The sequence below is a fragment of the Pararge aegeria genome, chromosome 16, assembly GCF_905163445.1.
Source record: "Pararge aegeria chromosome 16, ilParAegt1.1, whole genome shotgun sequence".
NCBI lineage: Eukaryota > Metazoa > Arthropoda > Insecta > Lepidoptera > Nymphalidae > Pararge > Pararge aegeria.
Genome location: NC_053195.1, coordinates 4887779 through 5176136, shown reverse-complemented (window position 1 = coordinate 5176136; position 288358 = coordinate 4887779). Strand labels below are relative to the sequence as shown.

Sequence of the window (288358 nt, the reverse complement as noted above, 5' to 3'; positions counted from 1 at the left end):
AGATAAACACCGAGACACTGAAAAACATGCGTGTTCGTCACACAAACTTTTCCCAGTTGAAGGAATCGGCCGTCAATAGATTTAACAGTGACGTCAAAGTTGCGTTGGGATTATCCGTTATTTGCTTGTAACCTTACCGTCAAAGTATTTATAGGACTGACCGTTGACAAAGGCGATAAAACTTCAGCAAATAATAACTCTCCAGCATTGTATTCTTCCTGAACGCGGTGACATTGGCAAAATATTTTTTGTGCTTTGAGCACGTATAAAGCCATTCTCCTAGGAAAAGAAGAACAAGTTATAATATACCTACATGTATAATAGACATGTATTTTTATCGATCCCAATATCAGATTTGGTACGTTTTCATAACAGTGTCATGATTGTGATTTAATATATTTTGAATAATCGATACGAGACTTATATTGAATATTTCACAAACTATAGATTTAAAAAAAAAAACATCTTAGTACAATATTCGCTACTTTAAATGTAAACAACTACAGGCTCAGAGTTTTCTTGTATTTTTTATTTACCCCTGTATACTATAATTTATATACTTCTTTATTTCGTTCTAAGAAAGCATCCCCGCATTTCTAAATGGTAAACGCTAAGAGCTGACCGCAATAAAGAACTAATAAAGAAAAAAAGGGGCGTCAAAGGAAAGGTTGCCAATCTCTGGAGTTCCTCACCGTTGAGTGGTAATTGTTTTATCTCCTCGTTCATCTTGCTCTGAGAAGTTGTTGTCCCTTTTAGGGTTCCGTACCGAGTAACAGAAAAACGTAAACCAAACTAGCTAGCTAAAAGAGCATTAAGAGAGACCGCTTGATTGTACTCAAGTTGTAAATTAGTCTCTCTTAATACTCTTTTAAGGCACAGTCAGCCTTCTAATTGGAGGGGTTCTTGAGGTCTTTACGCCCTCGCGTCTTACAACTATCTCGCTTCGCTAAGTTGGTACTCTCGCGCGCTTGACACAGAAGACAAACACTATATTTTTTTGGAATGATTCTAAAAACTGTCAATTGCTACAAGTACGAAAGTCATTTTCTGTTATACAAGTCCGGAAATGTGGGCATGTTCACAGAATCAAGAACATACAGAATTCGTGTATACTAATATTGAAGCAACAAAAATAACTCCGCTTTACAAGTGTTTCTCGAACAGGCGGTTAGGCGAACCTCTAATGTTCTAAACGATTACCATAAAATGCGGAATTTACTATAAAGTATTCGATTGGTTAAAGAACATCACGTTACGACCCAAAGATAACCAGGGACAGACCGCGCGGAACAGCTAGTCCTAAATCAATTCAATACAATACAATTAGGGCATCCTGGAGGCCGACAATAAATAAAAAACCGAATCAAAAACGCGTACGTAGGTACGGTACGGTGACGATGGCTAGTATAGCATTAATGACAGCTGGTTGGCGCAGTGGATTCCAAGGACGTGGGTTCGAAACACACAACTGGAAAATGTGTGTGTGATGACGATGAATGTTATAATTATAAAAATATTCATCAGGTATCTTAGTACCCATAACAAAAGCTACGCTAAATTTTGGGCTTGATGGCTATGTGTGTATTGTCGTTATATATTTTTTATTATAAAAATAAAATAAAAAAAAACAGTACTTTTTTTAAAACAATGTGTGTAGGTAAAAGCCGAGTGATGTATTTTCATTTATTCTCATTTTGCGGCCGAAACCGTTTGTCATTTCCCCCGGGCTGCGGCCACGTCGGACGCGATCTGCACAAACGAGCCAATTAAAACTTGTGTGATCACCTGATCGGTCTTCACTGCGCCTGTCACCGCAACTATAACCGATTCTACAATTGGTGTGGAATGAACATTAAGCAAATAAATACCACTTGTTTTGAAGGGCTTCCGCAACAAAACCACAAATTAATAGGTCTAACTGAGGTTTTGAGACTGTGGTTAGTCGGAAACGTCTTTGTGTCTTTGTTGTCAAGGTCTTTTTGATACGAGCCTGTGAGTCTGTGTGTTGACAGATCTCAGCCTGACAGTTGCTGATCTCAAGGTTTATTAAAACAAACATTTCCAGGTATATAACCTAACACACACTGTTTACCCTATGTAGGACACCGGGAAGAGAAGTCGTGTAACACCTGTATTCTGTTCTTCCGTCACCACACGGCACTATCCTACTATATCTTAATATATATAAATCTCCTGTCACGATGTTTGTCCGCGATGGACTCCTAAACTACTTAACCGATTTTAAATTAAATTGACACACCGTGAGCAGTCTGGTCCAACTTAAGAGATAGGATAGCTTAGGTCTTTAATTATAGTCGCAATTTTATTTTATTGCAAATTATTTGTCTATAATAAATTGACAGTCGCATGTTATATATATACTACTATACTCATTTAAGGCTTAGCGATACTGAATACTTTAAAAACAAAATCAAACGCAGACGAAGTCGCGGGCAACAGCTAGTATATTATATAGATAAATAAATATATATACATATATTTTTAATATTATAAATGTGAACGTGTGGAAAACGGCTGAATAGAAAAAAATCCTTCATTACGTAGGCTACCTTTTATCCCGATTCCTTAAGTAGTTCCCGGGGGAAAATTAATTACTACGGGGGGGTTACAAGCTAAGTCACGGGCAGACAGCTTTGAAATTTGGTATGCATGTCACCTATGCTATGAAATAGTTTCCGTGGTAAGATTAAAAAGTTTTAACTAGCGAAGCTTTAGACCCAATTCTGACTTCCACGTAGACGAAGTCGCCGGCAGAAGCTAGTAATATTATAAATGTGAAAGTGTGGATTTTTGTTACTCAATCCCGCAAAAACGGCTAACGGATTTGGATGAAATTTGGCATGCATGTAGCCTTTGACATGGAATAGAACATAGGCTACCTTTTATCCCGATTCCCTAAGTAGTTCCTGAGGGAAAATTGATAATTGATTACGAGCTAAGCCGCGGTCAGACTGCTTTGATATTTTGTATGCATGTCACCTATGCTTTGGAAAAGGACAACCCTATACTCTCAAATAGTTGCCGTGGTAGGATTAAAAATTGTGAACGAGCGAAGCTTTAGACCCAATTTCGAAGTCTACGCAGAAGTCGTTGGCAGAAGCTAGTATTCAATAAAAGTTACTTTTAGTGTTTTGTCTTCTCACTCAAATATGCTTTCCCACCTCGATATGTTCCCGGCGTTAGCGTGATGACATCCATTAATATTTACGCAGACAACACGCCATTACGAGCTGTGAATGTTATTACCTGCACTCGAAATACGAAATAATAACTACGTGAATTATTATGAAGTATTATACAGTTGGGAGTGCTGTTTGAAATTTTTAGTTAGATTATACGGTGTTGCACATTGCTCAGTCTATATTGTAGAGACTTAATTAGTTTTTTAGCACGTCCACTGCGGCATGCGGTCATATTGACCCATGTGGTTTTTCTTTTATTCCACTAAATGTTAGCCCTTGACTGCAATCTCAACTGCAGGGCTAGCACGGGCAGGAGATTAAAATTATATCCCCCGATTATATCCCCTGACAAGGTATATAATTAAAGTGTCTACCTGCTAAAGCACGGTAATATGGAATAGGATAAGTTTACCGCCGTTTATTATAACACAATTATTATTTGGATATCATTTCCACTTGTGCACCATTGCTTTGAGAGTTGATAAAGCTGTGGGAGAAGATAATTTTTTATCCTTTCCCCGGCATATAATTGTCTCCTGCCCATGCTAGCTGTGCAGATGGTAATTGACGATGGATATTAAATCCATATCCGTAATCGGAACGCCGGAACGCTAAATCGCTTAGCGGAACGTCTGGGTCGGTAGCGTGGTAACTAGCCACCTTCAAAGTCTCCCACCAGACCAGGAAAAAATCAGAAATTTTAAATACCCAAATTGCGCCTTTTTTTTATACAGAGAAAATGCCTGACGCATAGCACTCCGTTGGGGGAAACAGAGTAGTTATGTTGGACTTGCACCCACTAAAAACTCTGTGTGTTTCTCGATAGACGTATAAGTGAGAGCACGGGGTTCACTTGCGTATTCACCGCACTCTTGCCAAGGTTTTGATCCCCCAGTGCATGGCGGGTCCTATCATCAATGGCCTGATCGCTGCCAAATCCTCCAGAGAGGCGTGCGCTACACGGCACGCCACCTTCTTAGGCCTGTCATTAGTTGGGTGACAAACTTCACCCAAATGCCCCTGCCAGGGATCGAACCGGGGATAGCGCCAGGGAAGTCGCAAAAAATCAGACAAAAAGGAAGTCGATTTGCGATCACATTAATTTAGTTTGAAGTGTGTTAAACGCGACCCCCAACTAGATGGTGCGACGACTTCAGGAAAATGGCAGCTTTCCATTGATAGGGAAGGCTGTGAGTAGAAAAAGTTGGCGTTGCTGAAAAGAGCCCTAGGTCTATCCAGCAATGGACGAATATTGGTTGATGATGATGTGCTAAACGCGTGATATGCTGAAACCGTGGAATTGTGAGCGCAAAGAAACTAGGGTAAAGAATGGTATATCGGAATACCCTCATAACTCGAAACGTACTATATAGAATATTATTTTGAAAGCAACATCGAACGATACCTATTTTCTTCTCCTCTGTTTTGAACCGATTGTTTTCTTCTTTTTGAATGATTGATATATGATTTTGTTTTTTGATGTGGCATTCAATTGTAGTTCTTAAAAAAAATTTAAGTATTCAGTATCGCTAAGCCTTAAATGAGGGGTTTGCTGCTGTCCGCTGAGGCGGTCTGTCCTCTATCTCCAACCACATTCATCAGATCTACACAAATTTTAAGCAAAATTAAATACGTATACCTCTATAGTACAAAACTAATTATTTAAATCGGAAATAATTTGTCGGAGTTATGGTGTAAAATCGTCAAACACTTTCATCCCCTCTCCCAAAGGAACCGAGCTTAATGTCGGGATAAATAGTATCCTATATTACTTCTAATACTTCCAAGAATTTGTGTACAAAGTTTCATGATGATCGGTTAAGTAGTTTTTGTGTGAAAGCGTAACAAACAAACTTACTTTCACATTTATAATATTAAGTAGGGATAGGGATTTGCTATTGTCGTGTTTCAGTGTTAAATAATAACATTCTGAGTAAGTTGATTATAAGAAAATAAACAAACCGCTTTGATCATGGCTTTGGCACCTGTGCTTTCATAATAACTGGGGATATCGATACCGTTTAAATATGCTCGAACAAGTTTATAAACTTGATCACGCGATATATTATATACTAACTGCGATACGATGTATGATGCAAAATTAATTTCCTTCGAGGCACTCTCAGCACAGTTTAATAAGATTAGATCAAGGTGAAGAGAGTAGACTATGATGTCGTTTTTAATAGCTTTTGCGATCACTTTAATACAATGCAGAGGTAATTAATTTTTATTCCGGAATATCCTTTACAATCTTTTGCTGTCAAAGTGTTAGTGCTTGATAATGGAGTACCAGATATGTCACGTTATATGAAAATATAAATATTGTTAATAGTTCTATAATTTTCTTTTTTTTTGTTAACTTAGTATTTAAGTACTAAAAAACAAAACTATAAGTAGGTGCATATGTCCTCGACACTGCAAGCAACTCATAACCTTTCTACCACAGACGTCGCAAGCGGTGGCCTTTTTTATATTCTTGTCTAATAATCTACTCTACTACTATCTACCGCACAAAACATTTATTCTAGATGTTTCTACGAATCGCTAAACTGGGAAAATAAATATTTATAGAGCCTAATTTTCTGGAGCAACTATGATTTATATCAAGTGCGTTTATAATGACTTAGAAAAACACTACTTTAAAAAAGAATCAGCGCTGGCCGATAGATAATACATACCTATATACTCAATTAAGGCAGAATCAATCATAAAGCTAAATGCAAATTCGTGAAAGTTCATAAATAAGATTTTTTTTTTTTATTTTGCCTAAAATTCATCATCAACCAATTACGAGCCGGCTACAGGGCACGGGTCTTACAGAATGAGAAGGGGTTAGGCTGTAGTGTAGTCCACCACGCTGGCTAAGTGCGGTCTGGTAGACTTCACACGACAATGGAGAACTCTCAGGCATGTAGGTTTCCTCACGACGTTTTCCTTCATAGTTAAAGTAAGTGATATTTTAATTGCTTTAAATTAAAACGCGCATAACTTAGAAGCCTAAGAGGTGTGTTCTAGGGATCCAACTGGATCCCCCCGACAGGGAATCTGAAGCCCTAACCACGAGGTTATCACCATCTTAACTCCCCTTACTAGGCTATAGCCGCACTAATCTAGAGTTGATTATACCTTAAATAGATATAGAAAGCCGTAGTAAATTATGTTAATAAGTATACATACAAACAGTGGTTATTGTTATACAAATGCTCATTTGAAGTGAGCGTGGATACTAAGCTATAATAAGCAAAACTTAAGACAAGGGAAATATTAAAAGAAAAAGTGTCTGACTTGCGCAGAAAGCCTTCGGTACCGTCTATAAAAACGGCATAAAATCATGTCGGTTGTATGAGCATCGAGCATCATATAATTGTTCCATTTGTAAATATAAGTTTTAATCTAATTATTTATTTTTGAATTGAATATATAACTAATAATCTATTTTCAATTGCCTACCTGTTGATGAAAATCGAGCAAAGACGAGAAAAAAATTATGTTGTATGGGTATAAGTATTTCATTTATTCTATTTTTTTGTATTTGTTGTTATAGCGGCAATATGAATACTGCATCTGTAATAAATTCAACTCTCTAACTAACACGGTTCTTGAGATACAGTCTGGTGACAGACGGACAGACAGGCAGACACTAGATCAAGTCTTAGAAATAGGGTCCCGCTATACTCTCTGGGTACGGAATCCTAAAAACAGTTTCTTATGAGATATCAAATATACTCGCGTATTATACCATGAAGTATTTCATTCGCTTCGCGGACTTACTACAGGCCCATCGCTCCGTGTAATGTGAAAAGGTATATAAGAGAGATCCTTTTCCGTGACGGTTCGCAAATCTACGTTGCTTTTTTCTCTCCGTGATAATATGTCAACTTCAGTACATTTTGTTGTTTGTATATATTTATTTTGGGGTTCCAAGGAGTTGGAGTGGCAACCCCGCACCGGTGAGCACAGCGTTGGTCGATCTACAACCAGGTGTTCAAAGCCATTCTGGGAGGAGACCCGTACCCTGTAGTGGGCCGGTAATGGGTAGATTTTACAGAAGCTGTGTCCTGCGGATCGCAGCGTAGTGCTACATAGTCATATGTATATATTTCCTCAATATATTAATAATAATCTTTTAGTTTCAAGAATGATTGTACAAGATCAAGATGTTGGTAAACAATACAGTCAGTTTAGAGGGCATGACATTCTACTAAATAAATAGTGTGCAAATTGGGTTCATAAATATTCAAAAATTTTAAAAATCAACTTTAATGAAATGTCACATTAAATTAAAATAAACACTACAATTCAGATACTAAAATTTAAAATGACACTAAATAAATAAATTCATGACAAATCGAATGAAATGTTCCATAAAATATATCAAGAATGAAAATTATACAGTTTATATATATAAAATATTAAACATAACAAATATTATATAAATATTGTCTCTGTATATTAAACTCCACGTAGGGCTGCCTTGACGCAGAAAATTTGTAACTTTTTGTATATTGCATATTAACATTTAATGTAAGTTTTTTTGATTTAGTTTAGTTTTTAATTATTCTGTTATGTAGTATGTAGATGAGTCATAGTTACCACATAAAAATAAATAAAGAAATAAAATAATAAATATTCTTTAAGAACATAATAACATTTTTCAAAAAGCATTTAACCTAATTTATTCCTAAACATATTTAGATTTATGTTTTCAAGATAGGTTGGTAGTTTATTAAATATTTTTACAGCCATACCGCAAACTCATTTCATATATGTGTACTATTGCATCGTTTTGCAGTACAGAGCTTCTTGGGATATCTTTATGTCTTATATTCACAGCTTGTGTAATGTATTATTATTATAGCCTAAAAAGCGCAGTTTTTTTACATTTGGACTGACAGTTCCAGACATACATATAAAATGATAATTTTTATTTTGTTTCATATACTTATTACGTCTTAAGCGAGATGTTTTATTTTCCGATCGTTGAAGGATTAGTCCTATTTTTTCAAAAATATTTTCAAAATCTTCACAAAATATGGGCATAATTAAACTAATTATAAATGTACATTATACATTATTAAAATCGGTTAAGAAATGGTGGAGTTATGGAGTAAAATCGACGTACACTTTCATCGTCTATCCCGTACGAACCCAACTGTTTTTCGGGGTGAAAAGTATATTTTATTTTAATCCAGAGTATCAGCTATAAATTTAGCAAATTGCACTCAAATACGTTCAGTAGTTCTAGCGTCATGCGAGCACAAACTAACAGACATACAGACAAACAGATACATCGACAAACAGACAATTTTTTTAAAAATTGCACTTTTGCTTCTATTGCTTATTTCTAAGGTATCGCAGTTATTATTTTTGAAAAACTTTAATGTACATAGCATAGCCAGTTTACGATTTACATGTATAGATAGGTAACTTATTGTTGAAATTTCCTTAATTAACTTTCAATCTATATAAATACATAAAATTAATTCTGTTTTAGACGGTAAAAAGTGAAAAAGTTTAAAATTCAAAATTCATTTATTTCAAGTAGGCCTACTTTATAAGCACTTTTAAAACGACCACCGGTTCGGAATGCAGATTCTACCGAGAAGAGCCGGCAAGAAACTCAGTAATTGCTCTTTTCCAACATCAACATTTACAATCATTTTTCTATCGGGAGATGAGAGGTTGTTTATGAAGAGTTAACGTACCAATTCTATACCAGTCTCTATTTACCCAATGTTTTTGTCGAAAATAATTAGTTTAATTCACAATTAAACGTTCTACCATCATTTGATACAGTGCATAGCTTTAATTCAAAATCAGTTTATTCATAATTAATTAACGTATCCATCAATGAGGAATGAATGATATTATTGCCAACATGAATCGAATGTACAATGAAAATATTATTTATATGATGTACTGTTTAATAACGAAACATTAAACTTAATTAATGTGTTTTACTTATGAGTATACTATTTGCGCATTGATTATACAGACGAGTTATTTGACACTAAATTTATTTCATATTTTATTATTGGAATTCCGTTACCAAAATGGTAAAATCGAATGCTTAAAGCGACTTAATTCGTCTGCCAAAACTTTTTACAGAATATTAATGTGAGACTTGTTCAATTGTTACAAAAAAAAATATCTTTCTTTAAAAAGTATTTCAAAAATTCGTTATATGTAACTTTGATTTTTTTCAATGGGGAAACTTATACTGAATCACTTATACTACTTATACTGAATTACTTAACTGAAATACTTATAATTATATATTGAGGGGATTATACTGAATCGTGTAAAGCGCACAGTGATATAGTCCGAAATATCGCCAAGAATAACAATTCGTTTTTACACTGTGAAGAAGTTCTTCATAATATATAGTTCTACATAAATAAAATAAATAAATATAAAATAATAATACTACGACAAAACACACATCGCCACCTAGCCCCAAAGTAAGCGTAGCTTGTGTTATGGGTACAAAGATGACTGATGAATATTTATATGAATAATATAAATAAATAAATAGCAATATACGTATAAACACCCAGCAACTGAAAAACATTCACGCTCTTCACACAAACATTTTCCAGTAGTGGGAACCGAACCCACGGCCTTGGACTCAGAAAGCAGGGTGGCTGCAAACTGCGCCAATCGGCCGTCAAACTACACCTAACATAGCTACGTTATTAATAGTTTAGGGTATATAAACGTCATTCAGTAGCACTCAGCACCTAACAGAATTAAGCCATCAATGAACTTGATTTTTGGCGTAGAGTTAATTAAAAGGACGGAGAGTAACATAGGTTTTTTATATAAGGACGCGTAACAAACGCGGACGAAGACTGCAGAGAACAGCTAGTTCTAAGTAATTATTGCCTGCCCTGAGAATCCAACCCCTAGTTGTGACGAGGCAAATTGGCATTGCATGTCGACCTTTTCGAAAAAAATCTTTTTAGTACAACGTTTCGTACTTATTTTACTTGTTTACCAAAGTCATTATTGGAAGTTAGAAACTAATTTGAATGTTGCGGTTTCGGAGCTTACCTATGTACCGACGAGTAAATAGAGTCGCTTCGCTGGAAGTTGGCCGGTCGTTGTTATAATCGGTTTTCGATACCGGCTGTACGGGTTGTTATTCCAAACATTGGACGATGTACAAAAATATTGAACACATAACAATTGTTCTCGATAAGGTTTTAGGTTGGCTTAAAAAACAAGCAGGTATTTAATTGGACTGGTGTACCGAGTAGTAAAATATTATGAAAAAGAAAATCTAAAAAGAGAAAGAACACAATAACATATCACAATAGACAGGATGACTATCGATATATGATGTTCGGAAGTATTTATTGTATCTAAAAATTGTAAAATTTGTATCTTATTGAATTTAAACGTTTGATATAAGTTGCAAATTATATTTTAAAAAAATATTTCCCAGGAAAACGCTCGCCGTGCCACGATAGTCAAATTAGTGCTATATACAAAGTCCCTGTGTCATAACTAAAGATTATTAATTTTGGTCTTGATAACACAAAACGCAGCGATTTTCGAAGTTCCAGCGGTAGTCAATGCAATGCAATTTCTACCTGCTACGTGATGACGCAGTTTATGATTGTTGCGGACTCACCTGTTAGGGGAATGTTAGTAATAATATGAATACCCCTAATCTGTTTCTACGCGTTGTCGTACCGAATCGCTAAACTAACGCAACGTTTTGCGGCGGCTTGTCGCTAGGATGCTGAATGAACGCAACGGCTGAAGTCAACAGACCAGTCAAAAGAAAACTTCTAAATTGACCATATTTGAAAATTGGACTTTCAACTTCATCCTCAAGACCTCGGAGCTGAATATATATAATCTAAACAAAAAAAACATACTTATAGTACAAAAGCGACAGTGTGTTTTATTTATCTTTTTATTTGTCATTATTTACGCCCTAACTCGACTCATTGACTGACATTGTGTAATAGTAATTTATTTGTTTAAGTTATAATATTGGAAAAAAATTTGGTAATTAGGTGCACAAGGTTTAGTTTCTAGGATAAGAGCGCCAATTCGCCGCCATCAAACCGACAGTTCGGTTTGGCGAGACATAAAATGTAAGGTCACTTACATAAGCAAAGAGTTAGTTGAAAGGTCGGAGATTGACACAGGTTACTTTTTATTACAGAATAGCAAACGGGATTTGTAAAAAAAACGTGATAAACGCGAACAAAGAAAGCGTGCCAGCTACTAGTACTAGTATTGAATATTCAAAATGTTAGTGTTGTGATGAAATAAATTAACTCTCGATCACTTTGCTAAGTTCAGGAATTTATCAAAATAAATTCCTGAACTTAGCAAAGTGATCGCCCGTGCTAAGTTAGCCGTCAGTGCTTATGTGAAATGCCAAAAGTGGCGTATCAAAATGGCTGGATGTTAGGTCATAGTAGAAGTTCGCCGAGTTCGAAACTAATTTGCATTTAGTGGTTTGGAGGTCTACGTGTTACATCGTCGACTCGCTTTGTTGGGAGTCCAGTGCGGTGTTACAGTCAATAGCTTGTAGTATTAGAAATGCAATTTAGAGCTTACATTGTGAGGCCTTGTGCACATTTCCTTTTTTTATTAAATCTCCGACGCAAGAACGTCGGGGTGTTATAGGTTTGTTATAGGTCTGTGTCTGTCTGTTTGTGTCAAAGTAGCGGCCGAACGGATGATTTTGTATTTTTTGTGAAGTTATACTTCTTATGGTGCGTTAAGAAAAAATAAAATATGAAATACATTACAATTTAAAGAATAAAAATACAATAATCAGAAAAAGATAATAATGTCATTTTAAATTAATTAGGCAATCAATACAATTACAAATGTTGTTATACAGTTACAAAAGATAACTAAGTAGGTATAATACTGTAACTAATGTTTTCTCTTACCAGCGCAGACCAAATAAAATACATAAATTATTAAAGACAACAATCACTGTTCAGCTTTTACATAAAAAAGTATAGGTAGGTAAACCAAACTATAAAAGTCATTTTGTCAGCCAATTCAGTGCGAAGTTTACAAAGCGAAAGTACATTAAAGTTGTAGATGTAAGTTGATTTTGTAGCTGTCAGTTAATATTACAACGTTTAAAACAAAATCGGGTTTTCCTTATAACAACACTGAGATATCTGAGGGAACGTTCTAAAGAGGCTCTGATTACATAAACTCTGGCGTCTGCCTGCTTCAAAGATTATTATTTTTTTGATCTTACAAAAGACAGAGATTTTGATATCAAATCGTTCCTCGTTTTTGTTACTGATTATTATTTGTGTGTCGGTTTACATAAAATACAAATAACCTCGGAGATGTCTCTCAAGATTTTCATGATAAAAACATTTTATTATCCTATTGTTGAATGACTTTGTAAATAATTGAAAATCGAATGGGTTTGAATTGCTCTAACAAGATATCTTACAGTCCGTTCATAGTTTACCTGTAGCTTTAAGGTTGGCGTAATTAATTAATTTATTGTTATTTAACTAGAACGGATTAAGATCTATTAAACGAATTAAATTAATTGATAGCTACACTATATGAAATAAAATAAAATAAATTGGATTACTTGACTAATTAAATTAATGTTCATCATCATCACCATCAACCTATTACCGGCCCACTACAGGGCACTTGTCTCCTCTCAGAATGAGAAGGGTTTAGGCCGTAGCCGTAACCGTAAGCCGTAGCCGTAGGCCGCAGCCGTAGGCTGTAGCCGTATGCCGTAGCCGTAGGACATAGCCTTAGGCCGTAGCCGTAGGCCGTAGCCGTAGGACGTAGCCGTAGGCCATAGCCGTAGGCCGTAGCCGTACCACGCTGGCCAAGTGCGGATTGGTAGATGCCGTTGAAAATATTATGGAGAAATCTCAGGCATGCAGTTTCCCCCACGATGTTTTCCTTCACCGTTTAAAGCAAACGATATTTTAATTGCTTAAACTAAAAACGCGCCGCGCATAGCTCCTGCATAGTCATTGGGCATGTCGAGGTCGAACTCGGGCTCCAAGAGAGAATAGCCGAAGCCTTAACCACTGGCCACTAGGCTATTAATTAATGTTATAATGATTAGTTTCAGACATAAAATAACAGTAAATGGGGCGTAGTTTTTATTGACGCTGAGTTTAGAACCTTCGTAGCTTTCGTTTTAAGTCAGCGAATGTACTCGTAGTTTCCGACATGCCTAACAGTAATGCAATGCAAAAAGCATGAAGGATTCATTAGTGCCACTGTTGGGTCTATTTGTATAAAGAATATTTGATTGTAGGTAATTGAATTTAATTTCATTCATCTCCTTAGTAACGTTTGTATTTTTTATTTTGTTATTGTTTACATAATTCAATGGCTTCTGCCTATTTCACCTGCCTTTACTGGTGAGCGCGTGATGAATAATAAATAAAAAATATTATTTGCCGATTCAAACTGTGTAGCGCTCCGCCTCGATAAGATCGCTCTTGACAGCTTTATCTTGGCGGAGGCCTGGCCATTTAAAAAAAAATTTTTTGTTTCTGAAAGAAAATATTAAAATATTTTATTATTGTTTATTTGTTTAATACTGTGCGTTTAATAAATTAAAGTGGAATTAGTGTCAAATTTGAGTTTGAGATTTATCTGTGGAATTACCGAATTGATTTGAAAAGCCTTTTTCCAGGCTAGCAGCTAGACTATGCTAACATCACGTTACGTCACGTAGTAGGTCGCTAAATGAAACAGCAAACTTATCTACTTATCACAATCACCGAAAACCGCTAGTTAAATTATTACATTAATAAAGCGTGGTAAATGAAAAGTTATTTTTAACCATGATTTAATAGTTTAAGTATTATTACAGAGCCAAACTGCATTTTTATAGTAATAATAAACCTATAAAAATATAAGAGGAAAAACGTCGCCTATAAACAGTGACACTTCGAAGGGCAAGCAAGGAGCACGTCCTGCAACGTGTCTCTCTCTATAGTCGTTCCTGCATTACTGTATAAAGTGGCACTGTTATATATCGAGCTTCGAATAAGTAAATTGTCTCCATCGGCTTCGATTGTAGGCCATTTTCGCAATTTTATAGAATCGGCACGAGTTAGAGTCTTTCAACTGGTTAGCTCAATGCTAAGTTTATGTGCCTGTACCTAATTACAACTGCACCACGCACTTCGTACCGGACCACAGCATAGCAACTTTGCGGCATGGTATTTCTGACACTAATAAACTGCTGCTAAGAGGATTCCGACGACACCGCATTTACTACAATTTAACCATCATATCAACTGCGAGAAGACTTTAACCACATAGCTGGCCCAGTGCGGATTGGTGGACGAATCTACCAATAGCCAATACTAATATCCATTAATACTACAGGCCAAACTAAATTTAAACAGGATGTATGCAAAACTACGCCTGAAAAACATTACTTAGACCCGCAAAACGAACAATAGCATGATTATACTTCAATCGCCGTACCACTCTACCTATTTTCAACCTTTGCTTCACATCTGTATAATAGAAAGCTTTCCACAACAATCCAGCGGTATCCAGGCAAGACGTTGTCTTAACCTTAATACCACAAAATTCAAATTAGTTGCGGACTCTCGGAAATAATCTAAATCTTCATACCTAAATAATAAAGTAGAGTTGAAATTAGATGATCGTTAGATAAGATCTAAATTTAGAAAATAATTTTAGATGCAAAAGCTTACATTATTTTATATTCAAATATAAGCTTTTGGTTCTTTTTTTTTTAATTCTTTATTTATTCGGGACATTTCTTAACAATAAGAATGTCAGCCCCATCGTTCCCTTTAGAAAAATTGATACTTCCTTTCTCTTATCTTAACTTAAAATCTAATAGCAGTCTGGCTACCTCTGAATAAGGCGCCGCCAGGATACTTTGCCAAATCCCCACATCCTGAAGATTTGTTTTAAATTTACATATTAATTGGTCCCTCATTGGCAATCAATGTGTAACTGGGTGTTATCCACACATTGGGCAAATAAATTTCTGAATCTCTTTCTGTAATTTTTTTTAAAATGGTCAATGGCCTTATAAACCGTTATGACGGCCGTTTGGCGCAGTTGGCAGAGTCCAAGGCCGTGGGTTCGATTCCCACAACTGCAAAATGTTTGTGTGATAAACATTAATGTTTTTTTTAGTTTCTGGGTGTTTATTTTATTCATAAAAATATTCATCAGTCATCTTAGTTCACAAGCTACTGTTTCTTTAGGGCAAGATAGCGACGAGTATTGCTATAGTATATATGTTTTTTACTTTTTTTATTAGTTTCCCGCGTGTGCAAACGATGCTTACACTCTCAATGGAAAAAGGGATTCCAAGCTTAGATCCACCAATGCGAGTTACTACGTTATCACAGATAACTACGTTTAAGAGGTATACCCATATGTTATATTGGTCGATTCTGTTTATCTGTCGCGTTTCTCCATCAGCGCCCGGCAACAATAGGGTTAATCGGAGCGTTAATAAATTAACTCGCGCAACGTTTACCTTTGTCGCTATGGTTTACAGGCTATACACAATGAATAAACACGTTATCACAATTGAAGACACCACGGGTAAAGTAGCCTTTTTCTTTGTGAAACTGACCTTAACTTGGCTATAAGGGATTGTTTTGAAACCTTTGCATGCCTACATTGTTTAGAAAAAATCTTAGTTTTTGTTATTTTGTGTTATCTGTATTATTTTATGTTCTGCGTGCATTACAGTGCTTCTCCTTCTTCTTTTTTTTGATGGATTTGAGTTCTTGTTATTTAAAAAGTTTTATTTTAAGCAATAAAATATTACGAAGGAAAATATCGCGATGTTAACGTGCATGTTTGAAGGATTTTGTTCTAGGATCTAGAATTCCACATAACTGCGCGTGGTTGACTTCTACTTAAACCCTTTTGATTCTGAATGGAGACCTTCGCCCTGGGTAATGGATTGATAATGATTATCCTTATAAACTTTTGTAAACTAAGATGATGCTTTACCATCAACAACTTAGCCGTCTAAAGTTTTTTTCTAGGTGACAGAGATTAGACCCACCACGCTACTCTAATGCGGTATGGCGGACTTTAAAAATTTCCACACCTGACACCATGTTATAGTAAGAGGTCTAAATGAACCATTATTGGAAGATGAATCATTTATTGTAACCTTATAACCTTAAAGCCTACCCTCCTAAGTATTTTATTGTAATATTACCCACAACAATTATCACTTATGTGTGACACTCTCACTGTCAATATGGAAAACAATGGTGTTTGTTTGTCATTGATAAAATACCGCAAAATTCAAAAGAGCATATTCGCTTCTAGACGATTCTTGTTTCTGTGAGTGCCTGGTGCGAGAATTTCTGTTTGACGATTTGTATGTAATTGAAAGACATCTAATTACAATACTGTAAAACAGAATTTTCTAAGATGTCAATCGCATTTTTGGCAGGTGAATATTGAGAGCAGGCTGTTTCGTTTCTCTTGACTTTTTATGAAGTGTGAACCACTATATCTGATGTAAAATTAAAAGCGATCGTAGTTCAATGAATAAATTAATGTTTTAAAAGCTACTCTTTAGAATTTGAGGGAATTAATTATTGAAAAATAATACCGAACGTGTATCAGAAACATAATTGAAATTTATATTCATCCCTTGACGCGATTGTAAGGTATGGTGAAAATAATTGAATTCAAAATATCATTCATATTAAGTATATTGTATAAAGTGCTCATTTAAATTTTCGTTTTTACGGTTTTTATTTCAATTGAGACAATATGTAAGCTAATTTTTAACTCCCGACGCAAAAACGGCGGCGACGGGTTGTTAATAGCTTGGGTGTGAATGTGTGTGTGTGTCTGTGCGTGTGTAGTGTGTGTATGAGAGGGTGTGTCTGTCTATGGCATCATAGGTGAAACCGATCAAATCACCCGAACAAATCAATAGATTTTTCTTTTGTTTCAAAGGTGAAGCGGCAGTGTTCTTAGCTTTGTTTGATGAAAATCTGTGCAAGGTGGCCGCTTCCGATTTTTACGTTCACATTAATTTTACTAATTAACATAAAATACTAAAATCCTAATTTTATTATTTTATGTCGGGGGTTCTTTAAATTTTTAATTCAATTTAATATTTCTCTACATCTAAACGTTATTTATTTGCTAGCTGCGCTACGCGGTCTCATCCGCTTCAACTATGGATCGTTGGGTAAACCTTCAACCTTTCTCAATAAACGGTCTAACGCTAAAAGATTTCAGACTGGTAGTTTTAGACACAAAATAAACCGTTCATCTTGATGCTATTAAGTACGTAGTGATGCCCGCATTCATTGTCATCGTTTATTACGGTTTTTACAAATCCTGTGGGAACCGTTTGTTGCTCTGCGATAAAAAGTAACATGTACATTACTCTCAGTCCTAAGTAAGTAACTCTATGCCAAAATAAGTTGCATTTTTTCTAAGTTAGGGTTAGAGATGTAATAGAAAATAGATGATTATGGTAGCGACTAGAACTAAATAAATAATGAAAATACTTACTACGACAATACTCACATCGCCGTCTAGCCCCAAAGTAAGCGTAGCTTGTGTTATGATTACTAAGATAGCTGATTAATATTTTTATGAATATTATACACATAAATACTGATACAGAACATCGAAGCGGTGATAGCGGACTGGGTAGGAACACCACCTCACTTTCGGGGGTTGAAATTCCAGCACGCATGTCTAACTTTTCTAAGTTATGTGCGTTTTAAGTAATTAAAATATCACTTGCTTCAACGTTGACGGAAAACATCGTGAGGAAACCTGCATGCCTGAGAGTTCTATATAATGTTCTCAAAGGTGTCCACCAATCCGCACTGGGCCAGTGTGGTGGACTATGGCCTTCCTCTTACCTCTTCTATTTGACCATTGGTGGGTGGATGGGTGGAGACCCATGGTATAAAGTGGGCCGGTAATGAGTTTATGTGATGATAATGTGACATAAAATCAACCAGACACTGAAAGCATTCATGCTCATCACACAAAAAATTTTCCAGTTGTGGGAATCGTACCCACGGAAAGCAGGGTCGCTGCCCACTGCGCCAACTGACTGTCGAAAACTATATTTTCCAACACCTTATAACAATAAATTGACAAGATTGTGTATGTGTGGGTGTGTGACACACATATAAAAGCTTTAGTCGGCCATCAATTGAAACCTTCAATCAGGTAGGTAAACATTTGCAAATGACCGTCCCTTGAACTAGAACTACAGTTGTACCATATGTAGGTATATATAGGTATATGGTACCTACTCCTTACCGTAACTGACCGGAAATAATTGAGTGATTTGTGGCCTAGTAGCAACACCAAATATAACTTGATCGTGTTGGGTAAGCGACGTTGACCCAAATCAATAAATATATGGATGGCCGACTTATCGATTGGAGGTTTGAAGAAGAATTTACCATCCGTCAGATCAGCTCCCGTCGATAACAGCGCAAAGTAAATTAAAATACCACGCTTAGTAAAATCGAATGCAAAAGGTAAATATTGTAAAACCCTACTATAATATAAATAATGGACATTATGGACCGCTTAGTGACATGTTTGCACTCATTAACTATCGCTAAATCTTAGATGACCTTGATGACTAAAATTGTTATTTCATTGGTTCACCAATGAAATTACAATTTTTTCCCAATCGCATTGTGTATATTAATTTACAAAAAACTAGTTTAAAAAAAAAACAACACGACCGCAAGTTGCTTAATAAGTATCAGAATTCTGCAGTTTTCAGATCTCACTCTCTTTAAATACACTTTATTGTGCATAGAATACAAAGATATAAAAAAAAAAAACAATTGAAAGAATGAAAGAAAGAATCGATCGGCGGCCTTATCGCTTAAGAGCGATCTCTACCGGGCGACCTACCAAAGTACGTCAAGTTAAGAAGAAGGGTATGTGAGATGGTGATAACAAAAAGAACACCCGGCTAAGTTTCTTGTGGGCTTCTTCTTAGACCAGTGCGCGTTTGGAACCCTCGTAGCTTTCGTTTTAAGTTTACGAATGCAGTTCTCGCCATCACTACTCACTACTATGTAAACATTTATTGTATATAATCAACGCATAAATAGCCCAGTGGGTAGGACTTTGACTGCCCTTACAGAAAGCCGGTTCGAATCCTAGCACGCACCTGTAACTTTTTTTAAATATCACTTGCTTCAACGGTGAAGGAAAACTGACAGTTCTCCAGAATGTTCTCAAAGGTGTGTGGAGTCCACCAATCCGCACCAGGCCAGCTTGGTGGACTACGGCCTTCACCACTGGTCATTATGGGAGGTGACCCGTGCCCTGTAGTGGGCCAGTAATGGGTTGATATGATGAAGTTAAAGTTAAAGTTAGTTGTCATTGTATATTATTGAATTCCGCAAGGTAACGCTTCTATCCAATAACTTATTGTATAACACACATAAGCAAAAATCTACTTGGAAACCCTGTAGCTAGGTACTTGAGTACTACAGTTTATAGTTAGTATGCAAATTAAGATGGTCCCACCTTTGAGGATAATTCGGTAATGCTCGTTTTGAAGAACCATTTTATGTAAGCACCTATCGCATTACCATCGAAATGGGTTGTTTCCAAAATCCAATTCCCAAGAAGCCTGTGGTGTTTGTAATTATGTAGCTAAGGGTACAGTATCGTTTATAAGCACGAACGGAAACTAGCAGAAATTATATTTATTCACGCTACATTTGTAAGTTTAATTAAACATTTCCGGTGGGTTTTAATAGGAGTTTAAAGCTATTTAGTTTTAACCCACGACGCAAAAACTACAGGGTTTTATAAGTTGGACGTGTCTATATATCTGTGTATGTGTGTGGTTGGTATTGTATTTCTTAAACGAATGAACCGATTTTGATTGTTTTTGTTTGAATACTCCCTCAGTGGTTTTAAATCAAAGGGCTTTACTAGTAGCATACTATACACTATGTCATATCTCAAATACAAGATGGCCGCGATTGTCAGAGAGTCGCGGGTTCAAATAATGTCGGTTCTGAACATTTTTATATGCATTAAAAGTTAATAAAAAAGTAAAAGAAACATTCTTTATATAATAAATAACATAAATAAATAATAAAGTCACTACTAATATACATCCCTGCTAATATTATAAATGTCAATGTAAGTTTGTTTGTTACGCTATCAAGCAAAAACTACTAAATCGTTCACCATGAAACTTCGTACACATATTCTTGGAAGTATTAGTAGTAATATATGATACTTGTTATCCCGACATTAAGCTCAGTTGCTTTGGGAGAGGGGATGAAAGTGTTTGACGATTGTATACCATAACTCCGTCCAATGATTACCGATTTAAATAATTATTTTTGTACCACAGAGGTTATAATATCTGTTTAATTTGTCACACAGTTCTTTTTAGATATTGTTTACAATGTAAATCGAAAAATTCATTTTTAAAAATTACATCAGTATTTTTTTGAAGAATACAAAACTTATAAATTTCAGTAGAACTAGACCTAAAATGAATGCCACATTTCTCTCAAAAAACCAAAACAAACGCAGACGTAGTCGCGGGCATTAGCTAGTACATTATATAAAAATGATTTTAACAATATGAATTAGAATGCAACGATAACTAAATTTTCAAATCAATCCAGAGATTACTTTTTAAGATCCTATGGATATAAAAAGTAATATCTTTTTTTTTAAATAAGGTAATGTTTTTTTAAAGAATTTTGATATAAAACATCATTTGAGGTTTAACAATAAAATATTATCATGGCTTTGATTGTCAAATTGAGTATAATGGCTAATGGACAAAAACTGTACAGTGTCAGAGTATATATGAAGTGCATTATTTATATTTAACCATTGCCAGTGTTGAGTGTTGAAAGGTAACATGTGCCAAGTGTTCGTATAAAATGTTAAACGGGACGGAAAAGGGGGGTCCTTCTCTCCAATCTTCACCAGTAAAAGTGTCCCCTTCTCCTGTGAGGGCCTCGTCGAGCCCGATAAGGGCCTTATCTTCCCCATTAAAGTCCTCATTATCACCAGCGGGGAAGCAAAGGTCTCCGAGGAGGTGCCAGTTTGCACCTCCCGTTGAAGATGCGAGGGACAAGTGTGGAACTTCGTGGCTATGTCGACGTGGGGCTGGTGCCGAAGGGACAGAAGAGTCCGGGTCAGAGTCACCTGGCCCCAGCACGCCGTTGCCCCAAGGCTGTGAAGAGTCTGCCCCGCCCCCAAAAAACTGCTACAGACTGGTGATGTTGGGGTAAGTTTTATTGTATACCTGACAATATTGCACACGGTTTAGATATGCCAAGCAGTATATTAAGATTTCTCAAAAATCCAGTTTATGCAATTAGGTCGAAATATCGACAAATCCGATAATATTATTGGGCATACCACATACTATTTTTAAGAAATGTTGATTAACCACGAAATTTTAGTTTAAAATCTTCAGCCTATTAAACCTCACTGCTGGACACAGGCCTTTTATTCCCTCTCATTTTAGGGAAGAAAGTGGAGTATTGACACACCAGGCTGCTTGAATTATATTGTAGCTGGAAAAATTATATTATATAAAAGGGCCTTTAAAGTCTCTCGCAATTAAATTTAAAAACAAACTATTTTCATATTTTATTCGACAGGACTTCATATTAGTTTAAGCAGTTTCAAGTCTATTATATATATGATATAATTATATATTATGATTTCTTCCAGGCAACCATTATGACTCGTATAAAAATAGTTTTACATAACCATATTAACTTCCTACTCCCTTCTATCATAGAACCCCCTAAATAAAGAAAACACTATACATTTGGAATATTAAAGCACTAAATAAAGCTGCCAATAACCAATAACTAATTAACGGTTTCCAGTCAAACCAGCACAATCGATTTCCTCTCACCAACCGCCAATTTACCTAAACACCATTTTAGATTAGCGCGATTGGTAAACGTTGAAAACCAGAACGTGTTAGTAGATAGTGTTTGATAATCATCATATATCGATCTTGTTATTTTATTTAGCTACTAGCCGACCCGCGCAACTTCGTCTGCACCAAATTATATTAATTGCAGGTATTAATATCTTTAAAAAACCTAGAAACTAATTGCAGCGCCATCTACCAGGTCTAGTTTTACTTTCTTACTATTCATCCATACATCCATCCTCACAAACTTGCGCATTTATAATATTAGTAGGATGATCCGCATGCATTCGCCCCAAATGCCTTGCGACTTGCTGTTATCTGTGAAGAGTTATGTCCTTTATCTCCGACAATAGTTTTCAGATCTTCATTAAAATTAGACAATACATGCTTGTTAGTCTACCTACACTTTCAAATAAAAAAAGAATTATTCAAATCGGTTCAAATTTATCGGAGCTATGTAGTAAAATTGATAAAAACTTTTCACCCCCCCTCAAAATTTTCAAAAAATATTTAATGTGCAGAAATTTTCCCGTTATAATTTTATTATAAGTATAGATAAACTTGTATTTATTCGTATTTACTGGTGTGTCTATTTTGTTTTTTCTAGCGTATGTAACTCGCGTTCGTCGTTATCATAATCTCTTCCCATAATGAGAAGGGTTTAAGGCCGTAGTCCACCACGCTTAGTAGTGTGCAATAATAGTATATTCATTCATTCATTCATTCACATTTCATTTGCTTGAAACGCACATAAATTAGAGAAGTTAGAGGTGCGTTCTGGGATTCGAACTGCTACCAGTACCTTTTGTGATATTAGTCACACCAATAACAACTTCTTTGGTCTAGAACTTATCACATTTTAGTGATTATAGCATAGGACGGTTTGAGTGCTCTCCGAGGCACGGGATTTGATACCATACATTTCTTAATTCAGGGCTTGTATTGAGAATTTTTACTTAAAACCCCAATATACATTCTTGAGCCGACCCGGGAAGCCTACCTAAGAAAAAGGGATGCGTAGTTTAACTGCTAGAATAACGAGGACATGGCAATAATGTCAACTGCAAATTTAGCTGTTGACTTTCAGTTCAAACGTCCGTCTGCATATACCCTCCACGCGTCATAGAGCAAAACATTCAGCCATTCCGTAATACAAGTAGATACCCGTCGGCAATAAATCAACGTTTGTGTCAATTCAGCGAACCAAATTGCAAATTCCGGGATGAAGTGTTGTCTGATTACCATCAGTGCTAGAGTCCTGGAAACTTATATCGGCCCCGCCTTTTTGTTGGTATTTTATTGAAATTGCTAACTTATTGCATGAATGTTTAGGGTAAAGTCGCATATTACGTGATCGACACCTATTATGCAGCAGGGCATTTTTTTTTTTTTTTTTTTTAAGTATATAGACAAGTGCTTGACTGCAATCACACCTGATGGTAAATGATGATGCAGCCTAAGATGAAGCGCGCTTGCCTAGAAGATGCCTATTCACTCTTTGTCAAAAATCAAAAATCGTCAAAAATTTGTGTCAGCATATTCATTGCCGTTAAGGCAACTGCCATTGTGCTGTTGGCTTGCAGTTCAAATGCCTGTCCATATAGACCCTAAGCACGTCCTATTACAAAACATTCAACCATTCGGTAATAGATCCACGTCGGCAATAAATCAACGCTGACAATCCGCATCGAACCAAATTGCAAATTCCGCGTTCAAGTGTGCGGTCTGATTACCATCGACGCCGGGGCCTCGAAACATATATCGTTAGTTCTATACGATATAGGTAATATGTTCTATACGATTGTGTTTTGTCGAATCTGCTACTTTGTTACATGACATGACGAACATGACAGTGACATGACGAACTTAATACATATTACCTTTGTTAAACATATCATAGTTATATAGTAATAACGAGTAATAGGTGAGGTGTTATGGAGTGAATTGAAAATTTTGTGTTGAACCCCTACCAAGGGCGTAGCAAGGGTCGGTAAAATCAAGAAAGGATTTTTTTTAGTTTTATGGAAAGGTAATTGAAATGTCTATACTAATCCTAACTTATTAATATTATAATTTCAGAGGTGTGTTTGTTTATTTGTCCTTTCATCACGCACTTACTAAGCATAAGATAAAGTTGAAATAGCGTGGTCCTTGAAAAGCATAAAATTGCTAAGGGTTGTTTACAGGAACATTCGTATTTTTACACGAATTAGTCTATATTACACAATGTACTTATGTATATATAAAAGCACCGCTGCACATTCCGCTGTTTTGCAGCTATTCCTTCTGCCAGAGGCCTCTAAGAGATTGCTCCCAGCCTTTGCATGCCTACAATTTTTATGTTTTTTATTTTGTTGCAATAAAGTATTTCTTCTTCTTCTTCTTCTTGAACTTTTAAGGAAATAAGTTAATCTACAACTTCACTATCCATATTTAGAATGATGAGTATTCTTAAATGAGGATCAAACAACATACCTATGCTTAATAAATCTATGAAGTTCTCTAAAGCGAAGTATTACATGAGATTGTTTTTCCGCTGCACACGATTAAGCAAAATTTGTTCTACTGAAAAAAAATGGCAATCTTACCTCTATCGCAAGGTTTTCGTTTTCTTGGATATTTATGAGAAATATGGGGGAAAAGGCAGTAAGTGGCGGATGACCGTTTTTCGCTTGTTTATTCGCTTACTCCTTACGGCCTCTAGGGTAAAGCAAGGGCGCCCCCTGTCCCACCATATATACATACGACCTTGAGTTCTACTAACTACTAGACTTTATCGAGCTCGTAATTAAATATTTATATTCACAACAGCTTTGTCCCTGCTGCCTATGTTTTATGCAGTATTTATCTATACTTCCCTATAACTGTTATAACTAGGTTCGATTTCTGATTTTTTTTAATAGTAACAATTGACAGACCATGTAGATGGGCTATAACTAGTTCTTCTCAGTAAAAAAAATATATGTTATTCTGGACCATCTTTCTTACTTAATGGTTGTCCGCTTAACAGAATCTAAGTTATTTATTAAAGAATTATAGAAAATCAGTTGGTATGTAGACATGACTGAGTAGAAGTTTTTTTTTTATTATTTTACTAAGATACAAATTTATACTAGACGTCGTAAACGTTGGGCGTCCCTTCTTTACATTATTATTATAAATTCTAGAAATAAGATTTAGTTTTATTAAACTATAAATTTAATCTTATATCTAGTACGTATATTAATTTTGGACATTAAATAAAATTATCTATTTATGAATTTATAAGCATATTTCCTCGAAGTGTAAACAAATTGTCAAGTTGCATACTGAAATCGAATCCGCTATTTTAAGCTCTTTGCACGTCGCCCTAGAATTTTTGTGAAACGTCGAGTATCCATAGTTGGAATAATAGCTCATATTTTGAAATTTGAACACAACGTTTTGTTCAAATTTCAGACTGTGATGCGAGTGTCAACGCTCCACTTGACACTTTGCCGGTAAATTTAAAAGGAAATTTGAAAATTCTGGACAAAGGAATTTAGAGCTGGAAATAAAAACAACTAAAAAACGAAACAGGTCTACTCTGTCATCCCTATTTTTAATCATCAGTTTATTGAACATTGTATTTCACAGTCATTTATCAACTTACCTGTTTATTTATGAATGTGCCAATATTGTCGCCATGTTATTATTATTATTTTCGGCAGTGACCCCGCTTTCTGAGTCCAAGGCTGTGGGTTCGATTCTCACATCTGAAAAATTATTTTGTGATGAACATGAATGTATTTCAGTGTCGTGAGTGTTTATCTATCTTAATATATATAAATCTCTTGTCACGATGTTTGTCCGCGATGGACTCCTAAACTACTTAACCGATTTTAAATTAAATTGGCACACCGTGAGCAGTCTGGTCCAACTTAAGAGTTAGGAAAGCTTAGATCTTTAATTATAGTCGCACTTTTATTTTATTGCAAATTATTTGTCTATAATTAATTGACAGTCACATGTTATATATACTACTATACTCATTTAAGGCTTAGCGATACTGAATACTTTAAAAACAAAATCAAACGCGGGCAACAGCTAGTATATTATAAGTATTTATGTATATTATTTATAAGAATATTCAATAATCTGCGATGTGTGTATTGTCTTAATATATACCTATATATATTTATTTGCAGTAACACCACTGTGCTTATTTATGCTTTGTGGTAAGCACATGAGGCTTACCACCTACTTCTCAGGTTGACCGACACAGGGTGGTCATTGCTTACCCTGCGAAGTGTTGTTCTGTTCATAAGCGATGGTTTTCCATTAACCATTAATTGAACCATCAATTAATTATCATTAACCCATATACGGCTCACGTCTCCTCTCATAATAAGAAAAGTTTAGGCCGTAGTCCACCACGCTGGCCAAGTGCGGATTGGTGGACTTCACGCACCCTTGAGAACAATATGAAGAACTCTCAGCAGGGCTAGCACAGGCAGGAGACAATAATTATGTACCCCTGCTAAAAGCATGGGAACATGGAATGGGAGAAGTTTATCCCCGTTTATTATTACACATATATTTTTGTACATTACTTCCACTTCTGCGCCAGTGTTTTGAGAGTTGATAAAACTGTGGGAGAAGTTAAATTTTTATCATATTAGATAATTTATCCTAGTCGTCCAGGCATGCAAATTTCCTCGCGATGTTTTCCTTCACCGTTTAAGCAAGTGATATTTTAATTGTTTAAAACGCACATAACTCCGAAAAGTTAGAGGTGCGTGTAAGTTCGAAGTAAGTTGAAGCCCTATACACCAGGCTACAAAAAAGCGTAAGTGGATTAAAGTGGATATATGGACGATTTCCTATGGTCTTCCTTTCGACTAACCGCATATACCTGGATGTCTTTGTATAAACTTGAACGGAGATCAAAAAGGTTTACTACCTCTGTCCAAATAACAAGCTACCTACTACATACAACTCTGTGGGGAATGGTCCAATGGCTATCAGCCACCTTTGATCGTTGGAGCGTGAAATTGACATGTTGTGCCATGTTGTAGGATGAATTGTTTTTTTTTTAACAATCAACTACAAGTACCTAGCCCTTCTCTACAATCTCACCTGATGGGAAGTGCAATAATGCCATCTAAGAAACGCTTGTCATCAAAAACCGGAAAAACGACTAACGTATGGGCGTATCTAAACTATATTTTTGATATTTTTGAACTGTAGTATATATTTTAAGATTTTTACGTAGTCTTTTTTCATTTTTCTTATTTAATTATGTTTGGATTTGGTATAGTATTTTGTGTTTTTTATAGGCATTTTTGCATGATACAAAGAAATACAAAAATAAATAGGCTTGATAAAACAAATAAAAGAATCGGTTCAGCGTTTATGCGGAATTTATGTCCGTCTTTAGCATGCAAGCTATCTTTATGCCAAGTTTGACTATTGTTTATAAATATACAAAAAGACAGACGGATAGATTTCGATTTATAGGTGCCAGTTTCGATTTCTAGGACAGGAGAGAATACACTTTGCCACCCCTGCTTTTCACGCGGATGTTGTCGTACGAGGCGACTAAGGGATTGTAAGAACAACGTCAGCAGCGTAGAACGCAGCGCCCTCTGTGCAAGAACTGCCATCTACTGCGATCACCAAACCGTCTGTCAAGCTTGGTGGTTACAAGCATACCCTCAGTACAGTAGTAGACTGTTTAAGGCAGCTGATGCTGAATATAATAAATATAAGCGGTGATAGCCCAGTGGGTAGGACTTTGACTTCACTTCTGTGGGTCCGAGTTCGAATCCCAGCACGCGTCTCTAACTTTTCTTAATAATGTTCGTTTCAAGCAATTAAAATATCACTTGTTTCAACGCTGAAGGAAAACATCGTGAGGAAACCTGCATGCCTGAGAGTTCTCCACACTGTTCTCAAAGGTGAGTGTAGTCCACCAGTCAGAACTGGGCCAGCGTGGTGCATTATGGCCTTACCCCTCCTCATTTTGGGACGAGACCCGTGCCTTCTAATGGGTCGGTAATGGGTTTATATGATGATGATGATTCTAGGTTTAACTACCACTGTGGGAAGGCCTAGATTCGATGCCTGCCTCGGGATATTTACTATCGAAAAATTTTAACCTTGTTAGAAAACGATCAGGAGTATAGGTCTAGTTAACCTGTCATTCTAGGTTGCCCTTAGCCCGCTACCATCTTAGACCGCATCATCACTTACCACCGGATGAAATGGCAGTCAAGGGCTAACTAGTAAAAAATATGACAAAGGACTTCATATTCATACGTCTATAATCGTGGTAAAAGTGTATAACGATCACTACGTAATTCAGAACCAAGTGCCTTATTTACATTATGGAGAATATGAGGTTTTCAGCTCAACGTGGCATCGTTTCAGACTTTCAGATTTCGCGTATAAGCTTTGTAAAAGAATACAACGAGCGTATTATGTTTTATTTTAACACTCGTTCTGTATTCAAGGCTTTGGATTTTTAATACGATGCACAGCGTCTAGCATACACGAATTTATATAGGCTAGTTTAAATACCCTGAGGATAAATATTTCCTTACCTGTGTTAACTTCAAACATTTTTTTATTACTTACAGTGGTTACATGGTCCATAAAAAATAAATTATTCCACTACAAGTTAGCCCTTGACTGCAATCTCACCTGGTGGTAAGTAATGATGCAGTCTAAGATGGTAGCGGGCTAACCTGTTAGGGAGTATGGTAGTCAAACCCTTAATCGGTTTCTACGCGACATCGTTCGGAACACTAAATCGCTTAGCGGCACGTCTTTATCTAGGGTGGTAACTAGCCACGGCCAAAGCCTCCTGACCAGACCAGAGAAAATTCAGAACTCATAAATTCCCAAATGTTTCCTACCGGGAATCGAGCCGAGCACCTCCTACATAAATTCACAGCGCTCAATGTTGCGCCAGGGTGGTCATCAAAAATATAAAAAATGCAAACAAATAGGAAGTCGCTAAGAGTCGCTGGGAGCCGCTAGACACAAGCGGCCCAGGGCGTGGATTTTAGAACTCTTTCAAAATACCTATAACAGAGTACCTACATCAATCGGTTGAAATGATCATGACGAAATTTTCTTTATTTTTGTAGGAATAATTGTATAGGTATCATTATATAAATTTTTTTTTAATGTAAAATATAAAAAAATATTTTCGTTTGTATCAATGGTTGTTTTTACTATGTATCTTATTTTATTTATTTATTTGTTGTGAATACATTACACATGCATCCAACCATTTCTGCCGTACAACAATTATTGAAATAATAAGTACATTCCATGAGTATGTACTTGATAATTTCATACAATCTCATATCAAATATATATTAATGTTTAATTAATATAATCAATTTCAATAAAACTTTAAAATATCTGTAAAACTACCTGTCAAGTTGATATTTTTCTTTTGCATTAGAAACCACTTCTTTATCCAGGAAGGCTTTAAAGTTGTATAACAACACGCAACAAAAACAAAACAGCACTACAAGCTAAAAAAGTTTTTAGTCCTTAAAGGTTTTAAACTAAGATATTCTTGGTTAATCAACAATTCTTAAATATAGTTCAACGGGTGGTCAGTCCCGTTTTGACCACGATCCATGCAACTGGGTCGAAATATCGACAAATCCAATATATTATCGTGGTACCAGTTGAACTAAGTATGTTTAAGAAAAGTTTTTAGTCCTTTTTCGGCGCAGCAGAGCAAGGATATTCTGCATAGAGATTAAAGAGTCAGAAAGTGACATATTCTAGTTATAAATACCTCCAGACTACAAATTCAACTGGATGTTGTGGCGGGCTAAAACTAAAACAGCTAAAAGAGGTTTTTTTTAAATGTTACAATGACATTACAATTATTCTTCGTAAAGTCAACATCTCAAAATTCAAATTCATTTATTTCAAGTAGGCCTACTTTATAAGCACTTTTGAAACGTCAAGTATGTATGTTTGTGTGACTCTACCACCGGTTCGGAAAGCAGATTCTACCGAGAAGAGCCGGCAAAAAACTCAGTAGTTGCTCTTTTCCAACATCAACATTTACAATCATTTTGCTCCTGAGGATTCTCCGGTTTCGGAGCGAAACTTGCGTAGGTGGTACATTGCCGAGGATCTGTTTGGTGTGGAGTATACGGATTGAAGTAATTATAAATTACACCATACAGATTCTGCTGCTGTTCACAGAGTATAGCAAATTAAGCTTAATTTTCGTAATATATTATGGATTTCCGCAAAGTAACGCCTGCTTCTATCCAATACTTAAATCAGATGCCTAATGGTTTGGGTGATACGTAGAGAAAAAAATGATCACTAACGACGTTGGGCGCAATATTACGTTCCGACACCGTTTCGGCGGTGCGTAATATTTAGGGAACTCTTAAACTAACTCTTAACGGAAGAAAAAATATAAATTCTGTTTTTTTTTTACCTTAAATCTTAATTCCATACGAAAAATTAAAAATATGATAATACAAGACCAGTTAGGTTATATCAGTAGCCTATTGAAAATCAGTTGATCATCTTCATTATCATATCAACCCGATACCGGCTCACTACAGGGCACGGGCCTCCACCCACAAAGAGACGGGATTGAGGTCGTAGTCCGCCACGCTGGCCCAGTGCGGATTGGTGGACTTCGCACACCTATGAGAACATTATAGAGAACTCTGAGGTATGCGAGTTTGAACTTTGAAGCAAGTGATATTTTAATTGCTTAAAACGCACATAACTTAGAAAAGTTAGTTGCATGCTGGGATTCGAACACGCCTCCCCGAAAGTGAAATCGAAGTACTACCCACTAAGATATCACCGCTCGTAGGCCTAACACGTTTCAAAGTGCTTATTACTAGGCCTACTTAAAATAAATGAATTTTGAAATTTGAATTTTCAGGAATTGCCTTGTTCGTCGTTAGTTAAAACGGACATAAGTAAAGCACAATTTTAGCCAGCCATACCCAAATAGGTCGGCCTAACGAAACTGTTCTCGAAACTTTATGATCAATACTTGTTTAGCTATTTATGTAGAGGCATCCGAAGAAACCGTTATTAAAATAGACTTTTGGAGACATTGGATTTTATTTTTGGTTTTCTTAATACTGAATTTTGATTTGAAAAAAGATATAAAAACATAGCTCACTATTGACTCCCTGCCTGACTCGCCATCGCCCACAGAGCTTTATTTATTTATTTAAACTCTTTATTTGTACACCACTAGACAGTTAGGAAAATAAAAGAGGAATAGAGAGAAACACAAAGGCTGGAGTAGAACACGAAAGAAGATGAAGCGATCTCTGCCAGGCAACCTTAGGATTAGGACAACAAGAGCGAGAACAAATGGGTGGTGTAAAATTATAACAAACCTACATTCAAATAACTACATACAAATACATAAACATAAATTTGGCACCGGTTGTAAATAAATAAATACAGACAAAATTTCGCATTTCTAATATTACGTTTACATAATTTAATAGCGTTCATGCAAAATATGAACTTTAATGAAGCAAATGTTTGAGATACTTTTTATCTCTAATCTGCGTTTTTTTTCTTCCACGCCTTGAATATATCTTTCGCGCACATATAAAGAGGCACTCACCGAAAGTTATGCCTTATGTAACGACTCACTTTGCTTTCTCGTACCTATCTTATTTTGCACATAAAACCTGGAGAAAAGTAAACTGAGAGATGCCTAGGCGAGACTGTTCCTCTCGGAATTTTAGATACGAAATTATACCTACACTGCCTAGGATCCCAATTTCCGTTGGTGCTATATTGATGTTATTATTTAATCGGGTATCGATTACTCTCAGTAGCGCATGTAACGTTTCGTATTTATTGGTTTTGTTATTCCCTCCTCGGTGACATGTTTGTGGTGTGTGTACAAAATAAATAATTATGTCATTCGGTCAATGTGGTTCGGCTACATTGGTTCGAACAATGGTGCAAGCAGCGGTTTATTAGAAATAAACATATCATTTTAGATTTTTTGGGTTTTGTCATCCAGCTCATTTTGAGTATTACAAGGTTTTTGTACGATAGCTTTACCTGGCTAAGCTTTCTTTAGACTTCATCGCATGGCTAGCATGGGCAGGAGACAATTATCTCACCGGGGAAAAGATAAAAAATTATCTTCTTCCACAGTTTTATCACCTCTCACAGCACTACAAGTGAAAATAATGTCCAAATAATATATGGGTAACAAAAAACGGGGGTAAATTTCTTGTATTCCCTGTTCCCATGCTTTAGCAAGTAGGAACGTTTATTATATCCCCTGGGAGGGGATATAATCGGGGGATATAATTTTTGTCTCCAGTGCTAGCCCTGCTGGAGTGCAATTTTTATTTGCAATATATATATTTTTTTATTTGAGCGTAGGTATATTAAAATATAATGTTTAAATAATAAAAATAAATATTATATAATTAGTATAATTAGTCAGTACATATTTGAAATTTAAATTTATGTCCGTAAAGCAATATTATATTTAAAATAAAATGGAGTTTAACAACATTAATATGTAGATAAGCAAAAATAAACTCGTTGTGCAGTTCACTAGGCTACATAAATTGCTAATTCATTCAAGGGCAATTGTATATTATTTTATAATAAATTACCGAATGAAGGTAATTTGTTATAAAATAATATTTATATATTATTTTATCTTGCCCTTGAATGAATTAGCAATTTTTGAGATGTCCCTCAATAAGTTCAAAGTTTATAAAAAACGTAAGCTTCATAAGTTCTTGTGATAAGCCTACATGAATAAAGATTTTTTTAAATTTTAGTTGAATTATTAATTAATTATATTTTTTAACTAAGAACAACAAACATATAAACATAAACAAACAAAGATGCGTAAATCAATAAAAACTGTTTTAGACTTATACGGATACGCGTAGCTCATATTTTCATATAGTTCCCACTTTGGCTAGGCCAACTCTTAACTCACTTTTAGGTATAAATCACCCGAAAATGTTCATTAATAATTATTTTCTAAATATAGCGTTTATTAATTACAACATTATAGTTCGAATCTCAATTTTTATGGTTTGTTTTTTTTGCAATTGACGGGAAGCAGATGATTTTTATCCGCGCAGTTTCAACTTTCGTGACGCCAACTGTACCTAATTGTTTCCGTCGCGATTGCGTTGACACTGATTGATTGTTATTGCCAATATTAGCAAACTTTGGGACTGCCGCTCCAGCGTCCGTTCAAAATACAAATTACGAGGCTAAGAAGTTTTAATAATTGTAGAAGCGTTGTCCATGCTCTTTATTTGCGATATGGTAAATAAGGTAACTGCCTGATAGTTAACTTATATTATAAGTATTATTAGATTGTTTATATGCGACTCCTGAAACGTAGAACAACAAGCATACTTTCGCCTTATAATATTGGTATAAATATTAAATCTATTTGGTTTAACTGTATGTGGTTTTGGTTTATTGTCGTGTTATTAATAAATCGAGATTTGTGGTTTCGTTTCGTGTTGAGAACATTAATGCCTGACATCAAAGCTCGCGCACGAATTTTAAAGTTTAAAATTTCTTTGCATCCAAGTACGAGTAGGTACGTCTAAAACAGACGTCTACTTGACAAAAACTTTTGAAACTTCAAAATGGGAATAAAATCTCTTGTTGATTACTTGGGAACGCAGATCAATCGGTTTGGAAGGAAGATTCTAACATATAGAAGCCAACCATAATCAACAGTTGCTCTTCAATATTGTACAATGATGTTGATCCATCTATTTTCAAAAAGTCATAGTCACGAGGCTTATTAGAACTTTGGGCATTAACATTTCATCCGCCTGAACTTTCTATAGCTTATATTCAAATTCACCAACTTCGCTTATAGAGCAGACCCTAAATATTTAATATTCTCGTCGAAAAATGATAATGGCATGATAGCCAAAGTTTTGTTAATATTACTGAGGTATCTAGGCCTTTAAGCGTTAGGGCGAGCTGAATTCTTTCACAATGTTTTCTTTTATCAAAAGAATCTTAATTCTCGGTTATATTTATTTGCTACAGAATTTAATAAATATTATTATTTAATATTGGAGAATACTAGGCTACTACCAGTGGCGTGCATAGTGCATATATGCAGATGATAGAGAATGAAGAAAATCTCCGATTACAGATGAAAATACCTCAGGATAGGCATTGTAGGTGACACCTCGATGCCACCATTGTGGAGGGGACCAAGACACAACACACACTCGAAGATTGCCCTGCCTGGGAATCCGAGCGCCGTGTGTTGATCAACAATGTCGGGGGTGACCTCTCTCCACCAGCCGTCATAGCGGCTATGCTGGCGAAAGATAGAGCTTGGAAGGCAGCGGCCTCCTTCTGTGAAACCGTTATGTTGAAAAAGGAGGCTGCAGAGCGGGATCTAGAGAGAGCTAATCCTGCCCGGAGAAGAAAGCGCCGAGGTCACCATAGCAACTAGCTAGATCCGCGCACTTAATTGTCCCAGTCGAAGGGAATTTGTGGTCAGAAGCGGTCTGAGTGGGAACAAACAGACAAAAAATCTTTTCTCTTTATAATTTTAGTGTAGAAGATGTAGCCTTAGTACAAAATTTGCTCTCTTTCAATCGAGGAGTCGTACGCACAACAAACTCTATACTGTCAAAGTAAAATGGGCCTACTGTCGTTCTTTTAAGAGTCGCAAATCCGCTACTTCTGATTTATATTGTATTAACGTTCTACCAAAAGACCATGGAATCTCAGGCAAATTTGAGCGTTGTCAACCATGTCATGAGCCCACCACTGTCACTGTAGCTTCGTGATGCGTTGAGTTACGTCGATCACTGGTTCTTCGACGGATCTCCGTATTCCTGATTAGATCACGTAGAGATATTCCAAGTATAGCTCAAAGAATAGGAGCCGAGCAATAATTTAAGCATCCAGCATCGCGCGTCGCATAACAAGCTCGGGCGTCATTAAAAGAACGCTCTCGCCATCCTATTAGGAACAAATCGTAACTCCAGTATCCTTAGCACGATTTTTCTACGTCATACTTGTAAAGTCACTGCAGTTATCGAAATCGAAACTTGAACGTTACGATAGTAACATATTTAATCTATGGTTTAAAACGTCTGACGTTAAGTCGGTGTTTGGCGACTTAACCTGACGCAGTGGTATGCATGTCGCAATTGGAAATTTAAAACTTTCTTAATTTTCTCTGATCTGGTTTGATGGGAGGCTCTTAGGCCGTGGCTAGTTACCAACGTACCGACAAAACGTGCTACCAAGCGTTTTGGTACGCTATCGTCTGAGACTGCATCATCACAGGTGAGATTGCAGTCAAGAGCTAGCTTGTAGAGGAATAAAAATAAACTGTCCTATTCTTTACCCTTGAAGGTTTTGTACTTAGTACTTATTTTTATTACATTACAGATCTAAATGCATTCTAGCTTTGAAGCAAGGTGATAACTTCCATTTTATTTTATTAAATACATTAATTGGCTTACTTAACATTGTTACGATACTCGCAATATTCTCGGCAGTTGCGAGCGTGAAATCTTATAAGTACTAAGAGATTAAGAGTAAAGTATGCTTAGAATTGGACCGGTACAATACGTTCAGCTAGGAGCGCTGCCTGTAGAAATGTGAACTAATTTAAGCTTTAAAACAGTGTAATGATATCTAGTTTACACTGGCTTAATAGGTCGATACTCTGTAACGTCAGGGAAAATTCTGTAATTCATATTATGTTACAAATGTTTCGGTTTAAATAAAATAAATTTACTACGACCATACCCACATCGCCACCTAGCCCCAAAGTAAGCGTAGCTTGTGTTATGGGTACTAAGATAGTTGTTGAATATTTTTATGAATATAATACATAAATACTTATAATATACATATAAACACCCAGGCACTAAAAACATTCATGCTCATCACACAAACATTTTTCCAGTTGTGGGAATCGAACCCACGGCCTTGGACTCAGAAAGCAGGGTCGCTGCAAACTGCGCCAATCGGCCGTCAAAACATTACTAATAAGGCTGATTTTACTTTGGCGTTATAGTTTTTATTATTATTTCTTTCGCTATACGATTGCGAGCTTGCAAATTCCATACCAAGGGTACAAGGCTTAAGGCTAAGCTGAGGATTATCGTGCAATGACTCCTCGTAATAAGCGAGAATTTTGTAGATAAGAAAGCTTAGACTCTATCGGCAAATTGCGATTTTTCCAAGCCTCAAAATCGCCTCGAGTCAAAATATTTAACTTGGTCTCAAGGTAAGCAAAGGTAGAGCGAGTGTCAATTTTTACAATACTGCACATAAAGAGAATAATATTATGGGGCTATAGTTTTATTTTTTTATTTGACTAATAGAGGTGATGCTGTCTAAGATGGTAAAGAGCTAACCTTTTAGGGGGTATGTTTAAACCAATAGCACTAGTCCATGCGTTATCGTACTGGAACGCTATAGCGCAGATCGCTTTGACGCCCGGGTAGGGATCTTCGACAACGGGCACCGGATCATCGTCAGGAGATGGATGTTTGTAATGAACAATTCTTACAGTTGAGCGTGCGTTATTAACTGAACATCTCCTGAAGATGCTCCGATGCCCATTGCCCAAGATCTGTTTGGTGTGGGTTTTATAGATTGAAGAAATTATAAATTACACTGTACAGATTCTCCTAATTTTGGTGGAGTGTAGCAAAATAAGTTTCATTGTTCGTTGAATATCATGGAATTCCGCAAAGTAACGCCTGCTTCTATCCAATATTTCAATAAAAAATACTTAAATTTTAACGTCGATGTGAGACACCTAAGGGCTGCACTAGTTCTACTCGCGGAGTATAAATAAATAAATATTAAATAAATATACTACCACAAAATACACATCGCCACCTAGCCCCAAAGTAAGCGTAGCTTGTGTTATGGGTGCTACGATGACTGATGAATATTTTTTTTTGAATAATATAAATACTTATAAAATACATATATACACCCAGACACTTAAAAACAATCCTGTTCATCACACAAACATTTTCCAGTTGTGGGGATCGAACTTAAGCCTTAGACTCGAACCCACGGCCTTAGACTCAGAAAGCAGTGTCGCTGCCCACTGCGCCAATCGGCCGTCATTATGCGTATTCATTGTATTTTATAATTTAGTAGAAGTCTGACCTCCACTTTCTCTGAATACCCTTTAAGCTATCGCTCACGTAACTCGTTTCGTTCACGTAACGAACTTCGCTCATAACATACCTACACAATCGACACCTTCCCACGCAAATAAACAAGCACCGACCCTTCAGCATAACTCCTTTATAAACCGGCTAACTTCATGAGATCTTTGAAGTTGGCGTGTTTATAAAGTTGAATGTTTATTTAGGCTTTCCCAACTTGAATCTGCTAGATACATTGCATATGCTGAGCTGTACACCCGTTCTGTCTGGTATCACAGACTGTCTGTTTCTATGTTAATATAAATTGCATTATTTGTATCACTTTAAATTAATAAGCGTATTTTCCTTCTTTCTCGGATTTTTAATTGTAACCACCTCTCCACTTCCCTTGGGTAAGAGGCGATGGCGATTCACGATACCTTAGAAAGTTTTAGGAAGAAAATTGTATGTATCTAAATCCCTATTCCTACTTCCCTACTAATATTATAAATGTGTAAGTTTGTTTGCTACGCTTTCACGCAAAAACTACTTAACCGATCCACATGAAACTTTGTACACATATTCTTGGAAGTGTTAGTAGTTATGTAGGATCATTTTTATTCCAACATTAAGCTCGGTTCCTTTGGGAGAGGAGAGGAGTGTTTGACGATTTTACACCATAACTCCGACAAATTATAACCGATTTAAATAATTATTTTTGTACTATAGAGGTATAATATATATATACTATATAATATATATATACTATATACTATATGTGTTTAATTTTGCCCAAACTGTGGTTGGAGGACAGAACTCCTCAGCGGACAGCAAACCCCTCATTTAAGGCTTTGCGATACTACATACTTTAATTTTTTTTAGATCTACAACTAAATTTAATGCCACATCAAAAAACAAAATCAAACGCAGACGAAGTCGCGGGCAACAGCTAGTTAAATATAAATAATCTTAATTATAAATTTTAATTTTAATTTAATATTACTTATCATTTTGTTACAATAGCTTAATTCATATTTACATTATTATTTTTAATAGTCTTTAGTTTAATACTTGTTTAAATTTTTGGTTTATCTTTTATGTTTTGTTAATCTTTTATTTATTTATTTATACATTCACAAGACACACCGTCTTGTGAATGTATAAATAAATAAATAAAAGATTGATTGTTGTTCTCACTTTTAGACTAAAGATAACACGCAAAGTATTTTATTTTATCTTCGAAACGCTCCGCTCCTATTTCTCTTAAAATAGAAAAATTCTAAATACTCAGAAACTGTAAAATTATGTTGAAATAGAGCAATTGGTTGAGTTTCTTGCCACAGTCGAAGCCTTACGCAAGAAAATTCAATAATTATAAACTGCCGGGAATTGAACCAGGGAACTCCAAATTAAATCCGAAGCTCTCAGGCCACGCCAGGGAGGTCGCTTGGGGTAATTTTATTTATTAGAAGTCTCAGGGAACTGCTATTCATAATATAAACACTTCACTTATATGATATAAATGGGAGGACTTCAAGACTCCAATAAGGGGCCGTCCGTCGTTCACTCACTACGTAAGAGGGTTTAGGAAGGTACTTAGACGAGGATGGATTGGTACTCGTGTTATACTACTTAATATTATAGCTTTATAAAGTGGAACGGGGTTACAGCTTCGTCAGCGTGTATTTACTTTAATTTTGGTGGTTTTTTAGCGTTTTAAGCATTCTGAGAGGTTTGTGAAAGTTTTTTTTTATTGCACTACAAGTTAACACAAAGGAGGGAGTATGGCAGTTACATTTGACCAATACCTCGAATCGCATTTCGAAAAAAAATTACAATCTTATTTGTAATTGCTGGACGATGAACATTAACATTACAAACATGAAATAAATATTTAACAAGTAAAAAAAGTTTTTTTTAAAATGAAAAATTCAAATACTCACACACATACACATACTGCACACCTAACATAATGATATTAAAAACAATAACACAATATAATATAACACACAGGTCCAATGCCTTATCGCCATATATGTGTGTGTACGTGTGTGTGTGTGCTAGTGCGAGTGTGTGTGGTGTGTGTGTGTGTGTGTGTGTGAGTAAAATGATTGTCACTTAATAGTTACAATCATTTTACTCACAAGGGTAGCTGGAAGAGATCTTTTATATACCTCATATATATCCATTTATTATAACTGTTTCTGGTACATATAGAATAAAAAAAATACATAAATACACACATTAATTATTGTGGATTATCAATAATTAGTCTGTGAAACTATATTCCTATCAAGAGATAGGAATATTGTTTCACACATTTTTTTTAAACTATGAAAGGGTAGTATTTTTCTAAAACAAACTATTTCTGTTTGACTGCCCATTTAAAATGTTTGTGAATATTCTGGCTTTGTTCAGCTTTAAGCCTTATTATAACTAAAATTAAATATGGCCTATGTGACTTCTGAATAATTACAATGGGGAAAGATTTATTTAAACCACTTTCGTATTTTAAAAGCGTATCGATTGCAAGTAAACAAATCTTTTCTCCCTATAATATAAATAAAGAAGTAGGTATAGATAAATGGAGTAACTTATCCTGAAACCATTAGGAAAGTGCCGTATTGAAATAACGAAAGTGGTTAAATCAATTTTGGCCCGCTCCTGAATTTCAACGATAAAAGGGGATAAAAGAACATTGGTAAGTATGTATCTACCGATAACATAGAATACTGAAGAAAAGAGAAAGGCAACTCGTTCACTTTAATTCATAGTTCTGCCGTTTAGCTTAGTTGTTATGTTACTAATAATTCACCTTATGAAAAGTTAGTGTACTTTCACTATAGGTACTAAATTAGTAATAATGAACTGGTAATATTGTAAGTGCTTTCACTAATAATTCACCTTATGAAAAGTTAGTGAACTTTCAAGTAAGTCCGGCATACAACAATTTCCCGTTGGCCGTTTGTAAAAAGTTCAATTTAAATACCAACATCCAATAACTAGTGTGAACGTTGATTAGGTTCATTGACCACTGCGAAATTGGGAGCAGGCGAGCTGGATGGTGTGTGCACGTTTTTGTTTGCTGTTTGGTATTCGAACCAAACCGAAATTACGTAACCTAAACGTAACGTGAATAAATATCAGTTATTTCGAACCCGGTTTCAATCCGTTGTTTGGCTATCTTGATTCCATTATCATCCACTCAGGGGACGCGCACAAAGCACGTGCTCCGCGACTCTTTGAGCAGTGAATACAAAATGAAAAGGTTTACAAAATTTCCACCAGCACAGCAAGCATGGACAGTAGACGTTTATCTCCCCGGGGAAACGACAACATTTTATCTTCTACCATAGTTTTAACAAATCTCCGAGCATTTGCGCACGTTTGGAAGTACGATCTTAATAATATACGTAAAATAAACGGGAATAAACTGCTCCTACTCTTGTTGATGTACTTTGGCAGTGGCACGTAAATTTTATCCCTTGTCTGGGGAAATTATTTTTGTCCCCTGCTAGACGAGCAGGGCTGATGAAGCTACTGATTTCTTACGTCACTACCAGTAAAGCGATATACGACATTTAATAACAGACGAAAATAGTTTTAGATCCAAGAAAATAAAATATACTCGTATGTTATCAAAGGTTTGACTACACACTAAGATATAACATACACAGTGGCAGCCGCGGGCACAGCACGTAAATCAATATATCTAGCCTACTAGTAAATTAGAAGAAAATATATATCGGCGCAAGCGCCATCAGGTTCAATATAAAACTAATACTGGATTGTATTTAACTGTTATAATAATTATTTATTACTATTAAGACAATTGATAGTAGTAGTTGAGTTATAACTACCTAATTGTTTATTTAGAGAACTTGTATTCACACTTTTGACTAAGAGGTGGATCCTTGCATGTCTTAACAGTTCATTGTATCTTGATGATTACTTTTATGTACTTGGATAATTTGTAAATAATTATAAGGCAATTTGAGAAGCGTTTAGTTAATAGTTAAATAGATTAAATAAATTACTTTTAAGAGTTACAAAGCTTCGACAAGTTCCATATGGGAACACTAGATGGCGTAAGGTTGGTAACTCTTAAGACAGGTTGTTCGAACTTGAATAATTCGTAAACATTAAAATTAGATTATAATTATTATTGTTCATTGCTAATTAATTAAATAAACTTTAATATTTGTCAAATAAGGTTAGCCCCACCTTAGATCAAAAGGTGGCGCTAGTTGTAAGCCCGTGTCGGTAAAATCACAAAATATTAGTTCCCTCTAATAACAAAGATGGCGCTAGTAGCCCGCCGGTGACCATTGAAGGAATGGTCGGTAAAATAGGGCGGCTAGCCGACATCTTAACAAAAATCATCCTCTTTGCTTGGCGACCACGGGGCGGGCAGGTGGATTCATCCGACGCGGGCGTGCTGCGAAATAAGCTAAGTGTTTCGTATTTTAGTTTTTAAATAGTTTTAACATTCTCTGTAATGTTATGATGTGAAATAAATACGAGACAGGATCTAGACTTCTCATTTATTTGTTTAATACCAAGTTATATTGTTTTTGACTATTCAAAAAGTTTAGAAGTGGATAGTAATTATGAGTGACAAGGGTGTACATGACGCCAGCAATGCTGACGTCATACTTTTTAAAAACACTACAGGGATCTCTGCTCCGACATCAGAAGTGGTATGCGATCCCACTACTGCGGTGTACCAGGCATCAGAAACCGTAAGTACCCGGCCTACTTCACCAACAGATAAAAGTTTGCCCACTGAGATCGCGGAAAGCGCAGACACCTTGCCTACGCAGGCGGCGCCTACCAGTGTTAATATGCCTGCTAATTTCCTTATGCAGATGATGCAGACCATGAAGGAAATGTCTGATCGATTGTCAGCGCCACCGCGATCGGAGAAAGTAAAAATAAATGACATATTTCTACCCTCCTATGATCCCGATGCAAACATAGGTGTTCGTGAATGGTGCCAACACGTTACCCAGGCGGTTCAATTATATAACCTCAACGACTACGAAGTACGGATGAAGGTGGGTAGTTTGCTTAAAGGACGGGCCAAATTATGGGTCGATAATTGGCTTGTTACTACATCAACGTGGGCAGAGCTTCGAGATAACCTCATTACTACATTCGAACCAGAATCAAGGTATTCGCGCGATATAGTTAAATTTCGTGAACATATTTATGATTCAAGTAAAGACGTGTCAGAATTTTTATCCAAAGCGTGGGTTCTCTGGAAACGAATAACTAACGACAAACTAGGTGACGAATATGCAGTTGAGGCGGTGATCGGTTGTGTAAACGATGAACGACTTAGAATCGAGTTATTAAATGCTAGGGCGACATCTGTACCTGAATTAATATCTGTAGCCTCAGCGATACGCGTTAAACGTCCACATAATAATAATAATACCCCACAACCTCCTAATAAACGTTCGCGGCCTAACGAATCGCAAAATACCCTCTTTTGTCGAATTTGTAAAAGAAATAACCACAAGACAAGTGATTGCAAATTTAAAATTAGCGATACCACACAGTTGCCCAGCAACGATAAAGATAAATCAAACAAAAGTTCTGTACCCTCAAATAGGCCAGTCTGTACATTTTGCGATAAAGCCGGTCACACATTTGAAACCTGTTTTCGACGCGAAAAATCCGTTGTTTCTCATATAAACTGTATCGGTAGACCGAAATTAAACCAAATAGTGGTTAGCATAGGTAATTTCGCGTTTCAAGCAGTTTTCGATAGTGGTGCAGAATGCTCAGTCATTACTGAGAGTGTCGCAGCTAAATTACCGGGCAAAAGAATTCATTGTGTAAATTATTTACGTGGAATAGGGAGAGTCCCAGTAATATCTCTGTTTACTCTAGTTGCAGTTTGTGTAATTGATAACGTAAACGTTGAAATTCAGTTCTTTGTTGTACCGGACGGTGACATGACCTCCAAGATTTTAATAGGAATGGACGTGATTAGTAATAATGATCTCAACGTTTTAGTAACTGCAACGGGTACTCAATTAGTCCGACAGTATACAGTTATGCACATAAAGTCAAATAATTCCATTTTCGATAATTTAAATTCTGACCTTACTAACGATGACGAAATTAACCGATTGCGCATTTTGTTGAACAAATACTCGCATCTATTCATTCACGGATTCCCTACAACACGCGTTAATACTGGACATTTAGAAATACGGTTAAAGGACCCTAATAAGTTTGTTGAACGTAGGCCTTATCGTTTAAGTCCCGTAGAACGTGAAAAAGTACAAAACATAATTAAAGAACTACTCGAACATAACATTATTAGAGAAAGTGTCTCGCCATATTCAAGCCCTATAATTCTTGTTAAAAAGAAAAACGGAGATGACCGGTTATGTGTAGACTACCGCGAGTTAAATTCAAACACTCTTAGAGACCATTTCCCCCTTCCGTTAATTTCCGACCAAATAGATCAGTTGACAAACGGACATTACTATACCACATTGGATATGGCTGCAGGATTCCATCAAATCCCGATTTCCGAACAGTCTATAGAAAAAACGGCATTTGTCACGCCTGATGGCTTATATGAATATTTAACAATGCCATTTGGCTTGAGCAACGCATGCTCTGTATACCAACGCTGTATTAATAGGGCCTTACAGCAACTTTTAGGTTCAGCAGGCGTTGCTCAAGTCTACGTTGATGATGTCTTGAGTAAATGCATTGATTTTGATGAGGGGATTTCACGTATAGAAAGAATCCTCATTGCACTGGAAAAGGCAGGCTTTTCTATTAATATAGAGAAGTCTGCGTTTTTCAAGCGTTCTATAGAATACCTTGGAAACATAATAGCAGATGGACAAGTTAAGCCGAGTCCACGTAAAGTAGAAGCACTTGTAAAAGCTCCCGTGCCAACAAATGTTAAGCAAGTTAGACAGTTTAACGGTCTAGCTGGCTATTTTCGTCGCTTCATTCCCAACTTTTCTAGCATAATGTTACCTTTATACGAGCTAACGAAACAAGGTGCCGCTTGGGAATGGAGCGACCGGCACGAAGAAGCACGTAATACTATTATTCAGTACCTGACGTCTGATCCCGTGTTATCAATATTCCAGGAAGATTACCCCATCGAACTGCATACTGACGCCAGTAATCTCGGATATGGAGCCGTCCTCATCCAAGTAATCGACGGTCGCCGGCATGCTGTCGCATACATGAGCATGCGCACTACAGATGCCGAGAGCCGTTATCATTCGTACGAGCTCGAAACGCTCGCAGTGGTGAGAGCTATAAAACATTTCCGCCAGTACTTATATGGTCGCACGTTTAAGGTTGTAACAGACTGTAATGCCCTCAAAGCATCTAAACACAAGAAAGAACTGCTCCCTAGAGTATACCGCTGGTGGGCGTTTCTGCAGAATTATAATTTTGAAATCGAGTACAGAAAAGGACAAACACTCCAACACGCCGATTTCTTTAGCCGGAATCCAGGTACGTTGAATGTTAACATTATGACCAAAGATTTGGATTGGCTGAAAGTGGAACAACACCGTGATTCTACACTACGTTCCAAAATCGACAACATCCTACAAAACCAGGAAGTTCTCGGGTATGTTTTGAAAAATAATGTCCTTATAAAGGTTTGGCAGGACTCTACCTTGGGACACCAAGAGGCCGTTGTGGTACCCAAGACGTTCCAATGGAGTCTCATAAGCAGCTATCACAATGCATTGAAACATACCGGGTGGGAAAAGACCTTACAAAAGATTAAGGAAACGTACTGGTTTGATAATATGAATACGGTGGTAAGAACCTTTGTCGACAATTGCATCATATGCAGAACATCTAAAGGCACGTCAGGTGCTGTGCAAGTGCAACTTCACCCTATACCTAAGCCCACGACAGCATTTGAAACCATCCACATGGATATAACGGGTAAATTGGGCACTACTAACATCCATGACTATATTATCGTGACTATAGATGCTTTTAGCAAGTACGTACTTTTATATCACGCTAACAATAAAAACCCGCAAAGTACGTTAGCAGCTCTCAAACGTACGATACACCTGTTTGGAACGCCAGCGCAGGTAATTGTCGATGGAGGTCGGGAATTCCTAGGTGACTTCAAAAATTACTGCGACCAGTTCAGTATCAGCATACACGCCATATCACCAGGAGTAAGCCGAGCCAACGGGCAAGTTGAACGAGTCATGGGAGTCCTAAAGAATGCCTTAATAATGATAAAGAATTATGAAACTGAATTATGGCACACTGCTATAGACAGCCTGCAGCTTGCTCTGAACTGCACACCGCATCGCGCTACAGGTACGGCACCACTTACGTTACTTACCCGTCGCAAGCACTGTGTCCCGCCTGAGCTCATCGGCTTGGTAAATCTAGAGCAGCAACGCATCGATATTGACCAGCTTTATCGACACGTCACACAAAAGATGACAGCGGCAGCAGAAAAGGAAAAGGCTCGTTTTGACAAAAATAAAGCTCAAATTCACAGATTCCAGAGAGGAGACTACGTGCTAATAAAAAATAACCCTCGTAACCAAACGTGCTTAGACCTGAAGTTTAGTGAACCGTACGAGATTTGTCGTGTACTTGAAAATGACCGCTATTTAGTCAAAAGGGTGGTAGGACGAGGCCGCCCTCGAAAAGTGGCCCACGACCAGCTTCGCCGAGCACCACAGCCTGGTCAACAGGCAACCGTATCGGCGGACACGGACATCAACGCAGGCGCTCCCGAGCACTCCTCCCAGTGCACCCTCACACCGCCAGCAGCCAACCACGAGCCACACGACACAGAGGCGTCGGAGATGACTAGCTACGATCCTCGACCCTCCACATCCAACGAGAGGGTCCTTGACGAAACTGCCAATTAGCTCCACCACATAAACGGTGAGATAGTAACCTTTATTTTATCAAAACTAAAATATTTTCTCCTTTTATAGCAGTACTTCACAGTTAAACAAATTCTACTTCATTACATTATTATTAATGGGTTATCTCAACTCATGATATGATTATCATCATAATAATAAAAGGCTAAAACTCATAACTAAAGCATAGTAATAAGTACTGTTATAAGATTATTCGTTAACTCCTTTACGTCTATTCCATGTGCATGCTTTTATATTTCAGAGCCTCTGGGGACCACGGTCATAAAAATAAGGCCTAGACCCCAGCATCGACCTTCCCATTAGTCCTCTAGAGCCTCTGTGTACCACGGCGCCGAGACAGGAACGCCTAGAGCACAGCATCAACCCAATTGTTTCAGAGCCACTGGGGACCACGGTCATAACTATGAGGCCCAGACCCCAGCATCGACCTTTCCTGTTCCTTTAGGGCCTCTGGGGACCACGGTCATAAAATACCACTATGGGGTACTAACAATACCATTATGGCCCAGACCCCAGCATCGACCTTTCTACCTTAATAAAATATTGCTGGCGTAGTGAGACGTACAGTGATATCATAGATAAAATTGACTATGAAATATGACTGAAATAACTAATTTGACTTAAATGACTGCTGACGTAGTGAGACGCTCAGTAGATAATAATATGACTGTATTACTAGCGTAGTGAGACGTATAGTAATACTCATTAAAATCCTAATATCCTCCTCCTATATTATTATTTATGTAATTATTATTGCTGTCGTGGGGAGACGTAGTGCAGTATCAAATAAACGTTTATTTAAAAAGAAGTTTAGTCATAAACTTTTAGATAAGAAACTCAACTTTACTCTTCGAGCACTATGTAATGTAATCAAAACCTAGATAAATAAACGACGTATCACAGATACGCATTTCAAAGTTTTAATATTTCTTGTTACAGAAGGTGAACAAGTGCAGAGCGCGCACTGTTCCTCAGAAAGGCCGTATCGGCGCAAGCGCCATCAGGTTCAATATAAAACTAATACTGGATTGTATTTAACTGTTATAATAATTATTTATTACTATTAAGACAATTGATAGTAGTAGTTGAGTTATAACTACCTAATTGTTTATTTAGAGAACTTGTATTCACACTTTTGACTAAGAGGTGGATCCTTGCATGTCTTAACAGTTCATTGTATCTTGATGATTACTTTTATGTACTTGGATAATTTGTAAATAATTATAAGGCAATTTGAGAAGCGTTTAGTTAATAGTTAAATAGATTAAATAAATTACTTTTAAGAGTTACAAAGCTTCGACAAGTTCCATATGGGAACACTAGATGGCGTAAGGTTGGTAACTCTTAAGACAGGTTGTTCGAACTTGAATAATTCGTAAACATTAAAATTAGATTATAATTATTATTGTTCATTGCTAATTAATTAAATAAACTTTAATATTTGTCAAATAAGGTTAGCCCCACCTTAGATCAAAAGGTGGCGCTAGTTGTAAGCCCGTGTCGGTAAAATCACAAAATATTAGTTCCCTCTAATAACAAAGATGGCGCTAGTAGCCCGCCGGTGACCATTGAAGGAATGGTCGGTAAAATAGGGCGGCTAGCCGACATCTTAACAAAAATCATCCTCTTTGCTTGGCGACCACGGGGCGGGCAGGTGGATTCATCCGACGCGGGCGTGCTGCGAAATAAGCTAAGTGTTTCGTATTTTAGTTTTTAAATAGTTTTAACATTCTCTGTAATGTTATGATGTGAAATAAATACGAGACAGGATCTAGACTTCTCATTTATTTGTTTAATACCAAGTTATATTGTTTTTGACTATTCAAAAAGTTTAGAAGTGGATAGTAATTATGAGTGACAAGGGTGTACATGACGCCAGCAATGCTGACGTCATACTTTTTAAAAACACTACAGGGATCTCTGCTCCGACATATACTTTCTTTTAACGTCGATATTACTCTTTGCTCTGAGACTGATATCTTAACCACTTGAATCGGTCCCTTTTAACGAAAAGCCACTCCTTTGGAAAGGCACTCCTTATGAGCGATATCCAATTCCAAATTGGCATGCCATTGACTAAGCTACAAAATACTAATCGCATTTGGAATTGGGTCAACGACTTTCCGTGGAGGTTGTCATCTATTTAAGAGACTGCTTAGGACGGTGCTTCAATGCTAGTTCGGCGGGCTTACCAAAATGACTGCGAGACTCGGTTGACGATTATATTACCCCAAGTTAGTAGAGTTTAATTATGATTTTTTATAAATTTTAATCAGGTCATGATTGCCAGAGAATCGCAGGTTCAAATCCTGTCGGTTCCGAAAATTTTATTGCATTTTAAATTTATAAAAATTTATAATTCCTCCAAGTGAAGGTAAAAACACTAATAAAAATTATAAAAAAAAGAATGTGTCATCTCTTGTTTTAAACATGTCTCATATGGACCTTTGAAAAAGTAGATCGAAACTGCAACGTTTCCTACTAGATGACGCTACAGTCGCCATAAGACTGATGTGAATGGCATATACATACTAATTTCGGCATCAACGGTAGGAGAACCGTTTTTATATGCATTTTAAATTTATAAAAATTGATAATTCCTCCAAGTGTAGGTAAACACACTAATAAAAATTATAAAAAAAGGAAATACGAAGTACAGATTTTTGGCAAATCTATTTAGTGTGTATTGAAGAGCATTTGAACTTGGCAGGACATGCAAACCTTTTTCAAACCTGTGTTGGCTTAAGAATATTGTTATATTTCAGGTTATGATAGGAAATACGACCCATTGATTTCTGGCATACCTATATATTTGGTGTCAAAGAGCACTTAGCGCGACACCTCTAACTTTTTTGAAAACTGGGCCAGCAAAAGAATAACGGGACCGTCTGGATAACCCTACTCGTAACCCTGTTAGGTGGATAAATGGCCAGAAAAGGGCGAGGGCAAAACTTTGAAGTATATTTCAACAAATACGAACGCTTGGCGAGATTCTTTTATCAGTTAAGGGTTTTCTTAGACAAGTCTGAGGAAGCCCCTTTGGATGGTCATTAAATAAGGATGAACGGTGTCGTGATTAGCAGTCCCAATACTCTCACGTTATAATAATTTTGTTAACTTACTACGGTACTTTTTTGAATAGTTATATCGTTTTACAACTTTCATCCGCTATTCTTCTTAATATACCGACCTACCGCGACGCATTGCTCGTCTGCGCTATTGCTCGTTTGTACTGAGTGTTTTGTGTGCATTTTTTTTATTTTGCTCGGTTTCTATGATTGAGGCATAATTCATGTCCCTATAATCTTCCTTAAGACTAGCTACTGTCCAATGTATCCAATGTTATAAGACTAGCGGATGCTACATTTTCAACCCAAATTCAGTCCCTTGGGAGGTCATTTCTGTAAACCGTTTTTTAGCTTACATCTACGATCTTTGCAGTCCTTTGAAATTGTAAGTTTGTACGCTATATAGTTCCTGAGATTTTGTGATGAATCAGTCAGCCAGTACGAGACCTTTTGCTTTCATAGATATAGACAAGTTAAAGTAAAGAACACCGTTTGACTCTTTATAAAGTGATAAACGACTAAGACACAGAAGGTATCTCTGCATCGTTCAAGTCCATGTAGGACTGAGGTGCTTCGATAATGCAGTCTATGTATATGTCTATGTGTTTTCCTTGTATTTTCCTTTTTTTTGTTGTGTTGCAATAAAGTTTTTCTATTCTATTCTATTCTATTCTATTTATAAATTAAAAATTACCAACCAACTCAATGTCATGAACGTTGGTTATTAATCAAATATAATTTTAATTGTTTCTTAAAAACTCTCTATTAACCATTTAATAAAATATAAAAGTTTAATTATTTACCCACTTTATAAATTAACTGTAGCAAAAGGTAAATCGACAATAGAAATAAATAGGTACTTTTTTCTCATACATTTGTCAACAATTGTTTTCTTTTTTGTAGCTATTGACGTAGCGTTATTCTAACATGCAAAGACGAAATAAAAAAATATATCTTAAAGGGTACTCAGAAATCACAACAGAAAATGCAGGTAATCGAATCCACTCCACAGTCATATCAAACGTTAGGTACGTAACATTAAGTCTGAGAAGGAGAAAAAAAACATTAGAAATATATAATAGTCATAAATACACTATACTTTAAAAGTCATAGTTAAAAAACGCACTAAATTAAATATCTTCGCTCTCTTGAAAGTCATTAAAAAAAGATTTCAATACTTTTTAAGAAAATCTTTTAGAATGTTGGCCAAGACGGAAACTGATACTCCACAGTTTTTATCTCTATACCCTCCATTCTTAAAGATATTATGGTTTAGGTGCGGGTGAAAGTTATAGCTCGCAACGATAAAGGAATAAAAAGAGTATGCAAAGTTTTTATGAAATTATTTTATGGGCTTTTTTCGCTCTGATTTATAGCTTCGACCCTAATAAAATACTATGCCTTAATTCTCTAGTAGGACGCTTTGGTTTAGTTAGTTTCGATTTGCAATTCTTAAAAGAGGTTTAATATCGTATTTTTTTCGAGAGTGACAATAATTTTTAATTATCATGTCTGTGTGTATGTGTTGCTATTCCTTGCTGTCAAATATTATTATTTAAACATATATCTAGATGATTTATAAATAAGATGTGTATTCGGCAAAATATAATAGAATAGAATAGAAAAACAACACAACACAATAGGAAACATACAAGGAAACAGTAATAGTACTTAGTGCTAGGGTGTAAAGGCGGCCTTATCACTAATAGTGATCTTTTAAAGGCAACCAGAGCGTACGAAGCCGATAAAAAAGTGGAAAGTGGGTGGTGCATAAATGTTACAAAAATAAAATAAACTTACATGAATCTACATAATGCATTGACATATTAACTATAAAAAAACGACCCTGCTTTCTCAGCCCGAGGCCATGGGTTCGATTCCCACTACTGGAAAATGTTTGTGTGATGAGCATGAATGTTTTTCAGTGTCTGGGTGTTTATATGTATTCTAAGTATTTATGTATCTTATTCATAATAATATTCATCAGTCATCTTAGTACCCATAACACAAGCTACGCTTACTTTGGGGCTAGATGGCGATGTGTGTATTGTCGTAGTATATTTATTTATTTTATTTATATTTATCGATAAACTACACCTAAAAGTTGGGTACCTGCTGAATGAGGACATCAAACGACAGTGGTATTGGAAACTCTTTATGGCCATTAGTAAATTGGACGCTACGGAATATAGTTAGCGAAGCCAAAGTCTTAACGTACCTATCTATCACCACTTAACCCATCTTTATTAGAATATCAACAGTCGAAATTGCATGTTCTATAATCATATCATGGTGTCGTACTATCTATATAAATAGATAAAGATATTCTCTTTATCCTCAGGTCAGCCCGGGTAGGCAAAACGTCCCTAGTCGCGAGGTTCCTGGGCACCAAGTTTGAGGACTGCTACACTCCAACAATCGAAGACTTCCACCGCAAACTGTACCGGATCCGTGGAGAAGTGTATCAACTAGACCTCTTAGATACATCGGGAAACCATCCGTTTCCTGCTATGAGAAGACTCTCTTTTTTAACCGGTATGTATTTATCTTATGAACGCTGGCGTTTGGGACAATATTATTCTATGGTCAAAAGGTCTGATGCCATCCAGGAAAATTCTGAAAATATAAATTCCCAAAATGCATCTGCCGGAAATCAAACTCGAACTCGAAACACAGCTCTCACTGCTGGGCCAGAGAGGTCGTCGTGATATGATTTTTAAACCAGGGTAAAACAGGGTGCGCCCTATTATCAACATTTTAATTGTCGTAAGTGAGTTTTTAAATGAATTATACATTTAACTATTTATCGCCAAGCTTTCAACTAGTCTTCTACTAAACCTCCAAGTACATTGTTAATTAGTCAGGGTAAATTTTTTAATGAAACCAATAAAAGGATTTATCAAGAAAGGTAAACCATAAATTGGTTTTAAGCGGTTTCCTACTCTGAGTGTTGATTGGGTGGATTGACCGGTTGTGTATGATCTTGCATTTAGTAGTGCGTTGAGAGGGAAGAAATCGGATTGCGGTAAAATTTTTCTCGAAATAAAGATGAAATATTTTTACAGGTATATATATGTATATATGCACCACGTACCTTATTTCTGTTTTTGTTTTCTTCGCCATTGGTTGCCTGGAAGAAGTCGCTATAGAGCAATAAGGCCATAAGCCAAATTGTTGGTATACGTTGTTTTGTTATACTTTGTATGTGCTTTTTGTGGTGTGCAATAAAAATATATTCATTCATTCATTAATTCAAAGATCGTATATTCTGTGGTTCTTGACCCCACGTGCACTTGCAAAAATCATTTCTTGTCATCATCAGCTTTTTAAGTCCTATTCTGGGTCGACTTAAATATTTGTTATTTATATAGGGCGACTTCAAAAAACATTAAACAACCGTCAGTACAGTAAATATACGACTTTGTACACACGCCTCAATAAATTATTCAGGTATGTTTGCAGTGAGTGTAGAAAAAAATAAGCAAACGAATTCCACAGCGCCAGCAAGCCTTATATAACCTGAAAGCCCGGAAACTTGTTGAATTTTTTACACAGTCCATCCATAGAGTGCCTACGTTTTTTAGACTAAACCTTTAAAATCATTACGACGAGCTGAGGGTACGCAGCGAAATTATTACGTAGCTTACGTTGTAGTGGTAATGCGAGGTAGGACACACAATCCGGACGTTCTAATACAAGTAAGGTTGTGTGTTTCCGAGGGATATGTAAGGCGAAGGCGACGGCCGTTACTGCTGGAAGTAGCGATTGGGCGGACAAATTTATTAAAAGAGGCACCAATGACGCTCGCCCTCTGCTTCCTCAATGTCATATCAGATCAATGTGATTTGTATTGTTGCTCTCTGAGTGAATTCACAAGGATCGCAATGTGTTACGGGAATAATTATTTATTTATTATTTGTGTACCACAACATTAACATATACAAAATATAATAAAATTAGCAACATAAAGAAATGAAGTAGAATACAAAAGGCAGCCTTATCGCTTAATGGCGATCTCTGCCAGGCAACCTTAGAATTAGGATAAAAAGGATCTACTGAATCGATTTTTAAAATTATTTCGAAGCTGAATAGCCCATTTATCGACAAAGGATATAGACTAAATATCACGCTGAGACCAAAAGGAGCATATGTTCAATGAAGAATTTTTCCAAATATAGTTTTTCTTCCTTTTGGAGAGCTTACGCTGCGTGATGATGAAAACTTGGTTTGCATTAAGATTATTCTTGGACAAGGTAGGTATGGTGGCTTTTGAAATGCTTCTAGCATTATTTTTAAAATAGCCTCACAATAAAGAAAAAAACATATGTTTGAACTTCAGGTTTAGGCTATCTGGCCACGCTGGCCAAGTGTGGATTGGCAGACTTCACACGCGTTTGAGAAAATAATGGAGAACTCCAAGGCATGCAGGTTTCCTCACGATGTTTCCTAATCCTATACCGTTGTATTGAAAAGCTACGTTATTCCGAAAAGTTTAAGATGCGGTGCCGGGAATTGAGCTCGGACCCCTCGAAATGAAAGCCGAAGCCTTAGCCACTAATCTATCACCGCTTTCATACCACTTTTGGGCCACTCATAGATACAGAATTGTAATACTTAAATGTATGAAATAGCCACACCGCTATCAATAAATAACAAATTATTTTTTAGTTCTCATTAATAATGTTTGCACTTCACATAGCAGTGAAGAGATTACAAAGTTTTTGTATCCGGTTAAACGGCGCGTTGGGGTGGGCACGCCGCCTGAGCTTCTTTTGTTACATCGGGAACAAAAGGCTTCCCTTCTACAAGTAAATTTGTTCAAGTTGCAACAAGTTTTGTTAAATGCATCTGCGAAGCCTCAATAACTCAGTATTTATTTTTCCGTTCTGCGTATAGAGCAGAGTTTAGAAGAAGATAATTTATTCAAGGAATAAGCCTATGTGCAACAAAAAACATATGCATTAACACGTAGAAGTTGTCACGTAAGGGAAAAGCGTTATGCCACCTCGATGCGTGTTGTTCGGCTGTTATGTCTATCACCACAAATAGGTTAATTTATACCAATTGGTAGTAAAGTTCTTCCGTGTATATACTTTTAAAACGTCATGACAAGTTATATTTCCCATGAAATTAATTTATATTGCTACTTAATATGTTATAGTAACGTCGACATAAAAAAATATTGTATTTCTACATTATTCCCGGCCGTTTTATTTTGTATAAAGTGCGAAACATTTCCTGATGTTTTGAGCAATAATTGTACAACAGGGTTGTGCTGTACTTTGTAAAAGACGGACAACCAAACGTGGTAGGAGAGTCGCAGGTTCGAATGCTGTGCGGCCCCGAAATTTTTATATTAATTTATAAAAAAATTGAAATTGATATTTCGTCCAAGTTTCTAAAACATTAATAAATATATTAAAAACCAATATCATCCCTTGTTTCTAAAGTGTCTCATCGTAATATGAACATTTGATAGGGAGACGTGTCCTACTAGATGGCGCTACATTAGCTATAAGACTGATATAAAAAGGCAATAATACTAATTTCGGCATCTGCGGTAGAAGTAAGCATAGCTATGGTTCCGTAATTTTCATATGTATATGTTTTATGTGCTTTTAAAAAAAAAACGGGGTTTGAAGTTAGGAACACAAATATGTAATAATAATAAAAACAAACGCTTCTGCGCATTTATAATAACCGCACATAAATATGGATACAACTTTGTAATCCGACGATTAAGTTTGTATGAAAAGAATCGAGGTATGCGCAACTTTAATACCCAAATTATCACCATTGCACGAGCAACGGAAATCCCATGAATTAATGCCTCATAAATGGCAGGAGATTTACAATTTTCCGGCGGACGCGGACGGTCGCTACCAATTAGCATTTGTAAACATCAAGCGTTTAAATTTATGGCTGTTTGTATGTATAATAAGAGCAAATATTTTCAGTGAACGTACTTTATACGGGTATTATGCCGATGGTAATAAAAGCGGGCCCCGGGCAAAGATATGCCTTCGCCTTAATTTCTCAATGGCGAAATTTACAATGTGTGCCGTGTGGTGACGGCAGAGCAGAATACATTTCACCACCCCTCCTCTTTCTGCGGGTGTCGTACGAAGCGTAATGGAATAAGCCGGAGGACGGGCAGCGTCCTCTATGTTACTACTACCGTCTATTGCGATCACCAACGCGTCTGCCCAGCGTTGGGATTATTGGCAAACCCTCCCGCTGGGAAAGGCCTTTAGTCCATCTTATAAAGACTATTGACGATGATGACTGAGTGGTGCGTGAGCTTACGTATACGTAATATAGGTACATATAAACACCCAGACACTGATAAGCAGTCATGGTCATCACATAAACATTTTCCAGTGCGCTAATCGGCCGTCAAATATAATAATGGATACAGGGGCGGTGATTTGTAGAAAGTGTTATTTGCATGCCTTGCGAAGTGCGAAGTGTTGTTCTGTTTATAGGCCATGGTTTGGGGATTCAAAACACCTGAAATATTACCCAGACTATTTCGATTACCATCATCATCATATCAACCCCTTAACGGTCCACTACAGGGTACGGGCACCGCCTGCAGTCTGTTTTCCGTCGCTACTTAGCGATCTTTAGCCTTTTGTATTCTGTTTCTGTATTTGTGATTTTATTCTATTATTTTCTTAACTTGTAGTGCTTTGTAAATAAAGAATATAAATAAATAAAATATTATATCTAGGCGAAAATCCCCTCCATTTTATTTGCCCTTAGTCAGATCAAAATACGCTCTTAATAGTTATATTTATAGAGCTACTCAAAGCTATAATAATAATTTCTCGGATTTAGATTTATTTAATCTTACTCTTGCTCAGTTAAAAAAAACTTCTTTATTCTAACTTGTAATTGTTCTACGTAAAAGTACTACTTATGTTTTCACATATCCACTTTGATGGATATTGTAATAAGGGTCTTCGCTTATTTACATTATCTGTCAATAATATGTGTTTTTTACTCTCAAGCCCATACTCTAAAGTTTCATAATTAAGTTATAAGTTTGCTGTCAATTTTAATGTATTCGTTAGATTTATTAGCGGCTACTTAATTGGTGTATGTGTTGTTTTCTTTTTACTATTTTTAAGTATTATGTATACTGTTTGGGCCTTAATAAATAAAATAAAATAAAATAAAAATAAAATACTATTTACATATTTTATATATCTTTCACGATAATACAGAAAAAGTCAATAAGGAAATATTTACTTACGTACTAATGTTAAATGTTTCGAACAGTAGTAACTATAGTACTAAATATTAAATCAATGTTTTTTTAACGTATCGGCTAAAAAAGTTCCGAACCTTTGTTTTTTTTATTCCACTACAACTTCGCAGTGCAGTGATTTTATTAATATATTATATAAACCTTACCCCTGATCGGTTTCTACACGACGTTGTTACGCTAAATCCCTTTTATTAAAAACATTTTAAAGAATCTCTCCGAGGCAATGGGTAGAAGGAAAAGACCATAATTTCTTCTTTATATATTAATTACTAATAAAACTCTTGAGCTAACTACTGTATATTACTTTTAGTAGGTGCTTAAACCATTCGTTCTTGCGAGTCCTTGGAAATACGTTGTCAAAGACTCATACTTATCTATACCAATTATAATTGTCACGGTCTACAAATTGAATTAAGACGTTTATCGTTCACAGGATGAAAGCCAGATTGAATCAGTAATTACAATGATTGATTCTTCAAGGCTAAATAAAGCTATCCGATCTTAATTGAGCTGGGTTTTATCTATTTGTCGATGTAAATGCTCAGCGAACTAATGGCGATACAAACACTGCTCTAGACGCAAAACTATAAATAATGGTCATTAATGTATTAAGTTGCGTTAGATTAATGCTTTTCGTATAATTTCGGTCTTACAATCTACTCGTATGTAATGATAAAATGATTGCTACTTTTCTTAAATATTCTTTATTCATGTAGGCCTATCACAGACATTTATGAAGCGTTCATACGTTTACATAATAATTGTGAGGTGATGGTGATAACTACGTTCGCCAACTCAAACCTAAAAACTACAAAGATTCCAATACGCGCCCTGCTCTAACAAACTTAGCCGGGTATCGTGTTTGGTTACCACCATCTCACAGTCAATTAATATTTAGCTTAGAAGTAAGATCAATGCACACCCAAGCTTTTTTATCGTTTAAAAAATCCTTAGTATTATAAAAGGCATTTTCTATAACCTATAGTGTTTAGCATTGAACCAATTAAACATTATTTTTATGCAATAAAAGATGTGCACAATGTGCTATAAACTAACTAAGCGCTAAAATAAGTAATATTTTAATAATTTTAAGCGTTTCGTTACCGCGCGTTTTAGTGGAGCTTTTTGTGACAGAGCTCGTCCAGGGATATACTATCTCCATTCTTATTTCTGCCAGCCAGCAACATTTCAGTATTCCGGCCTGGAGAGCATTTTTAGGGTATGTTTTTACTAGGCAATATCACTAGTTTTAAGGCGATAGTTTGTCCACCAATTATTACTATTTAAAGAAAATACCTTGCCGTAATGAAAGACTAGAATTAGCCGAGAGTTAGTCTTGACTAGTCATGTTTGGGGGCGTGGCCTACTCGGACGATGCCGTGGCGTGAGGCAAGCGGACTTGGAGGGGCGCGCGGGGTACAAGGCTGCGCGCACGCCAAACGGAGCTCAGTCCCCCCCGATGTCGTCGAGCCCTGGGGCTCTTCTCATGGCGAGCTTTCGCGCTCGCCCCAATCCCCCGGTGACGCCGTAGCAACCCCCCAGGTGGTTATCGGCAAGTGTCCTTCCGAAAAATGAAATGAACGGAGCTCAGTTCGGCTTCAGCACCAGAGATAGACGGACGTTATAGTTAATTGCTGTCCATTTGCATAATCATTTCATAAAGTGTTTCTTAAGTTGATAATTATTAATAGTTTTTTTTTTTAGTTAAAATAAATCGTAATTGGTTACTCTAGTCATTTTATATTATATTTATAACCATATCGGTTAATTTAATTGCGAGTCGTGCAATAGACCTTTTAGTACTAAGTTTAGCTACGCAAGCCATATCTATGCACACTCCAGACGATGAAAGCAAGCGGCTTTCTGGGACTCGGTTGATGTCATCCGTCCGCCTCACCGGGGGTCTACCAACACTGCGTTTACCGGTGTGAGGTCGCCATTCCAGAACCGTGGGACCACAATGCCTATCTGTTTTCTTAGCTATGTGCCTCGCCCATTGCCACTTCAGCCTCTCGACTCGTTAAGCTTTGTCGATATCACCGGATCTCCTAATTCTTGTTTTTAATAATGAAGAGATACTCCGAGCATCCCTCCATCGCTCGCCGAGTGCCTCTGAGCTTGTTATGAGACCCATAGAGTTGTCTAACACGTATTCAATTTTTTAATTTTTGTCTGCAGGGGACCTCTTCGTGCTAGTATTCGCGATGGATTGTCGTGAATCGTTCGAGGAGGTGATTCGCCTGCGAGAGCAGATCTTGGAGACCAAGGCTAACGCCAGTAGTGGAAGCAGTCGAGGTCGGAAACAGGCACCGAGAGTTCCGATGGCGATAGCTGGAAACAAATGTGACAAAGACTTAAAGTAAGATGAAATGATTTGAATTTATATCCACCGACTATTTATTATTCATATTTTTTTGTATTGAGTCTTACTAAAAGTAGGAATTTTAATCACGTTTTCGTAGTAGAGCTTATTGTGACAAAGCTCGTTCGGAGAAGAATTATCGTACTCATCTACGCCGCTAAGTAGCTTTGTTGCTATGCTGTGTTCCGGTTTGAAGTTTTCCGGTACTGAAACACACTAGATGACTCAGTTAAAAGAGAGATCTACAAGTGTTTTGCAAATATCCAATTGGCAAAACACTTGTAGATACTAGTAGATGATTAGTCCTGACTAACCTTATCTTGGCGTTCCTATTTTGAAAATATCAACCAAAAAATGGGAAAATCCCTTTATGGAGCACTGGGTTGGTAAACACTCACACACAAGAGGGTACTTATCTTAGTTAAGAGATTCCTAATTATTATTTATAGGTTTGGCCAATTTTAGTTTATAATATAGTAAATAAGATAATTGTTATTGTTGTAGCTATGGATTTTTATCTGAATTAAAAGTTATTATTATTATTTTCTTTCTATCATTTATTGATTTTCATTTTTTTTTAATAATTAACAATGCTTACATAAACAAAAAACACTATTGAAAATTTATAAGATAAAAAAACAAGCGGAGGCTGGTGTCAGGGCTCCAGAGTGAGGAACCTCCTCACAATACACGCCGTTTCAAGGACTACTGCCTTCTGTATCCGACCCTTGATCCAACAACCAAGCGAAAGCTTCTTAAGATGTTGATCGAAGCTTATTATTATTATAAACCCTTCCTACGAAGTTCGGACAACATCATCAACATAATTAGTGGCTTTAACAGAGCTGCATAGTCGCATTGACGACAAAGCTCTTAAAATAAAGATTTAAAAAAAACCGTTACCGGCCCACTACACTGGTCTTCTCTAAGATTGAGAAGGGTTTAGGCGGTAGACACCCTAGAGAACATTATGGAGAACTTTTAGGAATAAGGTTTCCTGACAAGGTTTACCTTAACCGTTAAAGCATTTTTAATTGCAGCAGGTTTCCTCAGGATGTTTTTCTTCACTATTAAAGCAAGAGATATTAATTACTTATATTAAATAACGCAAATTACTTCGAAAAATTACAGGTGCGTACTAGGATTCGAACTCGGCCCCCCAAAAGTTAAGCTGAAGTCCTAACCACTGGGCTATGCTTGCTATTAAATTGTTTTAATTAAAACCACACCTAACTCCGGAATGTGAAAGGGAAGCCTTACCTAATAGTTAAGACACGGCTTTCCTTCCGACTATCACGGCTTCTGACATGCAAGACATTATTATAACTAGCGAAACTTGGGTGAGAATATTTCAGGACTAATTTTATTTTATTTTTATGTCCAGGACTGTACAACCCGAAGAAGCAAGCGCGTATTGTGCAACGCAGGACTCAGCCTGCGTATTTGTCGAAACTTCAGCCAAAAGAAACTTCCATGTCGACGACCTCTTCTACGAACTCTTCGTTGTAGCAAACTTACCTTTAGAAATGGCCCCAAATCATCACAAACGTGTCAGCACTGCATTCGGCAGTCCTTGTACCTTACCCCCAACAAGTAGCCAAAGTAGTAGAAGTAAGAAATGCACCTTATCCATAAAAAGACGGCTCTCAGACGCGTGCGGCGTGGTCGCACCTAACGTTAGGAGACCCAGCATTCGTACTGACCTGATGATTATGCGAACTAAAACATGTGCCAAAGGGGATAGCGACAGCGTCAGTGGCAGCCCAAAGCTCAATTTGAATAGGCTAGTACGATCGAATCCGCAGAACGACAAACGGTCGTGTGCGATTCAGTGATAGTAACAATAAAGGAATATAAGTAATCAAATGTTGGTATAGAAATATGGACAGGTGCTATATTAACATATATCTGGAATGAAAAGATAAGGCTAAACAATAAGCTTGGATCTCAACCGATTTGAGTCCCCAATACCCAAACGTGAATACAAAGTCGATAGGACAAAACATAACTTGGAACATAAAATAATACCAAATGAGGATTAGATTGACTCTGCTACATCTTCAAATAAAGCAATATTTGAAAGCTATTTCATTCAACTTCAATATAAATGGCAAATTAAAGTTAATGTGCTACGATCATGAAATTCTAAGACATTGTTATACTATTTTTAAGCAACATACCTAAAGGCTAAAGTCTAGTCAGATGCTAGATTCCGCTACTGCAAGGCTGACAATTTATTATCCGTCAGCTGCCAACCCAGAGAAAGCCGATCGCGCAAAGCAGTGTTGTAAAAATTCGCATAAATCCATTACGTTATCTATATCAAATTTATACTGCTACTGGCTATTCCCCGCGTTTATTACGGTTTTTAAAAAAACCCCTTAAAGTTCTTATGGGATAAACGGGAGCCTTTGTTACTCTCCGTCGTTTCTCTCTCTCTCTTCTAACAATCATTGGTTGCTTAGTAAGTGTGTAAATAAAGGACAAATAAACAAACAAACTTTTGCTTATAAACTATAATATTAGTAAGGATTAGAGGAAAAGCAGGGCTCCGTCCTATTCTCATTTGAGTAGTTACAAACCCTTGTAGCTGTTAAAAACCCAAAAATCATATTAGAAATTACATCGATATCAAACAGTTTAGCCTTTTGTATTAATGAAGTAATAATGTCTTGGAATTGTGTGTGATTTCAAATATATAAACATAATGAAAGACCCATTAAAAATACCTTCATAATTTAATACAACTAATCGACATACATGTATCTATAATGTAGGTAAGAATATGTTAATTAAAAATGTTTTAAAGAGGATATTTTATTACCTTGAGTTTGTAACTTTTCAGACCTTTTCAGACACAACTTTAGGACTAAACTTAAGCTAGTTTGCTGGAAATTTTGTTTTTAAATTTGTTAGAATTTCATTAGCATTTCTAGATTAATTCATATATATATTCCTATTTTATTGTGCCCGAACTCAGATTAAATTTCAGTTTTCGTGTGTAGTTTACGTCCCATATTTCCGAAGTTACCGTCTTAGTTTTGCGTTACATAAAACAATCATTAAAATTTTGATATTTTAATATTTTCAAATGTAAAGTTTTCAAAAGTTTACTTTTAAAAATAAAATAAATGTATATAAATGTAATTAGAACGGTTATACAAAATATTATCAATAACCCAAACAAAATAGCTGTTATTGTTGGGTTTCTTGCAAATCCCGTGGAATAATCCTAATAAAAAGTAACCTATGTTACTCTCCGTCCTTTTAACTAACTCTATGCCAAAAATCAAGTTGATTGATTGCCAAGTTAGGGCGTAAAGGAAGTAAAAACAGACAAGCACACTATCACATATATAATATTAGTAAGAATTATAATCCAAATATCGAAAATATAAACACAAAATTCCGAAAAATTGACAAATTAAATGCATTTTCAAATTTGAAAAGGAACAAACTTAAACTAAAACTAAAATATCCTCTCGAAAACTGTTTGTATAAATATAAAGAGTTCTTCTGAAACCGAAAGAAATTAACTGTTACTATGAAGCCCGGATTCTCTGTGACATTAAAATCTTAAACGTAGATTAATTATATTCATTCTGCATTCAAACTAGACAGCGCTCTTCCTAAGAATGCGCACCCTAAGTATCGTAGTTTGTATTAACCAATGGCAACAAAGCTGAAAATATTATATAAATTTTTACCTGATTAATGACAAAATTTATTTTAGATATGTGTGTTATTAGCTTTATCAAAAGCGAATTCCATAGCTGGACTAACAGCCTCTTCTGACGGAGGGAATTCCCTAAACACCAGACTGCGCAGACGGGTTGGTGATCGCAGAGGACGCTACTACCCGTTCTTCGTTATATTCGCATAGTACGACACCAGCAAGAAGGGGTAGCTACCCCTTCTAAGGGGCAAGGGGTAGCGAAAACCGTATTCCGATCTGCCGTCACCACACGGCATAATAGCTTAGAAATCAATAATACGGAAAATTCGAGTGCGCTGATTACGGCGTAGTATTTATTGCCACATGTTTTGCCACTAGTATTTACTAAGACTTAGTGGATACCAGCAATTTATCAAAGATCTCAAGTCTTAAGTCTCAACATTAACGTTTGTTTGTTATCTTATAAAAAGCAGTGTCCAGATTGACGTAGCAAAATGCATTTTGCACGCAATTACGATATAAATGTCACTCAGAATCAACGCCCTTTACAATGTTAATGATAATGAGGTTTTAATAGTATCGTGTTGCTTTGTTTGTGAAGCAATGTTTTAATATTTATTAAATAGCTGTGTATACCTTTAGCTAGCATGGAATTTGTATGCTCAAAATCGCTTTCGTTATCGAGTATCGAAGCACAGCTACGTTAATGTAAATTCACAAAGTAAAAAGAACCTATTTTTGTAGTGAACGTCCCTCTAAGTCAAGCCCAGGAAAAATGTGGCATATAATATTGTCCTGATTGAATTTGGAATTTACTATTAAATTTAGAATCCATGAGAGTTAAAAATAAGTAGGTACTACAGAATTAACAACATTAAAACGAGGAGCATTACGTCCAGATTACTTTGATTCAATAGTATTTCGATACTCGAATATGACTTCTCTATTGCGAGAGTGCAAAGTTCATAATGAAGGTATTGTTGAAAGCTTGGTATGTTCATAATGTGTGTGTACCTAATAATATGTAAAATATCTATTGCTTTTGTATATTCTCTTGAAATCTTTCGAATTGTCTTGTATATTCGACTTCTACTTACGTTGTTATTTGAGAGTTTAACATTATATCGTTGAAAAGGGACCAAAAATGTTCTCTCTTTGTGAAATTTTAGCTTGTGGTAAATACCATGGAAAAATTATGCGCTTTGAAAATGTATTTAATTTATTCAACATAACAATTTATAACATTGGTTCTAATTTAATAAAGCTGGTCAGACTTCTTCTTATTTAGAATATGTAATGAATACTACGTAAGTTTTCGAACAATGCGTAATAAATGGAGATTTATGGCTCCGAAACAAGGTCGCTAGCCAGTCTGATAAGATGGCTCAGAGTTACTAAGATGGCGATGGAGAGATCTACGCTCGAAGTATCTCAACGTAATCAAATGAGGAGATCCATAGAAACAGCGTTGCACTTAAACTATGAATAAATTTGGTCTGAGGGATTATAACTCTACACCAGTGGCATGACATAGCGTCGAGTAGAGTACTACAAATGCATTCAGACTTTGGTAAATGGGTAATACCAGCTAGCTTTATGAAATTAGATTGGCTGTATATGTTTAATATGCTGTATGTATCTTTTATATAAACATTTATTAAATTAAAAGAGAATTATCGTTATATAATAATTACCTAAAATCTCGTTACGTATCACTTGTATCATGTCCTTTATAATATTGTAACTAAATATTCTACTGTGTATCTTTTTGTGATCTTTATCTATACCTTCTTGTCCGTAATGCTGAAAATAAATATGTTTTTGAAAAAAAAGGCTATTATTTTTACGATTTCTTCATGATTTAGTAATAAAAATGTAATTCACAAAAAAGAACCTTCTTTGTTATACAACTAAATAGGAAGATATAAATATTTTCTACAACATTTTTAGTAAGTGCCAACTAAAATATAGAAAGTTATTATGTAATATATACATATTCTTCGTATTCCTTTTTATATGATAGCGACTATTACCGAAATATTTCTTGCTTTTTAGTTGTATAACAAAGTCATTTCTTTTTTGTTAAAAAAAAATATTTCTACGCTTTTTGTGTGTAGGAATCCAAGCCTATCTAAGTTATAAAAGCCGAATATCAACTGTTCATAACCTGCTTTTTCCTGACCCGGCACTTAACCATCATCTTCTTCATAGTGACGAGCAAATTGCTTACCTACCATATACCATGATCGGAGCGCAACCAGTGCAATACTTATTGTGCAGTTTCGGGAGCCATCCGTAGTCTTCATCATCAGTTTCACTTGACCAAATGGTGCTGGATAGCAAATACTCAAGTTATTTAAAAAAAAAAACTCAAATCGCTAAAGGTGTCGCTTTAATATTTTAAGAGTTCCCTGAATTTCTCCAGGATCCCTTCAACAGATCTTGCCCTGCTGAAAATTGGACTACATGGAACCGGCATGTGCATGATTACCGTCTCAAACAGAACAATATTTTTTCAAATCTTTTCACAGCGTTCAGAGCCAACAAAAATTAACAAAAATACAACCGAACTGAGAAACTGCTCCTTTTAAGTAAGTCGGTTAAAAAGAGAATAAGTAAGCTTGATGTTGTTCTTGTTTAAACCCATTGCCCAAATCGGTTTCTACATGACATCGTTTGGGAACGCTAAATCGCTTAGCGGCACGTTATTGTCGCTAGGTTAACAAGCCACGCGAGGAGTCTCCCACCAGACCAGACAAGAGAAATTCATAAATTATAAATTATAAATTCCCAAATTTGTCCTGCCTGGAATCGAACCCAACTTGGTACCACAGCTCTCACTGTTGCACCTGGGAAATCGTCAAGCTTACTATATCCATTTAGGATAGGTCTCAGGATATTCTATATTATCAAACTGCCACTGGCACCTAGGATCTTTGACTTTATGCTTTTATGGCTGCGATTATTAAGCAAAATAATGAAAAGCCAAAATTTGTGATATTTCTCTTTATTATAAATTACAACTTTACGTCTTCTTTTGAAGATTCCTTACAAGTAAATTTATAAGTCGTTTATTGAGTCGTTCAGTTTCTAAAGATGAGGTCATAGTCTGTTTCACGTTACCAAAACTAGATTTGATGTCGTCTATCAACATCATGACTCTTATTTTGAACGACCGAGTTTGTTCTTCACTCATCGTTTCAAATTCCGGTAGTAGACTCATAAGGAAATAATGCATAGATTCTATGTTTGTCCGTGGTGGGTCTTGGTTAAAAGCGTACATTTGTTCTATTTGGTCAGCTGGTTCCTCAGTATTTTTTTTACGATTCGATGTACCATCACTGTTTCTTTTTCTTTTACGTGTTAATGGCGATGCCGGTTGAAACAGAGGATCCAATTGCATATCAGTGTATCGCGTTTCGTTTAGTGCCTCGCCGTGTATACTTGGTGAATCTCCTTCTGATTTCACAGCGCATATTAGGATATCGTTATCTTTGGAGCTACCTACAGAGCTATTGTAACTGTCTTCTTTATAATCCCAGCCGTTCAGTGGTTTCATGAATGGTAAAACAAAGGTGAGGTATGAGGATAAGTAGTACGGCTTTTTTGCTTTCTCAGTAGGCTTTAGACTTCTGAGGAGGGAACTTCGTATGTTTCGCCATTTCTCTTTACATTCGGTAACTGGAATAAATGAAAGTCAGTTATTAATTGGCAGTTGATTACGTTTCCATGATACCCAAAAAAAAATGTGAGGGCTATGCAGAAATGAGGAGATACGTAGAAGATAGAAATTTACAGTCGTAACTCAAGAGAAGTGACGTTGAAGTAGCAATGATCTGGTCACATGTAGGCGGATGAGCACGGATGGTGTTATATTTGCTAGCTCGCATAGGCAATCGCAGTACCAGGTGGACAGAACACATGAAACGAGTCAGAGGGATCGCTTGCTATAACATGCAAGACGACTGCCCGTTTAGGCGTTAGGAGGCAGGTTGGGTCTAAATCCAAATTCTAAAAAAAAATCTAAAAATAAAAGATTGATGGTGACTTTGTAGACTCTGACGACTAAGATCTTCCATTAAATTTGGGTTTTCTCCTCAATCTTACACTAGATTAAAATTAAACTCTATCCGATTCCCACGTCGCTAAGGTTACCCCCTTGAAGTAACAGTTAGGCTAAATTTCATATATTCAGTAAGTTTCCGCAGGATTTACATAATTTTAACATTCCGTAGGCACTACATATACTCGTATATACACATCCTAGCTCCACCATTATTTTTTTAACTCTGGATATTATTTATACCATTGGTGGTATCTTGAATAGCACGTACCAGTCCACTGCTGGAGTAAAGGCCTCTCCCAACGGGAAGCTTTGCCCATATTCACCACTCTGGGCAGACTGATTGGTGAGCGCAGTAGATGGTACTAGTAACACAGGATGCTGCTACCCGTTCTCTGTTTTATTCTCTTAGTCGCCTCGAATGACACAACCTTGTTCTGCCATCGCCACCCGGCACGGTTAGTACATAGTATAACAGAATTTTAAAACCATTGATAAACCTACTTACTCGTCAAATTAGTGGCACAAGATACGTGTGCCCACGCCTCATCAGTTTGATCTTTTCGATTGTACTCGGCCAGGTTGTTATTGTATAGGCACTCGTGTTTCTCTATCTCCTGAACTAGACGAACTTCAGACGTCATGTTGTGAATGCCAGTTAACGATTTGTTTGTATAGGCAGGTTCTTTCTATTGGTTGTCAGATGGTTCAAAAAGGTATCTTTCTATCTATTTGTTTTTAGATGGCTTACAAAAATGTTAATTAATTATTGTTGGCTTTTCCAGACCACGTAACTAAAATTTCCTGCTATGTTAGCCCTACTGATAACAATAAGCATTATGATAGTAACAAAGAATCGCTAACATATTGGATTCATCTACTAATATATGGTTTATATAACCCGATATAACGGCAAGCCACTCATGTTTGTCATGACACGATATGAATGAATAAATGTGTAATTAAAACATTTTATAACACCGACCTTAACGAATAAACGTATTTTTATTTATATTGGAAGTGAGATTGGTATTTCTTTTCAATAAATAAAACTACAAAATCTAGCAATCCGCCATGACAGCTGAAACGCCGAATTCAAAATTATGACGTCACGTCAATAGAAACATAATGTTTTGAAAATTCACTGGGTATATCAAGTATTTTTAAATTGCTTTGTTTTTTGGTATCAGTAACAAAATCAATAATCTTTAGTTATGGAACAAGGACTTACTCTTATTCACCTAGAACGTCACGAGTGCGGTCATGAGGGAAATAATTGTATTAAATATAATTTGCAATTTATATCAACAAAACCTTTAATTTTTGCAAAAACAAGATATCCTACTAATATTTTTTTTTTATTTTTTATTTGGCATGCATGTAGCATTTGACATGGAAAAGAACATAGGCTACCTGTTATCACGATTCCTTAAGTAGTACCCGAGAAAAAAATAAAAATTGTTAACGAGCTAAGCCGCGGGCAGACAGCTTTGAAATTTGGTATGCATGTAACCTTTGCTATGGAAAAAAAGGAAATGGACTTTCTATAACGATCTCTCGAATAGTTTCCGTGGTGGGTTTCAAAATTGTTAACGAACGAAGTCCACGCAGACGAAGTCGCGGGAAGAAGCTAGTTTTTAATATAATATAGTAGAATAGAATAGAATAGAATTTGTTTATTTACCAGAACAACACAAACAGACTTACATACGGAGTAACTTAAAAATTTCGTACTTAATAGTAGATAATTCTTTTCATCTTTGGTCATCTTGCCTATTCAGTACCATTTGAAACCATTGATTTTGAGGACAAGGTAGATGTTAACTTAAAATTAGTGTATTGTATATCTATATTTTTAAGGTTGGTCCAACCTTAAAAAAAAAAAAAAAACTACTATTTTACTACTATTTCAAGTGCTAGCCGATTAGAGGGTAGGACAGTTTTATAAAATCCAGAACTCTAATCCGTTTCTACGCGACATCACACCGGACCGCTAAATCAGTTGTCGGTAGGATAGTAGCTACCTAGGCACGCAAATTTCAGAATTTATAATATCATCATGCCCAGGACATCGCACTGACCACAGTGCAGACCACTGCACTACGAAGGTCGTCCTGTGGTGTTATAAAATGTTTTAATTACTCATTTATTCATACATATCATGTCATGACAAACACGTGTGGCTTGCCGTTATATCGGTGTCACAAGTGGTTTTATAATAATACAACGCAGAAATGCTAAAAAGCATTTGTTTCAAAACGTGTTTTGAACAGACTCGGTGCCACTAAAACGCACAGATGTTGAATTATTTCGGAATGTTTCCGTACCAATATTTCCAGGAAGTAGACATAATAAGTTTTAAACCGTGTTACTAACATGCATGAACATAAGAACAACAGTTGATTTGTGCAGAAACAACTAATATTTGTACTAGGGATTCAGGAGTTAGAAGGAAACGTTTCGGTAAGCCTCGAGTCGCGACGCGGTGTCGGCACGGAACCGGCACGCGAGGTGCGGGCCGAGGGGCAACTATTTCGCAATGTGCTACGTCATTGCCGCACCGCTAGCGTACCGCGCCCTCCCCGCACCGGCCGCGTCCCGCTCCATCCGGTCGTGTGGATTCGGTACTGTCCGGCGTCGCGAGGGATTCGAGAGCGAGCCGAGTGACGTAACGTTTATTAAGCGTATATTAGTTCAAGTTCATTCGCATGCCGAGCTTCAATCAAATGCGTTTGAAGTAGGTGTGTACATACCTACTTATTATGTATGACAATCTCTCCTAGTGGGCTAGTACTTTTTTTATGTCGGTTATTACTATGTCGGTCATAGCTCAAAGAATTAAATAAAAGTGGCAATGGGCAAGGCACATAGCTCGGAGAACCGGATGGAAGTTGGGTTCAAAAGGTGCTCGAATGGCAACCCCGCAACTGTAAACGAAGCGTTGGTAGACCCCGACAAGTTGGACGACATGAAGCGAGTCGCAGGTAGTCACTGGACCCTAGGGATAAGACTGTGGTAGCTGATAAACTTCGATCACGTAGTATAAGGTTTTTATTCCCGCGCCATCGTTAACAATTTTTAATATTACCACGGAACTTTTTAAAATATCGATATTAATAGAAAGTTCATGTTTTTTTCCATAGCATAGATGACATGCATACAGATTTTAAACCTGTCTGCCCGCAGCTTAGTTCGTAGACAATTTTCAATTTTCTACTTAAGGAATCGGTATAAAAGGTACTCGTAGATGTTCTTTTCCATGTCGAAGGCTACATGCATCCTCAGCCGTTTGAGCGTGATTGAGTAACCAACATCCATACTTTCACATTTATGATATTAGTAGGATTATAATTTTCAATTTTTGAATGCTTTTTTTCTCTTGATGATTTAATGCATTTATAAAACACACGTTCAATTCAGTTAACATGTTAGTTGAATTGGTTTATATTGACAGATAAGTGTAAAAAATGCATATTGTGATGACCATTTAATATGTAACCGAGTATTTATAAAATAAGGGTAAATCTTAATAGCTTGTTGTTGTACTTAATAAATCAAAGAAATAGGTATACTTACGCTGGCTTCACAATATATTTATAACAATACTAGCTGTTGCCTGCGACTACGTCTGCGTTTGATTTTGACAAGGCTGCTTGGAAGGAGGCTCCGCTCTCATGTCTCACAAGATAGAAAATTTTAAAGTTTTTGAACAGTGATGTTGAAAAAGAGCAAGCTGCTGAGTTTCTTGCCAGCTCTTCTCGGTGGAGTCTGCCTTCTGAAGCGGTAGTAGAGTCACGACAAATTGACTAACTTGACGATTACAAATTGCTTATACACTGTGCCTACTTGAAATAAATAAATTTTGAATTGGAATAAAACCTAATTATCTTGCAAATTCGGCCTGATCCGGGATTCGAACCAAGCACCTGATGATCCGTAGATAAACCTACTGACCACTTGATTAACGAGTCAATTTGAAATAGGTAAAATAATATAACAACAAAATATAAAGATACACTTTCGCATTTATAACATTATAACATCAAGTTCGGATACAAAAACCTTTACTTCCAGAGTGGAAAGCTGAAATAAAAGCAATGCGCTGAATAGCGAGCGCAAAATATTCGCCCGACTCTATTGCATCAAAATATTCCGTTTGAAGAGTCAGGGTATTCAATTAAAAAGAAACATCAAACAGTTGAATAGGTGCGAAAGCTAATGTTATCTTTTTTGAGTGCAATGGGCGAGTGGGCATACTACACTGGCCGTATTTCTCCAGCCTTTAATTAAATCAAATAAACTCGTACGTGTTTTCAGGGTTTGTATCAAAATGGAAAAAATTGAAATAGGTAAAATAATATAACAACAAAATATAAAGATACACTTTCGCATTTATAACATTATAACATCAAGTTCGGATACAAAAACCTTTACTTCCAAAGTGGAAAGCTGAAATAAAAGCAATGCGCTGAATAGCGAGCGCAAAATATTCGCCCGACTCTATTGCATCAAAATATTCCGTTTGAAGAGTCAGGGTATTCAATTAAAAGGAAACATCAAACAGTTGAATAGGTGCGAAAGCTAATGTTATCTTTTTTGAGTGCAATGGGCGAGTGGGCATACTACACTGGCCGTATTTCTCCAGCCTTTAATTAAATCAAATAAACTCGTACGTGTTTTCAGGGTTTGTATCAAAATGGAAAAAATTGAAGCCTTATATTGCAACTTTGCCCTTCCGTCGGCCACAGCTGATTATTTCATTAACTACTACTGCTAAATATAGAAAATGAGAAGAAACTCAAGAAAGGAACTTGAGTTATTTATATTTTCAGTTAAAGCCGGGGTATACGCTTTTAGATATCTGTAACAAATTACAGCTCAAGGTTAAACTGCAATATAATCCATGTAAAAGGCCAATGAAATTTAATTTATTTATTTTGTTGTGTAACAAAAATAGAAGGTGCACTATGGTAGTTTTTTTTTATTTGTTATAATAATAATTCATTGATTTATATAGTAGGTATTAACTATTTATGCAACTATTACGTAGCGAGGGTCTTCTTGTGCTATTTTGACACTCGGCAAGCTTCGTATGAAAAAATAGCACACGTAAAATGACTAATTATATTAGTTTATTTATTTATTATTTTTATATTTTTTTATATATATATATATATATATAATAATGTTTATAATACTCCCTTCAAGTTGAAATAAAGACGATATTGCGTTTCTGTGAAAATAAAAGAAACAACATTTAAAGCCCTCACTTCAGGTCTTTAAAATCAAAATAATTTCTTCTTAAACATCCTTTTCTTTATGTCACTTATCACTGTAAATCATTGGTGACTTTCAGAAAAGGTTCGATATATGAACTCGAGAAAAGAGTTCTTTACATCTCCCCCTTCGGAGAATAACAATTTCATTTGACAATGTACGTAATTGTTCATTCATTGATAAAAACTGGAGAAAGTTTGGTTATCTGGTAGAGATTTGTTTCCGTTTTGCTGCGTCGGGTATCAACTTCATAAATTGAGTTAGAAATCTTTTTCAGAATTTTGTACGGTCCAATCCTCAATTCATCTATTTTCTTTCTATTTAATCGGTTCCCGTTTTCCACATAAGACAATTAGACGTGCGGCTCTGACCGCATAAATTTGGGAGGCAGCGAACTGCTACATAGTCTATACCTTTAGTAATATATATATATATGAGATTTTGAGAATTTTCACAAGCATTTTTTTTTTCTTACGTATTTTTTTTTAATGAAATCAAGGCATGCAGTTATATAACTCCGATCTCCGATTGAACATAATATACCTACTTATTTCAAAACTTTTATTCGACAATCAGCCATTTAATTGATATTTTAGGTACCTTTGAGTAAAGGAAAGTTCATAGTCTGTTTAACATAATGCCACGGGCGTTCCATTAGGTAAATACCTAACTCTCTCAAGTGGATGGAACTTCCTTCAAGTGAGTTTAGATGCATTAACCTAATAATCTTGAGATGGCCTCTCGCTTATGTACAGTAACCGACCCAAAGCTCGGTTGAAACCAGAATACAGCTTTCCTGACAGGCACTGACGGGTTAATGTACTTAACGGATTCAAACAACATAAACATTGGTATTAGTTATTTAACTATTACTCTACAAAGTTACCCCTTGGCTGTAATCTCTCAAAATCTAAGTGACGATGCAGCCTAAGATGGTAGCGGCCTAAATTCTCAGCGATATGCCATTAAAATTAAATCCCACAGAATTAATAACATACAGAAACACGACTAATATTAAAGCATCAAAAACCACTCCACTTTAGAAGTGTTCCTCGAACAGGCGGTTAGTCACTTCATTCTATTTAGCAGTTGACAGTAATGATTTTACGTCAAATTTAAATAAAAAATTGTGAGGTAGCAACATGATTCGGGTGTAAAGTGAGACGTGCGAGGGGCGTTTTCACTTTTTTTTTGGACACAATGCACTGCATACAATAATGGCTGAATGAGGATTTGGTTTGTTATTAATTCTGTGGGGTTTAATTTGATAGTTATCTTAATGAAATTTTATATTTAAATATAACGATTTTAACGATTTATATAGATTTATAAGTTAAACCCATCCCTCAAATCGGTTTGTATGCGGCAACGCATCGCATCGTATCGGTCGCTATGCTAGGATTCCTGATAGTATCGATTGTGTTAAACAGGCTGCCTTGCCTAAATGAAATAAGGCGGCCTTATCGCTAATAATTAATTATTAGCGATAAGGCCGCCTTATTTCATTTCTCGTTTGATTGTTTTATTACATGGTTTAAATTAAGTTTACTTCCTTACAACGCTAAATCGCTTTGCGACAACGTGTTCGGTCGGTACATCCCTTCGGCTGCCACGTTGCCACACACACACCCACCCACACACACACACACACACACACCCACATACACACACATAGGCACACGCACACGTACCAACGTCAATGCTTGGCTTTTTAAAAGTATAAATAGCTGCAAATAGTTGGACGTGCATGTCGGGGTCCGAATTCGGTCCCGCATACCCCGCAGGGAGACTGAGCACATACAGGGAGACCGAAGCCAATAGGCAAATTTAATGACTAGGAAATTTGTTTAAACTTATGTCTATAAAGTATCTAATAAATACCCATTACTAAACATACTAGGTTTATTTAATAATGCCCTTCTTTGGGTATACTTCGCTAAACACATTTTTTGTCCGCAATTTTGTCTTAAGATATTTTATAGGAACAATTTCCACGCCACAGTCATAATGGGAAATTATTTTGTTTCTTGCGAAACAACGTTCCGCGGCGTGTCATATAAAAGCTTTTTAGTAACTTCATTTCATTTTTCGAATACCTAGTACACTTACTATGTATACGTACGTGTTTAGCTCATTTAGAGCATGCAAATGTTATACGAAGTGTAAAGTTCTCTTACAACTTATACTCTGTACAAATATATATACATTCATACATGCATATATACATATATACAAACTATCATTGTATTTAACTCTTTTGTACCTGTGATTTTTGGTTTGTACTTTTGCGCCTAAGAAGTTTAACTTCTAACGTGTGTACATAATTACACCCGCAGTTTTATTTAATACAAACCAAAATGTTGACAAACTACCAGTGGCGTGCATATAGGGTATGCACAGGGTATGCAGATTATATAAAATGAAGAAAATCTAAAGTATAAGTTAAAAAAACTTAAGGGCTTTTTCTTCACGCAACAACGCATCAAGGATTCGACTTTGATGAATTTGGTATTTTCTGCATAAATATAGTCAAAGAGTTGGAGACATGGTAATATAATTGTGTATATATAACATTGTTCCGAGGTTTTAAAATAAAATAGACGTGCAAGAGCTGGTGCAATACGTAAGAGCGTTTTCCTTTCTTATCAACGTTATTTATAAATACAAGAGTACTTTATTTAATGAACATTTTTCGCGGCACAAAATGAGAAATTATTTTTCTTCTTAAGAAATAACGTTACGTTACGTAGCGTGCCATGTAAAAGCTTTTTATTAATGTTCATGCGACTTATATATAGTGCCTTTTTGTTTTACAATGGCGACCCAGTTAAAGTGTTCAGAAAAAGCTTAATATGCAATAGGAAATTAACTTGGTTTCTACGAAACACCCTATAGGAACTTTGAGCGAAGCGGTGTGGGCACTGAATGTGTCTCGGTCATCATGAAGTGGCGATTTTTAGTGCAGATGGTATTTGCGTACTGAGCCACTACATCGGTCCATCGTAACGTATGATATTTTGCTGCGGAATGTCTTCTTGAATAATTGCAAAGCAGTGCCGGATTAACCACGTAGCAATTGCTACAGGCCATACACATACCACTCGTCTCTTTGTTTTTTGAGTGAAACTTATTATTCCTACTAAGACAATCCCCGTCAGACACTTGGTAGCCGACTATTTTCTTGACGGAAATAATTTAAATAATTTCATACGGTAAATGTACAAGTTCTACAGAACTTGTATCATAAAGTATATTTAAATTTGAATCGATCGAACTAGGAATTTCGAAGTAAATCCGAAAAAAACTTTTTTTCGCTTTCTGTCGACAACGATAACTCACGAACGAATCAACCGATTTTGATTTACAAAACGACATTCGACGTGGGACAGACAAACAGACGGACGGACGGACACACATACAGACAGGCAGACAGTCAGACAGCCACTGTCACTGTTTGTGCACGCGCAAATAAACGTATTGAGTATTAAATTGTATTTACCACTTTATACTTAAGAACCCATAGCAGATCAAGGGCTCTTTGAATTTGCTATGGGCCTCGCGCTTGCTTTATCCGCCTTTTAAAATCATAGAATCTCTCTTTCTTAGGAAATAATTGGAGATTGGCTAATTTGGCCCGCCCAATGTTGAGTAGAAAACTATCGCCTTTAAATAGAACAAAACTTCACAGGGTATGCAAGGAATTCGTACGACAAAGAACCACCCAGTTCAACCCTAAGGCGTAAGTGCTGTGTTTTTGGTAGCAGTAGAGTTCTTTGTGACCGAGCTTTTCCAGGGTAGTAGTACCCTCATGCTTATTTCTGCCGGCCAGCAGCATTGTTTTAACAGTTTACTGAAGGTCGATTGGTGCAGTGGGCAGCGACCCTGCTTTCTGAGTCAAAGGCCGTGGGTTCGATTCCCACATCTGGACATGAATGTTTTTCAGTGTCTGGGTGTTTATATGCTATATATGTGTCTATATGTTATAAGTATTTATGTAGGTATATTAATCATACAGTTATCCATCAGTTATCTTAGTACCCATAACACAAGCTTCGCTTACTTTGGGACTAGATGGTGATGTGTGTATTTTCGTATTTATTTTTTATCAGTACAGTATTAATAATAACCAACTGTTCATTCCACTAGTTCGCGGTGGAATATGTGATAACACAGTACTAACTAGTTAGGAGTCGGATACTCACCCACACCATGGCTTAATTATGACTTTGTACCTTAATGTATTCATATATTTGTGGGTCATAGTTAACTTTGTTTTTATACATATAAATATACAAATAAATAGATGTGTTTTTGTCTGAAGGGCGTGACTGTCGGTGATACATGAGGCTTCATACCTACGCCTTAGGTTTATGGATACACGTGTATGCCCTGCGAAGTTTAGAGTCCATAGGCGATTTGCTTTCCTTTTACAATCAGACGGGCAAACTCCTTGGTCCCTCAATTATTACTAAGAAGAATGATTCGACGAACTGATTCGATCGCAAGCATTTCGTAACAGTTTTTTTATTCTTTAAATTAAATCAAATCAAATCAAATCAAATCGTTTATTTGCAGATTGGTATTACATTGTTGGTAGGTACACAAAACATAGGGACAAACAATCCGCCTTAGATGGCATGCAAAAAATAATTATACAATAATAATACTATCTTAAATCAATCGATATTATTAAAATAAGAATAAAATTTAAGAGTGATATCAAAAGTACAAATATTATTATTCATGTCAAATTATAATCATTGTAAATGTCAAACCTATAATATTGTGTCTGTTAAATATTCTTGGATGGTATAATAACATTTCCCAATAAGTAATTTTTTTATCTTATCTTTAAAATCTACAAGATTTATGTTTCTGTTGGCTAGTGACGCTGGCAATTTGTTGTATATTTTAGGCGCCATAATGAAATTAAATTATTTATGTCTACACTTCCGCGAACATTTATCAGATTTACCAGAAAGTTTCCCGTTACAGAACGTTCCAGGTATCTACTATCTCTCGGAGTTTGCTTTACAGCGGCTTCGTGCATCGTAACAAACGTTCGCGTGTAATGCTCTCTTTACACTATATATAGTAAGTGGAGCAGTTACTGGCGCATTAGTATTTTATTTTCTTACTTCTTTAATTAGGCTGTTTGACTTTAATTACTTTTATCAGTGACTGAAGAGCCATCGTGAGAATTTTAAACGTATGTAATTTAATACCCAAATGTTTTACAAAATTCCGATGTGCGTGTTAAAATCCCCACCAGGAAAGAAAAAGAGAAATAGAGAGCTAGACTTTAACATTAAAGTTAAAAATAGTAATAATATTATTGAAATAAAAATGTATGATATAAAGTTATTTATATGGTTTTAGAATATATCCCATGTAGTTTATTTTAGTATTATCTAGTAGTGAGTAGTTTAGGTGCAGTTAATTGGCGCAACAGCCCATTCTGTCGGGATTTTGCGGCTATCAACTATATATTTCCTCTTGCCAAAGGTTATCTGGGAGAGATAATCAGTGGTTATCTGGCGTTTTAGCGATAAGACCGCCTTTGTACGCAAAGTTAATGCGCTAAAATAAACGCTTTGTTTATTTTAAGTTTTTCTGTGTATTAAATGTATGTGCAATAAAGTTTTACAAACAAACAAAATCTCACTTTATTGCTGGAATTATATCTATTGTTATACCCAAGAATTTTATAGTTTCTACATTTTCTTTTAACTCTTGGTCATAATGTATGTTTAGTAACGGATGATTTGAATTAGTTGCTCAAATTGAATAAATTTGGTTTCCTCTACCAGCTGCAAAGATAATTAGTTACAAGTTTTGACTGACTTTTAGAATAGAATTAGCACACTCATAAATACCACCAATTACTATATATAGAACATTTTAATATAAACGATAATATTCCAATATTTAATTCTACTCCATCCCGAAATAATAAATATAGTCAGACAACTTGACTTCATTAATATAACAAGCCAATTTTTAAATTTCATTGTTAAATAGGTTCTAAATGCAGTTGAAATTTTATGTTTAACGGTTTCTTTGCTCATAAACATAACCGTAATCCGATGACCTATTTAAAAATGGAACAAATACATTTCATATCTTCCCAGTCGATTACTCGCCTGGTGTAAACGCTGCATAAAACTAACCTACTTACGTGTATGCAATGCTAATTAGTTTTATACAAATCCCTAGGACAAAAACCGCCATTTCATTATTATATTTTACACCTGCTCCAATTACCGTTTCAGAAACGCGCTTTCAGGATATTAGCAAAAATACCGCAGGACATCTCGACTCGGCCTTATTTTATTAAGTTAGGAATTTGAACCCTAAAGATCCGGTTGATCTCTAACAGCGGATGTCTAACTGTCTCTTAGACTTTAGCTATAAAAATATGAATATGGTAGAAGAGGTGACATGCAGGGTAATCTGCAATATCCTGACAGGATATTGGTCGAAGGCGGAAGGCTCAGGTAAACTGCAAAATCCGTTAGAGGTATGGTCGCTGAGGTATATTTATATATATATATATATAACCGATTACCGATCAATAAGAATTCCAAAAAGTTTGGAACAGCCTTCCGAGTTCTGTGTTTTCTAATTCTTACAACCTGGGTATCTTTAAAACAAAAGTGAATAGGCATCTTCTTGGTAAGCGCGTCCCATCTTAGGCCACATCTACACTTTTTATCAAGTGAGATTGTGGTCAAGCGCTAGTCTGTTATAGAAAAAAAAATAAGTCTGCCTTTAAAAATGGTTAAGTTGGCTATAAAAATAGGTAGGATTGGCTTGTGGGCAGTTTTTTTATAGCTTTAACAATTTTTTTTACTATAAGACTGTAACATGTAATTACATTTAGCTTATTGTATGATCATTATAGAAGTAGGTTTACCTATATACATAGATGCGAATGATTTAAACGCTAATAATTTAATATTTTAACGTATGACGTGTAAAAATAATTATCACGATGTATCGTTTTAATAAAAACATCGTTCGTTTATGGACTTGTGATTACGAATCATAATATCCAAAAAGCTTTTATTATAAGAGTGTAATTGAAAATTAATGCTAAGTAACTAATTATCAGGATGTATCGTTTTAATAAAAACATCGTTCGTTTATGGACTTGTGATTACGAATCATAATATCCAAAAAGCTTTTATTATAAGAGTGTAATTGAAAATTATTGCTAAGTAACTAAGACACTAGCTGTTGACCGCATTCTTACGGTTTTTTACATTATAATAATAATTAAATGTAGCCTATGTTCCTTGAAATCAAGCTGATAGATTGCTCACTTATCGTGCTAAGGAAGGACAAGCAAACAAACACACTTTAGCATTTATAATATTAGTAAGGATGTTACTGATTGTAGCCGGAATAGTGTAGTCGTTAAAGTGTTTTTCGAGGCACGGAGTTAGACGCCGCCAATCCCTAACTACACGTTAGTACTGAAAACTCTTTTTATTGTATTGTATATATTGGAAAATAGTTACGTAATTATTATAAAGATTTTCTTTCTTAATACAAAACAACAATAACATCCAATTTTCAGATGACAGCCAATGTAACATTGAAAACAAAATTTATTAACTTAACGTAAACACCAAAGTCCCAGTAGAAACCAAAGAGGTTACGTGAGCAGAAACGTTTATTGAAAGTTCTAACTACCGCAAAGTTAGCCCTATATCAACGTAGTGTTTATATTTTCTTTGCCTGTATCATTTTACCCGGCAAAGTTTGTTGTTTACCGGCCTATTTGAAATTTTGAAATTTTTGAAATTCATTCATAGAAGTCAACCTACTTTTGTGAATAATGGGCGAGATTACGGGCTAAATAGTGTACTGTAACTAAACCAACTGGGTCTTATTAAAATCTCTTCGTAAGGTTTCATAATTTCCTTAATAATACTGAATCCAGAGGCTAAGACCCCAACTAACTGAAATTTTAATTTGTCTATAAAATAAACAAAGCAGTATTTAATGCATATTGTGTTGATATCCACATTATTAACCTGCTTCACTACGAGATCCTGCTTTGTTTTATTAAAATTTATGCCGCGACCAGAACGTATATTTTTTTCTTCGGCTAAACACGTTTGTATAACGCATATAAGGATTTCGAAGACAGAAAAATACTTGTTAAATTGTAAAACTATGTTGGAAAAGAGCAACTGCTTTGTTTCTTGTCCTCTTATTCTCGGCCCAGTCGTTAGTGCCTAATTAATCTGGCTTCCAAACCGCTGGTAGAGTCACCAAAAATAGACAGACTTGCCATTTCAAAAGTGCTCATATAGTAAGCCTACTTGAAAAAAATTGATTTCGGTAGTTTCATCTTTAAGCCGCTTGACCATTTCGGGGCGCTTTTAGTTTTGCTAATTAATGTGGTAAGGTGACGAGACAAAGGGTTGAGTTTGCGACGTCCTTCAGCAAAGTTTTGAAGCTGTTATATAATTCATGATTCATTTATTTCCGGTAGACCTCCTTAAACACTTTTGAAACATTAAGTCTGTTTTCTTTGACGTGACTCTACCACCGATTCAGGGAGCATATTCTATCCGAGGAGTAGCTGACGAGAAAATCTATAGTTGCTCTTTTTCAATGCCCATATAAGTTATAGCTTAGCAATCTTTTTTTTGACTGGGATAAAAGACAACTGAAAGACTGACGAAGCGCAGCTTTGACACAAAGAAGTTCATCAATTGAATAGTAATCTCATTGAATTAAATGCAAACTCCAATTCTGAATGCATTTATTTCAAGTAGGCATAATATAAGTTTGCAAGTCATATTTTCACGAGAAGAACCCGGCAAGGAACTCAGCAGTTGCTCCTTTCAACATAATTTTATAATGTAACAATTTTCCCTTCGTTATATAGATACGGAAAACAGTTTCGTTTACTAGTAAAACAGGCCTCACTCAAAAACTCAATATTAACAATTCTATATATCACTTCTATGAGAACCGGATACAATTACTATGTGACTGTGAATATAGCGACCGTGTATATATTTCTAATCGCTACGAGCAACACCGATACCGAACTTCGATCCGAGCCCGGATGTGACAGTATGTCAGTATATCCAGGCTGGTATAATTGAACTCTCTTTTTTTAACCTAATAAATGCAGTCATGGGCTAACTTGTATTGCATTAAAAAATATTGCTTGTAACTTCGTAGGTTAAGGATACTTGGGAATCGGGTGCCGGGGTACCAGAATATCATTCATAGAAGTCTGAACCTACTTTTGTTGCGCTGTGTTTTGTTGTTGTTTTGAAAAATGTTTAATAATATTGTAATAACTAATTAACGAATTGCTAATTTCAATTTAGCTTTATGTTAAAAAAAGCGCTATGAGAGCTGTATAGTAGTAATAGGGCCCTTGCATACGTTGTAGAACGTGATATGCCTATTTTATGTATAGTTTTTTTGCTTGTTGGATTTGAAAGCTTAAAATGGGATACCTCAGGTAGACACTAACAAATTTTTTTTAATTTAAATAATAAGTCGAGCTTTTTGTGACAGACCTTGTCCGGGGAAAGACTGTCGCCATGTTATTTCTGCCGCTAAGCAGCATTATTGTAGTACTATGTTCCGGTCTGAAGAACGTGGTGTCAGGTGTAATTACAGACACATGTGGCTTAACACATACGCCTCAAATTTATGGACACGGGGTGGCATGTCTCAGAACGTATTCCTTGCATGCCTTGTGAAGTGTTGCTCTGTTTATAGGTGATGGTTTCCACTTACCATCAGATGAGCCATCAAAAATTCAAAATTCAAAATTCATTTATTTCAAGTAGGCCTAAGTTAAGCACTTTTGAAACGTCAAGTCTGTCTGATTCTACCGAGAAGAAGAATCTGCCTTCCGAACTGGTGGTACTACAAACAGACTCACTACAAACATCTGGTTGGTCCGTCAATTTAAACTATAGAAAAAGGTGTGTATAGAATGTCCTATATGAGAACGCTTAGGTCTAATATTTTTATCAGCAATAGAGCTCTTGTATAACTTAAAGTAGATTTTATGGCTACTATACAGCTCAAATAGAATTTTGACATTCATAATGGGATCACTCATCAGGTATTCCGAAGCAACACGTTTGTTTTTGTTTATTTATAAATTAATTTTATGACAACGCTATCAAATTTATCTAATGCACTTATGTAGCTTGTAGTACTAACTTAATTATACAGCTGATATAGTGCTAGTTGAATTCGTTCAGGACACTTTAAACATAACAATAAACGTGTATAGTTATGTTTACTTAAAAAATTATCCGACCAAAATTCTACCAGAACTTTACAATAGCAATGAGGCTCTCGTATTCCTTGTACTACGTGCTACAGCCTTTATACAGCTCTTATAGCGCTGAAAGAGATCGTCCATATAACCAGAAGCAAAGTGTCCTATTCGATTACTAATAAATGCACTAAACGAGAAGTCAGTTTGTAGTTAGTTCTACCTATCAATGGCTTTTACAGGGTATAGAGGGGAAACTAACAAGTTCAAACTACTCCGCAGCCCCGTTACCTATTTATCCCGAGTTGTATCAACTCCATACATGTGGAAGCCGTGAGTTGTAATTACCTCCCTTTCCCCATTGGCGTACCCGTTAAGAAACTTCGGGGAACTCCCGATGGTTTCATTTTCTATTTTAGAAATCGATTTTAATTTTATTGATATTTATTAGCAGTTAAGAATTTTATGTAGGTTCTTAATTATTGATATTGTTCAAGTCGAAACTCTGCTTAATCAAATAGATCTACGAACGTGTACGTACAAATTTAACAAAAGAAGTGCGGTAGATTTAGACGGAGAGATCCGATTGGAGTCCAAGGCCGTGGGTTCGATTCCCGCAACTGAAAAATGTTTGTGTGATGAACATGAATGCTTTTGACTGTCTGTGTGATTATTTGTAAATTATAAGATGGCAATGTGTGTATTGTCGAAGAATATTTATTTTTGTCTCTTGGACAGAATCAGAATTAAACATAATTATTTAATATAACCATGCCTATTTCTACCACGAAGCAGCATTGCTGTATTCGGGGCGTGCTATGTTGCTCTGTTTATAGTCTCTGGTTTTTTTTATATACTATGACTATACAAACATCGCCATCTAGCCGAAAAGTAAGCCTAGCTTGTGTGCTAAGATGATAATAATAATAATAATAATGTTTATTGCCAAAAAGTCTTAAGTCTAAACAATATAGTAAAAAGGTCTTCTTATTTTATAGGATGGGGCATCCGTGAAATCTTAAATAATTATTTTACTACAAGCTTCTGAAGCTAAACTAAGAAACCTTGTATTTCAGCTTCAGTGCCTTCACCCCCTAGGGTTTTTGATTATTTTTAGCTTAAATATTAAATTTGCAGTTATAATTACTTAATAATAATAGGAAGATACTAACGGGCTAATTGCTTTATAATTTTTGTAAAAGGTTGATTATAAATATATAACTTACTACCTCACTATAAAAAATAATAAATATAAAAGTGTATGTCTGTTGTGTGTCTGTGTGTTTGTGTGATGTAGTGAAGAGAGGGTGTGTATTACTGTATAAACTCATGAGAATGAACGTGTGTAAAGGGTACTTTGTAAATAAAATAAAATGGGTGGTTAGTAAATAAATTAAATTTTGACAGAAAAAGGGTGTCCTTTTTATTTTAAAATAGTAAGTAGGTTTTCAGTATCGTCATATGATAAAATCTTTAAATATGTAGTAATGGCTTTTTTACAATTTATTTTGTTGAGAAGGTAGATGTTTGTTATCTCATAAATAAGCTATGGAAGTTAGAGCCAAGCCAATTCACACCCAAGCTTTTTATTGTTTAAGTAATCCTTAAAATTAAAAAAGCATTTTTCTGTAAGCTTAAGTTTTATATAAACATTGCACTTATTGAGAGACATCTCAAAGATTTCGTTTGGTAATTTGTTATAAAATAATATACATTGAATGAATTAGCAATTTAATGTAGCCTAGTAAACTGCACAACGAGTTTATTTTTGTTTAAAATATTCTTGGTTGTTACAGTCAATTTTCTTTTTAAATTATTTTATATTTTTTTTGAATTTTAACGACCAGAATCACAAATATTTTTATTCAAAGAGAGCACGGACGTAAAGTATTTTGTAGGTTCATATATCAATAGGCAATGTTTTACGTGCTCTTTTGTATTGCTCATATATAGTTTTCCTTTGTAGTGAGGTGTTAGTTATGGGGACTTTTCTAGTTTGAAATAAAACTACGACACTATCAAATGCGCCGCTTTAAAAAGAAGCTCCCACAACATATACGGCCAGGTATTTTTTTTGTTATTTCTATTTCGCTATCGCGAATTTCAACCCGTACTTACAGACATATGGCTTGAAGTCATTCTAGTATTTATTTTCCTTTATCCGGAATATGGAAAAATATGGAAAACCGTTGTGTGTTGTGTGTTTGACGGCCGATTTGCGCAGTGGGCAGCGACCCTGCTTTCTGAGTCAAAGGCAGTGGTTTCTATTCCCACAACATGTGAATGTTTTTCAGGGTTTTTATCTGAATATTATAAATATTTATGTATATTATTCATAAATGTATTCGTCAGTCATCAGTTTCAGATGGCGATGTGTGTACTGTCATAGTAGATTTATTTATTTATTTTATCCATTGCCCTTTCTTAGACATCGAATTTAGCCTTTTAACAGTACAAAAGAGTAATAAAGTGACAGCACATTATCCTTCCTCAAATATTTGTGTGATACCCAGCAAAATTCTCCTCAGTGCTAAGGTCTACCGTAGACCACCTATTTTAGTCAGACTTTTGTCTATGGTTACCCGTAGGTATTAATGTCTGTTATCTACAAAAAGTTGATCTGGTCTCCCCTATCTAAACCGGCGATCATGCTTTTCCTATATTCAAAATTCAAAATTAAAAAAAATTCAAAATTCATTTATTTCAAGTAGGCCTAATATAAGCACCTTTGAACGTCAACTGTTTGTGTGTAGTGACTCTACCACCGGTTCGGAAGGCAGATTCTACAGAGAAGAAGCCGGCAAGAAACTCAGCAGTTGCTCTTTTCCAATATCAACAATTTACATTTTACATTTTAAAATTCATTTTTCTATCTTGTGAGAGATAAAAGCGAAGCCGGATGCTTCCAAGCAACCTTTTCATTAAGAAATTCATCAATTGTATAATAACCCCGCTGTAATAAATGTGTTTTAACACATTCTTTAAACTTATGAATGGGTAGGTCCAAAATTACCATAGGAATCATATTATAAAAGCGTATACTCAATCCCACAAATGACTTCTGCACCTTTCGCAGACGGTATGCAGATGTCCCTTATTTATGTCCATTTCTTGTAAGTTAAGTATATATCCACTTTTTGTTTATAAAGACTAATATGAGCTGAAACCTTCACTCTACTCTTATGGGTGCAAATTCTGAGATGACATGGTAATGATTGTAATTGGGGTGGCTTAACACAGGCATACAAGCATGGAAATTTTGTAACTCCGCTTTGCGACATTTCAATAAATTGCAGGGGTTTTTATGCAGCAGAAAAATATTTCTAATTGGTACCCACTTCATTTGATCTAGTCTTCTAAATTTCTAAATATTTCTGCATTTATAAATATGACGTCTAATTTTTTTATTATTGGTCGTAGAAAACTTTTTCTTCTTTTTAAACTAAAGTAAAGTTAAATTATTTCGAATATTGCTTAGATTAACTGAAGCTCAAATAGATTAAAAAAGCTGTGGATTGGAAAACAAATAAGTCACTGTGGTTATACGCAGTTTATTCATGTTTATACATGAGCAATAAGGTAGTTCTCAGAAACGAATATTTTGATTTTGCCTAGTTGGAGGATTCAGCTGTCTGTGGCTGATTATCATCGTATCAACAAAGAAGTGCCATAAAAACCAAATTAAGTTTCCTATAAAAAAAAAAATTAAACCTGTTTATTATAAATAAAAAATAAATTATTGTTTAAATCTCGATTACATTACGCTAATCTTAATTATGGAAGATTTTTGCGCTCGAGAGGGTTGCACTATTAAATAATATTAAAAGTAAGGAAAACAAATATTTCTATAATGTTAATTAATGGAACTTGTAGGAATGGATGAACGAGCGCCTTGTAGTTTTTGTACGTACCCTGCATATAATAACGTTTCAACTTGTTTTAAATATGCTTCAGGTTTTTATGTGCTACGCTGCGTAGAAAACGATTAGGGTAGATAATATAATACCCCTGACAAATTAGCATGTTAACATCTTATACTGCAGCTTACTACCAGGTGAGATTGCAATCAAGGTCAATCTTGCAATGTAATAAAAAAAAAGTTACTCTCGTCGACTTCCATCGGATCGATTTCATTAGTCCATCGTCTGCGCTAGGCCTAGTGCCCTGTAAAATTCTACGCCCCTCGACGCTAAGCGGTTTGCTCAGGTCGGCGTCTGCTTGTAAAACGCTTAGTCAAATAAAAGAGATTGAGTTCGGTATTTTCCCAGTTCTCTATATTATTTACTAGCGGTTCCCCGCGACTTCGACCACGTAAAACTTCTAATTAGTGATTTGTTCACATTTAAACTTTAATCCGCTATTCTAAAAAATATATCCCGACATACCGCGTCGCATAGTCTATATCCATTGCTATTAATTTGTTTGCTAGGTTCTTTAGGATAGTGATGTTTAATGCCTTTTAATCCCTTTAATCTTCTGAAAAAAATAATCGAAAAATTGAAACCATAAATAGTGATAAATTATTAAAATTTCATCTGCATTCTGCAGAAGCAAATGGTCAATATTTACTAATCTTCAAAAGAATGTAGAGAATGCGCAAACGACAAGTTGACTGCCGTGAACCGGTAAAATATCCATACGATACAATAGTAACCGAGGATACGATAGTCGTTCAAAGATAAAATATTTCAACGACATAGTAACATTGATTGCTATCGTAGCTATATAATGACATTAAACTGTCCTTGTGAACTGTAGAATACAGTTGTCCAACGATCAATTAATCGTAACTTTACTCAGTTACGATTAATTGATCGTAACTGAGTAAAGTTGACGGCCGAACTCACGTGAATGTTCGTCGGACTTTGCCCGACTAGTTTCGAAACCATTCTGTGCTCTTGGATCATGAGCTTGCTCGCGCGACGCTGCACGACACACAATTCACAGTAGGTACAAAATTAAACAGTAGAAATAACCTTTACTTAAGATACATTTTAAATTCCGAAATAGATAAATTAATTTGCACGACGTAGTGGGAACGTGTGTGCATGCACAACACTGAACATTATTCGTGCATTATTGCCGCTTATAAAATTAAAGTGTTTGTTATGATAGTTGAAAATACCATAAACAAACAATTTTATTCTAGAGCGTAAACAAACTATCCTCCAATGCATCACAACTCCGTCAAAGTGATTTCTAGAAGCGTATAACGTATAAGCAACTCAAAAGACCTTTGCGAAATCGAAACGTTCCTATGCCCTAAATGCAATAAATGTCAAGTGCATGCCAAAACGTATAACGTAGGGTTCCGTGACTCATCGCTGTAGTCTTGGAATCTTTAAATTTTGAATATCTCTCTAGTCTAACAGTTGTCCGGAAGAACTCGCGAACTCACCTTAGCGATAAGGATTCATTTTTGTACCTACCTATATATAAGTTTATGTCTGTAATTTGTTATTTAAAATTATATTGTGTTTCCGTGGTGTATTACCGTGGTGTGGTGTGTGACGGCCGAGTGGCGCAGTGGACAGCGACCCTGCTTTATGAGTCCAAGGTCGTGGGTTCGATTCCAATAGCTGGAAAATGTTGTAAGCGCCTTTGTGCATATGTATATTATCGTTTTTTCTTTTTTTGTTAACCTGGTTTTATATTTGTATGTGCAATAAAGATTTTTCTTTTTCTTCTTCTTAAACCCACGGCACTCACATACATACATAGGTACATATCCTATCCATTATCGAAAGGATAAATGATAGGTCCTAACCTTGTCTATTTACAAAGCTTTTTTCAATTAGATGGTAGTGCTATTACACGTTATCTCGGTCGACAGCTCGTGACGGCTTGGACAGTTATGAGATTTATTTCCAGTTAAACTTAAGTAATTTTGCAACAGAATATACTTACTAGTTTTTCCCAAGATTGTCATACTTAATTTAAAATTCAGCAACAAAGTATTATTAATATAGTTAATACTCCCTTTCGAGCTCTAAATTTTCGAAGTTACGTGCGCTTTAAGAAATTGAATATCACTTGCTTTAACGATGAAGGATAATGTCCTGAGGCATGCATGATTGAGAGTTCTCCCAATTTGCACTAAGTTAAGTTAAGCCCTTCTCATTCTAAGAGGAGACCAGTGACGACTACAGAAGGTTGATGATGATGCAGAAAGTATTATTTACTTCAAGATTTGACGGCCGATTGGTGCATTGGGCAGCGACCCTGCTTTATGAACCAAGGCCGTGGGTTCGATTCCCACAACTGGACAATGTTTGTGTGATGAACATGAATGTTTTTCAGTGACTGGGTGTTTATCTATATATAATAAGTATTTATGTATATTATTCATATTATAATGATTCATCAGTCATCTTAGTACCCATAACACAAGCTATGCTTACTTTGGGGTTGGATGGCGATGTGTGTATTGTCGTAGTATATTTATTTATTTATTTATTTTAAGATTAAGAATATTTGTCGACCGATTGGCGCAGTTTGCAGCGACCCTGCTTTCTGAGTCCAAGGCCGTAGGTTCGATTCCCACTACTGGAAAAAGTTAGTGTGATGAGCATGAAAGTTGTCTGGGTGTTTATATATGTATATTCTAATATTCAATATATTATTTATAAAAAAATAGTCTATATCAGTCATCTTAGTACCCATAACACAAGCTACGCTTACATTGGAGCTACATGACGATGTATTGTCGTAGTATATTTATTTATTATTTATTTATCTACATACTACCATTTTTGACTACGGATCTCTAGAAGTTCACCAAGGAGGTGAGGGGAAAATTTCCTAGGTACCTATGAATGTTTTCCCTGGTTTTTTTTCTGTGTAGATATTCTCAGTACCTGCCCGAAACTAGTTCAAAATGCTCATTAATAAAAATGCCTATTTTATGTCTATTCGGCAACTACTCATTCCTTATTTGAATGCTGAACCCTAAGAATGTAATATTTTCCCTCCGATGCATGTTACCATGCGATGCAACTGTAGTCTGCGCGCTCGAATATCTATACTTTGAAACTTTCACGCCAATTACACTTTGAAAATTTGCAAACGTATATCCTACGTTCAGTTTATGCGAACATTTGAGCATATTATTTTGCCAACCTCAGAGTCAGACAATATAATTTACACAACCTTGACACGGAAGTTTCAGTTTAAAAAGCTTTTGAGAGTTTCCGGATATCGAAATGCGAAATTCGATAAAAGAGGATAATAATATATTCAAATTGGCTACTTAGTGTTAAATGTTGTTCTTGCACCGATTTTTTTTTTCGTTCAAGTGTAACTTTCAGAGTATATCAAAACTTGTTACCAGTATAACTTTATTTTTTCGTGTATTGCATATCATTTTGCCCACCTCGGAGTCAGACAATATAATTTAGACAACCTTGACACGGGAGTTTCAGTTTAAAAGGCATTTGAAACTTTTGGGTTGAATTCACATTGGACATTTGATAAGAGTAGAGTAGACTGTTTCCATGTTTTCTGTTTTGTGATTCAATCATATGTGATTTCTGTAAATTCATCAAAACAAATGTTTTTTGAAAGTTAATAGTGTTACCCGGAAAGAAATAAATATTTTTAACCGTCACATTTATTGAAAGCGATAAATAGTCACCTTAGCTTAAATTTGTTTCTTTTCATTTTTTTTGTCAAATAAATGTAGCTTGTCTAATTTTATGTGTATAGATGTAGCTTTTATCATTTTTTGTGTTCTTTTGTATTGTGTAATAAATGTAGCCTGGGGTAACGTATTGGAAAACTGTAATGTCTTTCTGTGTACCTATATCGTTACAAATAAATAAAGGATACGTTGACCCCCATTACATCCCATGGATCCCCAAATTTTATTTATCTCCGGCATAGACCACTTGCGGGTCGTCGTTGACCCCGACGGGTCGTTAGAGACCACTTTGGGAAACATTGCAATAGAGCATGTTATCTCTAAAAGCTGATGCAACTTGAGCGGTTGAAACGGGGATTTATTGCCCAACTTAGAACGGGAGCCCTGCCAGATAACAGCGGAACAAATCCGTCCGGCTTGCTGTGATGGAATAGCTTTGAAGAGACTTTGATATAGTAGCCTCGATCAGGGATCGCCAACGTAAGTGCCGCGGCGCCCTGGAGCGCCGTAAAAAGTACAGAGGGGCAACGCTAAACCCTTCTTCGGTTCTTAAATAAAAACAAGAAAACTATTATTTTGATACTTGCCGGCGGTGCCACGGCTTGTCCCACTTTGAAAAATTGTGTGGAGATCACCAAGCTCAGCCATCCCGTTATCTGGTTACTTTATTTTTCTTATTCTTGAACGATTTGTTAAAATTTATAATTTATTATGGTTTTATTACTGTAATAATGGCGATGTTATATTGTTTGCGCCTATCTGCGTGACTAACAAATATCTATCTATTTGAACTAGCTAGGTTAGGCCGTGGGTGGCACGCCGCATTTCTTAACTTGTAAGTGCGCTGCCAGCTTAATAAGGTTGGGAACCCCTGGCTTTTATATGAAACATTTCATTTTAATCTTGATAGGCCTTACTAACTTGGTCACACTGCAACTGAGAGCACCTTTTAAATGCCAGAGCCTCACAAAACACCAAATTAATTAACTATTCCTACCTCATTACACATTATATGTAAGGTTTAAGTGAGAAAATAGTGAAAAGAAGAAGTTAAAGAAGTGTAAAGTGCAGTTTTGATCAGTGCAGTGAATAAAACTAGTGTTTGTGCTAAGTAATGAGCTTACGTTAACAAAGTGAACGCTAAATCATAGTTAGCGACTGAGTTAAGTCATTGGACGATATCTTAGTTCAAACTATTTATAAGAAGAAGGTTAAGTAAAAATTAGTTACTCATTAGTCAAGTAAATAGGCTAGATTACAATTTTTGACCTAATTTAAAATAATTGGATCAAAAGACTTGTGTGTAAAACCCTATTCACTCCACTCTGATCCGGTCAGACCTACTTCACTCCTGTCCGCAATGCTTGCTTGCTTAAAACTTTACCTTTCAGTCACAACTAAAACTACTGCGAAATATACATGCCTCGAGCAGATTTGCCTGTTCGCGGATTCAATTTAACTCCAATTTACTCGCTAAAGCGACAGACAAATTGAAAACTAGGTAATTTTAATAATGCTCCTGTATATGTACTCATTTGAATTCTAATTTAAATTCGAGATCCATTTTGCGGAAAAGGCCTTTGCGGATGCTCCATCGAACCTTGAAAGTGACCCCAAGTAAAATATTGCTGTTCTCGATAGTATCGATGACACTCCTTCCATTATACGACTCTTTTATTTTCCAGTTTCCATGGCAGTTGTATAAAACTCATAACCCTAATCGATTTCTTCGTGACATCGTAAAATAACGCTTTCGCTCGGCGGCACGTCTTTGTCAGTAGGTTGGTAACCAGCCACGGTCAAAGCTTCCCACCAGACCAGACCAGAGAAAATTCTGAAATTTAAAATTCTTAATTTGCCCCTTCTGAGGCAAATTAAGCTACCCCATGGAGGTCGTCTACTATACTTAGGAGTCTACACCCATTGGACGTTAAATGATAAGAATGAGAAAGCTGCTGAGTGAAAGAAGGACAGACTATTAAACTTATATTATTAAGCATTTATTTATTTAGGGTTTCCGGAAATAAAATGTATCCTGTGTTTCAAGTTATTTCATCAAATATCCTCGAAATCTCTTCTCATATTATCATGAAAAGGTACAAAATCGCGCCTTAGATCTGTGTTTTTACACATTACCTGAACTAATTCACATTACGTAAGTGCCTTTGGTACTATAGTTTATAAATTACCTTGTAAAAATGACTGTTAAACTGTAAAATTATGTTGGAAAAGAACAACTGCTTAGTTTCTCGGGATTATGCCGAAGCTAACTATAAAACTACAAACACATTGACTTGATGTTTTGAGAATCGGACCAGGTAACACCAGGTATCAATAAAGCTTCACGCAGTCACTCCAACAAGTTTCAAAATATTCCTTTAGTAATAATTTTAGCTACGTAAAATAAATTGTTTGGAAACAAACTGTTTTATAAGATGGCAACAATTCGAAATACGATAAACCGCCTAATGTTTTATAAAGGAGACTGTTACGGAGTTGAAGTCTGAGAGCTAGGTGTGCTAATCATAGTAGCGGTATAAAAAAACTTGTAAAATTTAATTATTATTGTAGAATTTTGTGTACCTAATTGAACATATCATGGCTATGAAAGATACTAACTATGATTTAGCGTTCACTTTGTTAACGTAAGCTCATTACTTAGCACAAACACTAGTTTTATTCACTGCACTGATCAAAACTGCACTTTACACTTCTTTAACTTCTTCTTTTCACTATTTTCTCACTTAAACCTTACATATAAAAGTGTAATGAGGTAGGAATAGTTAATTAATTTGGTGTTTTGTGAGGCTCTGGCATTTAAAAGGTGCTCTCAGTTGCAGTGTGACCAAGTTAGTAAGGCCTATCAAGATTAAAATGAAATGTTTCATACTATACTAAACCTCACTTATGCTGCTGCGTCCATCACGCTACTCGAAAAGGTTGGTGGACTTTAACTACTTTTGTCACAATATACTGATAATAAGCGTGACCCACGGTTTAACATGGTTGCCGTGGCACGATGGTTAGCAGCGCCAATTTCATACCTCGGAGCTGTATTTCCCTAAAAGTATTTCATACTTGAAAATGATACACTTTTAAATCTATTAAGTTGCATAAATAAAATTTTAACACACTATGCGTAGTAGTATGATTTATACTTTGACGGCCGACTGGCGCAGTGGGCAGCGACCCTGCTTTCTGAGTCCAAGGCCGTGGGTTCGATTCCCACAACTGGAAAATGTTTGTGTGATGAGCATTAAGTGTTTTTCAGTGTCTGGGTGTTTATATGTATTTTCTAAGTATTTATGTATATATAATTCATAAAAATATTCATCAGTCATCTTAGTACCCATAACACAAGCTACGCTTACTTTGGGGCTAGATGGCGATGTGTGTATTGTCGTAGTATATTTATTTATTTATTTATACTTATCATAAACCAAATCCGATGTCGAGTATCTCTATACACTCTGCACCACTTGTGATATGAGTGGTAGTTAAATAATAAAAAAAAAAAAATCTTCGTGCCCTTATCCCCCGCGATATTGTGTTGTCGGCACAGTGTGTAGTGTGTTCTTCAACTTGAGGACTTGAGGATTGTTGTCTTGGTTATGGCCTATTTTTAACGATCGAACGCCTGTCTGACAACCCCTTCACTTCATTACTTAGTACCGAATGTTGTATTAAAAAGCTCATAGCTCAATTTTGCTTGAAGTCATTCAATAAAGTTAAAATTGAGTAAATGAAAATTGAGAAGACAAGTTTTTGATTCATGCCATTTAATTTAGTAATATATTATATGTTTCCTGCGACTTCGTCTATGTTTTTTTCGTTGTTTTCTAATCCGTGGGAACCAACATTTTACCGAGCTAACAGTAAAGTCTATAATATTGTGTGTTAAGTGGTGGGCTCTTGTACTACATTTTAATGTTTCTGAACCTGGAAAATGCAAAGTCCCGCGGGAGCTCATTGTCTGAGATACTGGAAAACAACGAGCAGTCGAAATCTTTTAATACGATTGAGAGGATTTCCACCTTATCTCGTCCGATACACGATACACATAAAATAGGTAAATATCATTCGATACCCAGCACGCAACTCTAACTTTTCAGAGTCCTATGCGTTTTTAATTTAAGCTATTAATTACCACCTACTTTAACAGTAAAAGAAAACATCGCAAGGAAACTGCATATCTGATAATACTTAAAAAAAAACAATTTTCTTTACTCCCTACAAAAGACGTACTTTGTTGAAACAATAACCGCTCCGTTATAATGCTCGAGTATAATACTATCATACTATGAAGCTATAACCACTAGAAAACTGAGAGCTTCTTCTTATACGAACATCAAGAGATCTTCTAGCTATCGACAAACAAACAATTTTCAATAATATATGAAAGCCTCTCACAGTCCGATCCAAATCAAACACCCTGTATATATCAAATTTAGTTGTATGTACACAATATATTGACAAAAGAAAGCTCTACAAATAGAAAACAATAGAATTATGAGAGCCTCTATCGACAAACAATATCAGTTTTGTACAAAAGCAATATATAAAAATCCATTCAATGTGCATTCCTGAAATATCACCCCGTATACTCTATAAGTATCATACTATAGAGTCTGCACGTCTATTGATGAACTGAGAGTTCTACATATACGAGACCACGTAGGTATGGACCATGGATGAAAAATCTCTTTTTTTTTAGCAAAGCCTTTGCACGCTCGATTATCTATTCTAAGTTTCTTCTATATGTTTACTTTGTATAAAATGCTTGTGTGCAATAAAGCTTTCAAACAAAATAAACAAACAAACAAATATACTACGACATTACACACATCGCCACCTAGCCCCAAAGTAAGCATAGAACATCCATTTTGTTAGCTGTAAATCATATGAAAAGCCACATACTACCCGCTCCCAATATAACACCCTGTATATTTTACAAGTGTGTACGTCTATTGACAAACTGGGAGCTCTACAAATACGAGCTTCATGAAAGCTCGTAGCTATCGACTATCGGCAAAGCCAAAATATCAATATTCTTTACCAAAAATATATGAAAAGCCGCGTGAAAAATATGGTAGGTTTTTATTTTCACTAAAATGTGTCAAAATTTTCCTGTTTACTACTTTGTAATAAAGGAATTAAAATATCTCTATTTCCTCTGTTCTGATCTTGTGGGACGCTTCGGCCGCTGTTAGTTGCCACGCTACCATAAAGGCGTGCCGCTTAGCGATTTAGCGTTCCGTTACGATTTCGTGTAGAAACCGATTACGGTATGGTTTTAAAATAACTCTATATAGCTCCATATATCAAATTCAAATTCTTTATTCTTCTTCAAGTTAAATCTTTATTGACGTGATTGCAGTTTAATAAATGTGATCTTACAATGTAACAAAGTTAAGGTAAGCGTTAAGGCACTACCTACTTAGTCTGTTCTTTCTTTTATTTTCTGAACTTGATGTGGAGTACAAATTAATAATTATGAGATATAGTCTGGAATTTGTAATTCCTGTTTTTACTCTGGTCTGCTTAGGTTAGGCCACGACAAAGACGTGCCACCAATCGCTCCGATTAAGGGTATCGCTTTAATACCGTAAAAGTCGTCATACGTCTATCAGGTTAGCCCACTATTACCTTATACTGCATCATCACTAACATCCCACATAAGTGGCTATCAAGGGCTAACTTGTAGTGATATACTCGTATGAGAAAAATCGTCCGGTACGAGAAAAGTGAGCGTGTTATTGTGGGTGTGTGTGTGTATGTGTGTGTAGGTGCGTTTGGGTGTGTGTGTGTGTGTGTGTGTGTGTGTGTCTGTGTGTTTGTGTGTGTATGTTTGTTTGTATACGTGTGTGTGCGTGTTTGAGTGGGTGCGTGTGTGGGTGTGTGTTTTTCAATTAAAAAGTTTACTCCAAAATAACTTAACAATTACATTATACGTATCCCAGTTAATATCTAAAAGGCGTTTATACTAACTCAACACATAGCCCCATAGCTTTACGGCTTTGTTGAGGCTTTAGCTGTAAGTAGCAGGGCTTAAAAACCTCTCCCCAGAATATATTAACTAAGCGTGCTCTATTATATTATATTCTTCAATCATATTAACTTTTTTTAAATTTATTTTGGATGAAGGTTTCTGTCATTCAGTAAATAAAAAGCTACACTGCTAAAAAAACACTGATAAACAGGGGGAAAAAAAAGATATTAAAGTAAAATTTTCTCAGCAGAAATGACAAAGAAACCTCTAGTACTTTTTGCGATGTGGTTTTCTGAGTTATTTATATTTTTTTTGAGGATATAATCATAAAATAGTAAATTAAGTAAGGATTACTGATAATTGTGGATATGATTATCTTTCGATGTTGTATTATATGGCTCTCATTTGTGAAAACGTCGAAAGATCGATGTCGGAACTTGTAGCGCCGTGTAGTTGGTCAACGTGGAGACCGCCACATGTTTCATTTTATTGAGACATCTAAAGATTGCATAAAAAGTGGAAATGGTAAAACCTCTTTGGCCGCCCCGTGGGCGTTTCCATTTTCAAACATTTTAATTTTTAGTTGTTTTAGTTAGCAATGTTCAGCGTCCTGTATTCGAATCTGGTCATGTAACTCTAAGATAATAAACAGATAGAAATAATAAACGTTCAAAATGTGATAATATTATACTGTTATTTCAGTTGTTAAAATCCGCCATACAATAGGCGTGCCACACACCGTTTACCTATCTCGTTGCTGGCGTATTTATTTTTTACCTCATTCACATAGAGCTGATAATTCTTTTCATCATTTCCTGCTGTGATTGCAGGTTAATAAATTTGATCTTTTAGTGTAACATACTACATAGCGTTAAAGCCGCCTTTTGTAACTCACTACCTACTTTGTCTGTTTTTTTTTTCTGAACGTGATTTTGAGTACAAATAAGTAACTCGAAATCTTTTGCTTTAACATCAAATGCACGCTTCCTACTTAGATTTAAACACACAAATGTGCAGGACTTTGAATAACCGGACATGTAGATATATTCAGGTTACACCAGTTTCGTCATATTAACCAGTTCCTTGCCTTTAAGTTTAAACATAGAGCTTGACACCGGTTTGATAAAAACCAATATACATGTATATATCAGGTGAAATCGGTTTTAAAACGAGCGGTCAATCAACCCAAACTACGGTCACACGATGAATCTGCTCATAAAACGGTTGATGGATATGGTTCTCCAATAAGCACGGGATTGAGCAGCGAATTTTCAATAGTTATCAAGCCCTGATGTTTATGGCTAAGCGGTCTTTGTAAGATAGAATACCTATGATAACCGCTTTCTACCATTTCCTCTCTTTTTCTCTTATCATGTTTTGCGTAACATAAAACAAAGCTCTTGAATTTCCTTCACGTTTTATAATCAGATGACTGTTGTAATCCACCACGCGAAGCAAGAATTAACTGCAAACAACATCTAAATTTGGGAATTTGTCTCCCAACTTTGAACAGAACTTACGTCGCCAACAGATAAAGCTGACATAAATCCGTCTCACTGTTTAATGACAAACTTGCTTATACTAGCGTCTGCCCAGAAATTGCTTTAGCCTGACTTCGATGTGAAACATCTATTGGCGCGCATTGGCAGTTAAATCGATACGCATGCCGTCACGTAAAACAACATGACACTTGCTGCATACCACTCTAAGCCACTGCACATTTCTCTTTATCATCATCATCATATCAACCTATTAACGGCCCATAAAGGGCACGGATCTCCTCCCACAATGAGAAGGGGCTGAGGCTGTAGTCCACCATGTTGGCACAGTGCGGATTGGTGGAGTCCACACACCTTTGAGAATATTATGGAGAACTCTCAGGCACGCAGGGTCCCTTAAGATTTTTTCCTTCACCATTGAAGCAAGTGATATTTTAATTACTTAAATATAACTTAGAATTGTTACTGGTATTCGAACTCGGCTATCCAAAAGTGAAGTCGAAGTCCTACTGGGTCATTACCGCTTCACGAGTTAAAAAAAACCTTAAAATGCCTACCTTATAGATTTTTTCAGGTCGTATATTTCTCTTATTTTATCTTATTTTGTAAGTTCTGTGATACACACATTATTATTCAGAATGATACACATTCCATAACTTCGATGTTTCACATTCCCAGCGTCCTGTGACAGTCAACATTATTTAGCTGAAGTTTCTAATGCCGAATGATATTTCTATTAATCATTGATTTAAAATGTTACCCAACAGTGTGACATTAATAGGCTGCGGATAAATTAAAGAAGAAAAAGAAGAAGAAACACTTTATTGCACGCAAAACATGAATTAAAACAGGTATCACAACAAAAATAATAAATCATTTTTAAAATGTAGGCATGCAAAAGCGGCCTTATTGCTGCAAGCAATCTCTTACAGGCAAACTTTATGACAAACGACAAACATCTCATTTTATCTTTTTATGTATTACTATTACCCTGTTAACGTCCCACTACTGAGTGTTGGCCTCCTCTCTCATAGGAGAGAGGTTTTAGGAGCTATTACTACTACCATAAGAGAGATATTACCATAACGCTGCTTCAGTTTGTCCGTCTGTTTGCATGTTTTGAGATGCTTAAAACAGGAAGTGCTGATTAGTAAATTAACTCTTTTATATAAAATAGTTTGCCTTAAGCTAATCGGGTCGTATACAATCGTGTTACGGCTCACAGTTAGCACCGGTGAAACCATAAAGCAAATATAGTGGTATATATATAGGTAGATACGGAATACTAACGTACGTTTTCAGTTTGAATTTAAGATTAGATGTAAAACCCGGTTACGGCGGGCCGCAAGGGGAATTTATAGCCGAACTTGAGGTGGAAGTTGGAACTTATAAATGCCCCAGTGAGATAGTGCTGTTATAAATCCATCCGGGTTTTTGTATAACATTATAGTTTTTACACGTTTGTGTAGCAGGTTGTTACGATAACACTGACCTCTATTAACACTAGACTGGCTCACGTTATGCAAATGACAGATAACATGTATTGAAATAAAATGATTGTACACTTTATTGTACACCAAAGCATAACAAAATAAATACTTAGAATTAAATTTAGCAAATATTACTAGTTATATGTGTGTGTAAAAGGTTGTCTCTAGAACTAATTATAAAGCGCGTTTTAAAAATTGAAATTTTAGTTAGTTCGGCACTCACAAAACAGAGAGCGTGACATGTGTTGCGCAAGTGTTGTCGGGGATTAAATGACGCCGGTCAATTAATCCGAGACAAAAACAAAGTGAAAGTGAAGTAAGGTGCTGGAAAAGCGACCCCGCACCGAAAAACGCAGCGTATATCGCCCTCAACGAGGTGACAGATGACATGAACATGGATTTTGGAACTTCCTACAAAAGACCTATGTCCACGCAGTAGAACCTATGTCCAAGCAGGTCACGTCAATCAGTTGAATTAACGATGATGATGAATATTTAACTCCTATTGTTATCCAGCTTTTACTAAGGCGGAACATGCTTTCACGTTCCTGGTACTTATTAAGGCTTCCCATAGGAGTAGTGGAGGAGAAACTGAGTGCTCTTCAAATACCCCAAGTACTATTCACGTCGAATGCACATTCATATTGCCAGTATTTCGAATTTTCCACGTACCTTTATAAAAATTGTTGATAACTAAAATACACTTAGTTTTTGTTAAAAGGTTTTATGTTTGACCACAAACAAAGAAAAAAGATCACCTCTACTTAAAGTACAGGTGATCTTTTATCTTTGTTTGTTTTAATACTGTATTGCACAGTTAAAACGTTATATATAGATACATAGGCGAAACTAAGCCAGTCTAAACTTCAGTATTGTGGACAAGGCTTTAATAATTGTGCGCAGATAGATAAGAATTAAAAGGCAAAGATAACAAAAAAAATAAAGAGATGTAAGATTTTGAGATACGTAAAAAAAATAAAAGCCAAAGAAAATTATTTACTAGAAAACGTAATATTGAACACATACAATAAAGTAAAGATTAAATTCATTATAATTAATAATATAATACATAGATACAAATTACGCATACCTAACCTACAATAACTTTTGAAGGTCCTTGACCTTTCCCCCCCCCCCCCCCCCCCCCCCCGACTTCCATAATATATCAATACAAATTTAAAGTCTAAAAAAATTACGCGGTGACAACCAAATGGAGAAGTCAAATGAAGTCACCGATTATTATGGTGCAAGCTCAAATATTATGTGCCTAAATAATAAAAGAATAATTCAGTTATTTTGATATTTTTTAATTCCATAAGCTTTAGATGTATGAATTAATACACTAGCAACTCAGTTTGTCCAATGTCTACTATTCATTGGTAGAAAATAATGAACAGATTAAAGAATATCAGAAAAATTTAATAATATTGTGGTGTATAAGATGCATCCTGTATCAAGTGCCAGTGACGGGGACGGCGGCGTCATCAATTCAATCGATTGCGTTCGTTTTATGCAGCAAAATAAATGTTTTATGTTTTAATTATTTATCTCTGGTGTACTGAACTAAAATAATTGTTTTGAATACGGGTAAGAGTTAGTATCTTGTAGATTCCTATATTGTGCACTTCTCGTTGGATTGACATTATTATTTCACTTGGTATCTAATAAAATCCTAATGCACCGAGCGTAGCAAGTGGCACTGCAGGTAATATGAAGTGAATTAATGTTATTGTATTGGCGCTTCTGTTATCCAAGCATTTCAGTTAAGTGCTCAAATATTGGAAGCGCAAAGGTAGTACCTAATAATAGATGTTATAATATGGCGCATAATTTATTGATGTTAAACTTCTTTACGCACCTATACTTGACTTGGTGAGTTAGCTGTTGAATGCGTGACGAGAGCGTTACAAAAACTGTGATATAGAATAGAATAGAATAGATAAACTTTATTGCAACACAACACAATAGGAAAAATACAAGGAAAACAGTAATAGTACTTAGTGCTAGGGTCCAAAGGCGGCCTTATCACTAAAAGTGATTTTTTTAAAGGCAACCTAAGCGTACGAAGCCGATAAAAAAAGTGGAAAGTGGATGGTGGATAAAGTATTTTACAAAAAAATAAAACAAACTTACATGAACATACATACTACATTTTCATATTAACAACACAAAAACCGATATAATTTTATATATACTATAATAGATATATATTATATATATTTCTATATATCATATATATCTATTGTTATGTGATCTGTTATACATAAATAAATGTAAATCCGTATTAATAGTAAGTATAAATGGAAAAAGGGTGTTTATTTTAGTTATTTGTTTGTTTGTTTGTCCTTCCTTTACGCCCTAACTTAGCAACCAATCAACTTTATATTTGGCATAGAGTTGGTTGAAAGGATGGAGAGTAGCATGGGCTCTTTTTTATTTTTATTCACTTTTTATTATTGGGATTTGTAAAAATCAATAATACGCGCCGATATAGAACGCGGGCAACAGCTTGTAAGAAATAAAATTGACGTCACAAATTCCATTACCGAGCAAGTATATAGGGCATCGGTGAGAAGGCGCTTGAAACTGCTAGAAATACAAAACCTCGCGAAACAATATAGAGGCCTGTCAGTCGCACGGATTTTTATTAATTGCGGTCTCGTGAGATCTTCTACTTCCTTTTGTGCCACTCAGAATTGTCCCATCTACCGACTAAGACAACACACTATACGTATCTAATATCGATGGTAATCAGATATTAGCGTAACGTGTATCGTGTAACTCTAATCTCTCGCTAGTTGACGGGTAGCAAATACCGAAGCTCATACAAATACCAAAGCTTAACTGAACCAGTTTTCGTTAGAACTAACTCAGCCAAGCGTTAAAATTAATTGATTCTATTTGTCGATTTCCAACATATCCATAGTAACATAAAGTTAAAGTCAAAGTCAAAGTCAAAAATATCTTTATTCAAGTAGGCCCACAGGTAGCACTTATGATGCGTACATTACATGAGTATTACACGGTAGTGAGATGATGGAGATAGCCATATTCGTAAACTTAAAACTAAAGCTACGAGGGTGCCAAACGCGTCCTGGTCTAAGAAGAAGCCTACAATAAACTTAGCCGGGTGTTTTTTTTTTGTTACCACCATCTCACAATATCATTTAAAATTCTTAGAAGAGCAACCTGGTTAGAGCAATCATTCACACCCAACCTTTTTTATCGATTACGTAGAACTTTATACTATAATAAGACTTTTCTATAAGCTTATGTTTTAATACAAACTTTGAACTTTTTAAGAGACATCTCCAAAAATTTCAATGGGTAGTTTATTGTAGAATTGTATGTACATATTTCAAACATATCGCACAGCGTTGTCTATCATATACTAAACACATCCGAAGTTCGAATCGCTCGGTTTCGCTTCATAGCTTAGTTTAGCTGAAACCCTATCCACAGAAAACTTTCTGTGGATAGGGTTTCAGCGAAATGAATTTCGAATACCTAGTTAGGTATTTGAAATTCAGCTACTCTTTTGGTTGATTTCAAAAATATCCTCAGTCATCCACGCAATGCGCTGGTGGTCGCGACATAACACTCATGCGTTTCTCAAATTGCTAACTTCATAAGATGTATAACATAACTACTCGTACCTCTTTGCAACAGAATAAAGCAATTGGTCGCTCACTAATACCTTCGCTCTGTATTCTTTACATATTACGTTCCGTTCCCACATTAATATATTAGATCTAGATGATGACTAAGGAATTTTTAAACACTTGCCACATGCACAAAGAGACCCCCTTAGTAAACTAAGCTATGATTTCTGTCACTATTAATCGTGTGAATAAATGATTATTATTATTATAATTACATAATTCAATCGGTTAATTTAAAATACATCCCAACAAACGCATCCTGGCTCAATACCGATGGAAATTGAAATAATGACGTGATACATGAACCATGTGATACAATAAGCAGGCCTGACAGTCGCGCGGAAAATTTATTCATCGAACTTCTGAGGTTTTCTATTACCAGACAGATGTTTACTCGTCTGCCGCTTAAAAGTTCTCGTATAGCTACGAACATGTGTTTGTCGTTCCGTACCATTGGAACTCGATCTAGCTAAAGTAGTTAAATTTTTCATCATTATATCAAAAAATGGTCGTGTGGATGTTAGCAGCAGCCGATTCACTGAGGTGTTTTGTAAGATTTCCAAAATGTCCAGCTCAAAAATTGTTCAAAAGTTGCATATTTAAGGCGTCAAGAAAAACAAAAATACATGTAGTATATTTGATTTTCTTGACGCCTTAAATATGCAACTTTTGATGCGTACATTACATGAGTATTACACGGTAGTGAGATGATGGAGAAAATCAAATATACTACATGTATTTTTGTTTTTCACATATATATAATACTAGCTGTTGCCCGCGACTTCGTCCGCTTTTGTTTTTGTTTTTCGAAAGACATGTGCCTCATAAATGTGGCATCTTTTTATGTATTTGTGATAGCTAAGCCTGGTGTAAAATCGTCAAACTCTTTCGTCCCCTCTCCCAAGAGAACTGAGTAGAATTTCGGGATAAAAGCATCCTATATTACTTCTGATACCTTCAGGAATATGTGTACAAAGTTTCGTGATGATCGGTTTAGTAGTTTTTGCATGAAAGCGTAACAAACAAACTTACATTCTCATTTATAATATTAGTAGGGATATATATGTATATATCATCATATATACTATACACATCCGGAGTTCGAATCGCTCGGTTTCGCTTCATAGCTTAGCCTAGCTGAAACCCTTTCCAGAAAAAGTTAGCTTAACTAGGTATTTGAAATTCAGCTACTCTTTTGGTCATGCGTACCTCAAATTGCTAACTTTATAAGATGTATAATATAACTACCTCTTTGCAACAGAATAAAGCAATTGATCTCTCACTAATACCTTCACTCTGTATTCCTTTCACGTTCCGTTCACACATTAATATATTAGTAGATTTTGTTTTTTTATGTGGCATTCAATTTAGTTGTAGTTCTTAAAAAAAATTAAGTTTTCAGTATCGCTAAGCCTTAACTGAGGGGTGTGCTGATGTCCGCTGAGGAGCTCTGTCCTCTATCTCCAACCACATTCATCAGATATACACAAAGATTGGGCAAAATTAAACACATATTACAACCTCTATAGTACAAAAATAATTATTTAAATCGGTTATAATTTGTCGGAGTTATGGTGTAAAATCGTCAAACACTTTCATCCACTCTCCCAAGGAACCGAGCTTAATGTCGGGATAAAAAGTATCCTTTAGTTTAGTACTTTTTGCTGAAAGCGTAACAAACAAACTTACATTGTAATATTAGTAGAGATATATATGTATATATCATCATATATACTATACACATCCGGAGTTCGAATCGCTCGGTTTCGCTTCATAGCTTAGCCTAGCTGAAACCCTTTCCAGAAAAAGTTAGCTTAACTAGGTATTTGAAATTCAGCTACTCTTTTGGTCATGCGTACCTCAAATTGCTAACTTTATAAGATGTATAATATAACTACCTCTTTGCAACAGAATAAAGCAATTGATCTCTCACTAATAACTTCACTCTGTATTCCTTTCACGTTCCGTTCACACATTAATATATTAGTAGATTTTGTTTTTTTATGTGGCATTCAATTTAGTTGTAGTTCTTAAAAAAAATTAAGTTTTCAGTATCGCTAAGCCTTAACTGAGGGGTGTGCTGATGTCCGCTGAGGAGTTCTGTCCTCTATCTCCAACCACATTCATCAGATATACACAAAGATTGGGCAAAATTAAACACATATTACAACCTCTATAGTACAAAAATAATTATTTAAATCGGTTATAATTTGTCGGAGTTATGGTGTAAAATCGTCAAACACTTTCATCCACTCTCCCAAGGAACCGAGCTTAATGTCGGGATAAAAAGTATCCTTTAGTTTAGTACTTTTTGCTGAAAGCGTAACAAACAAACTTACATTGACATTTATAATATTAGTAGGGATAGGGATAGGGATTGGGATTTAGATGATGACTTAGGAATTTGTCAAACACTTGCCACACGCAAAAAGAGACCCCCTTATGACCCCTCCAGAATCGGGGAAATGAATAAGAAAGCTGAATCTAATGGTAGGAGATGCCCTGGTGCATTATTTGCTTCAACAGTTAAACTAAAACAAATATTCATTTGGGCGCTTTCGAAATAATTATTAATTTTAAAAATTCACGGCGTATTAGTACTGTAAACTAATCGAAATTATGTATCTGTAGTCAGCTTGTAGTTTATTTGTTCCACCTGTTGTTAATGTCTGCTATTTTATTATTACTTTTTAGTATGCAGTATTTTTTTTATATATTAAAGTCGAGTTTTGACGGCCGACTGGCGCAGTGGGCAGTGACCCTGCTTTCTGAGTCCTTGGCCGTGGGTTCGATTCCCACAACTGAATAATGTTTGTGTGATGAACATGATTGTTTTTCAGTGTCTGGGTGTTTATCTGTATATTATAAGTATTTTTTGTGTATTATATTCATAAAAATATTCAACAGCTGTCTTAGTACCCCTAACACAAGCTACGCTTACTTTGGGGCTAGATGGCGATGTGTGTATTGTCGTAGTATATTTATTTATTTAAAGTCATAATCAAATATTTCTTCATTAAAATAGGCACTTAGATATCACTTTTAATTCGTACATTACATGATCTAGGATATGGATCCACCATGCTGATGGGATGGTCAAGTCGGTTGGTGGGTATCAATAATTCATTCACAACTTTTAGTCAATGGTTATTATCAGGGCTTTAACCATAAAAACCGGTAACGGCAAAAGAAAACAACATGAAGAACATAAAGTGCTACCAGGCGTGCACAGAGTATGCATATATAAAATGAAGAAAATCTCCAGTACGAGTTTTTGAAAACCTAAGGAAAGGCATTTTTAGAGTTATAAAAAGCCTAGCCTTAAGTATTTTTAACTCGTACTGGACATTTTCTTTACTTTATATCATCTGCATACCCTCTATGCACGCCACTGTGTGCTACATCCCAAAAGGTCTGTAAATACCACGACAAGGTGTTTATCGATTGAAGCTATTACACCTACACGTCTGCTGGCGAGAGTCAAAACGGAAACACCTGCTATATAACAAAGCGTGATAGGGCTGCCAGCTGTAGATTGTTGCGAATTAATGTTCCAATGAATGAATACTCTTTTATATTCGTAATTAATAAAAATTGCAGAAAGCTGAAAAACAAATAGGTCACGATTCTGAGTCTGATCATTTGCTCATTGTCAGACTTCATACGCACTCGAGAACATTATGGTGAACACCCGGACGTGCAGGTTTTCAGTCGATGTTTTCCTTTCAGTTAAGCAAGAAAACGGACAAAACTCTAAAAGTTAAAGAGCTGCATGCAGTGGCGTGCATAGAGGGTATGCAGAGGGTATGCAGATTATATAAAATGAAGATAATTTCCAGTAATAGTTATAAAAACTTAAAGGTAGGCATTTTATAACTCCTAAAAAGCCTATCCTTAAGTTTTTTATAACTCGTGCTGGGGATTTTTTTCATTTTATAGTATCTGTTCGCTTAGTGCATACCCTGTATGTACGCCACTGGCTGCATGCCGGGGATCAAACTGGGTGTACTACTGAATGTACGTAATTTTAAATAATTGTTACTTATGAGAAAGGTTTCGCACACCTAAAAAGAAAGTAGATGTTTGGGATGTATACCTACTCATATTATTTTTACCTTCAATAACGAAGGAAGAACTTCAATTGACCTTACTTTACCAATTTTAATATAAGGGTTCCTCTAAATAAAGAAATTTGTGGTATTAAATTTTCTTTCATATGGTAACCCTAAATACAGACACCTTTGTAGGAAGCGTCGCGACGTTGGAAACCTCGCGTCGTTATATAGTAGGTGAAGGAGAGCTCAAATCAGAAAAACTTACACCAAAGCGCACAGCTCTGTCTAGGAAATAAAACTAAGAAAATCAACAATTCCAAATTCATTTATTTCAAGTAGGAGAAAATAAAATCGAAGTACATCTTTATTGTACACCAAACACATAACAAAATCTTTTCCATATTAAAATGTTAATTTCCCATCAAAATTATTATAATTTAACTACATAAGGTTATCTTTACAAAAATAACATTTTGTGTAAAGAAAACCTTATGTAGGATTAATATTTTATACCTAATAATGTAGATAATGTGGCTTATTTATAAGAGGAAGGTATATCTGTTCGCGTGTTTTTTTTAATCTTCCGAAGGCCTGTTTTTTTGTAGTAGGTATCACATAGTATTTACTTATAATATCGTGTAGTAAGCGCATGCGGAAAAAAACCGCTAAGTGTAGTATACTCCTTTGGCTTGACTCCTACATATAATGTACCATTATTTCAGACTAAAATAATATTTTATTATAATATGATATAATATTCTATTAATAATATTTTTATTTAATATAATATTATTAATAATGAGATATTAACTTTGTTTCTAAATGGGAGGTTTCGGGTTCGATTCCCGGTAGGGGCACTTTGGGCAATAATTTCTGAATTTCACTGGACTCCAGATCGGTGGGAGGCTCTGGCGTTGGCTAGTTACCACCCTACCGACAACGTGCCACTAAGCGATTAAGCGTTTCGGAATGATGCCGCGTAGAAACCGACTAGGGGTATTATAACTTGCCCTAACACGTTAGCCCGTTACCATCTTAGAAAGCATAATCACTTACCAGTAGGTTAGATTGCAGTCATGGCTTAACTTGTAGTGGAATAAAAAACATAGCTCTAGAAGCGAAACAAATTTTCGATTTCTATTTTGAGTTTATGAAATATATACAAATCTACAGATATTCGAAGTACCAAATCTTTTATCTTTATACTATCAGTATAAACATAGATAAAGACAAACGTAAATCATAAAACTTCCGTGGTTGGATGAACAGAGAATTCTCAAGGGGGTTGAAACCTCTTACGTGTTCAGAAGTGAGATGCAATATGCATTAACCTAACATTAATATTTCCTGAGAGATAAGATCAAGAGAATATGAGTACTCCTCCGTTATTTGGGCGTCAAAATATCAATATTATACTGCATTAGTCGTGAATGTTGTTGATGTGAATAAAAAAAAGTGTGTATTTTTTGTTCAAAACTAGTATTAACTTAGACATAAGTATTTTTTAGACAGTGTCAAAAATCTGTCAAAAATCTGATCGATTGTTTCCAACGGCTCCCAACGGCTCTATTAATGTCATCTGTCCACTCTGTCATGTCTCCTTAGGACCTTGGGACCCCAACGCCCATTGGTTCTCCAAGCTATTTGCCCCGCCCATTATCACTTCAGTTTAATCAATAGCCTATAAACGTCCACGGCTGGACTTAAGGCCTCTCTCAAGAAGAGGGTTTGCCCATAATCACCACGTTAGGCAGACGGGTTGGTAATCTCGGTAGATACTAGTAGTAGCACAAAGACTGCTGTCCGTTATCTGCAGTTATATACCCTAAGTCACCTCGTATCAAAACCGCTGTAAGAGGAAGGGTAGTAACAGCTGTATTCTGATCGGCCTTCATCAAACGGCGTAGCTTAGCGACTCGTTAAACTGCGAGTATATCGTTAACTCCAGTCCTTTTAACTATTTCTGATATCACGGATATCACGGAATAATCACGTAGAGATACTGCGGTCATAGCCCACTCCATCGCCCGCTGTGTGAATCCGACCCTTGAATGAGTTAATGAACATACTTTTATTGCACAACACAAAAAGTACATAAAAAAGAAAAGTAAAAGAAAACAACGTATACAATTTGGCGGCCTTATCGCTTCATAGCGACTTCTTCCAGTCAACCAATGGCGAATAAAACAAATACAGAAACAAGAAGGTGGGTGGTGCATATATACCCGTAAAAAATAATTCATTACTTAAATTAATATATATACAATAATACTCGTAACCAAATACAAACAAATAAATATGTCACTACAAATAGCGCCAGCATTTTGGGTACCATGACAATAAGTGAACAGTTAGACGGCTTATATTTTTTGCTCATATTTATGTTATTTTGTAATTATTGTTATGTGTTTTCTAATTGGAATTATATTTATAAGTAGGCCTACTTGAAATATATGTATAGCATAAAAAAACTATAAATATAGAGAAAAAAACTACAAATACAAATACTTAAAGGGGGCAGTTACCTTGGCCAACGAATTAGTTAGGCCATCCAAAGGAGCAATGCTGCCCGCATCTTAGGAACTGTGCCTTGCTGCGGTGGTTTCGAAGACGTTTTAGATTTTATTTAGTTTTACATAGTTTATTTTAGGTTATATGTATAAAACATATGGAAAAATAAATATATTGGTACTTAAAGAATATAATGTAAATACTTAAATAAATAATATAAAAATGATATTTACTTAAAAACAATATAATAAAGTAAGAAAAAAGAGAAAAAAGCAGTCTACTAAACTATCACTGGTCATCAGACGACTGAGACAAAAAAAGAGCCTTCTTATGAGGCCCGTTATTGTTAGTGACGTAATAACTGGACCTTGGTTTAATAAAACGCAAAATTACTTGAACATTAAATCGACTTATTTGACGTCATAAATGGAATCAGGGTCTTAGCATGCGAGTAGCAAAGAAACTGCGGTCTTTGAGAACCAAGCCACAAAGTATGAGTAATCGATAATAAAGTATTAAAGATCGGTAGTTTGTGAACGCCCTTACAAAGTACACTTATGTTATGAGGATATGTGGTATAGACCAACATATCAGTGTCCTGGCCGTCAGGGACAGATATAGTAGTCTTTATACAAGGTTATTTGGAAAGAGATTGGAATGCACTCGATTAAAGAGACAGGACACCTCCTATAAAAAGTATCATTATTCTTTATAGGACTTATTAATCACGAGTACTTATTGTAATAACTTGACGCCACTTGAAAAAAACTTACGTATTTTTTTTATGTTATCTTAACCCTGAATCATTTCTTTTGCCATAGATATCTCTGTCTTTTACAGGTATCAAAAAGTCATAACAGTAAAAAATTTAAATAATTTTATTTGTGAACCCAATCGGATCGGATTGGCTATCCGACATAAGTTCCAAAATGCTCACGGTGTTTCCCCGCTACCGAAACACTTGGCTCTATGACTTCGCTGGTAAGGTGAGGGGGTGACACCGTCAAAATTTCCCATCAGAGAAAAACTGTCATTATCTGTATTATCAGTATATTTAACGTCCCACTGCTGGGAATAATTTTCATTGGTTTAAATCATCGGACCACTAATAGAAACCGCCATCCTGCATTTCTATTAGTGGTCCGATGATTTCCGCGTTTCATAATGATGTGCATTTATTAATTTATGTCTAACCTATGGATACAAGCGTTGATAACCCAGTGCGTAGGACTTCTACTTCACTTGCTGGGGGGCCCAGTTTGAATCCCAGCAAGCACCACTAACTTTTCTAAGTTATGTGTGTTTTAAGTAATGACAATCAGTTGCTTAACCGGTGAAGGAAAACATCGTGAGGCTACCTGCATATTCTAGAGTTCTCCATAATGTTCTCAAAGTTGTGTGGAGTCCACTTGTCCGCACTGAGCAAGCTTGGTGAACAACGGCCGTAACCCCTTGTGCCCTAAAGTGGGCCGGTAATAGATTGTTATGATGTTTATCGTGTATATGTGACTACAGGTATCCTGTCTGCTTTCCCGGTTTCGATGGCCCGGACGATGAAAGCACTGACCCATGATATGTTTGCATAATCCTTTACATATTTTCAACCTCCTCGGAGACCGCTTGAAGCTATCGGATGTCGGCGCTTAAAGTTTTACGGTGCTCGTTAACATCCTAACAAATTTATGTAATGTAGAGTCTTACAAAATTGTTCTCTTGTGCATTCAATCTTCTTTTAAGTAAAACCAATGGTTTTATCCATGTTTATATTACACATTTTGGATATGTGCATCTACGAGGTTACTTGGAAGAAGGTATGCCACTCCCTTTTTTATCCCACACAAGATAGAAAAAAATATAGCTTAATAAAATCATGTCCGAAAAGAGCCACTGCTCAGTGTCCCTTTTATTAAGGAGTGTGGCAGTTATATTTAATCGTACCGGAACGCTATATAACTTAGTCCTATTTGTCGGTAGGGTGGTAACTAGCCACTACCGAAGCCTACCACCAGTAAATAAGTAACAAACAGTAACTTTATGATTAAAAGTGCTTATATAGGGCCTTCTTGAAACAAATGAATGTTGAAATTTGTGTTTTATTTCATAGTGTGTCACTTTGTTTGTTACCTATTTTACGGCTGAACCACTGCAATGAACTTGATCCAACTTACATATACAGGGTTGAGTAAAAAATACCATAAAGCTTGCAGTTCTTATCAAAATTCAGTATTAATTTAATTAACAAAAAAAAAAAATATTTCTGTAAAGTTCCATTACACTGTGAAACCAAATACATGTGACTCGACAACGTCGCGCAGTCGAGTCGTGGTACGCGCGTAATTTGGATATTAATTTCCGTCATGCTCGACGAGTAGATAAAACTGATAGAAGGCATATACATGGAGAAATCCTTTCCCCGTTGAGGAAAATTCCCCTGGCCTTGCTAGCCGTGCTGAAAAATAAACGGCTACCGTACAATTTTAATTTTTAAAAACTGAACGACGTCACGAGAAAACGCTTCTAGCCTATATTCCCCCAAACTCTAGTTCATTATAGGCAAGTGTATCTTGTCGACAGTGCCTTGAGACTTTAATAATTAATTAAATCTTGTAATTGAGCGTTAATTACACAGTTAATTGACAATTAATTATGATCACACTATCAATGATTGATTACTATCTAGTGAATTGGTTTGGACGGATTTAATTAAATTTACTTAATGAAGCTCCGTGCAAAATATCACGGTATTCCTGAAACATACAGTGTCGGGGACAAGTTTGTTTTATATAAAACAATCGACCCACATCGGCTTCGCCCGGGTGCAATGAAGATTCAATGTGGGGCAGTTTTGAGCAATTAATAATATATTTTTTTACTCTATGGCAATACGCACATCACCATCTAGCCCCAAAGTAAGCTAAAAATATACATAAATACTTAGAATATACATATAAACACCCAGACACTGAAAAACATTCATGCTCATCACACAAACATTTTCCAGTTATGGAAATCGAACCCACGGCCTTGGACACAGAAACCAGGGCCGCTGCGCCAATCGGCCGTCTAACATCACAAAGCTTTGCTTTTTCTACACTGTAATAATAATTATTTATTTGGTAACTATGACCCATCTACACTTTTATATAACGAATAATGAAAATACAGTAATAATCAAAAACTAAACAAAAAAAATACATGAGAGATTAATATTAAATATACAACATAGTTACAAATTTGAATTTCTGCATCCAGGCAGTTTACGTGGAGTTTAATATATAGCTTGTAAATCGGAGTGTCGTATCTATTTATTAATGCTTTCAGGATGCCGTTACTGCTTACCCACGTTCTTTTCATCAAGGATGCTATTCGTTTTCTTCTGATGGCAAAGAAGTCATCAGTGTGAGCCCTCGCGAACATTTCTGACACTTTTGCTTTCTGGCTACAACAGGCAAACCTGTGGACCAACATATTACAGCTCACCGTCATAGGTAACAACATGTCCTAGATATTTCAAATGCTTGACATATTTAAGCGGGCGACCATTCAGTATGATAATATACTTTACTTCATACTATATTATGCGTGTTTACTACATATCACAATTAATTTTCAATCACTCTTCTACTTGTGAAAACTACATTAAAATCCATTGAGAAGTATAAAAGGTAAAGCGTACAAACAGTGGAAACGATTTTTTTTTATACTATGTAAAGATGTAAAATATACCTATATATTATGCTGGTGGCATTTCAGTCCTTCAACATCAACGTCCTCTCTCAACTGACTGAGGACTGAGGGTTTTAAAGCATAACCCATAAAGCTGTTCCAATCCGGATTGGTGGATTTTAACTATTAAGTATTTGTTATTTACTAGCACATGCTAGTAGTAAGAAAGCCGAACATACTTTCCTTACCATACTCGGGGTTGGACAGCGCCAATTTCCTAACTTTTTTTACAGAAAAACCTAATACTAAATCTTTGTCCGACCCGGTAATCGAACCAGTGATCCGTATTTGAACTTGTTAAACCACAGGCAGGTAGGCTAAATAGGGTACTATATATTTTTTAAATCTATCTTTATAAATTATGATTTGCGGATCATGTTATGGAGTTATATTATTATAAGTGGCGTGTATAGAGGGTAAGCACAGGGTATGCAGATGATAAAAAAAAAGAAAATCTCCAGTACGAGTTATAAATACTTCAGGGTAGGCTTTTTATAACTCTTACAATGCATATCCTTACGCATTTTATATCATCAGTATACCCTGTGCATACCCTCTATGCACGCCACTAATTTATTACGAATATATCTCAAAATAGGCTTCGATTCTTTTGCACCTTTTAAAAATTTAAACAAATGGCAGTAACAACATTTCTCATGCATGCAATATCCATCCATTTCTATCATCAAGACACATCGCTTATATAGAAGACAAATGCCCAGTAATTTCACCGATTATTATGCATTGGACACACAAACTATAAATTATTGGACCGATATTACGTTACGTTAATTAAAATAGATTTCCTGCTTTCATGCAAAATTTACTGTACCCAAATTATTAATTTTAGTGCGAAAACGTTAGTGATTATAAATGCAATTAATAGCTGATCATTGGTTTAATAGTTAGCATGTTCGACTTAGGATGACGAGGTCCAGAGTTCGATTCAGATCTGTATACAATCCGCAATATACCCTAACCTACCGCATCGCATCGCCTGCGAACCTGTGTGCTTAGCTTCTTAATGTCGCAGCATGATTTTAACTTTAGAAGAAGAAGAAGAAGAAACACTATATTGCACGTAAACACACAGGAAAAGAAACATTAAAGAGTACTTATACAGTAAACAATGTAGACATGCAAAGGCGGCCTTATAAGCAAGCAATCTCTTACGGGCAACCTTTGTAGAAAGGACTTACAGCAAGAGAACGGGATAGTGCCTTAATATAGGTATACATAAATGCCAAAAATATGTATTGTATACAAATAATTAGATAATTTAAATTAATAAACGTAATAAATAAATATAAAATAAACATGATATATATATAAATATATAAGACACATAATATATAAAAGTAAATTTTAATACATAATTTACAAACAATAATAAAGCAACAATTTCACATGCCATTACACAAAGGGAGGTAGTAGTCCTTCGGTCCTTAGGTAGTAGACGACTCCTAAATATAGGAAGGGAATTACTTCCACGCATTTCAGAAGGCAGATTGTAGTTCCATAGCATAATTGCCTTAAAGGTGAAAGAATTACCGAATTATTTATTTAAGAATTGGGCTATCAAACGCAGAAAAAAGATTTTTAAAACCCATCAAAATTACAAGTAGTTATGTTAGTAGTTAGTAGTAACCGGTACTTTTGAAACGACAAGTCTGTTTTTAGTGACTCTACCGCCGATTTGGAAAGCACCCAGAACAAGCCAACAATAAACTCAGCAGTTGCTCTTTTCCAACATCAACATTTAACAATCATTATTCTGCCATGCAAGAGCAGATCAAAGAGGTGTGCTTCAAAGCAACCTCGACATTAAGAAATTCATCAAGTGTATGGAAAATCGTGGTAACAAAACAAACAAACAAACCAACAAAAAAAGTTATGATTGAACATAGGCGAAACATGCGACATAAAAAAGAAATAGCTTTAATTCAAAATGTTCCGCTCAAAAATAATAATACTTTTCTGTGCGGCAGTTAATGACATATTATATCCTCATTAGCTTTAATAGGGCCCGACCTTTGCCAGCAAGAGGACCAGACCAGTAGGGCTAAGATACTCATTCCGTGATATTGTCTACTCTACAACAGGACGATAAAATGGTAGACATAATTACGAGTATCTCCTAGCACGTTAGCCCTACAAGTTTTAGTTCATTCTGAAATTTTAAATTCGCCCGCCACCCTCAATTTAAAAGGCCAAGACGTTGTTCAAACGTCACAATTCATTTCGCTACAAATGACTTTACATAAAGTTAGATGAAAGGCAAGTTTAACTTTCAACGGATGATAAATTTTGCAAACCAATTGAAGGGGTCAGGATCTCAGAGTAACGAAAAGTAGAGAGACACACAACCACCGCTGGGCAACCATTGTATGCACAGCCGATTTCACTGCCTCTCGTAGCTCTAGTGAGTTCATAAATTTATATAAATCATTGGAAAATATTATAATATCATAACCATATTTTTAGGATTTTCATCGTTAACATCATCGATTTTGAATAAAAGCGTCGCTGTTATTTTCATCTTCCAAATAATACACACGTTTATCTTGGCGCCATTTAATTCATTCATTTTAGGTAATTTTTGAGTCTTTCACTCGTTACCCGTAATTCATTTAAAGAAAAGACAAGCTGTGGTCTGCTCATTGTTTGTTTATTTGCTATTCCAATTAAAGTAATTAATGAAGACACCTGAGTCTTTCCACAATCATGAGAAAACCTATTTAAATATTATAACACGTATTTAAGCAATAGTTAATCAACCTATATTTAAAGCATTACTTACTATTTAACCTCCGTTGAAAAAACACTATGTCATTATGGTCACCTACTGAACTAATCTCGACAAATTTTTAAACAGAGATATTTTGCAACCTAAAAAGGGGCATAGGGTGCAATTTAGTTCGGTAAAACAGATCCACGCAGCTTACGTTGCCGGTAATAGCTAGTCTGTCCTGGTAATCAAAAGAGGAAAGATTAGATTTATTGTATTTTTGTATGCAATAAATACATAAAAAAATACTTAAATTAACTTACTAAACATTCGTTTATATACTAACATAGGACATAGATCTTTTTAGGGAGTTACTTTTTCTACCTATCACCCAATCGTCAGTGTGAAAGTTATCTACGATTTGTATAAAATCGATCCATAGTCAGTACATATATGAAAATGTAATTTATGTCCATAAAAATATAACAAAATTTAAAAAGAAAATGGACTGTAACAATATAAATATTAGAAGTAAAAATAAACTCGTTGTGCAGTTTACTAGGCTATACAAAATTGCAAATTCATTCAAGGGCAATTGTATATTATTTTATAACAAATTAACAAATGAAATCTTTGAGATGTCTCTCAATAAGTTCAAAGTTTATATAAAACGTAAGCTTACAGAAAAATCCTATTAGAATATTAAGGATTACTTAAACGATAAAAAAAGCTTGGGTGTGAATCGCTCTAGCTTCATAGCTTAATATAAACTTACCGGAAGATGGACCGAAAAAAAAAAATACCCGGCTAGTAATTTAGTATAAGTTTGTTGTGGGCTTAAGCTACGCTTACGCTTCATAAGTGACTATGATAGGCCCACATGAATAAAGTAATTTTGAATTACGATAGAACGCCATCTGGTGACAAAACTGCTTTCCGAATTCTAACTAGATGGAGTTTTTTCGTTTCCATGCAAATGTTGATTCAATTTGAATTGATTGAATAGGTACAGACGTAGCTAGAGCGTAGATATAGAATTTATACTTGGCACTCTACTAGCTATCTATAATTATTCTGTTGTCTATGACCAGAGCCGAGGTCCAGGAGCGAGTTGCCCTTCGTTATCACAACGGACACGCGGGTGGGAGGGTCCAACAGATAAATTAATTATGATGTCCGTGATGAGCTTTTATACCCTTAAAATTAACTGAATAAATTTTCCGACTTTAATGGTTAGGATCTTATTAATTCCGGTCGCAGTGCCGGTCTTTAATCAAACGGACCTTTGGATAGAATAACTCATCATCTACCTGATTAATTTTCTTCAAAGGGTTTGTTTCTCATAGAATTGTATAGTTATAGTGTTCAAATAATGATAGAAACTGACGAAATATTTTATTTTTACGTCATAATATCACATATTACAAAATAATATTACGTATCTATGTAATTAAGTATCGGGTCAGGTTATGAAAGCATATAAATATCTATTCTAATATATGTACGTTTATACCCGTTGTTTCGTAGTTATAACGTAAATATATTATGTATGTTGAATGTTCATGCAAGTTTATTATATTCTTATTTTAATTTTTACTTTATGCACTTTCACACACTTACATTAATCTTTACACTACACTTTCTCCCTTTTTATTAGCTTCGCACACTAAGGTTGCCTTTAAAAGATCACTTTTAGTGGTAAATCCGTCTTTTCATCCTTGCACTACTATTGCTGTTTTTCATGTGTTTTTTCACAATAAAGTATTTCTATTCTATTCTTATAAGTGATATTTAATAGCTTACAGATAACATAGAAAAGTTTGAGGTGCGTGCCGGGGTTCGCACTCGGCCCCCCCCCGAAAGTTAAGCCGAAGTCTTAACCACTAGCCTATATCTGCTTCTCTGTTTCAATATCATGTCAATATTTACATCCAGATAAAGGCCTCGCATCGTTCTCATCTCTTTATGTAAATTACAGCTCCTGTTACGTGTAGGAATGTAGGACAGTGCCTGGTTATGAGAATGAGAATATTCTGCGTTATAAAACCTATTGACGTCCTCTTTGGCACAGGGGTGAGCGTGGTGGTCTTATAAGTTGAAATCCCGGGTTAGGTTGCCGGGGGCTAAATTGGAAATTATATATTTGGGAATTATAATTTCCAATTTTTCGTAAACGGTTAAAATTATAACCAAAAAATGTTAATGGCCTAATTGTTAATATTTAAAAGTTCTAAGAAAAATTCCGCGACAGCATAATTATATCTTTTAAGTTTTAAGGTTCTCACTCAAATCTTTTTTATTGTTATCAAACTTCTAAAGCACTGCATTACATGCACCAATCAGTGAGCTCACGCACACGCAAACATTACAACAATACACATCAATAATAAGATGCTGAGTAGTTAAGGTGTCACGAAATTTTAGTGTCGACACATAATTGTACGTGGATGACGAGAGCGTTTTTGCGGCAGTAATCTGACGCCAATTAACGCGCCCTACATCCTGCCCTGCGCACTCGACTGTAAGATTACAGGCGAGAATTGCACCAGATTGCAGGAAGAAGCTCTCTCTAGTCTACTATACTTATAGTTAAATTTACTAGCAAAGTTGTAAAGACAGATTCGTTTCTTGAACCTTTCCTAGCCACTGACCTATTCATAGTTTTAATATAAAACTTGTTAATATTTTGTATGCGTGCTGCTTGAAATTACATACTAAACTATCTCAGATTTGTCAAGAAATTTCGGTGACGCCTCTCATCCATTTTTGGATATGGATGATGCGAGCTCTTAGAGCAATTAACGCGTCATACCTCGTACCGACTGCGTGATTACAAGCGAAAATTGCGTTATATTGCAAGAAGATCCTCTATTCTCTACAGCTACACACTATAATAAAGTGATATCAAAGCTATACCAAAGAGTTTCAAAATTCAAAAAATCAAAATTCATTTATTTATGATCAGATTACATTGGATCAACAGAGACGATGGCGTCAGGAAAAGTTTAAAACTGCTTTCCAGCCGCCACGCCCACCTCCAAAACTTAAGCTATGATTATATTATGTCCCAAACCAAGTTGTTGTATAATATAATAAACTAAAGAGATGCCGGCAAAGCGATCAGCGTAAATCTGCTACGGGCTACGGCTATACTTAAGAGCTAGGATGCCTTTTGCAATTTTTAAACACCTGAGATATAATAAGGCAAGAATTGTACAAGTTTGTAGGAAGAAGCTCTACTTTACTTAGGTACTCTTGTACTCGCTGGTATTCTAAGTGACAAGTGCTTAGCGTCCGTATTATATTGTTAAGCTACCTAACTACTCTTCACTGTTTAATTGTATATTCTTCGTAAATATTCTAAAGCCCTTGACAGCGTAAGAACCTCAACGTTCTTTACACCTGTACTAATTGGTAGTGTTAATGGAAAACGTTCATCGTTCAGATTATCTTGATCTTATTCTACCTACTTAGTTAATATATATACATATATAATATGTGTTATCCTTTTCATCTGAACATTGCGTGCTACGTATTATCTAGTTGCCATCAAATTTCGGTTTAGCCACATAATTGCTTATGGATGACGCGAGCGCTCTGAGCAAGTGTAATCTGATGCCAATTAACGTGCCCTCCTGCCCTGCGCACTCGACTACGTGGTTACAGACACTATACTTAGGTAAACTTTGACTCGCTAGTATATATAGATACCTGTGGAATAATATATTCTTTGTTAGTAAATTGAAGTTACAACTTCTCAAGCCCTTCGTCCTGGGCACGTACTTGGCAGCGTGATTAAAGTCAGGAATTGAACGAGAGTACCGTAAGAACCACTACTATATTTTCACCTGTACTGTGAAAAGCGAAGCAAGAATTGTACAAGATTACTGGAGAAAGCTCTTTATAGTCTACAAAAATGGCACTATATTTCTACCTACTTACTTATCATTGTAAATAATTCGTAATTCTACCTTTAGTTAACATAAAGATAAATATTGGTAGTATATGAAATCCTTCTCGTCCGAAAATTACGTGCTATGTTTCATGTATTTGTCGTCAAACTTCTATCTGGCCACGAAATTACATATGGATGACGCGAGCGCTTTGAGCAGTTGCAATCTGACGCCAATTAATACGTCATACCTCCTGCCCGGCCCCGACTTCGTGGTTATAAGCGAAAATTGCTTTATATTGCAAGAAGTTTCTCTATGCTCTACAGACAGCTATATATACCAAATAGAACCGACAGACGTCGGAGCACCAAGGTGCTGGAATGGCAACTTCGCACCAGACGAGGGGACAGATTAAATCAAACGAGTCGCAGGGGGCGCTGAACCATAGCGGCACCGTAGTGTTTGGAACGAATTACAAAAGACCTATCTCCAGCAACAGACGTCCATTTGTTCAGCGTAACCGTACAACCAATATAGATATCATGACTGGGTCTATAATATTGTAGCGTTTACATCTTTAGTATTTGATATGTTTAGGAATTCTATGATATATTATAAAAGTTTATTTATTTTGCTTTACTCCGCGAAGAGCAGGAGAATCCGTATGGTGTAATTTATAATTTCTCACGTTCCGCTCCGACACCGAAGCATACTCAGGAGATGTAGACTTTGCAATGATGTCGGAGCGAAACGCGCGTAGAGCGTAGGGACAAAACCGAAGATCTGTTAGTGTCTCCATATAGAATAAAATAGTTGGATTTCAATTTTAATTGAAATTTAATTTATTCTAATTTTTAATTCTACATTTTAATTATTTACTGTTTTTTTTTCTTTTTTTTTTTTTTAAATTTGTCTTTTATATTTATTTTGTGTTAAATTTTGTATATGGGTCCCCGACCTGAAATAAAATGTTGTTTTTTTTTTATAGATTCGATTTCGGGGAGTACCTATAGCAAAATAAGCTTAGTTTTCATTATACATCTTTAGTAGAAGTAGAACTTTTTGTGACAGAGCTCACCCGGCGGCACTAATGAGCATGTTGGTAGTAACCAACATGCTCATTAGTGCCGCTAAGCAGCATTGTCACAATACTGTGTGCCGGTCTGAAGGCTGTGGTTGCCGATGAGGCTCAACGCCAACGCCTCAAGTTGACGGACACAGGGTACACTTTGCAGGATGTTCCTCGCATGACCTGGGAAGTATTGTTGTGTTATTGCTCTTACCATCAGGTGGGCTTTTTTTTGACGGCCGACTGGCGCAGTGGGCAGCGACCCTGCTTTCTGAGTCCAAGGCCGTGGGTTCGATTCCCACAACTGGAAAGTGTTTGTGTGATGAACATGAATTATTTCCAGTGTCTGGGTATTTTTCAGTATATTGTAAGTATTTCTGTAGATATATATTAATCATATAAAAATTTCATCAGTCATCTTAGTACCCATACCACAAGCTTCGCTTACTTTGGAGCTAGATGGCGATGGGTGAATGTGTTTGTTTGTTTGTTTGAAATCTTTATTGCACACACACATTTTATACAAAGTAAACATAAGTGATAAGACCGCTACCACTAAAGCCATCTCTTCCAGACAACCTTTGACGTTAAGAAAAACGAAGGAACGGATTTCCTCACAATGCGTGTATGGTCGTAGTATATCTATAAAAAAAAAAAAATTAGTTAGCCCGTTATGAGTAAACAACTAAAAAAATTTGCTTTCATGTTCAATTGCTCAATGTTCGCGATGAAAACAGCTTGTTATTTCATCATCATCATCATCGTCATCATCATCATCAAGATCATCATATCAATGGGTCTCCTCCCACAATGAAAAGGGAAAACCATCGTCCACCACGCTTGCCCAGTGCTGATTGGTGGACTCCACACACCTTTGAGAACATTATGGAGAACTCTCATGCATGCAGATTTCCTCGTTTTCCTTCACCGTTGGAGCAAGTGATAAAAACTAATTCTAATTGCTAAAAACGCACACAACTAAGAAAAGTTAGAGGTGCGTGCTGGGATTCGAACTCGCCACCCCGAAAGTGAAGTCGAAGTCCTACCCACTGGGCTATCACCACATCTTTTGAATTCAACTGTTTTTAATGTAAAATAAATGAATAGTGTTAATATCATAATATAATTTAGCACCACTTGTTATTGTATATGGCTTTAAAACAAGGGAGGTTTTGAGGAAGGTGGAAAAACGGAACGTTTGTGGTAGGTTGGCAAACCCCATTTGACAACTCAGTTTCAAATCCAGCCATAGGACGCAACTGACCGCAGCCGCAACGATTAAATTCGCCAACCGTTAAAATACCAAAAATACGTTCCGACTGTGGAGTTTACTAACAAAACCCTTTGCTTATCTTTCCCTGACACCTACAGTTAGAATATCAAAAATTTTAAACAAGATTTTTTGTGGTTAATCAACATTTCTTAAATATAGTTCAACGGGTACATACCACAATAATATTTTTGGATTTATAGATATTTCGACCCAGTTGCATGGTTCGTGGTCACGACGGGACTGCGTAGGAACGAAAAGTCAAGTCGGTTCTTTTTGTCGGTATTTCACGAACTGTTCAACACCCAACACTGACATACGACGATATACGTAGATATAACTTAATAGTTTAGCCGGCAATATCTAGAACATCATCATCATCATCATCATCAGCCATTGTGCGTCCACTGCTGAACATAGGCCTCTTTCAAGCAGCGCCAACTTTTCCTATTTTCGGCTTTCCTCATCCAGTCGATGCCTGCCACTTTTCGGAGGTCGTCGCTCCATCTAGTAGGGGGGCGTCCGACACTCCGTTTACCGACACGCGGTCTCCACTCGAGAACCTTTCGACTCCAACGTCCATCGGTCCTCCGACAAACGTGACCAGCCCACTGCCACTTTAGTACGCTAACACGAAAGGCTATGTCAGTTACTTTAGTTCTTTGGCGAATCACTTCGTTACGGATCTTATCCCTCAAAGAAATACCAAGCATAGCTCTTTCCATAGCACGCTGAGCGACTTGAAGTTTGTGAATTAGCCTCGCTGTCAGTGTCCACGTTTCGGCACCGTAAGTCATGACCGGCAGGACGCACTGATCGAAAACTTTTGTCTTCAGGCATTGCGGTATGGGTGACGAGAAGACTCGGCGGAGTTTGCCGAACGCTCCCCAGCCCAGCTGTATTCTTCTATCGATCTCCTTCTCGAAACTGTTTCTATCCAACTGAACGATTTGTCCAAGATATGTATATTCTTTAACAGTTTCGAGAATAGACCCATCGACAGTGACTTGCCCCGGAACGATCAGATTATTAAGCATAATCTTGGTCTTGTCCAAGTTCATCCGGAGGCCGACATTTTGCGAGGCAGCATGAAGGCCATCGATCATTTGTTGAAGCTCCTGCAGCGAACCCGCGATGATAACGATATCATCTGCAAATCGAAGATGTGAAATAAGCTCACCATTTATATTTATGCCATGTCCTTTCCAATCTAGCGTTTTGAAGACATCTTCCAAAGCATTTGAAAATAGCTTAGGAGACAGGATATCTCCTTGTCTCACCCCGCGATGCAATTGGATAGGTCTTGTAAACGCGCCTTGTACTTGGACAGACATAACAGCTGCGCTATACAAGCATTTCAGCACCTCGATGTAACGCCAGTCTACTTGGGATCGCTGCAGGGATTCCACAATTGCCCAGGTTTCGATTGAGTCAAACGCTTTCTCATAATCCACGAATGCAAGACACAGAGGCTGGTTGTACTCGTTGGACTTCTGTAGAATTTGCCTCAACGTGTGTATGTGGTCTAGAGTACTGTATCCACTCCGAAACCCTGCCTGCTCCGGCGGCTGGAAATCATCGAGCCTACGTGACAACCGGTTCGTGATGACCCTTGAAAACAACTTATAGATGTGGCTTAGGAGCGAGATAGGACGGTAGTTCTTGAGGAGTGTTTTGTCACCCTTTTTAAAAAACAAAACTACTATGCTCCTATTCCACGCCTTCGGAGTTCTCCCATTCTGAATAACAGAATCAAAAAGCCTCTGTAGCTCCTTAAGTAATGGCGTACCTCCAGCTTTTATTAGCTCTGAGGTGATTCCATCTTCACCTGGGGCTTTTCCATTTTTTTGTTGTTTCAGGGCCAAAACGATCTCATCCAAACTTACCTCGGGAAGATCGTCAGTAAAGTGGCGGGTTAGCTTGGCTCTGGGATCTTGGTTGCATTCCTCTGGCTGAGGAACTTGGGACTCATATAGTCGACCGTAAAAGTCTTCTATCTCAGCAAGTATATCTGGCTTAGTGCTAACAATTCTACTACTTGAAGTCTTCAGCTTAGTCATTTGGCTTCTTCCAAGACTTTGTGTAAATACCTTGGACCCCCTGTTTTCCTCTATAGCTTTTTGTATGTTTTGAGTATTTAGGCACCGGAGATCTCTACGTATAGATTTTTTTGTTTTTCTATTAATGGCTCGTTGTTCTGCCTGACTTTTAAATACATTTCCACGCCTCTCTTTCATAAGCTGAAGAGTCTCATCTGAGAGCTTAGACTTTTTGCCCATACGCCTTGTACCACAGAACTTATAGCCTTCTTCCCGTATGATATTTGCAACTGTTTCAAAATCCTCGTCAATATTGCTTAAAGGTTCCAGAGCTTGAAATCTGTTTGTTAGTTCCATCTGAAAGCGATCTGAGCCAGCCTGGGTCTGAAACATTGTAGGCCGGAGTGAAGACTTCATCAAACGTTTCCTTTCCAGCTTATAATCGATATTTAGAGTGCCTCGAACAAGTCGGTGATCGCTTCCTGTATTAAACCTACTGATCACAGAAACATCTCTAAATATATAGCGTTTATCCGTTATAATGAAGTCTATTTCATTTTTGGTTATGTTATCCGGGCTTTTCCAAGTCCACTTTCTGTGTGGCCTTTTCTTGAAAAACGAGTTCATCAAGAACAAACTGTTCATATCTAGAACACCTGCAGCAAAATGTAGTTAGCTTCCAGCCGGTTTATATACTAAGGTTCCGATGTAATATCACGCATCACGTATGTCAGGTATAACGTGAAAGCGTTTAGTGACAACAGTGCCCCGGGCTACAGGACTGGGCGCTTTTGCTAATCTGCTGGCAATTATGCCGCCCTAGTACCTAGGCTGTGTTGTGCACTCGACTACAAGATTACAGTGCTGATTTAAGGCTCAATCATAGTTCAGATTTTAGGGGTTTGCGCGCTCTTCACCCCCTCGCGTCTTACAACTAACTCAACTTGCTTAGTGGGTATCCACGTACGCCTGGCGGGGTAGCGAGGACTAGATTGAAACATCGCATGTCACAAAACACTCAGTAATAATTATTTAAAATATTTTTTTTATTTAGCTTACCCAGCCCGCTTCGCCTAGCTAGATTTTGCTTTATTTTATTTAAACAATAAATTTACATCATTAAACTTTTAATTTAAGTCTCATAGTATATCAAATCATTTATTTCTCTCCGTATTCATTCTCTTCTATTCTTTTCTCGAGCGGTTGAAGATCATTATCTACACCCGTGTACACCCAACAATAGAATATCATCATAGTAAATGTAAGCTGTATTTGACAGTTTGACAGTTCAAAAATAGGAGTGCTCTGATCGTCATCACACTTTACAGGATTACTCGCCAGGTCAATCCGGAGATTCCCTGAAAGTTTCATTGAAATCGGTCCAGCCGTTTCGGAGCCTATACGAAACATACCCACACACTTTCTCTTTTATATATATATAGATAGAAGATAGATTGTTGTTTAAGATAAAAAAAAAGTATTCGGTGTAACACACAACGTTGCTTAACCTAGTATCTATTGTTCTCAGTAGCCTGAGGTAATTTAATTGGCCATTGCCGGAGAGAGGCAGTTTCAAACCCTGCTGGTGCCGGAATTGAAATAGTCAAGTACGCATTTTAAGTTTTTTTTTATTCCCTACAAGTTAACCTTTGTCTGCATTCTCAATCTGTTAGGGAGTATGGTAGTCATACACCTAATCGGTTTCTACGCTACATCGCGACGGAACACTAAATCGCGTAGCGGCACGTCTTTGTCGGAACCAGACCAGACCAGACCAGAGAAAATTCAGAAATTATAAATTCCCAAATTGCCTGCAGGTATTGAACCCGGGGCCTCCTACTTGAACACAGCGCGCTACAGGGAGGTAAAAACACTTCAATAAAAATATCAAAATTATAAACCTATTACTGGTCCACTACAGGGCACGGGTCCTCTCTCAGAATGGGAGAAGGGTTAAGGCCGTAGTCTACCACGCTGGCCGAGTGCAGATTGGTAGACACACGCCTTTGAGAACCTTATGGAAAACTCTCAGGCATGCAGGTTTCCTCACGATGTTTTCCTTCACCGTTTAAAGCAAGTGATATTTAAATTGCTTAAACTAAAAACGCACATAACTCGGAAAAGCTAGTGGTGCGTGACGGGGCTCGAACACGGTCTCCAAGAAAGAAAAGCCGAAGCTTTACCCACTAAGCCATCACCGCTTTCAATAAAAATAGAATTTTTATATATTCAGTTCATATCTTATATCTTTAAACAAACAATTCTTGTATATATATAATTGTAAACTCGGAATCGGCTCCAACGATTTTCATGAAATTTAGTGTTCAGGGGTTTTTGGGGGCGATAGATCGATCTAGCTAGGATTCATTTTTAGAAAATGTCATTTTATTCGTGTTTTCCGGTAATAACCGATTTGGTGTAGACGAAGTTGCACGGGTCAGCTAGTATCTACTTAAATGGGCAATATCTATGTACATTTCCAAATTTTAATTGTCCGTGTGCTTTTCTTTTTCCTCTCCTTTTTTATAATTCTTTGTATGTTTATAATTGTGTTTGTAGCTAATAAAGAATTTGATTATTATACATTTATTTATACATTTTTTTTTTTATTTCTAACAGTATAAATTATAAATACGAACCAAAAAACAATATAAATAACTTATCGAAAAAAAACACTCCTCCGCTTTCGGGGCTTTTGAGTTCCGAAGCAACCGGCGACTTATTATTATGAAACAGAAATGAAAATAAAACGTATAAGAGGCAAAATTTTTATCTTACAAAGCAAGGTACGGGTTGTTTAGGTCAAGTAATTTTAGAGTATAAGTACTCGTACTTACTCCTTTTCAAGACTTGCGACTACATGGGTAAAGTTAAGGTGTTAAGTGGTTCCATTCAGGTTACTAATTGCCGTTTATAATAACGGGGTCGCAATTAATTACGGAAAACTTTAGAAATACATTTTCTTGCCGCATACATTATGAATACACAAAAGGGCGTTAGTTTCAACACTAATGCCCTTTTATTTGGCTATGAAATTAAAATCACGAGTATTTTACACAAATAATAGACTGCTCTAACTACGGTCATAAGTTGGTGTCATCTGCATATCGTTTGCGAAAGGTGTAGAAATCATTTGTGGGATTGAGTATACGCTTTTCTGCTTAAATTTTTATGTTCCTGTTTTCTTGTATGTGGTGTAGGTACAAATTTAGAGTTATAATAATAATTAAAAATCTTTGTGGTTTTATATTAATGTCGTCTTTGTGATCGAATAATGTAATCTGAGCATAATAAAATATTTTTTGGAATTTTGTATTTGAATAAATGAAAAACTAAACCAGCGAGGCAGTTGGCAGTTTAAAATAGTATAAAATAAATAAATAAAAATAGTTTTATTGTTCCATAAAAATTACAACGTTTATAGAAGGTTTGACCAATGATGACTAAGTAGAAGAAGAAAAAGGAGAAACACTTTAATGCACGTATAACATACAGGAACAGTAAGGAGTATACCATGTAGCCATGCAAAGGCGACCTTATTGCTGCAAGCAATCTCTTACAGGCAACCTTTGTAGATAGGACTTACAGCAAGCGAACGGGATAGTGCCAAGAGTGTTGATAGATATACATAAATACCAAGATGTAATGATACAAATACATAATAATAATAATAATAAAGCCTTTATTTCCAACTTTAAGTCAATAACAATTTTTAGTCATACATAGTAATTCATACATTTTCATACAATGATACAAATACATAGATAATTTAAATGAATATACGTAATATATAAACATAAAATATACATAATATATATAAATATTTAAGAAACATAATATAAGTATATAAGTAGATTTTAATACATAATTTAAAAGAAAGAAATACAAAGAATCTACTTCAAATTCCATCACTCAAAGAGAGGTAGTACCTAGTCCTTCAGCCGACTCTTAAATATCGGAAGCGTACTACTTCCACGGATTTCAGCAGGCAGATTGTTCCAGATCATAATTGCCTTAAAGGTCAAAGAATTACCGAAGAACTTCGTTTTAAAAGATGGGAGTACGAGACGGTTACCAAGGCGGGATCAAAGGTCGGAATGACAAGAAGAGTCAGAAATAAAGCGAAAACGAAGCTAAGTATTAATCTATACTCGTATCGGCTCCTCCGCTTTACATGAACGAGCATATCGTACATTAACAGAACATGAAATAACTAATTTAAAATTAATAAACTAAACTAAGTTTTTAATTAAGGAACATGCATTATGTTAGCCGTGTAAAAAATCTTGTTTTTATGAATGCGTGTGTGTGCAATATAAATCATTATAAATCTATTAGAAATCTATTTCCGAATATGTGAATCCCATCAATTTAGTTCAGTGAATTTGAAAGTAATGCCTCCCGTTCGATTCCGGACCAATGAAGTAGGAAATCACTCGCTTTTCTGTTACGGAAAATACGTTAATATTTTTATGAGTCGCTATGTAAAGCAAATGTATAAATGATAAGTAGATAAATAGGTAAATATTGAGTTATTGGATAGAAAAAGTCATAGTTTTCGGAAATCCATGATCTAGAATGGACACTAAGCTACATCAATGAATGAATGAATGAATGAATACACTTTTATTGTACACCACAACAACAAGTGATATTTTAATTTAGATTATTATTACTTAAAACGCACATACCTAATTTGGAAAAGTTAGAGGTGCGTACTGATATTCGAACTCGGCCCCCCGAAAGGGAAGTCGAGCTCCTACTCAATGCGCTATCACCGCTTCAGCTTTATATAATTCGTAATAATTCTAATTTAATTTTTTTTTTCTAAATAGTTTAATAACTATGTATACATTTTGTGAAATAACGTACCGGAAACTAATATCGAAAAAAAATATTATTAAAAGCCGTAAAAAGCATTGATTTCTCAATCATTACTTCTGTAATCTGTACCAAGCAATTGTAGGAGGAAACTCTGTTCGATTATTCGTCAAGTCCTATCCTCACGTTTTCCAACAAAAGTCAACACGATGCTTCGGCGTCGAAGCGAAACGTGCGCAGTGAGTTCATTTTGGAAGATCTGCAGTAAATAAATACTGTTGTTGAACCAACTAAAATGTTTATAGTTTACCTGCATACCCGTAAGATCTCCATTATTTGCAAGTGCCAGCGTGGTGGACTACGCCCTAAACCGGAGAGGAGACCCGTGCCCGGTAGTGGGCCAGTGATGGCTGGATAATGATGGTGATGATGAATAAATTTCTTCTTTAGATTTTCGTGGTTAATCAACATTTCTTAAAAATAGTTCAACCACGATAATATTTATGGAATATGCCGATATTTCAACCCGTTAAACTAAGAAATTTCTTGTTCTCATATTATTTCAGCGCCCATTATTTTCATTTCAAAAACGCAAACGCTATATACGACAAAATCATCCTAACGAGCCCGCACTCATAATCATAGCGAAATATGAAAACTTGACATTCATTAAAAAATGCTGGCGTTTCTAATGAAGTCAGATACTTCACGTGCTGTGTTTTGGCAGTACCTAAATTATTTTAGGTGCTACAGGTTGGTAGGTCGGTTGTAGGTCACGTATCCAATGTATATAAACAAAAGACGATGATCTAATTTTGGGAGCGTATGATAATGAGTAAAGTCAAATATTGGATACGCCACACTGTTTGGAGGCTTCAGCCGTGGCTAGTGACCACTCTACCGACAAAGACGTGCCGCCTAGCGATTTAGCGTTCCGGTATCTCCATAAGGGTAGCCGAAACCCGGATCACTAGTCTATCAACGCTTCTATTTAATTTCATAGATTCATTATACTATTAGCGATTCCGTTAACCTACAATAAAAAAAAACCAAGTTTCAAAATGTATAAACGTAAAGAAATCCAACCTGAACAAATTAAATGAGAGGTATGATAAATACGACAGATTTGAAAAAAAGATCATGAAATATTCATGAAATCCCTTAGACTCTGTTTGCTATCTAAATGTTTTTTTTTATTGTAATAAAAAGTTTCCTTTCGTTTATCCTTTACCGATTCTTCGATAATTTAAATAAAGAATTTAGTAGCGGTTCAACCTGAAATACTTAAATTAGAATATCCATTTATACTATAAGTTGGTCGCGTTATAGTAACCCGAGTACCCTGCAGCACCTATAAAAAGTATCACTAATTAAACTATATCAAAAGTAATTGTTTTAATATACTTATATAAACTTTTAATGACTGAAAATCGCATTTACACGTGTATGTGTGTGCGTATGAACGTGTGTGCAAATTTTCATTGCAATTTTATCATCTCTTACCATAAAATATTTTACCATTATCCTTTTTTTTAAATTTTGAGTATTTCATAAATATTTTTACTTTTAATTCTTTTCATTACTTCAATTCTTCAATGCCGCTCGCATTGAAGAATTGAAGGAAATGTTCAAAGTCAAAAATAAATAAATAATCGACCCCTAACCTAATTGAGTAGAACGGTATAGACTATAGTACCTACCTTCCTTTAAAAGTTTTCAGACATCCACAAATGTTTTGAGTGAGTTACCCAACTTTCTATTCCCTAAATGACTTTCAAACTTTGCTAACTAGTTACAGTGTTTCGGCACAACTCTTAACGAATGGGTATTTACTACATGTTAACCGGCACTTAGCAGGCCAACGGCGACTTTAGTCAGCGATTCAGTAGCGATACGATCTCAATATGACCCATATATGTAAAGTCAGTGAGGCGAGTTGAGGTGTAGTATATAAACATAAGATGTATCGCAAGTTTTATTATAAAGCTGAAGTAACAACGAATAAATTCCACTCTCATCATCTGGATGCCTGGTATTCTTCTTCTGTTCGAAATACCAGATCATTTTTACCGCGTACTTGCAGATTATGGAACAATCCCCCATCTGATGTCCTCAAAAATACAATCTAGGGTTATTCAAGGGCCGGCAACGCATCGGTGGCTCCTCTGGTGCTGCAGATGTTCCCGCTATTAATATAAAAAAAAAAAAAAAATGGGCGCGGTACATAGCTTGGGGATCTAATGGATGCTGGGGTCCCAATACTATAATATACTACGACAATACACACATCGCCATCTAGCCCCAAAGTAAGCGTAGCTTGTGTTATGGGTACTGAGATAGCTGATGAATATTTTTTTATGAATATAATACACATAAATACTTATAATATACCCAGACACTGAAAAACATTCATGTTCATCACACAAACACTCTCCAGTTGTGGGAATCGAACCCACGGCCTTGGACTCAGAAAGCAGGGTCGCTGCCCACTGCGCCGCTCGGCCGTGTTGGAATGGCGACCCCACACCGGTAATCGCAGCGTTACTCGACCCCCCAGTGAGATGGACAGACATCAAGCGAGTCTCTGAGAGCCGCAAGAAACAAGCTGCCCAGGATCAAGGATTTTTGAACGCTCTACAAAAGACCTACAGCAGTCGAGGTCAATCGGTTGAAGTGATGATGAAGATGATTTTGAGCATCTCCAATAAAATCGGTTTCCCTACTATACGATGTCTTACTCATGTTTTAAAATTCATAAAATTTCATTTAAAAAAATGGCTGCGCTCAAACTGGGTGTACATACGTCAAATTATATAATTGAATTTATTTTAAGTATTGTATTATAAATGTAACATTATGTGTTGTGCTGAATAAATTGAAATTGAAATTATTCGGTGATTAAACTTACCAGTCAATGAGTGCTAACATTGCGAAAATAATAGAAGTAATTTCAGCCCTCTCAATTTAGTCATCTACGCTTTGGTTATGATTTGCATGCTCGCAAATTTGGAGTCATTTACGAGTAACGAAACCATGTAACTCTTCTTTACTTTGCAAAGAGCGTGAACGTTTACAGCAGAAGTGTGGACGTATTTCAGCTTTTACATAAGGTGCATAAGTTGCTTTTTAATTGGACGTTACAGGGTATTGATAGTCGAAACCAATTAACTAACTAACGTTACCTATATACCTGCAAATCATATACTAAGGGCTTAATATAGAGATTTGTGTGTTGCCCTATGTAACAGTATTTATAATAAGTATTACTGCAGATTTTATATAGATTGGAGCCTATAGGGAAAAACCTATTGTGTACTATGAAGATAATACAAACATGTTCTCGATCGAACGGATATTGCGGATGGCGAGGCCTGACTAATGAATGGCTGTCATCGGGTGGACGACAGGCTGTGACGGGAGATAGGCACTAAACGCGCCTTGTAGGTCACGCCTTTGAAATACAATATCTAGATTCTGAGCATTATTAGCTGTGGTTAGACAATAACTATATATAATATCTATATATCTACTCGTTATGTACATAATCATCATTCTACCAACCCGTTACCAGCCAGCGACATGGATCATCACCTACAATGAGAAGGGATTAGGCCGTAGTCCACCAAACAGGCCCAATGCGAATTGGTGGACTCCACACGCCTTTAAGAACATGACGGAGAACTCTCACGCATGCAGATTTCCTCACGACTTTTTCCTTCACCGCTGAAGCAAGCTGATATTTTAATTTGTTTAAAACGCAAACAACTTAGAAAAGTTAAGAGGTCGTGCGAACTCGGCATGCAAGGAACGCGTCTCAAAAATGCCGCCCCGTGTCGAGCAACCTGAGGCGTCAGCGGTAAACTTTTTGTGCCTGCAACTACACCGGCTACCATGTACTTTAAACCAGAACATAGCAGCTGCTTTCCTTGCTTACTTCTGCCGCTAAACAGCATTGTTACCTGGAGACTTTAATACATTTAGAGAGACTTTATTTATTTAGTACCAAAGATTAAAAAAGACAAATAATCTCAAAGCGCATTTTTTCAACAAATTAACATATAAGAGCCGAGTGCTTAAAAAAGTAACTGATTAATACTGATGATTTAGTTTAAAAAAGTTACTTGTTTTTAGAATATACACTTTTTATTTTATTTTTTACGTAACGACGAGAATAAATTTTGTGTAAATTACAAAAGAATGGGAAAGTACAGAGTTAAACAACTGTCGCCTTTATCGCACCAACAAGGCCATAACGTATGGATATGTCGCGTTATTGCACCCAAAGGGCTGCCGGGAAACGGTTCGAGATGTAATCACACCGTGAAAATATGAGAGGGTTGAATATAGGCTTTTACGACGTGTGATAGGATTGAGTGTGTAATTTACAAGGGCACGAGTTTTTAAATCGTTTTTAATGAAAACAATAACATTTTCTCTCAGTGCCTGAGGATCTCAAAGTCTTCAGTGCGTGTTGCCAGTGATGACTTACAGATCGAAATCGTGGTCACTTTCTTTAGGCCCCATAAGAAGGCTCAGAGTCCCTCAGCGGGCGATGGAGGGAGCTATGCCAGGAGTAGGTATCTCTACTTTATCAAATCAGAAATAAAATCCGTAGAAGAACTAGAGTCACTGACATAGCTCAACGAGTCGCCAAGCTGCAGTAGCAATGGGCGGAGCACATTGATCGACATATAAAAACTTAGTTTTCAATATATTTCTAATTCACCAATGATTTTATTAAAGCGGCGATAGCCCAGTGGGAAGAACTTGACTTCACTTTCGGGTGTCGAGTTCGAATCCGTATCCGGTTAGTAATTAGTTGATATTATTCAATTTTAAAGCAGTTTAGCAAATATAAATAGAAGGCGTCTTAAAAACGTTACGAAAGCAGGTTAGATGACTTGGTCTGGATTAAGATGTTTCGTATTCGGTGCCGATAACTTTAAAACAAAACGAAACACAGGTTGGTTAGGTGTAATGGAACGGGTAGTATATTCTCGTCGGAACGTTATTTCCACTTTGCGTGGTTTGTCCCATCTCCCGTGGGGCTTGGACACAATTTACAAAATGGAGTCGGAAGGTACTAGGAAGGAACACGCTGTTCTATTAATGTTAATTTAATTAGATTACTGGAGGGCTAAAGGGCTTAGCTTTTGTAACGAAATATAAAAATATTTTTTTCACTTTAATGTGTCAAAAATAATGCTGCCACCATTATTTTATAATAATGCAAGTGGCGTCCCCGACAAAGCAGTAGGTATGCTATGATAGCACAGTAGTTAAAAACTTGAGTAAACACAAGTGTTTAACTACAATGATGGTGGTAGGTAAATGTTTATGAATACAGTGGACCCCCGGTAGTCCGGCCCCTGTCTAATCCGGCGCCCCCTGTAATCCGACATGGTCTATTATTTATTATTGAATACGTATTCGCTAAGCATGATTGAACAAGTTACAACTTGTACGCACCATCACTATTGTGGTCGGATTACAAGGTACTCTTTTGTAAAAAAATCCGGACTATAGGGCAGTACTCTATAATCCGACGAATTCAATAGTTCGACACTGCCCTGCAAAATGTTTGTCGGACTACCGGGGGTCCACTAAATACTTAATTAATCGAATTAATCGAATTTTTAATTCTTTATTTACTAGCAAGTCGGTTGTGATTACTGATTCATTAGTTTTTAGTGAGTGGGCATCAATTGAACTGCATAAGAGTAGGCAACAAAATTGATGTTGGAAAAGAGCTACTGCTGAGTTTCTTGCCGGCTTCTTCTCGGTAGAATCTGCCTTCCGAACCGGTGGTAGAGTCACTACAAACGGACAAACTTGACGTTTCAAAAGTGCTTATATTAGGCCTACTTGAAATAAATGAATTTAATTTTTTTAATTATGTTCATTAATCATTATAAACAGGCCTTAGAATGAGAAGGATTTAGGCCGTAGTCCACCATGCTGGCCTAATGAGGATTGGTGGACTTGAGACGCTTTTGAGAACATTAAGGAGAATTCTAAGGCATGGTGGTTTCCTCACGATGTTTCCATCTTTACCGTTAAAGCAAGTGATATTTAATTGCTATATAAAATGCACAATGCTTATAAATCAGAAGTGCGTGCCGGGGTTGAACTCAGCCCCACGAAAGTGAAGCCAAAGTCTTCACGGCTGGGCTATCAACGCCTCGTTATTAAAAATTAGTATATAGTTATGGTCATGTAAGTTTATTTCATTTTTTTGTGACATCCTTTATCCAACACGAACTTTCCACTTTTTTATCGGCTGCGCACGCGGATGCCTTTAAAAGATCACTTTTAGTGATAAGGTCGCCTTTGCACCTTAGCACTAAGAACTACTTATTACTGTTTTCCTGCTGTTTTATCAATTGTGTTGTGTTGCAATAAAGTTTTTCTATTCTATTCTGTCTGATATGTATGAATAATCAACTTTATTTTTGAAGTGCAGGCAGGTTAGACCTCGAAATAACGTAACATTTTTTTTATGTGAATCTTAGTGACTATCCAGGCGCCGCACTCAAGACTTAAAAAACCGAGAGAACACCTACTAGAATGTAAGAAGTTTAGTAGCGTTAAATTACTTAATACGGCCGAGGTTGCCTGCTCAGGTCTGATAAGTCCTCTAAGAGGATTTTGGCGAAATAAATCGCTCCCAAATTCTTTTTACTTCCGCAAGCTTATGACAACCCCAGTATGATTATTACAAATTAGGTAAGGAAAACAGGCACAATCAGCAAGTGTGTTTTTCTTTTCATTAGCTGTATGTTTGTTTCTATGTTTGTAACTGAACTCTGGACTTGATTTTTTACCCTCTTCAAATGGTCTGATTTCGTTTAAGCCTTGTAGATATATGGAGGACCGATGACAATACAATACCTAATTTGACGGCCGATTGGCGCAGTTTGCAGCGACCCTGCTTTCTGAGCCCAAGACCGCGGGTTCGATTCCCACTACTGGAAAATGTTTGTGTGATGAGCATGAATGTTTTTCAGTGTCTGGGTGTTTGTATGTATATTCTAAGTATTTATGTACATTATTCATAAAAATATTCATCAGTCATCTAAGTATCCATAACACAAGCTACGCTATGTGTGTATTGCCGTAGAATATTTATTATTTATAAATTTGATAGGATTATTCCATTTTTCTATTTGTAAAATAAGATTTCAAGCAAAATAACCATGGCGATAGTAGCGTATGAATTACTGAAATAAATGCATGAAATCTACTAAACTTATCAATTGTAATATGAAGATTTTTTTCTTGGTGCATTAAAAGTTATTAAATGACAGCGATACGGTATGCGTATCACTGAGTTCTTTTAGTGAGATTTTCGAAAGGGCGTCATCTAGTGCTGTTTCCCGTTACTGTAACTAGATGTCGCTCTTTAGATTACATACAAATTCCACGCAATACCACGAACGAATAAAACGTAGGTAGGTAGAACGTCTAACAGTAGTCCTGGTCTGGTCATTCCAAATAACGAAATTGGTATTTTGTTGTTTACTTAACTCTTAATCGTCTTATATCTATGGGTAACAAAGATAGCTGGATGAATCATACTTTTTTGAAATTTAAAGATAAATTCTTTTTGTTGCGGCGTAGTTGTTTTGCACGTTCACCTGTTTTCAACCCTTTTGGATTGTTTCTGTTAGTATAATTGCCACATTTCGGTCCAAACGGCTGAAGGTGGTATGTGGAAACTGGTACCTATATGATAGAAAATAGAAGTTGACTGTATTTTTGTATATCAATGAGAAAAATGTTTTGACCCTCGCTCAAATCGGTGAATAATTAAACTACATAAACGGTTGCATTACAACGTGAAAACGTTTCACATAGAAATATCCACGGCCAGCAATTTCGTTTTGCCTCGTAGACGGTCGCGGAACAAGTCTTTGTTCACTAACGCACATTCAGAGTTGATGCTTGATGCAGTCATTATAAAATTACCCACCAATTTATTAGCAAATAATTTTGATATAATGACAGCGAAGTATCAGTTTAAAAGAACATTAAAAAAATGCCTTGAAATGAAATAAACAATTGCTTTTTTAAAATTTATTTGACAAATCAATAGTATAAATGTATGCAATACCTAGTAACCTCTGATAGATATAACTTTATACATATCTAGGTAATAATATAGGTACATTTATATGAATATAATAAACATCTTCCTTATATTATAAAGGCATTTGGCCGCTTATATTAATAATCATTAAGTATATGTAATAATTAATACATTACATACGAAATCATTAACGATAAAAGCTTTGAATCGTCTATCACATTACGTTTGCCGTTTTCAATTAAATTAGACGTTTCTTTGAAAAAACAACATGGAATTTGTTTATCTGTTGTGTATGAAACGATTTTGATTTTATTTTCTTGTTTGAATGGTCAATTAGTCGGAAGTATTTTTAGCTATGTTTAATGAGAATCCAAGATGGCCGCCAACACAAAATTGCGAATTACATTTCTTCATGACGTACTCGATATTTTCATACTTAATTTTAACCGGGGAATTTTCATACTTAAAATTTATTTCCATTCATATATTTCATCAGTAATTATACATTCGAAAAGGAGACAAAACATTGCGTAACTATAAAACCGCTTTTCTGTAAAAATCTGTGATAAATTTATGATTAACGCCAAAGAAAATAACGTCTTCCGTGCGTAATTTGTTTCTTTTCTTTAATTGATGCACGTTTTAAAGTGGTTTATAAAAGCATTGGTTAAAAAGGTGCCTATGGTTAAATAGTGTTATGAAATTTAAACAAAACCAAACAAGAATTTAAGTCGAAGATATGCCCTCGCATCTTCGGATTAAAGGAATGTTCTTTTGTCATCAGTCACCGAAAGTTTACTCCCATTGAAGTATCAAAGACTATATTTACTTTTTACTACTACATTTACTTATATGATAGTTTTAAACGGCGTAACTAACACTGAAACTAATTGTTTGCAAACCAAAATTAGCAGCGTTTCCAAAAACAATGTTTTTCATAAAACAATTAATAAATAAAGGATCTTGAATTAAAAAAAACGATTTTACATTAAAATTGCCATATAATTGCATACTTTATAATGCTTACCGAAAATTTATTAATCAAAAAAGGAGATATACAAAATAAAAATAAATAAAAGAGCAGATTTGTTACATTACTTCTGTTGAAAATGCTGCTTAATTTTAAAAGAACAAGTTTTTGAGATAAGTTATTTTCTGCTCGAACTAAATGCAATAACGCGGTGAGGTTTTGCATAATAATCAGTAATTATTTGACTATGTTATTTCCGCGGGATGAGATAATAATTTTTCTCGGAAGAATGTGCAAAACTTATTTTGTATCAAAATCGTATCCTTATCAAAACTCTACATGTGTCAAAATAGAATGCTTTTTAAATTAATTCATGAGTGATGATTATCACAAGGTTCAGTATGACGGTATCACCGTGCTCCAGTTAAAAAAGGATAGCAACGTTTATTTAAGTTCAGATATTTGTGAACAGACGGGACAAGCGCCATTATTATATATATTTTTAAGTCTAAAATTGACAGTAACAACACGCAATTGTTGTACACAAAACGAATAACAAAAGTCGGGACTAAATCCAATGCCATTTTTTAACATAATTTGTTGTTACAAAGAAAACTAGATTTACTTACCCAGTTTTGTGTACAACATAATTGATTTATTTTATTCGTTATACTAGGCGCTTACAATAATAAAGATAAAATAGTTTTTAGAAAAAACGTAATTTTTTTAATCATAAACAAACTAATACATACCCTAAATATCTAATGATAGATAATAAAAAACTGTATAGCTGAATACAGGACCGCAAAGTATAACTACTAACCAGTGTAGAGGGTAGGGAACCGTGGAAGGTTCGAATGAAATTGAGCCCTAAAGCTTAAAGAAACCAGGGAGACCTTCATCAGAGAAGTGCCTCCTATGAGACTAGGACTACGGCCTACGAGTCACGTCAATGAATTTTATGTCTGTGAAACTAGAGTTCGTTGAATTAAACAAACTTTTTAACAAAATTTAGTCCCCGAAAAACCATTTTCAGACACTAAACAATATTAATTTGGTATGAAACAATTGATTTCTAAATTGACAGGTCTAAAAGCAGTGCTATTCTATTCAAAATTTGTCACGTTTTGCCACGTGAGAAATTGTGAATTATCATTTTGTTCCATGCTGAAAACTAAACTTAATGGAATCTGACATTATAATATTTTTTATAACAATGTCGAAAATACTCGGCATAACAATGTTTAGTTCGCTAAATGATTACCTTGTCACAACGTCTAATGTGGAAAATGATATCCTTATCACAACTTTTCATGTCTGAAATTAATTTTTTTTTAACAATGTTTCATGTGCCAATGGAAATATTTTTATAAGAATGCTGCATGTGGAAAATCTTTTTTTTGTAAAATTTTTTTTGGAAAAGCAGACGGGAGCAGAACCGCAATGCTTCCGTCTTAAATTAGACAATCCGTATTTTGGCATGGGTCTATTAGAAATAATAGCTATTTCTATAGTTTCTAGGGTCTATTAGAAATTTTAGTATTAGTATTAGCTGACATACTCTCAGCTCACGTCCGTGATATAGTGCAAGTTTATGACCAATCAGAACACACTATGGTTAGAGCGATTCCTACTATTGGTCAAAAGGGGTAAACGCAACAGCGAGGTGGGCGCACCTATATTTGAAGATAGTTTTGGTTGTTATTTTTTATAATTAATGCTTTCATCAAAAACAATACACTAAATTGACAACCTGCTAGCCTAAGGTTAGTTATTCAGTGTTTTGTCACACTTCAACTCACAGCACTTTACAAATGTCAGAGTGTGACAAAACCTAAATAACTATTCCGACGTTATTCCAGACGTTTATTGGCAAAACCCTTTTCTAAATTCTACACTTTTTAATTAATTTTTATTAAAATGCTTGTGTACATATAATTATTATACCTTGAAGGTAATTAAAATAACGTGGAAATTCACAAAAATTTAAACTTCATTCGTGAAGTTATATTTTCACAATACATGTTCACTACATTACTATTTATTGCTTTAATGTATTACAATTAATGTTTTTGTACTGTTTTTTTAAGCAAACTTAAATTCACTCTCAAGTAATGGGACATTTTGTAAATGTATATTGTACATAATATATATGTCAATTTGTTTGTCTACGGCACCTTTCCATAACATGAATTAGTGTCAACACAAATTGATTTAAATATAATATTTAAAAATAGTGTACAAAACTTAACTAAACTAAAAAACACATCCTTTTAGCCAAAATGACAATTATTTCTTTTTACATAGATAATGCATCTATTTTGTTACAGCCTGCAGTTTTGTTTACAATTTAAAAGGATAGTTTCGTAGTTAATTATTCAACATTATTGGCACCGAAAACGCTCCATACAATTAAATTACCCATCAAAGATAATCTAATTGATGTGCAATCTTCAAGAATAAAAATTAAAACAAATTATTTATGGCACTGTGTAAGTTATCAAGTATTTATCTATGGACAATCATCAAAGAGGCTGCCGAGACGCCACTGGATTTAATCTGTTCCGTGGAAATATATATACGAGCAGTAGAAACTACCTGGTGGCAATCAACACTTTAGGTTAGTTTTGACTGCTATGTGGAAAAAAAAAATGGCAGTCTGAGCAGGTAAACGTTATGCCGCAGGCTCGTACGTCGTACTTGATAGTTTACACAAGAAGCTCAAAATATTCTTAATATCAGACTCAGCTTCAATGTTTTGTTGTTATAACTTACATTTCATCGTTCTTACGAGTAGGTTTCAATTTTTTTTTTTTAAACATCATTTCAGTTTTTTTTAATGTACAAAGAATGTACAATGGTACGTATTATACAGACAAACTATATTAAAACATTGTAGTCATAAATAAATTCAAGAAACTTTTTACAAAGAACTCTAAGAGAATGAAATGAATTTTAGTTGAATTTAGTTTAGTCTTGTATACAATTGAGTTTGTACCCTCTTTTCATTCTTATAAAAGCTAAATAAAGCTGCCTATTCCCAATGAATAAAGCCTTCGTCACCAGAGTTATACTAAATTATGCTATGAAAAATCAAGCGATCCTACAGGTGAATATGACATACAACTCTCTCTACACCCTCTAAAATCTGGATATGGATAGGCCTACTACTGTGATATAAATTTTTTTGTTGATCTTAACGTTGTTCTTCACAGAATCTCAATAGAGGACGACTTGTACTAACATGATACGTAATATCAATTGATTGCATTATTACCATACAACAAAACATAGAAAACGTGGACGGTAAAACCAGATTGCTTTAATCTTTCATCAAGTATGGAGCCCCAAAAGCAGAACACCTATCCAAACATAGCGCCGCAGTTGGAGCACCTTCTGTTCTTTAGAGCGAGACAGCATAAAATTCCTAACGGGAAGAATAGAATCGCACATAAAATACCAAGGCATGTGAAATCGTCTTCTAAGATGCCCACTCGGCAAGCCGGGCAAGCACCGACTGCTATGATTGGTGGCTGTATTATAATATTTGCATGGGTTGCTCCATAGTTAGGAACAAATGCAGCTGTCGGATCTTGTGGTGTTGTCCCGTATGGAGTGTATCCGGGTGGAGGGGGTGGAAATGCCCCAGGAGCAGGTTGCGGGTTTGGTTGAGGATACGCCTGTGGCTGAGGGTACGCCTGTGGCTGTGGGTACGCCTGTGGGTGCTGCTGTGGATACGGCTGTTGACCTGAAATTTGAGAAAGAAGAAATTTATTACAAAGTAAACCTTCTGGCTTAAGCAGCCTAGTAGTGGCCTTGAGTTTGCATGTACCTCTAACTTTTCAGAGTTATATGCCTTGGTCAAAAGTCAAAGTCAAAAATATCTTTATTCAAGTAGGTATAGGTGGCACTTTTGATGCGTACATAAAAATTACACGGTAGTGAGATGATGGCGATAACCACATTCGTAAACTTAAAACTAAAGCTACGAGGGTTCCAAACGCGTCCTGGTCTAAGAAGAAGCCTACAACAAACTTAGCCGGGTGTTTTTTTTTTTGTTATCACCATCTCACAATGTCATCTAAAATTATTAGCAAAGCAACCTGGTTAGAGCAATAATTCACACCCAAGCTTTTTTATCGATTACATAGTCCTTTATACTATAATAGGACTTTTCTATAAGCTTACGTTTAAAATTGTAAGCAATTAAATGTCACTTTAGTGGTGAAGTTCTCCGTAAGATTCTCAAAGGCGTTTAAGGTCTACCGTTTAACATACAGTATGTTGCCGAGCGGTTAAAGAATGCCCACCCCTCCTCTTTCCGCAGGTGATATACGAGGCAATCAAGGGAATTTAACAGAGAACAAACAGCAGCCTCTGTTCTAGGTATACATACGTACATACATACGGTAGTACCGTATGTATGTACTGGGATAACAAACTCGTCTTCCCAGAGTGGCGATTATGGGAAAACCCTCCCCATTGGAGAGGACTTTAGTCCAGTAATGAATTGTTATAGGCTACCAATGAAACTGTGCTGTTAAAAGGCATTATTTTAACTGCCAGTATAAGTAATGGCATTCGCACACTATTAACACAGACTTAAAATAGAGCATTGTCAGCTTTACAGTATGTGACATAGAGCAAAATTTTGCCAGGAACATTAACAATTAGTGGACCTCGGGATACACACTTCCAACATTTCATGATGCATGATCACAAAAGAAGTAGTCTAATTAGATCACAAAGGGTATGGTTAAGCAACTTTAGATTGTAATAGAAGTAGAACACATAAATAAAGGTTGCAAAAGAAATAAAGACTTTTTTAAATTAAAATAAACTATCTATTCATACATTTCAATGATTACAGTTATGTATCTCATGTGTACCACTTTGTTATCAAATTTTTGTCAGATATTTTCATTTATGATAAAACTATAAATCATATGCATTACCTATGAGTGGATAGCCATGAGTCACATGTTAAAAATAATAATAAATGTAAATACATTTGTTTGAAAAAATTTTATAAACTGACATAAGGGCATATCCTTTATTTATTAACCGTGGAGGCCAGATAAATAAAGAGCCAAAAACAGTATGTTCTGAAGATTACAACCCTGTTCTTTATGTGTGAAGCAAGCAATTTCATCATTCCATTACTGGAAACCCACAAAGCATGGGTCTGCTCCTCCTACAGTGAGAAAGGGTTAAAGCAATAGCAACCAGGCTTGCCTAGTGCAGATTAGTGGACACCACACATCTTTGAGAACATTATGTAGAACTCTCAGGCATGCAGGTTTCCTCACAATGTTTTCCTTGACATAGTGTTCAAGCAAGTGATATTTTAATAACTTAAAATGCACAACTTAGAAAAGTCAGAGATTTAAACTCAGCCCCTGAAAAGTGTAGTTGAGCTCCTACCAAATCACTTCTCAATTAATTACTAATTTAGTATTCATTAGAGCAATTGTAATTGATTGAGCAAATAATTTTGATAAATAATACAGAAGCTTCATAAGAGAAAACAGGAAAAATGGTTTGAATTAAATAGCAGTCCAGAACAGCATTAAATTTCTGCTTTGTATATTAGACATAACAGAACACTCCAACAACAGCAAATTACTTGTTATATTATGTCCTTCATTTGTGATTGACATCTTAATAAACTTGTGTTGCTCAGAATGTGAAAACACTTTGAATAGGTTTGATTGAGTGAGGTTAGGCAAAATGCTCTAAGCATTTTTTGCATTTGCATTTTTAGATAGGTGTTTCTCTTCCTTACTGTATGCTATTATATTGTCTTATCGGAACAGAAGTCATTTATAGGGTTGTGTATATGTTTTGAAACTTCATTCCTGAGGTAATTTTGTACTTACCAATGAATATGTTTACACGATAATGTAAACCAATTTATTACAGTGAGGTTACTACGGGTATACAAATGATTGCTTGGAAACAGACAGCTTGATTATTGTAAAAATGATGATTTGGAAAAAGAGCAAATGCTTAGTTTCTTGCCAGCTTCTACTTCGTACAATCTGCCTTCTAAACCGGTTGTGAAGTCACTATAAATAAACAAACTTGATGTTTAAAAAGTGCTTGTATTTAGACATACTTGGAATAAATGAATTTTGATTCTGTGAATTCCCCACTTTTATTTTTTCCTCATAGGCTGCCATAAGGCTGAGATAGTCAAATACGTTATAGTGTAAAATGACAGCACTAATTAGTATTAGTTTCATACGAATAAAAAAAAATGCTTATATGAAATCTTTAAGCTTGTTATTTACATCTATCACGATATAACTGTCCTTTATTCCATGATATTATTTTATATTGTGAAACCTTATCTCAATGAATGCTTGTATGATTCAGAAGTTTCCAATAACAAGTAGGTAATTATTGTTTAAAAAGTACATAATATTGTAAAATGATTTTACCTGGCTGTACCGTCGCGTAGTATGGAGGCGGTTGATCTGTAACAGTTGGTTTTTCCATTTTGCGTCGTATTACCACTGTTGCACTTGTAGAACAATAACTTCGAAATATCTTTACAAATAAAAAACGCAAAAAAGATAATTCTTTTAAAAGTGACCTTTCAAAACTGACAACCACAGCTGATAACTTACGAAAAATATATCTGTGACTCAGAGCAATATACCAACGAGCGATCTAGGTCGTAGTCTGAATTCTGTACATTTAACCTGTAGAAGCTTTTTGCTTTTGCGGGATAAAAATAAGCCTATGAGCTATTCCAGACTATATTGTAGGTATCTCTGCCAAATTTTAGCCAAATCGGTTCATTCGTTGTGGCGTTAAAGCGTAACATACATCCATCCATCTATCTATCCATACATACATCTATTCTCACAATCATTTGCATTTATAATATTAGTAGGATGGTACACATCCATTCGATCATTGTCCCATATGAGCTCCGACTTGCAGTTATCTGTGAAGAATTATGTCCTTGATCTCCGATAATATTCATCAGATCTTAATTGGTGATTATAAAGCAACCCCCGGTCAAAATTTTCAAAATATATTAAATGTGAAAAGTCCTATTATAGTATAAAGGACTACGTCAACGATAAAAATGCTTTGGTGTAAATTATTGCTCTAACCAGGTTGCTTTTTTAATAGTTTTTAAAGGACAATTTGAGATGGTGCTAACAAAAAAAATAACCGGCTAAGTTTGTTGTGGGCTTCTTCTTAGACCAGGGCGCGTTTGGAACCCTCGTACCTTTAGTTTTAAGTTGACGAACTTATTTATCGCCATCAACACACTCCTATGTCATATTTTACATGTAATGTACGCATCAAAAGTGGCATCTAAGTGCCTATTTGAATAAGCAAATATTTGACTTTGACTATAAAGCTTTTAAATTTTGTTTGGTTGAACGCGTTAATCTCGAAAATGTTGTTTCGATTATATATTTTTTTTTAGATTGGTAGTAACAATCATGGCTAAATAACATCACGCTACGACCAATGGCTACTATCATTAATGAGATATGTTGCAAAAACTGCAAAAAATATCCTTTTTGAGAGACTCTGATGCGTTCGATGCGTGAACGTTACGCCAAACGACGGACGTGTGTAGTAAGTATATCGGAGTAGTCGAAATTGTTGTTTCTTTAAAGTTCTGCAAAACAGTCCGCGACAACATAAGACTTTTTTTTTAGGTCGACTCATTCGCGGACGAAGTCGCTCAGGTCCGCTAGTATAATAATATATTTAAAAATTACGCCGTAAATAAGGGCATTTATCGAGATTTAAGAATAAGTACCTTCTTTTTACAAAAATTTGACAGTATGTGTTTTCAAATATTTTTTTGCCAGGATCAAGTGGAAAAGGCTTACACATAGCTTTCAAATGTTCAGATTCCAAGATTCTGTATAAAGGAGAGTCCGCACCGGATAGCGCGTCGTTAGTAGACCTCATTACTAGGTAGCCAGTTACTGTCCGACGTTGAGATAGTTATGATTATAATAGGTCAGGTAAGAAATCGTATAAATAAAACATCAAACAAGTATTAAACTTTCAATATAATATTCAGTATATTACATAAAAAAAGTAACTAATAACGCCACTATCTAATTCTAAATGTTTAATCAATTACTATGATATTTACAATTTTTTCATCTAAATTCCCAAAATTAACTAAAAATTATACTGTCCATTTTCTTATACAAAGGAACCCTACAAAATTATAAGCAATTTCTTGGCAAATGTGCCATTTATTACAAATTTTAGGAATGGGCTGACGTCATGGGATTTGAACTTAATGTATGCAACATAAGCGAATGTCTGCCCAATAAGATTCCTCGGCGCGCCCAGACATCAATTTATCGATATCTATAGGGATAACATGCGATTTCTCGCCTGTTGTTAGGTATTTTCATAAAGCGATCCTTACAAGATTATGCTGTAATGCGTAATGATAAAATGTTCTAAGAGGTGGCAATAATTTATCTGTTGGTCAATTATATGATAATTTTTCGTTCTTAGAATCTTATATCTACGTTTATAATCATGGTTACATTAAATTACGAAATTCTGAAAAAAATATAACAACAAAAATTAGTATATACAACAAATTCAATGACAATAATTAATACAACTAAATACATAAGAATCGATATGTCAAAATATACAATTATCTTAAACGAAATAGTAATTAAATCCTAATTAATATTTACAGATTATAAATTCTAATGAAAATTTACCCTAGAAAAAATTGCTAGTCCATAAATTTCTAGGGTAAATAAGAGTGGAATGATGATACATTTTTAATTGGAAAATGTCAGGAACAGTTTTTCTATTTATTGACGTAATAGTTGATTGAAAAGATTGCAACGCAAATCTAACGTTAACAAAGAAACATTTTCATTTCATACTCAATGATAAAATAACAAATAAGTGCATAGAATATTTTTTTCCTTAAATATAACGGATATTAAAGTTATTCTATTTCAAACAAATGTGTGCTGCCATTATTTTAACATCAAATGAACTAAGTAAACAATACCGGTGCATACCGCAACCGATTCTGAGCTGTTTTCGTGAGATAGGACTTTACGACATTACAACATAAATATGTTATTAAATTTAAAACGTTAAATAAAGACTGGTCGAAAATTAAGTTTTCTTGACAAATATCTTGTCAGTAGCCCACTGGTGTTCACTAAACAATCCGCAGCGACCTCTTCGACCTATCGGATTCAAAAGAGGGAACTCCTAATTTGTCGATTGAAAATTTCTATATGAAAATTTTGCGTTATGTCTCATTAAATGGAGGCCTTGTAGTGCTGAGATGCGCACCAAGATATAATAATTATAATGTCTACGATTATTCTCGTCTTATCTCGATAGTTATATCTACCATTGAGATAAAGTAGACAGCTATCGCGTAACTATCACGTAATCCCTAATGGTCGTGCTGCAAGTAACGTGACCATAAAAAGAAGATAATTTGAATATTAGTATGAACTTCTTCAACTTAAAGGTATAGTATAATGCAAGGTAAAGTAGCAATCAAATTTTACCCCCTTCTTTTAAACGTAGTCAAGTGGTTCCAAAGTTACGCAGTGTTTTGTCTTTTTTCGAATGTCAAATTACCGATGACAGATAAGTAGTGAGAAGTCATTGCATAATTAACCATAATGTTAATTTTTTTTTTGATTACTTTTGTCACAGTCCCAGGAAAAATTAACTTGTAAAGTCTCATTAATATACAAGTTGTAGACACATTAAAAATGTTTTTCTTTGTCTAGAATCGTACGGGCACCCAGCAACCGGTTTGTTCGTCGCGACGATAGTAATGCGGTCGGTTGTCCGGGAACACTGTCACCGCCGGGAACGGGTGCTGTTGGATGAACTTTAGGGTAACGCGAATCTGGAAGGACAAAGAAACTGGTATTCAACAGCAATACAAAACACGCTAAAATTTATTCGTCACACAATCCTTAATCCAATTATTTAGACCAGCAATTAAAAATAATATGTCACCGAAGAAGTGTAAATTTAGATTACGTGCGTTACGTTACTTTTTGTTGAAGCTATACTTCTTTTGGCGCGTTCATGTGGCGACATTCTGAAGTTAGCTATAGTCAACATTTTAGTTTTTCAAAAAATGTTTGAATGTGTACTTTTTCAGTTACTTGCAATCGTCAAAGTTTGCGGGCTCATTCCGGTCATTCAATAGATTCAATTGTACAAAAATCTCAAATTTTAATGTTGAATAAAATATGGTTGTCGGATAAAGAGATAACTAGATAATGCTTTATAATAAAACTATGTATTCAAATATTAATATCAATGTATTGAATACCTTTTTTCTATTGTTAGTGTCGTTTTTTCTAGAAACGTAGAATAATGCGAAAGATAAAATGTTTGAAACGATTTTTATCTTGTTACGCCAAAGAAGTATAACTTCTAACGAGTGTACATAAGTACACATACCTTTTCTTACGTGTATACTTTTCTACTCTTAATATAATTGAAGGCGATCGATTTTGCGTGCGAAAAACTACTAGTGACGGCATAAAGTACGGATAAATAAACATACTTTAACATTTAAAATATTAATATATAGTCAGGATTCTATTATTTATTGTAACGAGTCATTGTGCTGGCCACTAGTTGTATCATTATCACCTATGCAGTTTGGTTGCCTGGCAGAGCGATTAGGCAGTCAAATTGTACAACCTATGTTCAATGTGTTGTTTTAAGTACTTAGTTGTTGTATGTGTTTCTTGGTGTGCAATAAATTGTACTTTATTTCCCCAGTTAGTTTTAATAAAACCACTAAGCTTTAGTCATTCTAATAATATATATCAACAAATAACATACATGATGCACGAAATGCGGCGCTTCAACAGCCGGCGTAGTACTGAGGTGCTGAAGGATGAAGTCATCGGACTGGTCCAGCCAGAGGTCAACTCCTCTCAACGGCTCGTAAGTGAATGGCCCGATGCGTAGCATTCCAACGGCGGTGTCGTAAATATCTAAAACCTAAAAAGGCATTTTCATTCTTAGTACAGATCATCGAGAACTTAAAAAACCTCTACAAATACAACTAGAATTTGAAAATCGTAGCATTTGCCAAATCGGGTATTTTTTATCAAATGCCATAATGCTATTTTAAAGCTAAAAATATGTTTTTTACATTACAATTTTTAGTACCTATTTATATTTAGAATAAAATAAATTTCAAAAAAAACGCTTCGTTTGGGGTAACGTACCGGTTTCGTATTTGTAAAAAGTTGAAAAAATGTAAAAAATGATTGAAAACAGCAGTCATTATAAAGTTCGTTGTCGTTCATTATAAAGTTATAATTTAGGTACTTCCAACAATAACGCATCTGATATTTGGTCCCTAGCTGTCACTTACTTGTCCAGAGTTCGGTCCACCAGTGATATTCCTCGCTCCACGCAGGGGTAGTTCAGGCCCCTTGTCAGGGAACGTCGCCGGGAAGAGATCCCCAGCTCGGATGTCCACACCAAGGCCAGTCACAAGGGGTGCGGGAGACCCCCCGCCCAGTGCAGTGTTCAACTCGCAACAGCATGCGAGAGTTAAGTCTATCTCTTCTGTCAAACGGTGGAATGATACTGGAATTGATAAAGAAAATAGGTTACATTTGGAACTATGAATCAAGAGTTTCTGGTATGGAGGGTAGAGGTAAGGAGAGTCATCTTATATGGGAGAAAAGTTGAAAAAGTGTCCAATTGTATGCGCTAAATAACAGTTCAAAAATCCTCCACAATGGCGCTGGTGGATGCACAGGGTATGGTATGAATGTAGCAATCGTAGATGAATTGAAGTATGCCGAGTTTAAAAATTTAATGTCATTATCGACTAAAGTAGTTAATTATTGAGAATTTCAACAACTTACGTTGTACAAAATATTGTGGTAAATATAACCTTACTTCCTTGTATCTCCATACTTCCTTGTTTATTTTTCAAGCCTACTCTAACAATATTTATATTTGGCGCTTCTTTTAAGAGTTACCCTGATGCAAATGTGGCGCCATCCTAATTTAATACATTTTGACGACACTTTTTCATATACACAGATGACTCTCCTTACCTCTACCCTCCATAGTTTCTGGGTTCAATATCTGGATTAGGAATATCCGGGTTGCTGTTAATAAATTCTCAGTATCAATCCGGATTTAGAAAATTGGCGCTGTTCGACCCCACGCCTCGAAGAGCATGTTCAAATTCAAATTGATTTTCAATACAATTTTACAGCCGGTTGGCGCAGAGGGCAGCGACCCTGCTTTCTAAATCCAAGGCCGTGGGTTCGATTTCCACGACTGGAAAATGTTTGTGTGCTGAACATAAATGTGCTTCAGCGTCTGGGTGTTATCATAAGTATTTATGTGTATTATATTCATAAAAATATTCCCATAACACAAGCTACGCTTACTACGCTAGATGGCGACGTGTGTATTGTCGTAGTATAATTATAATTTATTATTTTTATTAATATACGTAGTCTTTGTGACACAAATTATTACTCTTTAAAAACAAAAAGTTGGTATTTCCAAAACGGACATAAATTAGTGATATCTGCATATCATCTGCGAATAATGGCGTAGTCCTTCGTGGAGTTGAATATACGCTTTTATATAATGTATCAAATAATAATGTAAGTATTGTTAATGAGTGTGAGAGATTTTGTCCTTGCTAATTAATTACTTAAATAAAAAATTAACATGATTCGGATGGTAATTCTGGCCCTATCTGTGTAAAGTTAAAACAATGCGTGAAAAAACATTTTTACAGCGAATTTACGATACAACGAGCTACCTTGTCATTAAAAAATTCATCAAACTTACTTAATGACAAGATAGCTCGTAAGCCGACCGCTCCGCTTTCATCTCAAACAGGATAGAAAATTGATTGTTATAAAACAAGCACGCTAAGCTGTCGGTTCTGATTATTATCAGCAAAATAATAAGTGTTAGAGGCCAAACCCGAATTGAATCAGCAGGTCTATGATCCATTAAGCCCAGCAGGGCTAAATAAAGTCAAAGTCAAAGTCAAATATTTCTTTATAAGCAGTGAGTAGTGATGGCGATAACTACAATCGTAAACTTAAAAGTAAAGCTACAGGGGTTCCAAGGGAGAGAGGGTATAATATCAGCATATGAAAATAATTTGGAAACTGAGTTTATTACTAAGTATACTTTTTTTTTCATTAACCTCACCTAGTAGTAAGTGTTGATGCAATCTAAGATAGTAGGGGGTTAACCTGTTAGGAGTATGGTTATATTTTACCCATGCCTCTAATCGGTTTCAACGCGACATCGTACCGGAACGCTTAATCGCTTGTGTCACGTCTTTGTCGATAGGGTGCTTTTCCCACCAGCCGTAACAAATGAAAATGCAGAAATTATAAATTCCGAAATTGCCCCTGTCAGAATCCAAACCGGGACCTCCGTACCTTAAATCACAGCGCTCACCGCTGCGCCATGGATGTCGTTACAGACTTTTTTTTTATTTACCGTTTTTTTTTTTTTTGAATTTTTGATGTAACCATTCCGTTTCCCTCAATGGCTATTATTGTCCACGCAAGTATTCTACGCACAAGGATGAATTGAAGATGCACTCTATAGCTCATATCAGAAGAAAACAAAGTCGCACCTAATGAAATCGTCACCAATTACGACTCGAAACGAACGAAAGACGAATTATTAACGCACTAATTGGAATAGGTAGATAACAAAGCCCACCCACGCCTTATTCCGCTAATATGCGCGACACCTATTTGGCACTCTGACAACACCTACCTATTTCGTAGGTATATATAGGACATAGAGATCATTGGTCTGACCTTAGTTCCGTTTGTAATACATTTAAGATGTAACTACTAATGTTCTTTTTGTGGTGTGCAATAAAAGTTTATTCATTCATTCATACTAAGCGGACTTCAAAACGTCCAATACCTCGTAGAAACCACTCATAGAGGGACTTCTGAATTTTCTCTGGTCCGGTCTAGTACGAGGTTTCGGCCGCGGCTAGTAACCACCCCACCGAAAAACACCGCTAAGCGATTTCCGCTAAGGGGCGTCGCGTAGAAATCGATTAGGAGTATAGGTTTAATATAACTACTATACCCCTAAAATGTTAGCCCGTTACCATCTTAGACTGCATCATCACCTTAGGTTACTATATTAGATTGCAGTCAATGGCTAACTTGTTGTCGAAAAAAAACAAGAGAAACGACCTTAGTTCCACTCGACATAGAGGTCTGACCAATTTCATTATTTGTATTATACTATTGCTAAATTTCTGAATTACGAGGTTTCTTGGGATGGCCAGCTAACGCTGTCATCCCTCGAAACACAAAAAATATCTTCTTCTTTGTCGTAACACTCTGGCCAGAGTGGTCGTGGCCATCACGCACGGCAATTTAATTTACGAATGTGGTTATCGCCATCATCTCACTACCGTGTAATTCTTATGAACGCATCAAAAGTGCCACCTATGGGCCTACTTGAATGATATTTTTGACTTTGACTTTGACTTCACGGTAGGTCATTGTTTGTGGCAGTTGTTACTCGCCTCACCATCATTCGCCACTTCTCCATGTTAGCAGATAGTGTGGGACCTCCCATTTAAGATTTGATTTGATCGGTCCATCGCAAAGGTGACCTACCGCGCGCTCTAGTGCCTTCTATGTTGCCCCGCACAACAAGGCGTTATGGAGTTGTTGCCTCTCCGGGAGACGAGTCCGAAGAATTTTAATATGCGGCTGTGCACTAATGTTGAGAGACAATTAATACAAAAGCATCGAAAACCTTAGAAGTGCTTCTCGAAAAGGCCATTTATTTAGCAGTTGTCAGTAATTATTTTACCTCTAATGTTCTAAACGTTTATCATAAAATAGAAAAAGTTTGTGAGCTAGCAACATTCCGGGTTTGTGAAGTGAGAGCTGCGCGGGGCGTTTTCACTGTTTTTGGATACAATGCACTGCATTCCATAATGGTTCTAAATTTTGTAGAAGATAAAAAAAGATGAATTCATTGAATTTTGTTGTTTGAAAAGAGCAACTGTTGAATTTCATGTCAGCTTCTTCTCAGTACAGTCTGCCTTCTCCGAACTGATGGTAGAGTCACTACAAACAGACATGACTTGATGTTTCAAAAGTACTACCTACCTACTCGATATAAATGATTTTTGAACGTCGTTTTTAAATTCTTATTTTGAATTGCATGCAAACGGGACCACAGACCGATTTGCGTGCCGATAAATCTGAGAATTGACAAAATTATCTTCACGCAGACTTTTAATACGCCAGTCTGAGTGTCATTTCGCTAAAGCACGACACCCGCTTGGCACTGTGACAGATCTGGGGTAGTGATGAGTCAGATGGCCTTCGTATTTTGTAGGTCGAGACGTAATCCGAAAGCATTTTCCACGTTATAGTTAACACGTTTTCTATTAGTTATTGGTCATCAATAAAATCGAACCGCCCAAAGCAGTCAGTAAAGCTTAGATCTTAAGTCTATCCTGGATTTCTTTTTTACAGTTATAAAATACAGAATACCAGTACTTATACCAATATTTCTTTTTTACAGTTATAAAATACAGAATGATGATAGACAGAACGTTTTTTTTATCCTATACTTTGCGCTGTTGAACATGGGCGTACCCAGCTTCTGGCCTAGGGGGGGGGGCGGCTGTTTTTCGAATCAGTGAAGTATATTTTTTTATTATTCACTGTCTTGATAGTCATAAATTTCATATATTTTCTGCGCGATTTCCAGTGTTATTTAATGGGCCGACCCAGGATAGAACGCAGGACTTCTTGATCTGAAGTCGAACATGATAACCACTAGACAATCATCAACATCGAGGCAGCTAAAGAAGTTTTCTCAAAACACTAACGATGGCACGACACTTGAAACTTGACACTTACAACGTGTGAAATGAAAACTGAAATTATACTTCACAGGCTTTAGAGGAACATTATCTTCTGTCTTTGTGACTTAACTGTGAAATCTAATAGCTTATGAGTAAACCAATGCCATAGTTTATAATGAAAGAAATCAGATCCAACCCTAACATTACGTGCAAAATTACAATCATGTGACTCCTGCCACTGTATTCGGTACGCCTCGCGTAGCGTTGGTACTATGCGCGTGTCCGTCCTTTATCTTCAATAGGGTTGTCATAATTAAACACTTAGAGAATATAATATAAAATAAATATGCTCCTTTTGATTTAATATTTTGTTTTAGAACTGCCCCGCATTAGTATCTACTATCAACATTGCAGCCGAGCGAAGCCTTGGCGGGTTGCTACTCGTCGTATAAAGTAGTATAAAACAGGAAGAAGATAAGGATGCCTTGGTATCCAGTATAATAATACTAGCGAAAGTTTGTATGGATGTATAGATGGATGTTTTTTACTCTTTCGAACTTACTGAACCAATTTGACTGAATTTTGGAATGGCGATAGATTATACTCTGGATCAAGACATAGGCTGTGTTTTTTATCCCGAGAAAATGTACGGTTCCCGCAGGATTCATGAAAAATCAAAAAACCGCGTACGAAGCCGCGGGCAACAGCTGGTTGAGTATAAAAATTAAAATACTTACACATAATATTAGCGAAGAGGTCATCAGAGTACCGGTGAGGGTCTGTGAACCCACCGACCAGTTGCAGTTCGAGTCGACCTTCAGGGTAGCCCACTGCTAACTGTTGCACCCGTGCAACCATGGCGGCGGCCGCCTCTCCGGTGCCGGACCCATCTAGATGTGCTAGTGACACTGCACCTGAGCCTGGAATGTTAAGGATATTTTTAACCTACAACGCAAAAATGACGTAGTGTTATAAGTATGGCGTGTCTGTGGTATGTATGTGTGTCTGTCTGTGGCATGGTAGTTCCCAAATGACTTATAATATATATTTTGTTATTTTCGTTCGAAAGGTGAATAAATCGGGCGTGTTCTTAGCGCAGAATTAAGAACATATATAAACCGTGTACAAAACTAATATTGAAGCATGTGTTGTTGTGAAGTGTTTGTTGGTTTGTCCAGCTTTCACGCAGCAACAGGGCAACGTGATTCTTTGCGAATATAAATCTGTGATGATGATATTAATAAACTCTCTAGCTGATGATCTCAATTCGACGGCCGACTGGCGCATTGGGCAGCGACTTTTCATTCTGAGTCTGTGGGTTCGATTCCTACAATAATGGATGAGGGAAAATGGAAAATGAAACATTCATTTTTTTGTTTTTCATTATCTGCGTATTTATCTGTATCTTATAAGTATTTAGGTATATTATTCATAAAAACATTCATCAGTCATCTTAGTACTCATAACACAAGCTACGTTTACTTTGGGACTAGATGGCGATGTGTGTACTGTCATAACATATTTATTTATTTTAATTTATTATTTATTTATAGACGCCCTCTCTCTGAAACTCTACTATCAATCTTTAGCTCTGTTCAAGTCTATCGCTGTGCAAAAAATGAAGTCAATCCGCTTCTCATCTATTGCCTAAGAAATATGTAGGTACTGAGAAACACACTTTCGCATTTATAATACTACGGATACGTACGTACGGATTAATGATATTAGGTATAGTAATTAAAAACATCACGCACATCATTAAAATACAGATAAATTTTCTCTATACAATGTAAGTAAATAAAGTTTTGATCATAAATTACCTGAATGTCTGACAACGACTATAATACATGATGTGGCGTCATCCGACCCTATGATACTGACGTTTTCTGAAAAATAAAGGAAATCCATATTTAGTATGTACGTTACAAATAAACGTGGCATCACGTTGGAATAGATCTGCAGTGTTTTAGTCACTTTCAAATAACAGAGCGAGATAAAACACTAGTAGACAATCAATGTTACAAAATTCAATATCAAAATTAATTTGTTTCAACACACTTATAATATTTTTAAATCCCTTTTTATTATTTAAACTAACTAAAAAATTGTTTAAAATGGTCTGTCTTGGACGTCCGTGTGACTGTATGTGCGGATCCCGTAACTTGTGGTCACGATAACGAGCGAAATACTTCACTTTGTTTTTTTTTATAGGCTTTAGTATTTTGAGGAATAGAAGCCTATTACTTTTCACGGTATAATTAGATGTAGTTTAATTATTATTTACAAATAACCTCAATTCTATTGTAATGAAGTATTTATACACGTGAAATATCAAGTCTGCCTGTTGACTCTACCTACAGTTCTGCAGATTCTATTCAGAAGAAGTTGACGAGAAGTTCAACACTTTAGTAGTTAGTGGTACTAACAGTGGCGTGCACAGGGTTTTTGACCAGGGTATACATAGAGAAAGAAGGTGCCGTAAAATGGAAAAATCCTTCACATTTATGAGTTATACAAAAGGATAGGCAGTGCTTTTGTGCATGTATGAAGTGCACGCCACTGAGCACTAGCAGTGCATACTGGAGTTTTCGACCAAGAGCTATTGCAACCGATTCCCCGCATTTTATTACTTAGAAGAGTCAATTCATTATCATGAGGCACTTTCTGTATATGCATCACATAGTAGCCCAAGAGAATATTAATCATGACCTAAACAGCTATTATTTGCTTTAATTAGTATCGAATATCTGTTAACTTAAACTTTATTATATTCTTCTTGTATAATTTTTTCTTGGGGAAAGGGCCTGGCGGCTCGAGACACGGGTTTTACCTAGTTCAAGCACCAGTCCCAACATTATAACTGTGTAAAAAAATTGTCCGTAAAGTAGTCTACTCACTGTCATGCGGCACTACTGCGGCTAGTTCTCTCTGCGCGACGTACAGAAGACCAGCGGGGCCGACCACTCTTGCTGCTGCTGCCAGTAACTGTGCGGCCGCGTCTCTGTAGCCGGGATGGGCCGCCAGGAGGGCTCTCACGGACGTTGGGCACTCGTCCACGAGAACACCGTTCAGCACGACCACCATGCTGAAACTGTAACAAGATTGACATACAGAATAACATGCATTTTTTAATAGACAAAAACCGAATTCGTCAACAATTTTCACCAACCAAAAAAACGTGTGTTACACTTCTTTGGCGTAACAAGATAAAAATCTTTCAAAATACTTTCTTTCGAACACAATATATAGCACTATAAAAAAGGTATTTAATACATTGTAAGTGTTATTATAACGCATTATATAGTTAAAGTAAAGTTTATTTAAATATCACATTTTTTCATTACAAAAAGTTTTTTTCTGGTCTGGTATGGTGAGAGGCTTTGGCCGTGGCTAGTTACCGACCTACCGACAAAGACGTGCCGATAAGCGATTAAGTTTCCGGTCCGATGTCGTGTAGAAACCGATTAGGGGAATGACTACCAGACTCCCTAACAGATTAGCCCGCTACCATCTTAGACTGCATCATTACTTACCACCAGGTGAGATTGCAGTCAAGGGCTAACTTGTAACCCTTTCGAGTGTGCTGGCAACTCACTTGATTTACTGTCATTTATTGAAAAATTCGAACTCTTCAACAGAGCGGGAAATTTAAATTTCCATTTTAATGTTCCAAAATCGTCCCATTTGAATTTCCCGCTCTCAGTAATAAAAAAAAATAACCAAACTGATAAAATCCTTTTCGATTTTCTATTAGATTAATTAATGACTTCAGGCATTAGTTGCGAGTCTTTCTCCTGTAGAGCATATTAATAACGTGCATGTTAGCACGTTATTAATATAAAAAATATGAGTATAGAAAATTATCTCTTGGTAGGTACGCATGCTAGCCCTGCTAGACAGAACTGGAGCTAGACAGACGACGAGAGGCTGTGTCAAGTTTCATTAAAAAAAAAACTTTACTTAATTTAAAAAATCTTTCCGCACTGTCTGCCACATTAGACTAGCCCCCATACGCGATAAAAGTTAAATCAAACATGGTATTGTGTGTTTGTAAGGAATTTTTCGTGCCTTTAGAGGTTTTCGTTTTTGGAATACCCTGCGCGGCATGGATGCCTGATGGCCTATGCAAATGTACACGGCATCGGTGTAAAATACATGAAAATACACAGTGACACTCGAATGACCCGCCGGCATTTTGAATATATTATGCGACTATTGTGTTCGGATCGGTGCGACGCCGATCGTAGCATTTTTTCCATTGCTTTTTGAATAATTATTTGTTATTGTTTAAGTAATAGTTGTTCTTCATCGGCAACGTCTAGTGACATCCATAAATTAAGTCGCATTTGTTGCAACGCTCGTTTAAAAAACTATTAAACCTAATATTTATTCATTCTTTGATTTTAGTATTTTTATTACAATTAAGTAGGTAGTACCGAAATCGGCAAGGTGATAACGTATCTCGCGACAGGCTTGCGCCAGGCGAAAATCTTGCAATCAGTGCTGTCAAACGTCACTTTTCTTTACAATAAATAAACGAAAGTGACAACAGTGCTTGCAAGATTTACTATGAAAATCAAGCTTAATTTGCTATACTCCGCGAACAGCAGCAGAATCTGTATGGTGTAATTTATAATTACTTCAATCCGTATACTCCACACCAAACAGATCCTCGGCAATGTACCCTCTACGCACGTTTCGCTCCGAAACCGGAGCATCCCCAGGAGATGTTGACTTTACAATTAATAATTATATCATAAATTACACCATACAGATTCTGCTGCTGTTCGCGGAGTATGGCAAATTAAGCTTAATTTTCATAATAAGTATATTATGGATTTCCGCAAAGTAACGCCTGCTTCTATGCAATGCAAGATTTACGCCTGTCGCGAGATACGTAATCACCCTGCGGTCATTTTTTTCCATAACTCTTTTATTCTAATAGTTGATTAGGAAGGCATAAAAAAATATCGTTAAGCAATGACTGCGAGATGGCAAGGCTATTCAAGATCACTTCACGATATTGCATTCAAAAGAGTTTCGACCTAAGTGCCGTCCCACAGCCTTGCACAAACAAGATGTGATTAATGACTTACATCGCTCACCTGCCTAACGATTGAGACGACATTACATAAATGATTTTTACAGTCATCGATACGGCCACTGATAATGTAACAACTGCACATAATTGACGGCCGACTGGCGCAGTGGGCAGCGACCCTGCTTTCGTGGGTTAGATTCCCACAACTAAATAATGTTGGTGTTATGAACATGAATGTTTTTCAGTATCTGGGTGCTTACATGAATATTTTAAGTGTATATGTAAATATCTATAATATTTATAAAAGAGAAAGTGTGTGGGTATGTTCCGTATAGGCTCCGAAACTTCAGGACCAATTTCAATGAAACTTTCAGGGAATCTCCGGATTGACTTGGCGAGTAATCCTGTAAAGTTTGGTGACGATCGGAGCACTCCTATTTTTGAACTGTCAAACTGTCAAATACAGCTTTTATTTACTATGATGATATTCTATTGTTGGGTGTACATGGGTGTAGATAATGATCTACACCCGCTCGAGAAGAGAATAGAAGAGAATGAATACGAAGAGAAATAAATGATTTAATATATTATGAGACTTAAATTAAAAATTTAATGATGTAAGTTTATTGTTTAAATAAAATAAAGCAAAATCTAGCCCGGCGAAGCGGGCTGGGTACGCTAGTTATTCATATAAATATTCATTAGTCATCTTAGTACCCATAACACAAGCTATACATACTTTGGGGCTAGATGGCGATGTGTCTATAGATATATAATTTTTGGGTTATGGCCATCGCTCTCTACATCGACTCAACACCAACTTAACTCAAATTAAAGCATGTGTGCATGTTAAAATGTGAGCTTTATGTCATATGAAATTAAGTGCTGTTTGTAGCGGGTAACGCGGGGGCACGGAGTATACTACTGGCAAAGGTGGTTAACATCGACAACGGCCCAATAAAACGAGGCAGACCCAAACGAACGACAGTCGCTCTCATATAAGAGACCTCTAAAACAGCCTAAATATTCTAAATACCCAGGAAAGAAAGTTCTGGTAAAAATTAAAAATATTTAAACAAGCGAATTTGAATGTATATTAATGTTATCGTAACTACTGAGCTTACTTAAATACTAAGTGAATGAACAAGTTAGTGTCATTAAAACCTAATTGTGGGTTATGAATCAGCAAACGACAAGGTTGCTTGGAAGCAGGCCACTCCGCTCTCATCTCTCACAAAACAGAAAAATTCTAAAGATTGTTAAACTTCAAAATTATGTTGGAAAAGAGCAATCTGCTGAGTTTCTTTCTTGTATTAGCACGCGGACAGCGAGACTACACCTTTTTGGAGTCGCTTAGTTGGTATATTTTTCGCCCACTCAGTATTTATTTTCGGCCTCTGTTAATTTTCGCCAACATAATTTAATGCGGCTCGGTTAAGTATTATATAACAACAGTAAGCTAATACTACTTGCTAATACGCTCCACATATAATTTGTTATTCATTCGATTTATAATATTTCGGGAAAATGACTCGGCTAGGCCAAGAGAGAGATGAGATGGCCATCCTACGACAGGCAATACGACAACGACATTGTAGCGGACTCATCGTTATCGTACGTCGTAAAACCGATTTCAGTCAAACAACAAAAATCCCATTCAATCACACGAGGAATTTATCTCACACTCAATTTGACTGATACAATTACTGTAACAATTGACTAATAGAACGTATAATTTTTTACCGACATCTAAAGGAGTAGGTTATAAAATTGACGGAAACTTTCTTGCTTTGGTTAAAAAGTTGAGGAAAACTTTATTGCTTTGGTTAAATGACTCCATATCTCCGTTAAATCGAATAATTTAAGCCTCCGTTAAGCGAAACGTTCGTAGATGGTACATTGCCGAAGATCTGTTTTATTGAAGAAATTATAAATGACACAGATTGTCTTGCTTTTCGCGGAGTATAGCAAATTAAGCATAATTGTCATAATATATCGTGGATTTCCGCAAAGTAATGCCTGCTGCTATACAATAATTACGCTATCTTGCGAGAGATAAAAGCGCATCGGCGCGCTAGCAAGCAGTCTTGTCATGAAGAAATTCATCAATTGTGTAATAGGCACAGTATAGTAATTGTAATTCAATGCATTGTTTAAACTAAGGCAAATATATATCTAATATAATAACCTTCGGTACCATGTTATAAAAGCAATTTCCCAGCCCCAGCCGAACACAAGAAATACTTGACCAAAGAAGCAGTATTATTATTAATAATAAATTATTATGTTATGATAAACAAGATGCATTCACCTGTTTCACAAGCGCTTACGTCAACACATGCGCGGTTTTCCAATTTGTCACCAATATTAATAGCACTACACAAATACCACAGACGAAACAACAACTTTTATTAAAAGTTTTATTAATAATAGAAAGCACGCATACAGCTGACGCTCTAACAGACGCTAATCGACTGAGGTCTGTGATCGTCGGCCATAAGTTATCATAACCTAACAGTCAGACATCCAAATCCAATTTGTGTCGGCACCCGACATGCTGTGACTATATCAAATTCAAATATATGTGATCTTTGAATTTGATATAGTCACTACCCAACAAAATCTGAATAATACTGATATTGACGACATGTGTTATAAGTTTCCCACAGATCACAGAACTAGCACTCTGGTGGAAATTCTTAGGATATTATCTGGTCTAAGTTTTATGTTACCGACATTGCATTTTGTAAATTCATGACCATTTTCTATATTCAATTTATATGTTATCTATCATATGACTTATTATTTGGCAACGTTGTTATTGTCAAAAATTTAAAAGTTAGAAAACTTACGACTTAGTACACAGAGTGCATTATTCTACTAGTGAAGCCTACGTCAAACTTATAATAGCCCGTCGTTTTTGCGGCGGGGCTTAAAAAATATCCTAACAATTTTTAACGTTTTAAGTTTATAAACTTTGCTTGGTAACTTACCATAAAATTACAGATATGAGTAGATTGAAAATAGAAAACGGCCAAAGTAGGTAGGTTACCAATACTGTTGTACATAAATCGCTTAACTAAAATCTACTTGTCTCACTTGACAAGTCTGAAAAACTTGCTATCCTTTTCCCGTAGACTCATTGTGAAAAGGACAGCGATACTTTAAGACTAAACAATTGACTATGGTTTTAACAGAATTGGCAGGAAAGTCGGCGTTGTAAGACAAATGCATGCTGAGATAGCCTTTATGTGGAGTGTACAACTTAATTATTTTTAATAGAATTGTTAAATGTGTCGATAGATAGACTGATTCAATGGATAGCTCTTTGGTTTCCTAATATTAATCGATAAATAATAACCATTTCGAGATTCGGAGTCACGCGTTCATCTTCTTTAGTTTGTAAGTAGTTCTTTTAATTTCCTATGTATTTTAACATCCTCATCAATAGTCTAAAACAGGGCTCTGCTGGACGAAAGGCCTCTCCCAGGAGCGTTTCCAACCGGCAGCCGACATGTTGGCACGTCTGCATATGGCTTATATAGGTTATCGTATCCGACTTGGGCAGTGCTGCGAGTTCGCTTGTTATTGTTATGATAATGCTTATTATGTTGGATATAGTGCTCCGATAGTGTATCTATCGTGCAATAAGCAATTAAGAAATATACCGTCTACTTTAAGATATCGACACACTTAAAACACTCCTCGCAGCGCTTGTTGAATTCAATCCAATCGTAGTATGACCAGACTAGAGATTAATCTAGATAAATAAATCGGTCAAGGACGAGTCAGACTTGCGCGCCGAGTCTAGCATATCACTTTTGTTTTTTTTGTATATAAAAGTGACTTTTGACACATAGATGCGAGATTTACTCCTACCGCAATCATGTAGTGTGTCACGTAATCACCCTGCCGGTCTCCTCAATGAGTAGGGTTACCGAGCCTATAATTAGGATACAATGCCGAAGATTTGTTTGATGTGGAGTATAAGGATTGAAGAAATTATAAATCCCACCATACAGCTACTCCAGCTTTTCGCGTTATTAATAAGGTTACTTTTCTTAATATAAATATTCTCAGCCAAACTATGCGAGAACATTCATCGTTATCATCGTTATCATGCCAATGCCGGCCCACGGCAGGGTGTGGGTCTCTTCTCAGAATGAGAATGGAAAATTCGAGCACGATGTGTTACTTTTGAAAAAAATCGCACTCATCTCATTCCTAGAGGAGACCCGTGCTCTGTAGTTGGTCGGTAATGAGTTGACTAAATTGCTGATTAGTAGTAGTTATTGAAGTGGTAAATTGTCCTTTAACTGTTTAATTTTGACCATTTCGCTGCCGAACCCTAATTATCGCCGCCTCCGCATGCGTGAGCGCATAAAAGTATGCTTCCGGTAATGTAGTGGCATGTAATAACAAATGAGCGAGGCGAGTGTCGCTCGTTGCAGATAATGGGTCGTCTCTTCCTAGAAACGGTTTTAATGACTCGATGATTGTGCAAATTGAATTATTCTTCAATCTTCATGAACAAATGTAGTTGGTTTATCTAAAGTCCAATATTTCGTACCTCGTTACTAATATTATAAATGCGAAAGTGTGTTTGTTTGTGTTCTATTTAGCAACTAATCGACTGTTTTTTGGCATAGAGTTAGTTGGAAGGACGGATAGATTAACATAGGCTTCTTATCCCAGAACCAAAGGATAGTAGAAAAACGTAAACGCGGACGAAGAACGCAGGAAACAACGGGCTTTTAATAAACTTTTTGACAAAAATATGTTTAGTGAAATTCCATCCCCACGGGGTTTAAATAGGAGATGAAAGTTTGTATTAAAGTCTGACATTTGCAAAGTATGTCCTTGAAAATTGGCGCTCGCGGTTTTATATTAAAAAAACGAGTATTTTAAATTTTATAAAAATTCTATCTCCAAATCCCTGACGTAATATAATAAGTACGTCGGTGCTCCAAATGAACAGTTGGTATGAAAGTAGTTACTTTTTCTAGTAATATTCATGCAAGTATTTGATGAACATGAACTGTCTGACATTAGTCGACAGCAGCGTCCTCTGTAGATACTGCTACATCTACCCTCTGCTGCGATCACCAACCCGTCTGCCCAGCGTGATGATTATTGGCAACTTCCCGAAATAACGCCCACTCCTGGACAGTGGCGTGGATACAGGGTATGCAGATGATATAAAATGAAAAAAATCTCCAGTAAGAGTTTTAAAAAACCTACCCTTAAGTACTTATAACTCGTACTGGATATTTTCTTCATTTTATATTATCTGCATACCCTGTGCACACCCTCTATGCACGCCATTGCTCCTGGGCGTAAGTCTTTTATAGGGAGTTCCAAATAACAGTCCTGGGCCGCTTGTTCCCAGCGGCTCCCAGCAACTCGTTTAATGTCGTTGGTCCATCTCGTTGGTACCGGTGCATTGTTGCCATCTAAGCACCTTAGGACCCCAATGTCCATCGGTTGTCCGAGCTAAGTGCACCGCCTTTTGCCGAAAGTAACTGCTCCTATTCAATATTCCAAAATATTCTTTCTTTCACTTTCATTCGGAGCTACAAACACAATTTGTCGGGAACTTATCACATTAATAACTCGGTCCGATGATACACGGGTCGGCGGATCAAAGTCGGCTGCCCACTAATTGGGCCTAATTGATGGACGGCGCGTGCGACGCTGCACTAACTAGATTAAAGGCCCCATACACGAGGCGAGTGCTGTGTGGCGACGGCAGTTCAGAATACAGTTGCCACGACCCCTCCTCTTCTTACGGGTGTCGTCCGAAGCTACTGAAGGATAATAACGGAGATCAGATAGCAGCGTCTGCTGTGCTACGACTGTCATATACTGCGATCATCAACCCGCCTGCCCAGCGGTGGGCGGTTGGTATGGGCAAACCCTCCCATTGGGAAAGGCTTCTAGGCCAGCAGTGGCAGCTATTGATAGCACAACTAGGAAACGACAGCGTTTCAATAAATCAATGAAAAATCAAGATGATCCATCGTTTCAAACAATGCTGTAGACACAAAAATCGATTTGTTATATTGCAAACGATCACTTAAATGGCATCACAGAAATCCATAATATACTAAGAAATTAGAAAGATACAAATATGGAATCATAAATCGCAAAGTGCCATATAATGTTGATTTACCGTTGCGATATTTTATTATATTAACACTCACTATCGGCCATCATTTCGAAGACTATAAATTGAGTGTAACTGTACAAACTTTTCCGTGTTAGGGACCCTTTACAGACCCTCCGAATGAACTGAATAAATGAAATTTAGACTTGCTTTACGTACATTCATTTTTATAGTATCAATCAGCTATTTCGAGCCAGATTGAAACACATTTCAACAAGTTCTCATGAGCAATTCCTTTTTTCGATACGTCAATCGAATTTTATTGACAAATTAGGTCGCTAACTATATACTACTACATAATTGATCGGACGACGCGACTTATGGTTTACTTGGACGATTGTTGTCTGTCATTCTACGCGTCTGTACAAGCCCTCTAACTTCCAAATTAGAGACGAAAGGTTCGGCCGTTTAAAGAATGCGTCCCAAGTCGTGATTAAATAGACGATGTAACTTTGAAGTAACGTTGGATTTACGACAAGAATACTTTTATTGATTATTTGCCCTGATATAACTTGTTTACAAGGTTATGTCAACTTTTTACTATAGAATCTTAGGACCAACTGGTAAACGTATGGGAAGCATTATTTCAGCGGCCGGATTATACAACGCGTAACTTTGAACCGAATAATGCTTTTAAGCTTTAGAGGAACATGTTTTGAATCCGTTTGTATGGAAAAATAAATATAGTTCTTTTGATTCAATATTGTACAGGGTGATTCCTTATGAAATCATTCCTTATGAATATGAAATCCTTCAACATTATTTCGTAATTCGGTTACATATTGTTTAAGCATTTCGAATTAAGAAAAATCTATGCTACATCGCTTGTCACAATCTTAATCGCTTTGCGGAACATCTTTGTTGGCAGGTTGGACCAGACCAGACCAGAGATCGAACAATAAGAGTTTGGGCAATTCCAACCGCTTCGCCACGAAAGTAGTCTAATTTGCCCCCTGATTTACAATAAAAGTGTAATTATTTTTGTTTATTTAGTACCAAAAATTAAAATTAACATGAAAAAGGACAGGATGTGCACAAAGCCAACCTATCTCAAAAGAGATATCTTCCAGAAGCCATTCAGAAGTCGTAATAATTAATTCATACATTCATCTCTTGTGATAAGGCAGCATAAAACTATGGTATAGCACTAACTGCACCTCTTACGTCATATAAATAATTCCCAGCCGTGTTTTCTGAAACATCCAATTATTTCGTTGACGTCTTTTTAGACGTATTTTCATACCGGAAACGCGCAATCAATCCAAGTGCGCACATAGATTTAAGAGTGACATTTATAGCGCCTTTCATTATTATTGATGTGTTAGGATGTCGCTCGGTATGTTTTGAAACCGTGATAGGTTTATTTTCAGCGCTTATAGGGTAAGTTTCGTTTAGTCAGCGTTCGTTTTTAATTACACAATTACATACGTTTACCTATCACATACCGACCACACACATTTCTATTTTGAACCACCGACGCGTCGAGTGTGCGCGCGCGCGTTTGTGTGTGTGTGTGTGTGTGTGTGTGTGTGTGTGTGTGTGTGTGTGTGTGTTTGTGTGTGATAAGGCGTTTTCCAGTGGGACAGTAATAGGCTGCGGATGTTGATTTCTTTAAATTTATTCATTTTACATCTTATATTCTATGGAAGAAATCAATGGTGTAAACTAGGTGTACACCCAGCGTAGGCAGACTATACTAAATGAAAAATGATCCAATAGAGTTACAGGCATTTAAATTTTAATGAATATAATGCGAGATTTCGAGTTTTCTTTTCATTCGAGAGAAATCGAAAATGCTGTACGGGCAAAAGTTGTGTGAGACCTTGGTGAACTCATATCTCTCGTGAAATTAAACACATACGTCCATCAATGCCTCTCATGAGGCCGCTACAGACAAGTAAAACTAAGTAAGTACTATATTCAGACAAGTTAAATTTTGAAATGGAGATAGATTATACCCTGGCACAAAGATTGCTTTTTATCCCGAGAAAATGTACCGTTCCCGCAGGATTTATTAAACCAAATAAACGCGTACGGAGCCGCGGGCAACAGCTGGTATGTAATATGTCCGCGCAACATCATCTCCTTCGCCACGTCTTTATAAACATTGTCTAAACATAAAATCTACGGTCACGTCTATGCCCAACCCCTGACGTTACGTTGAATCGGATGTGGCAGTTATTGAATAATAATTGGTGCACAGTCCACACGGCGCGATCGGGCGTCACGATGGAGATGGTATCTCGCGAGCGTGCCGCATCCATCAGGTACGGATGGCCGCTATCTCCCGCATCGCGTACCAGAGATAACCATTGTCTTACCGGGGCGATTATATCGGCGAAATTTGTGCTCGCCATGTAGTCAAGCGCCCGGGAGGAGACTTAATGCTTATTGTAAACCTTTCGCACGGAGCGACAGGTGACAAAAACAAAATGTATGGAAACGCATTGCGCGCAATATCTTAATATATATAAATCTCCTGTCACGATGTTTGTCTGCGATGGACTCCTAAACTACTGAACCGATTTTAAATTAAATTGGCACACCGTGAGCAGTCTGGTCCAACTTAAGAGATAGGATAGCTTAAATCTTTAAGTAAAGTCACAATTTTATTTTATTGCAAATTATTTGTCTATAATTAATTGACAGTCACATGTTATATATATATATATATATATATATATATATATATATATATATATATATATATATACAACTATGCTCATTTAAGGCTTAGCGATTCTGAATACTTTAAAAACAAAATCAAACGCAGACGAAGTCGCGGGCAACAGCTAGTAAGATTATAGAGAATTCAAAATATTCAAAAAATTTTAAAAATTCATTTATTTCAAGTAGGCATAATATAAGCACTTTTGAAACGTCAAGTCTGTCTGTGTGTAGTGACTCTACCACCGGTTCGGAAGGCAGATTCTACCGAGAAGAAGCCGGCAAGAAACTCAGCAGTTGCTCTTTTCCAATATCAACAATTTACATTTTACATTTTAAAATAAATTTTTCTATTTTGTGAGAGATGAAAGCGGAGCCGGATGCTTCCAAGCAACCTTGTCATTAAGAAATTCATCAATTGTATAATAACCTCGCTGTAATAAATGTGTTTTAACGCATTCTTTAAACTTAGGCATTGGTAGGTCTAAAATTACCTTAGGAATCATATTATAAAGAGAGATCTTTGTTTCTTTATTTTTTTGTTAATTAGGCCCGTATTTCTTATCCTGCCCAAGGCGATGGCTTTAGGGTTAGTGATAATTTGCTTTGTTGCGTCCAAAACACACAAATTTAAAAAATTGAAGTATTTTTACTGTGAGCAAAAACACTATATTCATGTTACGGACCATTCTGAACTACTTTATATAGAAATATGCTAAGGACCTTGCCATTGGCCTCTCATCGCAAATAAGGGGGCATAGGGTATAAAGCATAAAATGCAGCTTTTGCATATAACAATTACTTTCAGTTAGTAATTTACTTAGTATGTTATTTTATCAAATATAATTTTTTACGAGTTAAGAGCGACAGCAGGACCTCTGTGAACAAGGAAAACCCATGATCGCGAAGCAAGAACCTGGGGGAGGCCTATGCTAAAGCAAGACAATCAAGCGAAACCGGTGTCTCCAAACCAAGTAAGTAAATAATCAGTAAGATAAGATTGTTGAAAAGACTATAAATAAATATAATAAATTTTTTACGATACTTTTTTGAGTCGGGCTTAAAAAGCCTTATCAATTTGGACCGCACACTTCGATAACACATCCATATATTTTTCAGACCCAATGGTCCGGAACTTTGATGGAAGGGAACGTGGCTTATAGCGACTATCGACTCGAATTTTGTCTCACAACAAACTACAACCATTGTCTTACGGGGAGATTATATCAGCGAAATTTGTGCTCGCCTCCGTCGTCTGTCTTCGCCGCAAACGAGACGGATAATGGGCGACGCGACTGCGCTAATTTTGCCTAGCTTTTGCAAAGCTTTCGCTTAATCAATATCTTTTATAAACTTGTTACATATTTAATATGATCCTGTTTTCTGAATAGCAATGCAATTCAAAACTTGGGGCATGCTTTGATCACACTTCCATGTATAGGTATTGACGACCTATTGGTCCAGTACTTTGGCAGAAGTAAACTTGGCTTATAGACGACTCCCCTTTAGTTTACGTCGCGTAGGTACCAAACTGTAACCATTGTTTTACCGGGCGATTATATCGGCGAAATTTGTGCTCGCCTCAGCCGTTTGTCTCTCGCCGCAAATGAGACGGGTAATGGGCGATGCGACGGCGCATAAAACGCGCCTTTTATGCGCGCCGTCTGCTTAACTTTTGCCTAGTCATTAAGCCGTGGGAAACTTTGTAGATGATCAGGTTTCGAAAGATTTGGCTATCGTTGTCCTCTAATGTCACAGCCAAACGTTCATGTAACTGTTGTAACTTCTAAAGGCAGTGGGTTCGATTCCCTAATCTGGAAAAAATGTTTGTGTGATGAACATGAATGTTTTTCAGTGGCTGGGTGTTTATCTGTATATTATAATTATTTATGTGTATTATATTCATAAAAAAAAAAATTCATCAACTGTCTTAGCACCCATAACACGAGCTACGCTTACTTTGGGGCTAGATGGCGATGTGTTGAGTAGTTAGTCGTAGGTAGTATTTATGAAGTCGCGAGTAAAGGGTCCTTCACAACCCTGCAGCGTGGTGTGTCAAACTAGACTTTATCCCTCAAGAGGCCTTTAAAGCAGCAGGGCATTGATAGGAAAATAAATAAAAGATATTAGGTTACAAAGACGCCTATCCAAAGTAATCTTGGCACAACAAAAAGCTGTAACAGCTCCTCGTATATACAGATTGTCGGGCACGCGGGGCACCCGGACATGTGCGCGATAGTCTGTTGCGGATGGCGGCAGATGCATTCCGTATCGTGTTCCGAGATGATGCGCCACTTTGCAAGGTTTGCCATTGACCTCCCCACCCCTGGTTGCCTCCCCAGGTTGAGTCCCTCAACTAGTCTTTCCTTGAAGCTGGTGTTCAGGTTTGACCCGCAGCTTCAACAGGGAGAGACGCACAGCTTTAGGGGGCTGATTGAAAGGCTGCACAGAATGTACGAAACTTCTCCTGGGTCGCAATTTAGGTCGTGCCGGTTTATCCAAAGCAATCATTTGATTATTTCGACACGAGAGCTTTAACCGGAAAGGCACCATAGATTAGCACGGATAGACAGACAAGCAACTTTCCTTCAAGGAGACTACCATGTCGCATCGCCCACTCGTTGCTTGACCTCTCAGGGTAATATCCTGATGTTAGTAAATATCCTATAACGTTCCTCAGGAATTAGGCTATAAAATGCAAATAAAGATTTTGAAAAGGCGATTTTTAGTTTCAGATATTAGCGTGTTTACAAATAAAACAACAAACAAGAATAATAACTTTATTACTTATTTAGATATTCATCACTTTCTACAGGGCACGCGTCTCATCTCAGAATGAGAACGGTTTAGGTCGTAGTCCACCATGATAGGCAAGGCGGATTGGTAAACTTCACACGCCTTTGAGATATTTTTTTATTATTATGGAGAACTCTTAGGCACGCAGGTTTCCTCAAGATGTTTTCCTTCACCTTTAAAGTCATTGTTAGTTAAAGTAAAAAGTAAGTTAAAATAAGTGATTTAATTGCTTAAATTAAAAACGCACTTATCTCTCTAAAGTTAGAGGTGCATGCGTGTCTGAGATCAAACTCGGTCCACCAAAATGGAGGCCGAAGCCCTAACCAATGTACTATCAATACTTATATTGTTTTGTTAAGATATACAAACAGACAGATACAGACAAAATAACATATACATATTACAGATAAAAAGAAGATATTTTTTTAATCATTATGTTTAAAAAAATATCTTCTTTTTCAGAAATAATATATAAATAACAAACATTCCCGATTTTGACTGCAGACTGGCACAGTGGGCAGCGACCCAGCTTTTTGAGTTCAAGGCCGTGGGTTCGATTCCCACAACTGGAAAATTATCAGTATCTGGGTGTTTATATTTATGCTATAAGTATTTATGTGTGTTATTCATAAAAAAATAATCAGTCATCTTAGTAACACAAGCTATGCTTACTTTGGGGCTAGGTGGGTGTATGTATTGTCGTAGTATATTTATTTATTTATTCCGCAAAACCAAAAAGCATAAATTATAAGATATTGAAAACTATGTATTTTGACTTATAAGTATGTAGGTTCAAAGGGTATCATAAAAAAAAAAAAGCGATGTTTTTATGAATCTTTTCATGAGGGATCTGTAAATGAAAATAAAATAATAAACTATTATTAGCATCTCCAGGTCCCTCACAAAAACTTAAAGGTGAACAAATTGAGCATCATTGTTCCAATATTCGTTCCAACTATTTGCGAGATTTGATATTCCCGTCATAGGTCTGAGAATAGCACGACCAGGTACCATAATGTATTTCTATGAAGCGCTCGTATAATATATCCCTGGGGGGATATTAGGGTACGAATTCGTGACACCCCGGCCAGTGCACGGCCCATTATGGAGCGGGGCCAATAGAACTGTCCGAGCACTTATTAATGACTGCTAGACAATGACGCTAATGCTATTAAGTGGCCCGGGCCATCCGACGGTGAACTTTGGTGTCGGTTTTATTGCAAATGGCCACTTGAATATTAAATATTGAACTGCGAATGCACCAAATGCATATTACGAAGATTCGGACATAGTTTAGCAGAAATGGCTAATTTGTCTATTAATATTAATGGCTTTAATCGAAGCGGTGATAGCTCAGTGAGTGGGACTTCGACACTTCCGGGAGGCCAAGTTTGAATAACAGCACTATTACTAACTTTTATAACATAAATATCACATGCTTCAACGGTGAAGGAAAACATGGTGAGGCAACCTGCATGCCTGAGAGTTCGCCATCATTTTCTCAACAGTGTGTGGTGTCCACCAATCCTCACTGGACCAGCGTTGTGGGCCTGTACCCCTTCTCATTGTGGGAGGAGACCCTTGTAGTTGGCCAGTAATGGGTTGAAATGATGATGAAGGATAAAAAAAAGTGTGTGTACTTATGTACACGCGTTATACTTTAGCGTAACAAGAAAATAATCTTTTCAAAAATTTTACCTGTCGCCTTATTCTACGTTTGTAGAAAAAACGACACTAACAATAGAAAAAAGATATTTCATACACTGAAAGTTTATTATAACGCACTATCTAGTTAAATAAAGTTTATTTAAATATAACAAAAAAAAACAGGGTGTCGGTTTTTTGTGACGGTGTGCGTTCGCATCGTAAAAATTTACTCTCATCATGTTTCTTTCCTAACGCGCCAAAAGAAGTATTACTTCAAAAACTTAAAAAGATTATCTCAATCATTTGTATTGATAAACTCTGCATCGATGTCAGGTTTGATTCAATAAACGCGGGGCGGGAGGACAAATAAAACCATTATTCAATTACCAATACCTCTCGCCAGATACGATTGTCATTTGACCGGCGGCGACCGCACACCACCCTCAATCAATTTAACGAGTTCAATACGGAGAACTTATCGATGATGTTTTATGACACGACACCGATGCCACAGTATTTAAATAATTAAAAAAAAACCGGCCAAGTGCGAATCGGACTCGTTCTCTACCACTATCTATATAGACGACAAAAAAGTCAAATCTGTTGTACGGGAGCCCCCTTAAATACCTATTTATTGTATTCTGTTTTTAGTAGGTATTTGTTAATACTTCTTCTGTCTAACTATCCCGGTTCAGACGAATATACGGACAGCGGAGTCTTAGTAATAGGTTCCCATTTTACCCTTTGGGTACAGAACCCTGTAAGTTCATTTATTTAAAGTAAACCTCATATAAGCACTTTTAAAATTCTGATGTTGGAACAGAGCAACTGCTGAGTTTCTTGCCGGCTTATCGGTGGAATCTGCCTTCAGAACCGGTGGTAGAGTCAGGTCAAGTGTGTCTGTTTGAAGTGACTCTACCACCGGTTCGGAAGGAGATTCTAATGAGAAGAAGCCGGCAAGAAACTCATCAGTTTTATATCATAAAGCAAGTGTTATTTTAATTGCTTGGAACGCACATAACTCATAAAAGTTAGAGGTTCTACCCACTGGGCTATCACCACTTCATACCTATTAAGGGGGATATAATTTTTATCACCTGCTTATGCTAGCCGTACTGATGTATTCAGTATAAGATGGTAGCGGGCAAACCTCTTAGGGTATGGCAGTTATGTAAAGCCTGATACCTTATATCAGTTTCTTTGCATCGTATACTGATTATCGGCAGGCTTCATCGCTTTAACGTACGTGTCTGTTGCTAAAGTGACTAACCTAGACAAAAGTTTCCTACAAGTAATAAAATTCCCTCCTACTGACTAGTTATCAATATCGTTTAGGCTGCCCCCGTTATTTGCAAAATCAAACAAACCACGAAGATGCAAATGAAGAGACAAATTTGAATATCAATGATCGATTTTAAATAAATATTATAAATCGATTTCGTTATAAATTGTTGGCGATGATATATAATAACGAAACTACTCGTATATTACTATTTCCTTTTATAATATTAAGGATTACTTAAACGGTAAAAAAGCTTGAATGTGAATTGCTCTAGCTTCATAGCTTAATATAAATAAAATAACAAAAAAAAGTTTGTTGTGGGCTCTTCTTAGACCAGGGGGCGTTTGGAACCCTCATAGCTTTAGGTTTTAGTTGGCGAACGAAACCCCCCCCCCCCCCCTTAAAATTATGTAAACATTTATCTATGAACGCTTCTTGAATTTGAATTTTCATTTGGAAACCAATTTAACTGCATGAAAATTACCACATAAAGTATGAAATTGACTGCAGAAATAAGTTTGTTTCAATTACTCGCAGTTGGCCGGTTTATATGGGAAATCTCATAATGCAATACCGACTTACGTTTATAAGGTGGAACCGTTGAAGCGACGATCATTCAGTATGGTGATCAACCTGCAAGACAAAAACATTGTTATTTTATTTATTAAGAGCTTAAACAACATGCATATTACACGTTTTAAACATAGCACACACACACAGACATGGACTGATATGCACGTCAATTACAAGTGCACATAAAATTGTCGTCGTGTAAACTTAATTTGACAAAAAAATTAACTACCGATAAGTGTTCGGTGAGTTTTTTCCTAAAAGCTGTGTCATGGAAGCGGAGTCAAGCGGAGTCATGGAGGATATTGATGCCAGGTATCTTTTTAGATAACTCGTTGTATTTCGCACAAATACTGAGATGGGATTAAGTAAATGGTATATGAATTTTTTTTGTGGATTTGCAACTTCTGGTGTACCGGTTCGGGACAGTCAGAGATATATGATTGAGAATTATAATGCGTTATAATGCGAATTATAATTATAATGCGATATCTAGGAATGGGCTTCGTAAACAGTTATTTTAGTAGTAGTAGTAGAGCTTCTTATGACAGAGCACGTCCGGGGAAGTAGAAGAAGAAGAAGAAGAAGAAGAAACACTTTATTGCACGTATAACATACAGGAAAGTGTAGATATGCAAAGGCGGACTTATTGCTGAAAGCAATCTTTTACAGGCAACCTTTGTAGACAGGACTTTCAGCAAGAAAACGGGATTGTGCCAGTATTGTAATATATACATAAACACCAAACTGTATAGATACAAATACATACGTAAAATAAGAATCAAAAATATATTTTAATATATAACACACATAATATATATAAGTAGATTTTAATACATAATTTACAAACAATAATAAAGCAATAACTTCACTCAAAGAAAGGTTGTAGTCCTTCAGACTACTCTTAAATATAGGAAGGGAATTACTTCCACGGATTTCAGCAGATAGATTGTTCTAGAGCATAATTGCCTTAAAGGTGAAAGAATTATAGAAGAAATTCGTTTAACAAAACGGGAGTACCAGACGGTTACCAAGGTGGGATCGAAGGTTGAAATGAAAAGTAGAGTCAGAAATAAAGCGAAATAAGAGGGAGATAAGAAAAGTGAACACAAGATATAACAATAACAATAAATATATATATATATATATATATATATAAAGGGAAGTTAGGGAAAACGGGATAGTGCAACTGGTTAACAACTAAAATTTCAATAAAGATAATTATTATTATTTTTAACATAGCATTCATCAAACACTGCCATCGACAAGAACGCCAAGGCTCAGGGTACGGTAACCGAACGTAGATAATGATGGCATTATAATTTTGAAAGTCGTATAATTTTCGACATACTTTAATAACAACATAACAATTAATTAGACGTTGGGAATGCCGACTAAATCGCATACCGATTAATCCACACAGTATCTCTAATATTCAAGCTCATTGCTGAACGCGGTTAAAACTTTTATCGCTACCAAATCGATTGTCGTAAATCCCGAGTCGCGATCCATTGTTGTATCCGCAGACTCTACAGTACTTATATGGGAGCGGCCAAAATAAATCACGAGCAAAACCATATCGGCACAATCGAAGACTATCAGACTATCTCGCGAATCGACCGCGGGCTACATCGAGAGATAATGTACCGAGAGGGCGTGGAAAAATTTTAGGGGGTGTTTAATTTAAAAAATTTAAATATTATTTAACGCCCGAAATTAATAATCAATCTAATCCTTGATCTTCTAAGTGCATTTTAAAATGAGTGTTACTATCTTTTACCTTCTCTTTCCTATAATACGGATACTAAAATCAATCTGTCCGCTGTAAACTTTGGATTTATTGATGATTAATTTCGTACGTAAGTCAATAATAATTTTTAAATTATAAGTTGGTCCAATAAGATTTTATAAGTTCTTCTGAGGTGAAGGACAAACTCCTGTACGGACAATTAGTGTCATCAGTGATCAGTGCAACAGTTTAGTAAATAGTTTACTTACCATTAATAACTAGAGCATGAGCAAGTGTCTTATGTTTTAAATCTCATTATGTTCCTTTGACTGTTTTACCTACCATTTATCTGATATAATCATGAAATCTGTATCCACCAATGAAACATAAACACATGGTTTTTTTATACAACTGTATTATTAGCTAATTCAGCAAACTATTACCCCGTAACGCCTAAGAGGACCTATGAAACTTTGAGGGGGTGTATGATTTAAGCCGAATGTTAGTATGATGGTAAGGACCCATTTAAAACCATAAACAAGATATGTTCATCTTAGTTATATACTTTAGTACTTAATAAAAAAAATCATTACTTGCAAACCTACACCAGAAAGGCTGGTATGTTAAATTTGCCCTTACCATCATACTAGCGGCTTTTATCGTACACCCCCTCAAAGTTTCCTACGCCCCCCTTAGGCTTTTAGGTGATATTACTTTGCTGAATTAGCATTACCACTGTTCACAATATCGTTCCAGTTCAATACATGCTATTTGTCTTTGGTCGTATTCATTTAATATCTGTTGTGCTAACTTATAGATATGAAATAATAGGTGTCCATGTGAAAGTAAAAGAGATTCCAGAATCAAAAATCTACACCGCTACCTGTATATGTAATTCTCTAAAAGTCTCGTCAATTCGATTCAGTAATACCAAAGATTATTCCACACAGACACCAACATTTTAAGAAAGTGTTATGGAATTATACTAATCATCATTACTTCAACCAATTTGTTAAAAATTTTACCAACCAACTGGTTAAAAATTTAATAATCAAATGATTCAATTGTATTTATTTATATTATGTCAAGCCAATATTTTGTAGCCTTAAAGTATTGGAACAATAAGAATTCTTTACACTCAGCAACGAATCTTAGTAACATAGATAGTAATATAAACTCTCAACAGTATCTCTTAGTGAGAATAAATCCGCGTTCTCATCTGTAAGTGTTATCTGCAATCAGAGTCGCATTAACACAAATAGTGCTAATTGTGGAAACTCGAAGAAAGCTCGCTAATGTTTGACGCCATTTTGTTTCACAGAATAACTAATAACGACAGGTTACAAGAACAAGAATTTAGTATTACAAATAACAAAGTGAACGGAGTTTTATCTTCTAGTAATATAACTTCTAATTAATAAAACTCTAATTCTGACTGACTGAAGGACTTACATACCCATTCGTCAAAAGCCTTTAACAGTCCACTGCTGAACTAAAGACTTTTGCCAACATGAGGGTTTGTCTAACATCACACGTCGCTGGGCACAGGGGTGATCGCAGTAGATCGCTACTGCTCGTTCACCGTTATATTCCCTAAGTCGCCTCGTACGAAACTCACGGGAGAGGAGTGATGACAAGTGTATTCTGTTCTGCCGTCACCATATACTAGGAATAAATTAAGATAGATATATTAAAAGCAAAAGATTGTTGCTATATTTGATAACACGTTACCATTAACAGACGATAAATAACGTACTTAAAGATATACCTACTCGTATCTACGTAATGAACCTAACTTAATGCAAATTACAAGTGAAACCGCGATAAATATCGTTATAGATGAGATCTTTGGCTTTTATGAGAACTAGGTCTATAAACGCATCTTGTTGAATATAAGGAAAACAAACATGCTACGGTTACAAACTTTTCTATTTAATAGAAAGCATAGCTTTGGTAAAATATGTGGTAATAAAGGTGGAAACATTAATTATTAAATGCGTTATATTGTAAATTTTGAAAAATATACAATATATCATCGTCTCAATGCTTTGTTTCGGTTTGAAGGGCGTGTAAGCCGGTGTAATTACAGGGCCCCTACACCTACGCCTCAGTTTATGCACATAGAGCAACACTTTGCAGGATGTGTTCCTTTCTTGACCTGCTTTTAGCTATGGTCTGTCTATAGGCGATGGTTTTCCAGTTACCATCAAGTGGGCTTTTTGCTTGGCTCATCAATTAATAATTATAAATACACTAGCGTTCCCAGCCCGCTTCGCCGGGCTACATTTTGTTTTATTCTATTTAAACAATAAACTTACATCATAAGTCTCATATAGTTCGTATATATTAAATCATTTATTTCTCTCCGTATTAATTCTCTTCTATTCTCTTCTCAAGCGGGTGAAGATCATTATCTACACCCATGTACAGCCAACAATAGAATATCATCATAGTAAATAAAAGCTGTATTTGACAGTTCAAAAATAGGAGTGCTCCGATCGTCACCAAACTTTACAGGATTACTCGCCAGGTCAAACCGGAGATGCCCTAAAAGTTTCACTGAAATCGGTCGAGCCGTTTCGGAGCCTATACGGAACATACCCACACACTTTCTCTGTTATATATATATATATATATAGATATATGTGAACTTGGACTAAATACTATGATATAATTTGTGCCGTGTGGTAACAGCAGATCAGATGTTTTACTTTTAGATCTACTTAGGAAACAGGTATGCTTAATAAGTAAATATTTTGATCTTGCTGCACTAAAGTTTTATGCAATCAATGAATAACATTGCAGTATAGTAAAAATGTGTGACTTTATAACCATATCAGTGAAAGAAAATTACAAAAGCACATGTATTATAATGTGGATTTAACTAACGCATTTGATTACATCAATCACATTTTAATCTGATAAGAAAGGAAGTGTCAGCATTTGAGATGAGATTATGAGATATATAACAAAAGTAAGGTTGGACAAGCTTGCTTAGAAACTTTACTTTTGCTTTCTAAGACACAAATGTATTGCGAGCTTGAAACCCGCTGACTGACTTGTTATGCAATACATTACAATACTGTCCTCTATTGCTTTCAGTGGACAGGATGCTGTCACTTAGTTTTTGTCTCCAATTGATTGTTGTAGCGGATTGAAGCGGTGTTAGCCTAGTGGGGAAGGTTTCGGCGATCCTTTCGTGGAGACCGAGTGCGAGTGGCGCGCAACACTGACTTTAAGGAGTTATGTGCGTTTTAATTTAAGCAATTTAAATATCACTTGTTTTAAACGGTGAAGGAAAACATCGTGGGGAAACCTGCGTGCCTGTTAGTTCACTATAATGTTTTCACCGGCTTGTAGAGTCTACCAATCCGTACTTGGCCAGGGTGGTGGCCTATGGTCTAGCCCCTCTCATTCTAAAAGGAGACCCGTACCCTTTAGTGGGCTGGTAATCGGTTGAGGATGATGATGATGATGTAAGCATTTGTTTAATATTTTGTTCTAAGTTGTTAAGATATAACTAATGCGAGTGTTCAAGAAACTAAAATTTAAAATACTGTAATATTAATTACAGCATCAAAAGGGACAGCCAGTCCTTTGGTTATTATAGAGGTCAAATGCTTTAAAAGGATTGTTGCAATATATGTGAAAAACTTTTTTAAATTAACAACTAGCTGTTGCGCGTCTTCTTCCACGTTTATTAATGATTTTCAAGAATCCTCTGGAAACCATTTGAAAGCCTATGTTACTCTCCATCTTTTCATGTAACTATATGCCAAAAATCAAGTTGGTTATCAGCTTGATTTTTGACAAGTAAGGACAAACAAACAAACGCATCATAAAATTATAACGCTACGTATTTAAAGAAAGCTCAGTTTTAACAGTCACAAATAAGTTGAGGTTACAGTTGTGTTTGATACTAATCATAAAGATTGAAAGTGATAATGCAATGTACGATAAAAGGCTTATGGCATGTCAAGAAGATTTATATGACTTGCCTTCAACGTAATTATAAACTGTTGGTATGATGGACATACAAGATTGCGAAATAAATATCTTAGGATTAGGAATCTTATGCCCGTTTTCACTAAACCTAGCAATGGCTCCAATCGGAAGCCTAGTGATTTTGATGCTTGGTGATTGCCAGAGAAAATGCACTGACACTTGACAGTAAGAAAAAAATAAAAATTGTGTTTTTTTGATAACTTTCACTCCATATAAAAAATTAAAAATATGAAAATACAAGAACACAGACAAGTTAGTTAATATGGGTTGCCCAATGAAAATCGATTGGTGAAAGTTAAATGTATGCCTAGGAATTTGCTTTGATTACGCTTTACTTATTTATGCATTGCCTTCACCGTCGTATGTGAAAACGGCCATTACTGTTGTAATATAAGTTGATTTTTAATGGAGGACAGTTAATTTTATTAACGAAACACTCTTACCAAGCAAACGCGTAGTTTGTGAAAATGGAGAGTAAAAATTGATAATTTTATGTGAATAATTTACTCAAAACTCGGCAAAACAATACCTATATTTTTTGTAAAGATAAAAGATATAAATGAAAATTATAGAGTGATATGACTTACTGTTAATTTTTTAAATTTCATAAAACCTGCAACTTCATCTTTACAAGACCACACCTCACCACTTCGCCGGGAAGTTAACATTATGCTTTTTTCAAGCGCGGTTTTTATTTTAAAACTTTGCATAAATCTTGAACATGTATTATCGAAAGAATTTATATGGAAAATAATTCATTTTGAAAGTGATGTAAAATTAAACAATTTGAAATCTGGTTCGTCTAAAATAATCTGTTACGAGATTGAATTGATGCTAAAAGCGCATTATACAAAAGTAAATTAGCTTTTTAGTATATTAATGGCTTTGCAGTGCCAACTATGTAAATGTACGTGCGTCTGCCAAATTGAAGAAATGAATTGATTTGTTTAAAGCATACAAGTTATAATGCAATCATTGATGCACTAACCGGAAGTTGTTGGTTGATAAGGCCATTGAATATCTATAAGCCGATAGTAAACCATCAACAAAAAGTGGTACGCCTTGAGAGATACGTCCAAGTGATGAAATAATAATAAACAACTCGTGTTATCTGTCGGTTATAAAATGCTGTAGATAACTAGACAGATATTATACAAATTACTTGTTTATTTTTACTAACATAATTAGAAAAAAAAGGAATGAAGGATCGATTTGTAGCTATCGATTTATATATCTACAAGCTGTTTCCCGCGACTTCGTCTGCGTTTGATTTTGTTTTTTGATGTGGCATTCAATTTATTTGAAGTACTAAAAAGATATTAAGTATTCAGTATAGCTAAGCCTTAAATGAGGGGTTTGCTGCTGTTCGCTGCGGAGTTCTGTCCTTTATTTACAACCACATTCATCAAATCTACTCAAAGTTTGGGCAAAATTAACACATGCTATAGTACAAAAATAATTATTTAAATCGGTTATAATTTGACGGAGTTATGGTGTAAAACTTCAAACACTTTCATCTCCTCTCCCAAAGGAACCGAGCTTAATGTCGGGATAGAAAGTATCCTATATTACTTTTAACACTTTCAAGAATCAGTTCAGTAGTTTTCGCGTGAAAGCGTAACAAACAAACTTATATTCACATTTATAATATTAAGTAGGGATAGTGAAGTAGGGATGGGGTAAAGATACTAGATTCGGATTCAGATTTAAAAATAACAATGTTTGTTTTTTTTATACTTATAATTGACAGACCAAGCAGATAGCCTTCAAGTTGTGTTGTTTTAAACAAATCGACACTCCCAGGGGATGCAGGGAAAACGTCCAGCATCAGTCTTTTGTGCCTGTAATTCATCTGCGCTCGGGCCCTTCAGACCATTAAAAGGTATTGCTGCTTGTCGGCAGAAATAAGCAAGGGTGTAAGTGCTTTCCCGAACGAGCTCTAACACGAAAAACTGTACTACTACTAAAAGCTGCGATTTAATTATATGCTGAGGTCGACCACATTTATTAAACAAAGTACTAGGAGTTCAAAGATTTACAGAAGTAGCAGCATAACATTATTTGTATGAAATCATAACATAACTTATTTTATTAATATTTTTGATACGGAGAAAATTTCCTATTTGTGGGTAAAATCATTGAAAATAAAAGTGGAATTATTATGAACTTGTGGCAGAAATTATTAGATTGAAATCCTACAATTCGGCTATAGAACCGGTATTTGCTAACGCTATAATTTTAAGAAACTTTAGGTGTACCTAAAGAATTTTTTTTACCAAATTCCATGACAGAGAATGCATAAATATCATCAGAAATGCCAACATAGAAATTATTCAAATAAGGCAGCTTAATCGAAATCAAATTAGAATCAAATCATTGATAACGACTGCATAATGATATAATATGGCGCTCCAGATATGTTTATCTACTGTGTAAGTTATATGTGTATCGTAAGAATTATAAATTTCTATACAACGGAAAGAATTGTTTACACAGAATTTAGTCTAACGATTGAAATTATTTGCTAATACACCATCCAACAAAGAATCAATTTCATCTAAATGCATATCGATACGTGCTGTTTGAATCCTTGGAAATAGTTTTAGAACAACGAACCAAGTTCAAAGAGGTTCCAGATAAAGTGGGAATGGGTTCTGGAGAAAGCTATGCTCGAAGTTTCTATTTATGATGAAAGTAGAAATAAGAAGATAGCCTTCAATAAAGTTCCATAGAATGATTAGAAAAAAGGAATGCTCGGATTTATGTTCATGCGATTAACATAGCTTTAAGAGATACGACGATAGTTCGAAGTGTCAAATGGTGACGAAGAAGCTATATCTGAATAATATTCTCTGTGCATTCTCAATGCGATGGATTCAGAACTAAGATGATCCATCAAGTTTAACAACATATCTTAACGAATAGCATATAAAATAATAATAAATAAATATACTACGACAATACACATCGCCATCTAGTCCCAAATTAAGCGTAGCTTGTGTTATGGGTACTGAGATAGCTGATGAATATAATAATTTTTTATGAATATAATAAAAGAATACACATTTATGTGTACACAGATAAACACTCAGACACTGAAAAACATTCATGTTCATCACACAAACACTCTCCAATTGTGGGAATCGAACCCACGGCCTTGGACTCAGAAAGCAGGGTCGCTGCCCACTGCGCCACTCGACCGTATATAAATAACCTATAAGATGGGGTACGCGCGTTGGTAGATACTTGATAGACCACCTACTACATAATCAAAGGGCATCTCTCATGAAACCTGGACACACGGCAAAAGTCAATGGAATTTAGAAACCCCTACAAAATACCTATGCTCAAGAAGAGCTATGTTCTTTATTCACCCTTTACCTGTATTGACTACCTTTATTGTTTAGCATACTAACCTATCATACATCATAGTCGGTCTATAATAACCCACTGCTGAAAGATAGGGCTTTTTAAAGTCCATTCTCCACTCCTTTCAAATGCGGGCTAATCGGTTTTGATGAATATGATCACATAATTAAAGTAAACGGAACCGACGGACAACTTAAAGTGCTATTTTAAGCACAAATTGGCCAAATATTACACATTTTTTAACTCTGAGCTGACACTGAGAATTCCATGAAAGGAAAACCCAATCTTTTCCAATGCTGGCTAATCGTCTTTGATGAATATGATCACATATATAAGTAAACGGAACCGACGGACAACTTAAAGTTCTATATGAAGCACAAGTTGGCCAAATATCATCAATGTTCTAACTCCAAGCTGACACTGAGAATTCTATGAAAGGAAACCCTGGTAAAGTTATATGCCCTAAATTGGGTCCCAATCAAAGTTTAACTATAATTTAAAATATCGTTTTGAGTCTTTAAATATTTCAACGTAATATTTTAATAGGATTACCAAAAGCTATCAAGAAACCGGATCGGGTAATCAAATAGATTTCAACAAGAAAACGTAAAATGCCACTGAAACTTCCTTGGAAAAGATATAATCGTAAATAATATTTAAAGTGAAAGTTTCAATTTAACAGTGCTGGGGTCTATTTATGATTCAACATTGATAATATAATATTGGTATATGGTAAAGGGTGATACAGACTCACTGCTCTGTCAAGGAGTGGGCCGTTTTCTATGATAAAACTTTACTTTGTCTTGGGAAAAGTAAATTTTGAGTACAATATTCTTATTAATATCACTTTTATTTTTGATTGTGCCGCTATTTATCGATGTATAAATTAATTACTAGATATTGCCTAAGGACGACCTGACTTATTTTGCATATTTTTTTTTATTCACGCGAATTTTAAAAGTGCGTAATGGCTTCGGCTATTCGATCTTTCTTCTTTCGGGATAAACGTTAGGCCTTGAAGAGTTCAGGCGTGTAGATTTAAAAGCTTGGCTCTACAGAAGATCTGATAACTTTTTGGCAGTGCGTGTCATATATTATGGCCTCGTCATGGCTAAATTTTATATCACTTGAAAAAAATTTGGTGGGTTTGGTAAAAGGTTTTTCTTTATGGTACAATAGTGAGTTACCACCTTGAATTACAAATTGCAATGTCAATTTCGTTATCATGACAAGACATCAGTGTGTGTCCTGTGAGTTTCCATGTTTTCCGAAACAGTAAATATTGAGTACACACTAGTAGGTACTAAACAAGCGATTGATTACGATTTTATTCGCGTTTTTGTAGGATTTTTAACGTCTCACGGGAACCGTTCCATTTCCCATGGTAAAAAGTGTCCATTACATTGGACTCAGGAAGTCTCTTTGTTTGCAAGAGAAAATTGCAAAAATTGGTTTATCTATGAAGCCGTGTATAGGTGACAAGAGCTATATTTATAATAGTTACCTGGTGCTTTTTTGGAATAAAAAGTCAAATTACCATCTCGTAGATGCAAGCTCAGTGGCGTGCATCTCATAGATGCAAATAAGCAGTGCATACCCTGACCTCAGGGCCTCTCAGACCATAAGGACGACTTAACATTTAAAGATTGAAAAAAAATTAAACAATTTATAGAAAACTATAAAAGCGCCATCTAGTTAAAACCGGCCGCACTTCTATGTTAATCAATGGACAAGTCCCGTGTCATGGTTTAGAACTAAAATAGACAAACTGCATAATATTTCGACTATATTTTAATTTTGAGTTGTAAACAGTATCCCTAAATAAAAAGTAACGCTTTAAATATCATTTAAATCTCATAAAATTAGCTGGGGTTTTCACGATTAAGTATCCATTGCCGGGCAAATCGTTTATTCGTCGCTCGAATTATTGCGCCGCGCCGCCGCGGTCTCCATAGAAGCACGGCGATTGAATGCATCTGTCGTTACTTGTGTGCAACAGCACACATGGAAGTTCTGGTGTGTAGTGATATAATCGCGTGCGTGGTTACACAATATTTGGCTCTTTCTATGTGTGCGAGTTTTCCAGGTTTCCAGTATAGGGGTTTCGCTTGTGTGCAAATCTTAAAAGCACTGCTTACGGAAAGTACTTCTTTTTTGTAGTTAAAAAATTTATCAATGAATTTTATTACATTCAAGGTCTTTAGAAATTTATAAGTACCTAATTTGTTCAAAAAGTATATTAAAAAATAACCAAATTAAAAGTTGCCGAATTATGTTAAATAAATTATTAACGTATACCAGGTGCCATTGGTAACTGATGAAGTAATATTCTTCAAATGACAACTTTTAATAGCATTTGTGTACTAAGAAAATATTACGGACATATTTTGACTATGATATTCTCATTATCGCTGGCGATCGCTCAGCGCCATTATTGTTTACCTTTTACCTTCTGTCATAACAACTTATATTCACCGAATTAGAATTAATTACTGTTTTTTTCGTTTGCTGTACGGTTGTTTGTAAATAGTTACAATTATTATTGTTAACATTAACCTTTGTGACAGTGTACTGTTTGTAAATGATTGTGAGGAATATTCTTAGTGTAAGAAAGTTCTTATATTCGGCGTGTGATCTGATGGTTCAGTGTGCTTGGAAAATGTAGGTAAGTTTAGAGCTAATTCTTAACTAACGTTTAATTGAGATTATTCGTAAAGGAAGGAATGCACCTACAAGGAGCGGCACGTAAAAAGAGCTCTGACTGACTTACAGAAACAGGCGAATAGCAGTGATCAATGTTTTGTTTCATTATTTATTTATAATAATACCTATGTTTGTTTATTGTTTACACTAAAAAACATTATTTAATGTAATTGCCGCAATGGCAGACAATTTTAAAAACTCGCTAGTCGGTCGTCTCAGAGCTTACTATACCTACTGGAAATAGGATATGATGAGAAGATCTACATGGGTATCACAAACAATGTTAGGTTAGGTACCTACTCACAAATAAAATTATACAGTAACATCAAAATAGCATGTTCAGTACCTATTTTTTTTTTATGCATACCCTGACCGAAAACCCTATGCACGCCACTGTGCAAGCTATATTATATGTGTCTAATTTCATCGAGATTGGTGCGGAAGCTGAGCCAAATATAAGTAACAAAGAAACACACTTTCGCATTAACAATATCAGTATGGAATAAATTGCTAAAATAATGAGTAGGATAAATATATTCACAATAATAGAAATCCCGAGAACTTCCAAATCCCATTGATGCAGGAAAATGATGAATAATATTTTTATCCTGTTAGGTATTGTATTTAAAACTACCTACAGTTAATTAAAAAGTTGTATAAGGTATGATCTAGTTATTCATAATCATCATTGTTAATCCTTTAATCTAACATCATTACCGGACCACAAGCACGGGTGTCCACTCAAAATAAGAAGGGTGCCAACCACCATGCTGATTATGTGCCAATTGGTAGACTGCACGGGCCTTTGAGAAGATTATGGAGATCTTTCAGGGATGCTCACGATGTTTTTACACAATTAAAGCACATAGCTCCGAAAAATAAAAGTAAAAAAGAAAAATTCGGTAACGGCTAAAGGAAGCCCGAAGTTTTAACCCCTAGGCTATCACCGCCTTTCTTTTCCTCCTCTCAATTAAAAGTATAAGTAACCTTTTGCCTCACAGACCACTGTTTAAACGTCCTGAGCCTAACGTCCTACAATTATGTACTTTAGATCTAAAACACCCTGAAGTTGTACTCACAGATACACAATACAAAACAAACTGCTGAACTAAACTGATTCAAATAGAAACATGTTGTGTCGGACCGTAGACACCACGAGTCACGATCTTTAATTTTAAACCATTTATGAGAAAGGCACCCATAGAAATAACATACGTCTCAACTGTATGCTGAAATTCTATTTATGCGAATCAAATGTACGTCAGTTTCTATCATAGCCCGTAACCGCCGCGATGTAATGGATTTTATGTGAAATTGATTTAGGAATCTCTATTTAGTTATGGCTGGCAACATGTCGCGATTTTGACGTCGGTTCGTAGTTTGTATGAAGAAATATTATGAAAATTAAGCTTAATTTGCTATAGTCTGCGAAAAGCAGGAGAATCTTTATGGTGTAATTTATAATTTCTTTAATGCTCATACTCCACACTAAACAGATCCTCGGCAATGTACTCTCTACGCACGTTTCGCTCCGAAACCGGAGCATCCTCAGGAGATGTTACAATGAATAATAAATGTGTTAACAACCGGTTATACAAATTTACGTTTTTAATTACTGGCCCACTACAGATCCCGGATCCCCTATAGGAAATAGACGGTTTAAGGCCGCATTTCACAGTAGTACACCGCATAAAAGAATACAATTGTCCACCGATCCGCACGGGGCCAGCGTGGTAGGCTACAACCTTCTCATTGTGTGAAGAAACCCGGGTCCTGCGGTAGGCCGGTAATGTGTTGATATTATGATACCAAATAAGAAGATCCTACCTAATACTCTTTTGATAACCAACGTTATTAAAAAGGTATTACAATGAAAAAAGCTGGAAGACTTCACGTTAACACACGCCTTTGAGAACATTATGAAGAACATTAGTGTACCTAGATTCCATTCGATATTTTAAGAGTTCCCTTGATTTCTTCAGGATCCCTTAATCAGATCGTGAAACCTGATGAAAATGGGATAACATGGAAAGTATACTTTTTCAAAAAGGTTTATGAATGTCGAGAGTTCTTAGGTAAAAAAAACATTTAAAAAATCCTTCGAAATTGTTAACTTTTTTTTAAAGTCAAAACGTATTTAAACTTATTTATTATATTAAAACTTAAACATATTTGTCTCCTTAGTCATGTACAAACTGCAAGTATGCTTCCATGATAAGCAGACGTCACTTTGTCTGAGCTCATACAAAACTACAAAGACTCCATACATGTTACGCGTAGGAAGCTGAATTACCAAAAGATAAAAGGTTGACCAGCGAAGGTCCACTCTAAATTGAACCCTCTTAACACAGACACAAAAATCCAAAATAGCTTGGCTACTGTAATCGTGATACTTAAATCTACGTGTCCTATGCACGCGTGGGATTACCGACCCGTTATTTTCAGCAAGGCATTGCTAGCATTTAGTATGTACAGATCGAAACGTCTATCTAACTCGATACAGTAAGTTAAGTTGTCATGTAATATATCATCCATCATTTACTGTCCCACAGCTGGGCAAATGCCTCCTTTCCCACAAGATGATTTTTTTTTTCGTCGGTAGTAATTTGATCGTCAGGGTCGTAAAGAACATGCTTCTGACGTCGCCGCCTGAGCGTGAGCATGTCCACACGAACCGCCCATATTTTTGACAAACCTACTGCTACCGGTCAGTCGCATGTTTTAACTAAACCTAATCGCCTAAATCGAACGCCTAACTATTTAGGCGAGGTCTATAGAAAAAAAACGTTTCACTAATTCTTAGGTGACAACTATTGGTGAACGGTTGATATAATATACCTAGGAGTCTCGTTAGATTAGGTGCTAATTATATAGGCATTGCCTTGTTCGATGATATACCAACGATACACTGTATTTTCATTAATAATTTTAGATTATAGTCTATTGTCCGAGTACAGTTATCAATTACAGGTATACACAACATTGAAGTGAGTCCGGTTGAAAGTAATGAAATTAAGTTAAAAGCTATTAATAGTAATGGTTGACGGGAACTGATGGCCCATCCGATGTTAAGTAGAAGACCATCTCATGTACCCAGAACGACACTTCGCAGGGCATCCTTCAAACCAGCACACAGCATTGCAACAATGCTGCTTAGCTGCAATAAGCATGGCGATAGTGCTTCCCCGGACAAGCTCTGTCACGAAAAACTCCCCTACTAGTAAAGTATTGTTATTAAAGTAACTATGCTATGTTAGTAATAGGACTATCAGATTACCTAGCATGCTGCTCTAGATGTGAGACAAGGGATGGCATTAGCTTTGACTTAAGCCATTGACGCTGACTACATACAGGATACTCATAACAAGGTCAAAAATAAATCTAGAGCTGAACCCTAGAAACCCAGCAATTCTGAATCATAAATTCCCAAATTGTCCCTGCCGAGGATCGGACACGGGATGGTCAACCAAACGCTTACTACGGCGCCAGGTACGTCGAGATTAAACCAGACACTGTATTGGATAGAAGCAGGCGCTCTAAGGCGTTTAGGATAGAAGCGGACATTACTGTAACTCGAATATGATAACCTCACCCTTCCATATTATTAGTGTTATTATTCCAGAAAACACAAATCACAGTCTTCGCAACGCGTTAGTAATTATTAAGTGCGCGTGCAATATGCGTCGCAGACTAAAGGTCCGTGCACATTGTCGCAGAATAAAAGGGCATCGAAGAGACAAGGTTTTATTTTATTTATAGTATTAATTTATGGACCATCTCCACCTGATTGTAAGTGGAAAATCTTCGCCTAAGTATAAACAGAGCGACACTTCGAAGGGCATGCAAAGAACACGTCCTACAAAATGCACCATGTGTCCTTCTACCTGAAGCTGGGATAGGTGTTTGTTAAGCCTTATAATTAGCCTGTAATTTAGATTGAGAGAGATAATTTAAGGGGCACTGAGATCAAATTTTGGATCCACTTAATCTTCTACCTACTTTGATACGTTACAATTATTTATAAATGCAATAACGGTTACCGCTATGTCACCAAAGCCTAAAAGAATCAGGAACCGCAACTATCCCTTTCCCATGTACCGCATAGGACGTTTTGTGAGCGTGACCTATCAGATGAGATACAAATCAAATCGTGCTTAATATATTGGTACAACAGGCTAGGCGTCTCATTATTTATTGCGAAATTTTCTTCTATAAGACAATAGAGTATTCGTTCCTAATGACATGGCGTGACGATAGGAACAGATAAAAAAAAAACCTAGAGAAACTCATTGTTTATAAATGTGTGATCGACCAATGCACAAGATTTTGGGCGACTTGCACCAAAACTTAATTATAAATGCGAAAGTTTGTATGGATGTCTGGATGTTTGTTACTCTTTCACGTAAAAACTACTGAACCAATTTGACTGAATTTTGGAATGAAGATAGATTATACTCTAGATTATCACATGGGCTGCTTTTTATTAAAAGATATTGTAAGGTTCCAGCAGGATTCATAAAAATCCGTAAACCGCTTAAGAAGCCGCACGCTGGAATTTTAATATTTCTTAATTTAACTATATTGGTTTGATTTCTATAGACCATTAAACTCTCCCCTTATCAGTTTCGCTACTCGTTGAGCTATGTTGGTAACCCTGGTTCTTCTATGGATCCCCTCGTTTTGGTTTAGGTCGGTTTCGTAGAGATACTCTTAGAGTCCGTCGCAATTATAATAAAACTAGCTGATATCATTCGCGTGGATTAAGGTTTTTTATTCGCGCGGGAAGTCTCTTATTTTCCGGGATAAAAAGTAGCCTATATGCTTTTTATTTTTAACACAATCAATCTCTGTAACAAATTTCAGCCAAATCGGTACAATCGTTGAGACGTGATAGGGAAAAAACATAAATACTTTCGCTTTTATTATATTATAGCTTCTGCCCGCATCCAAGGCTTGGCTCATTAACAATTGATTCTTCGAATATAAGGAATTCCGCAAAGTAACGGCTGCTTCTATCGAATATTCGAACAATCTCGATTTTCCCTGTTTTTTTCTTAACGTGGATAACGGACCAAGCGGCAATAAAAATGACTATAGAGAAAGAGAATGTGATGCCCTATCCGAAGAATTAAAGCTACTATTTATAATTTCTGAACTTTCTCTGGTCAGGTCTGGTGGGAGGTTTACCGTGGCTAGCTACTACCCTACCGACAAAGAGTGTTGAAACTTAGATTTAGAGTTCCGGTACAATGTCGCGTAGAAACCGATATGTACCCTTAACAGGTTAGCCCGTTACCAATAGGTGAGATTGCAGTCAAACTAACTTATAGTGATATTAAAAAAAACAGTGTAACTGCGTGTGCGAGACTTACATTTATAATATGTAGTACTTATACATTCGCGTCTGGGCAATTTGATGATAAATAATCTGGAACAATAAAAAAAAATGTTAAAGAACTATATACAACCAATAAAATAAAATAAAATAAAACAAGCATGTGCAAAAAGGGAGGTCGGGAATAATTAAAGTTGTAGAATTATGATTATTTAGAACTAGTTTAGTTTAGTCGCGGCTTTGGTCGCGTGGTAATTTGAGAACCTTTACCAGGAGGATTAAGGCACCTACCATGAGTACAGAACAATGTTCAGTGTCTTTCCATTTAGATACCACTAACACTATGGGCTTCAGAAGAAGGCTCAGAATCACTCAGCGGGCGATGGAAGGAGCAATGTTGGGAGTATCTCTACGCGATCAGAAATGAGGAGATCCGTAGAAGAACCAGAGTTACCGACATAGCTTAGCGAGTTGCTAAGCTGAAGTGCAAATGGGCGGGGCACATAGCTCGGAGAACCGATGGATGCTTTTCCAGGTCCAATAAAAGCCTACGTTACTCTCTGTCCTTTTAACTAACTCTACATCAAAAAAGCATGTCCATCTTTTGCCTATAAGGAAGCGTGAAGCAAGGACAAACAAACACACTTTCGAATTTATAATATTAAGTAATGATATAGCAACAACAATAAAATCCAAGTTATCCACGAATAAAAAATATCAGAAACAAAGGTAGCCAACATACTAGTAGTAATTAAAACACAATTTAAATACCATACAAAAGATATACAAATGAAAAAACCACATAAATTGGCATAGTAATACAAAACGTTAGAACATGTCTGGCTTGGCTTAGATGATGCGAGATCAAGAAACGCTTTGATTACGATAAAAGTGATCACTTGATTATTTATGCACGTCCGCTGTCCCGCGGTGAATGGCCTACGCAAGACACGAACAGGTTGTATGGGGGCACGGCCAGAGACGAACTTTAGTTTTTACTCCGTTGTCACAACTATACCTGTAAAAAGGAAGAAACAAAACAAATCGATAATATTACTAGAGTAAACATCATGCATATTAGAAAAATCAATCAGAATAAATATACATAGGTACAGTACAGCACTTATTCATTACTAGCTGTCCCGGCGAACTTCGTACCGCGGATCATTTTTTTTTTATTAATTTTATAATTTAATACTTATTATCCTATTTCGGTCTAAGAGGAATCCTAAAAATCAAATATCATAAAAATTGGTCCAGCCGTTCTTGAGTTATAAATGGTGTAACTAACACAACTTTCTTAAAATAAATATATAAAAGATGATATATATATATATATATATAAAAGATGCGACATGAAGAACACAAGGTAATGTCCATCGGCTATATCACTGTTTAAAGTGAGTATCTTAATTAACGATCATCACAACTAGCATCGACAGAAATATTTATTCGGAGTTAGAACGTAACCCTGTTGAATTGAATATCGCACAATACCGTAAAAGTAAACCTATGTTTCTACGTTTTGACAAAGGGTGTACCGGGAAGTAATGAAGCAGCTGTATAAAAATTCAGGTACGGAATTCCTAACGTAAATATTAATAGAGCTTCAATAAAATAAGTCTCATATTTTATAGAACTAGGTATAAAGTTATTAAATTTTCGAAATTAATTTAGCCTTGTGTTCAAATTGTTATTTTTTCAGTTTGTAAACCATTATTTAGTTATTTTTTTATTATTATTATTATTTTACTTTATAACCAATCTATTCTTTGGGACTTATTATAATATATTATATTTTCTATAACACAATTTGAAATATAGAATGTTGCTTTGTTTCATTTCCAATATCCACGATTTAGTTTACAAGTCTGTTGCCAACTGTAGATAACTTTCTATTGGATATACGAGTAAGAAATCTTGCTGCGTCTTTATAAATAACGCTATATTCTGAATATAATATTTGCAATAAAGAAGAGGCGATATCTTCATTACGGAGCGAACAGAATCGATGCTACGTTAATTACAGACTGCTCGCAAACGATGGCCGAGCGATGAAATTAATTTCCAGATACATAGAAGATAGAGGTTAGTGAAACAGTGCATCATTTTATACCAAAAATGTTATTGATCAATACAAGGTATTATCTATGATATTATAACTACTCAATTCTACGAAGTTTTAGTGACTAGCGATTTTTTGATACGTATACTTTTTCATATAATGTCCTTATCTAATGGATGTATTGATAAGATGTTAAACTGTCGTAAAAAATATATTTTTTTTTTATTTACATTTATGTTTTGAAAATCCAACCGTTTATCTCTTACGTGTAGACCCAGTGCTGTAAATTATTCTTCGTTATCGCTGCAGTTTTTTCATAAGGACTTTTTTGTATAGTTAAAAGAGCGGAAAAAAATGTTAAACATAACACTGTGATCAAGTTATCTCAGTTCCGAGAAGTGAACAAAAAAAGGAAAAGACCGCAACAAAATTGTGTTCAATTTAATGACTCCTACCAATGTCTAGACTGTTATATTGTAAAGCTAATATACATAATTTAAAGAAACCTACACAGTATATGCATTAAATAAATACATATTCGAGCGACAACATATTTAAATTTTTATTCATATGAACTCGAATGGCCTTGAAACTTAAAAAGACCACACTCCGTCTAATTTAAGTTAATATTGAAAGAAATGCAATGTAGGCCTATATGCAATGTATTTCAAGTAGGCCTACTTTACAAGCACTTTTGAAACGTCAAGTATGTCTGTTTGTAGTGACTCTACCACCGGTCCGGAAGGAAGAGAAGTACCAAGAAGAGCCGGCAAGAAACTCAGCAGTTGCTCTTTTCCAACGTCAACATTTACAATCATTTTTCTATCTTGCGGGAGATGAAAGTGAAGCTGCCTGCTTCCAATCAACCTTGTCATTAAGAAATTCATCAAATGTATAGTAACCTCGCTGTATTAGATGTGTATTTTACAATTTTTTAAATGTACGCATTTGTCCATAATTATAGTTCGTTTAGTGAAAGTCATGACGCGATTTACAAGACGTTACATATTGTTCCTAGAACAATAGTAACGCTTTAGAAGAACTAACAGTGACCGCTTTATTGAGTAATTTAGACCGATTGCGTGTCGATGTCTGAGTATCGAAGGTTCACATCCAAATCACAGTAATCTCTCGTGGTGTATTATAACCGTTTTCATAAAATAGCACGATCTATCGACCAGCGATTATATAAGATTGGTGCGGTCTGTTCTTACTTCTTATCCGTATTTGAAAGGTTTTGTTTATTAACTTTAAGATTTCTTACCACACCGTCGATTTCCATCAGATATTCTACGGGTTACGTGTATTCGATAGTCGTACGTAATTATTGGTAAGTATCTATGACGATGCGGAATTTTTACAAAAAATCATAAATATGTGTATCGGCTGGGGTTTGGAACGCTCTTCAGAGTTGTATTTTTGCAAATTCTTACAACCTAGGTATTTTAAAACAAGAGTAAATAGGCATCTTACACGTCTACACTTTTCATCAGTTGTGATATTGGTCTGGCGCTAGTTTACTGCCAGTAAACAAAATTCGGCATACCAGCTAAGTGTCCAGACTGCAGAAACCATATATGTACAAGGTTACATATGATATCTGTATTCTGGACACGTTATACGTTATTATAAAGATACTTCGAAGATCATTTTGCGTTGCCAATAATAACGTAATAATACGTCTCATTTGGATAATATAAGAGCATAGGCTTCATCGGTCATTGCAGAGAGATATTTAAGAGCTTTTCACGCCCTTTTCCCAGCTCCGGGCTAGTGATAATTTCTTGATAGAAAAACCTAGTACCTAGCAAATTGTTGACAGACTGGAAAACAAGCAGAAGAATCACGTGATAATCATGCTCACTAGACCAGTTAGGAAGTAAATTAACCAATATAACTTATGTTGCCGCTAACCAACATTTTTTTTTTAAAAACCTATGCATCCTAGTGCGAGCGCTTACGGTGCACTGTGGGCTTAAAAGGCACATGCTCAACCTAAAGCTGCAGGACACAGATCTATGTAGACTCTTTAAGGAGGCTGCGGAGACGCCGCTGCATTTGATCTGTTCCTGCCCCGCGCTGATGCATAAACGCAGCACTCTTTTCGGGAAGCACATAATGCAACCATAGGATGCTAAATTTCTTCCAGCAAGGAAAGTGCTGCTTTTCCTGAAGGCGACCAATGCTTGCCGGGAGATCTAGACAGCGGCGTCACAATAGATCGTAGCCGGTCGACGTGACACCAGGGACCAGGCGAACCTGAGCTGCAAGCAGAAGAAGAAGAACCAACATTTTTGCAATGCTATATTCAAAAAGGTGCAAGACCGGTGTAATTACAGGCACATGAGGTTTCTCTACACCTTAGGTTGATAGACAAAGGGTGCCACGTTGCATGACGAGTTCCTTGCATTCCCTGTAGCTGTGTTTGTAGGCGATGGATTTCCCTTAACGATCAGGCGTGCCATCAGCCTGGTCTCAATTTTTAAAATTAAAAAAAAAACATATTCACAACAATGGGATAGTAGTAGAGAAACGAATATTTAACAATGTACATAAAAACTCTCTCTACATCATAATACCGATAGATAACAGTTGTTCAATGCATCATAGGTAAAGAAATGAGACAATATTGTTTGCGCATCCGTCTGCCACTCAAACCCTATCGCTATGACAAGCGCTATTAATCATTGCGCACACGTCGCATAAAACACTGAGATTATACGACTTATAACTAATGCTGATCGCAGATCTACCAGCACTTGTCGTATGTAGACATAGAATTTATATATAAATGTCCCACAGCTAGCCAGAGGCTTTCTAACTCATGCGTGAAAAAGGATGCCTGTGTAGGTTGGTTTTAACGATTTTATAACCATATATATTTTATATTAGTATTATTTACCAACCGCTTTCCGCCACCGACCCACTGAGTTTTTGCTTCGCTGTTATTTTTGTTCATCTCATAAGGGTATGACCCTATTTTTTTTTACGGAATCAAGAATTGGGCTAACCAACGCATCAATGATTTTTCTAATCCCAGAGCTCAGCGAGTTCTACAAAAAAAAATTAGCCGCCACGGGTCGCCTAGCAGATGTGATAAGTTAAGTTTTTTAATACAATTCATAAAAATAACGTGAAACAAGGAATCATGTATTGCAAAGAACGTACCTATTACGGAAGCCAATTACAACACTGACGCCAACGGCGAGCTCTAATATGGGCGGTATTATTTCTTATCTAAAGCATAACGAAAAAGCTGTACCATTCTGTAACTTTTTCAGTAAGTTGCCTTGTAAACCAAACACACAACGTGACAGCAGTAGTTGTATCATCATCAATAGCTAAGAACCGTCCACTGCTGGACTAAATTCCTGTCCAATAAAAGGGTTTGCCCATAATCACCACGCTGGACATACAGGTAGTAGAACGTAGAGCGCCTTGCTCGTTCTCCGGTATATTCCTTTAGTTTCCTTCGACGCAGGGAGTGGTGACAACTGTATTCGGATCTGCCGTCACCACACGGCAACCTTACTCCTTTGCCCGTTCTCTTTGTCGGTTGTATACCCATCGCTTGTTTCGCATAAAGGTGGCCACCGGATAGCTACAATTAGAAAAGTTAGTAAATAGGGTTAGCCACGTATAGCCACATCTATTAAGACTAAATGGTAGTAACGTTTGTGAATAACGCTGTCTCAATCCAAATATAGCAGATTTGTCCCAATGTTTCGCTTATTCGGTGAATGTTGTGCACAGCCTTCCGTGCATCAACCGATTGATCAACGTTGTATTGAAATGTCAATGTTGAGATAACATCTGACGATCGTTAGGGTGATTTCTTCCGAGAGCACCGCAGTCCACGTCACACTGTATTTACGTTGGGAGTCTACCGAACATTAGCTATTCAATTATGCCGATCTGATAGCGACGTGAGCCTTTCAAGTTTCTACCATTGATACTCTTGAAAAGGATGAACAACAATGACCATTTACAGAAAGGAATAACTATGGATGGGTAACATTAACACGTGCTCAAAATAGAACGGTTGAATACGTGGGCACATAATAGGAGATAGTATTTTACAGTACATTATTCACTTCATCATCACTGATACTGAAAAAGCGATTTTAACTGAACGGTTAAAAGTTGAAATTTACTTGCAGCCAGCCGCGCAGAATGTTTAAGATTATATAACAATGTATTTTGAATGACGATATTGCGAACCAAATTCTCCCTACACCAAATAATACAATTAATTTACAGATTATTAATAAACTTAGCATGACGCGGTTGAATATTTAGCGGTGGGCTGAGAAACGAGCCCCACTTGCCATTGCTCGACAGACGAAAAAAAGCTTTTGATTGTATGTGGTATTAAAACTAACGAATATCTACCTAACTTCAAATCACGCGACACGACTAATATCTAATAATAATCCGAAATCAGACACCACCGTTGTAGCTTTCAAAATCATATTTAAAGTGGCCTGGCTGCGCATCGAATTGCACTAACCCTTCGATAATTGCTTTTTTCTTAGGGTAAGTAAATATATAATAATAAATATAGTAGGACAATACACACATCGCCATCTAGGCCCCAAAGTAAGCGTAGCTTGTGTTATGGGTACTAAGAAAACTGATGAATATTTTATGAATAACATACATAAGTACTTAAAATATACATATAAACACCCAGACACTGAAAAATATTCATGCTCATCACACAGACATTTTCCAGTAGTGGGAATCGAACCCACGGCCTTGGGCTCAGAAAGCAGGTTCGCTGCAAACTGCGCCAATCGGCCGTCATCAGGGTATATAAACTACAACCATACTATTTGACCCAACATGTGTCGCGCGGCGTCACCCCAGGTAATGTTTCAAGTGTGCCCGGTTTTTTAGAAAGTGGAAACCTTTGTCCGGGAGACAGACGTTGATCAAGATGTTTATTTGAATACGATAAGCTAATACAAATTCGTGATCCATCAATAAGAGCGCAGGAGGGTGTAAAAACAGTCGCGAGCGCGTCTTCTATTCTCGAATAAAGGCTCGTTACGCGGTCTTATGAATGATGGATGACCGTGGCTAACTTGCATCAACACTAGATAACTGCTCCGCAATTACATCACATATTCCCATCAGCGAAGATTTAAAACTGATTGCAATGTTGTACTCAAGTTGGAAGGGATTAATCTAGTATGTTAGTATGTATCAAGTGATTGACAAGTCCGGGTCGATAGAATCGGTCGTCATAAATAACACCGCCACCGCTAGTTAGTACACATTCATTGGTACAAATGTAACGCTCACTTTAGTTACAAAAAGTAAGACGATACAGTTGGTGATCGATGGCATCATAAGCTTCATAATATTAACCAAAGTGATATCGGATGACATTAACTAAAATCATATCAATTGCTAGATGTAGATATTGCATCCGATTCCGGACGATCCGATTAAGGACAAGTAGTTTTAGTATTGTTGATAAACTAAACAACTAATCTCCGTGTAGTAGTACTAGTGACAGTAGTAAATTAAAAGCCCAAGAAAGATTTATTTATTTTACATAAACCAAGATACACTTGAAAATCCGCCCATAGATGATGGAGTTATGCTCAAGCATACATAAAAACAATTGAATTTTTGAATCCCCGTTTTTGAAGGAAGTCGGTTAAATACATAATAATTGAAAGCGAACCAATAAGTTGTATAATATGTCCGGGCAATGAATTCCTCTGACGCCATTATGATATAAAGCCAATGCGCCAACACATTGCCGGCTTTTGAGAGATTTATTTATCCATCTCTATTGAATAACTAGAAACGGCGCATAAGCTAAGCTGGCCTCTTTGCAATTACCGGAAGAAATTATTAGAAATGATGGGTGATTGGAGAACCCAGGATGAGGATATGCTCAGGGTAATATAACTTTCTCAAATTTCAACTTGGGCGACGACGTTTCAATTTATGATAGCCATCAATAGATCCCATCACTAATAATTCCTTTTGAGATAAACATTTACAATCCGTAAACATTGATGTATAGAGGTAATTTATCGTGATCAATGGAAATCATTTTATACTCATAATGAAAGAAGTGCTAAGTGGTGATGGTGACAAATGTGCAGAGATATTTTAGGAGCGATTACTTGGGCGTCAAGTTAAACAATAAACATTGTTAATGTTTTAGTTTTGAGTTCTATACCGATAGACAGCTTAAGGAGGTATGCACGGAATATGATCGAGTTACGAAGCTAAGGTTGCGAAAGGTTGGACTTGAAGCTTACAGCTTTCATGCTAAGCTACATCCATCCTCCAAAACCGATAGACTCAACGTCTGATGTCCAATTATCGGTCTAAAGATCTTAGACTGAAAATGAGCAACTTAGTCGAGTCTATGTAGTATATAGAGATAGAGAAACAATTCTATCAGTAGAATTAGTCAATCGGTAGAGTTTATAATTTTATGAATTAAGTAAAGAGCTATAAAGTTAAGATCAATTAACTTCGAAGCTTTCAATGAATTGTTTTCCATAATTAAATTCCCACGTTCCAGTCACCTCCTGCTACAAAAATATCACCCAGTATGCCAACGATGCGTATATCAAGAATGTGATGAAGAGGTATGTAACACATTGGCTTTTGCACACTTCCAACATTTATCTATTAGGACATTAATTTAATTAATTGCCACTACAATCCATACATGTCTCCGCAAATCTGCGTCATTTGTTAATAAATGCTTGTCTCTAACGGGAAAAATGCTTGTGCTACATTAGAAAGTAGGTAGAAGATATCCCGGGCGCTGCGCGCAGGCATTTGTTGCAGTTAATAAATTAAAACTATTGCGGACGGATAAATCTTCGTTTCATCGAAGACATAAATAATGGCACTGCGTTTATCGTATTCAAACCTCTGCATATGATAAATACATTAAACGTCAACCATTGATATATTTGTATTAGATTCAATCAATGAAAATAAAGACTTTTCGCTTTAATGCATTAATTAAATATATGTTCAGCATTATAGCAGATATTTTTGTTTAATGGACTAGCAACAATCAGAAGTGGGATTCATCACCACCCGTTATTATCCAATCGAAATGATAAATTTGCATAAAAAATATAAAGGCTAATTATAGTCGTGAAATTATTCGGAGTACATAATTCCTTTTGTGATTGTCTACAGTAAATACTAGATGTATATATGTAATGTAGATGTATATCTAATCAAAATTAGGATAAAATAAGTGTCAATTTTTGATGGTAACATAAACAAAGAATAAAAATTAGGTTGTAAACTAAGTTGAAGAAATTACCCACGAATCGTGTCACAGCCACAATATATTACAGAAGACGTCAGCCACTGAAGGGCCAATAAGGGTGCGACCGTTACTTCGTGGCCAATAAATCCAGAAACTAACGACAGTAATAAGGAACTGCGCTCAGGCGTCCGTCTCCCGTCAAACGAACAAGCTCATAAACAGCCACGCGTCACTCAGCCTGCCGATAAATCAGATTCGTTTATAACCGTAAACATACACGCAGCTATAAAATGTTGTACAATATACTTACAGCGAAACAATGATGTATTTTTCTTTCAAGAAAATCTAGGATAGGTACATTAAATAACACAGGCTAAATTGAAGACAAAAAAACTATTTGATGACTTGATTTTGTAATAATTAATAAAAAAAAAAACGTAAATCCGCACCAAAACAAATATTTATTTCTTCACTTTTCGTTTCCTTAATATTATATGAAAATGTCTTGGGGTGAAAACTTGGATAGGTTCAGAGAATTTCCACCTCGAAAATTATTAAATTTAACGATGGTTGAATTTAAGAATATCGATAAACAATAAGAGTACGAATTTACATAATCTGATTCTCACACAATAAATAAAAGTGGGAGCCTTGTTCAACATAATATAGTGTTGCTATAATAATAAACGGTTCATTTAAGAAATCCAAACTACAACGGAAGATAAATGGTAGAATAAAATAGACCAGTCAATGAGCGGTTACGATATAAATTTAATACGAGGCGCCGTGACTCGAAATCAATATAGGAATAAGTAATTATAACGGAGAATCCATATTGAACATCAGAGCTACCATTCAGTATATTTAAATTGCCGTCTGAATGCCTTTCTACGCTACCATCTCAAGTATCATCAATATCATAAGGCAGAACATATCGTAAAAAAATTTAAAATGTTTCCGTATTAAATCTTGATAAATGATCATAACCGTTTTTTTCATGGTTTGTGTGTTTAATAAAAACTAGTTTTAATGGTACACTCCATCGACTTCTACGTTTTACCGATCTTGAAATAAAAATTTAACATGGTTTGTTTGTATCAGTTACGCTTTACTGGCATGCGATTGGACAAGCACTATTTTAGCCTTTATTTTTCAACAACTAATAAACTTGCTTTTAAATTATTGTTTTAATGATTTTTGGTTTTGAATTTGGAAGTTACTTGCAAAACACTTCTTTACTTTTAGCTCATTCGCCATATTTTAACGTTGGTTTGTATTTCCCAATTTTACTATTGTTTTTATATTTTATACAGGTATTGTGGGCAATAATCTATATGGCAATAATCATAGACAAGTTAGGTTTTATGCGGTGCCTAGTAAAATAGATTGCTAATTGGTGTATGCCTAGGAATCTTCTTTGATTACTTAGGCATTGCATTATACATCGTAAGTGAAAACGGGCATAATGATAAAGATACAATGATCAAGGATGACATCAAGCGTTCACTCGCAGCAGATGTCTCTGGCCGGATATTAGTCATGCATACACGCACAAAACCATACATTGATGCGAGTGCGAATTGAGAGAGATGCATTAATTGTAATTGAAGACTTCCCGTCGGTTACACCGGTCTCTCTTAATTAAACGGCTAAGCCAAGACGCAAGATGTCAAAATCAAGAATCTTAAATTTTTTTAATGAAGCTGTGCAAGATCTTAATTTAAGTACTGGCCTTTGACTTAATTTTTTTTAACTGACGTGTTTTATTCTCATTTTTTTTTTTATTATAAAATAAATATTTCGTAATTAAAAGTGAAACTGTACAATTAACGGCATAAAATTCAAAAAGTATCTGAAGTTGATTTTTTTTTTACTTGTTCTATAATTTAAACAATATTTTTGTTACTTCGTAGCTTATTTTCAAATTGGCAAGAAAATAATAAAAACACACTTACACTATGAAAATGTATTTTTATTGTATTTGTTTTTATTTATTTTATAACACTTTTTTAACTTCCCGCTAAGAAAATTAAAAATTTCAAAAGTTGGGAAGTTATTGGTTCATTGGATCGCGAGTGGCGGCATTCGAAAGGGCTTTACGAAACTTGAAAATTTTGAAAAACTGTTTTTTTAGAATAACTTTTAAACGGCTCTACCGATCGATCCCAAAAACTAATCAGCTCTTATGCTTGATAAACCCCGTCATTCGCCGCAGGTCCGGTCAAAATCGGTTAACACATTAGGTACACCAACATTAACCATCAGTATACATTATAAGACAAGATATAAAAAAAAAGAGTGTAGCAACAACATTGTTGTGACCTTGTGCATTATACGAGTATTTTTGTTGCATTTTAAATTATTTTTTTAATAAAATGAATTTAATTAGAATATAAAAGTAACTAAAGAAAATAAAAGAAATAAAAGCTTCGTTGCTGAAGTGATTAAAAGAAGAAGTTGTGTAGGGCATATATTGAGGTTGTGTTTAATACGAATTTGAGATTAACGGCCGAGATCCAAACATATGTAGTCACGTCTAGGCTATTAGAAGGCTTAAGGACTGAAAGACATGCGAACATCAGCATTTGCATAAGCAATGTGATTGCCTAAACATGAGAGTATTGGTCAATGCAGGTAGGTTTGTAGACAAACTGACTTTTAAATTACTTTATTCTTTTTCTAATTAGAGGGTTAAAAAACCGTTACATTCAAAACTTTTATTAAAATAGCATAGATAACAAAAAATACCGTTGATTTAAAAAAGCACCTCTCCTTTCCATCCAATCACTTCTGGAGTACCACAAGGATCAATAGTGGTACCTGTTATCACCTAAATACGTATCTTAAAACAACATCTAACGTCGCAGATGACACAGTCATCTTAGCCCAAAGCAGATGTCCCGAAGAAGCCTCGAAGATCCTTCAACGTAGTTTGAACGAGATTGACATATTGCTAACTGAAAATAAATTATGTAGTTATAATTATTATTTTTAATTTAAACAATAGCATTTACGTTACATAAGCTTTTATGAGATTGCCAGGTTTCAAAATATTAAGCAAAATTGCCTAATTAAATAATTTATTTACATACTTTACATAAAACAAAACACGACTGTCCAGTCCAGTCTTGCCATATTACGTTGCGAGGAGGTTTTAGTGCTTCAGAATTTCCCAATTTCTTAACTTAAGAAGACACAATGCACTACATAAAATAAAATAAGTGATTACAAAAAAAGAATTATTTTTATTGGGGACATCTGTAACTTAAAAATACCATAGTTTTTATAAAACCTTAAGGATTACAAAACGAATCTAGATTCGTTGTCACCTGACGTTAGTTTTATGTAAACGAATCTAGATTAGTTATCACCTGACGTTCCTTAGCCTATTATAGGTCTAATAGAATTAAGATGAATTTTACGCTGCGAGGAAGTTTAAGTGTTTCAGATTTTCCGAAATTCTTAACTTAAAAGGACAAAATTTACTTGTTACAATGCTCTACATAAAATAAAATAAGTGATTCTTTTAAAATTATTGAAATACAATACAAAAAAAATTTCTTTAACTTAATAAGTTATAAGACCATAGTTTTTTTATAAAATGTAAGCTTATAAAACTAACCTAAAACATTAAGGATTACAAAACGGATCAGAAAGCTTAGCATTTAATCACTTTAACTAGGTACTTAGTTTTAAGTGACAAGGTCAGATTGCGATAAAGAAAATACAACCTTAATTGCTTTACTTAGTTTCATGTAAACTAATCTAGTTATCACCTGAACATCCAAAGCCTATTATAGGACCAAGAGAATTAAGATGAATTTTTATTTTAATTGGTCCTCTATAAAGTGTATCTTCAAAATTTCTGATTTAGATTGGAATTGGCCCAAATCGGAGGTACAACGTAATCATCATCATCATATCAACCCATTACTGGCCCCCAACGGGGCACGGGGCACGGGTCTCCTTCCACATTGAGAAGGGGTTTCGACCGTAGTCCAACACGCTGGCCCAGTGCGGATTGGTGGACTCCGCACAAATTTGAGAACATTATGGAGAACTCTCATGTATACAGCTTTCCTCACGATGTTTTCCTTCACCGTTGAACCAAGTGATATTTTAGTTGCTTAAACCGCAAACTACTTAGAAAAGTTAGAGATGCGTGCTGGGATTCGGCCCCCCGAAAGTGAAGTCGAGCTCCTACCCATTGGGCTATCAACGCATCAAGTACAAAATACAAAATACTTACTACTACTGCAATATTATATTGTCGCTACGTTATCGTTATATTCAAACATATATCTTTATATGTTTGAATATTACATGTATACTTTTACTACACACACTACTTTGCATACATTCACGACACACCCTTTATACATATCTGCATATAGGTACACATACAGCACTATGAACATACTTGCATGCTATAATTATAAATTTTATTTTTAATGTCCTGTTGTTAAAATCTCTCACTATTTGCTCGTTGTGTATTTTTTCCTGTACGATTGAGGAAGGCTGACTACTGAAACACAGTTTATACTAGTTCAGTAGTCAATGGACAATTGGATTTTTTTACAATTACACAGGTATTTTGCTATGTAAATGTACCTACCTAATAACTAATAACTGTAACCTATAAATATTATACATCTAAATAACTTGTGAAGTTTTTACATATTTGTATTTTGTCGTTGCTATGTGTACAATATGTAATTAATTATAAAAAAAAAAAGTAAGTAATGTGATATCACAAAATAACTTAATAATATTAGAAATGCTAGTTTGTTTGTTCTTGCTTAACATTGTAAATCAAACTAAAGAAAACAATCAACTTAATTTTGGCGTAGCGTTAGTAGAAAGGACGGATATACATACGCTTTTATCCTTGGAAAACAAACAGTTCCCACGGAATTATTAGAAAACCATAATAAAAGCGAACGAAGAACGCGGGCATCAGCCCAATGTAATAGAGAAGATCATAGCAATTTCACAGTTAGTTACATTATTTCGGATGTACATTGTGTATTGTTTATAAATAAACAATGATGTACTCACAAACCGTATTGTATAGAGAAGAATACATACTTATTGGGACATCGATGTCTCAATAGCGACTAATGAACATAAAGATCAGACACTCGCAATCCGCAGATGCATCGTTTGTAAGAATAATAAAGACTCAATTTGAATGAATGTTACTTACTAAGTTCTACTAAAATTCCAATATTGGAATATTGGTGCTATTTTCCAACAAACAAACACATTTGTACAGTTCGTATGGAAATAAAAAAGATTCCATTTTTATGAATTTATGTGTTATATATTCTTATCTAGCAGAATATTTATTTACTTATTTATACTTAGTAATGTGCCAAAATTTCAACATTGGATATGCAGGGTATAATGGTCCACCTATCACATTTGTTTTATAAAGACTCCATTTTAATTAATGAAAATTCTTAGTTCTTTTAAAATTTCGGAATACTGGTGTTATGTATCACCGGATACGTCAAACACGTTTTCATGGACTACCGTGAAGAAATACCTTCTTATATCCAATATAAAATTGTTTTTTTTTATTTGCAGTTATTTAATTTCCTTATTCCTATATATGAAATGCTTTTTATCACTAACATTTTCACTAGCAAACTCTATGGTCAATTCGTGAGTGGTTTTTTATTTTACGGTCATTTAAACGGTAATAAATTTTCGGTCAATAAGATAGTATTTAAACAGCTTCCTTTATAAATTAAAAAACAAACGCAAATCTATCTAGAATCTTATGATGCTGGGTATTCAAAAACAATGTTCGAATATCATAAACTATTATCAAATCTAAAAAGGTTGCCACTTTTATTTTAGATTGTGTTTAAATTTTATTACAAAATTTGTAAGAAATAGAGTGGAAATGATAAAAAGTTCACAGAATAGCCAGGCATTTTAAGTCGCGTATTAAATTCAAATTCAAAAATGTTTTATTCATGTAACTACCCTTATCACAGGCACTTATGAAGCGTTTATACATTTAACACACATGTTACACTTATGTTAGTGATGGTGACAACTGCATTCGTTAACTTAAAATTAAAGCTAGGAGGGTTCCAAACGAGCCCTGGTCTAAGAAGAGCCAACAACAAACTTAGCCGAGTTTCTTTTTCTGTTATCACCATCTCACAGTCTAGTTAATGTTGAGCTATGTAGTTGGAGCTAGTCATAACCAAGCTTTTTTCCATACATGTAATCCTTAATATTATTATAGGATATATCTATAAGCTTACGTTTTATATAGACTTTGAACTTATTGAGAGACAACTCAATATTATTTTGCAACGTACTGAAATCGAACCCGGTCATGCCACGCACAACAAGAATTATGTAAGAACTGCATCAACATCATAACTTCTATAATTGGGCAGTAAAATGGTGCTTAAGTCAGGTCGACTAACAGCTTTACGGTACTTATTGTAATTGTTTAACTGGTCGGTTCTTGTCCTCTATTATTTCTAAATAATTTAAACAGAAATGGTTATACGTCTACCATATAGTCAGTTAGTTAGTCAATTAGTCAAATATATGTTTTATTTCATAGCTCACGGATATAAATTAGAAAAAAGAGTTGTCGACTTGGCTGCAAAGTATTCTATTTTTAACACTAAATTAGACTTTAATTATACAATCGACAAGAAATTAACTAACGGATACTGTAAACTGCTTCAAAAGCCGTTGTGCGGTTCAGGAGGAATTAGGGAATAAACAGACTCGAAAAGCGACTGTGTTTTATATTATGTAGCGAAGTCACAGAGATAGAGAGGAAAAGAGATTGAGGACGAATTGAGAACCTCAATGCAGGCTTCATTAAAACCCAACTCAACATTGTTTATACGCGTGGCTTTGTTATCAAGTAGTTTTATTGACCATTTGTTTATAAGTATTTTCTTAACTAGCCTTCATAAAGATAACTTAGCATAATTAAGTCGTATCGCAATTATTGTTTTTTTTAAACCGTGCTAATAAGTGTTGTTATTGAAAAATTAATCAACTGAAAATACCTTTTGAGATTATAAAAATCGTGATCAAGAGTGAGATGAAAGGGTATTAACCTACATATAGAGACAAATAGGAAAATGATAAAGTAGATTCATGACCCAGATCTATACAGCAACATTAAGAGAAACATAATCCCGATATTTTGCCGTATGTAATAAGGCAAAGAAAACCCACCCAAAAAGATTGATGATCCATCAATCGGGTAACAATTTTATACAAGAAGTAACTCTCTCGGAGCGATTACATATATTAACTGATTTCGAGTTGTTTCTTGATTAAAGCAACATCTTGATTTGATATATGGCCTACTATTACCGCTTGAAGCAGTTCAGTTTTTCAAATGACTGTTTTATATGTCATATCTTGAAGATTAAATTAAGCATCAAAATTCTATAACAAGAGCGTCAACTACATTAAAATAATACTACAGCCAGAAATAATGAAGTAGAATCATTATTAATACACTTGGATAAGATGTAATGTTTGCACGAAAGAAGAATATGTTTTTTATCGTCCTGCTTCTTCCAAATTTTTTTTTTATATTTTGATGTTTGTTGAACGCTCAAGATACTTTTGTATAAATTGTATTTTTCAAACGCAAACTTTAAATTTTCTTATATAATTTCTAAAAGTCTAATTTCTGGAGTCCAATTTTTTCTCAGCAACGAAAAGTTTTGCGCATGTGCGAGCAAATATTTTATTATGTAAGCTCCTCCTTCTAAGCAACAGGTTGTGAGAAAGTTAAGGAAAAAGTAGATTGGGGTCACAAAACTTAGATCGAATGGCTCGACAAAAAGAGAAGGCGCCAAAACTGTATGAGGCGTTGAGAGGTGTATGTACGGTAACGTACAATGTGTTATTACGTCAAGAAGTACCAATAAATATATCTTATCATTTTAAAGTTATAATTTGTTTCATATCCACAAACTTAATACATTATGTGCAACACTGAACATTGAAGCGATAAGGCAACCTTTTATAAATATAAAATAAATTATTATAAAATAAGTATTCGGCTTCTATTTTTATCTCTTTTTCTTTCTTCGTGTGGTGTACAACTAAAGAGTAATAATAATAATAATAATTGAAGAAATGGTTGATTTGTAAGTAATTTGTACTTTACGTTTGATGTTTAGCATCAACTGACGGTTTATTTTAGAGCCAACGTAGTTTAGATAAGTAGTTACGGTGCGTGAAAAAAATGTTCGAAAGCTGGAAGGGTGTAACATGAAAAAAAAATAAAAAGTAGTAAACACGATAGGGAGCTCGATAGCTCAGCAGGATCAGAACATTGTAAGACACGACCGATTTAAAGGTGGTTAGTACCTACTTATTATTCAGAAAAGATACCAGTTAAAACGCTCGTGGGAAGCCAAACAACATATGCGATGAAGAAAGTGCACCTAAACCGCTGGTGCAGTTCTTCTTCTGTAATAAAGCACCCGAACTCTAGGTATTTAGTGTTGCTGTGTCCAGGTTGCTAGAATTATGGCCAACCACTCTAAAATGAAGTATTTATTTGACAATTTATATCAATTAAAAAAAAATTTTGGCCATGCCAATCTTGCTACGACAAAATTACGTTTGAGGAAAACAAGCTTGACTATTAGTCACAGGAATCATTGTTTATTTTTTCATGTCATTAGTTTGTATTATTTGAGAAATACATTATGCATACCATGTGCCGCAAAAATTGTGATTGCACGTTTGATTTGGAATTTCCAAACCCAGGTTTATGACGACTTAGTCTATTTTTTTAATTTATTATAGTTGCAATTAAAATATATTACCATACATGGGTAATGAAACTAATTTTACGAAAATTGATTAAAAGTGAGAAAGACCAATTATGTATCAGAGTTGGGCCACTCTTGAGTTTTGATGAAAACAACGGTAAAAATATACGAAACGTACTTTGTATTACATAATTTAAAAAGCAAAAGCTGACGTGTAACGCAATTACGAAATACTTTTGGAGGGTGAATAAGTAAATCTCATAAGGATAACCCTGTAAAAGTATTTAATCAAAAGGAGCAAATTTATTTGTATATACAATCGAATTCAAAACCTTCTAAGCGTTTACTTATGATAATCCTATTGATTGAAGATAAAAGACATGTGCATAGTTACTAGGCTACGCGTAGCTAATAAAGTAAATTTTGCGTAACTAATAAAGTGCAGTTAGGGTTGTATCTGATTTCATTCAGTAAAAACCATTAGCGTTTCGGTTTCGAAGAAAAGTCTCAAAGACAGTAAATAATGTACCTCAAAAGCCTGTGAAGTATTATTTCGGTTTTCATTTACACGTTGTATAAAGACAATTTGCAGTCAAAAAAAAAAGTTGCTTATTTAAAAAACAAAGCATTTCATTTCTTAACTTTTAAACCTTATTTTGCTTGAAATTAAAATAATATCCATAAAAGATTTTTTAAACAAATGGACTTTAAACGTGATGATGACGCATGGGGGGCCTGATTTTGGGCCGTCTCCTTTGAAAGATATAACTTCAACATATAAATACTACATATTCATTCTAGCAATTATAAAGCATGTTCAATTAAGAAATTTACCGGCTTATTTAATAATGAAGCGGTAATCGGATATAATATGATTTCTTTTTGTTGTTAGAGACGCAAGAATCTTCCATTAAATTACAGAGTAGATACTTCAGCTTATTTAGTACTTTGTAATAAGTGACGGACATGCATTTATAAATAGACTGGTTATCTATGAAGTGATAAAGGTTAAGATTAATTATTATTGGAATAAAACAGTTAAGTGATAGCGTTTCGTTTTATTATATAAATGCTGAGCACAAAAACAATACCTATAAGTGATGTTAAAAATATTTCTATAGCATGCAATAAAATTACTCATTTCATGTTGTAGGTACACTTCGAATTTTAAACTAAAGCTATTTTTTTTTTCTTAATATCTACAGGTCTCTTTATTTTAGTTTTTTAGTTTATTGAAGATCTGGTAGTATAAGAACATTTAGAGGACAACCCCTAGGGAAAGAACAAACGTCGAGTAAGTAACGACGGGTAAGAGTCAGTCAATCGGTCACTTTTAATTTATAGTAATATGTGCATCAACTTAAAGTCCATTAAGTTAAAATTGTTCACAGTTGAGAAACTATTGTCTTTAAATGGATATGTGGAATGGTCATTTTGTATGAATGGTATGTGTATGGGTAAATATAAAGTTTACGCTATTCCATTCATAAAACTGACAATTCTCAGCTCCATGATAAGCGTATCATGCAAAATGTTAAACTCGAATTTGGTGCTCGGACTAGATTATAAAAAGTGGTATCTAAAGCATAATAATTTAAGTGATCACATTAAACAAAAAATTTACTTACAATAACGAAATAATTGAAATCTTCGCTAAACAATACACGATATGACAACGTCCAAACACGTAAGTTCCAACACAGCACTCAGTTCAAACTTTTAATATCACGATACATAAAACCGTTAGCGGTAACAACGACCGCTCGCTATGACGTCTGGACATGGAATGGTGCCTTGATGATGGCTAGCGAAAGACAGGGGAGTTTGGGCGCGAGGGGTGCGGGGGTGATGTAGGCGGGGCATCGCAGGTGTATCAGAAACGATGATGTATCGCAACTTAACATTCGAACACGCCTCACTGTCACGCGCGAGGCGAAATTTTGTCATTCATGAGGCGATAATTGTTTGTTAGATGGTAATATCGATTTCATATTGATGTTCGAGGATGTTTATTAATTGTTATGACTTGTTCTTTGTCAGAGATGGTTAAATTTAAATAATTCCCCTTCTACATCTCGATTGGCATGTTCGGCTTAAGAACACGGCGGGTTTGATTCCGGGGTCGGTCTTATAAATAATCTCAATAACAGCCCGGAGTTAAGAATTGGTGACATTAGGCCGTCGAGTCGGTCCGTTTATTACCGATAAAGTAATAATCGTTAAAACTCGCCAACCCGCATTGGAGCAGCGTTATGGGTATATGCCTTAAAACCCTGAGGTTTTAAAAATTCGACGTTTTTACTACTTATGTGCAAAATATAAAAAAAATCTGTTTTAGTGTATACTTATTATACTTATACCTACCTACATGCCTATATGAAACTATAATTCTGTCTATTTGTAGTATCTCTCCAAACAGGCAGATAAGGTTTTAAGAAAAACTACTAAGTGCGAGTAGAACTTGCACACGAGCGGTTCCGTACAAAGGTGCAATTTGAAGCACTGCATATTATTAACGTGGTTAAGATCGAGCAAAAAACACGTTACTTTGATGACCGCCCTGACGCAGCGGTGAGCGCTGTGGGTTTGAATATGATTTTATACATATATACATAGATATATATATATATATATATATATATATATATATGCAACGTGTTTTGTTATACTTTCCTATATATGTATGTATATATATATATACATATATTGTAAAGTATAATATAGAGATCATAAACTTTCTAGAAATATAAAATAACTTACGTGTAGAAAATAACATATACACATATGGAGTCTCTCTCGTTTTTGTAAACAATTCTTCTTCTGTGCAAATTTAAGCAGTTATAGAAAAATCAAAATATTGTGTTTTGAATTTATATATTTAGAATGTGCTATGTTCTAATAAACAAATTTTAGGATTATCTACAGATTTAGCACCCGTTTAGATCTCAATTCTTGCCACCACTTCTCTTTACTACCCATATTCTTCATAAGGAACTTGGCTATAAATTTTGTTTTTATAGGAGTTCTATCTTTACAATAGTATTATATGATTTTATGAGACATGGTCGCTAACTATGGGCCTCATAAGAAGGCTCAGAGTCACTCAGCGGGCGATGGAGAGAGCTTTGCTTGGAGTATCTCTACGTGATCAAATCAGAAATGAGGAGATCCGCAGAAAACTAGAGTTACCGACATAGCTCAGCGAGTCGCGAAGATGAAGTGGCAATGGGCAGGGCACATAGCTCGGAGAACGATGGACGTTGGGGTCTTAAGGAGCTGGAATGGCGACCCCGCACCGGTAAGCGCAGCGTAGGTCGGCCAACGAGGTGGACAGATGACATCAGGCGAGCCGCTGGAGGCAAGCGGCCGTGTATTGTGAAACTCGCTACAAAAGATCTATGTCCAGCAGTGGACTTCGTTTGTTTGACATGATGATGATGATGACGATATGATTTTTATTTAAATGAGTTATTTATTGTATAGTAGGTAATGTCGACTATTAAATTAGTGCAAAAAAATGTAAATTTCCATATATTTTTCTCATTCATACATTTATGGTCTGCAGAACATTTCGATTCTATATAGCTGATAAAAACTCGACAGCTTAAACACGACTGGTGTTGATGACTGTCGATAGCACACAAGATAAGTATAGTATGCTTTATAGAAGTTGGTATAACATTTCTGGTTCCGTAGAGTTCGTGTAAAACAAATTTTAACGTTTGATAACAGATATAAAACTGGTCTCCCAAGTAACCAAAGTATTAATCTATATATATAATAATAAGAAAGTTGTGTTAGTTACACTATTTATAACTCAAGAATGACTGGACTAATTTTTATGATATTTAATTTTTTGGATTCCTCTTAGACCGGAATAGGATAATAAGTATAAAAATATAACATACATAAAAAAAAAACATCCGCGGTTCGCCGGGACAGCTAGTGTTTTATAAAACACGATAACAATTATTATGTGGAACTAAAAGTTTTTGATTAAAAGGAATATTGTTGAATTATCAAACGGTCAACGACAAATTAATTGTTTTTTTTTGTGAAATAGATAAGGCTTCAATTAGTACTTATTTCATATTGTAATACTAAATCTTAGGTAACATCCAAATATCTTTTAAAATTTATTTTAACTCTTTTAATGATAATTTTTTCTCCTTTATTATGACTAGCATAATTTGCTAAGCATCCATATTAAAGTAATTGAAAAGCATCCCGTGAATCCAGAATCGAGAACTACAGAAAAACAATAAATCCATTAGGAACATCCCTTAATATGATTTAAATCTCATATTATCGTTCTTCCACTTATCACGGTCTTTAGCTCTTTTTGGCCAGTATTTTAAATTTGCATCAAGTTGGTCGCAAATATTAGTTAGGATTTAATGAACGTACATAACGCGTCCCATCCCAGACCGATCCGATGTTACCGATCTGAAAGAGGAACCCCAAAAATCAATTTTAATGACACACTAATTTTAATGCGTCTCTCATCTCCACTTTATCTTGATGCGTTATAATACTTGAAGTATTGACAAAAACCGGCCGAGCAGTCTCGACTGTCTTGAGTTATTCTATTGATAATATCTTATCTCGCAACTGCACCCACTAACTTTCTTTTTATTGCTGTTTACTGCTTTGTGTTGACAAACAGTGCCGTATTCTTAAGGACTCGTTCACTGACTGAGATTGTGTAATAAGTAATTTATTTGTTTTGTTTTTATATATTTCTCTTGTTTAATATTGGTAAAAATGTTTAATTATAATAATAATAAAATTGCTTGTGGTAATTAGGTGCTTTAGGTTTAGTTTCTAGGATTAGAGCGCCAACTTGCCAACTTGCTTGAGTTTGGAGAGATGTTAAATGTAAAGACAAGCATCTAAACGTATCAATAAATATAAAAAACAAGAAATTGTTGCTGGATTTTGTTGTGGGCTTCATGCCCCACGGGGGGATTTGAGATCTTATAAGTTGGAGGTTCCGGGTTCATGGTTATTATTATGAATTTTCCCAGGTCTGGAGGCTTCGGCCTTGGCTGGTGGTAAGTGATGGAGTATGTTAAAACCATACCTTTAATCGGTTTGCTCGACACATCGTACCGGAACACTAAAACGGTAGGGTGGTAACACGAAATCGCTATTAGGTACTACGTTAATATGCTTAAGAAAATAAAATGCCTGTAACAGAGTCTTCAAAGTAATAAGGGTTTACTAAATGGGAGTTATGAAGTAAAATTGTTAAAAATTTATATTCCATTTACCGGAGGAAACTTATTCTATATCGGGATAAAAAGTATCCTATACGTTGTCCCGGAATATCAGCTACCACTATACCAAATTGTATTTAAATCCGTTCAGTAGTTTTCACGTGATGCCCGGACAGACAGACAGACAAAAATTAAATAAAAATCTGTTTTGGACTCAGTATCGATTATTAAGCGTCCCCGATCAAAATTTTCAAAATATATTGAATGTACAGAAATCGTCCAGTTTCAGTTCTAGTATAGATATTTCACCACGAATTCCACTAGCCTAATGGCGAGTGAAATGCAAAATTAAAAAAAAAAAAAAAAACATGTTCACAATTCTGTAGCCATACATGACAGACGTAATAACTCAGTTCATTATTTCAAATAAGTTTTGAAATCGATATTATTCATGCGATATGTCGAACTCGTGTTCAAAATAAATCGCAGTGCCTTCTTCATTATCATATGCAGGGTTGTCAATTTATTTGACGTCCGATTTTAAGATGGACAGTTTATTTTTACACTGTTTTTTTGCTTGGGCTGGTTCGACATACTTACGATCAATATTTGTGTATCGGCAAGTATAAACAACTCGTTTTCATAATAAATAGCGGTGTCTTCTTCATTTTCATACGCAGTGTTGTCAATTTCTTTGTCATCACGTTTTCTGATGGATAGTTTATTCTTGCTATGTTCTCTTACTTAGACTTTGAGTCACAATATATGGATTGTCTATTGACTGTTGAAACTTATAAATGTGGTACAATCTTGATCAATTTCATACGATTGTATCCTACATTATATATTGAAAGAATGTTGAACGCGTATTCAAAATAAATCGCAGTGCCTTCTTCATTATCATATGCAGGGTTGTCAATTTCTTTGACGTCTGGTTTTCAGATGGACAGTTTATATTTACAATGTTTTTTTGCTTGAGCTGGTTCGACATACTTGGGATCAACCTTTGTTTATTATCGGCAAGTATGTTGAGCTCGTTTTCATAATAAATAGCGGTGTCTTCTTCATTTTCATACGCAGTGTTGTCAATTCATTGACGTCCCGTTTTCTGATGGATAGTTTATTCTTGCTATGTTCTCTTACTTAGACTTTGAGTCACAATACCGTATATGGATTGTCTATTGACTGTTGAAACTTAGAAATGTGGTACAATCTTCATCAATTTCATACGAATGTATCCTTCATTATATATTGCAATAATGTTGAACCCGTGTTCAAAATAAATCACTGTGCTTTCTTCATTATCACTTACAGGGTTGTCAATTTCTTTGACGTCGAGTTTTCAGATGGACAGTTTATTTTTGCCATGTGTTCTATATGGTCTTTGAGACATAATACCGTATCTGAATTGACTGTTGAAACGTAGAAATATGTTACAATCTCCATCAATCTCTTATTGAATAAATTCTACATTTATTTATTGCAAGTATACTGAACTCGTGTTTAAAATATATGGCGATGCCTTCTTCATTATCATATGCAGGGCTGTCAACTTCTTTGACGTCCTCATTGACAGCTTTAGTTTTCTTGTTTTCTTACTAAAACTATGAGAATGCCGTATCTGGATTTTAATTAATTGTTGAGGGATTAAATCTAAACTATATGATGGATGCAACATTTTCACTAGAACTTTTTACTTCATCGATATTGTGAAATGGTGATAACAAAAACTTCTTCTGAGAACAGGGCGTATTTGGAACCCCAGCATCTTTAGTTTTAAGGGTACGAACGTAGTTATCCTCATCATCTTACTCAATGTTCATATTTCTATGTAATTTACGCATCAAATGTGTCTCTTATGTAGAGATACCTTAGTGAGAAAGGCGACACATTTGGCGATTTTTTCACGTAACAATTATTCATTGTTAAGTCAACATCTCCTGAGGAGAATGTAGAGGGTACATTGCCGAAGATCTGTTTGGGTAGGTTAGGATTGAAGAAATTATAAATTATACCATACAGAATCTCCTGCATTTCGCGGACTATAGCAAATTAAGCTTAATTTTCATAATATGTCACCTATGTGCGTCTTTGAACAAAGATATATTAGCCTGCGTCTTTGACTTGTATGTTAGGTTGTTCTAACCCTACTAGGTCCCATGATACGAATGTCGATGTGCGGTTATTTATCTCTCGCACGTTTTTTCCGCTCAGAGCGATTGTCCGTTGAGTGTAAGTTTGTATGAGTTATGAGTTAATTAAGCAGTCACTTGCTATTTATGTGGTCGGTACATTCTGCAGTCTGTAATATACTCTGAGAAACTTCATGCCATTAAAGGGTCGATTTTTTAAGGAGAAGGAAAGCTTCTAAACAAGCCATAAAAATCATAAGTCTTCTTAGTACCCGTAACACAAGCTTTGCTTACTTTGGGGCTAGATGGCGATTTGTGTAATGTCGTATTATATTTATTTATTTATTATAAAAAAACACGATGAAAATGAAATGAAATATTAATACACTTTATTGTGCTCGGTTCGTAAGAAAACATTTTCATGTCAGAAAAAGTAAGGTACCTGCATAACGAATTTAACGAATTCGGATTCGTTGTGAGTAAGACTACCTTTCCAGCTGTGACACTTGTGGTGTTCCAGGAACACCAGTTATGAACCAATTAAGTGCCTATTTAAATCTGAACAAGTTGCACGTTGGCGTGTTTCACAACTTATTATGAAGACCAGACCCTTCTTTAGATTTATTTTTATTAGAAATAATCTTTCATCTCTCACAAGATACAAAATTTATTTTATATGTATATTTTTTCATTGTAAACTGTAAAATGATGTTGAAAAAGAACAATCTGCTGAGTTCCTTGCGGCTCTTCTCGGTGGAATCTGCCATCCGAACCGGTGGTAGAGTCACTACAAAGACTTGAAATAAATTAATTTTGAATTATGTTCAGCAGTGGACGTCCGTTGGTTGACGTGATGATGATGATTATGTTCTCTCCACAAAGTTAAGAATGCAAATCATATACTTTTCATACAGTAGGTACTCTTAGTCCCATAGTTTAAGATAAACAGCACAGTACGGATGAAAAATCTCAGTATTTATTTATGGCGTCGATTGAAAATTCGTAGAGCCCGCCTCTACAGAACAAATTGACGCAACAAAGTGGCAAGCAAAAGCCCCTCCATATTCATTAGAAACGGTGACCTTTGCGAGTTTGCAGTGCATTGGGACAAACATTGTTACATTTACAGCGATGACATTTCGAACATGTTTATCAAATGCCATTCGGAATAATTTATAAACACAGAGTTAAACTAAATGGATAGATCGGTTAAGTGCTGGCCACGGGACAAATCGCGTCACGCGGATTTTCGCGCGATGTATATAATCAATGGTCAACTTCCTGTTTAACTATCTTTTAGAACAGTTGCCAAGCAGTGGCCACCAGTTATCCCTTTACCAAATATTCGATGAGTTGACAACTGTCGCTTTCAAATTATGCGATTTCAATGAAGACGACGAGTTGGTTACTTGATAAAAAGTTAGTAAATCAGGCAGTTGGGCGTTATTGGGTACAATTTCACATTTCATGCAGACTACCGAAGATTCTACATAATAAAAACCGGCTATATTTAATTAAAAATAATTACGAAATTTTACGTCATGTTCCTAGCTAGCTTAAAGATAAGCCAACCGTCGCTCTGTGCACAGAGCTTACGTTCCCACTGCAAACTTTGCCTGCGGTGAAAGATAGATTAAAAAAAACTAATCTTTTAAGTTAAATTACAGAGACTCCATAAGTCGTAGTTGTGCAATACCATCAAACAACAAATTTATGAAGTTTAAGAGGGCTGTCTTATCGTTTAATTATCGAATCTGGCTGTATTTTATTACTACTGTGACGACGTTAACAGTGATTGTCAGACAGAGCAAAAAGAATCCAATTGGAACTTTCTCGACCTGCGATATTAGTCGCCTCCACGTTCCTATTACTAATAAATGTTAAGATATCTTTGTTCATATTTTCGTTTCAAGCTATTATCTTTGAGAGAGCAACAAGTATCCATATTGCTAATTACCCGACTCGCTATATTAGTCGCCTCATTCTTAACATAACTAATAAATGTTACGATGTCTTTGTTCATATAAAACCGAAGCAAATTCACCGTTTTCCGATAGAACGTATGAAAGGTTGTGTGTAAACATCGTGAAAGGTTGAACGATTGCTATCAGCTCATCGAATCGATTTATAAATACTAAACAATAGCGTTCGAGCTTAATAAATGTCTCTTGTAATTTAAACAATTAAAATGTTTACGTAAAGGCGTTCGGTGGTGTAATTATCTTGGAGACAATCTTGTTAGTAAAAAGCTCACGTCTATTGAGTACTAGTTTTTAACAGCGATTTCGTCCGTCGGTAAGTCCGATTAATCATATAATAGACATATAATCCTAGTGTGAACTTAGAACAAAAAAAGAGGAACTTTCTTTATCATCAGTTCGCATGTTCCATAAACATATATATACAAGCGGTTTTTAAAAACCTACAACTTCATCAAAGTAGAAGAAATCTCGTCTACTGGTTCTTAATATAACCCACAAATGATATATGATTTTAAGATTTTTCAAAATGAATCATTTATTTATGAAAACGTAAATAATAGAACCCTTTCAAATTCCTTACCCTATGCCCTTTTCAATCATTTGTCGCGCGTTATATTTTATATTTTTTTTAACATTGGAAGCGATTGCCACTTGGGAACTACGACTTCACTTTTGAGGGACCGAGTTCGAAGCCCAGCTAGCACCTCTAACTTTTCTAAGTTATGTGCGTTTTAAGCTATTAAAATATCACTTGCTTCAACGGTGAAGGAAAACATCGTGAGGAAACCTGCATGCCCGAGAGTTCTCCATAATGATCTCAAAGGTGTGTGGAAATCCGCAATGGGCTAGCGTGGTGGCCTTTAACCCCTTCACATTGTGGGAGGCGACCCGGGCCATGTAGTGGGCCGGTAATGGATTGATATGATGAAGATGATAATATTTTATTATAGTAAAAAATATTCTAAGTAATAGGTACTATTATTTAACGGCCGATTGCCACAGTGGGCAGCGACCCTGTTTTCTAAGTCAAGGCTGTGGATTAAACACCCACCGCTGGAAAAAGTGTGCGGGATGAACGTGAATGTATTTCAGTCTCTGGGTTTTTATTTGTATATTGTAAGTATTTATGTATATATATATATACATATAAAAGAGAAAGTGTGTGGGTATGTTCCGTATAGGCTCCGTAACGGCTGGACCGATTTCAATAAAACTTTCAGGGAATCACCGGATTGACCTGGCGAGTAATCCTGTAAAGTTTGGTGACGATCAGAGCAATCCTATTTTTGAACTGTCAAACTGTAAAATACAGCTTTTATTTACTATGATGATATTCTATTTTTGGGTGCACACGAGTTTGATAATGATCTTCACCCGCTCGAGAAGAGAATAGAAAAGAATGAATACGGAGAGAAATAAATGATTTAATATATTATGAGACTTAAATTAAAAATTAAATTATGTAAATTTATTGTTTAAATAAATTAAGCAAAATATAGCACGGCGAAGCGGGCTGGGTACGCTAGTTATTCATAAAAATATTCATCAGTCATCTTAGTAAGCATAACACAAGCTACGCTTACTTTGAGGCTAGATGTCGATGTGTGTATTGTTGTAGTATATTTATTTATTAGTAATACTAAACTAGGTACCCAGATGTTTGTAACAATGACTTGATGAAATGATGGTGTTAGAATAAGAAAACTGAGAAATGTTAAACTATAATATTATACGACTCAATTAAATAGCATATCATAGAAGTTTATTACGTCTCGACAATAATAAAGTGATAGTTAATTGCAAATTGAACGGTAACCCAACCTATAACGACGGTATCACACGCCATTATAAATCCCGACCAAAAACAAGTAGAAATTAACTTTCTATTTGAATTTGCGGCACGGAAGTGGAGTCACGCGATGTCGCATAGTGTGAACCGACATCCAAAAAAGGTGGTGGTATAGATTCGGTGCGTTCTCAGGGTTCCGTGCCCGGAGGCTGCCACTAAATTGACGAAACAAGCATTTGTGACACCAGACAGTGGGCAGCGAGCCTGCTTTATGAGTCCAAAGCCGTGGGTTCGATTCCCACAACTGGAAAATGTTTGTGTGAAGAACATGAATGTTGTTCAGTGTCCGGGTGTTTTTATGTATATTATAAGTATTTATGTATATTATTCATAAAAAATATTCATCAGTTATCTTAGTACCCATAACACAAACTACGCTTACTTTGGAACTAGATGGCGGTGTGTGTATTGTCGTAGTATATTTATTTATTTATCGCTAAAAACAGGGCATCACTTCGCAGGGCATGCAAGAAACACGTCCTGTAAAGTGCCGTCATCTGTCCATCAACCTGATGCGTAGGTGTTAAAGCCTCATGTGCCTGTAATTACAACGGCAACCACGCCCTTCAGACCGGAATGCAGCAATAATGCTTGGCGGCTGTAAAAAAAAATTTCTACTACTAAAAACTCTTCTACTACTAGAAGCTATACTAATAAGTAATTAGCTACTGGGGCTCTATTATTAAGCCTCCGCTGTCTGTCTATTTCTCATAAACAATAATAAGTAAAGAGTAGGTTTTTCTTTTGCAGCTTTTACAACATATAATAAAAATAAAAACATAAGAATAAAAAAAAACCTATTTCGAGCTACATAGCTGGTAGCAGTGATAGCCTTATCGTTATGCCTTCGGCTACACTTTCGGGAGGTCGAGTGCGAATCCTAGCACGCACCTCTAACTTTACTAGGTTATGAGCGTTTTAAGCAATTCAAATATTTGCTTTTGCTTCAACTGTAAAGGAAAACATAGTGAGGAAACTTGCATGCCTAAGAGTTCTACATAATGTTCTCAAATGATGATAGCTTGTATCCTTGAGATGGACATATGATATTTATATCCAAGAACAGCACCCGGAAACCGTTCTCACGAAATTTGGAATAAAACAAGTTAAGTACTTATAAAATGCTCAACTGATTTTGACGAAATTACGCATAGAGTTACACTCTGGAGATGTAGTTAGGCTACTTATATGCAAAGCAACTGTTGATTTTCGAATGAAGTCGACAGAGTGAGCCGGCTCGGTGGTAGAGTCGCCGAGTCGAGTCGTAGAGTGCCTATGAAAATTGGGCCCAGTTGAATATATTCCTCTACAAGTTAACCCTTGCTATATTTTTAATGGTCGTAAGTGCGGATGCCATCTGATATGGTAACGGGCTAACCTGTTAAGGGTTTGGCAGTTATATTAAACCCCTACTATCACAATCGGTTTCTACACGAAATCGTACCGCTTCGTAGTACGTCTTTGTCGTAGGGTGATAACTAGCCACCAAACCAGAATACGTTGAGGACTTTTTTAATTTAGTTTCCGGGTTTTCAAGAAACATAACCAAGTTGCGAGTGTCTGAATAAACTTCTTGCGTGTTATATGTTATCTGTTAAATAGATACACATACACAACGCCCAGCTTTCCTTTCGCAGCACGGGAGTGATATCGGCGGACGTCTCGCTCGTTTATAATTCAACAACAATAAGCAGATAGTTAATTGCGATGCTGTCACGGACCCAGTATATGGTAATGAGGCGTAGGGATCGCGGCTGCACGGACAATATCTCTCCACGGTGAAAGGTAACATTGGCTCGGTGCAATGCACACGCGGCGGCGGGGCAGTTTTAGCAGAACATTGCATACCACACAATACAACTTTAAGGAATGATGTTAGTTTTTGACGGACCAGTTGGTGGATTTGATTGGAAACCCTCGCCTACAATCAGAGCAAAACTTCGCAGGGCATGTAGGGAACACGTCCTATAAACTGGACTCCTGTAGGTGTAAAACCACATGAGCCAATAATTTCATCGGTCACCACACCCTTCGAACCGGAACACATTAATGCTTGTCTGCAGAAATAAGCATGGCGGTAGGACTTCCCCGGAAGATTTAAGTTGAAAAAGCTCTCTACTGCTACTGAATGCCTACTAAAGATTAGCAACAATATCCTAGTTTACATATTTTCCGCTAGACAGTGTTTCTGCAAGGTGGCCGCGCCTTGCCAAATGCGAAAAAATATTTTTGAACCAAAAATACAATAAACTTTCGATGGCACCTTATAAGAAATTCATTTGCGCTGCCCTCAATAGAGCGGATGCGTCGAGAACCACTTTATGAAAAAACTTTGCCAACAAATTCTCTTGTTAATGTATACATATAGATACAGCCAGCAGTAGGAGCAGTTTTAAAATTAGGGAAGGAGAAATGTAATATATACAGCTGTCTTATTTAATTTTATATTCTTTGGATATCTCTTGCAATACAAGTGTATTTTGAAGTTGTTTATTATTTTTCTATCCTGCACTTTATTTGAGGTGAGAGCAAAGGGCGCCCAAAAATCTTGCTCGGCTTACTTTTAGCGACTCTTATAACTTAGACCCGCGCGCATAGTGTTTGCTTAGCCCATAGCCCGTGTCTGGGAGATAGGTGCAGTACATGCGCTTTCAGGTACGCCGTGCAATCTGGGCAGCTGACAGCAATAGGTTTTTATCGGAACAAATCTTGTGTGAAAGTCGCGGGAACGATGGAAGACCCAGAACCGCCGCCCATAACTCCACTCGGTTATATAAGCACTCATTGTATTTGTTAAATGTACGTGCGCGGAAATACTGAACGGGGCTTCTACTTTTGGCTGTGAGATTGTGGTCTTTTATAGAGACCATTAGGCATTTAGTTATTTTTGAACGCAGGAATAAATTTAGAAAGGAAACCTGTACGCCTGAGATTTCTTCATACTCTTCTCAACAGGCGTGTCGAGTCCACCTACCCTCACTGGGGGTGGTTCCAGTGGCGTGCAATACATACAAAAGCACTGCATACCCAAATTATCTTATATAACACGTAGTTGTGGGGAATTTTTCCATTTTAAGCCATGTACCTGCTTTATGCATACCCTGGTCACAAACCCTGTGCACGCCACTGGGTGGTTCCTATTGTGGGAGGCGACATGTGCCCTGTTTTGGGCCGGTGATGGGATAACACGATGATGATAATATCCGTGGTACTTTTAAAGTCACTAAGATAAACGACTACCTTCCTGTAAACCGGTTTGGTACGGACACGTGAACTGGTGAGAAGATGATCATAACCGAAAGGGTCATAAATGTAACAGCCTAATAACACACGGCACTTATATATTTTTTTTAATTCCACTACCCTTTAGCCCTTGACTGCAATCTCACCTGGTGGTAAGTGATGGTGCAGTCTAAGATTGTAGCGGGCTAACCTGCTAGGAAGTATGGTAGCCATACCCCTAATTGGTTTCTACGCGACATCGCACCGGAACGCTAAATCGCTTAGCGGCACGTCTTCGTCGGTAGGGTGGTAACTAGCCACACATAACATATTAGCATACAATTATAGATATAGATACATAAGATTAGCAAGACCAAAAAAATAACAATGTATTGTATTACTTAAAAAAAATCAACAGATAATACAATTTTAACGGCCCATTAATTATAATAGCAAACAGACGTTGTTTAATAACAAAGTTCTTCTTATCTCGAAGTTTTATCACACTACACTGCATGCTTTATTACTAAGGGCCTCATTGGAAATATACTTGACACTTATCTTTTAAGACTTAACGAGTACGAGTACGAACGCTGCATAAGGAAAAAGTTATCAACTCATACTAAAACTGTTTTTTTAGCAAGACAAAAATAGCATTCTCCTTGGCGCAGTCGTAACCGCTGCGGTCTAAGGTCCTAATATGAGTGACAATCCCACGTTTGATTAATAATTTCAAAATTAAAATCTCCGAATTTGCATTGCTCTATTCTGGTGGGAGGCTTCGACCGTGACTAGTTAGCAACCGCTCAGCGATTTAGCGTTCCGGTACTATGTCGTGTAGAAACCGATTGTGGGAATATTATACGCCAGTGGCGTGCACTTCGTATATTCACAAAAGCACTGCTTACCCTAAAATTGATAGATAGCTCGTATAAAAGGAGTATTTTTCCCACTGTATGTATGCATACCCTGTATGGAGCCCAGTGCACGCCACTGATAAATGCCATAACTTTAACAGGGTAGCGCCCGCTGCCATCTCAGGCTGCATCATCACCAGGTGAGATTGCAGTCTTGTAGTGAAATAAAAAAATTGGAAAGATTTACAATTAGCGGAAACTGGAAATATATAATTGTTATTTCCTTGGAAGGTTTACAATGATTAATATTAAGATTTATAACTATGATGGCAACGCGTTAGAAGTTATACTTCTTTGGCGTAACAAGATAAAAATCTTTTCAAAAATTTTATATTTCGCATTATTCTACGTTTTTAGAAAAACGACACTAGCAATAGAAAAAAGGTATTCTTTGAATTCTTGAAAGTCAACTTTTTTAGAAAAACTAAAATGCTTACTATAGCTAACTACTCATGGTGTCGGTTTTTTGTGACGGTATGCTCGCGCAGAGTAAAAATTTTCTCTCACCATTTTTCCCTAACGCGCCGAAAGAAGTATAGCTTAAAAAAATATTACTGAAGATAAAGCCGGCAACGCATCTGTGGATCCTCTGGTGCTGCAGATGTTTATGGGCGGCGATGATCACTTATCAGGTGACCCACTTGTTCGTTGGCCCATTATTAATATGACAAAAAAAGTAATCTTAAGGGTCGTCATCATGGCTGGGTATAGGTAGGTGTACGGATTGTATCGAAGTCTCCTCGTAAGATTTAGGCCATTGATTCAAGTTAAAAACTACTTTAGTTTGGTCAAAGTTACCAAACACCAACTCATCCAGCAATGCCATTCCAAGAAGCGGTTCAATTTAGCTATAAAACCATGTAGAAACTCATTAAAATGATGGATCCTGCGATAGCTGCGTAAATTTAGATTCACATAAAATGTTCATACAATATCAACACAAAATTGATCGTGAGTATAGAATGCTGAATTCTTGAGTAACAATCAACGTCGCTCAAACACATCGAGTCACGTAGCCGCATTCATTTCGCTCTATAGAGACGCCATAAATTCCCTGGAGTCTAATAAACGTCCATAGAATTTGGCGTAACAACGCCTCGAGTCCGGTAATGACTTCAGAAAAAGACGACGACGGTAATTAGACTTGTCAGATGTGTTGTTTGTCTTTTCGCAGTTCAGCGTAGCTGGTACCTACTGAGATTATTTTTTATAGTCCAAAGTCAATTTTTATGTTTGTGGACCTAGTTTTAGTTCCGACTGTACATCTTTCGTTGGTATGTAATATTTCGAAGAACCTCAATAATATCTCAATGAAGGTACACAAATTATAGTTATTTTATTTTAATTCAGTGTTATTCGAACCAGCACACGAGAACACGATCAGCAGGTCCTCAAAAATTAAAGTTACATACTTTTGAGAAGAATAAACAACCAAGTATTGCAACGGAGTAAACGAATTTAATTCAAATTTGGGTATTTAAAGTTTTGATCACAAACAATCTTAAATAATAAAAGAAGACACTTTTAACACTATCTTGTCCATAGCATAGTTAGTCCAGACTATCAACTGCTGTCATTGTCGTTGGAAAAATCGGGTACTTGAAACCATAATTAAACGGTTTTTTTTCTATATACAAGACCACACAGATAATAGAGAACACGTTCTTTACCGTACGTTGCCCCTGCCAGGCTGCCACTGAAATATCCTAGGGCTTTTCTAGAGGGCCCTCTATAATCCGTACTTAAGCTAAAACAGTTTTTTTTTTTATTTTTGTCCGTCTGTCTGTATCTTTGACGCAACAATTTTTGTTTAGAGAGTTTATACATTTTCTGCAAGATTTCCAGGAGGTGCCCCCCTCTCCTGCCCCTCCAATGGGTACGATCATGATCATCATCATGTCAACCAATGGACGTTACCTAGTGGACAGAATATTAGGTATTTTGTAAGGAGTTCCAAATACCACAGTCTTGTGCCGCTTGGATCCAGCGGCTCCCATCGATGCTGATTATAGACACAAACTAATAGTTTTTTTGAAGTAAAACTTCTTAAGGCGCGATTAGGGAGAAACTCCCATTTATTTAGATACTTCCATCAGACGTCTGTGTAGTGTAATAATTTGGAATGGTCATTAGTATGTATATGTCATATACTCCACGCTTCTTGACTTATACGCTAGCTAGTGGCAAATATCATAATCAATTTGGATTATTTATTTCTAATATTTTCAAACGGATCAATTGTGAATGTGTGAATAAAAATTCGACAGTTTAAAAAAAATATTTTAAATTGCAAAGTGTTTTGAAAATCTCTAAATAAACCTACTTGTTTATTTATTACTTTTGTAATAAATAAATTATTAATAAATTTTCTTACGATTGCGACATTCTATAATATTCAATGATAAGATTATATTGACATGTGCTGAGTTCAGTTTTCTACTCTCAATTATTCTATTTAACATATGAAAATATTTATAAAATGTGAAAGTGATATTAATGAATTTTAAATAAAATAGTGCATATTAAATGAAATTGCGGAGTCCCAGGAACATATTATTCTTTCATCAATAAATAATAATAGTTTTACTTCAATCGCGCGTAAAGGTTACACGCACACACTTTATTTTTACTTAATGATTGTTGAATGCAGAAGATTTTTGTCACAACCAAAGTTCCACAACCAACCAATTGAGGTTTAAAGTTAAAATGTAGGTTGGCGAAGTGCTATCCCAATAGAGAACTTGGTCTAATGAGCGGCAGAGCACAGTTTACGATGTAATTAAGTGAATGTTACCGGGCAATCGTAGTAAATGTCATTTCACCTTATGCAATGTTGGTACTTGGCCCCGGTCCCACGGGCGCAGTGAACCTAAGGATATTCCATATTTCACCTAACGCCGTAGATTATTTTATCAGATTCATTGAATGGACTTAATAGTTATTTTAATTTACCTCTACTCTATACAGATACCCCATACTAATAATCGTTATAAGGTACTTATACAGTAGTCGAAAGTCAAAATAACAATGACATTATGAGAGAAAACATTGTAACGAGAGTAACTACTCACCAGCTATAATAAACACCTAATTTTATAAATATTCCAATATATTTAGTGCCTCTGTCAGTATTTCGTATATGATAACAATATTTATTTCAATTTTCCAAATCGGAGTATTTCTTTTTAACACGCTTTTATTAGCTTCACCTGTATGTTTGTATGTATGTATGTATGTATGTATGTATGTTTGTATGTATGTTTGTATGTATGTTTGTATGTTTGTAACCGATTTCTTTGAGTTCGTTTTTGTCCTACTTTGAACGATCAGATTTCGTTCAAACTTTGTAGACATATCGAGGACCGATGACAATACACTAATTTGAGAAGATTATTCCAATTTTCAATAAAAAAAAATAAGATTTTTTAGTCTTTTCGAACTATTAATTACAATTACTACAGCGCCATCTAGACCCAAATGTAAAAAACCTATGGCGTTACCAACAGATGGCGTTCGCGTTCCTAACAGCGAAATCTAAGGTAAAATACTAATTCCACAGAAAACATTAAGCTAATGACTAATGAAACATTAAGCACTAGAAGGTAGAGGGCGTTAGCTGTTACTTTTTAATGGGCTGTTTTTAATAATAATTAGAACTTACAAAAAAAAAAAATCCTGTGCAATTTATTCACAAACGGCGGAAGTGTGACTTCTGAAAAGTAACCTGAGGTGAGGTGAGTGAGGTGGATGTAGAGTATCAGAACTATTAGGATAAATGTAAGGTTTATTATTTAGTTTCCATGGTAACTAGAATAGGTAAAAAAATTTATTCACAAACGGCGGAAGTGTGACTTCTGAAAAGTAACCTGAGGTGAGGTGAGTGAGGTGGATGTAGAGTATCAGAACTATTAGGATAAATGTAAGGTTTATTATTTAGTTTCCATGGTAACTAGAATAGGTAAAAAAATGTTTAATGTTTTCTATCTCACTCTGTGCTAGACATTTATGTATTTGTTTGTTTATCTAGATATTATTCTGTTTCCTTGGTAACCTAAATAGGAAAAAAAACAGATAAAATAGTATGTATATTTCTGTCTCATTCTTTGCCGGCTTCATCCTATACATTGTTGTATTTGGGTCTCTTACCTGTCGTTTTTTCCGTTGCATCCGATTTGAAATCACAACTATTCTAAAGAAGTTTCACTTCAAAAATAAGTCCGCGAAATCATATATTATATTTCCCTTATAAATAAGCCACCATAACACATTTAAGTCGAAAAAAAAGTTTCAGTCGTCATGAAATATCAATAAACATAAATGTTATTGTCAGTTATATCACTAACTATGCAGATAAACCTTGCCAACCATGTCCAGAATGTTATGGTCTAACCCTTAGTTCAGAAGACACTCTAAAATTATTATTACTTCGTATCCTCGTGGCCGGTGTAAAATTACGTTACGATTTTTACAGTCGCAGCAGAATACGCGGGGAGCAGCTAGTAAAATATAAAACGCAGCACCATTAATGCTAGAGATACATTTATTTACTTTCTCGTACAAGTATAACGGGCCGCTACTTTGTAACTTACCTACTCATTTTCCAGGATTAAAGACAATTTTAGCTATAAATACTCTTGTCCAGGATCTAAGGCAATTTAAAAAATTTTATAGTAAATATAATTTAATTTAATAGTAAATTTAATTTAATTTAATATTTAAAATTTAATTTATTTATAATTTTTTTATTTTTTTTGTAGCTATGAATATTCATTTCCATTTTAGTCCATTTTCTTCTGGAATGGCAGAAACATAATATATGATATATCATTCATATTTGTCTTTGAGTCCTCATAACATGGCGGTATATAAGATTATAATAAATAAATACTACATTACACACAATGCTATCTAGCCTCCAAGAAAGCTTAGCTTGTGTTATGAGCACTCAGATGACTGATGAATATTTTTTTATGAAAGATATACAAAGATACTTCTACATCTAAACACCGAACCACTGAAAAACATTCATATTCATCACACAGACATTTCTCAGTAGTGAGAAACGAACCCACGGCCTTGGACTCAGCAAGGTCGCTGCCCACTACGCTAACCGGCCTTCAGATTAATTTTTGGTAATTTTAGAGGGTCAGATTTTCCAAAGTATGAATGAATGAATGAATGAATGAATGAATGAATGAATACACTTTTATTGTACACCAAAGAAACAAAAAGTAGTTACAAAGATATAAATACAATCAAGAGAGTACAATTTGGTGGCCATATCGCTACATAGCGATTTCTTCCAGGCAACCAATGGCGTAAAAGGAAAAAACGTAGAAAAGAGGTAGGTGGTGCAATAAATAAGATTTAAAAATTAATAGTAAAAATTAATTAGATTAAAAGTAATTAGATTTTTAATAAAAGAAAGGATAGCGACATTTCTACCTTCACTTTGGTAATACGGGAAAAAATATTGCGCTAGAAGCTTTGTATGGAGAATCACACCTATACTATCCTCATGACACCTAAGCGCAGTTTTAGCTCACGCGAACGATGTACAAAGCAAGAAAGTCGGGAGCGGTTTACCGGGAGCCGTGTTCTGTGTAGATGCAACATACGCAGGCTGCCGCGTGTAAAATAACTTATTGGGAACCTACATCGACACCCGACAGTCGACATAGACTGGCCTATGTAGAACTTTCATGTACGGCCATCTATTTATATATACGTTTACTATATTAGATTAGGACTCACTAAGACATAAAAGAGAAGCGTTTATGATAATAAGAAACGAAGTTCATAAACGAAATGTATGTTAGAATTAGTAATATAAATAAGCCCTAGGCTCAGTGGTGAGCGCTGTGGTGTTATAAGTGGGAGGTCCCGGTTTCGATACAGGTAAGGAACAATGGTTGAATTGTCTCTGGTCTGGTCTGGTTCGAGGCTTCGGCCGTGGCTGGTTACCACCTTACCGGTAAAACAGAAGTTGTGCCACCCAGCGAATCAGCGTTCCGGTGCGATCGCGTAGAAGTCGATTAGGAGTATGACCGTATGGGTTTAATATAACTTTTATAAGCTGAATCATCACTTACCAAAGTGTGATGGCAGCCAAGGCTAAGTTGTAGTATAATAAATTAAAAAAAAAAACAACAGAATTAAGTTTACACATAAACGTATAAAATGTGGTACTATTTTTAAATATTCGTTACCATTCACCGGAGCTAATCAAACCTGAAGCGATAAGGATAAAAGCATAGTGTCGTAGTTAGATACAGTTCCCACTTTAAAGGAAAGATTATTGCGAAATGTGATCGGGATTATGGTCGAAGGATCGCAAGGCGTGCGCTTTTATAGTCAAAGAGCCAAGGAAAGAAATTTTATAAGATGCCGGCTTTATAGCTTTGTTTGTTTGTCACATTGATGAAGATGTAGCGCGGTTAGACGCCTTGTTATTAATTAATACCCCACGCCTGGAAACTAATCGGAATATAACGGAGGACGTGCAGCAGCGTCCTCTGTGTACATATCTACTACCATATACTGCGATCACCAATCCGTCCGCCCAGCGTGGTGATTATGGGCAGACCCTCCCGTTGTGAGAGGCTTTAATCCGGCAGTGGACTGTTATAGGCTTCGATTATGATATTATTCAGAATGAATGTTTAGCAAAAATTTAGTTCTAAGCAGTCAAACGCGGACGAAGTCGCTGGTTATAGTTAGTTCATAATAAGGATAAAGTTAAAGAGTTTGTATTGTTAAGTGCGTTAATGTCAGGATTCTGATACCTCGATTTGCAATATGATATTGCTTAAGGTAGCCAGTCCCTGTATGTAATTGATTATAGGATATATAACATTACAATACGAGCCAAAGTCAACGCAGTAGAAACCGCGGCGTACAGTTCTTCTTCTTCTATGGTGCAACACTTCTGGAGTGAGCTCGGCTAGCTGGAGTGATCCAAGTACGGAACCCAGGAACAGACGAAAAAAATGGACACAGTTGGTCTTGTCATACAATTTGCCACCGTCTCCTTGACTATAACTTTTAATGTTATTATAGGTGTGTTCCAATGCAAATTATTGTTGAACATTACGAACAAAACATGAGGTGCGTCCAATTTCACGGCCACTAAATAAAATTTGCACCGACAGAGTAACGAAGTGCTCTCAATAATTTCCGCGCAACGAGCTGACAATGGCATATTCCCCTCTTTTATTACTCTGGTGATGGATTCTTATAGATTGGAAGTATGTAGGTGCTGTTGGTATGTAAAATTACCGATCACCAGTAGGGCTAGCATGCGTGCAACAAGATCCTTATTTCTAACCGTTACTCGTATTATTTCTATTGCGATAGACGAGATAATGGGTGGACATAATTTTCTCATAGTGCGAATGCTAGCTTTACAAGTAATTGGGTTCGTTGGGACAGCAAAAATTGTAATGTTTTCTGTAAATAAATTCTCAGTATTAGCTCTGAATACAGAAAAATAAATTGTCAACCCTATTTAATTGACGTCAATTACGCACACACATGTGTGCGTATGCGCATCAAACGGTGATAGCCCAGTGAGTAAGATTTCAGACTCCCCTTCGAAAGGAAGAGTTTGTTTCACGCTATAACTTTTCGGAGTTATGTGCGTTTTAAGGAATTGAATGGCACTTTTAAAGGCAAAGGAAAACATCGTGAAGAAATGTATGCCTGAGGGTTCCCCATAATGTACTCATATGTGTGTGAATTTTACCAATCCGCTCGTTGTGTCTATTTTAGGTCGGTTAGAAAGACAAACAAAGGACCATTCTGTGGAATAACGGTAAAGGCTCTACGGAATCTGCGGATAAAACTCACGTCCAGGTCGCGCCTATTGCAAGTCGTTAGGACGCCGGAGATGATCGATAATAATGGTAATTCAGCAAACACGTGTACCATCGCTGCCCGTATCGCGATGCCGTAGACCTGTTAGCGTGTATACAAAGATGGAAACGCTAGCGCCCTAATCATCTAAAGCGGGAAAGTAAAATAAAAATAAATATAAATATAAAATACTACGGCATTACACACATCGCCATCTAGCCCCAAAGTAAGCTCAGCTTGTGTTATGGGTACCCTACTAAGATATGATGATTTTATATGAATTATTATTCATACATAAATACTTATAAAATACAGATAAACACCCAGACACTGAAAAACTTTCATGTTCATCACAGAAACGATATATATAAATACGTCAATTCGCTTATGACGAGAAAATTTATCACTTTTTAAGGCCAATAATTAACAATATAAATGTGTTTTTCCGTCTACGGTTACCGTTATAAGGAAGAATTAATTGTTTGATTGTATTTTCAATTGTTATAAAAAACTTTGAAACTTCTGAATTGAATCATGAATTCACCTGTAGATATTTTATAGTGAAGTAACTAAGACAGGTTTAACTTCAATAGTAATAACATTTTAAGCTGAAATAATTTTAGGTATCTGTGGACTGAGCCAAAAGTAAGTTCTTCAACAAATTTAGAAGATTTGAAGGAAAAGTCCACTAAACCAGACAGCTTTCCATTATAAATAAGATCTCGTATTCTAAGATAAAGTATTTTATAAAATACTAGCAGTTTTATTTTTCATTAATCGTTTTAAAGCAGTGTTTTTATTGTATCTTGAAACGCTGGTATAAAAAAAAAAAAAAAGTTGGACAGACTGTCCATAACCTCAAAGAATTTATCGGGGTAGGCTACACAAGGCTAGTTGGCGGACAGAATACCACGTTTACAGCCAAGCCTTATAAATAAACTTGACATAAACTTGGCATAACGCCGGAATACTAACACAGTGTTCTCTGACAGTTGAAGTGTAACTACTAAACACTGCATTACTACACCGTCGCGACGCTATCATATCTGATATCCACGTTTATTAATAAGGCCCTTAGGCCCGAGTCTCCAGCAACCACTGTAGAGCGATATCGCCTCCGTTAGAAAATCTATGTGGTCTACGGTAAAAAGCAGACAGCGTGGCCCTCACGTATTTATGTGACGTCCAGCCTTCCCGGGGTTCCATAATGGCAACACAATATCACAATACAGGCAGAGATTTATGCGCAGGCGCATCGGCTCGCACGCGGAAATCCCAAAGTTATTTACCGGTTGCGAGTTAAGTGCGGCAGATTTATCGCGGGGCCGCGCCTAGCCGCCTAGCGACGATCTTGTTTCCTTCAAGTACACTATGATAAATACCGCCTCGTGGGTACTCTCTTATGATCTATCTTGTGAAGCCGCGGTATCGTACTAGGCAAAAAAAGTGTAATGAATAATTTAATGCACTTTTATTTACATACTAGATGTGCCCTGTTACTTCGCCCGCGCAAATAACTGAACGCAGCGTACTACTACATCGTCTGCGACCTTTCTCAATAAATCAAATACCTAGTGTAAAGATTTTTTTAATCGTAATGTAGTGCCAAAAATGAACCTACGATAGCTTAGAAAATAAACCTAAATGCGCTTAGCATTTGTAATCTAGACCTATAGTTAGGCATGGTTAAATTTAAGTGCATAATTGCAGAATTACTCGGTAATAGCACTGTTAAGAGTTTATAATAATCGTTACATTCAATATAATGCCAGTTATGATGTATGCTTAGGTTTCATCACCTATTTAAATTGGGAAATGAAAATTCTTGAGTTAAACCTAAAGAAATTTATCCCTTAAAGGGGGGCTGGTAGACTGTGTAATGCCCGTTTTCACTAAACGAAGAAATCGCCTTTATCGGATGCCTAGTTATTTAGGTGATTCCTAGAGAGAAAAAATGTTTTACGAACTCTTCTATGTTATGTGTGACAAGTAGATACTCGTAAGTTTATATGAGTTGTCTATTGAAAATCGATTAGTGAAAAGTAAATATTTTCCCAGGATTCTTCTTTGATTAGGCGTTACTTACTTAGGCATTACCTTGTCTGTCGTTAGTGAAAGCGGGCACAAGAGTCTACAGTTTGTAAAAGGTAATAATCATCAGCATCAATCCAATACCGGCCAACTCAGAATGAAAAGGTTTGATCACTCGTGAGTGATCGCTTTCACTTTGCACAGTGATCATGGCATTTAACTGCTTACCGAGATACGCAATAATAGTATAACCTATGGTTCTCCTAGACAAGGGGCGCTACGACTTTATTAATCACTGCACCTGACTGCTAATAGGATACTGTATGTAACAAGCTTCAGAATGACGTGTGAAATAACATTCGATCATTTGTCAAGAAGCGCTCCGCGTTTGGTGTACTACGCCAGGGGTGGCGGACCATTGGCACGCGTGCTATATTTGGCACGCGAGTAAAAATGTATGGCAGGTAATTAATTGAGAAACTTTTTAGCCTATATCATCATTTGTTAAGAAGCGCTCCGTGTTCGATCCTACTACGCCTGGGATGCCAAAACCTTTAGCACAAGTGCCATCTTTCGCACGCGAGAAAAAAAAATTGGGCCTGTATTTAATTGGAAAACTTTTTCGCCTGCTCAACGAGATACGCAATAATAGCATAACCTTGGTTCTCCTAGACTGCTAATAGGATACTGTAATATGTAACAAGCTTTATAATGAATTGTGAAATAACACTCGATCATTTATCAAGAAGGGCTCCGTGTTCGATGTATTACGTCAGGGATGGCGAACCTTTGGCACGCGTGCCATCTTTGGCAAGTAAATAATTAAAAAACCGCCGTGGCCGCGGCTCCTTACCACCGTACCAACGAAGACATGCCGCAATGAGATTTAGCGTTCCGCGATAGCAATTGGGGGTATTTTTAATACGACTGTCAAATTCATATCCCTAAAGATTAACCCGCTACTATCTCAGACTGCATCATCAGTAACCACCGAGTGAGATAGTCAAGGGCTAACCTGTAGTGGAATTTAAGAAAATCTTCCTACAACTTGGGTAAAAATAACTGATATAGGAAAAACAGGCCTTATTTTTAGAAAGTTCAAGATTAAATGCGACCACTCGCATCTGTATGTATTTTATACATTTTTTATACACACTGATCCACAGAAAATTGGTTATTATACAGAAACACCCTACTTTAGATTACTATTCCACCTCACCCTAAATACAACTACGTAGGTCTACGCGCTATGGTAATAATATGATAAGTAATCGGATAATATCCATAATAATATTATAGTATCAAAGATTTGCTGTCAAACCTGCCAAAGGATGAATAACGCCACCACCTCTCTGGCAAGTGGCATTAATCTGTATTTAGTTGATTGAGTTGAATAGTATCCCGTTTACCGGCCACATGTTTTATGTAAATGTGCTCGGTGAATTGATTTTGTATTGGTATAAGATGAGTTACAGGACATATTACGGAGAATAGGCATGAACCTTAATTTTGAAAATTCTGGCCTAAGATTTCGGAAGTCGACTATATAAAATAAAAAAAAATTAAAAAATATATACCTATGTATAAAAATATTTTCCGCCAAAACGCCGGGTGTCATGGCCGTTTTCGTGACGTCATAGGCAGATTACAGCTTTAGTAATTCCTTGTTCCAAATAATGATTATTCATTTTGATAGTTTGAAATCACAAAATACTTGATATACGCAGAGTTTTTTGGAAGTTATTAATATTTTTATTTCTAGTTAATCACATAGCTTCGTTTAAGTTCGTGGCTTGGAGTTTAGATGGCGTAAAATGTAAAAATCCTCTTCCTGGATTATATAAAAAAAAATTAAGTAGGCAGTGCTTTGGTGCATACATGAAGAGCACGCCGCTGCCAGTGTATATTAAAGCCCCTATTAATAAGCCGACATCGAACTTAAAACAGGTTATTAGGTAGCGGTCAATCTACCTTTAAGACCGGACTGGACAACCTGGTCACAGCTCGATGTCGGTTGATTAATAAGGACTTTAGTGTCCGACAGTCGACTACAGAACTCCGCTCTTATGGAGACAGGAGACAGAATTGAAGCCCGTATTGATAAAACAACCTCGATCTAAGAACAGGTTCTAAAGTTCATTATTAAGAATCGAATGACTGATACTAGACTAAACTTGATGTCGTCATCATTATATCAACCGATAGATGTCCACTGCTGGACATAGGTCTTCTGTAGGGAGTTCCAAATTCCACGGTTTTGTGCCGCTTAGGTCCAGCGGCTAGCAGCGACGCGCTTAATGTCGTCTGTCCATCTCGTTGGGGGTCGAGCAAAGTCCGCCAATGCCACTTCAGCTTCGCGACTCGTTGCGTTATATCGGTAACCCTGGTTCTACGGATCTCCTCACTCTGATTACATCACGTAGAAATACTCCGAGTATAGCTCTCTTCATCGCCCCCTGAATAACTCTGAGCCTTCTAATGAGGCCCATGCGACCATTTTTCGGAACATAAGTCATCACTGGCATTTATAAATACGAACCTTGATATCGTCTCCTATAAGACGAGTGATGAGAGACGAGAGAGAAGAGTGCTCTGTGATCTTGGATAGAAGCAGGCGTTACTTTGCGGAAATCCATGATATATTATCAAAATTAAGCTTAATTTGCTATACTCCTTGAAAAGCAGGAGAATCTGTGTGGTGTAATTTATAATTTCTTCAATCCTTATACCCCACACCAAACAGATCTTCGGCAATATACCCTCTATGCACGTTTCGCTCCGAAACCGGAGCATCATCAGGAGATGTTGACTTTACAATGAATAATCTTAACAATTATTCATTGTATTACACCACACAGATTCTCCTGCTTTTCGCGGAGTATAGCAAATTAAGCTTAATTTTGATAATGCTCCGTGATCAACAGTGGAACACTAATATATAATCCGATATCGAGCGAAAGAACGGGTCTAAGGCGAACTGGCACTGCGAAATAAAACCACGCGAGTAAAACCGCGGGTAGCACCTTGTCATCTAAACAATGTCTCAAACCTCCGTAAATCGATATGGTAATAAATTGTAACGCAGAATCGTTTACCATTCCTTTTTTCATCAATCAATGGCCGGCGCAGACAAATGGCGGTCATTTGTTTCAGCTGATTGGGCCGTTCGGGGGATAGATCTCGCTTGATTGTTTACCGCGAACCCTTGCGTTCGCGGAATAAGCGATAGCCGCTACGGATAAGGGCATCCTATCTTCTAAGGCGTATCGGCGTAATATTTCGTGGCTTCGCAAATCCGTCGCAGCCGTTAAATTTTGGGGTCTTACTAATAAACTAAGGTATATTTTCATTTTACTGATTTATTATTTTATTTAAGGCAACTAATTATTTTATATGTTTATATACATGATATACGTTGTTTTTATATGTTTATATAGATATGTGGTTACCGATGCATAGAGGGTATGCACAGGGTATGTAGATTATATAAAGTTAAGAAAATCTCCAGTACGAGTTATAAATACTTAAGGGTAGGCTTTTTATAACTCATACAAAGCATATCCTCAGGTTTTTTAAAACTCCTACTGGAGGTTTTTCTTCATTTTATATCATCTGCATACCCTGTGCATACTCTCTATGCACGCCACTGTTACCGATGTAATTACAGCCACATTAGGCTTAAAATCAAAGGTTAATGGACACAGGGCGGCACTTTGCGGGCCGACTTTCCTTGCATGCCCTGCGAAGTGTTGCTTTGTTTATAGGCTATGGTTTTCAACAGGTGGGCCATCTACTTTTTCCGTCAGGTATTTAATATGAAAAGAACTCAACATCTAACGTAAGTCGTTTTAGATTTTTTTAATTTTTTATTCCACTACAAGTTACGTAAGCATATAGAAATGTCCACTATAATAAAAAGGCCTAAGTAATCGATAAAAAAGCTTGGGTGTGAATTATTGTTCTAACAAGGTTGCAACAAACACCCGGCAAGTTTGTTATGGGCTTCTTCTTAGACCAGGACACATTTGGAACCCTCGTAGCTCACTACCGTGTACCTAGTTCTCATGTAATGTACGCACCAAAATTGCCACCTATTGGCCTACTTGAATGAAGATATTTTTGACTTTGACTTTGTTAGCCCTTGACGAAGTGATGATGCCGTCTAAGATGGAACCGGACTAACCTGTTAGGTTCGGGGTATGACAGTTATATTAAACCCTCACCCCTAATCGGTTTCTACGCGACATCGTACCGGTACGCTAAATCTAGCCACGGCAGCGTCCCACCGGACCAGACCAGAGAAAATTCAGAAATTATATTTTTATTTTATGATATTATTCCCAAATTTCCCCTGCCGGGGCTCGAACCCGGGAACTCTCACTTGAACCCACAGCGCTCACCGCAGCACCAAGGAGGTCGTCAAACATTTCAACACAGATCGAGATCAACTGGCGCGGAACAACTACTGTCACTCAAGCGTCTATAAATAAAAACAAACGACTGTTTTTTATACTGTGCGATCGTTTTACACGAGTACGTACTTCTTGCTACGAGTAAATGCTATAAAACAAAGTCACAATAAAGTTCTATACTCACACATTCGCGGAAATATTCAAATTGAAATATTAACAATTGAAAAATACATCTACAACAAAAAACTATTATAGTTAGTATTACTATACCTATTATACTTAGTTAACTTTGGTAACTTTATAACAACATTTATAATTGTACAAGCAAAATGTATTTTATTTAAACAATAAACTTACATCATTAAATTTTTAATTTGTCTCATAATATATTAAATCATTTATTTCTCTCCGTATTCATTCTCTTCTATTCTCTTCTCGAGCGGGTGAAGATCATTATCTAACCCATGTACACCCAACAATAGAATATCATCATAGTAAATAAAAGCTGTATTTGACAGTTTGACAGTTCAAAAATAGGAGTGCTCCGATCGTCACCAAACTTTACAGGATTACTAGCCAGGTAAATCCGGAGATTCCCTGAAAGTTTCATTGAAATCGGTCCAGCCGTATCGGAGCCTATACGGAACATACCCACACACTTTCTCTTTTTTATATAAAGATAGATAGAAGATTATTTGCCTAATTAATTTTAAATGACATTTTTACTTATTTTTGATTATTGTATTTGTGTTCTTTAAATTGTAATGTAATTTATATTTTATTTTTTATTTTTTAACTTTCCCTCGGGAGAAAACTGTCTCCTGCCCATGCACGGATTGAGCCTGGGGCCTCACAGACACACGCAACGCTGGGATGCGCCAGGGTGGTCGTCAAAACATGTGATAACATACGACCGCATCTCAGCACTAAACAGCACCACTACCACATCTGGCAGTTTTGTCATCTGACATCTCAATGCAAGTCGCGATAGTCCCAACGATGGCTACAAACCTACAACAGTATTCTCGAGATCGTGAGGCACGCCTGCATAATGCGCTGCCATTTCGTTCAACGCGGAACGAAGACCTATTTTTTGCTGTACTGAATTTTAAATCGAACATGTCTTTATGGTTACTATTTCTTGCGCCTGTGCTATCTACTATTACCACTGGTTCTCAGTAATCTATCTTTCTTCTTCTTCTAAGATCTTAACCTCGCGGAACATCCGAAATTTGACGCATACGACGTTACTGACATCTTCTAGTTTGATGAATAAAATACCATTAGATGGTATAGAAAAGATAAAAGATTTTTTTTCATACCCCTAAAAGGTTAGCCCGTTACCATCCTCAGAGTGCATAATCCATCAGGTGAGACTGAAGTCAATATTCTAACTTGTATAGTGAAATTAAAAGATTCCAGAATTAGCGGTCCATAATGCAGAGTAAAGCGGAAATAGTCTAGTGGTTAGGACTTCAGCTTCACATTCGGAAGCGGAGTTCGAACCCCGGCATGCATCTCTTAACTTTTTTACGTTATTTGCGAAAGATATTATAGCGAAAGATTACGTTTTCACGGTAATCTTTCGCTTATAAGGTGAAACAATCTCAAAGGCGACTGTTTAAAGTCTGGTGATGGTCTGACGATTAAAGTCCGCACTCGGACTTTAATCGCCTTCAGACTGTCGGACTGCTCCTTGAACGGAGCAGTCTTGTTAATGAATGATGATGACGATGATGAATGCAGAGATAAGCATATGCCGGAGAGACAACGTAAATTCGTGATGGAGTTTTGACGCAAACTTGTATTGAACAACGAAACTCGAGCCAAACAAAACATAACGACTCAAACTCGCCCAAAGTAACTGAACAAACAAACCATTAGTAGCGGCAACTGCATGTAACGGTAGCCGCGGATAGGATAATGGTTTGATGTGGTTTTGTTTTAGAAATTGAGAGGTTGCAGAGTCGTGACATTTGTGAGCTTCTTTCCCGATCCCAGCTTGTGCCTTGCGAGACCTTTGTGTGTTTAAGAGGTGAGCTGTTTTGTTCGCTTCCTCTGTTCCCGTATAGCTGTGTTTTATTGTTTACCATGACGATTGTGTGGAATGATACGGTATGATTTATTCACTTCAGTCGACCGCAGAATATAATTTTCAACCACTTCACAAATGGAAATGTACTTAAAATGTTTTGTATTATTAAAGTTAACAGCTAATGTTGTTTATGTTTTGATGCTTTTTGTTTGTGAACAAGTTTAATAAACTAAATAAATAAATATATTACGACACATCGCCATCTAGCCCGAAAGTAATCGTAGCTTGAGTTATGGAGTATAAAGATAAATGAAGAATATTTTTATGAATAATATAAATACATTCGAACAGTGCGTGATGCCAGTGATGACTTACGGATCTGAAACGTGGTCGCTAACTATAGGCCTCATAACACTTAGGGTCAGCGAGCGATGGAAAAACTTATGTTAGGAGTATCTCTACGTGATCAAATCAGAAATGAGTAGATCCGTAGAAGAGCTTTAGTTACCGACATAGCTTACCGCCCATTACCACTTCGCGACTCGTATGCTACGAGTCACGAAGCTGAAGTGGTAATGGGCGGGGTACAAAGCTCGGAGAACCGATAGATGTTGGGGTCCCAAGGTGTTGAAAAGGCAACCTCGCGCCCGTAAACGCAGCGATGGTCGACCCCCAACCAGGTGGACGGACGACATCAAACGAGTCGCGGGGAGTCGCTGGAATCAAGCGGCTCAGAATTGTAGAGTTTGGAACGCCCAACAAAATACCTATGACCAGCAGAGGTTTTCAATCGGTTGAGATTATGATACCTTAATACTTATAGATAAATACCCAGACACTGAAAAAAAGTAATGTTTATCGCACAAACATTTTCCAGTCGTGGGAACCGAACTGACAACCTTGGACTCGGAAAGCAGGAGCACTGCGCCAATCTGCCAATTTAGTCTGGCGTTAAGTAATTCTACAGATCCCCAAGCAGTCTTCATACAAAACACGACATTTAACAGCGGTTTTATTCTCGCCAGTCATTTTGATTGGTGTGGTAGAAGAGTTACCTAGGTAGGTATAGGTTACCTACCTAGTATGGTAATGCAAAAAGCAAATGGCCACAGTTCCGCCGTAGGTGAAAATAAATTGAAAGCAACAGACTTTCCTGTGTTTAAAGCATACCATTTTATTACGTGTATTATCACACCGAAGGAAACAATGGGCTCTTATGGGTTTACATTTCTATGGTAGACATTAATAACAGGATTTGTTTACATAGCTTGAAGGCTTAAGTAAACATTTGCTTTACAAATAATTTATGTTCGGTTGCTCGGATATTTATTTCTTCTATACCAGATGCGGGCAATCGAATATTGTTTATTTGTTGCTTTCGAACTTGTGTTCGTTTCGACTCCGCCCTGGGACACACCTCCTATATCTAACCTTTTATCTGCCGTGGCTGATATTATGAACTGTATTAATCTTTAACCACAGACCGAAATACGTTCATACTTTTGTTATTGGTCTAGTGGTGAGCATGTTAGGACTACGATGTTCGTAGGATCGATTCGTAAATCGGGTCAAAAATTGTTAGGTTTTGGGGTTTTCCGGAGTTTTGTCCATCTCCGATCTTCCGAGAGCAACGCCGACGGTCCCGGTTTAAATCATGCTACGAATATTAGAAGCCGGGAAAACGATGAAAAAGCGCTGTCGGGCGATGTGACATGGTGGGTCGGGGTATATTGTTTGGAACGTCTGAAGAAAAAAATGAGTTAATTAAACGAAAGCGACTTTGCATGTTTGCGCATCACAGTTGCCGGGCATGCAACGTCGCAAAGCCAAAACGTAACGAGGTTATTCATCAGTAGATTTTACTCCTCACATTTTTCTCATACCGGGCGCCTTATATATGAAAATCGATTCTTAAGAAGTAAAATCCATAACGATTACAATCGGTTTCTACACGACATGGTAACAGATCAATAAATCGGTTAGTGGCACATCTTTGTCGGTAGGGTGGTATCAAGCAACGGCCTAAGACCCTTGCGCCAGACGTGAATCACTCTTCGACGGTAAAATTACATAATATATTCATGAAAAGAAATCACAAACAAATCAGTGCCGTGTCGGGACGGCACACCAAATCTCTTCTTCCAGCGGGTGTGTACGAGGCGATTAAGGGAATTATATAACGGACAGCAGTGTTCTCTGTGCTATACTACTACCATCTACTGCGATCACCAACTCGTCTGTCCGTCGTTTTGATTATGGGCACACCATTAGTCCATCAGTGGAGTGTTTTAGACTATTGATGAAACGTCGATAATCCCTACTAATCCCTACTTAATATTATAAATGCGAATGTAAGTTTGTTTGTTACGCTTTCACGCAAAAACTACTTAACCGATCCTCATGAAACTTTGTACACGTATTCTTGGAAGTGTTGTAAGTAATATAGGATACTTTTATCCCGACATTAAGCTCGGTTCCTTTGGGAGAGGGGATGAGTGTTTGACGATTTTACACCATAACTCCCGACAAATTATAACCGATTTAAATAATTATGTTTGTACAATTACAATACGTTACAATTTGTACAATACGTTATAATATGTGTTTAATTTAGCCCAAACTTTGGTTCGAGATAAAGGACAGAACTCCTCAGCGGACAGCAGCAAACCCCTCATTTAAGGCTTAGCGATACTGAATACTTTAATTTTTTTTAGATCAACAACTAAATTTAATGCATTTAATGCCACATCAAAAAACAAAATCAAACGCAGACGAAGTCGCGGGCAACAGCTAGTTTACTATATTTCTGTAGGAAAAGACGCCAAACAAACACCCTCTCGCTATTATGATATTTGTAGGGATTATTATCAGCATGAGTGTGAACTAGAGAATTTGAAACATCGCCAAACGCATGTACGTCTTTAATGATCGAACTACTCAAACATCCCGAATTATGTTAAACGATTATAATACTTAGGTATATTTGTATGCGGTTGGCTACTCCAGCCTAACGTGTTATCATATTGGTTTTACTCTAATAAAAGCTAGCTAACCCGTTTAATTGAATACTATTTCTAGATACTCCTTGTCCCTAGAACGAGATCGCAAACATTGAAAATGTTGGCTAGCAGCAGGCGTTACTTTGCGAAGTTCTATCATATAGAATAAATAAGTATTGCTTCGCAATTCTTCATTTTAAAGTAAACCTCGAGGGCCGAAGACGACCTAGGGGTCGGTGAAGTGCCATCATACAGTTGAGAAAGATTTGAGGGTTCTGGGAGTTCGGAACTGGAAAGTAGCTTCTGACCGCCTCAAATGGAGAAATATGCTTGACCAAGCCAAGGCCCACCCAGGGTTGTAGAGCTTTGATGATGATTATGAAAGTAAACCGCTCCTGAGGGTATATACCGGGGCGAAACATGCATTAAGAGTAAGTTTTGTAAGACCTGTTTGGTGTGAAGTATAAAGTTCTAATAATTTCTTAACTTACAGATTATACATCCTACAGATTTTCCTGTTGTCGCGGACTACTTAAATAGCAAATTAAGTTTAATGCTCTTTGTGTCTCAGAAGCGTCGATGGAGTTATGTATCAACTATCAAGAGATTCGATGATGCCAATTCTGTAGTCCACTGCTGATATCTGGACTAAACAAAATCGACAGGTCTAAAAATAAAGCTATCCCTTTCTTTGTGATATATTGTGACAAGGACAGAAATCCTTGTGGAACATGTGGAGTTAAGATATTTGTAGACACAATAATTGCCAACATTTTAACATCGAAGAAAATTTACCTTTGTTTTATCGCGGGATAAGAAGAGGGAAAGGAGAGATAACCGAGATGATGGGACAACGACTGTACACCGAAAACGGTAAGAACTTATATAGAAATGAGAGAAATAGAGGAAGAGGACGACCAAGACTGTATTATATGGGACAAATAAAAGGAAGTTTTTGTACTACCGAACGCTATAAAATTTCGATAAAACTTTCAACGTTTCCGAGATCGACTACCTCATACTAAGGGTACAGTTCGAATTCGTATCGCAGATGCTATTAAGATTATGAAAGATTTATTTATAAGATTCGATTTAAGGTTATTGTTTTGTTGGCCGAATAGATTTCTACGTGAAATACCTACTTTTAATGTCGATCGTGATTTATATTTGTCGTTCTCCATAAAATGTTTTAGCTCCGCGATATTATCAAACAGTTATGTTTATTTATTACACCAATCCGTAAGTACGAAACAGTAACGTGACTTACTAATTTTATAATTCACTTCCCAAAACCTTTTATAAAGGCATACATACACGTAATAAAACAACGATCGGTGCAGGAAGAACAGATTTTTTGAACTCCATACCTCCGTAAGAATGAAACAAGGGTTTCATTTCGAAAGAAACTCCTGTGACAAATAAAAGAGGCTATTTTAGACCAAATAAACTGACCTCTTAGCTAAAGTTGCAATGGGCACTTAGATCGGAGAACCAATGGACGTTGGGGTTCCAAAGTGCCAGAATGGCGACCTTGCACCGGTAAACGCAGCGTTTGTTGACCCTCACGAGGTGGACGGATGACATTAAGCGAGTCACCGGTAACCGCAGGACCGTGGTTTATGAACCTCCTAAAAAAGGCCTATCCGGCAGTGTACGTCCATTGGTCCAACCCACTACTGGCCCAATCCATGGCATGGGTCTCCTCCTACAATGAGAAGGACTCAAGGCCTATCGGGTGGACTCCACAAACCTTTGAGAATATTACAGAGAACTCTCTGAAATGTAGGTTTCCTCACGATGTTTACATCGCTTCACCGTTGAAGCACATAGTAAAGTTAGAGATGCGTGCTGGGTTTCGAATAAGCACCCCGAAAGTGAAGTCGTAGTCCTACCCACTGGGCTATCACCGCTTCATGATGAACTAGACATAGACGAACCCAAAATATATTCTCACCAACTTACAAAAATAATATTAATTATTGTGTTGGGTGTGAATTGCTCTAGCTTCATAGCTTAATATAAATTTACTGGAAGATGGTGATAACAAAATAAAAATTTACCCGGCTAAGTTTGTTGTGGGCTCTTCTTAGACCAGGGCGCGTTTGGAACCCTCGTAGCTTTAGATTTAAGTTGGCGAACGAAGTTATCACCATCGCCTTACAATTATGTAAACAAATATGTATGAACGCTTCATAAGTGCCTGTGATAGGCCTACACGAATAAAGAAATTTTGAATTTGAATTTGAATTTGAATTTTGAATTTGTAAGGGGGTTACATGTACCTCATATACTTGTAGTAGTAGTAGTAGTAGAAGATTTTTGTTACAGGGCTCGTCCGGGGAAGCACTACCGCCATGCTTATTTCTGCCGCTAAGCGGCATTGTTGCAATGCTGTGTTCCGGCCTAAAGTACTTGACTGCCGGCCGGTGGAATTAAAATCACATAAGGCTTAACACCTACGCCTCCAGCATGGGCAGGAGACAATAATCTCCCCGGGAAAGGGTAAAAATTGACCTTTCTCCCACTGCTTTATCAACTCTCAGAGCACTGGCGCACAAGTGGAAATAATAAAATATGTGTATTAATAAACGGGGGTAAACTTCTCCATTTCCATTCCATTCCATCTTTTTATAACTCTTACAATGCCTATCCTTAAGTTTTTTATAACCCACACTGGAGATTTTCTTTAATTTATATCATCTGTATACCCTCTATGCGCGCTACTGCCTTGTCAGGGGATATAACTTTTATCTCCCACCCGTGCTAGCCCTGCTAGAGGAGTTCCTTGTATGCCCTGCTGAGTGTTGGCTTCATTATAGTGAGCCATATGTTTGGGCTGTTTTCTGGCACTATAAAAAAATAAATAAATAATAGTTAAAAAAAACTAAAAACCACGCTTTTTATAGAAAACCGAACTAAAAAAGAGAAAATAAATTTAAATTAAGCATAGTGTTAAAAATTTGTATTTTACCTTAGATTTCGCTGTTAGGTACGCGAACGCCATCTGTTGGTAACGCCATAGGTTTTTTACATTTGGGTCTAGATGGCGCTGTAGTAATTGTAATTAATAGTTCAAAAAAAACTAAAAATTCTTATTTTTTATATTGAAAATTGGAATAATCTTTTCAAATTAGTGTATTGTCATCGGTTCTCGATATGTCTACAAAGTTTAAACGAAATCTGACCGTTTAAAGCGGGTCAATAGCGTCCAAAGAAGTCAGTTACAAACATACAAACATACAGGTGAAGCTAATAAAAGCGTGTTAAAAAGCGCACAAACAAACACCTCTCACAACAGACGCATATACAGAGAGATTAAGAGTTATTGAATGTATTAATTTTCGTCTAGTGCTTCTGAATTCTGTAAGGAAACTCATTATGAATTTAATTATTACATCACGGAACATAGTTAATTGAGCGAATTAATTACCAGAGTTTATGGAATTACTTGTTAACACCTCGTAAATAATTGCCGCGCCTCGGGCATTAGCTAAAACTTAACTGTTTCGGGGTCCGAAATGCCAATAATTATTAATGCTCTTCACTAATACTTGGCTAATCTTCTTAAAACTGGTCAAAGTGCTTTGTATCTTGTTCTAAGTATTACTTATTGGAGTTTACTCCTTAAGAATCGCTTTTCATAATAAGGCGCCCGATATGAGAAAAATGTGAGGAGTAAAATCTACTGATGACCTCGTTACGTTTTCGCTTTTGTTTAATTAACTTATTTTTCCTATTTAAGTTACCAAGGAAACCGAATATTATCTAGGTAAAGAAACAAACACATAAATATATGGGACAGAGTGAGATACAAAACATTATACTTTTTTTTCCTATTCTTGTGACCATGGGAACTAAATAATAAACATTACATTTATCCTAATAGTTCTGATACTCTACATCCACCTCAATCTCCCGTAGGCTACTTTTAAGAAGTTACACTTCCGTCGTGTGTGAATCAATTGCACAGGATTTTTAATTTACCCTACATATGGTATTAATCTTTATTCAGCTAAATAAACTCTTTTTGTGTATGTTTCTACTTAAGGAGTAAACTCCAGTCGTGCGTCGGAGCTGACACACACTTTTTTATTGAAGATTTCATCGAATGGGTACTATTGAATCCAAGAACTAGTAACGGTGAGCGCTATGAATTTAAGTAGATTCTTTATATTCTTTCTTTTAAATTGTGTGTTAAAATTTACTTATATATATTATTTATTTATTGTGTTTATATATTACTTATATTTATTTAAATTATATATGTATTTGTATCTTTACATTTTGGTGTTTATGTATCCACACTCTTGGCACTATCCCGTTTTCTTGCTAAAAGTCCTATATACAAAGGTTGCCTGCAAGAGATTGCTTGCAGCAATAAGAACGCCTTTGCATGTCTGCATCGTGTACTGTCTACTCCTTACTGTTTCTTTTCCTGTATGTTATACGTGCAATAAAGTTTCTTCTTCTTCTTCTAAGAGGTCCTGGGTTCGATTCCCAGCAGGGGCAATTTGGAAATTTATAATTTCTTAATTTCACTGGTCTGTTCTGGTCTGGTGCGAGGCTTTGGCCGTGGCTAGTTACCACCCTACCGACAAAGCGATTTAGTGTTCCGGTGCGATGTCGCGTGGATACCAATTAGGGGTATGACTAACATACTACCTAACAGGTTAGCCCGCTAGCATCTCTGACTGCATCAACACTTACCACCAGGTGTGATTGCAGTAAAGGGTTTACTGGTGGTGAAATGAAAAAAATAAGCTAACAATTGCGAGCGTGAAAATAGCTACGCGAACATTCTAAAATTCAAAATTTATTTATTTCAAGTGTAGTTTATAAGCACTTTTGAAACGCCAAGCGAGTCTATGTGTACTGAGTCTACCACCGGTAGATTTTACCAAGAAGAGCTGGCATGAAATTCGCCTCGATCGCTTGTTCAAACCGAAAAATAACAAGCCGCATATAGACTCCGCACCTAGTCCCATGGTCATACTATGAAGTGTATATGGTATTATAATGGTGTGTGAAATTACACGCGGTCGTTTGTCAAGGGGGCAGCAGCGGTCCGCGCTGGCCGATGATTAATTTCATTACGCCGCTCTTAATCAAATGCAGCGGGAGCGCTCGGCCTTTATTAGTTGTTACATTGAAAATAATCAATTTATAGACTAACATAATGACCATCGCGTTACACACTCTAACGATCTCTCTGGCACTGAATTATACCTACTTAAGGATGTGGCTAATCCCTAATTTAGAGAGAACTTGTCACATTGAGAGAAAAATATTCAGTTTACGGGCTACATAAGTTAAAAACTTTAGCGATCTTTCTGGCAGTACGCTTGCGATTAATTCTAAGAAATGGCTGACACATCTCTTGCTTAGAATCTTACCGGGATGTCATTTATCTCGCTAAATACATCCCTCGAATTTTGAATTTTGAATTTTGAATGAATAGGCTACATAATGACCATCGCGTTACAAACTCTAACGATCTCTTTGGCACTGCGCTTAATTAAGAAGTGGCTAACACATTCCTCGCTTATAATTTTACTGTGATTGTCGTCTAGCTCGCTAGGCCGTGAATAGGTGTCATACTGAAGAAATAAAAATCGATTATTGAGTATTTTACATCAAAATTATTGAAAAGTATACTTAAGGAAGTGGCTTATTCATCCCTACTTTAATTCCATTGAGAATTTAAACATAGAAGGTACTCCAACTCTCTAAGCGGTTAATACTTCATCAAAAGCCTTTGACTGCTGAACTAGAGGTATCTCCCAACCGAAGAGTTTGTTTACCGATGATCAACACGCGGGATAGACGGATTAGTGGTAGAAGTAGGACAGAGGACGCTGCTGGCTGGTCTACGTTATATTTCCTTAGTCGCCTCACGAGTATGACACCTAAGGGTAGAGGAGAGGTGGATTCAACTGTATTATGATTTGCCGTCACGCATCCAGCAGTAAGAATGTGGCTGTCTGTAAAGTAAACCCTTTGCGCAGAAGCGATCGAAAAAAAAAAACAAAGTGTTAGTATGAAATTTCGTGTCAATGGTCATAAGAAAGTTGGGTGTTTTAATCTTGGTTATAAGCAGTGGCGTGCATAGAGGGTATGCACAGGGTATGCAGATGATATAAAATGAAGAAAATCTCCGGTACGAGTTATAAATACTGAAGGGTAGACTTTTTATAACTCCTACTGGAGATTTTCTTCATTTTGTATAATTTGCATACCCTGTGCATACCCTCTATGCACGCCACTGGTTATAAGCTAACCGTAACAGAATCTATATATATAAAAGAGAAAGTGTATGGGTATGTTCCGTATAGGCTCCGAAACGGCTGGACCGTTTTCAATGAAACTTTCAGGGAATCTCCGGATTGACCTGGCGAGTAATCCTGTAAAGTTTGGTGACGATCGGAGCACTCCTATTTTTGAACTGTCAAATACAGCTTTTATTTAATATGATGATATTCTATTGTTGGGTGTACATGGGTGTAGATAATGATCTTCACCCGCTCGAGAAGAGAATAGAAGAAAATGAATACGGAGAGAAATAAATGATTTAATATATTATGAGAAATTTAATGATGTAAGTTTATTGTTTAAATAAAATTAAGCAAAATCTAGCCCGGCGACGCGGGCTGGGTACGCTTGTCTTTAATAAAGGATTTAAAGCATGGAAGTTGATAAAAATGATTTATAAACCCATACCCCTTATTTAACAAAAAAAGTTGCATAAATAACTATTAAAGCAACCTGGTTAGAGCAATAATTTCAGGCTCCTTTACCAGGCTATAGCTGTCTCATTATAATCTAATGCCTAAAAGCTAATCCAGCACATAACTCCTGAGCATAGATCACGCGGCGACGCTGAATAGCGGGATCCGCGTGATGACACGTGCCCCGGGCGGCGGCTGACTTACGACCACATTACCGCGACAAGCCTGACGCGTGTCACATTATTACACGCAATCTGTTAGCACGAGCCGGATATGAATAGACAAACACACGTTTATATAGAAATATCCTAATATCGCTACAAATTAACACAATTTAAAAAGAAACTCGTGACGTTCTAATTTATTTATATACCAAATAAAATTACTACGTTTGAAAAAATCAGGACCAGTTTCAAAAGGACAGTTTATGTCTAAAAAGATTTCTTTCAGAAACCCTCAAATGTGCGATTAATGAAAGTAAGATAATACTTAATAGGAAGGTACACCAAAAATATAAGTTTTTTTTTAATCGTTATTTATTTGGGACTAAAAAAAGAGATATAAAACAAAACACCAATTGTGTGTTGGTTAAAGTAAAACTGTTTTCTCTTACATTGGTGAAGCGGGGATTCTTTAAGTTTGAAACTACCTTAGAGTTATTCAGTACCTATATAAAATCCGATTTTTTTTTTAACCAAGCTCGTCCGGAAATTGACTACCGCTATGTTTATTTCTGTCGCCCAGCAGCATTGCTGGGTCCCGGTAATATGGGCGTAATTAAAGGCAGGTGGCGCCGAACACCTACGCCTCAGATCTATGGACCCAGGGCGGGCCTTTATAGGACGTGTACCTTGCAGGCCCTGCGAAGTGTTCGTGTATTTATATAGTGATAGTTTTCCACTTAACATCAGGTTGGCCGTCAGCTTGGTCCTTCCATTATTACTATTAAAAAAACATGCGGGGCAGTCTTTGGGGATGGATATGTCGATAGAAGTGTCGATTTTTAATCTGACTATGTCGCTTCTAGACTTTGTTGCACATTTTTGCCTAATTGATTTTGAGAATATGAACCAAAGTCTTACGATTATTCATTTTCATCACATTCTATGAGAAGTTATCTCTTTACAGTGCCGTTAATTAAACCATCCGCGACATTTATTTTAATAGGTATCCTATTAAGTCAGAAAGGAGCTAGAACTAATTCATAAGGTAATCATTTGATTCATTGATTTCATTTTGTTTAACTTCTACCCTAACAAAATTTTCTTGCTCGACATGCTTAAACAGTACTATTTTCATAACTGTTCAAAAGTGAACTGTTGTATTCGTTAACCCTATTATTCGTATATATATATATATATATATATATTTATATATCTGTCTTCCGGCATACTAATTGTGTGTGTTCTTTAGTTCTGTTAGATTGAACCCATCATCGCTCTTTGTTTAAATTGAATTAATTTAATGTAACTCCTGCCTAACAAAATTTCTTGCTCGACATTATGAAAAACAACGAAACTTCTGATGCTAATGAATCAGTTTTATTTTCTAACTGTTCAAAAGTGAACTGTTGTTCGTGCGTTACTAATTGTGTGTGTTCTTTAGTTACAAATCTGAATTCTATTATACTTTATTCTTCTTCGGTTAGATTGAATCCATCACCGATCTTTTTTTAAATTAAGGAAAAGAGTATATTTTCTTGGCTTGACTGGTACATAGGGCACATCTCTGGAGGACGGGCCTGCAATTTGTGAAGTATCAATGACTGGAGGTTCATAAGGCAAATCTTTCGAGGACAGGTCTACTATTTGAGAACTATGAATGCTGTGAGTTACATTCTTTCGGTTAGAAATATTTGCTTTCAGTAAATTTAATGTTCTTATTTTATCACGATAACGCTTAGAGTTTTGCTTTTGTCTATTTTTTTTAATTCTTGAAATAGAATTATCACTCGAAAAATCACTAGAGGAAAGAGCGACGACTTCATTCTTTTTCTTTTCTCTGTATCTTTTAGACTTTTCTCTGTCATAACGTAATCTTTCTTCTTGTTTTTCTTTGTCGGCATCAGTAAGACCTCCGATAACCAGCGCAGCGTGTTCATTCCTTTTCTTTTCTCTGTGTCGTCTAGACCTTTCTCTGCCTTTTTGTAATCTTTCTTCTCTTTTTTTCTTTACATCATCAGCTGTGTCATCGATTTTTCTCTTTCTGTTTCTTTCATCCTGGGAATCGTCCGTATTTTTTTCCATAGTTGAGAAAAATCTAAAATTGAGAGTATTAATCATTTAAAAGCTATACGTATATACTATAAGCAGTATATATCAATTTACTTTATAGAGATAAAAAATACATTAATATGCTAATAATTTATTAGAAAATTTATTAGCCTATTAATGTAATGTGTAATTTCATTATTATTATGTACTGGAAAGCAAAAATAAGGATATAACAGTCTGTATAAAAACAAGTATTTGTACATTGTGACCTATGTACTTATCTATGTATAAGTATACATATAGCTCATGGAAAGCGTTCAGTCACGATGACGTGGGTTCAACGATTATCACGATCTTTTTCACCGAAAAAGTGCTCAACGCGCTTAAAGAAATTTTCACTTCATTAATATGCTAAGAATAAAGATTATGAGATAAGTTGATCTGACATTGTAATATGTTGAATTATGGAATCATCACCTTAAAAATTAAGATAAAGATAAAAAGTCAATGAAAATATAGAAAACCGCATTCATGTTTTGCAGATGTAGCCATTTTTAGCATTTTCTAGTACACGCACATTATATTCACTTTGATGGGACGGGATAATGTTGCCTGTAAATAAATCCTGGACGCGGTAACAAATTAACCGGCTAAGGGAGAGATATTGCAAAAACGTTTGAAAATATCGTGCACAACGTTACATGTAACAAGAGATTTTTATAAATTGCAGCCATTTTTCGCGATCATAAAATAAATAGATATGAGTAGGTAACTCTATGTCGACCGCTCTGGCGCAGCGGTTTTATAAATGTTAGATCCTAGGTTCGATCACAGGCAGGGGCAACTGTTAGTATGTGCAACAGTAGGTATATTAGCCGCTCCACTGTCAAAAACAAGTAGGTTTCACATTGTATTGATCACAGATAGACAGACACCGAGATGAAACTTAAATAAAAGCCTGTAAAATATACGGTAGCTCACTATATTGTATTATTACTTATCCGTAGATGCGGCAATATTGGATGATAATATTGACTACCTTCGTCAGTATCGGTGTCAGTATAGGCTATGACTTCGTCCGCGTGGAAATTCTATGGAAACCTATCAATTCAGTTTTGTTAAGTGATTTTCGTGTAATGTTAACAATAGTAACTGTATTATATATTTTTGAACTCACATGTAATAACATCGTGTGATGGGTCAACTCCAAACCTGTAAGAGATAAAAGTAAAGGATGAAAACTTAAAAAAAAAAAATTAAGTGATAACAATAAAGCTCTCGTTAATAGCTTAACTAGTTATTGCCCGCGTTCTTCGCCCGCTTTTATTACAGTTTTTTACAAATCCCTTTGGAATTGAAAGTCCTCCTGGTATAAAAAGTAGCCTATGATACTCTCCGTCCTTTCAACTAACTGTAAGCTTAAAATCAAGTCCATTGGTTGCTTCGCTAGGGCGTAAAACAGGACAAACAAGCAATCAGCAGGTGGTAATAAATACTTTCGCATTTATTGCCACATACTTAATGATTAAAAAAATGTAAGGAAGAAAATCAGTTTACAAAGTGAATGGAAAGTGTTACCTTCTTAACTACGTAAGTAACGGGGTTTATTATCTTTGCCTATTTAAACAACGCATGGAGGGTTATTAGCCCGTCAGATATTAAAGTATTTAAAATAAGTTCTGTTACAGATTGTTATAAAATTATCACAGGACCTTGTGGGCACACACTACTTTATATTTGGAAAGACATATTGTGAGCTATGCATAATTTTTCGATAAAATCAATCAGATAGTTTTTTTTTTGCTACTTATTCCAATGAAAAGCTTTGGCTCTTCCTACTTTTCCTGAGATAAATAAAAGATGCAGTCATCGCAGATAGAACCAACGTCCGGATGACGGCAAAAATAAGGGCATTTCCAATTACTTTTACGTGAAAACTGAAATATACGTCAACGCGAAATTACTAGGAGTCGCCCACTGATCGAAATTCGACCATAATTGATTGTAATTATGAGTTTAAACCAGATTAAGGTTCTATTCAAAGACGACGTTTTTAATCACAGATTTCGCCAAAGCTACACTGTCAATTTACCCAGTTTTTTTTTCAAACAAATTATAACCCAAATGGTCAAATTATGTGGTAACGATAGTAAAATATGATAAAATTCAATGCATGGTAGTGTGTGTAATGTTTTATTTATTTATTTAATGTGTATGTTTTATGCATTATTATAAAAGTTTAGTTAGTAGTAGTATGTTAGTTTTTACTGAAAAAAACGAACTACAACCCTTATGCCTAATGCAAAAGTAAAATCAAGTGAGTTCTGTTATTTTATTAGGTAGGTACGCGTCGCTTAGCGTAGTTATTATGCACGTGTCGTTCTTTTATCTTCAATTGAGTTGCCATAAGTACACAATGAGAATGTTTCGCATTAGTTTTTATAGAAAAACAAATACGCATCTTTTGATTTAATATTTTTATAGGGTGATTCCTTATGATATACACTTATGCACCCAGTGGCGTGCATATAGGGTATGCACAGGGAATGCAGATGATATAAAATGAAGAATATCTTCAGTACGAGTTAAAAAAACTTAATGAAAGGCATTGTAAGAGTTATAAAAAGCCTACCCTTAAGTATTTATAACTCGTATTGGAGATTTTGTTACTTTTATATAATCTGCATACCCTGTGTATTCCCTCTATGCACGCCACTGTATGCACCCACCAACAGTAGTTCGTGATTCCGTTACACGTTGTATATAGAGACTCCACGTGTGCATGAAATTAATATAATATATAATAAAGAAGTTAACAAAGATCGGCGTTAACGCCCTAAGCTCATCAGCATAATTAACCAATTTATAACAGCGAGGTACGTAGAGGAAGCAATTTACAACTAATCTCTATGCTAATACCACACGAACAATGACACCGGTGCATTAAAACTATTATTGACATCGATAAACCTTTACACTTGCACCATTACATACGGGCCATTAAAGAAATTTTGTTATGCATTGATTATGTGAATAGGGACGTTAAATGAGCTGTTATTAAACGTTGAATGCTTGCATCAGGAATGTTATGAAATTTCTGATTCAGATTCACGCACTGCCCGAAGAAATAATAATGAGTAGATATAAACATCTCTCACCAACTTGTAGGCATGCACATTTAAGCACCGGCCCATCACGCTGCCTAAATGTTATGCTATGTTATTTTTTTTTAAATATACGATTATTGCGTAACTAAGATTTTAATCAGGCGGTAGCTGTAGCAAAAAATAATGGAAAAAGTCAATGCGTAGGACCCACTTTGGAGGTTACAAGAATAATTTAGTGTGCGTCAGGTTTCAGCTTCTAACACTAACAACGAATAGTATCCGTTAAATTAAGTGACAACATCGTATTCTGTAAAAAGCTTTCAATTTAAGATTAATAACAATTTGTTTTGTTTAAGTGGCGCAGTGGGCAGGGTTCGATTCCCACAAATGTTTGTGTGATGAACATGAATGTTTTTCAGTGTCTGGGTGTTTATCTGTATATTCTAAGTGTTTATGTATATCTATATATATATAAATGTTATGTTGGTTTGTGTACGCTTCAAAAACTCAAAAAGTTCTGCACCGATCGAGCTGAAATTATAGCCAGATTTATAATCCGCATCAAGGAATTTTTTATCTATTTTTCTCAACCATTCAATCACAATGTGCCACAGCGTGGCAGGGTACAGCTAGTTATTCATAAAAATATTCACTGCATCTTAGTACCCATAACACAAGCTACGCTTACTTTGGGACTAGATGGTGGTGTGTGTAACGTCGTAGTATATTTATTATTATTATTTATTATTACTAAATAGTAGAGCTTTTTGTATATATATATATGTTTATAGATTGACTGATGACTAATATTTTTGACGTACATAACATCGTATTTCTGTTCCAAATTCAAGTGAACCCTAAGTAAATTAAAAAAAATATATGACGTTGCGACCGATGAATAATTTTGCACCATGAGGTTTCACTGGACTGCAGAAGCTGGCTACAAAACAGGCACGAAGCCACATTCTATACCTAGCTTTCAATAAATTAGCTACCTCTATAGGAAGCAATTTTATCGGCACAGACATAAAATTATTTATCGATTACGAAATACCAACTGCTATAGAGTCATAAACACAAATGGTGAAACATGAAGGCTCAGCATGCACATTGCACGTCCCAGGGCATAAACTTATAAAGGGACAATATTTGTTAGGATCGTAAAGTGTTATAAGCATTATGCATGGCGGAAAATGCAATATATTTAGCAGAGTCTCGATGCTTACGCAGTTGAGGAGTCTTATTTATTATATGCGGTTGGCCGAGACTTTGTCTGCTTTCATCATCAACAGCCTATAACGTCTACTGCTGGACTAATAGCCTCTCTGAACGGGAGAGGCTCCCGGCTGTCGAAATCGAAAATAATGATGATCAGTAGAAGTAAGCTTGTTGTGACAGAGCTCGTCCGGGGTAGTATTATCGCCATGCTGATTTCTGCCGCTAAACAGCATCGTTGCAATGCTGTGTTCCGGTCTGAAGGAACGTGTGGTGTCTGGTGTAGTTGCTGGCACATGAGGTAACACCTACGCCTCAAATTTATGGACACGGTGCGGCATGTTGCGTGATGTGCTCCCTTTGAAGTGTTTTTCTGTTTAGAAAAATCCTATTATAATTAAGGATAATTAAGGATTACTTAAACGATGAAATAGCTTGGGTGTGAATTGCTCTAGCTTCATAGCTGAATATAAATTTACTGTGAGATGGGGATAACAAAAAAAAAATTAACCCGGCTAAGCTTGTTGTGGGCTCTTCTTAGACCAGGGCGCGTTTGGAACCCTCGTAGCTTTAGGTTTAAGTTGGCGAACGAAGTTATCACCATCCCCTTACAATTATGAACGCTTCATAAGTGAAATTTTGAATATAAGCGATGGTTTTCCACTTACCATCAGGTGGGCCATCTGCTTAGTCCGTCAATGATTACTATAAAAAAAATCATAGCAGTGCAGTTCAGTATTTTGGGTCTAAATCACATTCAAGGTCATATGTTCCGATTTAACACGTCCAGTTTACAATTCTTATCGTGAAGCTACAGAGTTGAAAACTAGTAAAGGAATGCTAGCATTGCTCGCTTGGCGTACACTCCCGTGTTCTCACGAGTCGCCGCTTGTTCGACTGTCTCCAAACGACACGGATTTTAATCGCAACACCGTCATTGCTGATTTATCTGCCGATGTGCGCTAGCTTAGGCTGGAAGCACATTAGCTATCGCGCGATATTGCACAGCATTCTGCTGTTGATAATGGCGTAAAATTTCTACGGTAATATAATTATGTTTAAGTAGTAGCAGATCCCTAACAAGGTTGACAGTCGACATCAAGGTAGTCGTTGGCATGCGGCCCAGAACCATGGATTTTGGGATGCCCTACAAAAGACCTATGTCCTTATGTTGAAGTGATGACAATGAACAGTAGAGCATTTTGTGACAGAGCTCGTCCGGGAAAGCATTTCTGAGTCGCGGACCATACCACCTACGCCACAAGTGAATGGAAACCGGGCGGTCCTTCGCTGGACATGTTTCTTGCATGCGATGCGACGTGTTGTTCTACTACAAGCGTTTGTTTACAATTACACAGAAAGTCAGAAAACATAGAACAAGTTAGATACAATTACATAGACAATATCGCGGGCTATCCGTTAGTAAGGTACATATATATTTTCAACGATATAATATTTAATAGATTATAAGAAATTTTTATTTTTTTTTAAATAAGCCCTAACGACCATATGTAGCTACAGAAGCCATCTATAAATCCCTTACTACTAAGGTCAGTGAGGGTCTTCCAAGATGATCTCACTAGACAGCTTCATCGAACCTCTAGTAGCCTAACCTAGTCAAAACCTACGGTTTGCCTCTTTATCCGACAAATACAAAATTAACTACGCAATATATACGTGTATACATACGTACGTCCCTACTAACCTATCCTATCCTACTAATATTATAAATGTGAATGTAAGTTTGTTTGTTACGCTTTCACGCGAAAACCACTGAACCGATCTTCATGAAACTTTTTATACACATTCTTGAAGGTATTAGAAATAATATAGGATACTTTTTATCCCATTTAGCTCGGTTCCTTTAAGAGAGGGGATGAAAGTGTTTAACGATTTTACACCAAAGCTCCGACAAATTAAAACCGATTTAAATAATTATTTTTATACTTTAGAGGTTATAATATGTGTTTAATTTTGCCCAAACTGTGGTTGGAGATAGAGGACGGAACTCCTCAGCGGACAGCAGCAAACCCCTCATTTAAGGCTAAGCGATACTGAATACTTTAAATTTTTTTAGAACTACAACTAAATTTAATGCCACATCAAAAAACAAAATCAAACGCAGACGAAGTCGCGGGCAACAGCTAGTAATGTATAAATATACGTAAGACACACTTGCCTGTGCTTTAGCAACAGATTTTCTGATAGAAATAGACAGAATACCACGTGCAATCGCTAGCGCGATATGAGTCGCCTATGCATCTAAAAATTAGACCGAGCGACTATCGTTCAGGAGATAAATGTGTACCTTGCTTATACATCCCGTTGCTTATGAACCCCTGGTACCCAGTTACCTAGTGTATATGCTTTGATGTGACTTAATAAATGGCTATTTAATTTTACTGCTATCGTGCTTATAACCTTTCGTTAAATTGCGAAGTGAAAACTGCTATCATTGGTTTCGTGACGTAGTTATTAGTTATTGTCATTGGATTTATACGATCTACGTATTAAATTCAAATTCAAAAATGTTTTATTAATGTTAATTAATTCTATCGCACGCACTTATGAAGCGTTCATACATATATGTTGCAATTATTGTAAGGTGATGATAACTATTTTCTTTTCAAACCACAAACTCGAAAACAAACTCAGCCGTGGTTTTTTTTGTTATCTCCATCTCACAGTCAAATTAATATTTAGCTAGTTAGTTAGGAAGTTAGAGGAATTCATACCCAAGATTTTTTATCATTCCTGTAATCCTTAATATTATAACTTTTCTATATGATTTTTCTATAGCCTTACGTTTTATGAAATTTGAACTTATTAAGATATATCTGAATAGATATAATCTCAATGTACGTAACCCAAGAAATTAAAACCGCTCGGAGATGGACAAATGTATCCTTTGTAGTTTTCTTCGCCGTAATCTCGGCTTGGTTTAGGAAAACCGAAAACGAGGAAAATTAAAAGGACGGGCAGCCGAAAAATATCAAATTTCTAAATTGGTAATTTTGAATGGATATTGCCACTTCGGATAACTTCAATATATGACATACTCAAAAATTACTTTTAATGATTTATTGAAACATGTATTTAGTAAATCCAAGTTAAATATATACCTACCATTTTTTATATAGCAAGCACTCCCCTAAATCCCGGTCTTATTGTTCGCCACAAATATGGCACATTATTGTCACCACTGTTAAAGCGGTGATAGTAACCTCACTTTCGGGGGCCCCAGTTCGAATCCCAGCACGCATCTCTAACTTTTATAAGTTATGTGCGTTGTAAACAATTAAAATATCACTAGCTTAAACGGTGAAAGAAAACATCGTGAGGAAATCGGCATCCCCTAGAGTTCTCAAAAGGTGCGTCCTGTATAGTCCACCGGTCCACAAATCCACCAAAGAAGAGAAACACAAAGATTGGGAATAGAATACAAATGGCAGCCTTATAGCTTAGTAACGATCTCCATCGCCGGGCAACCTTGCTTAGGACAACATAAGAAAGAACGAATAGGTTGTGTAATCAATCATGGTATCCACACTAAATTTAATCATGCGATGCCATATTTATAGTATCATAATTTTCTATTATATAAAACGGCTATTATATTGACGGCCGAGTGGCGCAGTTGGCAGCGACCCTGCTTTCTGAGTCCAAGGTCGTGGGTTCGATTCCCACAACTGGAAAATGTTTGTGTGATGAACATGAATGTTTTTCAGTGTCTGGGTGTTTATCTGTATATTGTAAGTATTTATGTGTATTATATTCATAAAAAAATATGCATCAGCTATCTTAGTACCCATAACACAAGCTACGCTTACTTTGGGGCTAGATGGCGATGTGTGTATTGTCGTAGTATATTTATTTATTATTATTAATTATTATAAAACGGGCATATTCCTATGTTTTCGAAGCTATATATCGATTCGGATCGGATTTAAAACTGTATCGGTAATTTATAAAGTTTTCAGATGATTTCCAAGAAATGCGAGATATTGCATTGCTAGTAAATACTGTAGACACCGTCGGTTCTCACGTGCCGTTACCCGAGTCTCGGCCGCAGCAGCCACGCCTCTACAAGGCCTATCATGTCTGACTGTCAGTTAGACTATACGAATTGTCTAGTTTCGTGACAATTATTGCAGCGCTATCCAATCGTACAATGTTAGATCCATATACCATTAAAATAAATCGATTTAGATACTTCTGATTACGAAAATCCCTACTAATATTATAAATGTGAATGTAAGTTTGTTTGTTACGCATTCACGCGAAAACTACTGAACCGATCTTCATTAAACTTTTGATACATATTCTTGGAAGTGTTAGAAGTAATATAGGATACTTTTTATCCCGACATTAAGCTCGGTTCCTTTGGGAGAGGGGATGAAAGTGTTTAACGATTTTACACCATAACTCCGAAAATTATTACCGATTTAAATAATTATTTCTGTACTATAGAGGTCATAATATGTGTTTAATTTTCCCCAAACGTTGTGATAATCTGATGAATGTGGTTGGAGATAGAGGACAGAACTCCTCAGCGGACAGCAGCAAACTCCTCATTTAAGGCTTAGCGATACAGAATACTTTAATTTTTTTTAGAACTACAACTACAGCAGCGTCCTTTGTGCTACTACTACCATAAACTGCGATTGCCAACACGCGTGCCCAGCTGATTGTGGGCAAGCCCTCCCGTTGGGAGAGGCCTTTAGTCCAGCCTGGCCTGGCCAAGCCAGATGATGCCGATATTTTAAATCAGCATTTAAAATATTGGCTCACTACGGGTACTAGTCTCCTCTCAGAATGATAAGGATTTAGACCGTAGTCCACGCTCGCCATGTGCGTATTGGCAGACACAGGCCTTTGAGGCCTTTATACAGAACTTTCATCGCACCACCAGCAACATCTCTCTTCAAGATATTTCCGACGCCGTTAAAGCAACTGATATTTTATTGCTTCAATTGAAAACGCACATAGCTCCAAGAAATAAGAGGTGCGTGAAAAGAATAACGGTAACCCCAATGAATGCCTAAGTGTTAAACACTAGGATATCACTGCTCTTAAAACCGCAACCTCACCGCCGCCGCTCCTCTCGATCTCGGCCGTTAATCTTTTAAGTTCTTAGATGTTTTTACCTACATCAGTGATAGTTTAGTGGTTACAGCGTCGGCCTCCCTTTCGGGGGTAACGTGTTCGATCCCCGGCCTGTAACATTTCAGAGTTATGAGCGTTTTTGATTTATGCAATCAAATATTAATTTTATTAATTAACCGTTGCTTTAACGGTGTCGGGAATATCATGAGGAGAGTCAAAATCGTGTGATGTCTAACAATGCGCAATTAGCGAGCCTGGTTAAAGCAGAAACGGTAGGTTTCTGCTTTAAGAGTGAAGGTAAACATCGTGAGGAAACCTGCACGCCTAAAAGTTCTCCATAATGTTATGTACGGACTAAACTCTTCTCGCGCTGAAAGAAGACTCGTGCCCTGTAGTAGACAGGTTGTCAATGTTCCTGATGATTTTTACCTAAACATCGCCGTTCCCGTCATCACAGTCCCCGCGATCAAGATGCTCAAATCCCCATTACACGATGTTAAGGGCCCGCGGGAGTGTTCCTTAATCCATCAAATTACAAGCCTGCCATCATCTTAATATCCCCCGCCCCCCAGCCTTTCAATAACCAGTACCGCATTGATAGAGCGTAATTATAGTACCGCGTGCGCCCGCGCAGACTTGCTGCAAGCGAATTTGTACGGTAATACGTTGTCGAGTTCGCATTGTGGGATTGCTTTGATAACGTCGATATGGGATTGTGTTTGGGATGATTGTTTATTTTTAAGTGACTCGAAAATAAACTCGTTCGTATGTAGGTTTCTGACCAAGTCAGTATACGGACTATGCTTAGTCTAACCAAACCTAAGCTGATCTGCGGGAGGGCACTCACATAGATAAATATCCCGGAGTGGAGTACTATGGCCGTCTCCACATTACCTAACTAGATGGCGCTAGAAAGATCCTGCATCGCGCTAGTGAGGCTAATGAAAACCGAAACAATACAGGCTTTAGAGGTACAGTATGTACTATCTCTTAGACTTATCTATGAAACCAAAAACCCAATAACCCAGTTTTTGAGTAAACCACTGCCATAGTTTTAACTGAAAGAAATGATGATTTGCATGTGATGTTGTGCTGTATCTGGAAGCACGCCTAGCATAACATGCTAAATAAATAAAAATCATGTGACTCCTGTCGCGTAGTGTAGGTACTATGCGCATTTCGGTTTTTTATCTTCAATAGGGTTGTCATAAGTAAACACTGAATGTTTTGAATTCGTTTGTATGAAAAAATAAAAATGCTTCTTTTGATTGAAATGTGCTTATACATGCTTCAATATTATTTCGTAATTCTGTTGAATACAACTTCCAAAGATGAATGCATTTTTATTTTTATAATGGGCTTCTTTTAGTCAAATGTTTGCCAACTTAAAGCGAGTTTTTCGCGGAGTATAGCAAATTAAGCTTAATTTTGTTAATATATCATGGATTTCCGCAAAGTAACGCCTGCTTCTATACAATATACAATACGAATTCTATAAAAACAACCTAAAATTACCAATTCTAAACCGGTTACCAGTAACACTTTTAGAAGATACAACATTCAGGCAGTACTTACGCCGCGCCTGCTGCCTAAGAGCCTGTACACACTACTTTTTTTAAGCGCTCACGTTAGCATTAGTTATCATCACACACGTTAGCATAGCGTTTATATCGATTCAAACGCGCGTCGCTAGCGACCACCATGTTGCTACTGTTGACGAAGATCTTCTTAAAAATGCAAAATGCCAGCACATTTGTATCGACACACAGTTGGAACGCGTCTGTATCTTCCCAACGCGTGCTTGAATTTATACAGGTGTGCAAACGTCATATAGGCGTTTAACTCGCGTAGGTATCGCGACTGCATCGCTACAAACAGGCGCCGACGGTGCTAACGTAGTGTGTAGAGGCCCCTAAGCCTACTTCTACATACAAGCTCAGGGCATGAAGAATCATATAAGTAATACTTTCTAAAATTCAAAGTTATCGTAATATCCGTACATTAAATGCATGTCCGATATATTTTGACGGCCGAGTGGCGCAGTGGGCAGCGACCCTGCTTTCTGAGTCCAAGGTCGTGGGTTCGATTCCCACAACTGGAAAATGTTTGTGTGATGAACATGAATGTTTTTCAGTGTCTGGGTGTTTGCCTGTATATTATAGGTATTTATGTGTATTATATTCTGCCTTCCGAACCGGTGGTAGAGTCACTACAAACAAACTTGACGTTTCATAAGTGCTTATTAATTAGGCCTACTTGAAATAAATGAATTTTGATTTTTTTTTTGAATTTTATATTCATAAAAAAATATTCATCAGCTATCTCAGTACCCATAACACAAGCTACGCTTACTTTGGGGCTAGATGGCGATGTGTGTATTGTCGTAGTATATTTATTTAATTATTTAATATATTAAATATACCAATTATGTACAATAAACGTGACAGTACAGTGCGATGTTTTGATGATATATTCAACAAAAACATGAATACAGGTGCATATTAATGATGTTCATCATTTACATACAAAGTTACTTTTGAGGATTTCAATGTAAATTTGTATTATGTAAATCGATTCCATATCCTTCTATTGACTTCTACATAACGTTACTAAGGAAGGAAATGTATCGTAAATATGGCTGAATTCGGTGCTCCAGAACTTTTAATTGCTTTTTTTCTTAAGTTTTTTTTTTAATCAGGAGGGTAATACGTAAAAGTTAATTTATGCCCTACGATTTATACATGCTTTTGAGTTCTGAGAAATTACCATTCACACGGTCGTTCCTTATTTTAACTTCGACTTGAAATAAAACGTCTTATATTAATACGAGCGGTACCACGCGATTTCGTTCGCGTATAAGTCAACCTTAAAATATAGACATATGCTGTCGGAATTTTTTTTTACTTTTAAAGGAGAAAATCTTTGTTATACACGATTTATCGAAATTTTAACCGTTTACGCAGCGCACACTGCGGAAGCTCTCAAAAAGAAAAAAATCCCCGATGTTGAAACATTCTTCTTTGGTGCTATGAGCATGCAGCGTGATGATATTTTGCCTTAGTCGATAAATGGGCTATAAACACTGAGATGACTTTTCAAATCGGACCATTAGTTCCTGAGATCATCGCGTTCAAGTAAACAAACAAACTCTTCAACTTATATATTTATAATAATAATAAAGCCCTTTATTACTGAAAAAAGCATGATTGTTAACAAAAAAAGAACATTAATATTCAAACTATTATTTAAAACACAATCTTCCTTATAACTATTTTTCTTAACATAATATTTATATTTGACAGTTTCGCAGTTCAGTACGCCCTTTGGACGAAGGCCTCCTCCATTTATTTCCATGCATCTCTATCACGCGCCAGTCTTTGCCATGTTGCCCACCTGTCTTGCTTTTGCCTGCACACATGTCCCGCCCATTTCTTATATATTTAGTATAAACTAATTCTTCCGTTCGTGTGTTTGTCACCAATTCCTACTAAACGACTGTACCGATTTGGTTGTCATTTTCTGTGTATGTTTCAGTAGTATCTGAATGTTTCGAAAAAGAAATTGGATCTACTAGGCGCTCCTTCATACGTTTGCCAGCTCCGCTTATTTCTAATGGAAAGACAGAAAGACTTTAACTAACTTTCTAACAACTTATTATGAAAAATAAGCTCTATTTGCTTTACTATGCGAAAAGCTCCTATTCTATCCAATTTCCAATAACTTACACACTACTGTCCTGTACCGCAGGAAAAAATATTACAAGACACAAATTTTTGACCTGTCAATTTAGTTTTTTTTCGAGTTTAAGGAAGCAGATAATCACTATGTTAAAAATTCGTTTTTCATCAAAGATTTGTTTATGGTTAATATATTGGGGCAATAGGCAGAGAATGATAATGATATTAAGAGTTAAACTATGAATAGTGTAAGATAAAGTCAATAACACAAAAAAGTCAAATACATTTTAATGTTCCAATCACGATCATCATCATCTGTGCTATGGATGATGCTGATGACTAACGCAGAGATCTTTTCTCATTTCTGCCAGTTCAAAGTTCGAATAACATCGCGCGACATATCACTCGGCCACTTAGTCATCGCCCTGAGCCCTACAAATCGTCCGGCTCTAGGTAAATGTCCTATGAAATTGCATCGTGAGTCCCACTCGGGCCATAAACAATGCGAAACGCGACGCGTTTATGATCCAATAATGGCTTGCTTGCTGCTAAGACAATATTATCAACCTGAGTCGCTGACATAACAGGGATACAAAGATTTGATGTTATTCTATAGAAACACGTTAGTGTACATCATCATATCAACCTATAAGAAACCACAAGAACCAACGGGTTTAGGCCGTAGTCCACCACGCTGGCCCAGTGAACAACGCCTTTGAGCTCTAATAATAACTGCTGCACAGTCAGACAAAGATGCACACTCAGACACAGATGCACACTCAGACACAGATGCACTCTCTATTACCTCACTCTCATAGTCCAATGGAACGACAGACCCGACACGATTGTAATAAGTATAAGTAGTAAGCCTACAGCTTAACGTGCTCTCTGAAGCACGGGGAGGAATAACCGCCAATTTCAAAACTACGGGCTAACCCTTGACTGCACCTAACTAATGTATGTATCCAATATTATAAGGGAATTTCAAAAGAATCTACCAATGAACTTGACCAATATTCACACAGCCAGGGGCTCTGTCACGCACCGTATACCGTTGGCACCCGGAGCCATGGCTCTGACTGTTTTGAAAACGAGACCATAATGCCTGTTATTTGTAACAATACCGCAGACATTGGTACTTTGAATCGCCTAGAGGACACAAACAACAGTTGAAATTATATGATTTGTTTCCCAAGAAACGTAGCTGCTTCTGCAAGACAATTATTAAAATGCTGAATATACCAAAATGAGGTTGAAGCAACATACTTTTATTAAATCTACTATATGTGCCCCGCGGCTTCGCTCGGGTAAATTACGGGACGCACGTACTGCTACATAGTCTACACCTTCCTCAATAAATCAGATACCAAATGTAATTTTTTTTCAATCGTACTGGAAGTGCCAAATATAGGTACCTATGATATTAAGTTCAGATAGTATTTCAACATGTTTAAGCAAACGACTGAGGTGTTGACGAATTATATATCTGTTCTTGCTCCTGGAGCTTTAATCACCGACTATTTGAAACCTTCAATCACGTAAACATTGCCTGCAATCGCAAATGCATGTCGCGAGAACCCACACTCGTTAGCCTTATTTATAATACTTGGAATTCCCTATAACAAATGGCTGTTTTAATAATGTGTGGCTTAGAAGCAGCCCTACGTATTAGTCGATAGCGCTGGGAGAGCAACGTTGACACAAGTCAGTAAATGACGGGTTCCCGTCTTTGGACATACGAAAGATAATTTGGTATCCATCAGTCTCAGCTCCTACGGCTAACAAAGAATAGTATCAAAATCTCGGTGTTAGTTGATTCGTATCTCCTCATCTCTCCTTCCTATCTTCCTCATAAATGTTAAGCCTTAAGTACGAGGTTTGCCGCAGTACGCTGAGGAGTTCTGTCCTCTATATCCAATCATATTCAAACTATATATACGTCAGATCTACAGGAAATTCTAAACTTAGTATAATCCATCCAGTACAAAAATAATTATTTAAATCTCTTTGGTATAAAATCGTCAAACAAATAAGTATATACCTATATACCTTCTGCAAGAATTCTCTAGGGTGGCGCTTAATGAACCTTCCATCTTTTTCAGTATGAGCTAATTGCTACTGGCTAGCTTTATACTTATAGGTGTGATCTATAGCTATGCTATCCGTATCGTCGCAATAAACCAATACATTCAGCCCGACATTATCGCACAAACTGTTTTATGCTGTTAAAAATAAAACTTACGGCGAGATACCCAAGTCTCGTTACAGTGTCCCTAATGGTCTCAGCAGATAAACATCCCGGACATTAGCATTCAGATATTCAGTTACACGGCGTTATAGTATAAAACTATAATTTCCACGGCACCACCGCGCTCGTACATTCGCCACCGGGTATCTTATTACTGAATATCTTCTGCATTACTGCCACTATTTATTAGATTGAGTCGTGAGACCGTGCGCGGTAGCCGCGGTAAAATAAATAAATAGAATATTCTAGTGGCCAATCAGCGATTTCCAAACTTTCTTTTTGGCGCTCAGTTATTTATTACTAACTAATCCTTAGTTATTCCCGCATGTTTTAAATGCTAAACATGATGCGTAAAACAAGGACAAACCAAATTAATTTTTACATTTTTAATTATCAAGACCAAATCAAAGTCTGCTCCGTTTATTTAGGTCGCCCTTACGATGGACTGATCAAATCAAAACCACTGTGGGCGGAACCTTAAATTAGGGTACCAAGCTGCCTGCCAATAGGAAGAAGTCAATAACAGCGTCACTTCGTGATGTCTACACTTTGAGAAGAGTAAAACGACGAAGAAGCTGGTTCCAATGCACAAACTTGGCTCCCCGAGTAGCAAGTCAATAAAGTACCTAACGGTGTTTCTCTACCGAAGGTCGTATGTTTTTCGTCGATATTGTCATATTTTTGTGTGCTGCGACATAAGGAAATTAATTTATAAGTATTACTAATTACCAATCGTTTCGTGTAACTTGGAATATAAATAAAGCCAATAAAGTAACGGCGTGTGCTTACGGAAAGTCTAAATTTTTTCGTAGGCTGTGTTTGTCCAATTTACTAGGACTTAAATTATATTTATTACTAATAATTATTATTAATCGATCGTTATTATATAGTTAAGTTACAGTTACAATGTCATCCGTCATTTTGTTTTCGACGCCCAGAGCTGGGTCGCGACGTACAAACTTGGGAAACGCTGTCCGAGAAGCAAGCCAATAAAGTAACGGTGTTTGCTTACGGAAATGCTGCAGGTTGCGACTGCGAATGATTGCCTTGTGTTGGTATTAGAAGAATTTACCTTATCTATCTTTAATACTATATGTGGAAAATAGGTATAATTTTTTCAGCCAACCTTCATTATGGTCCTCATTGCAAAAGATCGGTCGTCTAAGTACGTTATTGCATAAAAAAATTAAATTTTTTTAATATTATTAAAGTATTATGTGCAGAAAATAGTAAAACAAATATGTTTGCAATCAGGAGTGTATTCATAGTTATTTGACATTCATTATAATATACAATTATTAACTTGGTCGCGACCTTTATTCGATACCCATATTGGGGTAGTTGTAAAAAAAATATGCAATTCGCCGTTTGATGGTGGTGGCTTCTCGGATTTGAAATTTCGTACTATATAGTATTCTACAAGTCAAACCCTTTCATTAATACCCATTTTACACAGCTAAATATAAATAAATATACTACGACAATACACACAACTCCATCTAGCCCCAATGTAAGCTTAGCTTGTGTTATTGGTACTAAGATGACTGATGAATATTTCTATGAATAATATACATAAATACTTATATGTACAAAAAACAGCTAAGAACACTCCCGACTAGTTCACGTTCGAAACAAAAGAAATAAAATCAAAATCCGTTCATCCGTTCGGGAAATAAGATGCCACCGAAAGATACAAACCCACAAACCCGTCAAACCTAGTCGTTTTTGCTACGGGGGTTAATTAGTAAGTAAGTTACTTAAGTATGTAAGGAGTTTAAGAAAATCAGCCATTGGAAGTCAGTGGCATAATCTAGGGATAAGCAATCACATAAGATTGTACGCCACATCATCAATAACAGTTTATTGGCGATACACTCACGATTGATTAAATTGCAACGAAACCGGTCCCGGCCCGGCATTATGATAAGTGATACCCGGTTTATTGCTCTATTGCGCAATCGCTGTTCTTACCTTACAGCTGTCGGTACCAAGCATATTATTTTGAGCTGACCAAGTGCTGGTTTTTTTAAGTGAAAACTTTTGCACACTTTTGTACGCATATTTTTAAATGAAATAAAATCTCTGGATTCGCGATACAGTTTCGTCTTCCCTGATACCTATAATCTGGGTACCTTCAAATCAAGAGTGAATAGGCATCTTCTAGGCAAGCGTGCTTCATCTTAGGCTGCATCATCACTTACCATCAGTTGTGATTGCAGTCAAGCACTTGTAAGTAATAAAATACAATTCCTAAATAAAATGCTATTCATAACCCATCTAAAAAATGTCTAACGAGCTAAAATAAGTATTCACTTCTGTCGGCACTCCACTACGGGGAGTGCAACCCGTATTTTTTTTTATCAGCAGAGGGGCAGCGTAAGGGACACGGCTCTGTTGTTACTGCTTTAGATCTCCTGCAGCGATAAAGCCACCTTTGCACACTAACACTATAAATACCTAAGTTAAATATATCCTTCTTCCTGGAATTAAATTTTTCTACCTATATCCCATGAGACAGGAGTATTATGCCCAGCAGCGTAACATTATTCATTATTTAGGCGTTTGGCATTTTCCTAAAAATAAGCGGTTTAAATTATTATTTTATACGTCAAAATATTGATTTAGTCTAGATATTAATAAATTGTATGATTCTCCAATCATGTGACAGTTCGAGCAGGGAGATCAAAAAGGGTTGGCGATCCCTGGTATGAATAGATGGGGTAGCGCCGATTCTGTGCTAAGCTGATCTTCCACTACAACATGTAGCAGATGGTTTCCAACCCCAATTGTGCAAGAATAGTTACAACGTCAATGCCCTGTTCTTAGGCGGTTCAGTCGACACCACAGGTCAAAATGCAGATGAAAGCTCTTGGGTTTCGTATTAAATCAATGGGCTTAAGTGTAGGAGCGTAACATTAATTAGGCAGGTTATAATAATGAAGTAGTCGAATAGAATAACTAGGATGTATCGAGAATTATTTTCCTGCGTAGCTATCACAGCTTTATAGCCACTCCTAAGGTATGACAATCGCACTTAAATTCACTTTCGCTGCGCGGGCGCATGCCGCCGCAATTGATTCCCACCGGACGGCGGCGGACAAAAAAATACCTTTAGCCACTATAAATGCTTACAGCTAATTGTGTTATAGAGATGTCAGAATCCTAAAAGAAATGTGGTGTTGCGTTGCTGAGGTGAAAAGCGGTGATAGCCTAGTGACTTTTCGGAGTTATGTGCCATTTGAATTTAAGCAATTTACATATATATCACTTGCTTTAACGGTGAAGGAAAACATCGTGAGGAAACCTGCATGCCTTAGAGTTCTCCATAATGTTCTCAACGGCGCGTGAAGTCTACCAATCCGCACTTGGCCAGCGTGGTAGATTAAGGCCTTAATCCTTCTCAATATAAAAGTTATACATATGCTGTCATATGTGTGTTTTTATACCCTACATTTTTTTATAGAACTTAATCATAGATCTCTTTTTCTTAAGGCAGCGTTCATAAGAGAGAGAGTTCGTCTCTTATATCAAAATATCCACCAACTCAATGTCATGAACATTGGTTGCAGATCAAATATAATTGTAATTGTTTCTTGGAAACTATTTATTATTAAATTAAATAAGCATATTTGTGAAAAACCTAATCAATTTAGTTAATATCTGGCTAATATAAATTTATAGTTATCAAAAGTTTAATTATTTACCCACTATATAAAATTACTGTAACACATTATTAACGTTATATTGTAGCCCAGTAGATAAGCATCGTCGGCGTCAGTAAGAGTCACTTTACGTTTAGTTCGTGGCAATTTCCTTCGAGAGCCCTTTAATTACGTGCCTCATTAGCAATTTCCCACAACATCGGCAACCAGTTAGTACGTGCTAAGTCCTCGAGGTGGCGCAATGAACAATTTTATCACCTATGTTCAATTAATTGCATAATACCTACCATTCGAATTTCTATAAAGGATATTTTATTTGCAGACTAACTAATATTAAACATTGTCGACTTAGCCAGCGCTAACTTGGATTTTTTTGTTATAGTAATAATAAAGCAGATGATGTAAAAACACTTTGCAGGGCATGCAAGGAATACGTCCTATGGAGCACTGCTTTGTGTCCACACGATAATTTGGCCAACGGGCTTATGAATAGTAAGTAACCTTTATAAATTACACAAAAATTACGATTGTATGAACTAAAATATAGCCGAATGGCGTAGTGGGCCGCGACCCTGCTTTCTGAGTCCACGGCCTTGGGTTTGATTCCCACAACTGGAAATTGTCTTTAATAAAATAATAATAATAAAATTCATATATTCACACGAATCTTAAAAGTAGTGTGTAGTAGTGACAGAAATCATAGCTTAATACAATGTTTTGTTGATTCACTGATACCTAAACTGTGTAAAAACTCGTACTATAGATATCAGTGCTCTCCCCATATTATTATTTTTGATAGAAACACATAAGACTACGACGAGTATATTTTATTTTGGATAAATAAAAGGATTTAACTAACATGCAACATGCAAAAAAATATTTAAGAAAAAAAAAAAAAGTTTATTTTCTTTATGATGAACATGAATTTTTTCAGTATCTAAGTGTTTATCTGTATATTATAAGTAATTATGTAGGTTTATTGTATTCATAAAAACATTTATCACAGCTTACTTTGGGGCTAGATGGCGATGCGAAATCAAGGTCTACTGGTCCAGGGTATCAACAGATCCTAACTACGTATGAATTCAGTTGCTATTAAATCTTTTGAATACTCATCTAAACTTACTGGCGTAACAAACAACTTGAGACATCGCATAGTTTTCAGAAAGAGGTATATGCAACAGAAATAAACGACGTTTTGGCCAACTAAACACGGTATACTTGGTTACATAACTTTAGAAGGAACTGAATAAAGTTACCATCTTAAGTCATATAGAAATTACTAGTTGCGGTCGCCGCGGCTTTGTCCGCTTTTTTATCGGTTTGCTAAAAATCATGCGAGGGACATTCAATTTCCCGGAATTAAAAGCATTCTATATCTTTTTCTAGGAAGTTATCTCTATGCAAGATTTCGCCTAGATCGGTTTAGCTGTGAAGATGTATGAAAGGTTTTTTTTTATACAACCCCTCGGAAAGGTTACCCTGGAGCTTTTCCCGGACAAAAGATTTTTATTTCTATCTTTAGGATGCAAGTTACATAGATGTCAAATTTCTTCAAGATAGGTGCGTTGATTGTGCCAACCAGAGGCAACAAACAAACAAACACTTTCGCATTTACAATATTAGTGGAAACCATGCTATCAAAACTTTGTACTTAACTCAATATAAAAAATGTAAGTAGATCTTATGACTTCCCTTTCCCACAATACAAAACTATTAACTCATTCGAAACCGTACAATTAAATACGGAATTGGCAATTCATACTAAAAATGGCTGCGGAGACCATAAAGCGCAGGAATAAACGCTCACAACTCTGGCAACCGATCGTCCAATCAAAGCCATTAAGTACCATTAGGGCCAGTGTCAGTGACGTAGCTAGAACCTATCTAAATTTTGAGCCCTAACAAAAAAATAGCAGTGAAAATTAAATAAAAATACACCTCAGTATATCCAAACTTAATATTATAAATGCGAATGTTTGTTTGTCCTTCCTTTACGACTTAGCGACTAAAGCAACCATTGATTGAACTTGATTTTTGGCATAGAGTCAGTTAAAACGACAAAGAGTAACATGGGCTAATTTTTATCCCAGGAAAACAAACCATGGGTTCGCATGGGATTTGGCATGTCAATCATGGGTAATGTTTGCGTACTAGCTGTACGCAAATAAAATTAAGAAATATGTATTAGCAAAACATCGCCATCTTCGCTAGAAGCGATCTCGAACGGTAGATGGGTAGAAGTGGTTACATCTAGGCGGCTATTACATATCTATTGCGCACAGGGTATGCAGATTATATTAAAAAAATCCCCAGTACGAGTTATAAATACTTAAGGATAGGCTTTTAATAACCCTTACAATGCCTATCCTACAGTATTTTATAACCCGTACTGGAGATTTTCTTCATTTTATATCATCTACATAAACTGTGCATACTTCACGCCACTGCTATTGCGTTGGTTAACCAACCTTATTCCTATCTTGTGTACTACGCCACCCCAGTGCGGATTGGTGGACTCCATACGCCTTGGAGAACAAACTAACATTATGGAGAACTCTCAGGCATGCAGGCATGCAGGTTCTCTCACGATGTTTTCCTTCACCGTTGAAGCAAATGATATTTTAATTGCTTAAAAAAGCACGTGCTTAATCTATAGTAATATAATAAAAGACCAGAGGAAAGATTTTTTTGTTTGTTTGTTTTTACTTAAACTGGCTCCAAAACTACTGGGCCAATTTTAATGGCATTAACCTTTTCTCATTGTGGGTGGAGGCCCGTGCCCTGTAGTTCGCCGGCAATGGGTTGAAACGATGATGATGAACATAGGGTATAATTTTTATCAAAAATATTTTTTGTAATTTTATTTTTAACAACGGGTAGTACGGGAATACGTGAATGATTAAAGTGGCCAGTATTACTTGCTTACTTTTTTGCATTCCTAGCAACGACTCTGGCTCGTATGGACATTTCATCCGGCTGAGAACAATCTAGGCGTTCGTCCGATGTCTCATTATACCATTGTGCCGTATAGGTGCACTGTGGCTTAGTTACTCGGATAGAAGATGAGTACCTGCGATACCTTAATTGACGAGAGTTTGCGTTCCCGAAACCTTAGAGCTTTGCATAATAATGGCGTATAATCCCTTATCGAGAGTTCGCTGTTAAAGCGAAGACTCACTAACGGATATGATATTAAACTAAATAATATTCAGTTACAACTCTGCATGTCTGCTCTGTGGTCGCTTATTATAAGCCTCATAAAAGTCAGCGGGCGTGTGAGAGGGCTATAGATACTCCCAGGTGGATACTCCCATATACTCTCTTCATGATCAAATCAGAAATGAGGAAGAAGTAGAGGAACTGACATAGCTCAGCGATGTCAGTTACTCGAAGTCGAAGCAAGTCGGGAAGCTGAAGTGGCAATGGGCAGGCCACTTCAGCTTATAGCATCGAGGACCGATAGAAGTTGTGTCTCAAGGTGCTGAAGTGGCGACTCCGAAGCGGTAAACGCAGCATAGGTCGCCCCCCAACGAGGTGGAGAGAAATTAAACGAGTTGTTGGAAAAAGCTGTGGATTTTGGAACTCCAAACAAAAGACCAGCTACGTCGAGAAGTCGACGTCAAATGGTTGGAATTATGATTTCCTGCTTTAAACAAATATTAAGCAATTAAATATCATATCTAGCAAGAAAATTACAAAATGCATAAGTTGTCACTTGTGACTGACTGATAATTTGGCAGTTGAAGATTTAACATTAATAATTCGACCAGCACAGAATAAATGTCTTTTAAATGTCACAATTTGCTGATTTTCATGGTTTCGTTAATATAACGGAACTCCATATTTTTCAAAACACCAAATATTAGGGAAATACGAGTAAGTCAAGTTCTAAAAGGCCAAATTTCATTTAAGTAAGAAAGTTGCGGTTGTCCTTTCTCGATGATCAAACCCGAGACCTCCCACTGATACATACACTCCTCCCTCAGCGCTCACCCCTGGGCAGGGAGATCATCAAGAGTCTCTTCGAATCAAGCTATTATATTATACATTGCCTTACAATTTAACTATCGAGCACGCGTCCCCTTAATAATGTTAGCGGGCGCACAATACTTTAATTAAATCGTCGTCTCGTACCGGGCGGACCGTGCACCTAACGGCAACGATGGATTGTTCCCCACTTTCCATATAAACTGCTTACAGTATCTAGCCGGCGGTAATTGAGCATTGAAACGATAGAAATAACCAATAGACGATTACAGGCTTCGGCATTCCTACGTTGTAACGTAATTATTATGTAGGCGACTGAAGCTACCAGGAAGTGTTTCCACATCGGTTTCATTCGTCCTACAAATATCAGCACTATCACACCAGTTGTGAGTATCTTAATCACCACTCCGATACTTCCCGGACAATCCTCAAACAGTCTACGAATTCGAAAGCAAATTCTACCACGAAGAAGGCGGAACGAAACTCAGCAGTTGCATTTCAAAAAGGCATTCTTAAAAGAAGATTTAATTTTAATTGTTTACCGGATTTGCCGAATTTATTGTCTACTTGAATTATTATGTACTGTATGTATAAATACTGTATACAACAATACTGTATATAACTGCTAAGTACTTAACAATTACCTGCCTGCTTCTATGCAATATTGTCTACTTTGTGTAAACTTTGAATTAATTTAAACATTTATTTCAAAAATACCTTATTTAGAAACTCTCCTAGGGTTAACAGTGCATTTCAAAAAAGCCATCTAAAAAGAAATTATCCTTCTATGTCTACGTAACCCTCTAGTATTTTCTTGATCAATATCCGGCAGTGAAAGCGGAAAACATTCAAACATTTATTTACAAAAAGAACTTCCTAAGTGACTCTCCTACCGGTACGGCAGCCCAATTTTAAAGAGAAGAACAGCAGTTGAATTTCAACGAGGCACAATAAAAAAAGAGGTTTTACTAAAGTTATTTACCGTTTAGTTGCCGACTTTATTGTCTTAGTGAAACACTCGAGTATTCTCCTAATTAATTCGCTGCTCTTTCACCGTTAGCTAATCTACTGTTTGACGGTAAAAGTTGCCAATTAAAGGGTGGGTAGCTGCGAGATAAACTGAGGAGAATGCCAACACAGCTTCCGTGTTCTACTGGCCGCTATTGTTACTTACTTAGTTCACTGTAAAGCTGAAGTTCTACGACGCGAAAAGGTTCGTGCGGCAGCGCGGTAGCCCCTTACCGCACCGCATTTACGCGAATTGTTACTAATACGCCGCTTCCCACAACGCCTCCGCTCAGCGCTCTGATCTTAGTGCCTCGACGCCGCGCGTTCTAAAGGCGCATTTATAAATAGTGTAAAGCGATCTACCATTTAGTCAAAATATGTTAAAGGATAACATGTATTTTTTTTCGATATGTAAAACTACTTAGATTGTTCATAGTTAAAGTTCTTTCATACTCATTTAGCAGCACTCAGCACCTATTTGATAAATTATTGTGGACACTAAGTGTTGCTAAAGCGTGCTAAAAGTCATCTAGGGCACAAAGAGCCCAGTTGTTATAGCCACTTAAATACTAATCTACATAATATCTCATGAAAATGATTACTTCAACAATTACATCTATATAACAAGACAGAATGACTGTCCTAATTTTGACGCGACTTCACAGGCTGGTAAAGCCGCAGTGGCGTGCACTTCATACATGCACACAAGCACTGCCTAACTTAAATTTATAGTATTAACTTTCCCAGAAAGGGTTTTTTCAATTATATTGCCATCTTCCTGTTTTATACGTACCCTGGTCAAAAACTCTGTGCTCAAGGATTTTACAACGAGGCACCTATAAATTTGGATTGCAGGATACAATAAAGGGGAGAAAAACAAGGTATAATCTAGGCTGCTTTATACTACAGGGAATGCAGAACCGATTTTAGACGAAACATTTTCCGTTACGTAGTAGGGAAAACCCTTAGCAAGGAGTGTTCTTTTATATCTCTGTAAACAAGATTATAGAAAAACTTTGCGGACGTGGTCACGTGTAACTCCTGGTATTTAAATAATATTATGTAAATTAAGAATAGTTTAACTAATATTCTGCAAACAAGGGTATATACCTTAAGCATACAGGGTTGAGTAGTTGGCGTGTTGGCCTACAAACACTAGGTCTAGGGTGTGGGGTGTGTCAAAAAGGTTCACACTGAGAGCTATCGATAAATACTAGTGAGTGTAAACACACAAAGGAGACCATATCAAACCTCAACCCACAATTACCAACCAGCCCACAACTAAACCAAGTCAAACTAAGGACAGTTGTTGGTTTGATAACGAGCACTGCCCACTCAACACATCTTTTTATTTAGGTATAATAGGCATTCCTCTGTGCAGAACATGCATGGAGCCCGATGAAACATTGATACACATAATGCTCCTATGCAATGCACAGCATACCTTGGCTCCTCAGCATCAATCATTACCTAAAGCACCTGGCAACCTTGGCGGCCTGCTAAGCTTCTGGAGTAAGCGAGTGGCTGGAGTGACCTAATGGGCAGTCATTCCAGCAATAGTAACAGTGGTTCCCGCCAACTGAGTATGGAGACAGGTCCAGTAAGAAAACACCCTAAGTAATAAAACCAATCAATTTGATTTTTGGCATAGAGTTAGTTGGCAGGAGGGAGGGTATGGAAATTAACAAAGGCTACTTTTAGTCCCAGGAAAACAAACACTACCTACAGGATTTGTAAAACCACAATAAAAGTAGACGAAGTACACAGCAAGCTAGCAATTTTATAATTTCCAAATTAACTAACTATTTTCACTTAAAAGTAGTATTATCTTAATATTGTCATAGTCAAAGCCAAAGTCAAAAATATCTTTATTCAAGTAGGCCCATAGGTGGCACTTTTGATGCGTACATAAGAATAACACAGTTGTGATATGATGGAGATAACCACATTCATAAACTAACGAGAGTTCCAAATGCGTCCTGGTCTAAGAAGAAGCCTGCTGGGTTTTTTTTTTGTTATCACCATCTTGCAATGTCATTTAAAATTATTAGAAAAGCAACCTGGTTAGAGCAATACACACCCAAGCTTTTTTACTAATTAAGTAGTCCTTTATACTATAATAGAACTTTTCTATAAGCTAATATAAATGGTATTTAAATACAAAACAACTTTAAACAATGGTTAAAGAAAGCCCACTTGTTGCATATAGGAATAGGCTTTTATTTATCACTCAAGCAAGGCAAAGACATGGCTACTGAATTTTGTGTACCAGTATGAATATAGAAAATGATTAGGGTTACATGTTGAATAAATTGCCATACAACTGTTCTACTCACTTAAAATAGACAGTTATTTAAGTCAACAAGATTTCAAAAACTATCCTTGACATAAAATATTTCACAATACCCACTAAATAAAACTTTATTAGATAACAAAGTAAAAAAGTACTTTTGCACATCAAACCTCCCTTAATTTATATTATATTAGAATACAACAAAAGAGAGCAAATGAGATGGGTATAGTAGCGATAACCATGGGTATAGTAGGGCAACATAGATATTGGTGGAGAAGAGGGACATAAGCATTCAGGAAGTTTGGGAGTTTGAAAGAAACTGCTTCTACGACTGGAGAACTTTACTTGACCAAAGCACTTGCAAAGGTCAACTAATATATATAATTATCAAAGTTCTATAACTATAGTATTTATATCTATTATATCTAGCTATATATTCCAACTTTATTTAACCTAACTGTATCAGTCTATGGCGCCGCAACTTATTAGTTAAGAATCTTGTCTTTTGTAATCAAATATGTTATAATGTGGAATGACAGATTACTGTTGATTATGATACTGCTTCCGCTAAAATTGTGTTTACGTCCACTATGGAAGAGTTATGATTTCAAGCAATTTATCTGTTTGTACATGTTTTTCACATAAGTGCTCATTTCTTCGATGAAATGTCGAGAGTGGATCGAGAAATATACTAATCCTGTCATCGTCAATTTGGTTTAAGGCTGTAAGAGCCGAGAAAAAAAAATAGATTTTGAATAATGTACTTACCAAATATACTCCGCTTTACTGACAGGTTCAAATAACACAAAATACACGATCCAGTCTACAAATTTAATAAGTTATTTAATATTAAAATTTACGAGTGAATTAATAATAAAATAAGAAATAATATTAATCCTAATAATAGAAGCAATAATAAAACAATACAACTTCAGAACACAATCACTCCTGAAAGCACCAGATATGAGTAAAAGGAGAATAACAGGTCACATATTTTATTCTACCAGAAGAATAAAGTAAAAAACTAAATTCTATTTATTATTTTGTGCCGTTTTGTAAACAAACTTTCAATTTGACGTTGAAAGCCTCAGTTTTTTTTTTTCGTATGTAAAAGGCAAATGTATATCACCGTACAGCCACCTCAGACATTAGAGGACATTAACACATGACGCCTTAGGTCCTATATCTGTGGGACAACAAGGGCCCGTTGCCACAGACCCCAGATGTGCTATCCTAACCACAGAGTAAGCATAATGGAAATCGGAATACTTTCAGTTGGCCTTTTAAATTAATAATAGTGCTTAGATATAAACATAAAAATATTATTCAATTTCAACAGGGCTTAAATGTAATAAAACGATCGAGTAAACAGATTACTTTCTAAATCTGCTAAATAATGGAAAAGAGTCAAAAATCATATCGTCATAACCATACTAATACTTCTGTTATAACTTTACCTACATAAAATATGAATTATTGTTCTACGCAATAAGAAAAAAATGGTTGACTCGGCAAGACGAAATAGTGAATTGTGATTTAAAATTATAAATAAATATAATTTCACTAAAATATTAATTGGAAAATGGTTAAATGTTACGAACATACTATTTATATACATTTCAGATTTTAAAAAAATCATTTCTAAAAATAGTTGCACTATGCAAAAAGTGTAATTAGGTACTACTACAATAAATTATTCTTTCAATAATTAAACTTAGTGTTTTGATTCCCCTTATTATACAATAGGTACATAAACAACTATTGTTATGTATCTGAAAACGACTTAGCGTACGTTTTGGCTAGGCTTAAGTATACTGAGGATATAAGTAATAAGTAAATCTTAAAGAACTTTAATATAATTTTAAAATGAGCAACATAAAACTGACAAAAAGAATATAAATTTCTGAGATCCCATGGACGTTGGGTCCCCGAGGCGTTGGAATGGCGACCCCGCACTGGTAAACGCAGCGTTGGTCGGCCTCCAACGAGATGGACCGACGATATCGAGCGAGTCGCTGAGAGCCGCAGGAAGCAAGCGGCCCTAAACCGTGGATTTTGGAACACACTATAAACGACTTATTTCATATAGTGGGCAGCGACCCTGCTTTCTGAGTCCAAGACCGTTGGTTCGATTCCCACAACTGGAAAATGTTTGTGAGATGAACATGAATGTGTTTCAGTGTCTGGGTGTTTATATAAATATTATATTATAAGTAAATATTATAAGTATTTATGTACATTATTCATAAAATCATTCATCAGTTATCTTCGTACCTATAACACAAGCTACGCTTACTTTGGGACTAGATGGCGATGTTTGTATTGTCGTAGTATATTTATTGATAGCCAAGCCGGTCGATCGATCAGGTATGCTTGCAGACTTGAAGAAAAACATCGGAGAGAGTTATAGGCTTGTGTTTCTTGTTATCTTATGATGGCTCGAAAGTTTCTAAGTAGATATCTCTTAAAGTAGATATTTTGGACAAAACTTTTTGAACTTGCTGCAGAAAGAGTATTGAAAAATATATAAATATATAATAGGCAGATTTTCATCCATTGGTCAGATCAATCGCGGAAAAAGATTCCTTAAAATGCTATATATTTATAGAAGGTGCAAAATACTGCTAGATTACTGGGGAATGAGCAAGCCCCTCAGTCATGGGGGACCAAGTTTGAAGCTAAGCTTTATAAAATCACGCGATGACCCATATAATATATATAACGATGGCGAAACTACACATTCCAATTAGTTTCTAAATATACATATCTTATTATCTTCTATACCTACTGAACTAAACCACTATAAGTTTATAATTTCGTTAACGCCTTATATAATTCTTGACCAAGTTTGACCGAAAATCGTCAAAGGGTCGTTGATCGTTACGTTTTTGCTATGAAATGATTTTCACATGTGCATGTAGCACGAAAATAACCGGCCGGGTGTCGCTGCGTGAGCGCCGTCAGTTGAGACACAAGCGCCGGTCAACCTACCCGCAAGTCTGGAAATAAAACGAGACCATTTCGGTTTTCAAAGCTTGTGACATATAAGTACAAACAAAATATATATTGTGATATTGTTATAAAAAAAAGTTTACCATAATGTGACGTAGATGTGAAAGTGTTGGATCTAGTCCAAGTGTATAGTGAACCTGCCTTTTTACAAGGAATCGCACTTTTGAGATTGGTATTACAATTTTCAGTGAATAATTATTATTAAGCTGATATTTTTTTATGTTGATTTAGATGCGTTAGTTTTCTTTGGTTTTTCAACTGACTAGTCCATTGAATGTGATTTTTTTAAAGATCTTGTCAAAGTCATATTTGAATCAATTGTGATTTTGTAAATCTGGAGTAGGTTAAATCAAAGCGATTGTTAATCCGATGTCATCAATTATATAAATGGAATTTGAATATTGGAGATGAAGACGCTAAATTACAAAAGTAAATCACTATGAGTGAAATAAATCCAAATCGTATACAGAACAGCAGATATACTTTTAACCCTTACCCCAGTACCTACATAACAAATAACGAAAGTCGGTATCTTTATTTTTGAAATTAAAAAAATCGTGCATCTATTGCATTGACTCAAAGTACCTATCCAATAAATATATATCTACAATCCATTTACTTACGGAGTACTTACGGACTCAAAGTACCTATCTAATAAATATATATCTACAATCCATTTACTTTCTACTTAGCGTTGAAGGATATAATACCTTGTTCTAATTTTCGCAATATCTTCATATTTTTATTTTTTGATGTGTAACATCTATTGGTAGTATATTTTACACCTATGCTAACACGCCAAATAGCATGGCTGTCCTATATTCAAATTCAAATTCATTTATTTCAAGTAGGCCTACTTTATAAGCACTTTTGAAACGTCAAGTATGTATGTTTGTGTGACTCTACCACCGGTTCGGTGTATATACCGTCATGCCCCACTAACCACTCTCAACTCACCTGTGTTGATATTCCACTTCTGCCAGGAGTCACCGCGATGGCTCATTTTTAATTTGCAGCCTAAACGAAAGTCGTTATTGTTCGGAAAAACTATCCAAATAAGTAACAATAGTCTCTATGAAATGTTATAGCATTTGAGCCGCGCGACTCTAGCTCCACTGAAATGCTGACCACACAGGTGTAATTTTTCTTTGACACTGTCAAAATAGCATTCGATAAACGGCAAGGGATATCTACATACTGGTTATCTGGATGAGAAATTATTTATTTGGTAGCGATTTGTTTTTGTCTAATTGACGATTGAAAATCTTGCAACTTTTTTTTTGTAGGATCTTCGTGACTGTTCTTATAAATGAAATCAATGGTTCTTATAATTTACACGATACACACTAGCTGAATAGTTTTATTTCATTTATTGATGATCTTATATGAACAAATTAAATCAATGGTTCTTATAATATACACGATACACACTAGCTAAAACTTTTAAATATGTAATAAGACCGATATAACTTCCTAATGGCTGAATAGGTTCATTTATTGATAAATGCATCCATTAAAACACAGCATCTAACCTTGTAACCTAATAACTTCAAGATTAATTAATAAAAACCAATTGAAACCTAGGGCATCAAACATTTGAGTTGTACAACGATAAGTGACGTCAGTATGACGTCAGGACAGCTGTCTGGTTCTGGAGTAGACTTCTTACCGTGGCAATCAGCCAAGATCATTAACTGAACCATTTCTTGTGAAATTGGAACGCCAATTTAACCCTCTTTTCAAGTCCTAATCAATTCACCCTTTAAGGAATTAAAGGTAGCTGAAACGCGACGTCAGTCAATAACTAAAATAACATTCTATTTTCAGCTGTGAAACGATGACTCATAAGCGCATTAAAAGATGAACAATGGTCAAAGAAGAGCCCTAACAGGCTCGATACATAAAATTAGGGAATTTGAATTGGAAAAAGTAAGACGACATACTATTTTTATATGGCTTATAACTTTTAAATGATTTTTATTATGATTTAATTATCTTATTCGTTTTTAGGTATGCTTGGTTGAAGAATTCGATATATTACAAATAGTTGGTGAAGGATGGTTTGGGAAAATTCTTTTAGTGGAACACAGAGCGTCTGATACAGAAATAGTTTTAAAAGCCTTGCCAAAGCCTTACGTAGCTATAAGAGATTTTTACAGGGAATTCCATTATGGCTTACATTTGAGTGCACATAAAAACATAGTCACTACATTCGATGTCGCCTTTGAGACTGCTGGATTTTATGTTTTCTGTCAGGAATATGCTCCTTTAGGTACATTAGATTTTAAAAGTTGGAAGTTTGTGTGTTTAGTACTGTTAATTTGACTTTTAGATGCAATCAAATCACCACACTGTACCAGCTTTGTGTTTATTGGAGTCATGCCAAGGCTAAAATTTATAATGCATGTTTTCTTACTGATACGGATGTTTCCTTTTGTTTTGCATGAAATTATATAAACTTCTGTGTTTTCGATGTTCAGGAAATAATGAAGATCATACTTATTTCAGGTGATTTAACTTCAAATATGCTCGACACAGGGATAGGAGAAATTCATACTAAAAGAGTGGCAAAACAATTAGCTGCCGCTTTAGAGCATTTACACCAGAGGGAGCTTGTGCACCGTGATGTAAAGTTAGATAATATTCTGATATTTAAATCGGACTTCTCAAGGATAAAACTATGTGATTTTGGAGAAACGAGAAAAGTACAGTCAGTCGTCAGAAGAAGGAACGAATGGTTGCCGTATTCGCCTCCAGAAGTTTTGAGACTGTCGATGGACATAACCTACAAGTAATACAAACTTTCCACTATGTGATGTTACAACTGTCTAAACAAATAGATTGAACAATGATATTATGCCCCAAAGTTTATATTTATTCTATACTAAAAAGTTATAGATTGAAAAACCAGAAGCCATTATTCATTCGCTGTTTATTTTTTTATTCCAGAGCTCTAATAACACATGATATATGGCAATTCGGAATCGTTATATTCATATGCCTTACTGGTTGTTTGCCCTGGCAGAAAGCCGCTTTCGACGATCCACGGTATTATAGGTAGGATATTATTATATACTTAATAATGGTTCACAACGAAGTATGTACCGTAATTGTTCTTTTTGTCTTTTTATTAATATTTGTAAAGCTGTGTACTTATAAAGAAAAATATTTTAAGCTACTACAACTGGTATAACAGTGCCAATCCTCTGAAAAGGCAACCAAAATTGTGGAAAATGGTCTCTTCAAAGGCACAAAAAATGTTTAAAAAATTTGTTGAACCTAGAATAGAAAAGAGAGCAACAAACTTTGCTGAATTATCTCGGTTCTATGATGACCGATGGATGGCCAAAGGGTATACGGATCGAGTTGGTAAGATATGAGAAATTCAAATATAAAGTATCCAAAATTGACATCTTTTCTTAATATTCTTATATTATTTTTAGCTGGAGGAGACATTGACGAACTCTGCCCATCAATGTACAGTTTTCACAGTGACCCTAATGAAAAAAATGTACTGCTAAAACATTTCAGAGACAATGGTATTGAAACTACTGTTGATCGACAGGCTAAAAAACAAAGAATACGGGAATGGATACAAAACAGTGTGATCGAAGAAGCAGATGAAGAGGTAAATTCTATCATTCACAATTTTCCCCCTTTCAATAGGAAATAAAATAATAAAATATAAAATTCGCTTCATGCATGTATTGTGATCATCATTAACTAGGTGATAATGATGATGCCAAGCAGTAGCTTGGCACAGGCCTCCTCTCTCATAGGAGATACCGCCACGCTGCTCTAATATGAGTGAGCTTTAAGAAGTCTCTATCACAAGTTAGTGATAATAACCGACGGCTTCGAGGCATAGGGGTTGACACCGACAATGTCTTACTCTGGGTTGGCACTGAGAATTCTTTAATACTTGTATCCAACAAGTTTTGGTTAGACCTGGGATTCAAACTCGAAACACACAATACAGTAGAGTATTTAAACGAGACAGTATGTATTATACCTGATATTAAACATATTGAACTGTTTACAGGACGAAAATACGTGTGAGCCTAGCGCCTATGATGACAGTGACGTAGAGTTAGAAGATAGATCACGACCTCACCCTATTGACGAAAGCCATACAAAAATATCTCTGCGTTACGATACCGAAAAACATATCAATCCAAGGACAGGAGAAATCATTGATGGCGTCAACCGACCAGTAGATAAAAATCCCCTTTCTTATGATGTTCAAAATTTAGAACCAGTGGCACCAGCAAATGTAATCCGAAGATATGGCGTGAAAGAAGCGTCTTTATCACACAGTTCTACAAAAGATAGTGCTTATGGATCAATTGAGACATCAACAAAAAATACTAATACCAAAACAGACAGATATTCATCACCCGTTGATAAGATTTCAAATAATGCCCCAAGTCGATCATTAAGTTCATCATCACTTCAGCATAAATCTCCTTCTGTTAGTACTTTATCAACTCACGCCCAAAGGTTTCAAAAAAGTGAAGAGGTATTTTCAAAAGAACTGGAAAGCACGAGAGATAGCACTTCTACACTACATTCTATAGGCAATTCTTCCAAATCCAATAGTGTTCAGGTGACACGAAACAGTTCTCTGGACAGCAATAAGAATGTTAATGATGTGCTGAAGGAATCTGAAAATACTAATTATACTTCAAACCTTAACAATCCTGTTATTACACAAAATGGATTTAGTCCTGGCAATCAAGATATATCGAACAAACAAGAAAGACAGTATATCTCTATGAAAAGTTCGGCTTACGAAAATATCAGTACACGGAATGAATTAATGAAATATCAAAAATTAGAAAATAATTCACAAAATGAAAATTACCAGCCCATAGAAAGTCCCTATACTTCAATGTTAAATATAGTTCAAGGGCAAATGAAAATCAGTCCACATGCCAAAGAAACTAATAGAAATACTGTTAATGTTTCAGTAACACAAGTTAGCCGCAAAACTAAAACTTAATTTTGCTCAATTTATTTATAATGTATATTTTTTACGTTTAGTATTTACAGTCCAAATTACCTTAAACCTTATATTTTATATAAAAACGTAGAAGTAAGTTTAAGACCTAAGGATAAGATCATGGTTAAATTAACATAAAAGAATAATATTATTCGGTTAACGTAATCTGTATAAGCTGAAGTAAAAGTAGCTTAAAAACGACTGTATAGGAACTGTCAAACAAATTTTCAGTAAGGAGGAAGGACACATAAAATCAATGTTTTTTTACACTGTAGTAGTAAGAAGATAGTCATGACAAACCTAGTCTAAAAGGGTTCTAAAAGCGAATAAAAGCGACCAAAGAAGAAACGGCACCAGAGTGTATATACACTACACACTACAGTGTCACTACAGTTGGGTACAATATTTAGTAATCATATTATATTTAAATTAAAATATAGTTAGCTACCAATATATATATATTTTACTATAGCAGAAAATATTCGCTACATATGCGGATTATTACGGTATGAAACCTATGATGTTTAAAGGTTACTGTACAAATAAACAATACATGTGTCAAAAATTAAATGGTTTTATTTTTCATTGACTTGTTATGGTAGGTAGGTACATGAACTAGAGTTATACATCAACTGCATTTACGACATAAGCGTTCATGTCTTGATTGCCTATATACTTAAAAGTACCCATTTCATAGTTAGTGAAAGAGGCGGAAGTTTGAAGGGCATTTCAGATTCAATCCTACTTCCTACTAATATAATAAATGTGAAAGTATGGATGTTTGTTACTGAATCACGGAAAAACGGCTGAACATATTTGGATGAACTTTGGCATGCATGTAGCCTTTGACATGGAAAAGAACTTATACTAAGTATAAGTTAGGAATCGGGAACTACTTATCCCGATTGCCTTAGTAGTTCCCAAGGGAAAAAAATTAAAATTGTTTACGAGCTAAGCCGTGGGCAGACAGCTTTGAAACTTGGCATGCACGCCACCTATGCTGTGGGAAAGGACGTGTACTTTCTATACCGATCTCTCAAATAGTGTATTAAGATTAAAAATTCATTTATAAATAATGTCGTTTATAACTCGTAGTGTAATAAAAACATACATACATATATATATATATATATTTGTATTCCACTACAAGTTAGCCCTTGACTGCAATCTCGCTACATCGCACCGGAACGATCAATCGCTTAGTGATCGATAGCGTGGTTGTCGGTAGGGTTGTAACTAGCCAAGGCCAAAAACCAGACCAGACCAGAGATATAATTTAAATAACGTGCGTCAATCAAAAATATAAATCTTGCTCCACCATATAATAAGTATTAAATAAGTAATAGCACCATGTAAGTTTTAAATAAGTAATAGCTGAAACGAAAAACTACTATTACAGCGCAAGCGATAGAACGGTTGAAAGTTTATTCAATTTTTTATTACTTTCACATTTTCACTTCTTTTTGGACCCAATTCTGAAGTCCACAAGTC

The 288358-nt window shown here is 36.1% G+C and overlaps 5 protein-coding genes across 7 annotated transcripts; 2 read left to right on the top strand and 3 right to left on the bottom strand.

The window, feature by feature from the left end:
- Positions 1 to 21130: 21130 nt before the first annotated feature.
- LOC120630248 (GTP-binding protein Rhes) lies at positions 21131 to 60751 on the top strand. Its single transcript, XM_039899400.1, has 4 exons — positions 21131 to 21480; positions 51623 to 51816; positions 58733 to 58913; positions 60301 to 60751. Exons 1-4 carry the CDS (start codon positions 21131 to 21133, stop codon positions 60749 to 60751), a joined length of 1176 nt encoding a protein of 391 aa, XP_039755334.1.
- A 4832-nt stretch (positions 60752 to 65583) lies between these two features.
- Positions 65584 to 69160, bottom strand: LOC120630511. The gene is made up of 3 exons (XM_039899760.1): positions 68983 to 69160; positions 67164 to 67476; positions 65584 to 66273 (listed from the first exon to the last, which is right to left on the bottom strand). The coding sequence occupies exons 2-3, from the start codon at positions 67297 to 67299 to the stop codon at positions 65618 to 65620; spliced, it is 792 nt and encodes a 263-aa protein (XP_039755694.1). The 5' UTR covers positions 67300 to 67476; positions 68983 to 69160; the 3' UTR covers positions 65584 to 65617.
- Positions 69161 to 136654: 67494 nt separating this feature from the next.
- LOC120630263 (brain protein I3-like) lies at positions 136655 to 144262 on the bottom strand. The gene is made up of 2 exons (XM_039899419.1): positions 144096 to 144262; positions 136655 to 141400 (listed from the first exon to the last, which is right to left on the bottom strand). The coding sequence occupies exons 1-2, from the start codon at positions 144151 to 144153 to the stop codon at positions 141015 to 141017; spliced, it is 444 nt and encodes a 147-aa protein (XP_039755353.1). The 5' UTR covers positions 144154 to 144262; the 3' UTR covers positions 136655 to 141014.
- A 1424-nt stretch (positions 144263 to 145686) lies between these two features.
- Positions 145687 to 279909, bottom strand: LOC120630330 (protein N-terminal asparagine amidohydrolase). Of its 3 annotated transcripts, XM_039899526.1 has the most exons (10): positions 279622 to 279909; positions 253725 to 253759; positions 190880 to 190935; positions 173714 to 173764; positions 156430 to 156623; positions 155353 to 155418; positions 154270 to 154452; positions 149051 to 149268; positions 148510 to 148671; positions 145687 to 147553 (listed from the first exon to the last, which is right to left on the bottom strand). In XM_039899526.1, exons 5-10 carry the CDS (start codon positions 156614 to 156616, stop codon positions 147428 to 147430), a joined length of 942 nt encoding a protein of 313 aa, XP_039755460.1. In that variant the 5' UTR covers positions 156617 to 156623; positions 173714 to 173764; positions 190880 to 190935; positions 253725 to 253759; positions 279622 to 279909; the 3' UTR covers positions 145687 to 147427. The 3 variants fall into 3 exon arrangements, with proteins under 3 accessions (XP_039755460.1, XP_039755459.1, XP_039755461.1); XM_039899525.1 differs by lacking the exons at positions 253725 to 253759; positions 279622 to 279909 and adding an exon at positions 210586 to 210728; XM_039899527.1 differs by lacking the exons at positions 173714 to 173764; positions 190880 to 190935; positions 253725 to 253759; positions 279622 to 279909 and adding an exon at positions 160885 to 161072.
- Positions 279910 to 281808: 1899 nt separating this feature from the next.
- Positions 281809 to 287431, top strand: LOC120630419 (sperm motility kinase-like). Its single transcript, XM_039899646.1, has 8 exons — positions 281809 to 282037; positions 283693 to 283794; positions 283876 to 284137; positions 284374 to 284656; positions 284815 to 284922; positions 285041 to 285234; positions 285309 to 285493; positions 285908 to 287431. The coding sequence occupies exons 2-8, from the start codon at positions 283726 to 283728 to the stop codon at positions 286865 to 286867; spliced, it is 2061 nt and encodes a 686-aa protein (XP_039755580.1). The 5' UTR covers positions 281809 to 282037; positions 283693 to 283725; the 3' UTR covers positions 286868 to 287431.
- The last annotated feature ends 927 nt before the right edge of the window (positions 287432 to 288358 follow it).

What these genes read in the sequence shown, in the direction of transcription:
- LOC120630419 (XM_039899646.1), top strand. Translation starts at nt 283,726, where the DNA reads ATGAACAATGGTCAAAGAAGAGCCCTAACAGGCTCGATACATAAAATT. An exon ending in GACGATCCACGGTATTATAG is followed by an intron (nt 284,923 to 285,040) that starts GTAGGATATTAT and finishes AAATATTTTAAG; the next exon opens with CTACTACAACTGGTATAACA. An exon ending in TCGAAGAAGCAGATGAAGAG is followed by an intron (nt 285,494 to 285,907) that starts GTAAATTCTATC and finishes AACTGTTTACAG; the next exon opens with GACGAAAATACGTGTGAGCC.
- LOC120630263 (XM_039899419.1), bottom strand. Translation starts at nt 144,153, where the DNA reads ATGGAAAAACCAACTGTTACAGATCAACCGCCTCCATACTACGCGACG. An exon ending in CTACGCGACGGTACAGCCAG is followed by an intron (nt 141,401 to 144,095) that starts GTAAAATCATTT and finishes CTCAAATTTCAG; the next exon opens with GTCAACAGCCGTATCCACAG.
- LOC120630330 (XM_039899526.1), bottom strand. Translation starts at nt 156,616, where the DNA reads ATGGTGGTCGTGCTGAACGGTGTTCTCGTGGACGAGTGCCCAACGTCC. An exon ending in CCTCTTCGCTAATATTATGT is followed by an intron (nt 149,269 to 154,269) that starts GTAAGTATTTTA and finishes TATCAATTCCAG; the next exon opens with TATCATTCCACCGTTTGACA. An exon ending in GTGGACCGAACTCTGGACAA is followed by an intron (nt 148,672 to 149,050) that starts GTAAGTGACAGC and finishes ATGCCTTTTTAG; the next exon opens with GTTTTAGATATTTACGACAC.
- LOC120630511 (XM_039899760.1), bottom strand. Translation starts at nt 67,299, where the DNA reads ATGACGTCTGAAGTTCGTCTAGTTCAGGAGATAGAGAAACACGAGTGC. An exon ending in TTGTGCCACTAATTTGACGA is followed by an intron (nt 66,274 to 67,163) that starts GTAAGTAGGTTT and finishes CATTTATTCCAG; the next exon opens with TTACCGAATGTAAAGAGAAA.
- LOC120630248 (XM_039899400.1), top strand. Translation starts at nt 21,131, where the DNA reads ATGTTAAACGGGACGGAAAAGGGGGGTCCTTCTCTCCAATCTTCACCA. An exon ending in TACAGACTGGTGATGTTGGG is followed by an intron (nt 21,481 to 51,622) that starts GTAAGTTTTATT and finishes CTTTATCCTCAG; the next exon opens with GTCAGCCCGGGTAGGCAAAA. An exon ending in AAATGTGACAAAGACTTAAA is followed by an intron (nt 58,914 to 60,300) that starts GTAAGATGAAAT and finishes TTTTATGTCCAG; the next exon opens with GACTGTACAACCCGAAGAAG.